Below are 288,358 nucleotides of genomic sequence, written 5' to 3'. Positions count from 1 at the left end.
ATTTGGCATGTTAAAAAAAATAGTTTACTGAAAGTGAGCTAATGACTAGGTTTTCTTTTCAGTGATTATAGTTCTATATTGACAAAATGAATCATTTTTATAATTTTGTACATTACTTAACTATGCAAAATGTTAGGTTATTTGAAGAAATATCAGAAATATATGCATGCACATATGTATATATGCACAAAAACATTAACTGAAGAATGGTCTAGCAAGTTATCATTTATGAATGTGAAGGAATAATATTGTGCCCTCAGAAATGATGAAAGGCAAGGCATAGTTTCAGAAAAACCTGGGAAGATTTCTCTGAACTGAGCAGAATGAAAATAAGAGAACAATTTGTTCAATAACAACATTGTAAAGATGAATAACTTTCAAAGGCATAAGAATTTTATTCAGTAACCAACCAAAATTCTTGGGGATTTGTAAAGGGCTGAAACTTTGAATAGGTGCACTTGAATCAGACAACCGAGCATTTAAGGCTAATTACTTATTCGACAATGACTATTAGCATATGTTTGGAATTGCTCTTCTCACAGTTAATGCTGGCTCAGTGTTTGGGGTAAAGGGAATTGTAGGTAAGGATTAAGGGGTGGGTGAGAGAGGCAAGAGAACTGCACTTGGCCACAGGATGAGGAGGAGAAAAGTGTGGAGATTCTGGACTCTAGAATCAAGGAGGAATCTTTGGCAAAACTCCTGGCAGTTTTGTCCATCTTCTTCACTTATCCCCCTAAAGACCAAGGACTTTTGCTTATCCTGACTCTGTCTGATCCTGAGGCCTCCAGGGAACTAGGAATTTACAGGGATTCATGATGATGTACACTATCTACCTAGATAAAGAGATGTTAGACTCAAGAAACAAAAAGAGTTGTACTTTTTTGGACATAAATAATATGGAAATATGTTTTACTTGACTATGCTTATTTGTTACAAAGGTTTTGTTTTTCTTTATTTGTTAGAGAGTAGGTAGAAAAAAATCAATGTTAATCAAAAATATTTAATTTAATTTTAATTTTTAAAAAAGCTATCATACTCACAAGTAAAAAATTCCATGTGTTTTAAGATTGTTGGCCAAGAAATAGTGTCTTCTGCTTGTTCTATAATGTGGAATTACCTTGCCATTAATGGTAGCTGTCCAGGAAAATGTCAGTTGCCCATGACGAGTAGGCAGAAAAGCTTTTTTTTCTCTAGAGGAAGTTGTGATAAGAGAATTTTTAGTTTAACTTTTTTGTCATCATTTACCTAAGATAAACAAGTCAAATAACTAGCTATAGCCTATATAATTAAGCCAAAATATCAAACTTTAGCTCAGGCTAAATTCCAGCTATAGCTGGAATTGGTTTGCAAATTCCAGCTGTAGTCCCATAGTGGTTGCTAACTAATATATTATTTTAACCTATTATATGTCTTCCTCTTCTGCTGTCTTTTGTTTGCTGTGTAAACTATTATCTTTCCCTCTTCCTTCTATAAGATTTCATTGTGTCCATCTTGTCTAGGTAACTAAAACCAATATAGGGTTGATAACATTTCTGCTCAGTACCCATCACTTTTTGGAAACCATGGGTCTAGGTTCTAAACATATGATAAATAGGTTTGTAGTTTTTTTTGTTTTTTTTTTTTCTCACATTGACAAATATGATTGCCAACAGTACCTATCAACAAGTCTTTGGACAATTTTTATACAAAGTTAGAGAACACTGGATTCATAGTAAAGAGGAGGGTGGGGTGAAGAGGGCTCATACCAGATGATGTAAATCCCTGAGAACTTGGGAAATGAAGTAAAAAGCAGAGAACAATATGGACAAATAACTGGGTCAAGTATATGGAAAGTTCTATGATTAGGATAGAGAGACTAGATATGGAACTCATACCACCTTCACCAAGAGTCAGAAACAAGTGAAAAATGACAAAGAAATAACAAATATGACAAATTCAGACAAATATGAGACATTTGTGTGAAGTGATACAAAACAAAGAAAGCAGAAACAAAAAGAACAATATATACAAATAATTATAGAAACACAAATGAAAAGACTAAAAAACAATGAGTAACTTTTATTGAACAAAATTGGTCCTGAAGAAACAATAAGGAGCATCTCTTTTTTTTTTTTTTTTCTTTTCTTTTTCCTAATAGAAGAATGTTGTGTGTATACTATGATGGACTATGCAATTTTTGTTGACCTTCTTTGCATACATTTTTTTTTTTTTTTTGTTACAGGGAAGCATTCAAGGGAGGTTGTTAGGGAAAATATCTGTTGTAAAAACAAAAGGTAATATTAAGACTTTTTAAGAAGGGAGAAGAATGAATTAGTTCTGCTTTCTTAAACTAATTCTTATTTACACCATTATTAGACTCCCCCCTTTATTTACTGAGGTGGGGACTATGGGTGTGAAACACTGCATATACTATCAGACTAGCAATAGAACTTGAGTTGCAAATATTTGAATTTGAGCTTACAATTATTTGTAAGGAAGGAGTTCAGTCTATAGGGCTTCAGTCTATAAACTTTTAAAGTACTAATGCACACAGATTGACTTGATCCCTTAACTATTTTAAACCTAAACTAAGAATGTTAGTTTAGGACTCCACCTTTCCTGTACCTTCAAATATGAACTCTAAAGCTTAATTATACTAGAATTGTGTGGTAGAAAGTGTGAAAGGAGAGACACCCAAGAAACATTAAATTATTTATTTCAGGGATCTCTCTCTCTCTCTCTCTCTCTCTCTCTCTCTCTCTCTCTCTCTCTCTCTGTCTCTGTCTCTCTCTTTCTGAAGCAGAGTGGTTAGTGACATGTTATAACCATGACATAGACATTAATCACAGATAACAGAGTTTTGCCATTTATTTACATGAAATAGCTCATTGGGCTCAAACAAATATGAGTAGGCAAAAGAGAGATATTGATTAAGCAACTTGCTTTTGGGGGGGAACAAGACTTGAAAGTCTCAGGATGAAGGAGTGGGGTTAGAGGGGCAGGACCCAGGGAGTTAGAGAAGGAATTAGGAAGGAGCTTGGTTGTCTAAAGATATGTTAATCAAGACAAGCTCAAATATTGAAGACTGAATGAATGGATCAACAATGGACTCTGGCTTCACATCATTCTATACAAACAGGACTGCCTAGGAGAACTGACTTGATTATATGATTGATAATAGGAACAGCATGGGATCCTTTTATTTGTTTGTTTCTTTTTGTTTTGTTTTTAGCAATTCATGAGCATAATCTGGTTTAGAATTCATAAGCTGATTTAAAGTTCCCATCATTGGGATTAAGTGACTTGTTCAGAAGTCACACAGATAATAAATATCTGACTAGATTTGTATCCTCCACAAAAACTATTATTTGCTCTACAATAACACCCAATGCTTTCCTGATTCTTTGCTTTTTCTCCTAGTTACCTACATCTGGAATTCTTTCTCCACCTCCTTTCTCCCATACTTGAACTAATGTCCAACCTTCAAAACCTAGTTCAAAGTCCCCGCTACCTCAAAATCTGTAATAGCCTGTCCCTATTCAGACTTCATATTAGAGCTTGTTTGTATCTCTTATGGATACATCTTGTACTATTTGTATTATAATTGTTTCAGTCCCTCTAATATAATATAAATTACAATTTTTTTTGTGGGAGTAAAGAAGTTGAAATTAAGGGAGTGTCTATCAGCTGGAGAATAGTTGAACAAATTATGATAGAAAAATTGAATAGTACTATAAGAAATGATAAATGGAATGGTTTTAGGAAAACCTGGGGAGACTTTTATGAATAGTTGCAGAGTGAAGCAAGTAGAATCAGGAGAAAAATTTACAAAATAACAATATTGTTTTGAAAGAATTAACAATGCTGACCAAAGCAACAACCAACCATGTTTACAGGGTCAGATTGTTGTGCCACAGTTTCCTTTTACTGTCTTGCCTCGTTTCCCTAAATTGTCCTGCCTCAGTTCCTTGAATTGTTCTGCCTCAATCCCCCTGATTGCAACCCCCCTTTCTTGTTCATTAGGGCTGAGATAATTAGGGCTGGAGAGATCTGACCACTCTGGCATTCCAAAAGCTAAAACTCCAGATGTCCTATCTCAGATATCTAATTGGTATCCTCTATCTCTAAATTCCAGACTTTCTGTCTGTAGTGACTACCCCCTTCACTCCCAGTTTATCAGAATTTATGGTCCTCACCCCCCTCTCTGTCAGAACTGAATTGATGGTTCATTTCTGGAAATTCCCGTGCTTACCAATGCTCAAACTCTACCCCTTGCCTTTGCCTCCCCTGATCTCTGGAGCGATCTATAAAAATCATTGGAATCTCAATTCGATGCTAGATTCTTTAAGACAAAAGTCCAATTCAGCCCTGGAGGCAGAATGGATTCTGCTCTGCCTCCAGCCTATCTCTCCCTCTCAGAAATCCAAATAAAATATTAAAACCTCTAGTCTCTATCTTGCCTTAGTTTCTCCAGCATTACATTTTGGAGGCTCTCCAGCCATGACATAAGGCAAGCATTATAAGATGATGATGCATATTAGAGAAGAAAAGGTGACTGAGAATGGCATTTAATGGACTCCAAAGAAATGGTCTGCTGGGAACAGAAAGATGCTTGTTATTGGCTTAAGTCCCAACTAAAATCCCATATTTTATAGGATGCCTTCCCTAATCCCTCTTAATTACAGTGCCTTTCCTCCATTTTCTCCTATTTATTCCATATATAGCTTACTTTACCTATATGTTTGCATAGTGTCTCTCTTATTAGATCTCCTTGGTGACAAGTTCTGTCATTTGCCTCTTTTTGTATCTCTAAAGCTTAGCACAGTGCTTGACATAAGAGGTACTTAATATGTTTTTTGATTGACTGATTGTTGGAGAATAATGAGGAAATAGAATTGGCTAAAGAGATGCTATATCATGTGGATCTTGAAAGTTGGGGGAAAGAGTTTGGTAGGAGAGCTCTTGAACAAAGGGACACAATCAGGCAATGTGAAGTGTGAACATCAGTGAGTTGGAAGCCAGAAGAACTTAAGGATCTGATCTTTTTTTTTTTTTTTTTTTTTTCCCTGAGGCTGGGGTTAAGTGACTTGCCCAGGGTCACACAGCTAGGAAGTGCCAAGTGTCTCAGATCAGATTTGAACTCAGATCCTCCTGAATTCAAGGTTGGTGCTTTATTAGGATCTGATCTTAACTCTGACACTCACTAGAACCCTAAACAAACCCTTGTTCTCTCTCAAACTCAGTTGTCTTATATATAAATGAATATATTAATATCTTCTCTTCTTACTTTAAAGAGTTGATATGAGGATTAAGTGAGATCATAAGAACATATATTTAAGGCTGAAAGGGATTTCCGAGATCATCTATTCTCCAAATTCCTTTTTATATCTAAAGAAACTAAGGCACAGAAAGAGTAAGGGACTTACTCAAGATCACACAGGTGAAACTAAGGAAGATCTAGAATTTGAAGCCAGGACATCTGACACCCAACACAGTATTTTATCCACTGTGCCACCTAACTTCCTGGTATTCCTCTGTACTATTCCTCATATACTATGTGAAAGTGTTTTGTAAAGGAGCTATGTAAATGTCAAATGGGATGATGATATAAATTATGTTTTAAGATCAATTTGCCAAGTCCTTTTTGTCTCTTTAGAACAGATTTAAACTTGTCCCTATTATTTTTCACTTTTAAAAACAGATATGCTTACCTTAACTGAGTGATATTGGTAAATGACTAATTCATTTGGTTGGAACAATCTCTACCTTTCCTTGTTCCACTGGCATCTTCTAACAGAGTGTGTCCTGTTCTTACTAAATTGGCTGACATGGTTACTGAGTGACTGTGCAGAGTCTCTCCTTTTTGATAGCAATGACAGTTGCATCTGGTATTAAGATAAGCTGGCTATGCCTTGTCATGGCTGTTTTGTATAACATTGTGATCATAAATATAATCTGTCAAAGATGAAGACTTTTTATACCAAAGCAAAAGAGCCAAGATCTAAAGCTGGAAGGAATTCTTCAGGTCATCTAATCTCCCTTCCTCCCCTCCCAGTTCTTAAACTGTGGCTCACAACTCCAAAAGGTCTTGTAACTGAATGTGGGAGTTGTGAAATTGTGACTTATTAATAGTAAATGTTTGATTTGTGTACCTATTTTAAAGACCTATATACACAAAATCATACAAAAATTTCTTGGTTAAAAAGGGGTCACAAGTGGAAAAAGTTTGAGAAACTAAATCTAGTCCAACTCTCCTCATTCTATTACTACTCCCCAGAGCTTATCATCTAATAAATCTATAATAATATCATCTAATCTGAGTGAAATGAGCAGGACCAGGAGATCGTTGTATACTTCAACAACAATACTATATGATGATCAATTCTGATGGACGTGGCCGTCTTCAACAATGAGATGAACCAAATCAGTTCCCATAGAGCAGTAATGAACTGAACCAGCTACACCCAGCAAAAGAACTCTGGGAGATGACTATGAACCACTACATAGAATTCCCAATCCCTCTATTTTTGTCCACCTCCACTTTTGATTTCCTTCACAGGCTAATTGTACACTATTTCAAAGTCCGATTATTTTTGTGCAGCAAAACAACTGCTTGGACATGTATACATATATTGTATTTAATTTATACTTTAACATATTTAACATGTATTAATCAATCTGCCATCTGGGGGGTGGGGGAAGAAGGGGAAAAATTAGAACAAAAGGTTTGGCAATTGTCAATATTGTAAAATTACCCATGCATATATCTGGTAAATAAAAACTATTTAAAAAAATTTTTTAATTAAATAATATCATCTAAAAAATTAGGGAGTTGGGTTAAGTGACTTCAACTCAATCAACTACCTGAAAAATGTGTGCTAATAATTATAAGGAATTTAATATAACCAGAGTCTCAGATCCTATTAGTATAACACTTTCTCCTCATTGGTGGAGATTGAGTACTCTGTGCTCCTACAAGGAGTGGAATGGCTGAAAGCTAAATTCTTTCCAAGAGTCTAATGAAAGATTGACATCAACTAATTTCTCTCTCAAAGCTAGAAACCAGAACACCTGAATCTTTCTTTTCTCTAGTTCTCACTAATCCCACTCTTGCAATTGTGGCACAATCTCCATCAATGAGAGGAAAGACCCATATCAATTTTTGAGAGTTTATATTATTATTTTATGTATTATTTATTAATTAATAATAAATATTATTTGTTAAGCATTTATTAAGCATCTTCTATATGCCAAACTTTTTACAAATATAATCTCTTCTGATTTTCTTAACAATCCTATAAGGTAGGTGATATTATCATCCCCATTTTACAGTTGAGGACACTGAGGCTGAGTTGGTTAAGTGACTTGCCTCTGTCACACAGCTAGTGATGTGGTTGATGCAGACACCATATAATAATGGTAGACAATGTAGGACTTCAATCATGTGAAGAATTCACAATGGCCATTCTTTTTGGCAAAAGTAGGTTTAGTTGGAAGAAGAGATTACAGACAAAATGAAGAGATAAATAGGAATGATAAATATGAAATAGGATTGGAAAGAACAAATTCCCTAGGGGAACTTTCCATTTATTAGGAGAAAAGAAATGCTCCATGAGATTAGGACATGCTTTTAACTGGCAGACTGAATTCTGAAAGGGAGTCAACACCCTAAAACAGTTAGTTGGCTAGAAGAAAAAGTAGGGTCAGGAGAGGAGATAGAAAAGGCATTGTGGGGTTAGGAGAGACACTACTGGATGAGGGATAAGGGAAAAGATACCATGAGATAGAGTGTTGTGATGGACTGATCCAAGGAGGTTCAACCCACATGGCATGAGCCATGGTAGATGTATAGGAAAAATTTAGCCTCATGGATTTGATATAACTTGGATTTCTAATTGAATTACCTCCACAAGAGGGTGAAACTATGGAACTAACTGATCTCTATCAGAGCCTTCTTCCTGTCTGCCCCACAGAACAATTTTATCAATGCTTCAGTTTCTCTCTGCCTACCACATCTATTATTCAGAAGCTGATTACTAGTGTTTCAGGCTGGATTTGAACTCATGTCTTAGCTACCTACCTACCTTCTAGTTTCTAGAGGAATTAGAGTTAGAAGGAATCTTAGAGTTGTAATAAAATAGTTGGATTTTACAGCTTCAGAAACTGAAGTCCATAGAGCTTAACTTGCCAGTAGTTAGGGTAAGAAAAGTTAAAGCCAGGATTTAAAAACTTTCCCTGTTCCTCCCAGTCTTCTGAATCCATATCCAGTGCTCTTTCTGCTACAAAGGTCATGTGGATAACTTAAGACAAATCCTGCCACCATCACTGGAAAACTCAGTAATAGTCTATATCCCATAGTCAAAGTCAAATCAAGCGTTTATTAAGTACCTGTTATGTGCTGGACACTGTGCTAAGCGCTTGGACTACAAAGAAAGGCAGAGACAGTCCTTGCCCTCAAGGAGCTCACAATTTAAGTGTATGTGTGTCTGTGTGTATGTTATGGTAGAGGGAGGACAAAAAGAGATTATGCCAACAATTATGTACAAAGAAGTTATTGACAGGAAATCTAAATCTTACCTTCCAAAATGAAGGGAAGGCACTAACATACAGCACTACCTATAAAGGACAGCACTTAGGTTCAGTATTAAACTTGTTAATAACAGAATTAAAGACCAATTTCTAAGTTTTCTAAAAGATATGGATTTGTAGGTACTATGTTCTGTTGAATAAATGATTAATTACTTGACATTGTGGTAGCAGTGTTGGAACATCACTGTCAGAATGGGCAAATAATAGGTTGGCTGACAGCGATCAAACTTGGAGGTTTATTCTTTGGGTTATAATTGCTTCAGGTGCTTCTTAAATTCTTCATTTCTGAAAAAAAAAATGAAGTATGAACCTATTACAGGCCTTTCCCTATCATCTCCCCACAGTTAGCCCTGCTGGAGAACTCTGTTAGCTAGTAACCTTTCTTCTTAAGAAAACAAAGAAAATGCCATCCACATCCAGAGAAAGAACTATGGAGACAGATTGAAGCATACAATTTGTAAGAAACAAAATATCTTACCAAGAACTCTACTGATTCGCTGATGAATATAGAAAAAGATTTATTTTACATTCTTGCAAGAATGGGTGCCTAGTTTAGTAGACATCTTTTTGAAACTGCAAAGGCAGAATTTTATTTCCTATCCCGAAGCACAAGTTTCTCCCCTGATTCCCTATTAATTGGATGTTACAAAAGTTATGGAATGTGAATGTCCACCTCTCATTACATAGTCAGTCCCTGCCCCCAAGGAGCTTACATTGTTTCATCCTTTTGGGGCAAGATAACCTGAAGAGGGGAAGAGGGCAAAATCCAGAGGGATCTTGTTCAAATATAAAACTTTCACCCCTGATTATTCTTTAATGTCTTTGTGGGTTTAAATTTTCTAATTTAAGTTTCATTTTTCCAATTTATTATATCCTATATCAGATTACTTCCTGTCTTGGGAAGGGAAATGATAAGGGAAGGAGGGAGAAAAAAAAATTGGAACTAAAAAAGTTTATAAAAATGAATGTGGGAAACTATCTTTACATGTAATTGGAAAAATAATAACTATTAAAATAAAATAAAATAAAATATGCTCCCAAAATGGGAAGAAAAAAAGAAAGAAAAGAAAGCATAGAAATACTCTTGCCACTCTGAGATCCAGTCCATGAGTTTCTTTTTCTTTTTCTTTTTCTTTTTAATTAGAGAGCGATGGGCTTAAATTCCAATAGTATAGTGCCATCTTTGAAGTCAAGGAAACCTAAGTTCAAATTCCATCTCTGACATTACCTTTGTTACCTCGGGAAAGCCATTTATTTCCTATTCCTAAGTCCCAGTTCTACCTTGACAAATAAAAAAATTGGAGACCAGATGGTTTCTGAGGTTATTTTCAGCTCCATATCTAATATACACCTTCTGATGCTGTGTATTAGCTGTTTGATAATGGGCTATGCCCTTCTTATTAAGTTTTTTCTTTTATTTTTTTCATATTTTAAAAATATTTGTTTTCTAATTTAATAAAATTTTTAAGCATTTCCATAACATCCAGTAAAAAAGTGATTGCGCATGAAACTACAAATCCACTACATACAACTTGCTATTCTTTTTCAAATACACAAAGTTATCAGATAAATTTTCTTTCCCCCCTTTTCTCATCTTTCCCTTGCTCCCCCATGGCTATCATTAGACACAAATAGGTATACATATGTATTTATAAAATTATTATATACTCTCATCTAGTGTTTAAGCCTAGATTTGAACACAGGTTTTCTAGACTACAGAGCCAGCACTTGTTCACTGGCTTTTTTTTCTCATTTTTGCCCTTTTTGATCTGATTTTTCATGTGCAGCTGTTCCTATGTGTATAACAGTGCATGCTTTGTTTTGTTTTGTTTTTTATAAGAGCCTCTTATTTTCAAAATATATGCAAAGATAGTTTTCAATATTTATCTTCCTCCCCACTCCCTCTCCTAGACAGCAACCAATACAATATATGTTAAACAAGTGCAATTCTTCTATTCATATTTCCACATTTATCATGCTGCACATGAAAAATCAGATAAAAAAGGGAAAAAATGAGGAAAAAAAGCAAGCAAACAACTAAAAAGATGAAAATACCATGTTGTGATCCACATTCAGTCCCACAAAATTCTCTTTCTGGATGCAGATGGCTCTCTCCATCACAAGTCTATTGAAAATGGTCTGAATCACCTCATTGTTGAAAAAAGATACATCCATTGGAGTTGATCCTCACATAATCTTATTGTTGCTATGTACAAGGTTCTTAGTTCTATTCACTTCACTTAGTATCAGTTCATGTAAGTCTCTCCATGCCTTTCTGAAATCATCCTGGTGATCATTTCTTATAGAATAATATTCCATATTCCATATAACTTATTCAGCCATTCCCCAACTGATGGGCATCCACTCAGTTTCCAGTTCCTTGCCACCACAAAAAGGGCTGCTGCAAATATTTTTGCACATGTAAGTCCCCTCCCCTTTTTTATAATCTCTTTGGGATACAGATCCAATAGAGACACTGGTAGATCAAAGGATGCACAGTTTGATAGCCCTTTGGGCATAGTTCCAAATTTAAGCCTTTTTCTTTATTTGTGAACAAAATAAGAGTTCATTTTTTCCTTATCTCACAAAATTAGAGTTCTAAATGAACAGGGAACTATTATTGTTGTTATTATTTCATTGAAATCCTAATCTGATATCTCATTATGAAATGGAAATGACCATGGATTCTTAATGGTTTTACCACTGCAGTTTGAGTTCTGTCTAGTTCTTGTTGTTCAGTTATTTTCAGTCATGTTTGACTTTCATGGCCCCATTTAGTTGTTGTTGTTGTTGGTTTTTTTTTTTTTTTTTTTCTGGCAAGAGATGCTGGAGTGGGTTGCTCTGATTTATTTGTAATTGTTTATTTTTGAAATATAAATATTTATAATTATAAATTTAACCCTGGAATTTAACCATAGTTTATCTCAAGCTGTTAGAGCTGATTGCTTGGGGAGACGACTTCTCATCACATTATTTCACTCTTCTCAGACCTATTCCTTGACTCTGCTGGATGTACTCTTCTGTTCTGGCTCCTTCAAAAATACATTTGCTGACCTTGCCAGGACAAAGGGTTTCTGTTCTTTTGAACCTTCAGCTTACTACTTTAGTGAATGTCAAACTTTTTGAACTCAAGATACCTTCCCGATTTTCTTGTTTTAAGGATCTTTCCTCCCCAAGAACTTTTGTTTATGTAGGTTATATCTGTGTGGGGTGGGTGCTAGACTCCCTTACCCAAATTACTCAATTACTCAGAGGCATCTTCAGATACAAACAGGAAGCATTTATTTGGTTCTTGCAAGGAGAGGTCCAAGCACACCAGATGAGCAGATAGATCCTTTCAGCTCCCTTCTCCCAGCATAGTGTCTGGCCTGGTGAGCTAGAAATGTTGAATTAGTTAAATAATAAAAGACTTGGGTTCATTAGATGGACTGAAAAGGAAGTAACCAATGCTTAGCAAGACTATCTACTTCCTGTGGGTCACAAAAACTTCCTGAAGCTTAGACCTAGGGTCTGACCTTTTCTATCCTACAGCCCTCTGAGAATAGGGAATTCCTGAAATTTAGGCATAGGATCTGACCTACTCCATCTCATAGACGTTTCAAGAACTCTTCACTTGGTCTCATTGATATCTAACAATATTTACAATATTATTAATTAAAAGGTCTTATAGTTATGAAAATAGTTTTCATCTTGTGAACCTCTTCAAAGAAACTGAGGATTTCCAGAAACACACTTTGAGAACGACAATACTAGGAGATATTGGGGTATTCAGGAAGACTAGCACCTCTGATGTAGGGGCTTGCTAAGCCATTTTTTAAAATTAATCTTATAATTATAATTTTTTTGACAGTACATATGCATGGGTAATTTTTTTTTTACAATATTATCCCTTGCACTCACTTCTGTTCCAAATTTTCTCCTCCTTCCCTTCACCCCCTCCCCTAGATGGCAGGCAGTCTCATACATGTTAAATATGTTATAGTATATCCTTGATTCAATATATGTGTGCTGAACCGAATTTCTTGTTGCATGGAAGAATTGCATTCAGAAGGTAAAAATAACCTGGGGAGAATAACAAAAATGCAAACAGTTTACACTCAATTCCCCGTGTTCCTTCTTTGGGTGTAGCTGTTTCTGTCCATCATTGATCAACTGGAACTGAATTAGATCTTCTCTATGTTGAAGATATCCACTTCAATCAGAATACATCCTCATACAGTATCATTGTTGAAGTGTATAATGATCTCCTGGTTTTGCTCATTTCACTCAGCATCAGTTCATGTAAGCCTCTCCAGGCCTCTCTGTATTCATCTTGCTGGTCATTTCTTACAGAGCAATAATATTCTATAACATTCATATACCATAATTTACCCAACCATTCTCCAATTGATGGGCATCCACTCATTTTCCAGTTTCTAGCCACTACAAAAAAGGGCTGCCACAAACATTTTAGCACATACAGGTCCCTTTCCCTTCTTTAGTATTTCCTTGGGATATAAGCCCAGAAATAGCACTGTTGGGTCAAAGGGTATGCACATTTTGATAACTTTTTGGGCATAATTCCAGATTGCTCTCCAGAATGGCCAGATTCTTTCACAACTCCACCAACAATGCATCAGTGTCCCAGTTTTCCCACAGCCCCTCCAACATTCATCATTACTTTTTCCTGTCATCTTAGCCAATCTGACAAGTGTGTAGTGGTATCTCAGAGTTGTCTTAATTTGCATTTCTCTGATCAATAGTAATTTGGAACACTCTTTCATATGAGGGAAATAATTTCAATTTCATCATCTGAAAATTGTCTGTTCATATTCTTTGACCATTATCAATTGGAGAATGACTTGATTTCTTATAAATTAGAGTCAGTTCTCTATATATTTTGGAAATGAGACCTTTATCAGAACCTTTAACTGTAAAAATATTTTCCCAGTTTGTTACTTCCCTTCTAATTCTTGTTTGCATTAGTTTTGTTTGTACAAAAGATTTTTAATTTGATGTAATCAAAATTTTCTATTTTGTGATCAGTAATGATCTCTAGCTCTCCTTGGGTCATAAATTCCTTCCTCCTCCACAGGTCTGAGAGGTAGACTATCCTCTGTTCCTCTAATTCATTTATGATCTCGTTCTTTATGCCTAAATCATAAACCCATTTTGATTTTATATTGGTGGTGTTAAATGTGGGTCCATGCCTAATTTCTACCATACTAATTTCCAATTTTCCCAGCAGTTTTTGTCAAATAATGAATTCTTATCCCAAAAGTTGGGATCTTTGGGTTTGTCAAACATTAGATTGCTATAGTTGTTCATTATTTTGTCCTGTGAACCTAACCTATTCCACTGATCAACTAGTCTATTTCTTAGCCAATACCAAATGGTTTTGGTGACTGCTGCTTTATAATATAGTTTTAGATCAGGTACAGCTAGGCCACATTCATTTGATTTTTTTTCCATTAATTCCTTTGAAATTCTTGATCTTTTGTTCTTCCATATGTATTTTGTTATTATTTTTTCTAGGTCATTAAAATAGTTTCTTGGGAGTCTGATTGGTATAGTACTAAATAAATAGATTAGTTTAGGGAGTATTGTCATCTTTATTATATTTGCTCGGCCTATCCAAGAGCACTTAATGTCTTTCCAATTATTTAAATCTGACTTTGTTTCTGTGGCAAGTGTTTTATAATTTTGCTCATATAATTCCTTACTTTCCTTTGGTAGATAAATTCCCAAATATTTTATACTATCGACAATTATTTTGAATGGAATTTCTCTTTGTATCTCTTGCTGTTGGATTTTGTTGGTGATGTATAAAAATGCTTAGGATTTATGTGGATTTATTTTGTATCCTGAAACTTTGCTAAAGTTGTGAATTATTTTTAATTTGCTGAGCCTTTTTTCAGGGTGCTCATTCACCTTTGCTATTCATCTGGTTCAACCAACTCTTGGAAATTCCTCAGGTGGTCTATTCTTTTCAGACCCCTGTATTTGTAGAGATACCAAAGCTTTAAGTTGCAGATAATTACCTTTTTTAAGGTACAAATCTCTTACAAATCTCTCTAGTATGGACAAATGAATTTGATTCTGGACAAAAGAAAACCTAAAGAATTCCAGTCTGTGCTTTCCATCCATTAGTCCACACTGCATACTTATTTACCACAAAGTCGAAGTATTTTGGTATTATATTTTGGTCAGGGAAAAATCTCAGTCTCTCATTCCTATATTTCTTTTTTGCTTGGTGGAATCAATACAAACTCTGGGAGAATCAGGACTATTTGATTTATTTCTATATTATTATAGACTAGAAATGAAAACATTGATCTAGTGGGAAGTGCTTCAGAAATGCCAATTGATTGATCTTACTTGCCTCATTTGTATATCCCATGCCATTTTAGCAGTTGCTTTATTTAAATATCAGAAGGGTTTCCCCCCAATCTTTGTTTTAAAAAACTATCCAATTCTCCTTAGTTTTATATTTATGTTATATCATTCAAACTCCCAGGACTTGTTTTTTTGTTTTTTTTTTTCCACCTCATTTTCTGTTAAATGCTGAATTAAAGTGTTAAATATAGGTTCAAATAATGAGATCAATTTAACTAGCTAGTTTTAGATTAACTGGGATTTAATTATCCAATTTGCTTTTTATCCTTGGTATCCATCAATCCAGTGTCTTCCATTTTGGCCATTTAACTGCCCCCTCCACTAGATAAGTAGATAGCCAGCAGGAAACAGAAGAAACTAAAGCCTATCACTTTTGCCAATTCTTAAGGGCTTTGAAGTGGGGAGATAATGATGAGAAAATTAAAACAATCACTTAAAATGAGATTTGAGAATTTTCTTATTCAAAGTAGGCTGATCACTGGACTCTTTTTTCCAGTCAATTTTCTACTTGCAATATTCTATGTTGGGACGAGGGGAAGAACAAGCATTTATTAAATGTCTATTAAGTGCTTGATACTAGTGAGTTCCTGGGTATCCAGGTAGTCCTTCTCAAAGAAAGTCTGAACATAGACAGGATTGTGGATACTCCTTGAGGCAAATAGGGAAGGGTACTGATGGGATCCTTTCAGCCTTAAGTGTTGTTGTTCAAGTGAACTTCTGATTACAGTGTAGAAACCCCACCTTTATTATATTCAGTTATGATGTGATGTAGCCAAGGTTATATTTCCCCTATAAAAAAAAATCTGCTCTTATTGTAGATACTTGCTTTCTCTGAATTTAGCCTGTCAGTCAATGGTATAATCCCACCTTTTAGCTTCTTCTCCTTTAATGGCGTCTTCCCCCTGATTATTGCTGGGGAATTTGTCTTCTCCCTTGTTAATTTCTAAAAACCCTTATGGATTTGAACTGTTCTTAGTGTAATAAAAATTTTGCCCCTGAGTTGGAGGTCTATCCCTAAAAATTCTTTCAGTACAGCTCATGATACTGGCCCATAATGCCTATATACTTTTGGTGTATCACTTAGTACTTCATCATTTAGTGGCAAATCCCATCATTCTGGTGGCTTGGCTGCACCTCAATATTTTGGTGATCCTCTACGGCGAATCTCAATAAGATCATACTAAGTTCTGAGGACACAAAAACTAGGGGAAAAAAAGAAAAGAAAAAATAAACAGTCTGCTTTTTTTTGAGAACAACAAATGAAAACAACACATTTCTCTCCTTTAAATGGAGAGGACAACCGTTGATTGCTTTCATCAAACATGCTTGAGAAGTAGGCAGATTTTGCTTAGCTTATTATTTTTGCCACAAAAATGGTTTCAGAAGTGGGAGAGCACAATAATTGGGAGATGATATTTAAAAACATTAATAAAAAGCAATAAAATAATTTTTTTAAATAAACCTAAATAAAATAGCAAGTAATGTAATTGAACTCCTAAAAGGAGTCCCCTAAGCACCTGCCTCAAGTTCTGAGATTAGGGTTTTAAAAAACTAGAAATAATCAAAAATGCCCATATTCCTTTGTGATTTTAGCCACTGAGGATATGTAAGTTGAATAGAATAAAATCCTTTTGTTTTACAGTCTTGTTTGTAGTAGAATTAAAAGAATTACACATCAGCACTAATTGAAGTTATCATTGTGACCTGAAACAGGCTTAAGATGTGGTGTAGTAAACAAGCATTGGATTTGGAGTCAGGAGAGTGGGGTCCCCTTCTCATCTGCTTTTTGCTCATGATGTGACTCTAGGCAAATTATTTCCTTTTATGGATATCAGGTTCTCCATCATTAAAATGAAGAGGTCATAATAGATAGAAGGTAAATAACTTCCATCGCTAATGAACTTAATATCTTCTAGCTTCTCTGGGCAGTTAGTCATCTATTTTCAGCAGCTTCTCAAATGAGAATATTTCTCCACCATTTAGGGACTCTTTCCTCAAAGGTTAAGTTCCTACTGGGGCCTTATTTTTAAAGGAGAAAAATCTAGGACTGGACCAACCTTTGTTTTCCTTTGGGTCTGCTTGTAAATTTCAGGATTTCCAAGCCTCCATTGGCACTTCTGTGGCTCCCTTTTGTATGCATTGAGGGGAGACTTTTCCTTTCTTTTTTTTTTTTTTTTGTGTGTGTGCTTAATCTTTTTTGGGGAAATATAAAAAAATTAGAACTTATATCATTTAGACAGCTAATAATTGTTCACATTTCATAGCATTCACGATTATTTCAATTCATTACTAATTGGTTTGAGTTTTTCCTTATTGGTTCCAATAAAATTCATCCACCTGAAAAATTCAGGTGGGTGGCCTGGGTGAGATGGAAACCTAAGCCTTTCTCAAAGATGCCTCACTCTGTGGAAGATGCAAGAATTCAGACTCTGTTGTGTGTTTGTATCCACAATTCTTAGGACTGTGCTTGACACTTAATATATGCTTAATAAATTCATGTAGTCTACTTGTCTGTGGTAGTTTTCAAAGGGTTCAGGCAAATGAAATAATAAAAAAATACATAAATAAAAAAATTATTAAACTCTTAATATGGTGGCAACCATTAAACAGGAAAATGGAGATAGTTCCCCATCTTAAATTATTCACATTTTAATACTTTAAGGATGTTTCAGTTAAAAGTCAAATGAAGGATGGAAAGGCCCTTTGAATCTTAAGATTCAGTGGCAAAAAAGATGGTTATGTATCTTCTCTAATTTAATTTCCACTGATAAAACCACATAATGCTTCTGAAGTTGAACCATTTGATAATGCCAAGATTTGGGGTAGCAAGAATTTTATTTTCTATGTTTTCAGTGGCTAATATGCCAGATGGCATTTTCATAATAGTTGTTTCCTTGGATTGTGGCTTTGGGATCTGAGTTCTAAGCCAAGAGTTACAATTAGCCAAGGGGTCCAAGAGATTCAGGTGAAGAGGAAGAATCTGTGACACTTGGCTTTATCTATCTATTCTTGTTTTTCCCTTTCTGCTATTTTGGGGAGCTGGTTTTACCAAATAGCAATGGAATTAAGTAAACTGGGAACCCCCAGACTAGTAAGAAATCTTTGTCTTCCCTAGTCACTAAGCAGAAACTTCCTCTCTGATCTACAGTAAACTCTGAAAACTGCTAGTCACTGCTTACCCTACTTCCTCTATATCAGAGTCTGCTCAGAAGGATAGTCATACTATCTTTATCTGGAAACAAAATATATTTTACATATACACGAAACAATAAACTCTATTTTAAAGGATCCGAAAATACCAAAGAAATAATATAGACTGATTTGCCAAATGGCTGGATTTGGGGGGCAGGGAACCTAGAGGAAGGGCAGGGAGGAAGAGAGGAAGTAAAGACCAGATAAACTTACCAGGGCCCAGTAGTATTGCAAGACAAGGATATGCTAACAATAAGTTATTTTCAAGCACATTCGTACTTAAAAAGCTGGTAAGTGTGCATTTTATATCCTTCTTCTATATAGCTAGAATAATACAATTTCCAGCAGCCCCTGCTGCTAATTTAGAGCTGAGCCTTCCCTTCCTTCATGAAATTTACAATCTAATAAGATACACACATAAATAAAGAAAATCTTAAGTGAAATTTTAAAGGAGCTTAAAACTGCACTGAGACTAAGGACATCTTTTATAAGGTTACTTATGTGCGTTGGAAGAGAACAAAACAAAATATTCTGTAAGCTCTGAAGATGGAGAGTCTTACAAGAGAGGGGAGCAATAGGAACTGGAGGCATTTGATTTAGACATTAAAGGAAAGTCAGGATTCCACAACCAAAGAGGGGTAACATTTCAGATACAAATAAACTACATGAGCAATAACAATAGTAGGCAATGTTTGTATAAAGTTTAAGATTCCAAAAGCATTTTACATACATTACCTTATTTGATCTTCATGACAATCTGTAAAGTAAGTAAATACTTTGAGTATTATTATTGCCACTATACAGATTAAGAAATTTAAACTGAAAGAGATTATGCGACTTGCTCAGGGTTAGATACAAAATTAAAAATCAATTTTAAAAATGCTCTAAATCATTATTGATTAGAGAAATGCAAATTAAAGCAACTTTAAGATGTCATCTCACACCAATCAGATTAGCTAAAACAATGGAAGAGGAAAATAACATGTTGGAGAAGATGTGGAAAAATTGGGACATTAATATACTGTTTATGGAATTGTGAACTGATTCTAAAATTGGGCCCAAGGAATTATAAAACTGCATATATACTCCTTGATCTAGCAATACTCCGTTAGGTCTGTATCACAAGGTGTTGGGGCTAGGGGAAGCAAAAAAAAAAAAACCTTTATGTTCTAAAATATTTGTAGCAGCTCTCTTTGTAGTAGCAAAGAATTAAAAATTGAGGGAATGCCTATCAATCGGGGAGTGGCTAAACAAGTTATATAATATGATTGTGACAGAATACTACTATACTAAGAGAAATGATGAACTGGTTGATTTTAGAAAAACATGCAAATAATGTAGGAAATAATGAAAAGTGAAGTGAGTCAAGAGTTTGAAGAGTAAATGTGCACAAATTATTCTGAGTAGTATAAATATTCAGATTATAAAGCATCTAAGATGGAAAATCTTATCCATCTCCGAAGAAAGAACTGATAAATAGAAGTACACATGGTATGGTTTTACATATATTTATAAATCTGAAATAAATGGCACAGGATTGGGAGGAAGGGAGAAAGACAATCTGGAACTTAAATATAATTAAAGAAAATAATGGGAAAAAATTTAAATAATAAATAGAATTCAAACCTCTCCTCAATACAAGTCTCTTGCACCTATATGTAACACAGTGCTTCTGCATGTTTTAACTATTGGATGAGGTCATAAACTACAAGTTTTGTGAAATAGTTGGGACATCAAGTTTGAGATTTAATTTCAAGTACTAATGAATTATATTGATTATGTTAAAAACTACTTGTATTCAACATATACCAAAGAACTAGAAACAAAGTAGATGCCCATCAGCTGAGGAATGTCTAGATAAATTGTGATAGATTTGATAAATTATTACCATGCAGGTCAGAGTTATATGAAGTAATATAAAAGAAAGTAAGCCAAATCAGAGGGATCAGTGAAAGACTATGCACTATGAGCATAACAATATTAATGGAAAGAACAAGAACATGATCAGCAAAACTCAATTCTGTAAAGTCATGATGACCAAGCTTGATTCCAAATAAGAGACATAAAAAGGCATCTCCTTCTTCTTAGCAAGGATAGGGCACTATGGGTGCAAAATACTGCATTGACAGTGGATCCCAAAAGTCTTAGTGAAGTTTTCTCCTCCACTTAGTGTTAAGTAATATAAAATATAGTTTTAAACATTTACTTTTATAAGATTTTGAATTACAATTTTTACCTTCCTTCCTCTCTCCAACTGCTTCTCCTTCCTCAAGATGGCAAATGATCTAACATAGATTATACATGTACAATCATTTAAAACATATTTTCAATTAATCATGTTGAGAAAGAAGAATTGGAACAAAAGGGAAAAAATCACAAGAAAGAAAAAAAAAAGTGAAAATAATATGTTTCTATTTGCTTTCAGACTCCATAGTTTTTTCTCTGGGTATGGATAACATTTTCCATAATGAGTCTTTTGGAATCATCTTGGATCATTGTATTACTGGGAAGAGCTAGATCTATCACAGTTGATCATCACACAATGTTGCTGTTACAGTGTACACAGTTCTAGTTCTGCTCATTTCATTCAGTATCTGTTCATGTAAGCCTTTCCAATTTTTTCTGAAATCTGACTACTCATCATTTTTTATTGCACAATAGTATTCCATTCATTACATTTATGTATCACAACTTATTCCCCCATTCACCAATTCATGGGCATGCCTTCAAACGCCAATTCTTTGCTACCACAAAAAAAGCATCTGTAAATATTTTTGTGCATATGAATCTAAAAAATAATTGGGATAAATAACAACTATAGCAAAGTTGCCGGATATAAAATAAATCATCAACATTTCTGTGTATTACCAACAAAGCCCAACTACAAGAGATAAAAAGAGAAATTCCATTTAAAATAACTTCAGACAATATAAAATACTCAGGAGTTCACTTGCCAAAGCAAACTCAGGAATTATTAATTAATAAAACACAATTACAAAACATTATTCACACAAATAAAGTCAGATCTCATTGGAAAACTATCATGGCTCATGGGTAGAATGAGCTAATATAATAAAAATGACAATTCTGGGGCAGCTAGATGGTGCAGTGTATAGAGCACCAGTCCTGAATTCAGGAGGACCTGAGTTCAAGTCTGGTCTCAGACACTTAACACTTCCTAGCTTCCTGGACAAGTCACTTAACCCCAGCCTCAGAAAAAAGAAAAAGAAAAAGAAAAAAAGAAAAATGACAATTCTACCTAAATTAATTTACTTATTTAGTGCCAAACCAATCAAACTGACTAAATTATTTTATAGACTTAGTGAAGTTTTAAATAGTTTTCCTAGCTTAAATTGTCAACTTTTTCTTTATGTTGGTTATTTTATTTTATTTTTTTATTATAGCTTTTTATTGACAGAACATATGCCTGGGTAATTTTTTTTACAACATTATCCCTTGTACTCACTTCTGTTGCAACTTTTCCCTTTCCTCCTTCTACCCCCTCCCCTAGATGGCAAGCAGTCTTATACATGTGAATTATGTTATTGTATATCCTAGATACAATATATGTGTGCAGAATCAAACAGTTCTCTTGTTGAACAGGGAGAATTGGATTTAGAAGGTAAAAATAATCTAGGAAGAAAAACAAAAGTGCAGACAGTTTACACTCATTTCCCAGTGTTCCTTTTCTGGGTGTGGCTGATTCTGTCTATCATTGACCAATTGGAACTGAATTAGATCTTCTCTTTGTCAAAAAAACTACTTCCACCAGAATACATCCTCATACAGTATAGGTGTTAAAATGTATAATGATCTCCTGGTTCTGCTCATTTCATTCAGCATCAGTTCATGTAAGTCTCTCCAAGCCTCTCTGTCATTTCTTACAGAACAATAATATTCCATAACATTCATATACCACATTTTACCCAATCATTCTCCAATTGATGGGCATCCATTCATTTTCCAGTTTCTAGCCACTACAAAAAGGGCTGCCACAAACATTTTGGCACATACAGGTCCCTTTCCCTTCTTTAGTATTTCTTTGGGATATAAGCCCAGTAGTAGCTCTGCTGGATCAAAGGGTATGTACAGTTTGATAATTTTTTGGGCGTAATTCCAGATTGCTCTCCAGAATGGTTGGATTCGTTCACAACCCCACCAGCAATGTATCAATGTTCCAGTTTTCCTGCATCTCCTCCATTTGTTAGTTAGTTTTACTGAACTATTCCCCCCCTCTTTTTTATTCTGTTATAAAGGGATTGCTCTGGAGAGAGGAAGGAGAATTAGCCTAGGGCATGACAGTACTGTAAACAACAAAAGATACTTGTAAAGGGCCACAGATAGTGGGGGAACTCTGGGTGAGGTATAAGATCCTTCAGCCCAGAGGGAACCTGCTAATAATATCTGGTTTGGCTTCCCATTTTCCCTTTGGTGTTCTTACCTCCTTTTGGTATTCTCACCTTTCCTGATGTGACCACCTGTGTTATACTTGAAACAAGGATACTTACCACAAAGTGTTAACTCAGTGGCATTAATGAGACAATGGTTATCTAGTTTACATATACTTAGTATTTAACATGGTGATGTAATAGTTCTCTAGTTCACACATATTCAGTATGCTGTAATGATGTAATTATAATAGGATATATAAGAACTGGGGACAGACAATCAGACTCGGGGGAGACTGTCAGATTTCCAGACTGCCAGAAGAGACTAGGTCAGACTATGTGTAAGAGACAATAAAGACTTTGGATTCTATTCTTGTCCATTTTTGTGGTATCTATCCTTCTGAGACCAAGGCCCTTTGGAGGACCTACAGAAAGCTAGCCAGGACATTACAGGTGTCATTAAATTAAAAAAAAAAACCCTTATGATTAGATGAATCCTATCTCATCTTTATTAAGGGCTAAAAGGAGTACCTAAATGTTCAGATGAGCCAGATATAAGCCTTGGCACACAACTATCAAGTATTAGTTCAAAAGCACCTACCTTCAAGATGCATCCAGTCATCCTGATGTATATCTGACCATTGAACTTAGGTGGCTCTGGAGGAGACAAAGAGACAGCCCTCTCTCACTTCAATCCAACTCACTTGCAAGTCATGTTATCCTCCTTGATGTCATGGTCCTCTTCAAGAACAAAAGATAAACAATTGGATTTTAGAGTCAGACAGATCTAGATTCAAATCTCTTCGTATATACTTGTTAATTATGAGACACTGAGACACTCTCTTCCTTTTTCTTTCCCTCCCTTGCTCTCCTTCCTCTCTGCTTCTCCCCCCCTCCCCCCCTCCCTCTTTCTCCCTCTTAGAATCTCCTTATCTATAAAATGAGGAAATTATACTAGATGGACTCAAAGAGTCCTTCTGATTCTAAATATACAATCCTCTATACCTCCAGCCTCATCAGGGAGTAACAATAATTTTAAGGTTCACTACACTGATAAATGGGGTGATCCAATTTTTTTTTTCCATAGCAAATCACAATTATGGTTTAATAAGAGATTTGGATTTCTAAGTTCTTTGTTCCTTTTCTTGAACAAAGATATCTTTAAATAGCTAAGCTAAAAAATCAATTATCTGCCCCTTCATCTTCTTTTCAGATACCTTCCTTAGAATTATATCATTAATATGTTCAAATTTAGATTATTATAGTCTTTCTTGATTATAAGATCTATTTTTCCAGGATGTGTAGTTTGGCAAAGTCAGGAAAATTTTTTCCTTTTAAAAAAATTAATAAAAGTTACAGTAAAATAGGTTCAGTGAGTTAAAACACATTATTCTTCTCCCTAACTGTGTATCCCTGTCACATTTTAAAATTTAATTTTATTTATATATTCAATTTCCCTTTAAAAAATAGTTAAATTCTTTAGCAAATCAGTTTTGTCTAGTAGAGATGATGCTCACATTCTCTTTAACTTTAAAAGAATTAAATATTTGTACAGATTTCATTTTTGAGAACCTGTCCCTTTGAATAAAGGATGACACTGTTTCCTGACAGTTGTCATAAAAATATGTTGTTTTTGAATCAAGTATTGTTGTTAGAAAGAAGTTATCTAACCAGTTTGGCCAGCAGTAGTTGCATAAACAAAGGCTTTGTTCCCTGTTCATGTTATTATTTAACAATAGCTATGACTGGACAGTTGTTCTTAAATTGAAAGTAGAAACTGCCTTAGCCTTTGGGCCCAGGAGTATATTTTCCCTTCCTGGCTTTGTCTCTGGGAGCCCTGATCCCCTATATCTCCTCATCTGAGCTCCTTCTAAGGACTGATTTGTGGATTTCTTTGAGGGGTAAAAGGTTGAAAATAGAAGCCGTGTCTTAAATATGTTAGAAAGAGACAGGGCAGATATTCTGTAGTCAAGACCTTTTTATACCAGGGTTTGAGTGAGTGAGACTGCAGAAGAGGGAAACATTGGAATTGGAGCAGGAACAAGGAGAGAGCAGCTTAAGGAAGAGAATAAAATTTTAATTTATGCTTATTTTTCTGAGGTGGTGAAATCTGTATCATGATCCATAACATCTCTTGCTTGCCAATCTTCTTTCTACTTCTCTCCCCTTCCCAGATCCCTGCCCATACCTCTGTTTCTCTCTTTCTGGCTCTTTCACTGTCTGTTTCTCTTGTCCCCTTCCCTTCTACCTCCCAATATTGACCATAAACTAAAGCTAAAAAATCAGTGTGTGGGAGAAAATGGAAAGGGGAAAAGGTGGAGAAGTCAGACACAGTTCAGAGAAATGTATATGGAGTAAAATGGAGATGGGACTAAATCTATGAATCAGTCAACAAGCATTTTTACTAAGTTCCCACTGTGGACATGTATGTGTATGTGTGAGGCAATATGAAAACAATTCTACAAAAAAAAAAAAAAAAAAAAAAAAGTTTTGACAGGATAAATTGGAAATTAGCAAGGCATTAGAATATAGAAAGAATCAGATAAGACTTCTTGTAGAAAGTGGGATTTTAGCTGAGACTTAATTAAAGATAAGAAAGTCAGGAATGGAGATGAGAAGAGGGCATTCCAGGCATAAAGGAACTGGGAAAGGCTTCCTGTAGGAAGCAACATTTAAGCTGAGCTATGGGAATAAAATAAAAATAACAATAGCTAACATGAATATAGTATCTGCTGTATAATAGGCTCTATAATTATTATCTTATTTAATCTTCACAATAACTTTTTAAAATAGGTATTATTATTATCCCCATTTTATAGTTGAGGAAACAGGTTAAGTGACCTGTCCAGGTCTGGTAGGATTCTATCCACTGCACCAGCATGTTGTCCCCTTAATAGCTTTGTGTATGTTATTGTTATTTGTCCTTCGTTCTGGAAGAGGATCATGACATTAAGGAAGTGATTCCATGACATGCAAATGAGAAAGGATTGTATATATAATCAGGGATTCTAAGAGTAGAGATGCCATTTTAGGAATGGAGGAAAGCCTGTGCAAACAGGGATCTCCAAGGCCTTAATCAATATAAAATTTTGGGTCCTTAGGAGCTTACTTATACTGTAAACAATATGATTACAAAAGCTACTTCCAGATTTTTTTTTAATAGAAACCTAAGCCTGCTTAGAAGCTCATACTTTCATGAGTTTCCATCTTTCTCCTCTAGTTCCAGTCTCTATCACAGGATAGTCACTAGAGCCAAAGAAACTCATCCCACTGATGAGAAGACTTTTGGCAGTGAACTTCTCAGAATTTAGTCTAAGTCCTTAGATATCAAGCTTGCCCATATTATAAGCCCTTCAAGCCTGGTACAATCTTTCAGAGCTTTTGCTCCTTAGGCATATCCTTTAAAGCAGGGGTTCTCAAACTATGGCCCACTGGATTATGGCAAATGGGCTGAGCGGCAGAGACAGAGTATGAGTTTTTGTTTTTACTATAGTCCAGTCCTCCAATAGTTTGAGAGACAGTGAACTGACTCCCTATTTAAAAAGTTTGAGGACCACTGCTTTAGAGCATGGGGTACCTCCATACTATACCATACCATACCAGTGAGGTATTGTACAATTTTAGCAAAGGAAAACAATGTGTTTTTTAAAATCTGCCATGTGGGGAATAACCTTTAAAGGAAGAATCTTACAATGTTATAATCTTATAATGTTTTTTCCCCTTAAACTTTTACCTTTCAAGCATTCTCTTTATTGACTGTGAATTGGACATAATGGATAAAGTATTGGGCTTATTAAGTATAACCCTGGAAAAGTTACTTAATCCTATTTGCCTCAAATTCCTCCTATGTAAAATGAACTGGAAAAGGAAATGGCAAATCATTCCAGTATCTTTGTCAAGAAAACCTTAAATTGGTCACCAAGAATTGGACAAGACCCAAAAATGACTAAATAGCAATATACATAATAGCTGTAAAACTGTGACACTTACCTCAAAGGGTGGCTGTGAGAGCATCTAGGCTAGTGTACATAGGTGTTTTGCAAACTTTTAAAGTGCAATATAAATATGAATTGTTGTTACTTTTCTTTTAAGCTGAATAATGAATTTGTGGCAGTAAGTGACCAATTCAAATTCACTAAGGTTGATGTTTAAATTTTATTTTATGTTTAAATTTATCCAAAGGAAGACTCTTCCTTTAACTATAGCAGCTGAAAAAATAACTGTTGCCAACATAAATGATACATCTTGCAATGTATATAAAAGCAAAATCACATTGATGCTTGTCTTATATAAATATGTACTCCAATGGACCAAATCCCACTAGAATTGATTTGATTTCTTGCCCTGTTATGTAATAACTATTATATATATATATATATATATATATATATATATATATATATATATATATATATATATATATATCTGTTAGTCATTTTTTGGTTTTGTCCAATTCTTTGTGACCAGTTAAAGATTTTCTTGGCAAAGATACTGGAATGTTTTGTCATTTCCATTTCCACTTCATTTTATAGATGAGGATGCTAAGACAAATAGGGCTAAGGGACTTCCCCATGATTACACCTATTAAGTCCAGTACTATTCATTATGTCCAATTCACTATCAACAAAGGGAACACTTAGAAATGTAAATTTAAGGGAAAAAACCCACCAACATAATATTCTTCCTTTAAAGGTTATTCCACACATGGCAGATTTTAAAAAACACATTGTTTCCCTTTGTTAAAATTGTACAACACCTCACTGTGGTATGGAGGTGCCCCATGCTCCAAAGGGTACGCCTAAGGAGCAAAAGCTCTGGCAGATTGTACCAGTCTTGAAGGACTTATACTATGGGCAAGCTTGACATCTACGACTTAGGCTGACTAAGTAAATTAGTATTGTAAAATATCACAACCCTGAGAATTAGAAAATCTGAGCTTTCGTTCTGCTCTGCCACTGACATATTATGTGACCTTGGACATGTTCATTTCTTTCTCTTGCTCTTATTCCTCTGTCTGTTGAAGGTGGATAATACTTTCCATTTATTTACTTCAGGAAAATAGTAAAGAATGACGAGCAAATATCATGAAAGCACTTTGAGGGGGAAAATGTTTTTCAACAGAGCTTTTTAAGTTACTATTGGCAGAAAACTTTAGTGACTATTTGGAAATGTGGTTCACTAACTAAGCTTCATAATCATTAACAAACTGTGTAGATAACATCCTACCAAATAATGCTTTCCAGATACCTTTTTAATTACACCCAGATTAGATTCACCTTTAAACTTTATTGTTTCAATGGAAGAGATGTGTAAATGTCAATTAAATAGAGAGGATTTATAAGATTCAGCTGCTCATCTAAGGATCTGGAATGAGATGTTTTGTAATCATCAACTCAGGATGGATTGGGATTCCAAGATCTGATTTTAATTGCAATGATCATGTGGGAGTAGAAGAGGTTAAAATTAGTAATGTGTTTAATTATGGTTTTTGAACAAAATTACTTTCTAAGTTCCCTTTGGGTATGAGCACAAGGAACCTGCAGGGATTGTTAATTCTTCATATAGTTTTACTGAAGCCAGAAAAAAAAGATAAGGGATTGTTATTTATCTTTATATTTCCAAGTTTTTTCTCAGATTATTTATATTTTAATACTTTGAAGAACCAGGATTTCCTTTAGTGTCTCTCTCCACCAATGCAGATGACAACCTGTTTTTCCCACTTTCTGAGACCAAAAATCAGCCTAGTAGAACAAAGAAGGTTGGGAGGAAGCGAGGTGGTTTGCTTTGAGGAGGGGAAGGCATGTAGATTGGGAGTGCTTATTAATAGTATCTTTACTTGGATATCATGACTACTATTTTAAGAAAATTCTTCTTCTTTTTTACTAATGATATGAAGCTTAAGTGATTTGTTAACAATGGTTGAAGAAAAAAAGATCAAAACTTTAGGTTGGTTTGGGCAAAATGAATCATGGAGATTATCTAACACCCATGGGTTAACAAGCTGAATCCTGGAAGGAAATTCTTTTTCTCCATTATAAAAGTTTTATAAATATATGGCTCAATTATTTTGCGTAAGCAGAATAAGTTTAAAAAAATTTTTTTTTCCAAGGGGCAGTCAGGTGTTGCAGCAGATAGAGCACCAGCCCTGAAGTCAGGAGGACCTGAGTTCAAATTTGACCTCAAACACTTACTTCTTAGCTGTGTGACCCTGAGCAAGTTACTTTAACCCCAATTGCCTCAGCAAAAAAGCAAAAAAAAAATTATTTTCACCTCTTTCAATCTGTGGGCTTAATTTTTTTTTAAATTAGCTACTGAGCTTCATTAACCATTAACTAAGCAGCTGGGAGGCACAGTGGATAGAGTACTAGGCTTGGAACCAGGAAGATTCATCTTTCTGAGATCAAATCGGACCTCAGATATTTCCTAGCTGTGTGATTCTGGGAAAGTTATTTAATCCTGTATGCCTCAATTTCCTTCTCTATAAAATCAGCTGGAAAAAGGAAAGGAAAACCACTCCAGTTTCTTTGACAAGAAAACCCTAAATGGAGTTATGCAGAGTCAGACATGATTGAAAAATGGATCAAAAAGAACAACCATTAACTGGATAAAATAACTGAGGGACAAAGAGATCTTAAAGAAGGGAAAGGGACCCACATTGCAAAAATGTTTGTGGCAGCCTTTTTCGTAGTGGCTAGAAACTGGAAATTGAAGGAATGCCCATCAATTGGAGAATGACTGAATAAATTGTGGTATATGAATGTTATGAAATATTATTGTTCTATAAGAAATGACCAGCAGGATGAATACAGAGAGGCTTGGAGAGACTTACATGAACTGATGCTCTAAATGAGCAGAACCAGGAGGTCATTATACACTTCAACAACAATACTATATGATGATACAATTCTGATGGACAAATGGCTAGCTTCAACAACGAGAGGATCCAAATAAGTTTCAATTGATCTGTAATGAACAGAACCAGCTATACCCAGAGAAAGAATACTGGGGAATGAGTATGGACCACAACATAACATTTCCACTCTTTCTGTTATTGTTTGCTTTCATTTTTGGTTTTTTCTTCTCAGGTTATTTTTATCTTCCTTCTAAATCCGATCTTTCTTGTGCAACAAAGTAATTGCATAAATATGTATACATATATTTATTTAACATATACTTTAACATATTTAACATTTATGGGACTACCTGCTATCTAGAGGAGGAGATGGAGGGAAGGAGGGGAAAAGTTGAAACAAAAGTTTTTGCAAGGGTCAATGTTGAAAAATTACCCATGCATATGTTTTGTATGTAAAAAGCTATAATAAAAAATAATAACTAGGAGACTACTAGAGAAGATGTCACTAATTCTCTTGGTTACCTTCTTCCTTAAAAATTAATGTTCTCCTGAAAAAGCTGAAAGATGGATGACCAATTTGATTAGAAATACCAGGCTTGATGCCAAGAGTGACTTCAAATTAGGTCATGTGGTTATGGGTAACAATGTAGTATCACCCTATCATCAAATGATTGATATGACTAAGAGCCTTTCTTTTCAAAGCCAGCTATTGACTAAAAATATTGAGAAAAAACTTCATTAGAATAGTAGGTCAGAGTCTCCTAAGTAGGCTACTCAAGACTCTGGTCTCTACTAAAATACTTTGGAAGGGGAACACATTGAAAAATTCCTGCTTAAACATATTATACAAAACATTTAGTTCTAGAGAGAACTTGAAATATTGTGAATTTGAATAAAATTGGCTGTTTTTCATTTTTTTTAAAGTGTCCTTGGGAAAAAATGTGAAGGAAGGTGGCCTAGTAGTGCTATATTTCACACTGTTATTACAAATCATTAAAACAATCTGGCAATATCTAAGAAATAGAATGATGGATTAATGGAATATTAAATGCACAATATGGCCATAGAAATTTAGTGTTTGATTAACCCAAATATCTAAGCTTTTGGGACAAGAACTCACAATTTGACAAAAGTTGATAAGAAAACTGGAGAGTATAAACTAACATCTCATACTATATTCAAAAATAAGGTAAAAATGAGAACATTATATATATATATATATATATATATATATATATATATTTTTTTTTTTTTTTTTTTCCAAGTTAATTGGGGTTGAGTCATTTTTCCAGAGTCACATAGTTAGTGTTAAATGTCTCAGGCCAGATTTGAATATAGGTCCTCCTAACTCTAGGTCTGGTTCTCTATCCAATGAGCTATCCAGCTGCCCCCATTATTTAAATATGAAGGGTGATTCATAAGCAAATTAGGAGAGCATGTCATATCTTACTTGACAGATTTATGGATAAAGGAAAAATTTATGACAAAACAAGAGATGGAGATAATTATGTAAATAAAACGAAAAATTTGATTGCATTAAATTAAAAGGGATTTGTACAAACAAACCCAATGCAGCCAAAATTAGGAGGCAAGCAGAAAACTCAGAAAAAAAGTTTTCACAGTAAATCTCTCTGATAAAGGTCTCATTTCTCAAATACATAGAGAACTGAGTCAAATTTATAAGAATCTGATTCAGTCCTTAATTAATAAGAGATCAAAAGATATGAGCTAAAGTTTTTAGAAGAAATAAAAGCTACCTATATTCAGAATGGAAAAAAAATGCTCTAAATCACTATTAATTAGAGAAATAACAAATTAAAACAAGTCTTAGGTACCACCTCATATGCATCAGACTGGTTAACTTCACAGAAAAGGAAATGACAAATATTGGAGAAGATGTGGAAAAATTGGGGCACAAATGCATTTTTAGTAGAGTTGTAAATTGATACAACCATTCTGACAAGCAATTTGGAACTATTGCCAAAGGTCTATAAAACTGTTTACCATTTGACCCAGTAAGAGTAATACTAGGTTTATATCCCAAAGAGATTTAAATTTTTTAAAAAAGTAAAAAAACCTATATGTATAAAAATATTTATATCAGTTCTTTCTGTGATAGCAAATTATTAGTTACTGAGCTCACGCTCATCAATTGTAGAATAGCTGAATAGGTTGTGGTATATAATTGTAATGGAATACTATTGTGCTATAAGAAGTGATAAGCAGTATGGTTTCAGAAAAACTTGGGTAGTCATATATGAACTCATGCAAAAGGAAGATAATAGAACCACAAAAACATTGTGCACAATAACAGCTGTATTTTGAGAAGTCAACTGTGAAAGACTTCTCTGCTCTGATTAAAATAATGATCTGAGATTAATTCCAAAGGATCCATAATGAAAAATGCCATTCATCTCCAGAGAAAAAATTTATGAGCTCTAAATACAGATTGAAGCTCGCTTTTAAAAAACTTTTAATTTTCCTTATTTTTTTGTCTATTTTCTTTTGCAACATAAACAATTTAGAAACATATTTTGCAAGACTGCATATGAATAATCTATATCAAATTAATTGCCTTATCAAGGGAGGAGGGGGAAGGAAGGAGGGGAGAGAATTTGGAACTCAGCATTTTTGAAAATGAATGTTAAAAATTTTAACATGTAATATGGAAAAATAAATATAAAAATTAAGAATTAATATTGAATCAAGAAAATAATATACATAATACAACCATATAAATGGAAAGAACAATACAATTTAAAAAAAAAATGAATGTTGTAAAATTGCAAAAAGCAAGTTTTGACTCCAAAGAAAAGATATGAGAACATACCTCCACTCCCTACTACTTAGTAGAAGTGAGGAAAGATTCATAGATATGGAGTCTTGTATGTATTATCTGACTTTTCTTTGAATTAGTCAGTTTTACTCTTTAATTTTTTTTCTTTAAAAAAAATTCCTTGTCTTAGGGATGACTTTCATGGAGGGAGATTGATATGTGGAGGAAATTTGGGCTTTTTAAAAATGAAAGATAGCAATAAAATTTATTTTAAAAAAAGAATTAATGTCTTTGATGGAGTGACATGTTGCCTTATCATAAGATCATATGATCATCTATCTAAAAGGGACTTCAAAGGTCATTTAGATCAGAACTGTCAAACACATAGCCAGCACTGGAAACAAATCAAAATGCAGCTAGATGGCATAGTGGATAGAGCACTGTCCCTGAAGTCAGGAGGATCTGAGTTCAAATTTGGCATCAGACACATATTTTTTAGTTGTATAACCCTAAACAAGTCACTTAACCCTAATTGCCTTATCACAATAAAATAAATAAAAAATTAATAAAACAGATATTATTACTTTATGGTTTTCTAAGTCAACTTGAAGCTCACAGGGATCCGTTTTTATTTATTTTGATTCTATTCATCTAGATCAATGCCTTCATTTTGCAGATCTCAGAAAGGTTATGTAATTGATTCAAGGTTTTATGGGTTTAGTCACTAACTCAGTTCCCATGACTCCATGTTGAGTACACTTCCTACTGCATTGCCACTTCCTTTCTCAAAGTGGTGAGAAGTAATATATTTCTTAATGTGCATATGCTATATATTTATCTTAGATACATTCAAGATTATAAAATCTCAGAAATCTATAGTAGACTTATCTGTTCATCTGTTTTGTCAAACAGACTCACACTCAAATCATCCCAGTGGGATGAGGACAGAAACAATTTCACTTTTGCTTTTGTATCTTCTAGTACCTAACACAGTGTCTGATACACTGATACACTGTTTCTGATACACAGTGTCTGATACATAGAAGACTTTCAACAACTCCCTTTTCATTCATTCATTCAGGATCCTTGATGAGGTAATAGGGAACCTCAAAATGATGAGGTAACTTGAACCAAATCATGAGGTAAATACCTAATAATGAGGTATACACCTCAATAGGATTAAGTGAGGTCTAGTGGCAGGATTCGGGATACAGGAAGTCACATGGAGCTCCCCTGCAACCCCCTTAGGATTCGGCACAAGGATACAAAGTTGTCAGTTCTAGTGACGGCGAGAGTCCCCTGTAAATGAATTTACAGACTGAAAACCTAGATGCGTAAAAAGATGTTTATTGCTAGTTGGAAGCAAGGTTAAGGTCTAGTTAGTAAAAGGCATTAGATAGAGGAAGATATACGCCGAAAGCGGCGGGGACAGAGAATCTCTGATGCAAGCATCTTAGCTGGCATCTTTCAAATCTCTGAACCCAAGATGATTCTAGCTTTGCTCCTTTTATCTGCTTGAAGAAGTAATGGGCAGAGCTCAGGTTAATTCCTTGAAGGCCAGATTTTTGGCGGGCTTTATCCAAGCCAGCTCAGATCTGGTGGGGGGGCTGGATACAGCCCAAACTGGCTTTGACCAGATCTTGTTTCAAAGGGGGCTGAAAACCCAAACTAATTGGGGGCTGGGTACAGCCCACCTGAATCAGATACAGATCTTTTCCCTTAGGAATATCTTGTCCCAAAGGTAGATCAGACAAGGAATCTTAAAGGGGCTACGCCTGAGACCAGATACCTAGCCATTATTCCAATCCCTCCAGAATAACTTTTTTTTCCTGTTTTATTTTTTAAATAATAGCTTTTTATTTTCAAAATATATGTAAATATAGTTTTCAACATTTACGCTTGCAAAACCTCTATTTCAAATTTTTCTTCTTCACTTCCCCTCATCCTCTCCAGCAAGTGGAGAGCAATGTAATCCAATATATGATAAACATGTATAATAGAATAACTATTGAGACAAGAATTTCTAGCATCTCATTTAAACAGAAGCAATAGAAAATTCAATTTGCATTGACCACTAATCATTAAGGCCACCTTTGCAATTAACAGATTAAGTGACAAGGTCCTCTTGAAAATGTAAATAAATGGTCTGATAAAGTAGCCACTGAATGGGGCAATGATCTATGGAACATAGAGGCAACTATCAAAACTTTTATTTCTGGAATTTTCCCCAAATAGGCCCAACTCTATCCACCCATTTGCTCATCCAGATTACATTTTTTTAGTTATGTAGAATGACTGATGGCAAAATATTTCCATAACTATTTTATAACATAATTTTATAATATCTACACACTCCTATTTTATGAATATATTGTAAGGAATAATTAGGTTAACAGAAGGAATAATCACTTAGATTGCACCTACTACACACTAGACACCATGTTAAGTATTTTATTGTTGTTATTCAATTGTTTTAGTAGTGTCTGGTAGTTTTAGTAGTGTTTAGTAGAAAACCCTAAATGGGTTTTCTTGGCAAAGATACTAGAGAGGTTTGCCATTTCCTTCTCTATCTGATTTTACAGATGAAAAAACTGAACCAAACAAGGTTAAGGACTTGCCCAGGATCACACAGCTAACAAGTATCTGAAGATAGATTTGAACTCAGGAAGATGAGACTTTCTTACTCCAGGCCCTAGGGTTCTCTCCACTAAGGCATCTAGCTGCCATTAAGCACTTTAACAAATATGATTTCATTTGATCCTCACAACAACCCTAGATTCTATTATTACCCCCATTTTAGAGTTGAGATAATTAGACCCCTTGCATACAATCATATGACTAGTAAGTATCTGAGGCTGAATTTGACTTTAAATCTTCCTGACTGACCCCAGACCCCACTACTCTATCTATCAATTAGCTAATTAATTGATGTATTTACCTTAAAAATCCTCAAAACACTGAGAGTTTTTCAGAGAAGAGGACCTATAATACATGAAAAAGAAAATGTTATCAAAGTGACCAATAACAAAAATTGAAACTGCTTCACTATCAGCTAATAGTAATTAGAAGCTCTCCTCTCCCTCCCACAAAATCAAAAGGATTGATTGATTTGTTAGTTAATGCCTCCTTCATCAAATGAATTTTTAAATTAAAAAGAGAGAGAGCTTCCAAAGAGGTAAAAAAATGAAAATTATCCTGAGGATAAAGTATAATTAAAGCACAACCCCATTCTCCCCCCCCCCCAAATTGATACCACTTTCTGGGGGTAGAATTCAATGAAGCAATATTCAGGATAGCTGTCAAGTTCTAAAATCACTCTGAGTGATAACTAAAAGTGTCATTTTTCAAACTGTTTTAGCATTTATAAGTGTCTATAAAAGTATCTATAAAATCTGGAGAATTAAGTTTTGTTAAGAATTACTGTGAGCAAAATAAAGGCCAGTTAATGTCCTTGAGATGTTTTGATTTTTCCCCAAGTCACAATGGGATAATGGTAATTGGTTCCCTATTTAACATTTTTAACAACCTACCTGAAGCTATTTTCTAGAATATAGCCTTTGAATTGTTAGAAGCAACCATGTTGGAGCACTCTGAGTTGCTCCAAAATATGGAATTGCTAATAAAAAGGGAAAAAGAACTCTTCTGTTTTTCTACCAAGTAATAATATAAACTCCTGTAAAGTCCTATGCTAATAAAAGAAAGACAACCAAATAGGAATACTTTTTTTTTCATAAACTAAAATGAAGGAATAGTAGGGTAAAAAGGCAGCCTAAAGAAAGCTTGGCAAAATAGTCAACTAAGCAAAATTATCCTATTTAAGGACATTTAAGGAGGATCCTAGAAAAAGAACTAAAAAAAGGAGAAAGATGGAAAAAATTTGCAAAATTTATTACAGGGAATTATTTTCTCCATCAAGGATAGAAAAACCACCATTGCTGGACCCTAATGTTGTAGTCTCTGAGTTACATACAGAGAAGTAGAAATGACATCAAGAAGAACAAAGGCAGAGAAAAACAGCTGAGTTAGATCAAGTATAAAGAGAGGAGATCCATGCTAAAGATAGTGCATTTCTGAAAGCTTTGAGAGACTGATTTATAAAGTATCTAAAGGAAGATGGGAGGGGGGGGGATTTAAATCTCATTGCTTCTCTGATCCCAAAAAAGAGAGCAAGAAAGAGCAATAGCTACCAATCTATAGTCCTACCTCCCAGATATGCCCATTTTTATGATGTTCATCTATAAAGAATTGAGGGCATCTTCAATGTAAGTATTATTAATAGAGAACAAGCAGATGCTCAAAAACAGTATTCAACAATGGTCCAAGTCTTTACTATTTCACAAATGACTGAAATTTGTAAAGAATATTATTCCATTTTGTTGGGGGGTTTTTGATTATGATAAAGCATTGGTAGAATAAACATCACCTTCTAAGTTCTTTTACAGTTGTTTCCCAACCATATATCAAATCAGTTAGTCAGTCAATAAGCATTTATTAAGCACCTATGATATGCCATTGGGAATACAAAGAAGGCAAAAGGCAGTCTCTGCCCTTAAGGAGTTCACTAATCTAATGAGGGAGACAACAACAAAAAAATATTACCAGAGTCTTGTCCTAAATAAATAAGAATAAGTATCCAAAGGTTATTGATTATAGTTTATTAAAGTTTCAGAAAAGCTAGAGATGAATGGAATGCTGTGCTACTCCAAATCCATATCAAATTGGGTGGTGTTTCAGTATTTAAAATGGCTTCCAATTTTACCTTTTCACATAAGAAAAAAAGGCCCATTTCTGCTGTGTGCTAGATACAGTTTCTTCTCTTTGGGAATACAGAGATAATGATTAGTGTGGAATAAAATGAGTGAATCCAGAATCTAGCTAAGAAGTATATTTCCCAATTTATTCAATGTTTAAATGTGGATTTCATCTGTGATGTCAAGTGCTGTAGGGCTATCTGGGTTCTGATGAATATACTTCTGTGAAATGATTTATTGGGAATCAGTTTTAAGAGTGAAAGTTTTTTAAAAAATTAACATTTACAGGATACTAGCCAATTGATGTACCTATGAATCTTCCCATAATGTTCTGACCCTTAAATTATCTGGCTAGTTCCAGTGGAATATTCTAGATTTGTTCTTAGAGTAAGTATCAAAACTTATGCAAATGCTTATGATTTTTTGCCTGGAGATTATATATGGATGCTAATTCAAATTCTTTAGAGTAAGGAAATAGAATCTCAGTACAAGAAAATCCTGACAAAGTGGGTAAGGGTGGATGAGAGTAGAGTGAGATTTTATTTATTAATATAACTATGGAAAACTATAATATGCATATATTTTCTCTAGCTAGCAATATTGATTTATTTTTCTTCCCCAATGGGAGGCATTTACGATTACAAAAATTTAAGAAGAAAATATATCCTTATGCATATAATAAAAAGGATCATAGAAAACACAAACCAGACACTATGATATGAATCACAGCACAGTACAGCAATAAAGTTAATGTGAGTCAACAGTACAATATTATAACCAAAAAAATCCTAATGTAATCTTGGGCTGTTTTAATACAATACATACACAAAGAAAACTATAGGCTAATTATACTTATGAATCTAAATGTAAATAAATAAAAATTTAGTACAGAAAATATAGCAATATGGGAAAGAATGAATTAACCACTATGACCAAATGGGATTCATCTGTCTAATTCAAGACTTATATGGACAAGGAAATGCACAAAGAAAATCCATCACTTTAACAGGTCAGATAGAAGGATAGATAAGTATAGACACATAAGGTAGAGAGATGATAGGTAGGGAGGTAGATAGATAGATAGATAGACAGACATGCCCATAATGCATATAATATTTATCCTTGCTCTAGGCAGTCTAGTTGTAGGATAAATTGATTCAATTACTCTCAAGAACAATCTGTCAATATATAATAAAAACTATAAAATTGTTTATGCCTTCTGCTCTAATAATTCCACTTTTTTGAAAAATAGCCCAAAGAAACCATCCCTGGCATCTTCCTATTTTAATCTTTGCTTCCTGACTTCTCTTTGTTATCTGAGACTGTCTTTTTGCCTTTCTTTGTATCCTTCGTGCTCATCATCGTGCCTGGCACATAGTAGGTAATTAATAAATATTGTTGCTTGACTAAAGCTGATCTAAAAATTGTGAGACACCCTATTCCTTCTTCCCTTGCTGTGTCCTAGTCACTACTGAAGCATAATGGGGCTACACAGGACTGAAAGCCATTTGTGTGTGTGTGTGTGTGTGTGTGTGTGTGTGTGTATGTATAAAATTTTTGCTTTGTTTTGTAGGCTTCCATCCTAAAGACTTCATCACCAAGTGTCCAAACTATGAATGATTAGCTTCTTCATATTTAATATTTAGCTAGGCTAGTTCTTAGAAAATGGTCTGATACCAGGTACTTTCTTGTTAGATAGGAACTGCTTAAAGGTAGACTCTGTTTGAATACCCCTTAAGGGTCCCAAGGTATTTGCTATGTCATTAAGATGAATCAGAGTTATCTTCAACATAAAGAAGACCCAACTCACTTCCAGTTGATCAATGATGGACAGAAACAACTACACCCAGAGAAGGAACACTGGGAAATGATGTAAATTGTTAGCACTACTGTCTATCTACCCAGGTTACTTACATCTTTGGAATCCAATACTTAATGTGCAACAAGAAAATTGGATTTACACACATACATTGTATCTAGTTTATACTGTAACATATGTAAAATGTATGGGGTTGCCTGTCATCTAGGGGAGGGAGTAGAGGGAGGGAGGGAAGGAGGGGAAAATTTGGAAAAATGAATACAAGGGATAATGGGATAAAAAAATTACTCATGCATATATACTGTCAAAAATTTATAATTATAAAATTAAAAAAAATAATAAAATTTAAAAAAATAAATGAATCAGAGTAGGACCTCCCGGACCTTTTTGCCGTGAAATTGCTTCACTTTCTTCCACATTCTTTTTTCCCCCCACAGAGGCAATTGGGATTAAGGGACTTGCAAGTTAGGAAGTGTTAAGTGTCAAATTTGAACTCAGGTCCTCCTGAGTTCAGGGCTGGTGCTCTATCTACTATACCAAGTAGTTGCCCCGAAACTGCTTCACTTTCTAAAAAAGTAGTTGAGAAGCAGCTCTATGGTGCAGTAGATAGAGCACTAGCCCCAAGTCAGGAGGACCTAAGTGTGTCTATTAGCTGTGTAACTTTGAGCAAGTCATTTAAAACCCTGATGACCTCAAAAAAAAAAAAAAAAAAAAAAAAGAAGTAATCAAGTAGATCCTACTCTATCTCTCTAATCAAATAATTAAATTATTTTGGTTGTGGACCTCAATTTATTTTCTATGATTTCTTGACTTATTAGTAGAAAATTTTAAAAAGTTTCCCAATGTTAATTGAGAATCAATTTTATATTTAAAGGGCAGAGAAGATTTGTGCTTTTCTTTAGCATCCAGGCATAAACAAGAAAAGCATAGTCAAGGTTGGATGAAACAGGAATTTCTTCAGCCTTTCAATAAATTCCTAAATCACAGAAAAACAAGGTTCTCTTGTTCTCTCTCATGGAGCAGATGACTCCTGGCTAATGGATCTATCTATTAAAAAAAAAAAAGATATTTCAGGGTCCTTTGTTTTAAATTCACTAATTTATATTTTATAATCAGCTTAGATCTCTCTTTTACCTCTTCACCTTCCCCTAAATGTTTCTCATCACAATATTCAGTGTCTTGCTAATTAGTAGTAATTTTCATCCTGAGGAATTTGCATATCCAGTGGTTGCATTGTCCTGTGGTAGGAGAAATAGAAAGTCATAACTGGGCTTGTTGTAGTATTCATTATTCTGTATATATCAAGTTGGAAAACCTCTCCTGGATTATATAGATGCTTCAGTCAGTCATATTCATAATAGCATGGTAAATTGCCAGGAAAAGTTAAACTTCTGGTAATAGGATTGGAATGTAATGTGCTAAGACAAAATCAAATGTGTGGCTGATTATGTGGAGAACAAAGAAGGTTAGAATTGACGGTAAGACAAATGTAAATGTAAAAAATTTTATTTTATTTTTTCATTGAGCCACCAATAAATTAAAGGATAAACTCTTGGATGATATTCACTTTGGAATGTCCAAGTCTATAGATAATCATATGAAAAATTATTGGCAAATTATGCAATGACAGGTATTCCTTTCATAATGCATTACTTATTTTTATAGTTAATTTGTCCTTTATGTATAATGAAGTTTTATTTTTATCTAAATCAAAAGTTTGTTGGATATAGTCTAAACTATTCCATTAAATAGTTTAAGAGCTCAATTACACAAAACCTTCAAAACTAACCACAAGACAAACTTGAAAAGACTTGTATAGATTGATGCAGGGTAAAGAGAGTAGAACTAGAACAATTTCTACTATAACATGAACATTGTAAATAAAAAATAAGTTTTGAAAAACTTTAAAATTTTATCTATGCAATCATATATAATCATGATTCAAGAGGACAGATAATGCTACTCCCTTCCTTTCCCATTTTATAGAGGTAAATGGGATAAATATGCAGAATGAAATGGACATGATAAGTATGGGAAATTGTTTTGTTTGACTTTTTTTAAAGACATTTTTCTTCTTTTTCTTTATTCAGGTTGGGGTGAAAGGAAGAAAAAAAGATAAATGCTTGATTATTGACTCAATTGAATCTTAAAACATTATTGAAGTAGTTTTGGAGACTTAATTGTTTAGGGTACTAAGGCTGCTGAGCTATCACTTCCTAGTTGCTTGAGTACAAAAAGGTTAAGAATCTCCAATCAGTCCCTTATGCTTGACCTGTGGACCCACCATGGGCAACTTAAAGGCAGAGTAGCTATATAAATTAAATTGATTCAGCACTTTTCCTGCTTAAACATAACAGGAAAATGTTATGGCTAAGAAAGGATCTTCTTGTCAGTAAGAAAAAAGTTATTAACTACGACTTCATTTGCTTCCAGTAAGAAAAAAAAATTAACTACGACTTTATTTGCTTCTTTTTTTTTAAACTCTATTCTTTTACTATTCTACTTGCCTTTGTTTTAGTTACCAAGTGCTTAAATTCTCATCATATGTGGGCTTCCCAAAAGCTACTTTAGATTCAAAGCATATGATGGGAAAGCATTGACTCAAAAAATTATAATTTGTGATCCTCCATCAATGTGTTTCTTTTATTATACCAACCAGATGATACAAGTTCAAATCAAGATATTTAAATAAATAGCATAACAAAATGGATGACAGAAAAGATTTCCCACCCTTAAACATACATACAGGGATATGTTTTCCCACTGAGTACTGCCCTACCACTAGGGGAGAAGCATAGAAGCATATATAGGGATCATACATGGTAGGAATTGTGGGTAGGAAACATACACAAAAAACTATCATAGAGGAGCACATGGAAAAGGAATAAAGATGATCAATGTGTATGATCCAAGCAATTCATGCTTCTGATATTGTAAATCTATTTCCTTTCCTTGGTGAAATGAACTCTTTGATGGGTAAATTTTTTTTTTTCCCTGTTTCTTTCTTTTTATCTGTTCAGGGATCCTGCCAGTTCTTTATAACCCAGGACTTATCTTTAAATCTTTATGGTTCAATCCCTGGACAACTAAATCTAGTTCTAACTATTTAAAAATCTACTTTTGAAATATTTTAATTCTGAGATGCCACACTGTAAAGAAATTCTTTTAACTCCTCAACACTCTCATGTTGCCTATTTTGACCTTAGAACTTTAAGAAAGAGCTAGTGACTTTTTTTCCTGAATGCCTAACAATAACAAAATTGCCACTCTAAGAGCTTAGTCAAATATAGCACTTTCTAGGTCTAGCATCTCCTTATTCTTTTATCTTCTAAACATTTTCCCCCTTAATTCTTTTCTCTTAAAGCAAGCTGTTGCCTCTTTAAAAGTTTTATGCTTTGCCTCCTCTAATCTTTTCTAATCCATTCAAAAACTTCTAACTATAACTTTGAAATGACTAAAATTAAGTGAACAGCAATTAAACTTAACATATATTTATAACATGCCCTACTATGTGCTGTATGTTGTGCTAGGTCCTTTGTTTAGATGAAATGCTGTCAGTACTATTATGGCGTGTACAGTCTATTAAAGAATACAAGAAATAAACTAGTAACTCTAATACAAATAACATAGTTTAATGCACAAACAAAATGCTAGATTAATTTTGAGGGAGAACAAAAGGTGATTATTGATTTGGGGGAAGGGAAGAACCAGCGAAAAAGGAAAGGTTTTGTGGAGGAAACAGTATTTGAGTTGGGTTTTATACTATGGGCTAGAATTCAAGAATAGTCATAAGAGGAAATTTCAGGCAACAGAGCATCTTCACTCAAGGCAGGAAAATGGGAAAATTTAGGATGTAGGAATTAGCAAATAGTCCAGGTTGGCTCAAGCATAAAGTCTACAAAGAGGAATTATTTCAGATAAACCTAGAAAAAGGTGAGGTAGTCTACTAATAAGTAGAGATTAGTAAATTTAAGCAGAGTTTTTAAAGGTTTATTAAGAAGGTAATGATACGATTAAATGTATTTCTAGGAAAGGTAAATCTGACAGTGTAAAGAACAGATTAGAAGAGGGAAGAGGAAGAGAATAGAGACAAGGAAGACTAGAAGATGCCAGGAGGTAATTGTGACAAGGAAGTGCTTATGAAAATCTGTACTATAGTTAACAGAAAAGAGGAGAGAGCTTCAAGTGTTTTTTGGTGTAAAATCAATAGGTCTTAGTAATTGATTACCTATAAGAGGTAAGAAAAAATGAAGAATTAAAGCTAATTGCAAGGTAATAAAGATGGGAAACTGGGTGAACCCACCTATAAAAACAGTGAAATCACAAGAAGAGTGAGTTTTGGGGAAAGTTAATGGAGTAATATAATGGGGGAGGAGGATGTTAGCTTTCTACTTTCATCAGTGACAGCCAGCCCTTTTCAGCCTTGCTCTCCAAAACATTTGTAAGACAAGCAGTGGCACTATGAAGTTTTAAGTATACTCAGGTCCTTTTTTTTTTTAAAGTTGTTTTGCTGTCAGAGGGACTCAGAATAGTCATTCACAGGAAATTTTTACCTAAAAAAAAACAGACTCAGTCCAGTTCAATATAGTTTTTATTTAAAGCCATGAAACATTTAGTCTGATGGCATGGCTTCTGATATTCCCAAAATTGTATAGAATGCTAGACCTGACTATGGAGAATTCCACACAAGCCTGGACTCAGTATACTGTTTGCTAGAAGTAAAATTAGCATTAAACAAAGTTTTCAATCTGCTTGGCATAAAAAGTATAGGTGATGAGAATGTAGAGCTTTTTTGTTTTTAAATTGTTATTTCTTCTCTTCTAGTGATGCAATAAACAGGAATTACAAAGATCCTGCATTTGTTGTAAGGGATTTAGAAAGTGGCAATAGGGTTGACATTTTAAAAACAACCAACAATCAAAATCTCACATGTTGAGGTACTCTTTTTTAAAATTTCAAAATTTTTTGTCATTCTTAAGTTAATAAATTCCAATAAACATAAAGATTTACATATATATTTCCACACAGAAAATAAAAATCTTATATGTCATAATCCTCCATTACAGAGATGGTTTCAAGAATAGATTATTTTCATCACATTAATTCCAAAGTTGTCATATTTGTTTGTTTCCCTCTGCATCACTTTCTGTACTTTCCTATACAACTCATATGTTTTCTCCTCTCCTTTGACACTGCCATCATCCTGCTGCAGGCCCTTGTTTACTTCATGGCTAGACTATTGCAATATCCTGCTGCTGGGTTTCTCACACAAGACAATCCATCTTCCAACTATATTATTTCAATGCTTTTTCCTCATTGATGGAATGTTCTCTCCACTTCTGCCCCCAAACCCCAATTCCATCTTCTGGCTTTCTTCAAGTTCTAGCTCAAAACTAACCTACCACAGGTAAATTTTAAATAATTAGTTAATTTTACTTAATATTTTATTTTTCCAATTATATCTAAAGATAGTTTTCAACATTCATTTTTTTAAAATCTATTTATTTTTATTATAGCTTTTTATATGCAAAACATATATGCATGGGTAATTTTTCAACATTGACCCTTGCAAAAACTTCTGTTTCAACTTTTCCCCTCCTTTCCTCCATTCCCTTCCCATGTAGTCCCATACATGTTAAATATTTTAAAGTATATTCAACATTCATTTTTGTAAAATTTTGAATTACAGTTTTTTCTCTCTCCCACTCTCTCTTACCCCCCCTCCCCAAGACATGATGCAATCTGATATAGGTTATCCATTTACAATCATTTTTAACATATATCCATATTAGCTACATTGAAAAAAAATCATAATAAAAGGGAAAAATCACAAGAAAGAAAAAAAGCAACACAAAAAGGTGAAAATAGGATGCTTTGATCCACAGTCTCCATAGTTCTTTCTTTGGATGTGGATAGCATTTCCTTTCTAATATCTTTTAACATTAGTGCTTTTTCCCTTGTTGATTACATCTAATTTAGCCTATATATGTCTTGTTTCTGGGGCACCTAGGTGACTCAGTGGATAGCCCACTGGTTTTAGAATCAGGAAGACTCATTTTCCTGAATTCACATCTGGTCTTTTATCTCAGTTTCCCCATCTGTAAAATGAACTGGAAAAGGAAATAGCCAACCACCCCACCATCTTTACCAAGAAAAACCCCAAATGAGGTCATGAAAAGTTGAACAAGCCTGAACAACAACTATATGCCTTGTTTGTACAAAGTTCTTTTCATTTTATCTCCCCCCATAGGAACTCTTTGGGAGGAGGGAGCTGAGTTTCCCCCCCCCCCCTTTCTTTGTATCGTTATCACTTAGCATAGTTTCTGGAACAGAGTAGATACTCAGTAATGTTCATTGACTGAAATTCTTTAACTGCTTTATAGATATATTTTTCTTTCTTTTTTGAATCACTATTACTAGACAGCCCTTCCTTTAAAGTATCTATAGTCAAAATTGTCATACTTTAGTTAGCAATTCTGAATCTTTCCAGTTCCAACCTACTTTTTGAGATCCAGTCTCATGATTCGAAAAGCCTGGCAGGCTCTCTGCTGTTCCAGCTGTCAGTGATTTAAAACTAACAAGCTCCAAGCTATGCAGTATGTGCTATCATGTTCTGCTACAAGAGAAATATTTCATCTTTAAAGTCCTCAGGGTTCAGCTGGAAGGCAGTCATAACTACCTGTAATACTAATATCAAATTATATCACTCAGTCCCTGTTGAGAAGAGAATTTGGGTTCTTATTAATGTCCTCTGAATCCTGTAGGGGAAAAATATTTTTAATGAGTAACACAATGATTATCCATATAGTAGATTTTCTATTGCATATTTTTCATTCTGACCCAGATTTTCTTGCATTTCTTCATACTACTCAGGTGTTCAGAAGGGAATACAAACTAATTTGAATATTGGCCTAAACAAAGCATAAATTATAAGGCAGGCTTCCAATTTAAAAATAATATAATGCATTCTAAAACCAAATGTAAATGACTTTCAGATTATACTCACTTTTAAAATTCTCCACATTGTTGTTCCTTGTTATCAATGAGGATAGACAAACGTTGACTATTCATTACTCTTTGTAGATATATTTTTTTAATTTTTTAAATTAATTTTATAATTATAACATTTTTTTGGACAGTACATATGCAAAGGTAATTTTTTACAACATTATCCCTTGTAGTCCCTTCTGTTCCGAATTTTCTCCCTCCTTCCCTCCACCCCCTCCCCTAGATGGCAGGCATTCCCATACATATTAAATATCTTATAGTATATCCTAGGTACAATATATATGTGCAGAACCGAATTTTGTTGTTGTTGTTGTTGCAAAGGAAGAATTGTATTCAGAAGGTAAAAATAATCTGGGAAGAAAAATGCTCACAGTTTACACTCATTTTCCTGTGTTCCTTTTCTGGGCGTAGCTGATTCTGTCCATCATTGATCAATTGGAATTGTATTAGCTCTTCTCTACGTTGAAGATATCCACTTCCATCAGAATACATCTTCATACAGTATCATTGTTGAACTGTATAATGATCTTCTAGTTCTGCTCCTTTCACTCAGCATCAGTTGATGTAAGTCTCTCCAAGACTCTCTGTATTCATCCTGTTGGTCATTTCTTACAGAACAATAATATTCCATAACATTCATATACCATAATTTACTCAACCATTCTCCAATTGATGGACATCCATTCATTTTCCAGTTTCTAGCCATTACAAAAAGGGCTGCCACAAACATTTTGGCACATACAGGTCCCTTTCCCTTCTTTAGTATTTCCTTGGGATATAAGCCTAATACTAGCACTGCTGGGTCAAAGGGGATGCACATTTTGATAACTTTTTGGGCATAATTCCAGATTGCTCTCCAGAATGGTTGGATTCTTTCACAACTCCACCAACAATGCATCAGTGTCCCAGTTTTCCCACAGCCCCTCCAACATTCATCATTATTTGTTCCTGTCATCTTAGCCAATCTGACAGGTGTGTAGTGGTATCTCAGAGTTGTCTTAATTTGCATTTCTCTGATTAATAGTAATTTGGAACACTCTTTCATAGGAGTGGAAATAGTTTCAACTTCATCATCTGAAAATTGTCTGTTCATATCCTTTGACCATTTATCAATTGGAGAATGGCTTGATTTCTTATAAATTAAAGTCAATTCTCTGTATATTTTGGAGATGAGGCTTTTATCAGAACCTTTAACTGTAAAAATGTTTTCCCAATTTGTTACTTCCCTTCTAATCTTGTTTGCATTAGTTTTGTTTGTGCAGAAACTTTTTAATCTGATGTAATCAAAATTTTCTATTTTGTGATCAATAATGATCTCTAGTTCTCCTTTGGACACAAATTCCTTCCTCTTCCACAAGTCTGAGAGGTAAACTATGCTATGTTCCTCTAATTTATTTGTGATCTTGTTCTTTATGCCTAAATCTTGGACCCATTTTGATCTTATCTTAGTATGTGGTGTTAAATGTGGGAACATGCCTAGTTTCTGCCATACTAATTTCCAGTTTTCCCAGCAGTTTTTGTCAAATAATGAATTCTTATCCCAAAAGTTGGGATCTTTGGGTTTGTCAAACCCTAGATTGCTATTTTTATTCACTGTCTTGCCCTGTGAACTTAATCTATGCCACTGATCAACTAGTCTATTTCTTAGCCAATACCAAATGGTATTAGTGACTGTTGCTTTATAATACAGTTCTAGATCAGGTACAGCTAGACCACCTTCATTTAATTTTTTTTTCTTTGCTTCCCTTGAAATTCTCGACCTTTTGTTGTTCCATATGAATTCTGTTGTTATTTTTTTCTAGGTCATTAAGATAGTTTCTTGGGAGTCTGATTGGTATAGCACTAAATAAATAGATTACTTTAGGGAGTATTGTCATCTTAATTATATTCGCTCAGCCTATCCAAGAGCACTCAATATCTTTCCAATTATTTAAATCTGACTTTATTTTTGTGGCAAGTGTTTTGTAATTTTGCTCATATAATTCCTGACTCTCCTTTGGTAGATATATTCCCAAATATTTTATACTATCGACCATTATTTTGAATGGAATTTCTCTTTGTATCTCTTGCTCTTGGATTGTGTTGGTAATGTATAAAAATGCTTAGGATTTATGTGGATTTATTTTGTATCCTGAAACTTTGCTTAAGTTCTGAATTATTTCTAATAGCTTTTTAGCAGAGTCTTTGGGGTTCTCTAAGTATACCATCATGTCATCTGCAAAGAGTAATAGTATGATTTCCTCATTTCCTATTCTAATTCCTTGAATCTCTTTCTCAGCTCTTATTGCCAAGGCTAGCATTTCTAGTACTATATTGAATAGTAATGGGGATAGAGGGCAACCTTGTTTCACTCCTGATTTTACAGGGAAAGGTGCCAGTTTATCGCCATTACATATGATGTTTACTGACGATTTTAAATATATGCTTGTTATTATTTTAAGGAATAGTCCATTTATTCCTATACTCTCAAGCGTTTTTAGTAGGAATGGATGTTGAATTTTATCAAATGCTTTTTCTGCATCTATTGAGATGATCATATGGTTTTTATTAATTTGATTATTAATATGGTCAATTATACTAATAGTTTTCCTAATATTAAACCAGCCCTGCATTCCTGGTATAAATCCTACTTGATCATAGCGTATTATCCTGGGGATGATTTTCTGAAGTCTTTTTGCTAATATTTTATCTAAGATTTTAGCATCATCTTTGTACATATTTTAAGTGATTATGAAAAGCTTTGAAACCGATATAAACCATGTGCCAGGCACTGTGCTAAACACTAGGGATATAAAAAGAGACAAAAGCTGGCTTTTAAGGATCTTACAATCATTCTTTAATTCATTACATTCTTTAATATGGGATTCATTACATTCTTTAAGAAAATGTATGGGGCAGCTAGTTGGTGCAGTGATTAGAGCACCAGCCCTGAATCAGGAGGACCTGAGTTCAAATTTGAACTGAGACACTTAACTCTTCCCAGCTGTGTGACCCTGGGCAAGTCACTTAGCCCCAGTTGCCTCAGGGGAAAAAAAGAAAATGTATGAAATGGAGATTCATAATTTCACACACAATTCTTTTTTTTTCCCATTTTTGTTACATGGAAAGTTTCTGTTTATTGCTGTTTATCAAGTGCAAAATAGAAAAATATAAAAGAGAGAGAGAAATGTGAAAGAGAGAAATGATTACTGGAGAGTTTATATCCTTTGGATTAGAATAATGGGGATACCCTTTTTTTTTAATGGGGTAATGTAATAAGGGAAATTTAGAGGGGAAAAAGCATTTATATAGCCCTTACTCTGTGCCAGCCATTATGCTAGGGAGTAAGTACTATTATTATCACCATTTTATAATTGAGGAAAATGAGGAAAACAGAGATTAAATGATTTTACTGGGCCATATATGAATTCAGGTCTTACCTCCAGACTCATCATTCTATCTACTTTCACTACAGCTATCTGTCTAGTAGCAAAGTGCCTAGCACATTGTGGTAGATTAATGAGTATTTGGTGATTGATTGATTGATTGATAGATTAACTAAAGCTAAATATTTATTGAGCTGAAATTCTAAATCTTTCATTTTACAGAAGAAGAAACTGGGCAACCTAGAAATGAAATGATTTATTTAAGCTCACTTTTGTGAAAGCTCTTTGTAAGTTATATGAATATATTTTTATTGTTTAAGGCTTGACTAAGAGTGTGCAAAATATATGTAATGCCAAATATTTGAGCATCAAAGAGGGTCAAGTCTATGAATGTTAAGTCCCTAAGTGCTATTTAGCCAATTGTCAGATACAATGTATGTAGCTCAAGGCCTTTTTCATTATCCCAGTTTGACCCTTATTAACTCAGTTCTTTTGCATGCTTGGGCTTCATTTCTGCACGACTGGATATTCTCTTGGAATGAGGCTTACTTTTTCATCCTCTTGCTGTAGGCAGTTTTAATATTGATAATTTAAAAGTGCTTTTAAAAGAAATCTTTGAAATATACTTAAACTTATAATTTTCCAAACAGGATCTCTGACACAGTTATTCATTTGTCTGAAATGGCCTCCTAATGATAGTTTACAGGGTTTTCCAAAAGTCTTAGTGTTGTTTTAAGTATTTAAGCTTTTAAATCATTTAAACACAGAACCAAAATTTTTGGGACACCCTTACATTGGAATTTTAGGCCAAGATACAAACTGAAGTGGAAAATTCAAGTCAGAAGGGTGGTTCATTGCTAGCATTTTCAGTGATTATGTCAAACTACTAAATATAAAAGGCATAATGAGGTAGCTGATGGCTTAGTGGATAGCATACCAAGACTGAAGTAAGAAAGATCTGAGTTCCAATCCAACCTCAGAGACTTCCTAGCTATGTGATCCATGGCAAGTTACTTAATCTCTGACAGACTGACAAAATGGGTTCATCGGATTCACTGGAGAAATAAATGTGAGGGCTCCTCATCCACCTTTGATGTTTACCTACCATCCCACTCTCATCTGTGGCTCCAAGAAGCTATAGCATGTGCAACAGCCTGACTCTAGTAAAACTGACAGCCCCCAAACCAGTTGATGAGTTAGTGGGGAGTCTGTTCCAGAGTGGAGATGTTATAGAATAGATTCTGAGATTCACTTACCTCAAGTATGTGAAGGCTTTTCTCCAGTAGAATACGTAGATGAGAACAATTTGTTCCAGTGGCCATGAAGGTAGCTGAAGCAAGTGCTGTGGAGCTCTTAAAAGCTTGGTCGGACATCAAAGAAGCTGCTGCTGCATCCCAGAGCATCTCAGGCATCTTGACTTTTGTCTTGCCATTGGATTTCAATGATTCTGGAAAAGAAAGTGAGGTTGATGACTTTATGCAACTGCCTCATTTCAATCCAATTCACACTGAAGTCAAGATCTCACTCCATCATGTCATTGGTTGTCCTCAGAAATGAAGGATAAATGATAACCATTGATTGTAAAAAAACAAACAAACAAACAAACAAACAAAAAAAAACAGTGACTGAACTAATCAGCTTTATCTTCACACTGACTCAAATTCTGGGGGATAGTGCCTTAAGAGCTTGTAGATTTTGGAGCTGCCTTGGACTCATAGTAGGGTTGGGAAGTCAGGGTGCTAAAAATTGCTGGTTAGGAAAAGGCACAAAACCTCATACCAAACCTGGAAACCAAAAAATGTCAACCTTATTGGCATTTTAACCAACACAGAAGAGCAAAACCAACTGAAAAAGATATTCAACATGGCTGAATAATTATATGTATATATAAAATATAAGAAAATTAATCATGAAAATGGTTTCTATGATACTCACATGAGGTCACTCAACACTTTTCCTATGCATACCTGTTGGTGTATGTTTCTGTGGAAAAGTGTATCCCAGGGTTACAATGTTCTATTGACATTTTTCTAATTATGCTATTTCTCTGCATGCTCTCATTTCTTCTGGATAATAAAAGTAAATATTGATAAGTGCTCGTGAACTATGATTTTCATTAAACACAGACCCCTGAGGGTATTTTGAACTTAGGATAGTTTTGGAGGATGGGACACATAAGATTGCACCAAAATACTCCTAGGTAGTAAGCAAAAGTTAAAAGAAAAATCAAGGGATTCTTTTTTTTTTTCTTTCTTTTTTTAAGGAAAATCTCAATTAATTTATTATGAAGCATTTCACTTGTGTTTTTAGTGTTTAAACCAGTGAAAAGTCTGTCTCAGTGTGGAGATATTACAGAACAGATTCTGAGTACCCAGGAGATGCTACCTATGGTTGTGACCCACTGTGGCCAGCATGCAGGACCCCGCACTCCAGACTTCATTAGGAGACCTCTTGGGAATAGATGGGACTGAGAATGGGGTTGGGAGGGAACACACAATTTACATAGAATTAAGCTGCTGGGTCAGATTAAAACACAGTATTCATAGTGGGGTGGTGTCAAGTTGGCAGCTGGAAAAAATCAAGGAATTCTTAAGTAAAAATAAGGTTAGCAAAGTGAAAAGGAACTTATCATTTTTTCCATTGCATCCCTAATATCTAGGCCATTTTAAGTACTTAATAAATACTTATTGGATTAGATTGAATTGCATTAAAGTTTTTAAAAACACCAGATACCATTCAATAAAATGAAACACATCAATGTAGCATATAAAAAACCAAATTATGCATCCAAAAAGCAACAGTGGTTTGAGTTTCTGCCGAAAGAACACAGCTGAAATGGCAAAAATTGTGAAGAACAATTTTGAGCTTTGTTTTATGTCATAATGGAGATAGTCAGTAGCTATAGTCTCTTCCCCACAGCTGCTAGAGCTGTTACCCCTAAAAAAATTAGTTTGTATTCATTTTGTATGTGCCCACATATGCACAGGGGGTCTCTCAGATGGAATGGGGTGTGTTATGATAGAAGCTGCTCCATTTTTATCTTTCTATCATAGCCCCTATCACAGGGTCTGATGCATAATGACCAATTAATAAATGCTTGTTCATTGATGGATCAATTGATTGGTGTAAGATCAATGTTTGATAGGGAATACAGGGTCATGAGCACCTTTAAAGTTGCCCTCAAAACTGATAGTTTCTCATCATTATCTCAGCCTGAAATCTAAAAATATTTCTATTGAATAAAATTCCTCCTATACTCCTAAGATAAAAATAAAAATAGACACATATTTAAACCAAACATAATTAATTCCTCCAAACCCACATAGCCAATATCCCAAAACTACCAGCAGGATCACCTTATAGAACCATAAATGAATTGACAGCTTCCCTATTACATTGTTCACTTTTCTCCCAGGCTTCAGAATAATGGAATAAACAGAAGTTGCAATGTATCTTAATGGTTTATCTTGAGTCTTAGTAACTTAGTTTCTGTAGAGTAATTTAAATTCTCACACACACACAAAAAAAAAAGTATTGCGAAATCCAGCATAAACTGGTGAGGGTAAGTGATCCCAGGATTTCCTGGTAAACATGAGAAATCCAATATGCAAAGATGAATAGCATCATTCTTTTGAATATACTTCATTATAAAAGCTAGCCGTGCTAATAGGAGGCATCTAAAAGTTCCCAAGACAGAATTAAAAAAGGTCAGAATGTTGGCTTGAGTTCTATTTCAATAAGTTTTTTTTTTTTTTTTTTTTTTTTTTTTTTTTTTTTGCTCCACAGCTTGCTTTCTTTCCCTTCTGACCTTATTTTAAAGCAAAACTAAAAACTGTTTTTTAGAAGCAGAGAAAAGTAGAAACATCATCCTGTCTGGAGTATAAATGTACCATGCAAGAACTTTTTATAGAGAAATGATCATTTTTTAAAAATAATCCAATCATTCTTTAAAGAACTATGCCAAATAAACATAACCCTGTTATTTAAAAGAATCTACTTTTTTTCCTTCTGCTAGAAAAAAAGCTCATTTCCCTACCTTGATTTTGGAGGTCACAAATGCTGTTCCAGAAGTTGTGCTAGAAGATATAATGTAAATCAGAGTGTAATTCCTAATATAGAAAATGTTCATCAGAAAACAAGGATTGCTATTTAAAGGGGGAAAGTTCATACCTTAGCAATTTTAAGGGCAGTTTTTAAAAACTTCAAAGTTTAAAAATATGTATTTTTGCTACGAATTGTGAAATTGAAATTTAGCTTCATATACCTAGGTCTAATAAACTTAAGAAAGTAATATTCCCAATAAGTCAGTTTTGAAAGATCATATATCATAAAGTTTTTTAGGTCTAAAAATGGTTGAATTTCTTGAAAAACATGAAAAATAACTCAGTGAGACAATATGATAAAGAAATCTGTCAGAAATGTAATTTTATGTACTTTGTTTACAATCTAAATAATACCATGAATTGTTTAAAAATCTTTTCTGCAGATTACCTTTTATTATAATCCTGTTTAGCATACTTATAGCATGTTGGGAAAATTTTTAATAACAGCATATACATTTTTTCACTTCATTTGTTGTGGAAAATAGTCTGGCAAAATAGAAAGCATTATAGAAATCATTTTAACTGAGGAAGAAATTCTCTGCACAGAACTCCCATTGATGTCAGTGGGAGTTTTGTGAATGGAACAAATGTTGAACTTGACCCTGAAATGCTGAAACTGCAATCCTTAGTGTTCTTGGCACGGCCTGACTTCCTCCTAAAAGGCCTTGTAGTTTATGCAGGGATTGCACAGCAGGTTAATAATCTAGTTTTTTGCTTCTATTGAAGCACGGTTAGGGAATATAATAGTAGTAGACTAGCATATTCATTTTAACACAAACTTTCAGACAAGACTGGAAGAAAGGGCATGAGATGAAATCTGCGATTGATGAAATAGTTATAATCTTTGGACCACTTTTCCTATTAGTTGATCAATTATATCCTACACAAATCAAGGTGTGATAAGAACAAGATTGTGGAGACCAGGCAGCAGCAGAACACTGAAACCCAGATCAGCAAAGCTTTATTATCTTTCATTAAGCATGTCAGAAAAAAAGGTTGACAAGATTTCTATATAACTGTTTCGACTGAAATGGAGTAACTATAAACAAGATTAATAGAAAAAGAAATTCTGCCAGGGCACACTGAATCATCCCTTGAAATAAATTTGCATTAGCTCTCTGTTGTGTAGCAATGTGGTAAGTTGTTTTGAGTACAGGCCTATGAAGGAAATAGTTATGGGTCCTGCAATTAGAACTCACAGCTGCTCATCAGAGGACCATGAAACACGTACCATAAAAGGATTCAAGATCACTCATAACCTCTTCACAGTTTATTTTTTGCCAGTCATATTCATACATAAGAATGGCAACACCATTAAGAAGACCATTTTCTAAGTTAAAGGAAGAGAAAGAAAAAAGATTCTATGTAAATGATAATTGTGCATGATGTATTTTATTTTCCCTCAGTTTTACTGAGTAAAAACTACACACTGAATGAATTGTGGTCTCTCTTGTAATTTGGCTATTCAGCGTTTAGTTTTGGTTGGATATGTATTTATTTTACAATAATTTTTGAAGAAGTGGTTGGATTTTTTTTTTAACCAAACTGAACACACATCATTTTTGAGATGGAGAGCAATTAACAGGCCCGGAGGGAGAGCATGTACTTGAAGGATGGTCTACATAATTATATTACAATCATCAGACTGTAGCACAAAGTTCACAAGTATCAACAAAAGCAGAAGTTTAGGGAGCAGCTGTGAAATGGAGGTTGTAGCAGCAGTCAGAAACAATGGAGATAGAGGAAGGGAGCTGAACTAAGTTAATGGGGATATTATTATAGAGGAACTACTATAAAGCTTTGACAAATATCAGCTCATCTCGCAAAACGCCTCCTACCTAAGAAAACATACATTCATGGTAAGCAATATGCTAATCATATCTTCTTCTAACTCAGCTGCATCATCACTACTAGGAGCCCTGACATTGACCTTGACCTTAGAGATATTGACTCTCACTCTAGAATACCTTTTTGAAACTTAAGGATATGGTTTAATGGAAAAACATTGGTGAAATAACTCTATCAACTCTGAGCCCTTAATCATACTTACCAAAGATTGAGCTAGAAGAGGCTTCAGTCATTTGGTGTAGTAGAAATAGTATTTGGTATGGAGTCAGAAGATCTGAGCTCAAATTCCAGCTCTGTGGATTAGGCAAAGAATTTAACTTTATCTGAACCACTTTCTCCATCTGTTTGGAGGGGATTGGAATAAAATATTTGTTTTGATTTCCATGCTTTCTCTTTAGAGTAAAATAATTCTTTCCCACTACACAGTGGGTATAGTTAATACTGGGTTATGCGTTCTTACTGTTCTTTAACAATTATTAAGAGCATACAGGAATCAGTGGATATAATTTAGGAATAAGGTTGATTTTGTCACAGCAAGCACTGAGTAATGGATTGAAGATGGAATATATAGTGAAGAAAATAATACTAACTGATAGGTGATAGAATTTACCACCTGAGCAATGGAGGAAGAGAATACTGTTGATTCACCAGTATCTGGGAAGCTTTATCAGAACACAGATTTTGGAATCTAACCCTTGACTTCTGATTCTTGAGAAACTCCTGAGAGAAAAGCAAAAGAGAAAAATGAGAGGAGAGGGAGTAAGGGATGGAGCAAGAGGCAGACACTGGAGAATCAGAGGTCCCTACCATTATAAAGGAGCTATCCCTTGAACAAATCCTTTGCTTCCCAATATCTGCACTTTCAGATATGACTAAAAGTGGTTATGCAGATGAGGCTGTTGTGGACCTGGTTGAGCTATAATTTCATCTGGTTCTTGGGTTTTATATCCCTTTTTACTATTATGAATATTGCCATCTTAACTAATTTAAAGAACGTTCCTGGATCTTGTTTGCTTCAAAAAGTATATGTATGTACTATATATGATTGTCTTTGATGTAATAAGTATATGGTGGGGAGGGGAAGTTAAATGAGATAAAATTATGCTTTTACCCTCCAGGTTAAGAGGAATTAGTCTTCCCATCTATGCAATTTAGGAAGTTGGCTTTTATACTGAATCCCCAAGATAACTGAATTCCTAGACTGCAAATATCTGTTGTGGTTTAGACATAATTCTGAATTTTATGTCCCATTTGAAGACAAAACCTTAGGGAGAATTAACCTTAAGGATTAAGAATAGAATGAGAAAACAACAGATACAGATCAGCACTGTTTAAGAGATAGCAGGACAGCCAGGAGAATATGATTTCATTGAAGGGGAAGGAAGACCACTGCCAAAGGCTACAATTAATCAGAGAGGATAAGGACAAAAAAAGTGACATTATCTTTGGTGATTAAGAGGTCTTTAGGAACCTTTTGATAAGGCAGTTTCAGAAAAGTTGTGTGGACAACAGCCATATCTGAAGTGGATGTAGGTAGAGTTAACACAGTGGTATTAGGTTATCAGTTAAGTGAAGGAAAAAGAGAGAGAGGGGTGGGGGAGAAAAAGAGAGACAGAGAGACAGAGAAGGAGAAAGGGAGAGAAGAAAGGGGTTGGGTTTTTTTCAGCATTGGGTATACCTAAACAGACTTGTGGGCAGATGTATAAGATGATAGAGAGGGAGAGATTGAAGATGCAAGAGTAAAGAGATGACTGCTGAAAAAAGTTGTCAAAGAAGAGATGAGTGGGAGATGGGATCACAGATGCAATTAGAAGTATTAAAGTTAACAAAGAGGAGAAATCTTCTTTTGAGATGTTTGAGAAGAAGATGGTGGGTGGCCCATTATTCTGTAAAGTGGAAGTATCAAATTCAAATAGAAATGGCAAAATCAAATCTGGAAGTTGCATGTTGACCACATACAATAGCATCTCTTTACTCTTCATTAATTGGTTCTAGAAGGCACTGAGTGGTGAAAAATGAGGAGTACCAGAATACATTTTTTTCATAGAGTACTTCTCCAATCTACAGCCTAACGATCTCTCCTCATCCAATTCTTCAAAAGGGTAAGTGGGGCTTCCAGCTGGGAAGAAGCTAGCCCAGTCTAGCCCAGCCCAGCAGGGCAGCTCCTTTGTTGACCCAACTCACTTTTCAAGAAGAATCCTGACTTTTATATTCTCCCCCCACCCCTACGTTCTTTAAGTTTGAAGACTGGGACCTGGATGTGGAGGCAGCAGCTATGATCCCTTGCTGTCTATGGCTCTGGCTGCTCCTGCTTCTGCTGCTTCTCCTCCTACTGAGCACACCCACCACTCTGTACCCCTTTCAGCACTACTTTTTTGGGAACTGGAATACTACATGTTGCAGCCCTGTCATCATTCAGGAACTGCCCTTAGACCTGTCTACTTATATACAGAAACTCAGCTGTTGCATGCCAAGTTACCACTGTCTTAATGTTATCCATATTCTATTATAATTTTATTTATTTTGTTAAATATTTCCTAATTACATTTTAATCTGATTCTGACTGCACTAGAAAGTGTCTATTCAAAGGCATATGTTTGATGCCTTTCCTATAATATTTCAAGGAATTGACAGGAAAAGTTGAGGAAATTCCATTGAAATGGCTTCAGTCTTTTCATCAAGTTATCTATTGGATCATTTGCTGGAATATGTATGCATGTATGTATGGGTTGGGGGCTTGAGCCTAGAGGAAGATTTGGGGAACATAATGTGAAAAAACAAGGTAGTCAGTCAATAAGGGATATATTCCTGAAATATTGGCTTCCTTTTGAACTCAATCTATTATTATATTTCTCCTATCAGAAATACTCCTTTTAAAAACATTGTTTCTTCTAAAGACATATTTAATGATATAGCTTAAGCTTTGACTTTTTCTTACAGTACTATAAGATGAATATGAAGAAATCAGAGAAACATCGACTTATATAAACTGATACAGAGTGAAGGAAGATGAATCAGAAAAACTATGTATAATTATCAGAACAATTAAATGAAGTGAATAGTAAAATGAAAACTGAATGCTATATAGTTATGACAATTATACCTTGCCTCAAGAAAGGAATTGAGAAAATGCACCTCCCATCTTTCATTACAGAATTAAAGGACCATGAATGTAGAACACAGTTGTACTGTAAGGCATGGTTGATGCATTGGTTAGTTTAGATTAACTACATTTTTCCTTATTTTGTTAAAAAGTATTTGTTTTTAAGACATATATTGGATAAAAGAGGGAGGAATGGATATACTTGGAAATGATGATGATGAAAAAAACAAAAGGCAGCAATAGAAAAGAGAAAAAAGTTGATTTATTTAATAACTCTAGATTGCTATTGGATGATACTTAATATTTTTGCGAGTTTATTAATAGTTTAGGCTTATATTTTCACAGGTACCATTATATAGTATTTCCATAAATTTGTTATATCTAACTCATTGGTATATTTTATATTTACAATTCCAACTTCTCACTTAAAAACTTTATTTTGTATGTCCAAAGAAGTTTGTAGAAATGGATCTATGTTGTTATTGACAGATATATTCTATTTGGGGTGTGACAGTCTTAATGATAGTACCTGAAGCAAAATGAATGACCTCAGATGCTATTAGGTATGTAGCTTCTGAGGAGTCAGAGACACAAAATATTTACAGATTGACTCCTTAGTGGTATTATGCTGTAGACACCTCAATTTCAAAAGAAATTGGTCAGCAGAGTCACAAGCACCTAAGAAACCTCTAAGAACATGTACAAAGGACACAATCTCATGGTTACTTTCCTTGAACCATAAAGACATAGTGATATAACATGCAAAGGAAAACTTCGAGTGACACCTGGCCCATCAGAGCCATTTTGCTCTACTGCAACAAAGGTCCTATCTGATTGCACTCAATTTCTCATTGTCCAAAAGAATAAGAGCTACTCTAAAAATGCCAGTAACCATTCCTTCCAACCTAATTGCTTAACTATGTTGCTAATTATAAACTCAGTCCAGGAGAATAGACAGGTGTACAAAGAATTTGATTACATAACAAAAGTCATAAAATTTATCATACCCCTTTAATCCTTTAATCCTTCTTTGGGAAATGCATGCTAAGGAAGTAATTAAACAGAAATAAAGAACTATCTGTACAAAGATGTTTATTTTTGGTAATTGTGAATGAAGGGAAATAAGCTAAATGTTCAACAGTTGAAGAATGGCTGAACAAACTATAGTATATCAGAATAGTAGAGTGTTATACTGTCATTACAAGTAAGGACTATAAAAATCTATAAAAACACACATTAAATAATGCAGATAAAAGGGAAAAAAAGCCCTAAACAGCTTCTTCCACTTCAAAGAAAGAGTATTAAAACAATATATGAATTGATTTAATTTTTTAAAATTATATTATTAAATACTCTTATAATATGAGCATATAATCATTGAGACTGGAAAAATGGTTTAGGTATTACCAATAATCTAATATTGCTATTGTATATTTAAATGTGTTCTACATTGTAAATAGTTTTGTTTATTTCTATAAAGTTGTTTATATAATAGATATTTTAAAATACATATTAACATAGTATACATTTTTAAAGAGAAATTTTTGAAAATTAATCTTCAGATTGATATAGATTGCCGGATAGGTACCAACAGTACTAAGGAAGAGTAATTGGAGTTTTTCCTTGAGCACAAATTTAGAAGGCAAGGGGTGCATTTGAGGTTTAGGACCATGAAGTTTAGGAAATTGATTCCTGTTGTATATTTATTGACTTAGAAAACTGCAAATCAGTATCATATATGTTGTTTTGTGTTTTTGTTTATTTAATTAAACATTTCCCTATTACATTTTAATCTGGTTGGAGCCACTTGGGAGTCTTGTTTGGTGCAATTGGTTTTGAGTTCCTCATATTCATTTTCTCTAAATGACAGATAATATTATATTACATGTAGCCATTTACACCTTGATTGGAACTCATTTTCTTTTCTTTTTTTTCTACTCACAAAAAGATGCTACTATAAATATTTTGGTATGTATAGAACATCTCCAGTCCAACACATTGAAATGAGTTAATAATACTTGTTGATTGGTTGATTTTCACCACACAAAACAATGGAATTTATTATGCAGATAGCAAAAACAATTAGTTAGGAAGCATCTACTCTGAGCAGTCTTGATCTCCCTCAATTACAAGATAGTAGATTCCTCAGGAGAAAAATTGAGCCAGGTTGTTAGGATATCAATTAATCTTGTGCCTTTTTAGACCTGCCTTATCCTCATCAGACATATACTTTATACTGTGCCCTGTTCAAGATTTGTTGTACTGCCTTGGGAAAATATTCGTGCTTCACTTTTTAAAAGTATAAATAAAATTATGAGTAAAAAAGACTTGGACTTGAGATACAAAACTCAGATTCAAAGCTGTCTTATTCTTCTTTGCTTTGGAAGACATCAAGGAATCTTTTTTCATAATCTGCAAAATTTGGAGAAAACAATTATTTACACAAATATTCCTTTACTACCTTGTTAATTACAATGCTTAAAAAACAAAACATCATGAATTTTTTTTTCCTGTCAAGATCCTATAAGTTCAGCTTTTTTTTGTTTGTTTGTTTGTTTGTATTTTTTTGTTTTGTTTTGTTTTGTTTTAAGCAACCTCTTTTAAATTTCTGCTAAGGATTTAAAAAAAAACATATTAATGTCTTTTGTTGTTACATTATTTTATAGACATATATACAATTTCCATCTATACAGTCCTCCCTTGTAATCAAGAAACACAGTTAAGCAAAAACAACCAAGACAACTTACATGCCATTTTGTACATAGAATCACCCAAAAGAAAGAAGTTTATTCCTAATCTCTCCAAACAAGATTGGTCACTACAGTTACATAAAATTCATTGTTTTGTTTTAGTTTTTTTTTTCATTTATATTATTGTAATTATTGTTAAAATTGTTTTCTTGGTTTAGCTTACCTTACTTTGTACCAATTCATACACATCTTCCAATATTTCTCAGAATTTCTCATATTCATTTTCTTTTACTGACAGATAACATTCCATTACTCTTAGCTATTTTCCCCTTGATTGGGTCTCATTTTCTTTTCTTTCTTTTTTTTTCCACTTACAAAAAAAATGCTATTATATATATATTTTGTTATGTATAAGGTCTTTTTATCCTTAAATGGAATGTATGTGCCAAATAGTAAGATCTCTTGACCAGTTTAGTGATTTTTTTTAAAAGCACAGTCAGTGGGGGAAGCTAGGTGGCATAATGGATAGAGCACCAGCCCTGAAGTCAGGAGGACCTGAATTCAAATGTGATCTCAGACACATAACACTTCCTAGCTGTGTGATCCTGGGCAAGTCACTTAATCCCAATTACCTGGGTGGGGGAGGGGGAAACACAGTATGATACAAAGTTCTAGTTAGGGTGACTTGTTTTCTCAAAGTTCCTCCAACATCAACTATTTTTATTTTTGCCATTTTAATCAATTTGATGGATGCATTTCAAATGCTTTGAGTTTAATTTACATTTTTCTTTCATTATTGGTTATTTAGAGTAATCATATTATTAATAGTTTGTGATTCTTCTTTTGAAAATTCTTCAAAATTTTTGACCATTATTTTATTGGAAGAATGGCTCTTAATCATCTTCATATGTTAATTCCCTATAATATCTTGTACATCAGAATTTAATCAGAGATATTTGATGTAAATAAGGAGATTTAGAAAAGAAAAACATATAAAATACTCTTTCACAAAAATGAATGTCCACTAGAAGATGCATTACAAAATGTTCTAAATATACTACCAACATATTTAGGAAAGAAAACAATATACCTATGAACCTATGGATAGGTAGACCATATCCATATAGAAATGCCATGGAATCAATCAATAAGCATTAATTAAATACCTACTATGCCAAGCAGGCACTGTACTTGGTGCTGGGAATACAAAGCTGGAAATGAAGAAATTCCTGCTCTCAAAAGGTCTACATACTATAAAAGAAATAATACATGAATATATATATATACAAACATACATATAATAAATGCAAATATTTAAATGCAAGATTTTTGATGAGGAAGAATGCTAACAGGTCAGGAATTAGAAGAGTATCATGCTTGATATGTGTTTTAAAGGGAGTGAAAGATTCTATGAATAGGACATAAAGAGGGGGTAAAAGACATGAAGTTAGCAGATGAGGTACCTTGTTTGAATAACAGAGAGAACAGTATTAATAATGCTGTTCTGTTTCTTTCCTAATCCACCCTTATGTGCTATATTTGAACTAGTGTCTTTCCTGATTTAGATGGAATGAAGTAAATTTTCTTAATACCTAACAGGTTTTCCAAGAAATTACTATTTCTGTATACTTGTCCTATTCTGTTTCCTGCCTTTACTAAGATAGTACTATATTTATCTTTGTTTCTTCTGATGGGAAAAGATTACTTTCCCCCAATTTAAAAATTGATTTCTTCTCATTATAATGAAATAATGATATGTACATAATACATATATAGTATATATGCATATGTGTGTACATAAACAATAACAGAAATCTTGAATAAAATCAGACAGCATCAATAATAAGACATTTACATTGTGCTTCCTATTTTTCTTAATTCTTTTACATCAAGTTTATTTTAGCTTCAATAGTATGAGTAGATAGCAGGATAGAACAATAAATAGAATTCCAGACCTGGAGTCAGAAATACTTTTTTTTTTTTTTTTTTAAGTTAAAGCTTTTTATTTACAAAACATATGCATGGACAATTTTTCAACATTGACCCTTGCAAAGCCTTCTGTTCAAATTATCCCCTCTTTCCCCCACCCCCTCCCCTAGATGGTAGGTAGTCCAATAATGTTAAATATGTTAAAATACATGTTAACTAGGATATACTGTAAGATATTTAATATGTATGGGAATGTCTGCCATCTAGGGGAGGGGGTGGAGGGAAGGAAGGGAAAAATTCGGAACAGAAGGGAGTAGAAGAGATAATGTTGTAAAAAAAAAAAAATTACCTATGCATATGTACTGTCAAAGAAAATGTTATAATTATAAAAATTAATTAAAAATACATGTTAAGTTCACCATATGTATACATATTAATACAATTATCTTGCTGCATAAGAAAAATCGGATCAAAAAGGAAAAAAACTGGGAAAGAAAACAAAATGCAATCAAAGAACAACAAAAGGAGTGAAAATGCTATGTTGTGATCCACACTCAGCTCCCACGATCCTCTCTTTGGGTGTAGATGGCTTTCTTCATCACTGAACAAGTGGAACTGGTTTGAATCATCTCATTGTTAAAGAGGGCCACATTCATCATAATTGATCATCGTATAGTCTCTTGTTGCTGTCTATAATGATCTCCTGAATTATAATGCTCTTTTCACTCAGCATCAGTTCATGTAAGTCTCTCCAGGTCTCTCTGAAATCATGCTGCTGGTCGCTTCTTACAGAACAATAATATTCCATTGCAGAGGGCCGGAACTCTGAAGAAGTATACTTGAAACAAAGTGTTAACTCAGTGGAATTAGTGAGATAATGGTTCTCTAGTTCACATATATACTTAGCACTTAGTATGATGATGCAATGGTTCTCTAAGTTCACACATAATTAGTATGCTGCAATGTAGTAATTACAATAAGGTATATAAGGGCTATAAGGGTTAAGAAGGACTGGAAATGAGACATTCCATCTTTGACTATCCTCCTGGTGGCTCTCCTACCTCCTGCACTCCTGCACTAAGATCAAGGCTGATCCCTAGGTCCTATAGAAAGCTAGCCCGAACATTACATTCCATATTAAGAAATTCTCATCTTAATGAGCTCAAATCTGGGTTCAGACACTTACTAGCTGTGTGACCTTGTTTACTTCAGTTTCCTCATCTATAAATGAGCCAGAGAAAGGAATGACAAACAGTTATAGTATGGAAAAAGATTATTTTAAGAAAATTTAAATTGTGAAGGAGGATTCTGGGAAAATAGAAGACTAGGTTGGTAAATTTCAAGCTCTCCTGATTTCCTGCACAAATAGAACAAATTTGTGCTTCGGGGTGAACACAGACTAGTGAAAAACCAAGAAGATGGGGCAGAATATAGGTCCTCTTGATACAACCTAACAAGATCTGAAGAAAGACCCCCATGGGATTAACCTGTCTGAAGTGCAAACACTTCTGGCACCATTCCCCCACCCCACAATTACAGGTGCTTACACTAACACCTCTTATTAAAAAAAAAAAAAACCAGAAAAGAAAGAATCTCACCATTGAAACATATTATAGGAATAAGGAAAACTGGGATTCATCTTCAGAGAAGGACACTTTAGTTTAAAAAAAAAAAAAAAAAGTTTTTATCTCAAAGACTAACGTGAAATGGCTCCTTGCCTAGAGAGAATATATATATAGAAGAACTCAAAAAAGAATTTAAAAATCACATGAGAAATATTGAGGAAAAACTTTTTAAAAATTAAAACCATTCCAGAAAAACAAGAATATTATGAAAAAAAAAAGTTAACCAATTAGAAAAAAAGGTGCAGAGTCTTAAAGATGAAAATAACTCTGAAAATTAGAATTGGGCAAGGGGAAGCCAATAAAGCTGTGAGAGACCAAGAAATAACAAAACAGATTATAAAGAATGAGAAAATAGAATGGAATGTGAAACATCTGATAAGAAAAACAACAGATCTGGAGAACAGATCAAGGAGAGAAAATATAAGAATAATTGAACTGCCAGAAAATTGTGACCAGAAAGAGAACTTTGACAGAATAATGCAGGAAATAATTCTAGAAAATTGTCCTGAGTGATGGAATAAAAGGGGAAAGTAGAAATTAAAAAAGCTGCCACAGTATCTCTGTTCCTACTCAGCCTATGCTGGGGTGGAGAGAGAGACTGAAGGGGGAGAATCTCCTTTCCTTGTTAGATTTTGGATTCTCCTTTCTCAATAAAAGTTTCAAATAACATAGAAATTAAAGAAGCAATTAAAGGAATAAAACTTCCAACTTATGACTGCTTTGATTACATTTGAGAGGATTCAAAAAGCTTTTCGTAATATCAAATGGGAGGAAAAATAGGAAGTTGAGTGATAGACAGTGATGGATACTGCAGCTTCTCCCCTTCTCTCAAATTACCCATCCACCTTTCTCAACCACATTCCCTACTGACATGGAGCAGAGGAAAAAAGTGTTGTAGACCAAGTTTATATATTTCAATGATCCCCCTAGATTCAAGTTAATCTCAGTGCCCTCTCAGTCCATCTGTACTTCCCCCTTTTTGGACACAGCTTTATACTGTCTTCTTTCATTCCTTTGGGCTCAGGTTGGACTCCTCACTTCTGCTCTCCTCTGCTTCTTCCCACCTCACCTTTGTATCCTGGCAAGAGATAAGAGGTGATGGTAAACATGGATTTATGTATTAATTTAGCTTTCTCATTTCCTAACCAATATAGATTTTCTGAGTACTGCTCTTTATTCCTTCTCAATTTGACCTCAGGATCATCAGAGTAGTATAGTCAGGTGGAGAATGAGGAGATATTTTGAGCTGAGCTTCCTTTTAGATAGAAGCTTTTGAGTTCATTGTCCCACTTTCCATCAGAAGAGCAGGAAATAGTGATGAAGTGGAATAGCAAGACTGGTGGGATTTTGCATAAGGAGATTTTCCCCATAATGAGTTTAATGGGACATGGTGGAGAAGTTAGAGAAGTGAACCAAGTAAGAAATGAAGAATAAAATATGAAACTCACATATGTTGAAGGGCAAGTGAGTGGCTATGGATTGCCTTATTAAATAGTTATAGAAAACATCAATTTATGAGGGGAAAAGAAAGGTTGGGGGGAACTGCTCATCAAAAACAAGAGATAATAAGGCTGTGAGGACTAACATCAGATGGTTTTGTTGATTTTTGGTGAAGAAAATACACTGATTTGTTGTAACAATAATTGAACTTCCATTGTATTGAAAATATCCATTAATGATACCTTTAATTTAATGATCAATTCAAGTTCTTCAAATTTCAATAGCTGTGGAACTATAATAGATGATTAATAAAGATTTTACATGTCCTTCAAGTCCATTTGTAAGCAATAAGACATGTCTTCTCAAAAATCCACTAAATGTAAACTTTCCCCTTCTTTATAATTCCCTGTTTACATTCAAGTTTGGACTGGTTAAAGATAAATTGGACCTTCTCCAGGACATTCCCTGAATATCTTCACCTTACAATCCATTTCCTCCAGAAAGTCTTTCTTAATCTGCCAAACTCACAACTTTCACTTAACTCTGCCTACATAACATATCTAGGTAGATATTGTTAAATGGGAAGGGATAGGAGGAGGCTGAAATGAAAAAAAAGAAGTTTATGTGATGAGCAAGTAAGGTACTTATAAAAATAACTTGTAAAGTTGGTAGATGTGGAGTTGCACTGAGTAGAGAAATTGTATGTTAGTGTCCAAAAGAAGATGATACTGTTCAGTAGAAGTCTGAAGAGCCACAAAGATCAGTATTAAAATCTTATTTGTTCATTTAGAATATCTGTGATCTGGAAAGAAGAATATACAAAATGATAAAAAAAATAACTAGTGGTTCATACTAGGGAGATGGTTGAGATAGATAAATTAATAAGTAAATAAAAATAATAAAACTATAGTTAGATTCATTATATATACTACTCAATGTGTATAAATTCAGTATCATATACTTTTAAAGCTCACTCTATAAATATTCTCTTGGTGGTATTATGTATAGTTGCTGCAAGTCAAGGACCTGTACAATGCTGGAATCAAAATGAAAAAGAATGCAAAAGTAATAGAATGACTCATGATGAACATTAAATAAGCTGTGACTTAATATCCATGATGACTACATAAAAGACATTATTGAGAATATGAATGACTAGAAGAAATATACTTGTCATGTAGTAAAAATGAGATTCAACATATGGATAGCATTAGTGTTACATTTATGTTCTTAAAATACTAAAAGAACAAGGGAAAGGTCATCACAACAGTGGGTAGATTCCTTATGAAAACATTTGATTAAGAATTGAAAAGTGATAGAAGGTGAAAGGAGTATTCACTCCACTGAGGGCACAAGAGTCATTGAAATATAGTAACACGATTCTTAACAATACAATCAACCAAGACAACTCTGAAGGACTTATGATGAAAAAAAAAGCTAGATTAAGAACTGATTGTGTCTGAGTACAGATTGAAGCACACTTTTTTTTTCAACTTTATTTTTCTTAAGTGATTTTTTGTTTATGTTTTTGCAGGGCAGGAGGTAGGTGTAGGGAGAGAGGTGGAGATCTATGTTTTATTTCAGAACATGACTTTTATGTAAATGTTTTGCATAACTTCGAGCACCTTCTCAATGGGGACAAGGAATGAGAAGGGAGAAAGAGAGAGAATCTGGAACTCAAAGTTTTAAAAACAAATGTAAAAAATGTTTTACATGTAACTAGTAAAATAAAGACATGTGTATGTGAATGTATATGTATATATATATCTATATAAACTTTTAAAAAAGAAATACAGAAACAGAAAAAAGAACTGTCAAATATCAAATTAGAAAATATTTTCAAAATATTTCTGTAAAATGTGTAATAATCATGTTTATTTTCATCTTTCAGAACTGATTAAAAACCTTTACTTCTTATAATAAAATTAAAAACCCTATATTTGACCAAGTGAAAAGAAATTCTCTTCCTTATGATTATTTCTTCTCCTTATTCCTTCCTTCTTCCAGTACTGTACAGTTTCAGATGTCAATAAGGTGTTCAAATTCATTGTATTTGAAGGCGTTAGATATCAATTGGGATTTTGAGGAAAAAAATTGTCACTATGTAGAATTTTTCATTATAATAGTTTTAAAAGCAGGATATAGTCTGTAATCATATTTGTTACTCCACAACATCTTTTGAAAATTTTATTTTAAGAGATAATTTATCCTTTCTTCAAGAAAGAGAAAAAAATCTTCCATTTCTAATGCAGGAGGAATTAATGAACACGCACTTAGTTCGTGCTGAGACTGAGGAGCCTACTTCTAGAAGAACACAATGACAGATAATAGAAAAGCTCTGTTCACTGATTTAAAGCATGACAAGATATTCCAGTTTAGTACATAAGTGGATTGGCTGTAGAATCTGGAACTTGGAGTGCATTCAAAGTCACTGACCAGATCAAGAGGGATAAACATGGAAAAATATAGTTTTCTTTTAAACTCATTGAAAAATTGAAAACTCTGTGTGTGTGTGTGTGTGTGTGTGTGTGTGTGTGTGTGTGTGTGTGTGTCTAACTGGATAGAGCTCTAGGCCTGAATTCAATCTTCTCTTAGATAGTCACTAGCTGGGTAACCTTAGGTATCATTTAACCTCTGCCTCATTTTCCTCATCTGTGAAAAAGTACTATATAAATGTTAGCTATTATTAGTATTATTATAATAATAAAAATACATCATAAGAATGCAAAAGGGCCTCTAGTTATAGAGGGAAGCATGATGGTAAAATTTATATTCAAAAGCCTCTGGGATGTAGAAGAAAGTGTAATGATGGAGAAGCTGAGTCAAGATGAGATTAGAGAGTTTTTAATATTTCATTTTAATTTCTGGGGGCAGATCATAATCCATTTTTCTCCCAGAGCTGAATTGGACTTTCATCTTAAAGAATTCAGCATAGAATGTGAGATTCCAATGATTTTTATAGGACTCTAGACAAAAGCAAGGGGTGGGGTCCAAATATTAGTGAGCAGAATTTTTAGGAAGGGACCATCAATCCAGTTCTGACAGATTAGGGGGTGAGGACCATAATTTCTTATACATTAGAAGTGAAGGGGGTACTCAAACTAAAGAGAGAAAGTCTGGAACAAGAGATATGCTTACATATTTCTAAGTAACTTATCTGCAATTTATGGCTCTATGGAATGCTAACAATCAGGGTTCCTGGCCCTAATTATCTCAGTCCTAATGGTTAGGAAGTGGGTTGCAACCAGGAGGATTGAGGCAGAACAATTCAAAGAATTGAGGCAGAACAATTCAGGGAAACCGAGGCAAAACAATAAAAGGAAACTGGCACAACAAAGGAATAAATCCAAAAAGTATAGCAATTATCTGAAAAAAATATAAGATAGTGAATAGGAAATTTTAAGGAAAATGTGAGAAAGATAAAATTCAAAATAAAATGAGACAGAAAAAGAATAGAGCAAAATAAACAACTCAACAAAAAAAAGTAATTATTCTTCAGAGAAACTAAGAAAGGCTATTTACTATGAGGTAATTTTTGCCCAATTATCTTTTACTTTAACGCCCAGTTTCTTTCCTTTTATTACATTTCTAAGTAATTTTGTCCATTTGTATATTATCTTTATACTAAATCTGCTGTTTTATCTCCTAACAATCCCACTTCAACCATGAACTATAACTGGCTTATTATCTTATAGAACCACACAGCCTCTAAAATCTTTGTCTTCCAAATTCTACTCTTTGATGTTAACCTATTATGTTCTCAAGTCTCCCTCTTCTTAACTCATATTAAACTTGTTCTTTTTTTTTCATCATATGCTTTGATTCCTTGAATTCTCCTATTTTCCAGGATATCTACTCTAGCTTCAACTGACAATAAATCCAGCTTTAACATTATGGCCTACCATTTTAATAATTTGCAAGTGAGCATTCTAGAATACCACAACTCCTGAAAGTCTACTAACATTTTTTTTTCCTGAGGCAATTGGGGTTAAGTGACTTGCCCAGGGTCATACAGCTAGGAAGTGTAAAGTGTCTGAAGTCAGATTTGAACTCAGGTCCTCCTGATCTCAGAGCTGGTGTTCTATCCACTGCACCACCTAGCTGCTCCAAGTCTACTAATTTTCAAATAAGTTTCAACTCTGGGTAATCCTTTGCTATCTCCCTTCTCTACCCTTGTTTCTGAGTTGCTTAGCAACACTAGACATAAAATTTATAATGAAGAATTTCACTGGAATATGGTGTAAGATTGTTATCTGTTGTTGTCTAGAAGCCAATCTACCTGTTTGAAGAGGCTTATATGAGACTAGTGTAGGATGAGTTCCTCCCCAGATTCAGTCACACATGACTATGGACCAAGTCACAAAGCTGTAATGATCTGAGTAGGTGAGTCACAAATTCTTGAAATAGTGAAACAACTTTAGCTAAGCTTTTCCCTTTGTCTATCAGTTTTTCTGTTCTACTCTTACTGACATTTTATCGTTTTTTCACAGTCACTGTTCCGAAATTTTTCCTGTCTTCAGACCACATCCTTATCCCTTATATTTTCAAGAATAAATTAGTTCCCTACTTCACAAAGAAATTTCAGGGTTTTCAACTAAAGCTCTCATTAACTCCCCTCCTCTGGTCCTCAGAATTTCTCAGTATTATCACCCATTCTTACCTTCTTTCCTCCTGTCTTGGAGAAAGTACTAACTCTTTCTTTTTCCATTCTTTGTTAATACTAAGTCTACAATCTACATTCTTGATCTCATTTCCTCTAACTTTATTTATCACCTTCAACCATCACTTCCCTTTTTTCATGTATCTTCAATTCCTTTCTCTCTTATTTCCTTCTTGCAAATATGCTCTTATCTCTTCAGTCCTACAAAAAGATTCTTTTTTACTTTGATCCTTCTACCACATATAGTTTCCAATCTCTTCTGTTCTCCATACTGTCACATTTCTTTAAAAAGTTATCTGTATAGTTGGAACTAGTCCCCAAAGTCATTGAACTATGTTTATTCACTGGTCCACTAGCAACTCTTTTTTGTAATGGGAGGAAAAAGAAAAATTAAAAGGATGCCCATTATGGTTATTGAACTATTTGGGGAAATGCTTGAATAAATTATGGACTATCAATATATTGTGCCCTAAGAAATGATCAAAGGGATGGATCAGAGAAATCTGGGAATTTTTGTATGGACTCATGCAAAATGAAGTGATCAGAATTAGAAGATGATTTCTATAATGGTAATAGGACTGTGAAGACAAACAACTTTTAAAGATCTAAGTATTCTGAGTAACACAATGAGTAATCAACCACATTTCCAGAGGACTATTGATAAAACTTGCTACCCACCTCTTGACAAAGAGAAAATGGACTCAATATGCAGAATGAGATAAATTTTTAGACATGAACAGTGTGGGAACTTATTTTGTACAAAATGTGCAATTATGCATATATCATATAGGTTTGGTTTGGTTTCTGTTTTTTCTTTTTCCAATAGTATGGGGTGAGTGGGAGAGAGATAAATGCCTATTTTTTTTTTCAAAACTGTCTGCCCCTGTTTCTTCTCTTCAACATCTACTAATCTCTAGCCCTTGCTTTCTGCTTTCTATCCAGACCAATTCATTGAAATTGATTTTCAAAGAATACCAATGAACCTTTAATGGACAGATCTCTTGTCTATTTCTTTTTCATCTTGATTTCTCTACAGTATTTGATAATGATTAGTGATCACGGGTGATCTCCTCATGGATGCACTTTCCTTAACTTTAAAGGGCTTTAGAACTCCCTTCCTTTCTCTATTTTGTCTTAAGGCTTTGTTTCAATTTTTTTTTTACCCTTAAAGGTTTTAGTTTATGGCCCTGTCACTTATTTCTTTTTATAGCTTCTCCCCTGGTGATCTTAATCTCTCCCACCTCCAATGTCACTTCTACTTAAGAATCAGAAAAAGAAATCAGGCAGTAATGTTAGGATATCGTCCACCCTAAAGGGTTAGTGAATCAACTCTTTGTCATCCTGACGTTAATAACTATGAGGTCTGCTGTCCCTCCTAAGCATATACTCACAACATGAAGGAAAACTACCCTATGACTTGCTAAATCTGATGACAACTTCTCACTTCTTATGATTTATGTGGCATAAGTGATACTGCTAGAAGAATTTAGGAAGCATTGCTAAGGCTTAGTAAGTCTTGGGCAAGAACTGTAGGCCTTAGGGGCACAGGTGCTGTTCTCATTCTGTTGCCAATTGAAGGCAAGAGCTTCAGAAGAGAAAGGCAGATTTGAGAAGTGATCATTGGGAAGATGGTGTCTGAGAATTGGATTTAGATTTTTAAACGATAGTTTAAACAAAAGCCTACTGGGATGGAGTGTATCTAAAAACAAGTGGTAAAATTACATTTGCATGGAATCTTGGAAACCTAATCAAAATGTATATTAATTGAAAAGAAAGATGGAGAGAAAACTATCTTTATAGATATGTTATGTAGATATAAGATACTTATATCTATAAAGCTCTATATGATAAAGGATAACTATAATTCAGGCGAGAAAGTAGCCACACAAACTTCCCAAATTACTAGGGCACCTAAGTGGCTCAGTGGGTAGAGTGCCACACCAGGAGTCAGGAAGACCTAAGTTCAAATCCAGTCTTAGATTCTTACTAGCTGTGTGACCCTGTACAAATCATTTAATTAACCTTGCTTGTCTCAGTTTCTTCATCTGAAAAGTGAGCTGAAGAAGAAATAATAAACCACTCCAGTGTCTTTGCCCCCCTCCAAAAAAAGGAGTCACAAAGAATAAGATATGCCTGAAAACTGACTAAACAACAGCAGAAACATAGAGAAAAGAATAGCTATAAAAGCACCCATAAATTCACAAGACATTAAATAAAAGAAGAATAAATAAGGCCCACAGCCTCAGAGTCTATGTCCAAAAAAAAAAAAAAAAAAAAAAAAGAATAGGCTAGAAGCAAGGTGGATCAGAGATCTTAATAAAAAGAAGCAAATTGGGCTTCATTAACATCACAGAAGTTTGGTGCATTGAAATGCAAAACATAATAAGACTCTAGAAGGATATACTTTATTCTAAAGAAACAGGTTAGGTAAAAAGTAAAAACAACAATGTATATTAAGAAAATACACATAGTTAAAGATATCCAGGAACCAGAATGAGAAACATGGAGAGCAAAACAGTTGGGTGCAGAAGAACGTGGGCAGAAGCAGAAGCAATATTGTTTATATACTACAGAATACCCATTCAGAAAAAGGAAATAGATGAGGTGTTTGTGAAATAGATCACAAGTCTGGCTTAGCATGGAAGCATGATGTTGTAGTGATGGCAGCATTTCAGTTTTCTAGACATAAGTTGGAGCTTTCTCAAGCAAAAACAGAGCAGCTAATAATTTCTTGTCTGCCTTAGTGATAACTTTATCCCTCAAAAGGTAGAAGTAATAAGAGAAACTGTCATTATAGATCTGATCCTTTTCATCACAGAGTTATGGGTTGTTGAAGCAGTCATGGGAACCTTGGCATTAAATGACCACCCCCTTTTAGAAATTGTGATAGTAGAAAGAAAAGTTAGATATAATCCTAGAGCATATTTCAAATGGTTTAAGAGATACCATGAATTAAAATTCTATGGGAGAAGTAAGTTCATGGGTTGGGAAACATTTAGAAATGAAAATTTGAAGACAAAGAGAAATGATTTTGATGAAGGGAAAAAGGGAATTTGCTAAAATACTGAAATGAATACAAGGGAATACATTATTATTATTGACAACAATAATAATCACTGACATTTATATAGCCTTAGTATATGCTTTAAAATCATTACCTTATTTGAGACCCATAACACCCCTGGGAGATAGGGTTATTGTTATCCCTATTTTACAGATGAGCAAATGGAAGCAAACAGAAGTTAAATGATTTTTTTTAGGATCACACAATTAGTAAGTGTCTGAAGCCAGAATTTAAACTCAGGTCTTCCTGACTCCAGTCCCAGTGCTCTGTCTACTTTGACACCTACCTGCTCCCAGATAACTTCAAAGAACTAAATTTAAAAAGGCATGTAAAGAAATACCACAGACATAGGAAATGATGGATAAATATAAATATGTGATGTAGTTCAGGATTTATAAATGAATGAGATGAGGCTGGCAAAAAATGTGAAGGATCGAGAGATCACTAAATTAGAAGGAAAAAAAAAAGGAGAATCAGAGAAAAAGTAGGATTGCTACTTAGAGTGAACATAATATTGGTAAGAGACAATGGAGCATTTTTCATTTTGGTTGTATTTTTTCTGCCAAGATGAATACATTTAAACAAATCTTTATTTATTTTCTTAAATATGTACCAATTACATGTAAAAAGATTTTAACAATTTTTTAAAAATTTGGGTTCAAAATTCTCTCTATCCTCTTCTCCCTCTCCTTGAGAAGACGAGCAATTTGATATCAGCCAGACATGTGAAGTAATATAAAACATTTTCATATTAGCCGTATTATAAAAGAAAACAGACAAAAACAAAATAAGAAAAATAAAATTTTAAAAAAGTATGCTTCAATCTGCATTCAGAATTCAACTGTTCTCTCTCTTTCATCAGGCAAGTCAAGTAATTTTTTTTTTTAATCTATATGGAACAAAAAAGTTTAATGGAAAGCTGAAATACAAAACAACTTGGCAGATAGAAAGCACCTAAGTGTTCTTAATGAACCCTAATCAATAAGCTCAAATGAACTTCATTCCCAGGAAGTTAAAGAACTCATTGGTGTGTTTGTTGGACCACAATCAGTGATATTAGAAAGATCCAGATGGTATGGGGATGGGGGAACAGGCAGGATAGAAGAATGACATTTATCCTTCTTTAAAAAAGAAAGAAAGAAGTCTGCAAACTATAAGCCAGTGAGTCTGATTTTGATGACTGACAAATTCTAGAGTGTACTTATATTGCATATTGGTTCTGGTGTTATTAGTCTAACCCCTACTTTGCTGGCAGATCAGGTTCCCAGAATGTGCCTATATTCTCTTTTAGGGTAACCTAACCTTGAGGCTTTTTAATACAATCACTCATGACCCTTTATCCAATATATTCCCCCTCTATATTTCACCAGTTAATATGTCCCTATTGCCAGCTTATTAAGACCAATTAGCTTTTACACAGGGATTATTTATTTGAAAGCTATAGCAAGAACTGAAGTACAGATACCTCCAAGATCAGTTACTCTCCTCTACTACTTTGGTCCCTGAGGAGAGTGAACGGAAGCATATAGTGGTGACTATCAATATTTTCCCCATCTAGTTCACTTCTGAATATAAGGCAGTTATTGGACTGATCATTCTTTGGTTTTCAGGGTGTCACATCTTATCTATTACAATTCAACAGCATGAAATTGATTAAAAAAAAAAAAAAGTCACTTCTCAAATCTGGTTCCTCACCATGCTTAAATGATGTAGTTGCCAGAAAAGTTCTATGGACTTTAATTGGTCAAAAGCACACAAGGTTGTAAAGTAGTCCATTTGGTTTTTAGCACTCATTGACTTATCGTCAAGAAGAAATAAACAGGGACTTCGGGCCAAGATGGCGGCGTGAAGGCAGACAGCTGCTTGAGCTCCCCGTTTTCTCTCAGAACTTACTTCATGACAAGCCTCAGACTTAATGCTTGACCCAGAAAGAAATCCACAAATAATCACCAAGAGAAGACATCCTTGAAAGTCGCCAGAAAAGGTCTGTGTTTGCTCGGGGGAGGGTCAATCAGACTGGGCGCAGACTGAGGGCAGGCAAGCTAGAGCGAGACAGGAAGCTCACACAACTCAGACCTGAGGGGGAGGGGTACGATCTCTGCCATTTCTGTGAAAAGGCTTTTACCCCAGTGTGGATACTCCATCTTGGCAGCAAGCTAGGATCAGTGGAGAGGGTGTAAACACCGGAGGTGAAGATTAAAACCCATGAAAGCCAGTATCTCTCAGAACTGGGCCACCCCCAACCCCCACCTGGACTGACTCACTGAGTTCTCAGAGCCTTAGAGTGCAAGACTCAGTACAGTCATCGCTGTTCTTTAGTGGCTCTCTGCTGCCCTACCTCCAGTCTGTAGAGGAAGCCCATTAATACCGTCCAGCCCCATCCCCCGCAAAACAGACCAATTGTTTCTCTTGTCAATTTGTTTTCTTTGATTCCTACTCTGACAAAATGAACAAAAAATTCAAAAGGTCTCTAACCATTGACAGCTTTTGTATGGAGAAAGAACAGACTTCAAACACTGAGGAGACTAAAAACAGACTGTCCCCAGAGGAATCCCCTAAGGGGGATATGAGCTGCTCCTCAATACAAAAGAATCTCATAGAGGAAATAAAAAAGGCTCTCACAAGAGAGCTGGAAGAGAAATGGGAAAAGGAAAGGGAAGCTTGGCAAGAGAGCCTGGAGAAGTCATCCCATGCATTTAAAGACAGAGTGGATAAAGAAATCAAATCATTGAGAAACAAGATTAGTGAGCTGGAAAAGTTAAACAACTCCAAGGAAAACAGGATTAGTGAGCTGGAAAAAGAAAACAGCTCTCTAAAAAATAAAATGGATAAAATGGAAAAAAAATTCCATAGAAGATAAAAACTCAATTGGACAATTACAAAGAGATATAAAAAAAGTGAGTGAAGAAAATACATCATTGAAAATTAGACTCAAACAAGTAGAAATGAATGAATCAAGGAGAAACCAAGACGTAGTCAAGCAAAACCAGAGAAATGAAACAATTGAAAAGAATGTCAAGTACCTTACTAGAAAGACAACAGACGTGGAAAACAGATTCAGGAGAGACAATTTGAGAATAATCGGACTCCCTGAAAAATGTGAGGAAAAAAAGAGCTTGGACACCATTTTCGAGGAAATTATCAAAGAGAAATGCCCAGACGTTCTGGAAACAGAGGGTAAAATAGACATTGAAAAAATTCATCGATCACCTACTGAAAAGGACCCTAAAATCAAAACGCCAAGAAATATAGTGGCCAAGTTCAAGAACCATCAGACAAAGGAAAAAATATTGGAAGCTGCTAGAAAAAAGCAATTCAGATATGGAGGATCCACAATAAGGATAACCCAGGATCTAGCAGCATCCACATTAAAAGAACGAAGGGCCTGGAACATGATATTCCGAAAGGCTAAGGAACTTGGTATGCAGCCAAGAATAACTTACCCAGCAAGAATGAGCATCGTTTTCCAGGGAAGAAGATGGACATTTAACGAAATAAATGAATTCCATTTATTTTTGATGAAAAAACCAGACCTACACAAAATGTTTGATTTTCAAATACAGAACTGAAGAGATTTCTAAAAAGGTAAAAAGAAATCTTGAGAACTATACTTCTGCCAAAAAAAAATATGTAAAGAACATATGTACAATCTGTCTTAGAAACTAGAGGTGGAAAGGAAATTATATCATAAAAAAGTATAAAGTGGTGGTACTACATCTCATGAAGAGGCAAAGGTAACCTATTATATCTGAGAAAAAGAAAGGAGGGAGATGAACATAGTGTGTATCAATAGACATATTCGATTTATGGTAAAACTTCTTCCACTTCATTGAAAAGTGAAAGGGAAGGAGTAAGCTAAGGGGAAGGGAATACAGAAATTTCAAGGAAAAGGGGTAAAATAAGGGGAGGAACTTTAAGGTGGGGGATACTAAAAAGGGAGGGCTGTGAAAAGCAAGTGGTGTTCACAAGTTTAATACTGGGTAGGGGGGTAAGAGGGAAGAAAGGGGAAAAGCATAAGCAGGGGTTAATAGGATGGCAAGCAATATAGAATTAGTCCTTCTAACCATAAATGTGAATGGGGCAAACTGCCTCATAAAGAGGAAGCAGTTAGCAGACTGGATTAAAAGACAGAATCCTACTATATGTTGCTTACAGGAAACACACCTGAAACAGGGTGATACATCCAAACTAAAAGTAAAAAGGTGGAGCAGAATCTATTGTGCTTCAGGCAAAACCAAAAAAGCAGGAGTAGCCATCCTCATCTCAGATCAAGCAAAAACAAAAATTGATCTAATTAAAAGAGATAAGGAAGGGCATTATATCCTGCTAAAGGGCAGCATCAATAATGAAGCAGTATCAATATTAAACATATATGCACCAAGTGGTGCAGCATCTAAATTCTTAAAAGAGAAATTAAGAGAGCTGCAAGAGGAAATAGATAGCAAAACTATAATAGTGGGAGATCTCAACCTTGCACTCTCAGAATTAGATAAATCAAACCACAAAATAAATAAGAAAGAAGTCAAAGAGGTAAATAGAATCCTAGAAAAGTTTGATATGATAGATCTTTGGCGAAAGCTAAATGGAGACAGAAAGGAGTATACTTTCTTCTCAGCAGTTCATGGAACCTATACAAAAATTGATCATGTACTAGGGCATAAAAACCTCAAAATCAAATGCAGTAAGGCAGAAATAGTAAATGCATCCTTTTCAGACCACAATGCAATCAAAATTACATTTAATAAAAAGCCAGGGGAAAATAGACCAAAAAATAATTGGAAACTAAATAATCTTATACTAAAGAATGATTGAGTAAAACAACAAATCATAGACATAATTAATAACTTCACCCAAGAAAATGACAATAATGAGACATCATACCAAAATGTGTGGGCTACAGCCAGAGCAGTAATAAGGGGAAGTTTTATATCTCTACAGGCCTACTTGCATAAAATAGAGAAAGAGAGGGCCAACAAATTGGGCTTACAACTAAAATTGCTAGAAAAGGAACAAATTAAAAACCCCCAGACAAACACAAAACTTGAAATTCAAAAAATAAAAGGTGAGATCAATAAAATTGAAAGTAAAAAAACTATTGAATTAATTAATAAAACTAAGAGTTGGTTCTATGAAAAAACCAACAAAATAGACAAACCCTTAGTAAACCTGATTAAAAAAAGGAAAGAAAAAAAGCAAATTGTTAGTCTTGAAAATGAAAAGGGTGAACTCACCACTAATGAAGAGGAAATTAGAACAATAGTTAGGAGCTACTTTGCTCAACTTTATGCAGATAGATTCCATAACTTAAATGAAATGGAAGAATACCTTCAAAAATATAGCTTGCCCAGATTAACAGAGGAAGAAGTAAGTAGTCTAAATAGTCCCATCTCAGAAAAAGAAATAGACCAAGCTATTAACCAACTTCCTAAGAAAAAGTCCCCAGGACCAGATGGATTTACATGTGAATTCTACCAAACATTTAAAGAACAACTAACTCCAATGCTATGTAAACTATTTGACAAAATAGGGATTGAAGGAGTCCTACCAAATTCCTTCTATGACACAGACATGGTACTGATACCTAAACCAGGTAGATTGAAAACTGAGAAAGAAAACTATAGACCAATTTCCTTAATGAATATTGATGCTAAAATCTTAAATAAGATATTAGCAAATAGACTTCAGAAAATCATCCCCAGGATAATACACTACGACCAAGTGAGATTTATACCAGGAATGCAGGGCTGGTTTAATATTAGGAAAACTATTAGTATAATTGACCATATTAATAATCAAATTAATAAAAACCATATGATCATCTCAATAGATGCAGAAAAAGCATTTGATAAAATTCAACATCCATTCCTACTAAAAACGCTTGAGAGTATAGGAATAAATGGACTATTCCTTAAAATAATAACAAGCATATATTTAAAATCGTCAGTAAACATCATATGTAAGGCCGATAAACTAGAACCTTTCCCTATAAGATCAGGAGTGAAACAAGGTTGCCCACTATCACCATTACTTTTCAATATAGTACTAGAAACTCTAGCCTCGGCAATAAGAGCCGAGAAAGAGATTCAAGGAATTAGAGTAGGAAATGAGGAAATCAAATTATCACTTTTTGCAGATGACATGATGGTATACTTAAGAGAACCCCAAAGACTCTGCTAAAAAGCTATTAGAAATAATTCAGAACTTAAGCAAAGTTTCAGGATACAAAATAAATCCACATAAATCCTCAGCATTTTTATACATTACCAACACAATCCAACAGCAAGAGATACAAAGAGAAATTCCATTCAAAATAATGGTCGATAGTATAAAATATTTGGGAATATATCTACCAAAGGAGAGTCAGGAATTATATGAGCAAAATTGCAAAACACTTGCCACAAAAATAAAGTCAGATTTAAATAATTGGAAAGACATTCAGTGCTCTTGGATAGGCCGAGCAAATATAATTAAGATGACAATGCTCCCTAAACTAATCTTTTTATTTAGTGCTATACCAATCAGACTTCCAAGAAACTATTTTAATAACCTAGAAAAAATAACAACAGAATTCATATGGAACAACAAAAGGTCGAGAATTTCAAGGGAAGTAATGAAAAAAAAGTTAAGTGAAGGTGGTCTAGCTGTACCTGATCTAGAAGTGTATTATAAAGCAACAGTCACCAAAACCATTTGGTATTGGCTAAGAAATAGACTAGTTGATCAGTGGCATAGGTTAGGTTCACAGGGCAAGACAGTGAATAAAAATAGTTTTGTGTTTGACAAACCCAAAGATCCCAACTTTTGGGATAAGAATTCATTATTTGACAAAAACTGCTGGGAAAACTGGAAATTAGTATGGCAGAAACTAGGCATGTTCCCACATTTAACACCACATACTAAGATAAGATCAAAATGGGTCCAAGATTTAGGCATAAAGAACAAGATCACAAATAAATTAGAGGAACATAGCATAGTTTACCTCTCAGACTTGTGGAAGAGGAAGGAATTTGTGTCCAAAGGAGAACTAGAGATCATTATTGATCACAAAATAGAAAATTTTGATTACATCAGATTAAAAAGTTTCTGCACAAACAAAACTAATGCAAACAAGATTAGAAGGGAAGTAACAAATTGGGAAAACATTTTTACAGTTAAAGGTTCTGATAAAAGCCTCATCTCCAAAATATACAGAGAATTGACTTTAATTTATAAGAAATCAAGCCATTCTCCAATTGATAAATGGTCAAAGGATATGAACAGACAATTTTCAGATGATGAAGTTGAAACTATTTCCACTCATATGAAAGAGTGTTCCAAATCACTATTGATCAGAGAAATGCAAATTAAGACAACTCTGAGCTATCATTCCACACCTGTCAGATTGGCTAAGATGACAGGAACAAATAACGATGAATGTTGGAGGGGCTGTGGGAAAACTGGGACACTGATGCATTGTTGGTGGAGTTGTGAAAGAATCCAACCATTCTGGAGAGCAATCTGGAATTATGCCCAAAAAGTTATCAAAATGTGCATACCCTTTGACCCAGCAGTGCTACTATTAGGCTTATATCCCAAGGAAATACTAAAGAAGGGAAAGGGACCTGTATGTGCCAAAATGTTTGTGGCAGCCCTTTTTGTAATGGCTAGAAACTGGAAAATGAATGGATGTCCATCAATTGGAGAATGTTTGGGTAAATTATGGTATATGAATGTTATGAAATATTATTGTTCTGTAAGAAATGACCAACAGGAGAAATACAGAGAGTTTTGGAGAGACTTACATCAACTGATGCTAAGTGAAATGAGCAGAACCAGAAGATCATTATACACTTCAACAATGATACTCTATGAGGATGTATTCTGATGGAAGTGGATATCTTCAACATAGAGAAGAGCTAATCCAATTCCAATTGATCAATGATGGACAGAATCAGCTACATCCAGAAAAGGAACACTGGGAAATGAGTGTAAACTGTTATTTTTACCTTCTGAATCCAATTCTTCCTGTGCAACAAGAAATTCGGTTCTACACACATATATTGTATCTAGAATATATTGTAATATATTTAACATGTATAAGACTGCCTGCCATCTGGGGGAGGGGGTTGGGGGAGGAAGGGAAAAAATCTGAACAGAAGCAAGTGCAAGGGATAATGTTGTAAAAAATTACCCATGCATATGTACTGTCAAAAAAAAAGTTATAATTATAAAATAAAATTAAATTAAATAAAAAAAAAAGAAATAAACATGACAGATTAAAAACAAAAACAAACATTTGCCTCATATAATCATAGTTACATAGAGATGGTAAGAGAGCGAGTCTGAGACCCTTCCCCCACCCCGAGATCTGCAGCAGTTCTTTGTTTTCATTTGACAGCTTTCAGGAGAGGAGAGATTCCTGTTTATGTCTTTTGTATGCATACGAGGTTCTGGCTCAGTAGCCAATTAAAAGGCTTTTTGTCTTTTGAATAGTAAGCACAAGAAACAATCAGGATACTTGTGCATCTTCTGAATTGGAGAAAGGGTCCCTCTCCAATATGTAGCAGGCTCACCAGTTAGAACACATTGTTCATACTCTCAGAACTGGCATTCACTGGCCAACGCCCCTGTATATACAATTAAAAGCAAGGAATATCTAAAAAAAAGAGTGTCAAACATAAAAGGTTAGTTGGGCTTCATCTGATAAAGACAATGTGTGTTCCATTTTTTCACAGGTTTACTAGATAGGCAAATTAGTCCATGGAATGATATAGTTTTCCTAGATTTTAGCAAAGCATTGGATAAAATCTTTCATGACACTCCTTTAGATAAGGTAGAAAGATGAGTAGTTAAATGGTATTGTTAGATTGTTTCAGAATGTTTAGACTGAAAATCAGCAATATTTTAAAGTCATCAACTGCTCAGTAACATGGAGAGGACTCTCGCTGAGTGATCTGAGATCTGTCCTTGGACTTGTGGTATTTAAATTTTTTAGTAGATTTGGATAAAGGAATTTAGAAGGGATAAGTAAAATCTTGGTTCACAGGTTCACTCTAGACAAGTGGGCTGAACCTACTAAGACAAGATATAGTAGGAATAAAACTAAAGGCAAGAGAGTTCAAAATATCAATTTCATAAATACTATATAAAGGAAATTTGTCCAGACAGCAGTTTTGTCTGGGAAAATAAAACAAAACTGGGAGATTTAGAAGACTTCAAGTTCAGTGTGAATTTAGCTGTATGATTTGAACTACAGAAGTTAAAAAAGGCTTAAGTAATTTTAGACAGAATTAAGAAAGGTCTAGTGGCCAATCTGAGGGGATATCATTTTTTCCTCCTTTATATTGGTTAATCTACATTTGTGGCAAAGTTTTCAGTTCTGTGTACTGTATTTTAGGAAGGATATTGGTAAGCTGGGGAGTTTCCAAAGAAAGAGCAACCAGTATGGTAAAAATTCCTTGTTAATATTGTTGGAAAGAACTGATGATATTTAGCTTTTAGAAGAGAAAATGGGACATGAAGGATGGAATAACAACTGTCAAATAAACATCTGAGGGTCTATCATGTGGAAGAATGATTCAATTCTTCCATTTGGCCATAGAGGGCAGAACTGGGAATGAGGGGTGGAGACTGCAAAGAGGTTGATTTTGACTCAAAAAATTGAAAAAAAAATTCTAATAATTAAAAATATTCAAAAGTGGAATGGACTACTCCAGGAATTATGCATTTTTCTTCACTGAAGATCTGCAAACAGTCCTCAGTTCAAGTGGATTCTAGTTCAGGTATTGATTAGACTAGTTCAGGGCTTCTTAAATCTTTTCTATTTGTGATTTCTTGTTGTATGGAATAGAGAGATAAGGTGAAGAACTTACAGGAATGTATGAATTCTTTTTCTGTATTTTATTTTCATTATTTCTGTGTTTCCCCTATGACCTGTATAATATGTGCAGGCCCATATTTACTTGAGCTTTAGCCAGCTATAAACATATTTACTTAACCTGAGCTAATGGCATTTATCAGTATTTGACATTTAATGATATTTAGTCTATTAAGTTAACCACTATCTGCTTGATTAAACCTGAAGGCCTGATTTTCTGTTTCCTAGAAATCAGGAGATTTTTGGGAAACAGAAACTTTACATTCCAATCTCTCTGAATAGCAACAACCAATTAGATGCCTCCCCCTCTCCTTCTCAATGCTCTCTTACTTATGATGTCATCTCTTGAATAAAATCTATGTATCTTTACTACTTCTTTAGCTCTCCTACCATGAGCTTTCTCTTTCTTGTGATGGTATGGCTCATTCTCTGGAGGTTTTTAATGAAGAACTTTTCTGCTTTCTACTGAATGATCTCTGAGTAGTCATTTTGGGTAAGAGTCTTTTACATCCCTCACATTGTTATTGAAGAAATGTTTACAACCAACCCCAGATATACAGAAATATAAAATAGGTATACATATCAAACATGTGCTAATAAATCATAAAGAAATTTGTGCTCATGTTGAGTGTTCACATTGAAGGCTGCAACATGCAATGCAACATAGGCAGGCACTGCCCAAAACACCTCAAATTCATTATGTATTTGTTTTTGAATTCCTTTTTGACCATTGCATATTCAGAAACTTTTTACTATTACTAAATTTTTGGGACCCCCACATTCAGTAAAGCCTGATCTGTAGTTTAAGAAGCTTTAAACTAGCTGCCCTTTCAATTCTGAGATTCAGTGACTCTCTCACTCTGAAATCTATACTCTCCTTTCTGACCTTTTCCCCAAGCTTCCCCAAGCTCTGGACTCACACATCTAAGTGCCAATAATACATTTCCATCTGAATCTCATACTAGCATTTCAAATTCAACTTGTCCCAAACATGTCTATCACCTTTTTTGCAGCCTAGTTTCTGGTCTACTTCTCTCACCGTTACCACCATTCATCCAATCTGCCATTTTTCAAAATATTGACACTTTCTTTCTCATTCTCCTTTTATAGTCAGTTACAAAGTCTGAATGATTCTGCTTTTACAATATCTCTTGCATCCACCATCTTTTCCCCATTTCCACTATCATCACCTTGATACAATTCTTCTTATCAACTGCATGGATTATTGCCAGTCTCTTAAAAGGCTTTTTAATTTCTCCTCTTCTCCACCTTCCCCAACCCATGTCTCATTTTGCTATAAGAGTAATGTTCCTAACGAATGGATATGGTTATGTCATTCCTTTTTCTTTTTGTTTTCTTTTTTACTAAGCTAAGCATATCTAGCACTTTCAACTGATCCTTATATGGCATGGACTCAAGGACTTTCTCCATTCTAATTGCTTTTTGGAGTATGATCCCCATCCAACTAGCCAATGACCTTGCTAAAATGTGGTACTATGAATTGAATACTGTTTCAGATGTTCAGAACAGAACACAATTTATGTTTGAGTTTGCATTCCACTAAAACTCCCAGATCTTTTTCAAACATTATTTTATTAGTGATTATGGTTCAATCATTATAATATATCTGTAGTACAATATCAATTTTTATAGTATTTGGCTTTCTAGTTAGGGGATTGAGTTTTAGTGCTTCTGATCATAATCTAAAAGTGAAATCCATTTTAATTTGAAGTTGTGGAGAAAGCCATTCAAAATAACCTAATATGAACATGTAAGGTTAGAATCTGATTTATTATTTTGCTGTTCCTAGGAGTTAGAAGCAAGCAGTTAGTCTCAGTAATTAATAACTAAGATAAATTAAATAGTTTTAATTCATTACATTTATAACTTGGCTATCAGGCTGTATAGTTCCCACTTGTTTTTTCCCCTTTTTATTGTAGTAAGTTTATTTTTAATAGTTTGCTTTATGAATCATGTCAGGAGAGAAAAATCAGAGCCAAAAGGAAGAGATGGGAGAGATTAAAAAAAATGAACATAGTATGTGTTGATTTATATTCAGTCTCCTTATTTCTTTTTCTGGATGCATGTGGCATTTCCTGTTCAAAGTCTATTAGGATTGTTTTGGATCACTGAACTACTAAGAAGAACCAAGTGTCTTTCATAGTTGATTATCACACATTTTTGCTGTTAGTGTGTACAATGTATTCCTGGTTCTGCTTGTTTCATTCAGCATCAGTTCATGCAAATCTTTCCAGCCCTGTCTACAATGAGCTTCTTCATCATTTTAAAATAAACAATAATATTCTATTACCTTCATGTACCACAACTTGTTCAGCCATTCTCCAATTGATGGGCATCCACTCCTTTTCCAATTCTTTGCTACCACAAAAAGAGCTACTACAAACATTTTTGAACATGGAGTCCTTTTCTCTCCTTTATGATTTCCTTGGGACACAGACCCAGTAATGGCACTGCTCGGTCAAAGGGTATGCACAGTTTTATAGCCCTTTAGTCATAGTTCCAGATTGCTTTCCATAATGGTTAGATCATTTTACATATATTTCCCATGTGATAGATGTTTACTTTCTTGAAAGTGTGCAGATACTAAATTTTAGTCAATATAAAGTTCTATCAAAATGATCATTTAATGTAGGATGAGATTAATAAGGCAATGTAACAACTGATCAATAGAAAGCTTTAAGTAAATGGATCTTATCTCTAATTTAAAACTCAGTCTAGTTTTGGAAATTATTCTTGGAATATAAAAAAAGAGCAAACCCTGCTCAAAATCACAAAGTAAGTGAAATGTGTTGTTATCCCTAAGCTTGGCAGATATTTAGTATCATATTCCTAGGGCTTGGAATCATCTCTGAAACTGTTTCTTCATTTGTTAATGGGAGTTAGGGGGAAAGGTACATATCTATAAAACTTGTCTTCAGGAAAGGATCTTACAAATTTATTCAAGTTAAAAAGTATAATCTGACTAATAAGAATATTAGAGTATTACCTCTCTAAGGGCTTTTTGCTTTTTTTATTTTTTTTTTTTATTTGTTGTTGTTACTCATTTCAATCCTACACTTCATGACCCAGCTGGGATTTTCTTGACAAAGATACTGGATTGGTTTACCATTTCCTTTTCCAGTTCATTTTGCAGAGGGAACTGAGGTAAAAAATGTCAAATAACTTGCCCAGGGTCACAAAGCTAATAAGTGTCTGAGGCTGGATTTTTAAAAGACAAAACCAAAATAAACAATGAAGTAAAATTTTAGCTATCATCTGGCACAAATTAAATAGGTGGGAGAAGTATTTGGGAAGGTCAGAGGATTTTTCTAGTCTCTGAAATTATATTATGCAGGTAAATGCTTGGTAAAATCCTAAATATTGTTCCATAAAGGAAGGGAGAAAGAGGGTTTTGATTCATGGACTTAAGTCAGATATATTCACTTATAGTGTGTGTGTGTGTGTGTGTGTGTGTGTGTGTGTGTGTGTGTGTGTGTGTATGTGTGCGTTTGTGAAAGAGAGAGAATGTGGGAGAGGAGAATGAAATGTTGGAAGGTCAGGGAAAGGAACAATAAGCAGACATAAAAGAAAACTTAAAATATATACCAAGTAATTTCAAGGTAGAGGATTTTAGCAAAGAGTATGAGAAGGGGAACACGCTAGAATTGACTTCATATGGGAGGTAGCATTTGAGGCGAGTCTTGAAAGAACCTGAGAATATTGAGTTGTAGGTAAAGGAAGAATGCTTTATAGATATAAAGGACATTTCCACTGTTTTCTAGAAGTTGTGAATTTATGTAAGTCTTCATCTCCCTCAGGAGAACAGTCAGATGTTGCTCCAATACCAGTATCTCTGGGATCTGTTCTTTTGTGGAGTTGCCTGTCCTCAGTCACTAATGACATAGAGTTGACTCAGAGCCTCATGGGGCCCTGACATTTCTGAGTATTGAAATAATTTGAAGCAGAAACCCTCAAAGTCAAATGTCTAGATCTCTAGACATTTAAAAGACATCTAAACTTTTTTCCTTTAAAAATTTAATTTTTTAGTTAACAAAAATCTTCCTTATCTCCCTGACTCTATCCCATTGAAAAAGAAAATAAAACTCCTATGAAAAACAATCCATCAGCCTTGTCTCCAAAATATGTTTTAGTCTACATCCTGAGTCCATTGTACATCCATTCTTAAGAACATCTCTTGTTCATGTGGAATGAGAATTGGGATACTCAATGAAATGTACTTCCCTGTAGGAGGGAGAGAATGTGGGAGAGGAGAATGAGATGTTAGAAGGTCAGGGAAGGGAACAATAAGCAGACATAAAAGAAAACTTAAACTATATACCAAGTAATTTCAAGGTAGAGGTCTCTAGCAAAGGGAATGAGAAGGGGAAAAGGATAGAATTGACTTCATATGGGAGGTAGCATTTGAGGTGAGTCTTGAAAGAAGCTGAGAATACTGAGTAGTAAATTAGTTCTTCAGTCTCAGGTTAAGGCACTAGATTTCTTTTTTAAGGACCATGCCTTAAACCCAAATCATTCCTGACTTTCTTAAACTAGCCAGTAAAAGGTCCTACTTGTTCTTTGTTTTGGCCCTGTTTGCCTCAGTGAATGTAAATAGAAATTGTTTTGTCCAAAACCCCAAAAAGGTTTTCCCCTCTCTGACTGATTCCTAATGTGTTTTTATTGATATATTCTATGTATTTTTTAAAAAAAGGCCATTCTTTGTCTCATTTATTCTTACTTAGCCTTAAACATTGAATGAGCAGTTGTCTCAGTCAAACTAAGACTTGGTCAAAACCTTAGCTTCAAAAGGTCAAGGTCTCCCACTGCATCCAGGGCCATTTTCAATTATCCTGATGTGTATTTTGTCACTGGACCCAGATGGCTCTGGAGGAGAAAATGAAGCTAGCAACCCTCCTTTACTCAAATCCAATTCATTTGTGTGTCATGGCATCACCTTCCTGATATCACAGTATAGGAGAACAAAGAATAAATAACAAAATCAAGGTGTTGCACTCCACATTGTGGTAAAGGACAGTAAAGTCAGAATACTTAGTTTTTAAGTTCCAGCTTTGTCACTTATGGGCTATGGGCTTGTGACTTCTTGTTTCAATGGATTGCAACCACAGGGCCATCATCTATCCTATAGGTGAAGACACAGGAATTCTGGAATAAGGGATGTTCCTAAAGGTAGTCCTACTGGTTGTTGGATGAATGAAACTCTTAAATCTAATTAAGTACCTAAATTAGGCTGATCTCCTTTGGAAAGTTTAGATCCTTAGAAATGTAGATGGTGTAGAGTTGGATTCTACATAGTAATTGCAATATTAAAAGGATGATCAACTTGTGAAAGACTTGGCTTATTCTGCTCAAAATAATCGTCAAAGACAATTCCAAAGGACCCATGATGAAAAGTGCTATTTACTTCCAGGAAGAGAATTGATGAACTTTGGATGCAGATTGAAGCATAATTCATTTTTCCATCTTTATTTTTATTTTTTTTCCTATTTTCTTTTGCAACATATTTAATATGGGAATATTTGTGATAGCCTCATATGGATAATCAAAATGAAATTAGTTATCTTTTCAAGGAGGGAGAGAACTTGGAACTCAAAATTTAAAAAAAGGATTTAAGTTTTTTTTAAACATGTAATTGGAAGATACATGATGAAATCAATAAAATGAGATACAAGTTCTAGTTCCTGCTGTGCCATATATAACAGCTTTTAAAAATGCTTTTCTTTAAAATTCTATAAAGTAAATAGTACAAATGTTACTATCTCCATTTTATAGAAGCAGATGCTGAAATCTGTTGTCTTGCTTATGGTAACACCATAGTAAAAGCCAGAGAAACAATTGGAACCTGGATCTCTGACATGCAAGGATGTTTCCCATGTGATCCTAAACAGGTTACTTGGGGGGAGGGGAGAAAGGAGAAGGTTGTATTTGTAATCAGGGGACTAGAGATTTTTCTGGATCCATACATTATGTAAATTTGGGCAAATCTCAGGACTTCAGTTTTCCCCAACTGTGATAAAGAGGAAATTGGATAAATTGACAGCTAAGATGTCATCTAGTTGTAATATTTAGTTGTAACCTTTAAAAAAACCTACCCTTCTCAAAGAACAGAGATTTAGTGAATTTGTCAGTAAGCCCCTCTAAAATCAGCCCTAGACCAGGGAAGTAATCTATTAATTCTGGTAGTGTGCCAGAAATCATAATCAATTCTATGTTGAACACATAGAGGACAAATTGATTTGAAGGCATTTTCAATGGTAAACATTGTTTGGTAAATAATCTTTTGGGGGATAATTTATATATATATATATATACATACACATATATATGTATGTACATATATATTTCTGGATAAAAGCTTAAAAGCATCTATTTGGTAATATAGTATATAGGATTTTTTATTCAGACTACTAAATATTCCCTGTCATATGCAGGATTTGGTTAGACAAGTGACTTCAGTGACCCAGAAATGAGTTACCAGCATAGAAATGATCAGTTTCGTTGAAGGCTAGAGATAAAATGTGCACCATATCTCCTTTTTCTGTTCCTCTTTAGTAGTGAAACAAGATCTTCTTTTAGTCTGTTAACATATCAAAAGCAAGAGCCAAACAATGCAAAAAGCTATCGATTCCAGTGTTATGGTAGGGGTTTTTTCTTTTTCCCCCCAGATATAATGAAACTGAATATTTTAGTAGTTCTCTTAATAATAAATGCAGATGCTTTATGCAACTGAATGGTTATGGCTAGACATAATCCAGCAGCTGCAAACCAAAAGAAAGCTGTTTGCGGTGCGTCAAATCCTCCTCCTACTGAGGGCACTATATAATAACAAAAGTAATTTTTGGAGATGCCTTTCCCCATCCCAGCTTAAGTTTTGTCTGATAGTCGATCGGAATCAGAGGCCCGGAAACTACTCAATTCAACTGTTCTGGAGGCAGACAAGCAGCGAAGCGGGCCCAGCGCGGGAAGGGAACCAGAGCTGCTGATGTTTCCGTGCAACCCGAGTGTGATTCATAGCAGTCGAGAGTGCTTTAGTTGAAAGGGATACCTGACGGCTCGAAATCCCGGCTGCAAAGAAGCCTCCCCTGTCCACTCACACCTTCCAGATGCCATCCCCACCATTCGGGGCTGGAGACCTGGCGGGGCCAGGTGAGCTAGACCCAGATCGCAGTGGGAGAGACAGACCTGAGAAAAACACAAACCCCTGGCTCGCCTCCCGGAGGAAAGTCAAGCGCCCCCGGCCCTTTTGCTACTTCGGCCTTCCGAGGCAAGTTGCAGCTGGGGCCTAGAAGCGCCCGCAGAAGAAAACTAGGTTTATGTTAAAAAAAAAAAAAAAAAAAAAAAAAAAAAAGTGATCCTTGAACTGCTCCCCGGGAGGCCGCTTGGGGGCCCTGGATGGGGAAGGAGGCCCCGACGCGCTCCGCAACTCTTCCACAGAACATTTCTCCCTCGAACCTGCCGCCGAGGCCCTTCCCCCATCCGGCACTTGGTTCCTCCTCCCTCCCCAGATCCTTTCATTCCTTTCCCTCCCCAGAGGCCGAGGCGAGCCATTGGACCGTCTCACCGCCCCCGCGAGCTGACTGGCTCACGCCGGCCTCCAGCCACCCCACCGAGGCTGGCAGTTGGGGTGAGAGCCGGCTGGAGGCCGCTTCCAGCCGCGGCCCCGCCCCCTCCCCCGCCCCCTCCTTCGCTCGAGCCGGGGGTGCGCAGTGTCTTCCCCTCAGGTCTGGGCGGGGGGCGCTGTTGCCGCCTGGTCCCCGCCAGCCTCTGCCTGAGAGAGCCGAGCTCGCCTCCTGCCTGAGCCTCAGCCCCGTCCCTCCCTCCTCCTCCGCCTCCTTCCCCTCCCCTTCTGTCGGTGTCTAGTGAATGTGGCGCGGCTGGCCGCTGCAGCCCGGGCCCAGGCTTTAACCTCGGCGTCGCTTCCCTTGTCTCTCCCCTCTCTTCCCTCCCTCTCACTCCGCCCGCGGTTGCGGAGCCTCTGCCGCCACCACAGAGGAACAGGGTTGTGGGAGTGGGGCAAGGGCGGGAAACCGTGAGCCCTAGGCGAGGGCTGCGGGGTGGGGAGAAGGAGGACGGGACGGAGACCCCGGCCGGGCGGACTGACGGCCGGGAGCGGGGGCCGGCCCGCGTGCCTGTCCCCTCTTCCTTTCTCCCGGGACTCAAGACCCCGGTGGCGGCGGCGGCAGTGCGGGCGAAGGGCGCGGCAGGCGCGATCGAAACAATAACCCCGGCGGCGGCGGCTGCAGGAGTTGGCCTAGCAAGGGCCGCAGCAGCAGCAGCTGCAGCAGCAGCGAGAGAAAGGGGCGCGGTGCAGCCTCGCTCGCCGGACCCGGGAGGGGCTCGGAGTGGGGCGAGTCGTCGCCTCCCGCTCTCCCGGTCGCCCAGCGAGCGCACTTGGCAGCGTTGGAGGATTGAATTTGGCTGGTCCATCTGTGGAGCCGCAGCTCGGACGATCCTCGGCAGCGACGGCGGCTAGAGAGACAGATACCGCTCCCCCTCCGCCTGTCTGCCCGCCTCCTGCTCCCCGACTTAAGTCGAGCTGGTTTTCCGGGTTCCCCTGCGTGGACTTGGATTCTGCTTCTTTGCCCGGGCAGGAAGTGAGTTTCATGCAGTAATTCCGGGCGGTGTCACGAGAGAAAACTTTTTTTTTTTTTCCGCCTTCCCCTTTTCCTCGGGGGATCCTGGTTGGAGAGGCTGGGAAACTCGTGTCAAAACTTGAGACCAGGAAACCGGCCTGCAACACCCTTCTTCTCCCCCCCCCCCCAAAAGCCGAAACCAGCCTCCTCTTCCTCTTTCGAGAGGCCGCATCGCATCTCCATTCACATCCGCCCTCCCCGAGAGAAAAGACCCCGCGAAAGCCGGAGGGGGAGCAGCGTCTTGGAGAGAAAGGGTCCCCCCATCATGCTCCCTCGGGGAGCCTGAAGTAGAAGCAGAAAACTCCGAAGAGGTAATTCGGGGGCGAGTGTGGGAAGGGGAGGAGGAAGAGGAGGATTTTTCTTTTCTTCTCCCTTTGGAAGCCCAACTCTCCTGGATCTATAAAATATCGGGGCTGCCTCTTGTCCACCTTTTAGTCTCGCATTATTAGAGGAGAGGTTGGGGAATCCCGGGAAGGGGGAACGCAAAGTTTTGTTGTTGGTTTTTTTTTTAAGCTTTTGAAGACATAGGGTTCCTTTGTTCTGCCCAAGGTCCCGAAGTGGGTAACTTGGCTGCTTCTAATGCATTCTCCGAAGATTTTTCATTTAAGTGGATTGAATCTAGCAACTTTGGATTTGCCAATTAGGAAGATGTCGCTCCTCTGTGGTTTGCCGGAGAGATTGTCTGCCACGTTTGTTTACACTGTTAACTATTGGAGGGCGTTTAAGTGAAGTTCTCGGAGAGGTTAGGGCTCCTGACATTCTCCGAGCGCGCGGCTGCTGGCTTTTTAACTCAATGACGACGACAACTAACACTGCTCCGTGTTTGTTTTTGGGAGAGGGATGTGGTTTAAAAGTATTTTAATAAAATTTGGCGCGTATGTTCCTGTCTGAAAGTGAGAGCATGTATTTTGGCCCTTTAAAAAATGATAAAAACTTAGTTCACGAGTTTTTTTTTTTAAAGCAATTACTGAAACTATATTTTTCCTATTAGAACCTAATCTAGAAAGAAATGGAAACAGGGATTTAATTCCTTGTTCTTTCGAATAAAGAGGGCGATGTAAGTTTTGAAAAACACCTGCCACTAGGTTGATAAGCCTTTGATGCTATTTATCTGCATGACAGCTACAGCACACATTTGCACACAACTTTTCTGGTGTTTATGCTTGACATTTTGAGGATTGTACCATTTTTGGCATAAATATTTTATATGTAGTAGACATAACTTCTATTCAGTAAGAGTTGTTACCTAATTTAATTTGGAGAATGGGCTAAAAAAGGATGGCAAAAATTGTTGTAGACTGATTTATAGAGGCACAGAATCTGATTTGGAAGAGATGTTGGAGGTCTCTTAATTCAGTCTATGTGTTCAAAACAATTAGTCAACTTCAGATTCTATCAGTTTACTCTTGGGTTGCAGCAGATCCGAATTTATTACTGTGAAAGAATAGTTATAGAAGCTAAACTTTTGTCAGTAGTATTTAGGGGACTAAGGAGCATAAAGTTTGAATACAAAAACTATTTTGTAGGGAATTTCCCTTAAAATATCAGTTATTTACTAAATCTCAAATAATTGGTGGCATTTGAGAAAAATATGATCGCTTTCTTAGGGGAAGAAAAAAAAGTGTAAAATATCTCGGTCAAATGCTTTTATATGTAAATAAATGCAAAAAGACAAATGTTAAACTTTTACTACTACATTTTAAATTGGCCTTTATCAGTCTTTTCTCTCCAAATAGTTATTTTCTTGATAGTTAGATTGGCAAGTAAGTACTAATTCACACTGACTTGCTCAAGGAATATAAAATGCACAGCTAATCTTTATGATTTTTGAATCTTAATAGCTAGCTGAAGAGGTTATTCCTGGACATCTGAAAAAGCTGAACAAAATAAATGACATTGAACTTGAGATTCCTTATATGGCACATCCTTGGCACAAAAACAGCAAAACCTAAATAGAGCTGCAGTCCTCTTACAAAGAAAGAATACTTTCCAAAGTTTTATTTTTCTGTCCTAGTGAGTTACAAAAGAAAATCATTTTATCAAGCTATAAGTCTGTGAACCAGCTTTTTTTTTTAATCTCCTCTGAGGGAGTCACAAGTAAAAAGGTATGGTTTTGAGTTAAGAACTTTTTAAACCGAATGTTATTTGAATAAATGTTCCTTACCTTCTTCCATCTTCCCACCATCTTTAGTTTCTTTTTCTGTTAGAAAACTTTCTGTAGCATTGCAGAACCTCTTTTAATCTGCAGTTTATAATCTGTAGAATTTCCTAGGCCACTAAGTAATATGCTCAAAATTATTTAGCCGGGTGGGTGTTCAAGACTTGGCTTGAACTTAATCTTGAGACCACCTTTCCAACCATGTTGCCTATTTTCTCCCCCTCCCCCCTTTAAAAATAAAAGTATAATTCACTCACTAACTATGGATCTCTCCATTAAGTTTGTTGGAGACTAGCTTAATAGAATTTATGAGACTATTTTCTTCTTCTAACAGCCTAAAATAGAGATTAGACACAATCCCAATTTACTTTTTACTTCCTTAGGCTTGTTTCCTCACTTGTAAAATGAGGGGACTAGACCAGGAGACTTCTAAGTTCCATTCCTTCTTTACTTAAATTCTAGCATTTTATGATTTGTATTTTTTTGTTTGAGCATATTTATGAAAGTTGCGTTTCTTCTATGTAATGTTTTCAGTTGTCTGCAGTGGCTCAAATGTTTTAAAATAGTCTCAAAGCTTAGTGCGCATGTATATAAATACTCAGAACTCTTGTAGTATTTGATCAGTGACAGGAATCCCCAAAAATTTTGTGTAAGGTACACAAAATACAGTGATTTTTATTTGGTTTGTTGAAAATATAAAATTTAAATGTTGATTTACTTCGATTTGCTAGATATATGATTTGTGTGTTAATAAAGAACAGTTTGCAGTTTTAGATGATGTCATCCTAACATTTGAGTTTATGAAAATGCTTATGCCAAAGTGTAGAAGCCAAATTCTGATTTTGTGGTGTTAGTTGTCTTGGGTTTAGTAACAAAGGTGAAAGCAGCACAGTGTGGAGGAAAAAGTGCTGTATTTTGGAAGAGGGGGGCTTGTGCAGCTTCTATCACTGTTGGCAAATTTTCCAAATTCTTCCTTTAAAATGAAGGAGGTTGGACTAGAAGACCATCTTAATGTCCTTTCCAGCTATGAATCAATGATCTTAATTATGTCATGTAACTTCTTTTGATAGGTTTGAACTATGTATATTTCTCCCATGCAAGAATGAAAAAGTTTAAACAAAAATTAACCCAATTTGTCTTTGAAGCTTAAATGATTTTCTTAATGAAGTTCAATCCAGTTCTGCCTTGCGTTTTGTGCTATATCATTTCTATTCCTTGCATTTAATTTAATTCTTTTTTGCCACTTTTTTGATCCTAGAACATTCCTATTCACATAAACCCCCTAGAATGCTTACTCCCTCAGATACATTTTTAATTTTCTTAACACATTTGGTAGCTTTTGCTACTTTCAACTGTGGCATGTGACTTCGTAACCTGGAGCATAATTTAATTATTTAATTCTCATAATATACTAGGTGCCATAAAGAAAGTCTAATTGATAATGCATTCTGCTTTTTATAAAGGATTTTTATAAGTACAAATTCCAAGCTCATTCCAACAGATTTTTGTTTCTCTTCTTAGACATTTCCTCTTTCAAGACTTCTGCTATATATTTATCTTCTATTCCTTTCTAGTTACAGTCATAAGTATCATTTATCTGGTCTATTTTCCTTCTGTCACTCAGATTGATATTTGACTTTTTTTCCCTTTCTGCAACCTAAGAAGTGTCAATTTTTCATTCTCTACCTAATTCCTCACCTTCTTGACTGTCTTCTTTGACAGTCTTTTTCCATTTCCCTTTTTCTATTCAGTGTTCTGAATGTCATGGAGCTTGCTTTCTCTGTGGACTATCATTTTTCTTCACTTGAACTGCTACCTATCCATCTCTTCTTCACCATTCCACATCTCTTGGTGTGTTCACCAAAATTCTTCCAGGAAGGTTTCACTTTTTAAACCAATCTGATTTTGTATCTTCTCTTCATTTAAATACTTGGGTTTACTCTCATTTTGACATGTATTTTCCTATCTAGATTGTAAACTTATGGAAGTCAGGAATAGTGTGATATCAGTTCATCTTATATTTTGATCTTTTTCCTCTGGCCTTTTTAAAACCTGTTATTGCTTCCATGATAACATTTTTTGTGTCTATATGAATCATTATTATTCTTACCTTAAGAGTTTTAACTACTAGAATGACCTTGGGCAAAGTACTTAACTTTACTGGGCTCCATTTTCCTTCCCTGTAAAATGAAAAATTTCTAGATTAGGGGTTTTTCAAACTTTTTTTGTGTATCCTGTACCTTTTTGGCAGTCTGAAGTCTATAGACCCTTTCTCAGAAGAGCCTACCGTAACAAACACAGGATTATAAAAGAAACCAATTATGTTGGAATACATATTAAAAAAAACAAACAAATTCAATTACCTCAGGCTAAGTACCCCTCACTTAGAAGATCTCACAAAGGGATCTGGCACATAACGGAAGATAAAGATCACTTTATGTCTTGGTAATCTAAAGTAGGTGTTACAAACAAATTGGATCTGTGATTGAGATTTGAATTACCCAGGAGACAGTGAGATGTATTTTATTAAAAAACCCAAGAAGCCTAAATTGTAGACACATGGTTATGTTAAGGTAAAGCAAAACTCATAATTTATAAAAGAATTTTTAAGACAGTCTATTTAATTTGATTTTACAAAGAACTCTAATAAGCCAGTTTTTCTGGTTTCCTAAATTGTATCAGATTAGAAGTGGCAAATTAAAAGAGAAATTGAGGTTTTGGGGAGAAGCAAGCATAGACTTTAGCAAGAAATGACAAGAGATAATAGGAGAAGAGAGAAAACTTACAAAAAAGCAAACAAAGCATTGCTTATTAGGGCCACTTAGTAGGAAGAGTCCCTGGGATTATCATTTCATTACAACTCAGTATAATAGTAAATTTTATAATAGCCTATAGTCCATTAAGAAAAAAATTAAATTATATTCATTGTACTTTCTTCAAAATTTTTTTTTAATAATAGCTTTTTCCTTTTTAAAAAAATAATAACTTTTAATTTTCAAAATTCATGGAAAGATAGTTTTCAATATTTACCCTTGAAAAACCTGATGCTCCAAAATTTTCTCCCTTCTCCCCTCCCCTCCCCTAGACAGCAAGTAAATAATCCAATATTGGTTATATTCTTATAAAATATATTTCTACATTTATCATGCTGCTCAAGAAAAATCAGATCAAAAAGGGGGAAAAAAAGAGAAAAAATAAACAATAAAAAAGGTGAAAATATATGTTCTTCACATTCAGTCCCCATAGACCTCTTTCTGGATCATTGAACTTTCTTTAAGAAGGCATGGGGAGAAAACAGGGACACTGATACATTGTTGGTGGAATTGTGAATACATCCAGCCATTCTGGAGGGCAATTTGGAACTATGCTCAAAAAGTTATCAAACTGTGTGTACCCTTTGACCCAGCAGTGTTACTACTGGCCTTATATCCCAAAGAGATCTTAAAGAAGGGAAAGGGACCTGTATGTGCAAGAATGTTTGTGGCAGCCCTCTTTGTAGTGGCCAGAAACTGGAAACTACATGGATGCCCATCAATTGGAGAATGGCTGAATAAATTGTGGTATATGAATATTATGGAATATTATTATTCTGTAAGAAATGACCAACAAGATGATTTCAAAAAGGCCTGGAGAGACTTACATGAATTGATGCTGAGTGAAATGAGTAGGACCAGGAGATTGTTGTATATTTCATCAACAATACTGTGGGATGATCAATTCTGATGGATGTGGCTATTTTCAACAATGAGATGAACCAGCTACACCCAGCGAAAGAACTCTGGGAGATGACTATGAACCACTGCATGGAATTCCCAATCCCTCTAATTTTGTCTGCCTGCATTTTGGATTTCCTTCACAGGCTAATGGTACACTATTTCAAAGTCCAATTCTTTTTGTACAGCAAAACAACTGTTTGGACATGTATACATGTATATATTGTATTTAATTTATACTTTAACATATTGAACATGTATTGGTCAACCTGCCATCTTGGGGGGGAGAAGGAGGGGAAAAATTAGAAGAAAAGGTTTGACAATTGTCAGTGTTGTAAAATTACCCATGCATATATATGGTAAATAAAAACTATTTAAAAAAAGAAGAAGAAGGCATGGGGATACATGATACATTTGGTTAAAATTTTAAAAAGTTATATCTTAAAAATATATCTTAAAGACAACTAAGCTGAAAGATTTGCTTGGAATTGTGAAATATCTCATCTTCAACAGTGCTATAATATACAACTGGGAGTCTTGAAACCTTGAATTTTGCTATAGGCCATCCACAAATTAACTGTGTGACCTTATATAAGTTAGTTTTTTGGAACCTCAGTTTTCTCATTTTAAAGAATTGGACTAGATGATATCAGATTCTTTTTAACTTGATGTATATTAAGTCATAATGAAATAGACATGTATTTTCAAAGTATGTAGGAAAATCCTCCCACTTCTCTTGGCTTTTATGGGCTTATATATATTGGAAAACATAGTCTAATTTTATGTGAATGAAAATGTCTTTGATAGTTAGCTATGTTCTTCTTCTGTTGAGAACAAGTTTAAAGGGAAAGATTTTCTAGACTGAGATGTTTGATTTCTGTCTGTTACTGAAAAACTCTTCTGCAGATTCATGGGAATTCATATTAGAATGAAGATCAGTCTAAGAAGCCTCCAAAGACAGCTCCATGTGAACTTGGCCTAGTCTCAGCCTCCAACATCTTGGAAACAGATTTTCCTTTTTGGTCCTTCCCTATGGCTTCTGAGTCATTCAAGGAGACACTTTAGATACACCCACTTGCTAGGGAGTCTCTGAGAATATTCATAATCGGTTCATATTTGCAGAAGGTTCTGTGAGGTAGCATAGTTGGAAGTGGTTCCTTTGGAGGCCCTTAATTTTTTTAAATTAAATTTTCTTCTTAGATTCATATTCTCTCTTTCCCACATTTTTTTCTCTCCACACCCTCCTCCTTGATAAGATAAGAAAAACAAAACCACCTTTAGAAATGTATATAGTCATACAAAACAAATTCTCACATTAGTTATGTCTTTTAAAAAATCAATCCTATCAACTGTTACAAGGTGGGTAACATTTCATTTCATGAATCCTATGGAATTGTGGTTTGTTACTGTATTGATCAGCAGACTTCAGTCTTTCATAGTTGTTCTGCTCATTTCACTTGGCAGCAGTTCATAGAAATCTCAGGTTTCTCTGAAACTGTCACCTTTCTTATAGCACAGTAGTATTTCATTATATTCATATGCCACAATTTTTTTTAGCCATTTCTCAATTGATGGACACCCCATCGGTTTCCAGTTCTTTGAGATTACAAAAAAGAGTTAATTTAAATACTTGTGTGTGTGTGTGTGTGTGTGTGTGTGTGTGTGTGTGTGTGTGTGTGTGTGTATGATTTTTTCCTCATTTTTTTACCTCTTAGTAATATAGATCTAACAGTGTTATTTCTGAGCCATAAAGTTTGTATAGTTTTGTAACTTTTGGGGCATAGTTGTTTTTCTTTTTTTTTTTTTAAATTCAGTTTTGTATTCGGGTCTCTCCTCCCTTTTCCCAAAGTAATAAAACCAAAATCTATAAGGAGCATGTCTTATCAAAGAAATTCCTGCATTGGCCATGTCCAAAACAAAACAAAATCCCAAAGTAATAACCTCAATCTGAGTCTGCTTTTTTATTTGTAGGTGACTAGCAGAATTATGCTGTGGTTGGTCATTATGTTGATTATTTCAACACATTTTTGAGTCTCCAAGCTTTTCAAAGATTTACAATGTTATTTATAAATTTCTTTTGTTCTTCTTACTTTACTTTGTATCGGTTCATAAAGATTTCTTTGACTCTATCCCATTGATTATTTCTTTTCTTTTCTTTTTTAATAGCTTTTTATTTACAAGTTATATGCATAGGTAATTTTACAGCATTGACAATTGCCAAACCTTTTGTTCCAATTTTTCCCCTCCTCCCACCCCTCCCCCAGATGGCAGGTTGACCAATACAATACATGTTAAATATGTTAAAGTATATATTAAATACAATATATGTATACATGTCCAAACAGTTATTTTGGTGTACAAAAAGAATCGTACTTTGAAATAGTGTACAATTAGCCTGTGAAGAAAATCAAAAATGCAAGTGGGCAAAGATAAGAGGGATTGGGAATTCTATGTAGTGATTCATAGTTATCTCTCAGAGTTCTTTCCCTGGCTGTAGCTGGTTCAATTAATTATTGCTCTATTGGAGCTGATTTGGTTCATCTCATTGTTGAAGAGGGCCACGTCCATTAGAATTGATATTCATATAGTATTGTTGTTGAAGTATACAATTTCCTGGTCCTGCTCATTTCACTCAGCATCAGTTCATGAAAGTCTCTCCAGTCCTTTTTGAAATCATCCTGTTGGTCATTTCTTACAGAACAATAATATTCCATAATATTCATATACCACAATTTATTCAGCCATTTTCCAATTGATGGGCATCTACTCTGTTTCCAGTTTCTGGCCACTACAAAGAGGGCTGCCACAAACATTCTTGTACATACAGGTCCCTTTCCCTTCTTTAAAATCTCTTTGGGATATAAGCCCAATAGTAACACTGCTGGGTCAAAGGATATGCACAGTCCATTGATTATTTCTTAACAGTACAATGGTATTCCATTTCATTCTTAGGCCTTAATTTGTTCAAGTTGTTCCTCAATGGACAGCTCCTCCTTTAGTTTCCAGTTATTTGCCCATAAAAGAACTACTATAAATTAGTTTTGTACATATGAGCCATTTTCTTCTTTCTTTGTTTTCTTTGGGGTATAGACCTAGTGTGTAACATCATTGGATCAAAGGCTATGGATAGTTTAATAGTGTTTTGGGCATAGTTCCAAATTGCTTTTCAGAATGGCTGGACCAGTTCACAGCTCCATCAACAATTCATTACATGAACTGTTTTCCCCCAGTTCTTGTAGTATTTGTCATTCTCCCCTCGCCCCCCCCTTTTTTAAAAAATCAATTGAGCCAAACTTGTAGGCATGAAGTGGGAATTTAGTTGTTTTAATTTGCTTTTCTTATTACTGATTTGGAATATTTTTTGTATGATTGGTAATTCATTTGAAAAATTATCTATTCATATCCCTTGATCTTTTGTTGTTGTTTATCCTTCATTTTAAGAGGACCAATGACATAACAGGGTGAAGTCTTGACTGTAGCATGGATTTAAATGAGGCAGAATTGCACAAAATTGTCAGCTTCACTTTCTTTTCCAGTCTAGTAGCAAGACGGAAGTCAAGATAATTGGTGATGGCTTAGGATGAAGTAGATGACTTTGTCAGCTTTGATGACTGACCAAACTCTTAAGTGTTCAACAGAGCCTATTTCAGATGCCTTCATGGTCATTAGAACAAATTGTTCTCATTCATCCATTCAGGGACAAGTCTTCAAATGCTTCTCCTCCCCACCCCTTTTTACTCTTAAACTGGCTTAATCTTTCTGCCAAGATGGTTTTAGTGGGGTAATAGTTGCTGTCCATGTCACAGCTTCTTGGAGCCACAGATGAGAATTGAGTGCCAGGTGGATAGCAAAGATGATTGAGCAATTCTGAAAAGGCTCAGCAAATCCTCATACCAGAGGTGCTAGTCCTCCCTGAAAACCCCATACACCCCATTTGAAATATGAGATACAAAGTTGAAAAATAGTTGCTAGCCCCTAGGATTTTAAAAGGCAGCAGAGGAGATACTACAAGCATGATATTGTTAGTGAACTTAATTCAAAATTGAGAAGGAAAAATAATCTATTCTATATCTGGATACCAAGATCAGCTGAATGCCTAAGACATAATACTTAATGATTTTCTGCAGAGCAAATAAATCAGACTAAGATGGTGGAAGAAATGTTTGGCCAATAAGATAGCATCTATACTCATTAAATGTAATTAGTTCTTCTGTTGTGATCCCTAGTTCAGGGATACCACCAGGTTACCTTCATATTTTTTAACCAGAATGTTAACTTAACAACTTTTCCTCCCCTCCCTCTCTCCGGTTTAAGCCTTTATGTGAGCACTGAAATAAAAATCAGGTTGTTCTTGTTATCTGATATCTCCTTTTCCTTCTCGTCCTCCTTCTTCTTTTACTATTAGTATTACTACTACTATCTTCTTTCTTTACTTTTTCTCCTTTTCCTATTTATCCCTCCCCTACTCTTTTCTTTTTCTCCTTCTCTTTCTCCTCCTCTTATCTTTTTAACCTTTTAAATTTGTGGAAATATTTCTGGTTGTCTCATGGAGTTAATAGTTTTTCTTTTGTCTATTCTGTTTTTCAATGCGTTTGTTGCTTGAGCAAAATTTTATATCTTTTGTACTAACTTAATTCCCATTCCAATTCTTCCATGATTCTCATTTTTTCCCTCAGGTACTCTCATTTCAGTTTTGTTTTTGTTTGTTTGTTTTCCTAACATACTTCCTAACCTTAGATTTGGTCTTTATACTTCTAGAAGGAAGGTCCTGTTACTTCTTGAGTAATTGAGTATTGTATTATTCTAGTATTTCACTGACAGGTTGTGTACCTGATTTGTTCCACTGATCTGTTTATTAACTGATCTATTAACTAGCATCAAAGTGTTGATGATTATTGCTTTATATTTTATAGATTGTAATCTAGTACTTCTTCTAGGCTTCTTTCCCTAAGATTTTTTCATTATTTTCCTTTAGATTGTTGATGTTTTGTGCTTCCAGATTAATTTTGTTACCTTTTATAGCTTTTTAAAGTAATATTTTGGTAATTTGATATGATACCAAATAAATTAATTTGTATCATTATTTTTATCTGTTACTATTGGTTTTGTTGATAATATACAGAAATGCTGTTGATTTATGTAGTTTACATCTTGCAATTTTGCTGAAGTTTTTGTTTCAATTAATTTTTGACTTGGCTCTCTATACTAGCCTCTTCATTTTTCTAGATGAAGAAATAGCAGAGTTTGTATATTATCCAAAGGTCCCACAGGAAGTGGTAGTAACAAGTATCATTTGTGGGCTTTGATCACAGATCCTCTTGACTCCAGAACTTTTTATACTGTACCACACTGTGAATGAGAGGGAAGGGACCAAGTTACTCCATGGTTTTGAACCATGTGTGAAGTTATATAGGAATTATAAAGGAAGAATGTGTTGAGAGATAAAATATAAATTCTGTTTGGGACATATTGAGTTTCAGGTCCTAGTGAAACATTCCTGTTTGAAAATTCTTGATTTGTAGTTCTGAACTGTGAGAGGGTCAGAGAGATGGAAATCTTGGAAGTCATGTTATTACCTTCTTAAATAATTGCTCCAAAGGAAAGAGAAAGGCACCAGAGATCCAAGGAAATAAAAATAGTGCATATGTCCAGTGTTATAGAGGTACTTTTTTTCTTTTCTTTCTTTCTTTTTTTTTTTTTTTAATTATAGTTTTTATTTACCAGATATATGCATGGGTAATTTTACAGCACTGATAATGGCCAATTAACAATTAAATTAATTGTTAAAGTATAACTTAAGTACAATATATGTATACTTGTCCAGACAGTTATTTTGCTATAGAAAAAGAATAGGGTTTTGAGAGAGTGTACAACTATTAGCCTGTGAAGGAAATAAAAAATTCAGGTGGATAAAAATAGAAGGATTGGGAATTCTATGTAGTGATTCATAGTTATCTTCCAGAGTTCTTTCGCTGGGTGTAGCTGGTTCAGTTCATTACTGCTCTATTGGAACTGATCTGGTTCATCTCATTGTTGAAGATGGCCGCGTCCATCAGAATTGATCTTCATAGAGTATTGTTGTTGAAGTATACAACGATCTCCTGGTCCTACTCATTTCACTCAGCATCAGTTCATGTAAGTCTCTCCAGGCCTTTCTGAAATTATCCTGTTGGTCATTTCTTACAGAACAATAATATTCTATAATATTCATATACCACAATTTATTCAGCCATTTTCCAATTTATAGGCATCCACATGATTTCCAGTTTCTGGCCACTACGAAGAGGGCTTCCACAAACATTCTTGCACATACAGGTCCCTTTCCCTTCTTTAAGATCTCTTTGGGATATAAGCCCAGTAGGCACCTCTTTTCTTAATGTTACCTTTGCAGAATTGATGAAGTTGAGTAGATCAAAGTGTGGTAGGTTCAGATTTCATGTGTCATATTCTGTCGCAGACAGGGATCAGTGGAATTGGACTTGTTTACTAATAGCCTCCTCTGGAAATATATTTGGATTTACTCTTGTTTTTGAATTGCAAACATTGCAGGATGATTAAGTCTTATTCACAGTTTACTTTAAATTCAATTATTGTTAGATAATTAGATAATCTTAACACCTAAGGGAAAAGAAGGATGAAAAATCTAATATTTATCACAGAGAAATAGATATTTAGGAGATTTTGTAATCATTTTTCTATTTTATAACCACCTAGTTGAGTGGAAGAGGAATGAGTTGGCTTGTGTGGTTCCACATGACAGAACTAGTGCCAGTTAGGTATAAGTTAAGAGGAAACAGATTTCATGCCAATGCAAGGGAGAAATTAATTTAAAAAATTCAAGTAGAAGGATAACATTGCAAGAGGAGCCTCTCTCTTTAGATGAGAGATTTTACTCCAGACATGCCCAAGCTTAATTAATGTTCATCAGTAGTTTCTTAGAGCCTTAGGATAAAATACAAACTTTTTATAACTTGCTGTTTTAAAATCCTATCACAATCTAGTTTGTATCACTTTCTACACTATTTTACTTTACTGCCCTTTATGAAGTCTTGTTTCTCACTGTTTCCCTGAACTTTATATTCTCTCTCCTACTCCTTTGTAAGTCATTCACCAGATCTGGAATGTACTTTTCATTTCTTCCTCTTACAGTCCTTATCCCCATTTAGGCTTCAATATAGATGTCATCTTCCAACATCTTTACCTTCCACCTGCACAGATGGAGTGATAAGTTGTGTCTATATATCTTTACATATGTATATATATATATATATATATATGTATATATATATATATATATATAGTAGGTACATAATGAGACTTTGTTGACTTGAATTTCAGGATTTGTTGTCTTCTAGATTAGGATAGCTTAGAAACCATGATTAGCAATAAATGGTAGCAATAGATGGTATTTTCGAAAAAGAGGAGATAATAACAGATGTGCAGAACAGATCAAGAAGAGAAAATAAGAATTGGATTCCCTAAAAGCTATGACAAAAAAAAGAACCTTGGCACAATAATACAAGAAATAACTAAAGAAAATGAATATGGCAATATGTTTAGAAGAATTGTATTTTATCCTATTTTCTATTGCTTGCTCTCTTGGGGGGAGGTGGAGAAGAGGAGGAAAGGAGAAAAACACAAAGTTTTGCAAAAGTGAATGTTGAAAACTATCTTTTCATATATTTGGAAAAACAAAATATTATTAAAGTATTTTTGAAGAAAATTGTCCTGAAGTGATAGAACAAGATGGAAAAGTGATCCATCCATCCTTATCTTTCCAGCAAGGAAAATATATAGAAATATCTTTACTGAATTTTGAAACCCCCAGATGAAAAAGAAAATTATATAAGCAACCCAAAAACCCCCAATACAATTCAAGTATGCTGGAGCTACAATAGGAATTGCATAAGATTTTTCTCTACTACAATAAAAGATCACATATCAACAATTGAAAGAACTATAGTTGTAGCTGAAAATATATCCACCAAAATTAAGTATAATATTGAATGAAAGGACATTCGGTGAGCTGTCAGCTTTTCAGAATTTTGTCTCAGACCTTAACTGAGTAGAAAATTTAACATATAAAAACCAATATCAAAGGCTCAATAAGGACTATTTTATACATGTAAATATAAAGCATATGTCTTAAGATTGTCATTAGTAATTGGATGGTCCAAAAGAAAGATTAAAAAGCTCAGAATACTGAGTATGATGTGATTCTAAACAGCTAAAATAGCAAAAGAATTAAAAAAGGTAAAATGGTAATTATACTTTACAGATGAAGTTCAATAACAAGAACCAAGAGAGGAATTTAGATTGGGAAGGAAGGCTGGAAGTTCTGAAAAGTAGATCACTTTGGAAATGAGTTAAAGAGGGAATAATACATAATATACACCAAGAAGGGTATAGGACTCTCCAAAATCTATTAAGAAATAATGAGGGGGGCAGCTAGGTGGTGCAGTGAATAGAACCGCAGCCCTGAAGTCTGGAGGACCTGAGTTCAAATGTGTCTCAAGACACTTAACACTTACTGTGTCCCTGGGCAAGTCACTTAACCCCAATTGCCTCAGCAAAAAGGGGAAAAAAAAGAATGGGGAAAGGAATAGGTTAAGGTGGGGTATAAGTGGGGTAAGGTGTGTAGATTAATTGGAAAGTGATAGGGAAGGGAAGAAAAAAAGGGAGGGTATCCATGGAGGAGAGGAGGACTGTTGCATCAGGGAGTAAGTAATAGCTAGACAAATTAAAGAGTAAAAATAAAGTAGAAGAGTTAGCAGGGATAGGAAATAAGAGATAAACACAAACACATCAATGATCAGGAGTAGATTAGGAAAAAAATCATTGATCTCAGACAAAATTTAAAAAGATTCACTGAAAAGAGAAAATGACATTATATGTCATTAATATTGTTTTAGATGTAAAAGAGAGAAAGACAGAGAGAGAGAGAGAGAGAGAGAGAGAGAGAGAGAGAGAGAGAGAGAGAGAGAGAGTGTGTGTGTGTGTGTGTGTGTGTGTGAGAGAGAGAGAGAGAGTCAAAGAGTCCTGATTGAATGTTAAGTAGTGATCATTTCTGTTTTGGGCCAGAAATTCTTCTTTCGGGTTTATTTATTTAGATTTTTTTTTGGTGGGGGGGACTAGGTGAAAGAGGACATTCTTGACCTCCATTGCTACCTAGTTTTAATCAACTTAGCCTTAGTCAAATTTAGTTTCAAAAGACCAGGATCTCCCATTGCATCCAAGGTCATCTTTACTCATCACGATTTGTATCTGGCCACTGGATTCAAATAGCTCTGGAGGGGAAAGTGAGGCAGGTGACCTTGCACAGATCTCCCTCAATTAAAGCCAATTCACTTTCATATCATGGCATCACCTCCCTCATGTCATGGTCCTTTTCCATAATGAAAGACAAATAACAACATATACATATATCCATGCTTAACTGCAATTTGTTTGGAGAGGTGGGGGGAGAAAAAGGATGGTGGGGGGGGGGGGAAGAATAAAGTAAAAAAAGTGAAGCCGAGAACAAAAGAACCTACAAGGAAGTAAAGAAAACATGGAGAGTTATGAACACAGTGTTTCTTCTTATATATGCTTTCTTGAAATGGAAATTTACTATCTATTTTGAATCCTTGATATTCTGCTGGGCACATAACAATTTTTCCGTCTTTTATAATTTTTTTATTTTGCATTTAAGTTTTAAATAAATACATTAAAAAGAAAGAAAATAAAATAATAGATAGCTCATTTCTGGGACCTGAAGAGAGAAAGAAAGGGGCAACTGAGAAATAATTTTTGGGGTTGAGAGATCATGGGGTTTTAGTTCTTATTCCTGATTCAGAGCCTTTTGGTCCATTTTCCCCCTTTTTTTTTTCAGTTGAAGCTTCTGCTGCACATTATGGGATTCGCCACCAATGACTTGGTTCTTGTAACATCTTGCTCTAGTTGCTCAGAAGGGAAGAAGTAGTTCTTTAAGTGCATAATTATATGCATTTCACTTGATTGGGTGCTGGAGGTACCAAGAAAAAACATCCACTCTCAAGGATTTACATTGTACTGGATATACAAGTTTCACTGTTCCTTAGATTAGGTGAGCAAGACTTGTACCTTAGAAAGATTATTTTTGTATTTCTGTAAGATTTTTTATTTTAGATTGGTGTAAGAACATTATCACTATGTTTGATTTTTGGAAAAACATTCCCTCTTTGAGTTTCAAATAACTCTGGAATAAAATTATATTTATATTGGGGATTACTAGTAGTGAATTTTGTTGCTCTCTAATTGTCATGTCAACTTCAGATCCCTGGAGGGCAAAGATCATGATTTCTATTTTGTGATCCTCATGTCACTCCAGTATAATATTGGGTGTATAGTACTTAATGAACGTTTAATTAATGTTTAATTGTTCTGTAGACTTAACTCACATTCCAAATCAAAATAACTGTTAGACTACCTTTTTCTAGATAGCCTATACCTTCTCTCTTACTCTCTCTCACTCACTCACACATACACACACACACACACACACACACACACACACACACAGAGTTTTCAATAATACAGCAAAACTTATAGAAACTTTCTTCAGTTGCTCTGACTCAGCTAATTGCTACCTCAGAATTAAAGACAAATTGAAGAGTTCTCAATATGTAGTATAAAGAAGGTTATATCTACTCTGCTTCATATATGGTGATATCTCAGTACTCGTTAATTAGTTCCAGAAGATTTGATGAATGACAAAAATGATGAGTGCCTAATGAATTTTTCCCATAAGAAGCACATCTCCCTTCAACATAGAGAAGAGCTAATCCAAATCCAATTGATCAATGATGGACAGAATCAGCTATACCCAGAGAAGAAACACTGGGAAATGAGTGTAAACTGTTAGCATTTTTTGTTTTTCTCCCCAGGTTATTTTTACCTTCCGAATCCAATTCTTCCTTTGCAACAACAACAACAACAAAATTCGGTTCTGCATATATATATTGTACCTAGGATGTACTATAACATATTTAATATGTATGGGAATGCCTGCCATCTAGGGGAGGGGGTGGAAGGAAGGAGAGGAAAAATTCAGAACCGAAGGGAATACAAAGGATAATGTTGTAAAAAATTACCTATGCATATGTACTGTCAATAAAAATTATAATTATAAAATTAATTTTAAAAATTAAAAAAAAAAAAAGTACATCTCCAATCAAGAGTCTACCTTTCCCTCCCTTCCTAGTTTCCAAAAGGGGCAAATGGGATTTCCACTCGGGAAGAAACAAAAAGAAACAAGCTACCCCAGCCAAATAGGGCTCCTCTCTTCTTGTTACAACTCACTTTAGAAGAAGAATCCTGACCTTTATACTATACTACTTCCTTCCCCCTAACCTTGTCCAAGTTTCCTGGGATGGGGAGAGGGCTTGTTAAGAAAGAAGCCTCCAATTCTTTCACAAAAAGTGCTGCTATAAAGTGCTGAACTTTATACTTATCAGTGCCCATTTTGGGTATACACCCAATATTGAGCCCTTTGTTAAAAGGTATGGACATATTAGTCATTGTATTTGCATAATTCCAAAATAATTATTTAACTCTAGCTTAAAAGTAAAGAAGTATAAATTACATTCTTTCATTCTAAATTTATTTGAAATAGACTTTTCTTCTGCTTTTTTTAAGTTGTTTTGGGGAAGAGACACTGTTTTTATATTTCGGGGCAACTAGTGGCACAGTGGATAGAGCAGCAGCCCTGAAGTCAGAAGGATCTGAGTACAAATTTGGCCCTAGATACTTAATACTTCCTGAATTGTGTGACCCTAAGTCACTTAACCGCACTTGTCTCAGCTTACCTAGCACAATACTTTGCCCTTAGATGCTCAGTAAATGCCTTTGAGATGAATCAATGTTGTTGCACTTGTATTTCTTAATCGTGTTTACTCTTGGGCAAAAACAGAAATCTGAAAGCTCTGCCCTCCTCCCTAATTATTTTTAAATTATAGTTTGCATATATAGGAAAATTGGACAGCTTTTATAAATTTTCTCAGAATGTGATTTGTGAAATTGGTAGTTGGCCAAAGATAGAAGTGTTAAAATGGAACCTGAAACAGGTTCAGCATTAAATTCAACATATACATTCAACTAAATGTGGAATTACTGGAATCAGAAGAAACACTGGCAATATATAGACTCATCAGTACTCATAATTCCTAATGGAAGTTTGAATACAGGAACAAAGAAGCGCAGTTGAAAGAAATAATTATATAAAAAAGGGAAAGTGTTTAGGGACTTTACTTCTCTCAAGTCCTTGAAGTGTTAGAATTGTTCAACTTTATTGCTTTTTGCCTGGTTCTAAATTTGCCTTTGTTTTCTTTTTTCTTTTTTTTTAAGCTGGTAGATTTGAATATTTACTTCAAAATTAAATAAGTAAAATGAATAAATAAAATAAAAGTGCAGTATCACCTTTTTTTAAAAATGTAGGCTTTTAAAACTTTTTTGAATGTTTATTTTTTAATTTCAATAAATGGTATTTTATTTTTCCAATTACATGTGAAGATCGTTTTCAACATTCATTTTTCTTAGATTTTAAGTTTCAATTTTTTTCTTCTTCCCTTTCTTACCTCCCCCTTCCTCAAAACAGCAAACAGTCTGATATAAGTTAACATGCACACTCATTTTAAATATCTCCATGTTATGTTGTGAAAAAAATCAGAACAAAAGGGAAAAATCAGGAAAAAGAAAAAAGCAAACCAAGAAAAGATGACAATAGTATATACTTTGATCCACATTTATTCTCCATAGTTCTTTCTTTGGATGTGAATGGCATTTTCTATCTCATCTGTTGGAATCATTTTGTCTTACAACACAGCTGAGAAGAGCTAAATCTATCATAGTAAATCATCACATAATCTTGCTGTTATTTTGTACAATATTCTCCTGATAGTGCTCACTTCACTCAGCATTAGTTCATGTAAGTCTTTCCAGGCTTTTCTGAAATTAGCCTGTTCATTTATCATTTCTTATAGAACAATAATTTTCCATTAAATTCATATGCCATAAGTTATTTAGCCATTGTCAATTAATAGCTATGCCCTCAATTTCCAATTCCTTGTCACCACAAAAAGAGGTGCTACAAATATTTTTGCGCATGATGGATCTTTTCCCTGTTTTATGATCTCTTTGAAATCTAGACCCAATAATGATACTTGCTGAATCAAAGGGTGTGCAGTTTTATAGGCCTTTGACCATAGTTCCAAATTACTCTTCAGATTAGTTGAATCAGTTCACAACTGCATCAACAATGTATTAATGTCTCAATTTTTCCACATGCCCTCCAACATTTGTCATTTTCTTTTTCTGGTGTATTAGGCAATCTAATAGGTATGAGGTAGTACTTCAAAATTGTTTTAATTTGCATTTCTCCAAACAATAGTGACTTAAGGGTATTTTTGTATGATTACAAATAGCTTTGATTACTTTCTCTGAAAATTTGAACTTTTTTCCCAAAATGCAATATAAACATACTTTGCTTCCTATTCACTTATAGTTCTAGTTTGCTAATCCATCTTCAGTGCCTCTCCCAAAATGTATGTGTCAGTGGACCAACATTAATTTTTTTTTTGCTCAAGTGAACATTATAAACTGAACAATAAGTATGTTGCATTGATTTGGTATTAGTAATCAGGAAATGCACAGTAAACAAGGTTTTTACTTCTTTACATCAGATAATTTTTTCAAGTCATCAATTATTTATTAAGTGTCCTGTGAAAGGCCTTGTGCATACAGATAGAAAAATAATTTCTTGCCCTCAAGTCTATTACTTGGAGAGGATATACACAGAAGGCAGTTTTAGGGGAGAGAACACTAATGATTGGCAGATGCCAGAAATTTTCAGATGAGCCTTGAAGGAAATGAGGGATTTTTTTTTTTCTTTGATATATTCCCCCCCCCCCCAATTATATGTTAAAACAATTTCTTAGCATTTTTTATTTCTCCTTTCCCTCTTCCGTCCCTGAGATTTGTAAGCAACTAGATACATGTTATACATGTGTATATTGTAAAATATTATGTAAAATACTGTATTAGTCATTTTGCACAAGAAGAATGAAAGAAAACAATAAAAGAGAAAAATTGCATGCTTCTGTCTGTATTCAAACTATCAGTTCTTTCTCTGGAAACAGATAATATGGGAAACTAGATATTCTAAGAGAAGAATTTACTCTTAAATAGTATATTTGGTATGTTAGATAGCTTGGGTGAAGGCACTAAGGCCACAGAGAGAATATTGATAGATTTGAAGACCTCAAAGGGCATTTAATCCAGTCTCCTCCTTTTACAGATGAAAAAAGAAGCCTAGAAATGATTAAATAACTTGTCCTTTTCTTCTTATTTCCACAGATTGGGGATAGGAGTGGGTAGTAAGTGGTACAGAAAGAAAGGTTTTGGGAACCCAAATTCTTTTCACTCTATATTCAACATACTTTCAATTTTATTCTATCAGAAACAGCTAGTAGACTTATTTTGGCTAGAATTCAGAGTATACAAAAAGGATGTATCTTATGTAATAATTAACTTCCTAGTCATAGGAAAGATACAAAGTATCTGTTCTCAATCTCTTCTAAATTTTTGATGTGATAATTTATTATATTCAAGTTCTATATTTGTTTTGAGCTTACTTGTGACACAATATAAAAAGTTGACTTAAACCAATTTCTACCTGCTTTCCAAATTTTTTCATCTTTTTCTTAAGTAGTTTGTATTTTCCAGTTTATCAAATACTGGGTTATCCAAATTAATTGTTTCAGATTTTTACCTATAGTAAATATAATTTCCTTTGATAGTGTTTCATTACTGATTTACTTTAATCACTGCCAAGTAGATTTGATTATTGCTTTGTAATGAAAAGTTTAGAAGTGCCATGTGGCCTTTTCTGTTTTTTGAAGTAGATTTTTTAAAAAGTTGTCTACTTTAAAAAATTATTTTACTTGAGATATAGACATTTTGCTCCTTCAAATTTTTTATTTTTATTTTGTGAGCTCTGTAAAGTATACTCATGGATAGTTTGGCACCAAATCTGAATACTGTATTAATAAATTAAAAAAAATTCTTCAGTTAAATAATTTTTTAAAAGCAATTTATAATTTGTAGAAGTTTTGAATATTCTTTTGTAGATTGGCTCTCTGTTATGTATGCCTGTTGTAATTATTTTTTTGTAGAACTTCACTTCTATTATAATTTATATATAATTTTTGTTCCCTCTTTGCTGTTATTTGTTCTTAAAGCTGTCATATTTTTAGAATTATACCAGGTAATAGTGGGGAGAAGAGTCATTCTTATATTCTTACCTGTTTTTATGTGGAGAGCATATTTCCCTATTGTAGATAATTATTTAACTTTTGGTTTTAAGATCTTTTTATATTAAAAATGACCTTTCTATAACTCTGCTTTTTAAGCTTTTTTTAAAAAGCATTTTGGTTGTGCATTGTCGGCACAGGCTTTTTCTGCATTTGTTCATATAATCATGTGCTTTTATGGGTTTTTTTTTTTTTAAAGATAAGGTCATTTTTATTAAATTCAAAAAGAGGATAAAAGAAATCAAAAGTTTAAGGCACTTACCTTAATATGTAGGTCTTGTTTTTGAATTGCTCAAGTTATATAGCAGCAAGATTCTTCTCAATTAATATCAATCATGCTTTGCAAGTTCTGTTAAGAATTGATTCCCCTCCCCCCAAAAAAACTTCAATTTCAGCATCCAGTGCTTATATTTGAGGGTTTTATGCTGGTGGTATTAGAAAATGCATTTTGGCAACATTCAGATTGCTTGCAATATACTTTTAGATTTTCTCTTGGAATAGATTTTCGGTAATCATCCTTAATTGGTCAACCCAGTTCTAACTTTCAGAGAAGTTCTAGTCCAGACTGTATAACTCAATATAAGATGGTCACAAAAAAGATAGTTGTATATACTATCAAATAATAGTACTATGTACTACTATGACTTACTGATATTTTGGTTTTTGTAGTTTGGGAGCAGCCCTAATTTCTTCATAATCTACCTTCATTTCCTCATTCAAGAAGTTGATCACCTCTCTTTTATCTGAATTCTGATTTTCAGAATATTCTTTTTTAAAATATTCAACTGAGCTAAAAAAAAAACAACAAAACTACAAAAATGACCTTTTAGATTATCAGTACAAAATTAAACAACATTTTGTTAAAAGAAAATACCTCCAAACCTTTATCTTTTTTTGAATTTACATTTGGTTATTTCATTTTTATTGTACTCACACTGATAAGATATATCATTGCCACCTCCCTGATTTATCCATTCATTCATTCATTTATTTATTTACTGGCTAGGTGAAAGAGGCCATTCTTTGCCTCAATTAATCACTGAATGGGTGTGGTCTCAGTTAAACTGAGTCCTGTTAAAAACTAAGGTCTTTCTTTTTTAATTAAAGCTTTTTATTTTTCAAAACATATACTTAGATAATTCTGCAACATTAACCCTTGTAAAACCTTGTGTTCCAATTACCCCCCACTTTACCCACACCCTCCCCTAGATGGCAAGTAAAAAGACCAAGATCTCTCTAACTATAGCCATCTACAGGCTTCCTGATCTATATCTGGCCACTGGACCCAGATGGCTCTGGAGGAGAAAGTGAGATAGGTGACCTTGCACAACTCTCCCTCACTTAAATCCAATTCACTTGCAAGTCATGGCATCACAACAATTGCCCTTGCTTTGACTTATATTTAATTCTTGTATTTTTGATGTTATAGCCTTTTGTTTCTTCTCAGCCAAATTTTCTCCCAAATTTATTTTGTCTTTTAGCTTCTGCTTCTTTAGAGGAATGGAATGTCTATTATATATTTCAAGATTTATGTTTTGCTGGGGTTTTTTCCCCCTAATTTGTTTGTTGGAGATAGATTTCTGACCTAATTTGATTTCTGATATTTTCTTCCTACAGTTGTATTTCTCTTTTGAGCCATGATGGAATTTACTATTTATTTAGTGATCTTTAAGCTATTCACAGAATTCTTTTCTTGATTGAAGATTTTTGGCTCATTTTCCTTCATTTGTAAATATTTGTAGTGTTCTGGTTCCCTTTTGAGTTATCCATCCTTTTGTTATCTTAGGCTAGTTTTCTTGGCCTTTTGATTTTTCCTTTTCTCTTACATATCTAATTATAGATATTTTCTGTCTGCTTTCTTAAGCCCCTTGTCTTCAGGGTACCTAGAACTTTATTGGAGTGTAGGGTACTTTTGCAAAAATACTGTCCTTTCAGTCCCTTTTCCTTTTAGAAGGCAGAAGTTTTATTTTTTTTTCTTCTCTCTAGTTTGTAGTTATCCACTAAGCTACACCACATCTTCAGCTCTGTCATCTCCCTGTTTTTCCTTCTTATGGATGGGCAGAATGAGTATCTATCTGTACAGGGGTTCCAGGCTGAGTCAGAGACCAGCTCTCTTATCCATTATATCCTGTTGCCTCTCTGAGGTAAAATAGTGTTCCTTAAAACATTAACAAATAGAATAAATTCTCAATATAGTTAACATATATTTTTTGTTAACAAGTTTTAGAAGTGTTTTTTTTTGTTTTTTTTTTTGGTAATTTTAGTTTCCTATTGTTTTTAATCTAGTAAATTAGCAAGTTGAGTAAGAAGTTGCCCTTTAAAAAAACAATTTTTCTTTCAGTAATAAAAAAACAACATTCTTTTTCTTATTGGAAATACATATTTTACACTTCTTTAGAATGGATGTCTTTTAGTTAGCCAGACCACATCCTGTAGTACCTTTTCATACTTTTCCTAAATTTGAGAAAGAACAAAGTGAAGTCTAGAAGGGTTTTCCCCCCTCTGACTCAAATTAATATTTATAAAATGTGTTTTATTATTATTTTAGAGGCAGCATAAATCTAAATTGTGTAAATGAAAAATATTTGCTACCTCCTTTATCTTATTTAACATTTTATTTTTCCCCAATTCTAATAATTTTAACATTCTTTGTTTTCTTCAAATTGAGTTCCAAATTCTCCCTTTGTTCCCTCAATTTGATATAGGTTCTACATGTATAGTCATGCAAAAACACATTTCTATGTAAGTCATTTTGTGAAAGACAAAACAAACATAAAAACCCCAAGAAAAATAAAGAAAATGTATTTTTATTTTGCATTCAGACTCTTACCAGTTCTTTTTCTGAAGATGGACTCATCATAAATCCTAAGAATTGCTTTTTATCATTATATTGCTATAATTTTCTACTTTCTTAAGGGTCCTCTGAAAATAAGTTCTCCAACAATTAAAAAACAAACAAACACAACAACTCTCAAAAATCACTGTGGTAAGAGACAAGATATCTGTAAAGGAGAATAAAACTAGCATATTTGAAAGTAACTTCTGAATAAAGAAATCTTTTAGCTGAATGGCTCCTTTATGATATACATGATATATCATATTATTTTGCTAATCAGGGGAATCCACTGATTATGACTTTACCTATTGTCTGTAATGCCTTAGCCTGTTCCTTCAGGGACTAAGTCATTTCTTACCCATGGTAGAGCCAACCATTGAATAGAATTGGGAGGAATGTTATGCTCTCATTCTCTTCTCTTTCCAATAGAATTTATTCCACTTAGCTCAAAATTTTATGTTTTCAGAGAATACTTCTCTTAAAATTATATGGTTATAGATCCTGCAAGATTGTTAAGGGAAGGGGTGAGTAATAATCTCATAGAACTAGTTAACCAGCTTTGGACAAACACTTTGAAGCGTTTATTTTAAAATATACTTAATATGAAATATTTTAAACAAGGAGATTATATTGGAAGTGAAATAATTTCTGGTAATATTCCAAAATTCTAATTGAATCATTTGATAGATAAAAACACGACATTTTAATTTTAACATGAAATTACATAATTAAATATAATCTTAGTCAGCATAAAAATCTCATAATCTTAAATGAAGATGCTTATTCAAGTTGCTCTCTCAGATAGTATTCTTCAAAACTTTTTGGCTTCCTTAAGTTTAATAATCAAGAAAGTATATCTGAAATACAAAGTAAAGTTAATACCACAGACTAGTGTTTCAGAGGGCATTGCTTTTTTTGTGATCATTTAATATGTCTACCGAATTTATAGTATTATGCTCAATGGCAGAAAGCCAAATGTGTGGTGTGTCAAATATTCATTGACTTGTTCCATGTTTGAGGTCAGTTCAGCCTCAGCTTTGTATCCTGGGTTTGACAATTGAGAAGGAAAGACTGCTTACTTTGGCCACAACTTTTCCCTAGGATCTGGAGAGAAGGATTAGATTTGGATAAGTGACTGCTAGGTATTGCCTATGACAATGCTAATATTATTATCTTGATATTTATGTCTGGCTGTCTTAGATAGTTTTCTCTTCTGTCTTGCATCATCATTTGGTAACTTTGAAGTTATGAGAAAATTACCTTAACTTGTATATGGGGCCTAGCCTAGTACACCATATATATCTTTATCTTTTAGCCAGCATACACCTCCTTCCCTTCCTTTCTCCCCCTTCCCATCCTCCTCTCCCTTTCCCCCCAATATTTCCACTGTGAAAATTCCTAATCTTTTCCCAGTCACCACTGGGTATGCTTATAGGCAACAGTTGTGCAGGTGTCATTGGGAAAATCCTCCACTGTCTTTGAAATAACCTACCAATAATCCCTTAGAGATCACCTTATGAATGCAGCAAATTACCTTAGAAACCAGGTTCTGGGTTTGGCTCAGTAACTGCTAAGATCCCTATTCCTTCTTTTTCATTTTAGGTGGGACAGAATTCCTCAAGATGAACTGGAGTTGTTGAGCTTGTAGTATACATGGAAGATCTTATTGCATTTCTTTCCCTTCAAATCTACCCTGTTTTTGTTTAGAGAATTACTTGGTCAGACTTGGAGATGATCTTTGACTTCTGTCTTCCTTACCTATGTATCCAACTAATTTCTAAATCTTGTTTCCTCATCCACATCTTTTGCCTTCTCTCTACTTATACAGTCAACACCTAAAAATAGCTTCCAAAGTTATTTTCCTAAAGCATACATTTAATCGTTACCCCTCCACTTAGGAAACTTCAGTGTCTTCATCTATATAGAGATACTGTTGTGCTGATCATTTTTGAGAAGCCACACACCAAAGCCAGACTGATGGGATAAAACAGGTTCAGGGTAACCGCAAATGGAGAAGTTTGGAATGTTATGGATAAGTTCCCTTACCTTGATAGTATACTTTCCAGGACTATCCACACTGATAATGAGATTGATACATTGCCAGAGTTAGTTCAGTGTTTGGGAAGCTCCAAATGAAAGTGTGGGAGATAAGAGGTATTACACTACCAAATTGAAGATGACCATTACAGAACCATTATGGGGATCTCATTGTTGTATGCCTATAAAACCTGGACAGTCTACTAAGGCTAGGCCAAGAAACTGAATCACTTCCATTTGAATTGTCTTAGGAAGATTCTTAATATCACCTGGCAGGATAAGATGCCAGATACTGAGATCCTTTCTTAAGCTAAATTGCCAACTCCATTGGGCTGTCCACATTGTTTGAATGCCATATGTATGCTTTCCAGAAAGACTATTTTATGGAAAATTCACATAAGGCAAGCATCCACATGGGGGTCAGAAAAAGTTATACAAGGACATTCTTTTTTTTTTTTTTTAATTTTTATTTTATTTTATAATTATAACATTTTTTGACAGTACATATGCATGGGTAATTTTTTACAACATTATCCCTTGCACTTACTTCTATTCAGATTTTTTCCCTTCCTCCCCCAACGCCCTCCCCCAGATGGCAAGCAGTCTTATATATGTTAAGTATATTACAGTATATTCTAGATACAATATATGTGTGTAGAACCGAATTTTTTGTTGCACAGGAAGAATTGGATTCAGAAGGTAAAAATAACAGTTTACACTCATTTCCCAATGTTCCTTTTCTGGATGTAGCTGGTTCTGTCCATCATTAATCAATTGGAATTGGATTAGCTCTTCTCTATGTTGAAGAAATCCACTTCCATCAGCATACATCCTCGTACAGTATCATTGTTGAAGTGTATAATGATCTTCTGGTTCTGCTCGTTTCACTCAGCATCAGTTGATGTAAGTCTCTCCAAGCCTCTCTGTATTTCTCCTGTTGGTCATTTCTTATAGAACAATAATATTCCATAACATTCATATACCATAGTTTACCTAACCATTCTCCAATTGATGGACATCCATTCATCTTCCAGCTTCTAGCCACTATGAAAAGGGCTGCCACAAACATTTTGGCACATACAGGTCCTTTTCCCTTCTCTAGTAGTTCCTTGGGGTATAAGCCCAGTAGTAGTATGGCTGGGTCAAAGGGTATGCACATTTTGATAACTTTTTGGGCATAATTCCAGATTGCTCTCCAGAATGGTTGGATTCTTTCACAATTCCACCAACAATGCATCAGTGTCCCAGTTTTCCCACAGCCCCTCCAATATTCATCGTTATTTGTTCCTGTCATCTTAGCCAATCTGACAGGTGTGTAATGATACCTCAGAGTTGTCTTAATTTGCATTTCTCTGATCAATAGTGATTTGGAACACTCTTTCATATGAGTGGAAATAGTTTTAATTTCATCATCTGAAAATTGTCTGTTCATATCCTTTGACCATTTATCAATTGGAGAATGGCTTGATTTCTTATAAATTAAAGTCAATTCTCTGTATATTTTGGAGATGAGGCCTTTATCAGAACCTTTCACTGTAAAAATGTTTTCCCAATTTGTTACTTCCCTTCTAATCTTGTTTTCATTAGTTTTGTTTGTGCAGAAACTTTTTAATTTGGTGTAATCAAAATGTTCTATTTTGTGATCAATAATGATCTCTAGTTCTCCCTTGGACACAAACTCCTTCCTCCTCCACAAGTCTGAGAGGTAAACCATCCCATGTTCCTCCAATTTATTTATGATTTCGTTCTTTATGCCTAAATCTTGGACCCATTTTGATCTAATCTTAGTATGTGGTGTTAAATGTGGGTCCATGCCTAGTTTCTGCCATACTAATTTCCAGTTTTCCCAGCAGTTTTTGTCAAATAATGAATTCTTATCCCAAAATTTGGGATCTTTGGGTTTGTCAAAGATTAGATTGCTATTTTTATTCACTATCTTGCCCTGTGAACCTAACCTATGCCACTGATCAACTAGTCTATTTCTTAGCCAATACCAAATGGTTTTGGTGACTGTTGCTTTATAATATAGCTTTAAATCAGGTACACTTAGACCACCTTCCTCTGACTTTTTTTTCATTAGTTCCCTTGCAATTCTCGACCTTTTATTCTTCCATATGAATTTTGTTGTTATTTTTTCTAGGTCATTAAAATAGTTTCTTGGGAGTCTGATTGGTATAGCACTAAATAAATAGATTAGTTTGGGGAGTATTGTCATTTTTATTATATTCGCTCGGCCTATCCAAGAACACTGAATGTCTTTCCAATTATTTAAATCTGACTTTATTTTTGTGGCAAGTGTTTTGTAATTTTGCTCATATAATTCCTGACTCTCCTTTGGTAGATATATTCCCAAATATTTTATACTATCGATCCTTATTTTGAATGGAATTTCTCTTTGTATCTCTTGCTGTTGGATTGTGTTGGTAATGTATAAAAATGCTGAGGATTTATGTGGATTTATTTTGTATCCTGCAACTTTGCTAAAATTCTGAATTATTTCTAATAGCTTTTTAGCAGAGGCTTTGGGGTTCTCTAAGTATACCATCATGTCATCTGGGAAAAGTGATAATTTGATTTCTTCATTTCCTACTCTAATTCCTTGAATCTCTTTCTTGGCTCTTATTGCCGAGGCTAGAGTTTCTAGTACTATATTGAATAATAATGGTGATAGTGGGCAACTATACAAGGACATTCTTAAGGTCTTAGTATTATACAGCATGGGAGACATTGGCACAAGACTACCCTATGATGGCATGCCCTCAACAGAGGAGGTGCTGTGTTCAATGAACAAAGCATAATTTAATTAGCTCAGAAGAAATGTGAGATGTGCAAAAGTAAAGACAATCCACCCCAAATGTTCATAGGGACTATTTGTGCCCTACCTGTGGCAGAGCATTCCAAGATTGTATTGGTCTTTTTAGTTTGATGTAATCAAAATCTTCTATTTTGTGATCAATAATGATCTCTAGTTCTCCTCTGGTCATAAATTCCTTCCTCCTCCACAAGTCTGAGAGGTAGATTATCCTCTGTTCCTCTAATCTATTTATTATCTCCCTCTTTATGCCTAAATCATGGACCCATTTTGATCTTATCTTGGTATATGGTGTTAAGTGTGGATCCATATCTAATTTCTGCCATACTAATTTCCAGTTTTCCCAACAGTTTTTTCCGAATAATGAATTTTTATCCCTAATGTTGGAATCTTTGGGTTTGTCAAAGATTAGATTGCTATAGATGTACCCTTTTTTGTCCTTTGTATCTAATCTGTTCCACTGATCTACCGGTCTATTTCTTAGCCAATACCAAATGGTTTTGGTGACTGCTGCTATATAATATAGCTTTAGATCAGGTACACTTAGACCACCTTCCTCTGAGTTTTTTTTCATTAGTTCCCTTGCAATTCTTGACCTTTTATTCTTCCATATGAATTTTGTTGTTATTTTTTCTAGGTCATTAAAATAGTTTCTTGGGAGTCTGATTGGTATAGCACTAAATAAATAGATTAATTTGGGGAGTATTGTCATCTTTATTATATTCGCTCGGCCTATCCAAGAGCACTGAATGTCTTTCCAATTATTTAAATCTGATTTTATTTTTGTGGCAAGTGTTTTGTAATTTTTCTCATATAATTCCTGACTTTTCTTTGGTAGATGGATTCCCAAATATTTTATACTATCAACATTTGTTTGGAATGGAATTTCTCTTTGTATCTCTTGCTGTTGCATTTTGTTAGTGATATATAAAAATGCCGAGGATTTATGTGGATTTATTTTGTATCCTGCCACTTTGCTGAAATTTTGAATTATTTCTAGTAGCTTTTTAGCAGAGTCTTTGGGGTTCTCTAAGTATACCATCATGTCATCTGCAAAAAGTGATAGTTTAATTTCCTCATTTCCTACTCTAATTCCTTGAATCTCTTTCTCGGCTCTTATTGCCGAGGCTAGCGTTTCTAGTACTATATTGAATAGTAATGGTGATAGTGGGCAACTATACAAGGACATTCTTAAGGTCTTAGTATTATACAGCATGGGAGACATTGGCACAAGACTACCCTATGATGGCATGCCCTCAACAGAGGAGGTGCTGTGTTCAATGAACAAAGCATAATTTAATTAGCTCAGAAGAAATGTGAGATGTGCAAAAGTAAAGACAATCCACCCCAAATGTTCATAGGGACTATTTGTGCCCTACCTGTGGCAGAGCATTCCAAGATTGTATTGGTCTGATCAGCCACAGTTGGACACATTGTAACTTGACTCTAACATAATGATGTCATTTTGATCCTTTTTAAGAGTGAAGGATACCAACTATTAGCTTCTTAGGTCACTAATAAACTATTTATTTACTCTCTTATCAGCCTAAACAAGTCTGTAAGACTATCAATTGCAGATAATTTGTTTTATTTTGTTTTTCTTTTTGAACTAATGAACATGTCAGTTTATTGGCAGGATGCCATTGTACAACCAATCAGGACCATTGCTCCCACAGCTAGGCACTGGACTATGAATTGGGTTAGGGGGAGGAGAGAGAGAAGAAAGCAATTAACAGGATATAAACAGGAATAAATGATTAAGTAATCTGATTTCTAATTGGAGAAAAGATTAGAAACTTTCCAGGTTAGGATGGGGAGAGAGAACAGGTGTAATTCCCTGAAAACAGAAAAAGATGTGTCCCATTCCCCTTTATTACCCATTCAGCCAGAGGAATATATGTAAATTGCTGAAGCATTTTGGCAGAGGATGTTTTCATGTTCCCCAAACCCCAAACCCAAGCTTCATGATACCATATAGTCAATTCAACTCTATACTCTCATTTACTTTTGAAATCTGTGAGCTAATTCCTTCCTAAATCTCAGTCCTAAATTATTCTCACCATTTGCCACTTCTGCTCTTGTGCTTCTGAATGGAATTGAAGGTGGAACCAAGCTCTTTAGGTACTCTATAAATTGATGTTATTCAACTTCTATTGGGTTCTCATTGCCTGAAGGCAAGTCCTTTTATTCCTCCTTTATTCTTTATACACTCTCCATAGAAGTTTTTCCAAACCTTTTTTTCCCTCTCTATCTGAGCTTCCCACACCTTTCTTCCCACTGTCCCTCCTTGCTTTTTTGGGGACCTTTTACTTTACTGAGAAAATTGAGACCATTTGAAATGAACTTTTCTCTTCCTTTTATGTCAACCTTCCCATGAAATTATTCTTCCTTTCCTTTCTTCACTCTCTTCACTCTTTTTCTTTCTTTCATGTTTGACAATAGCTTGGCTTTTTTTTTTTTCCCCCAAGACCAAACCCTCTGTCTGTGGTCCTTCTATGTTCTCCAATATATTGAAATTCCAGGAAGTCATTCTTCTCTCACATTTTCAATCTCTTAATTTCCTAATCCTTTCAAACCTCCCTAAGCCTTTTCTTTTAAAAAATAACCAAAAAAGAAAAAGAAAAAAACGAAAGAAAGAAAAAAAGCCCAAACTCCTTAACTATATTTTTTACTCCCTCAATCTCTCATATCTATTAAAAATAGTATGTCATTCAAAGGTCTCATTTCCAAAATATATAGAGAACTGACCATAATTTATAAGAAACCGAACCATTCTCCAATTGATAAATGGTCAAAGGATATGAACAGACAATTCTCAGAGGAAGAAATTGAAACTATATCCACTCACATGAAAGAGTGTTCCAAATCACTACTGATCAGAGAAATGCAAATTAAGACCACTCTGAGATACCACTACACACCTGTCATATTGGCTAAGATGACAGGAACAAATAATGACAAATGTTGGAGGGGATGTGGGGAAATTGGGACACTAATACATTGCTGGTGGAGTTGCGAAAGAATCCAGCCATTCTGGAGAGCAATCTGGAATTATGCCCAAAAAGTTATCAAACTGTGCATACCCTTTGACCCAGCAGCGCTACTACTGGGATTATATCCCAAAGAAATACTAAAGAGCGGAAAGAGACATATATGTGCCAAAATGTTTGTGGCAGCTCTTTTTGTTGTAGCTAGAAACTGGAAGATGAATGGATGTCCATCAGTTGGAGAATGGTTGGGTAAATTGTGGTATATGAAGGTTATGGAATATTATTGCTCGGTAAGAAATGACCAGCAGGAGGAATATAGAGAGGCCTGGAGAGACTTAAATCAACTGATGCTGAGTGAAATGAGCAGAACCAGAAGATCACTGTACACTTCAACAATACTGTATGAGGATGTATTCTGATGGAAGTGGAAATCTTCAACATAAAGAAGATCCAACTCACTTCCAGTTGATCAATGATGGACAGGGGTAGCTGCACCCAGAGAAGAAACACTGGGAGGGGAATGAAAATTGTTAGCACTAATATCTGTCTGCCCAGGTTGCATGTACCTTCGGATTCTAATGTTTATTGTGCAACAAGAAAATGATATTTGCACACATGTATTGTACCTAGACTATATTGTAACACATGTAAAATGTATGGTATTGCCTGTCGTCGGGGGGAGGGAATAGAGGGAGGGGGGGTAATTTGGAAAAATGAATACAAGGGATAATATTATAAAATATATATATATATATATATAATAAAAAAAAAAGAAAAGAAAAAAAAATAGTATGTCATTTCATTTTGTTTTTAATATCTACTCTTGTGAAACTACATTTCACTTGCTTTTAAATTACATAATTTTTAAAATGTCACATTACTCGATTTAAGGAATGTCACAAAACTGTCCCTCTCACCTTAAGAGTTTCCCCATCCTCTCTGCCAATAAGAAACCAGTGGTGTTCCTCAATCCCTGTGATTTTTGCTGTTTTTCATTCCCTCAAAACTGTATATTAACTATGGAGAAACCAATCAGGGAAACCAACTTGACTACTTTGGACCTGACTTTTTTTCTGCAATTGATTGGTTTTTTGCAACTTGGTTTCTTTATTCTGCTGTAGCATTCAGGCTATCTGGAAAAGCTACCTGCAAACCTCTGCTTCTTCTCTTTGCTCCTTACTTCCAACTGTACTTAGTCTTTATCCATGTCATATACTCTTTAACTTTGGGTATTGTATGTAAAGGTTCTGTCCTAAGCCCCTTACTCTTAATCGATATCTTAGGAACATCTCAACTTGACATATCTAAAATAGAACTCAGTATTCTTTACCTTAAATCTATCCCATTCTAAAAATATGGGGAGAGAGAGAATAAAAACTAATAACTAGAGGGATCAGGAAAGGCTTCTGGGAAAGCCACAATATAGCCACAATGAAGCTGATCTTTAAAGGAAGTTATGGATAATAAACAGAGGCTAGGAGGGAAGTGCACTCTAGGTCCTAGAGACAAATTTTTGCAAGTAGAGACAAAATACTTAACTTGAGAGCCCAAAAGAATAACTTGTTGTCATTTGACATATCTAGTTTTTATAGTTAGAGCATGTTTCTTCTTTCATTATTTGAAAAGATTTAAAAATTCTAAGATATGCTAAAACAAAACAAAAAAAAGACAGAAAAAATCACAAAGTATGGAATATAGAAAAAAATAAGCTTCACTGAGTTTGAGGTATTCTTAAAAAAAAAAAAAAACTTTTTTTGGTAGGATTGTTGCATTATGTGAACTGGACTTCTAGCTATTGTCTGAACACATTTGATACTCCCTTGCTTTTTAACTTACTTGCTTTTATTTTCATTAAATTAACTTTCACTTCCTTCCCTTGAAATCCTTCTTTTAGACAAAACTTCCTTGAAACTTTTTCAGATTTTCTGCCAAATGAAAGTGATGTTTCCTCAAATTTTTTAAAGATAATTTTCTTTTTTAGGGAGCACTCCTTTGACCCTATAACATTCTATTTTGTATCATAGTTGTTGTGTCTGATTCTTCCTATTACATTGTAACTTTTTTGGAAGGAAGTTAAGGACTGTTTGCTTTTTAATCTTTGTGTATCTAGTTGTTTCAAAGATTGAAATAACTAGAAGATACAGAAGAGGCAATCCTCCAAAAAAGTTACAATTTGAGTTTTTTCATTGTCCTGACCATAGTACATATGTAATAAATAAATTTTTAAGTAAATGGGTTATTTGTTTATTTTTGTTTAATCAGGAATTGAATAAAATAAAGTGTCATTAAAAGTTCTTTATAAGCTGTGCTCTGTGGTCCCTGTCCCCATTTCAGTTTTCTTTCACTTTATTCCTTCTCATTCTCTCTGTGATCTAGTGATGATCTCCTCCAATTTGTTGTTCTCCTTGCCTGGAACAGTCTCCTTCCTCTTCTATACTTCTTGATTTTCTAGTCTTCCTTCAAGACTTACTTGCTATCAGAAGCCTTTTCTATCCCTCCTTAATCTTGGTTCCTTAGTTCCTTTCTATCTCCCCCATTAAAATTTGAGCTTCTAAAGAGTAAGGATTTTTGGGGGAGTGGATATATTCCCAGCACTTAGCCCCATGCCTGGCATCTATATTTAATAAATGCTTATGAATAGACCCACTTCATGTCTGAATTTTAATTGACTGGCATTGTGTCAGGTTAAACTTTTTGAAACAAGGCAATAAGATTAGGATTAATAGATATGATTTCCTAAGAATATAATCTAATTATTAATTTTTCTGCTAATAATACCACTTCATGTTTCTGTATTTCCTTAATTTTTGTTTCAGTATTTTCATGCACCTTATTTTATCCTTAGGATAATTCTCTGAGCCATTTATTAGGTAGAAAAGGTAGATGTTTTACAGTATGGTTTTATAGATCAGTATCAGAGACTTTGAGTTGTTCATAATCACATGGTAAATCAGTTAAAAGAATAATTAGGATGTAAAATTTAGGTCTCCTGATCCCTTAGACTTCTCATTCAACCATTTAAATGTCCTTGTTTTTCACATATACAGTATGCTAAACTCTAGCCAGTTTAGGGGTAGGCTTTATCATCATACAAAGGAATTTTAAATTCTTAGCTTGATTTCCACTTGGAAATTTTTAACTTTTTTTTTTTTTTTTTTAAAGATTCTTCAGTGACTATAAGCATAATTTCATATACATATATACTTAATTGGCCTTTGTCCAGGATGAGAAGGGTTATTTTGATATACTGTACTTCCTGCCCAGAGGTTGATGACTCATTTCCACTTTAGGAAGTCATTCTTTGTTTGTATTATGCTTCAAGTCTAATAAGTAGAAAGGTCTGTTTTACATGAAACTAACTTATGGATTCTGTATAAGAAGCCAGTTGAGGAAAGACTTTAGATAACCTCTTCCAGGGACTAACTGTAAGTATTAGTTGTTTCCTGGGAGGGCAGTCTTAGATTAGTTATGATGAAAATAAATATCATAAATCATGGCTATAGCTTCCTTTACATTTTTTTTATTATGCTGGACAAAGAAAATGTTAAGAATTGCAAATTAAGAACTTGTGATTAGCAAAATAGTTTATCATCTTTCTATATTGAATAAACTGCATTAGAAATTAGCATGAGAGTTTTATTGATAATATAATATTTTGTATATAAGAGTCTGAGGAGAAAGTAATAGAACTTGTGACAGATTTAGGCAAATTTTAATTGAAAAATCATTTTCTTGGTGTGAATTTGTTGGTAACCCACCAAATCATTTTTTTACTAGTTTTAAGAAGAGTTAAGTTTGAATGGTGAACTATATATCTACTAAACCCTAAATTGAAATTTAGTATTGCCTTTGAATATATGAAAATATTGTGAGAATGGATCTATAGATTTCATTGGTATCTATTATACAAAAAACAGTTAAGATCTTTCTCTCTTTAGTGGAATAGTTAACTTTTTTAATTTTAATTTTTTCTGGTTATACATGTACATTTATTTTTTTTTAAATAAAATTTTTTTTTCTTAAGTATGTTGAAAGAAAAATCAGGAAAACGGGAAAAAACATGATAGAATAGAAAGGGGGGGGGAAAGTAAAATTTGATTTACATCCAATCTCCATATTTCTCTAAATTCAGATGGCTTTTTCCACCCAAAGTTTATTGGGATTTACATGAATCACTGAACTGCTGAGAAAAATCAAGTCTTTCATATTAAATCAATATACAATCTTGCTTGTTACTGTGTACAATATATTCTTGGTTCTGCTTGTTTTGCTCTGCATTCATTTGTGTAAATCTTTCGAGACCTTTTACAATCAGCTGGTTCATCATTTTTTATAGAACAGTAATATTCCATTATTTTCTTATACCATTATTTATTTAGCTATTTCCCAACTGATGGGCACCTACTCATGTTCCAATTCTTTGCTACCACAAAAAGAGCTGCTGCAAACATTTTTTCCAACTTGTGGGTCTTTTTCCCTTCTTTATGATTTCCTTGGGATACATACCCAGAAATAACACTGCTAAATCTAAGCATATGCACAGTTTGATAGCCTTTTGGGCATTGTTCCTAATTGTTCTCCAAAATGGCTAAACTAATTACATTAGTATCCCAGTTTCCCCATATCCCCTCCAGCATTTATCATTATTTTTTCCTATCATAGCCAATCTAAGAGGTGTGAGATGGTAACTCAAGAATCGTTCTAGGGGCAGCTAGATGGCACAGTGGATAGAACACCAGCTCTGAAGTCAGGGGGCCTAAGTTCAAAACTGGTCTCAGACACTGCCTAGTTGTGTGACCTTGGGCAAGTCGCTTAACTCCAATTGCCTCAGCAAAAAAAAAAAAAAAAAAGAAAAGAAAAAAGAAAAGAAAAAGAAAAAAATTGGTTTTGATTTGTATTTCTCTAATATTGATTTGGAGCATTTTTTCATATGACCCTAGAAGATTTGTTCATGCAAAACCTTTTAAGTTTAGTGTAATTGAAGTTGTCTGTTTTGCATTTCATAATGTTTTCTTGTTCTTTGGACATAAATTGCCCCCTCTCCAAAGATCTGATAAGTAAATTATCCCTTGCTCTCCTAATTTGCTTATGATATGTATCAAATCTATTCCAATGACTCACCAGTATAGTTCTTAGCCAGTACCATATTTTTTTTTTTTTTAATTTTAGGCTGGGGTTAAGTGACTTGCTCAGGGTCACACAGCTAGGAAGTGTTAAGTGTCTGAAATCAGATTTGAACTCCAGTCCTCCTGAATTCAAGGCTGGTGCTCTATCCACTGCGCCACCTAGCTGCCCCCACTGCGCCACCTAGCTGCCCCAGTACCATATGTTTTTGATGGCTGCTTTATAATAGAGTTTTATATTTGATACTGCCAGGCCACTGAACTCTGTATTTTTTTTTCCTCAATAATTCCCTTGATATTATAGACTTTTTATTCTTCCAGATGAATTTTATTGTTATTTTTTTCCTAGCTTTATAAAATAATGTTTTGGCAGTTTGATTGGCATGGTGCTGAACAATCTAAATTGATAGAATTGTCATTTTTAATTATATTAGTTTGGCTTACCCCATGAGCAATTGATATTTTTCCAGTTGTTTAGATCTGACTTTATTTGTATGAAATGTTTTGTAATTGTGTTCAAATAGTTGTTGGGTTTGTCTTGGCAGGTGGATATCCAAATATTTTATTTTGCCTGTAGTTATTTTACATAGAATTTCTCTTATTTCTTGCTGCTGTATTTTGTTACTAATATATGGAAATGCTGATGATTTGTGTGGATTTACTTTATAGCTTGTAACTTTGCTAAGCTGTTAATTGTTTTAGGTAGGTTTTTGCATAATTCTGTAGGACTCTCTCAAGTATACCATCATAAATTCCTTTAAATGGGCATTCTCATCTTATGCCTGATCTTGGAATTCCTGTAGTTTTTCCTCATTACAAATAATTCTTGCTGATGGTTTTTGATAGATGCTGATTACCATTTAATGAAAATTCCTTTTATTCTTATGCTTTCTAATGTTATTATGGGAATGGGTACTGTATTTTGCCAAAAACCTTTTCTGTATCTGTTGAGATTATTATATAATTTTTGTTTTGTTATTGATAAGGTCAATTGTGCCAATAATCTTCTTGATATTGAACTAGCCTTGCATTGAGATATAAATCTCCTTAGTTCATAGTACTTTATCTTGCTGATAAATTATTATAATCTCTTTCTTGATATTTAAAATTTTTGCATTAATATTCATTAGGGAGATTGGTTTGTAATTTTCTTTCTCTGTTTTGCCTCTCCCTGGCTTAGGTTATAAGTACCATATTTGTTTTGTAGAAGGAATATGGCAGAATGCCTTTACCCATTTTTCCAAATAGTTTACATAGTATTGGAATTAATTGTTCTTTAAATGTTCAGTAGAATTCATTTGTAAATCCATTTGACCCTGAAGATTTTTTTCTTTAGAAGTTCATTGATGGCTCTTTCAATTCCTTTTTTCTAACTAGGACTATTTATGTAATTTATTTCCTCTTCTGTTAATCTGGCAATTTATATTTTTATAAATATTCATTCATTTCAATTAGGTTGTCAGATTTATTGGCATATCGTTGGGTAAAATAGCTCTTAATTACAGCTTTAATTTCTTTTTCATTGGTATTAAGTTCTTCTTTCTCATTTTTGAGTCTGGTAATTCATTTTTCTTTTCTTTTTCTAATCAAATTAACTAAAGGTTTATCTATTTTGATTTTGTTTTCATAAAACCAACTTTTAGTTTTATTAATTAGTGCAATAGTTTTCTTAGTTTCAGTTTTATTCTCTTTGGACTTTCAGAATTTCTAATTTAGTATTTAATTGGGAGTTTTAAATTTGTTTCTTTTCTAACTTTTTTAGTTGCATGCTCAATTATTGATCTTTCTCTATTTTGTTATGTAATTATTTAGAGAAACAAAATTTCCCTTAAGGATTGCTTTGGCTGTGTCCCATAGGTTTTGGTGTGTTGTCTCATTATTGTCATTCTCTTGAATGAAAATATTGATTTTATGATTTCTTGTTTGGCTCACTCATTCTTTAGAATTAGATTATTTAATTTCCAATTTTTTTTTAGTCTTGTCTTTCTCAGTCTATCTCATCCTTTATTGAATGTAATTTTCATTGCATTGTGTTCTGAAAAGGAAGAATTTATTTCTGCCTTTCTGCATTTAATTGTGAGGTTTTATGCCCTAATACATGGTCAGTTTTTGTGTAAGTGCTATATACTCCTGAGAAAAAGATATATTCCTTTCAATTCAGTTTTCTCCAGAGGTCTATCATATCTAAGTTTTCTAAGATTCTATTAACCTCTTTAATTTTTTCTTGTTTATTTTGTGGTTAATTTTATCCAATTGGAATAGTTAACTTGTCTTCATGTCCATACTTTTTCCTGCAGTTCTTTTTCTATCCCTTACCCCATCCATTTATGTTTTATATTGTGCTGTATTAGAATAAATGAAACAAAAGCTAAATATGTTTCTCTTTAAATATATATATGTATATAATCATAATGGTTTAGTGCTTTAGTAAGTATTAAAAATGTTTTGAGAAATCTGAAAACTGAAAGGTGAAATAGGAGAGGGATTGAAAGCTTAGGCCTTGGTTTTTGCTTGGTATTATAAAATTCACTAAATCTATATTAGGATCTTGGTATATGAATATGAGAAAATTAGTGTGAAATTAGTAGTTATTTACATATTATGTCCATATGGTCATTGAATTTTGGCATATAAATATTACACACACACACACACACACATATATATATATATATATATACATATAATATGCCACATCTATCTGCCTATCTATCTATCTATCTATCTATCTATCTATCTATCTATCTATAATGAGCTAAAAGGAATATCAGATGTTGTCCCTGTATTTCCTCATCTAAGCTATACCTTGGAATGATGTAATATCTAAATTCCCTTCTATGGACATTATACCTTCTACAGTCTCAGCCTGTGAAGCAGGGATAAGGAATTTGAAGTAGGAGAAGGATTCAGGTAGGAGAAAGAAAAAAAAAATATATATATATATATATATATATATATTCTGCAAATTACAGATGTGTTGTTAGTAAAAATTTGCCAAGATTGGAATACACGTAAAGTAACTCTAGGGTTCAGAGAACTTAGCTAACTTGTAAAAGATGACATCACTAATAGCAAAGCCAGGGCCAGATTTCTGAAGCCTCATATTGATTCTAGTGCTTTGAAAGCATGGACACTTGAATTTATCTTTTATCACTTATGTAGCTCTTAAGCTAGGTTAACTTTAGAATCCCATATCATTTTATCATTCCTTTTTCAGTGATGGGGGGCTGCTAATATGGTTATATAATCAGAAACATTTATACTCATTTTTAAAAATTGTTTGTTTGTTTGTTTGTTTTTTAAATACAGGGACCAGGAACAACTATCAGTGGATAGTTATATGACATTTTCAATATTATGGTGAATCAAAGATCTAAGATCCCAAATTGAATCCTTGATTGTGAGCAAGAGGAGGTGGAGTAATCGGGTAAGACTTACTCATATAGTCAATTGAAATTGGAATTTAATCTTATGGTTGATGCAATAAATGATTTATATAATTCTGCTTTCTTTATAAAAAATTGAAATAGAAGATAACTTTTCCTCAACTGACTTCAACAGGCAGACTTTTTGAAGGGATAATTTGATAACCTAGTGGAAAGTATTGGTTGAAAGAATTCTTTATTCTCTATTCTTATCATCCTGTGCTCCAGATTAGTTAAGGAGTGATCTGGTTCAGGGTATTCTGCCTACTGTACTGTAAGGTTTTAATTTATTTTAACCTGTTCAGGATAAATACAAACAATTCATTAACCTTGAGACTTAAGGTACAAAATTATGTATAAATGGAATCAAGGGCTCCAAAATAAGGTTGATTTGTAATTCGAACTGTGAACCTGGAATTTTTCAGGAATTTAGATTACTTCTGGCACAGTGTTTATATCATTAATATACATTAATGCAACATTGCTACACACATTCAATTTTTTGTAGTCACACCAGAATGGGACTAGATGTAGATAAAATGTCATAGGGACAGGAAGGTATAATAATAATAGTAGTCTAGAAACATATGCCAGATGATCAGAAAGGAGGAGGCTGATAAACTGGATTGAGGGCAGGGTAGTAGTGCATCACAGAAACAAAATGGAAGATAGAGTGGTCAGAAGTAATAAGAAAACTAAGGCAAGGGTATTAGACAAAAAGGGTCAAATCTAATCTTGCCTCTGTATCATAAGTGGAGAAGCAGGATGAACTTTTCATAGGATGATCAACTTTAGCGGTGAAATAGAATATAAAACATTTACACCTAACTAGGTTGTGTACTAAGTAAGCATGCATGGTAACTCTTTCTAGGAAAAGAATTCTAATGACTTTTATGCCACTACACTAAAAGCTCTCTCATCATTAAGGAGAATAGAGACATAAGTGGAAGAAAAAGCTTCTCAGTGTGTCATTCCTCTTTCTTCTTTTACTAGGTAGTTGTTGTCATCTAGAACAGGGAAAATTCTAGAGAGTAGAGAGTCTAACTTCATTAATGTCATAGCATTTCCCATCTGTGATAAGTTTTGCCTCTTCATTGAATGATAAAGAAACATTTAAAACTGGGACTTAAGCTTCACAAAAGTAGAAATGGTAGATTATCCTACTATGCTTTCTTTCAAGGAAAGAACTGGAAGCAATGAATTATCTTTCTGTTCCTATTGCAAGTTCTCTGCTCAAACCTTGGAGCTGCTTATTCGAAGAATTTTAAGAGGAATTTCAGAGCAGCTTTTTACTCTGCTCATTTTTTATCCTATTCTCAAGGTATACATTTTACATAGGCAGAATAGATTAAATGATGGGACTTATATGAAAGCAATTTCAGGCAAAAAAAAAAAATCTCTAAAATTTCATCAAATATAGATTTATTTAGATTAATCAATATACCATGTGAAAGACCCAGATGTGATCCATATGAGTCACATGTTAGTTTAAATTAAGTCTTCTCTGATTCTTCTCAACAACTAGCTGACTTACATGCAGGAGATCCGAATTGTTTTATTTTTATAACCTTGAGAGAGGAAGAAAATAAAGTAATTTTGATGATTGACACTGAAGTACTGGTAAAAGCAATTTTGGATGACTAGAGGGAAAGCAGCTGTACTGTGAAGAACTCGAGACATTATTCTGTTCAGCATATAACTTCTTACCTTGGTTCAGGAGCTTTTGTGTATTTCTTGTAAGTCAGTAATGGATTCTCATCTTTTTTAACCTGGGGATTGCTCGTCTAGACGAATGAAACCACTTGACCAGAGTTGGGAGATACAAGCTAGTAAAATTAGCTAAATTTTTGTAAGTAGATATCATTTGTATAATTATTATCTGGGAAGGAAAAAATGTACATTTGATTTGTTCTAGGAGTAAAATAAAGTATTTGCATCAGTTCAGATGATTTTTAAATTTAAAAATATAAATTAAAATAAGCATTTTCATATACAGTTAAGAAGAAAGAGGATAGTCCTTGAAACTGTGATTCTCTATAATTGGCTATTTTTAAAAGTAATTCATAACATGTCAGCATATTACTTTCAAACTTTGCTCTTTGTGATTCCTTCTTTTTTTTTTTCTTTTCATAAGATGTTATCATATTTATTTCCCAGTATTCCCAAGTAATACTTCCTTAAGTCTTATTTGTGGGACTATTCTTCTTACTACATAAAACATTTCATCTCTCTTCCTGGCTGGAATGCATTTGCTTATCTTTCTTTAAGACTCAGCTAGAGTGCCACCTCCTAGAAAAGCTTTTCTTGACCCCCCTCAATTATATGTCCTCTCTTCGCACAGCTATTTTATCTTATATTGGATAGATTTCTTGTTTGCTTATCTGCGTCCGTATTATATGTTCTTTGCTTCATGAAGATAGGACATTTTATTTGTGATTCCTTCTAAGCTTATCTCCAGTTTATCATATAAATATATGTCTTGTTTATATGTAGTTATTTGTGTTTTACCTTCTTCATGGATTGTGAGCTCCTAAAGAACTCACTTTTTTTTTTAAGATTATCTCCAGTTTATCATATATATGTCTTGTTTATATGTAGTTATTTGTGTTTTACCTCCTTCATGGATTGTGAACTCCTAAAGAACTCACTTTTTTTTTTTAAAGATTATCTCCAGTTTATCATATATATATATATATACATATAGATAGATAGATAGATAGATAGATAGATAGATAGATATGTCTTGTTTATATGTAGTTATTTGTGTTTTATCTCCTTCATGGATTGTGAGCTCCTGAAGAACTCACTTTTTTTTTTAAAAGATTATCTCCAGTTTATCATATATATATGTCTTGTTAATATGTAGTTATTTGTGTTTTATCTCCTTCATTGATTGTGAGCTCCTAAAGAACTCACTTTTTTTTTTAAAATAAAGCCTGTCTTTTATCCTTGTATTTTAGCATAGTGCCTAGCACATAGTAAGCATTTTAACAATAAATGCTTGTTGACTAAGTGATTCTGGAATTTCATTTGGTCATTGAAATGATCACAGTTATTAAGTTATTTTTCTTTTACCTGCCTTCCACACTGACCTTGTTTTATGACCCAAGACAAGCCAGTTGGCCATCCTGAGCCTCAGTTCCTTCATTTATGAAATGAGGATAACAACTGTGTGCTACTTAAATTACATGATTATTAGAAAGAAAGCACTTTGAAAATCATAATATTTACAAAGTTTTTGTATTGTAGAGCTGCTACTATTTCTAAAAATGTTAAGACAAAGTAAACATTTTGTGATGGTAAAAATAATTTTCAATATTATTTAATAAGTGAATAAGTTAATAAACTTAATAAATCTTAGAATAGTATATAAATGTGGTTACTAAATACTTTGGAAAAAAAAACTTAAACTCTGAGATATTTTACTACTGAAGCATAAGATACATGTAGATTGCCTATTTTTCCTTCAGTGGATGATTGACAGCTAAAAAAAAGTTGTGGACATTTCAATATTTTAGCAATATTCCCTTGGATGTGCAGTTTGTAATCCATCTAAACTTTCTTATCTTGCATAATTCTTGTTCTTGCTCTTGTTCTCCTACAAATTAGGATATCTCATGTTATTCACCCATCAAGCTTGGAAATCTTTCCCTAGGAGAAGTGGTGAGATCATTAAATCAGAAAATATTATGTTTCAGGTTTTTTTTCCCCCCTTACAATTAAGATACAATCTCAGTGATAGCAAAACCTTGGGTTTTTAGAAGTAGCTAAAAGGTATTTGGATGCAAATTTGTTGAATGAGGTGAATAATAAAGATAGATAACATTTTGGGGAGAAAACTGACATAAAGATAGTTTTAGCAGAGCAAGATCCTATTGAAGTCTGAAAGTTCGGCCGAATAATTTGATTAGGAGTTTGAAGTAATTTCTTGAAAACCTAGATTGTAAAACATTATTATTAATTTAAAGAAGGTCCTCAGTCCATTTGAAGGGATTATCAGGTGGTGACCATTGGAGAAATGCTGAGGCATGTTATTTCTAATGTTGATTGAAAGAAACAGCCCTGTTCCTGGATAAGAAGCAAGCTGACCTAACTCTTAAGTGAGTTCAAAATAGGAATAAACCTTTTCCTCTCTGTTTTTTAATTCCAAATTTTGTTCTTCATTATGCTATCTCTTTCATTTCTTTGTCCCCTTAGTTCTTTCCCTTACTTAGTTGAACTCTGTCTTTCCCATTATTGGCCCTTTGGTTAGCCAGTTCAACTCTACACTGTCATCTACCCTAGAGTCCCTCGCCAGACCTTTATTATATCAATTAATTTCTTTGCCAGACCTTAGCTTTAAATCACTTCCATTATCTACTGCTTTTGCTATGTAAAGGTGGAGAAAATCATAAAATCATTCTGCTTGGGTTCACTTCATATTTACATTGCACTTACTGAGTCCTTAACTGAATCAAAATAAGTTTTATTTTTTTATTATACTTCCCTGATCATCCCACTCACCACAGCTGCCTTTCCAAATCTTTTTATGCCTCCTCAAACCTGTGGCTCCTATTTTTCCCACCTCTTAGCTGAGAAGTCTACTTCATACTTTACTTGGGAGGAAACTGACTGTCATTTGCTGAAAACTCTCATTTTTCCACTCATATTTGTCAGATGATGACTTCTGTCATTATCTTCTTCTTGAATCACACTAAAAGGTAGCTTTTTTACTGATGATAAATTATAATTTTGTGACCCCCTCGTTCAGTTATAAGATTTCATATAGGGCTGTAAACCACAATTTAAGAAGCTGAGATTAACCCGAATGAATATTGCCATAGATTAGGAGTGGGGAACTTTTTTTTTCTGCCAAGGGCTTTTTGGATATTTATAACATAATTTAGATTAGATAAAATCAAGATATAGAACTTAAACAGTGGGAAGTTGTTGTACCTATCTTTCAACCCATCATCACCTTCAGTTGCCTTAGCAAATGATTTCATGAGCCTGTGACCCAGGCTGGACATTCCCCACTCCTGCCATAGATAATCTATCCAACACTTCTTGTTGCTATGATGCTGAGGCTATAGATGTTAGTGAGAAATAAAGAGCCATGCCGTATTCTTGTAAGGAAGGAGTCCAAAAGGAGTAACTGGTAAATTCTGCTGTGCCCTCTTCCTCTGATGGTTTAGGCTGTGTTATTTCAGTTCCTCCCTAGTCATTTCTATCTAGATTTTAAACGTCTTTGCCTTCCCTTCTCTTGTTCTCACTGGAGCTGCATCAGCATAAGCTCCCTCCTGTCCATCCAAGATTTTCTCTCCTCTCTTATTAGAAGAATGAAAGATCAAAACAGTGAAAGGCAGTGATAGCTACTTAGTGCCAGTGGGCTTGGGGTTCAAGTAGCCAGGTGTATAAATATCCTAGATCTACAAATCTGATTCTAAGAAAATACTTCTCTTCCCTCCTTTAGGCCCCTCCCCAATTAAAAAACAAGACACCAAAACAAAATTTCATTAGACTATCTGTTTTCAGGATCTACCTGGGTATGTTGTTACCTACTCTTGTTGTACTTTCGTACCTACTCAAAATAGTCACTCTTGGAACCTAGAACCTTACCTTCAAGGAGCATGTCCCTTTGAAAAACACATTGACAAAGTTGATGGGTAAGATAAGTCTGATTTTTTTCTTACATATTTTTCAGTTAATTATGACAGCCCATAAAACCAAATATCAAAATAAATGGAATTTATATATTTGAATTGGTGAGCAAACAAAGATCTTTTCTATTAATAGTTATTTCAGATTTTAAAATAATATATTTAAGAGAATTATGATTAAATATTTACATTTTAAGTGTTAATCTAATAATCCTGTCATAATATATGTGGTAATATATCAGTGAAAATATGTAGTTTATAAATAATTATACTTATAAAGCAGCTAGGTGTTGTAGTAGATAGACATGAGATCTGGAATTATGAAAATCTGAGTACAAATCTGATCTAAGAGAGTTATGAGTTGTGTAATTTTGAACAAGTCTTCTAACTGACCTATTTCAGTTTTATCTGAGAAATGAGGTTGATACTATGTTATTTCTTAGCATTGTTGTGAGGTTACATTGTGTGTGTGTGAGACAAAAAGGGGTTGTAAGCACTTTGACAACCTTTACTCCACCATATAAATTCCATCATTAAGTGTCTTCTGTATGCCTTGCATTGTGCTAATAAGCTTATAGATGGGGAAGTTAGGGGGAAAAAGACTGTTTTAGCTCTTATGGAGCTTGCAATCAAAAGGAAGGAGACAATAAGCAAAAAGGAATTAAAAAGGTAGAATAGTTTGTAGAGTTTCTAGAGGAGAGGGAGATGGAGAGAGTTGCATGATCTGAGGTCTTTTCCAGTCATGAACAAAATTCCATTATTTAGTTAAACATTATCTTACATGATTATGTAAGTCTTTTACTTTTAGGTTCAGCTCAGATGCTATCTCCTAAGCATTATCTCATCCCTCAACATGAGTGTCCTCTCCCCCCTCAGATTATCTTGTTTGTTGTGTGTAGGACACTGGACTCAAGGTCAGGAAAAATTGTCTCAAACACTTTTTATTTGTGGCAAGTCAGTTTAATTTGTAAATTCCTTCATCTGTAAAATGGGTATGATAATAGTACACAGCCTCATGTTTTGAGAATTGTTTAAAATAATATATATAAAGTATCTTGCAAGCATGTAAAAGCATTTGTAAATGCCATCGTTATTGCAATTTCTTATCTTTGTCAAATTTATTCAGATAGAAACAATTCATTTTTATTTTATATTTAGTGTTCACTGAACTTTTTCATTGGTGAATAAAATAACTAATTTTTGTAGTTGAATAAAAGTATTAGGATATAAACTTATTAATCTCTGTAGTCTCACTGAACTCTTCCCTTAGCACTACTCTAGAAACTAGCTTCTTAAACTGTGATTCGTGACCTCTTCTGGAGTCTCATAGTTGAATGTAGGGTTGTGAAATTATGCTTTATTATCAGTATAAATGTTTGATTTGTATATACCTATATATCTCAGGTGTGGAAAAAGTTTTAAGAAGCTCTGCATCTAGTCATAGACAGAATAATAAGCATCATATACGTGTGGGACAGGTGCTAGATTACCCAGATGCAACTTCACATATAGAGGAAGCATTTTTATTCTGTCCTTGTGAGGAGAGGCCCAAGTACACCTGAGCAGACATAAAGCCTCTCTGCTTCCTTCTTCCAGCATTGTGCCTAGTCTAGTAAGGTGGAAATAGTGAATCTGATTAAATAGCAAAAGACTTAAATCTTTTCATTGGATAGACTAAAAAGGAAGTAACCATTATTGACCAATGGGCAGCAATGTTGTCTGCTTCCTGTGGGTTTACATCACTTCCTGAAGCTTAGACCTATATATAGTGTGACCTTTCCAGTCCTATGCATCTCTGGGAATAGAGATCATGTGACTTCCTGCAACTTGGGCCTATGGGGCCTGACCTTCCATCTCATAGACTTTTTGAGAAAACTTTACCTGGTCCCACTCAATATATTTCATCTTTTCATTCCATGATGCTGTTTCTTCTGCATTTCATGTGGTTTTATGGGAAATTGTTAATAATGATTGGGTTGCTATTAGGATAATTTTTAGCGATATTAATGCTTATTTTGCAGTTGTTTAAAATTGCATTGATGCTAAATTGCTTCTGCCTATTCAGTTTTGGTTTTAGTATGCCATTGAATCTTTTAATGAATTTAAGACTACTCTTTCATACTATGTTATGCTTCATCTGTTTTGACTAGAGGAGACCAAGGCACTTGTAGACATTTTCTTTATTGACTAGTTCAATTTTTTCTTTATGTAGTTTCCAGATTTTTCAATTACTGAATCTAAATGATATTTTGATATTATTGAAGAAAGATTCCATGAGATAAAGAACCTATTTAGTATGTTTGTGGAGCTATTTAGCTTGATGTTATTATCCATGTATACGTTGAGTGATTAATAAAATGTTTTTGTTTGCCTTCTTTAATTTGGAAGTCAATTCTTAGTTCTGTGTAGAAGAGATAATAATGGATTTAAGGCAAAAGAGAACTATAATGGACTTGCATGGTATTCCTGAAAAATACCAGTATTATTTGAATTATTAATTACATTATGTTTTGAGACGTTTAAAATCGAGAAAAGTTTTTCATGCAGACATCAAACTTAATGTTCTCACTAAACTTAATTTGCAGTACTTAAATAAGCTATGAGATGGAATTGAGTCAGAAGTTGATTAGCTTGTTCATTAATTACTGGGTAGGTGATAAGTTGCCTTTGATATACTTTAGATTTAGGGGATACACCCTTTTTGCCCTTAATCCAACAGAGTGTTTTTCTTTTAAGCATTTATATATATTTAGTTTTACAAGCTGTGCATGTTTTGTATAAAATACATAAGCACAAAATTGACCTATCTTTGATGGGTTGCTAGTATTATAGATATGTGGTATTTTCTCTTACCTCAGCTTTTGATTTTTGCTTTCAATTTCTGATTAAGGATAGCTAAGATGTCTGGTACATTTAGTTTCCAGATCTGTTTGGATGCTTTTTGGGGGACAGAATCACATTTACGTTAGTATGACTGCATATGCCTATCAAATATTGATGTAATTTTTCAGTTCCTTTTGGTAGATTTTTGAAGTTCCTTTTGCCCTGGTGGTATTTAGTGCCTGTGTTTTTGCCCTACTTTTCTTGCAGTGCACCAGGTGATTCATAGGATGTTGTGTTCAGGTTCTAAAATGCTTTTGTGCTCCAGTCAATACTGTGAAAGAATCCTTTTTTTTTTTTTTTTTTTTTTGTTGTTGTTGTTGTTGTTTTAGGCAATTGGGGTTAAATGACTTGCACAGGGTCAAACAGCTAGGAAGTGTTAAGTGTCTGAGGCCAAATTTGAACTCAGGTCCTCCTGACTTCAGGGCTAGTGCTCTATCCACTGCGCCACCTGTTCTTTGTTTATTGGACTTTAATTCATTCATGCCACCAAAGTTAAAATGTTCTTTTTTGAATTGCCATTAAGATTTGCCCATTTCCTTTTCAAAATCATTTGGGACATCATCTTCATTATGTTATTAATAGGTATAATTTTTAAAGTTTTCATTAAGTGAAGATTTTCAGTGATTTCAGGGTCTTCAGCTTTTTTGCCTTCTTAAGGTTTTAGCAGCTTTTCAACTTCTTTTCTGATATAGGAATACTTTTTAAACAAAATTATAGCTTTTTATTTATTAGATATATGCATGGGTAATTTTACAGCATTGGCAATTGCCAAACCTTTTGTTCCAATTTTTCCCCTTCTTCCCTCCACCCCTTCCCCCTGATGGCAGGTTGACCAATACATGTTAAATATGTTAAAGTATAAATTAAATATAATATATGTATACATATCCAAACAGTTATTTTGCTGTACAAAAAGAGTTGGATTTTGAAATAGTGTACAATTAGCCTGTGAAGGAAATAAAAAATGCAGGCGGACAAAAATAGAGGGTTTGGGAATTCTATGTAGTGGTTCATAGTCATCTCCCAGCGTTCTTTTGCTGGGTGTAGCTGGTTCAGTTCATTATTGCTCTATTGGAACTGATTTGGTTCATCTCATTGTTGAAGATGGCCACTTTTAAAAAAATGATTGCCTTGCAATCATCAGTAATACATTTTGTGACTTAAACCTTAGCGTATATATCATGGATCTAAAGGAAAAATAAACAACTTGAAGCCTTTTCCTATATATAATTAGTTCTGTTTTCAGTTTTGTCATAGTAGTGACACATAATGAAAGAATTCATGTCTTCAGTCCATTTGTATTTTGCTTGTTTTAGTCATCAGAACCATTTGCGCTCTGTAGCATTTTCTAGTAGATGGAGTTACTTCTGTTTTGATATATAGAGTATGTTTGTCTTCTTGTGATACCATAACATAAAGTGCCATTCTTACTTTGAGGTTAAGTTGACCATTAGAACAATTTCTAATACATATATTCTTTAAATTCCTACTGTCTTATTATTTTGTTTTTGTTAATAAAAATTTATAAGAACAATGTCATCCTACTGGAAGGATGTTAACCGAGTCAATGGTATTATCCAAGCTCAACTGTCTTCTGATTCTTATCTATCACAGTATAGTGGGCTCAAGGTGTACAAAGTCCTTTTTGTATATCACTGGCAGCATTTATTTGGCTATTGTTGTCTTTCATTTACCCACACATAGTTGGGCTTTGAAGGATTATTAAGAGTTTGGTAAATATCCTTTTTGAGTGGGTAGGGAACCTACTAGGTTCTCTGTGTTCAGGTCTCATTTCTGACACTCTTGCTGAACAACCTTATAGAAGTTACTTTTAACCTCTCAGTGTAACTCAGAAGGTGCTGACCTATATTTGTAGGGATTTTCTTTACTAACAAAACCACAAGTGTTTAGTCTATATATCTGTCATTAGTGTTTATGTTACATATCTTCATAGTTGAAAGTAAAGTCTGAAAATAGAGATTGGTATTTTTTAGTTTTGTCTATATATTTCCAGCACCTAGTTTTATACATGATTATACATTTTTTAATTGATGTTTGTTGAATAGAATTAAGTACTATTTGTATTTCCTTCTATTTTGTTTATTCACTAAAGATATTTTACTTCTTGTGGGCAATAATAACATTCTTATTTTTAAAAAATCTTATATTTTCTCAATTACATATAAAAACATTTTTAGCATTTGGTTTTTAAATTTTGTTTCAAATTTTATTTCTTATTTCCTCCCTGAAATGGCTAGCAATTTGATATAAGTTGTACATGTAAACATAGACCATCCCACCTTTCCTCCCCTCAAAAAAAAAAAAAAAGCAAACCAAAAACAAACCTCCATCAGTAATTTATTTCTCAAGGGGGGAAAGGAGGGACAACATTTTTCATCATGAATTCTTTGGAACTATTTTGGATTTTTCTATTACTAAGAATAGTTAAAATCATTCACAATTGATCACTATTCAGTATTGCTGTTAATTGTTATACAGTAGTCTCCTGGTTTTGCTCATTTCACTTTGCATCAGTTTGTGTGAGTCCAGGTTTTTCTGAAATCATCCTGGTTGCATAGTAGTATTTCATCCCTTCTACCACTACTTGTTCACCCATTCCCAATTGATGGGCATTTCCTTAGTTTTCAATTCTTTGCTAAGAATGCTGCAAAAACTTTTGTATATATAGGTCTTTTACTCTTTAAAACAAAATCTTTTTGGGATACAAACCTAGTTGTGATGTTGCTAGATTAAAAGATGTGTGCACTTTTTATAGTCCTTACTTTCCAGAATGGTTAGATCAGTTTATAACTCCACTAACAGTGTATTAGTGTCCCAGTTTTCCCACTTAGCTTCCAATAGTTATCATTTTAATTTTCTGTCATATTTCCAATCATTTAGATGATACCTCATAATCATTCTCAATTGCATTTTTCCAGTCAGTAATGATTTAGAGGATTCAAATGATTACAGATAGCTTTGATTTCTTCATCTAAAAACTGCCCATTCCTATCTTTTGACCATTTATCAATTGGGAAATGATTTGTATTCTTATAACTTTTGGCTTTTCTTTTACCTATTTGAGAAACAAGACCTCATCAGAGATACTTAGTATAAAAAATTTTCTTCCAGCTTCCAATCTTAGTTTCACTGATTTTGTTTGTGCAACATCTTTTTAGTTTAATATGATCAATTAAATATTTTGCATCTTGCAGTGTTCTCTCTTTTGTTTATTCATAAATTCTTCCTTAAAATGACTAAAATTCTTAAGAAGGTAAAAACTACATACATTTTGCTGAATTAGCTAACAAGTTTTACACAGTCATGCTAAATGTCTTAGCATACATTTTTCATTTTGTTGCTTCCTTTCCATCTATGTCATGTTAATCTTGTAGATACTGATTCATATGTATATTATCTCCTCCATTAGAGTGTCCTTGTATTGTTCACCCATTGTTCACCATTATTCACCATTGGAAGATAGTCCTTGAGAACCGAGACTTTTAAGTACTTTTTTCTTTATATCCCCCATCATTTAGTTTAGTGCTTGGCATGTTACATACTTAATAAAGTGTGATTGGTTACTTGTGTCTTAACATTTGATGAATATGATCTGAAATGCTCTTTTGAAAGTAATTACCACTTACTTGAAAATGAAACAGTGCTATAATAATAACAGTAAATTACTAAATTTTACATGTTTTAACTTTAAATTTCTGGGTTTTTTGTTTTGGTAATTTAAAAAATTGTCTTAAGTTTTGAAGTTTTAAAAAATATTTATTTTTAAAGCACTTTAACCAACATACAATAATGAAAACAGGATTCAAGGTCCATCTTGCTTATTAGAGCTTATTATTGCCATAAAGATCTATCTATGTTTAAACTAGATTTTTGATTCTCAGAATGTAGTCTAGGTACCTTTGGAGCTTCTAAAAATTCTTCCAGGGAGTCTACAACATCAAAACTTCACAATAATACTAATAAATATAACTTGTAAAACAAAAGCTCTTTTATGGGGGCAAAGGGGAAAATATTTAAGAGCATAAATGGCTCTTGACATCAAAAAGTTTAGGAACTACTGGACAATATTAATTTTGCCTGGAGAAGTAAGTTAAAGGAAATCTCTTTGCCCAGAGGCAGGTGATTAGTTTTGTGGATAAAGCAATAGACTTAAGTTCAAATGCAGGCTCAGACTATTTCTGGTTATCCAACTTTAATCAGGTCACTTTGACTTCTGTTTGTCTTAGTTTCCTCTACTGTTAAATGATGATTCTAGTAACACCTACCTCCTAGAGTTGTTTGTAAGGATTATATGAGATAGTATTTATAAAGTGATTATAATAATACTTTGCATATAGATGTTAACAAATCCTTAGTCTCTAAAAATGGTGAATGATTTAATCTATTTGCTATCCATTTTGATAATCTGTTATCTGTTTGTTAATACTGTTTGTTTCTTTGAAAGTTTTCCATTGGACTGTGAGCTCTCTGAAAATATTTGAAAGTATCCTAAAGGTTTAACATAGTGCTTGATATACAGTAGGTATTTAATGCATGTTTCTTGGATTGGTGATTCACTTTAAAGTATTTCCTTAATTTCATGAATAGATTTGTAGATTCACTAATATTGCCAACTTCTTGTTTTGGTTGTCTCTGTATCACACCTCCTATTGCTGCTTTTTTTTTTTTTTTTTAATGAGTCTTTTATTCTTTGATTTTGTTTCCCCAAAATTATAGAAAGTTTAGCATTGTTCTACTAATAGTCTGCTCTTTGAATATTGAAAGTCTCTTCCTGTCCAGGTTTAACAGTCTGGGAAAGCATAGTGGTATGCATTCTCTCCCTTTTAGTTTATAGAAGTTGGCCTCAGTTACAATGTTAGCAGAATTTTGATAGTTTATTTCTTGGACAATTTAATATCTTTCGTTTAACTTAACTTATATTTTGATACAGATTGTTTGTTTGACTCAGTATCTATTGAATCATTAACTCATGAAATGAGAAAGACTTCAAAGAATTTACTTTGTAAAAATTCAAGGTCATAGGATTTATTTATATAGGCCAGTAATTATTTTCATACACTTTTAAAAATGGAACTTTCTATTTTGATTGAATATTATTATTCCATTCTAGATTTGCTGAAATTTCCACGGTAAAAAGCTACTGTTTTACTCATTGAGTTGTTTATGGGTCATATTACTAAGAATTTTGGAACAGAGCCAAGCATTGATGCTTGTAAATTGGCTGTAGTAATGAGATTAAGCAATAGCATTATTCTCAAGCAAAAGAGATAATTCCACATAGAAGATCATATAGGATAATTCCACAGTAGCAGATGGTACATGTTTGTGTGTAACACAGTGGTATGAAAAGTATTTTCTGTTAATGTAAAAGTAAAAAAATAAGACCTGAGTATATTAGGTAGTTTTTACCCCAAAGACCAGATGATTATCCACTCAGATTATTTTAAAAGTTACTTCATAGATAATTACTAGTATTGATAATTATCTTAGTATTCTAGAATATTGGTACTCTATAAAGACTTTTTAGGGATCATCATTTTAAAATTATTTTAAATTTAATATCAATAGTTAAATATTGTAACTATTCAGAATAACAATTCAGAATCATTTTCATTGTATAATTTGGCTTTTTTCAGCCACTCTTTTTGTTTCCATTATAATTTTCCTCTCCATTCATTTTTATTATTTTCCTCTTATGTGGTTACAGTTAGTGTGTATTCTTAATTCTACTTTTTTCATTTTGTATTATTTTATAATGTTCTCTCCAGACTTTTTAATCCTGATATTTGTCTTAATTGCATTATAATATTTGATTATGTTAATGGAAAAATCATCAGTTATTTTGCTGGTGTTAAGCATTTAGGTTATTTCCACTCTTTTGTAATTACAAACAATGTTGCTGTAGAAACCTTTTAACATTTTTTTTTTTTTTTGATAATTCAGGTTCTTTCCTAGCACTGAAACTTCTAATAAGTTAAAAGACATGATTATTTTTAAAACGTTTACTCCATAATGCCAAATTACAATACTCCCCTATAAAGGGTTGAAACTCTTAAAAGGTGTGCTTGAATCAGACAACCAAGCACTTAAGGCTAATTACCTATTGGACAATAATTCTATTAGCATATGTTTGGAAAAATGGCCCTTCTTACTATTCCATGCTGGCTCCTATCTTTTGGTGAGGGTAGAGTGAGACAAGCCAGACTCACTTTACCTCAGGACCAGGAGAAGGGAGGTTGGTGGAGAGCTTGTGGCAGTTTTGTCCATCTCCTTCACTTCTCCCCCTAAAGACCAAGGACTTTGCTTATCCTGACTCTGGCTTATCCTGAGATCTTCAGGGAGCTAGCCTAGAATTTATACTCCCTCAAATTCTTTTGGCTTATAATTCTCTTATCTTAAAATGTATAAGGATCTGTCTATAACTTTATGGTCATTAAAATTCATGCTTTATGATGATGATGATGATGATGATGATGATGATGAAGAATTATGGGGCAGAATGTGTTGCCTCATAGTTATTTTAAATTGTATCTAATTATTGCTTTTAGTGAGTATTATTTGTTTATTCATTTGAGAACTGTCTTCAAATTTTTAAAAATTGGATTAATAATTCATTTTATAAAAGTGAAAAATTATTTATATTTTATGTCAAGCTTTATAATCATTTTTTGTAAATATTTTTCTTTTGAAAAATATTTTATTGATACATTTTTTATTTTTGCATCAAAATCACTGATATTAGGTTGCCAGAGTCCAGTCAACCCCTGTCCACTCTCCACCTATGCTTCCTGAAAACAGAAAACAGGGGGAAAATTTTATATAAACTTTATGACAAAGCATCTGAGTCTAATAGCTCATATGACAGTTGTCTCCCACAATATTACTCTTTCTATCTACCATGAGACAAGACATACATTTCATTTTCTGTTCTTTGGAACTAAGATTGTTCATGGAAATTAATTTGAGTTCAATTGCCTCTTATTTTTTTAATAGGACAATAATATTCTGTTTATAAACTAGAGATTAGGTATTTCTAATCATCAAGTACCTATTTTTTCAATGTTTTGTTTCTACAAATAATATTACTTCAAATATTTTTTGTTGTACAGGATTTTTTCTGCCAGTTATAACTCCTAGGGTATCCAATAGTGGGATTTTGGGGACAACGTTTATCAACTTTCCTTGAATAATTACCAAGTTTTTTTTTTTCCCCAGAAAGTTGAAAATCACAGTTTTATCAATAGTGCCTAAGTATGACTATTTTCCTGTAGTTTCTCTAACATTGTCTTGTTTCTGCTTTTTGTCATCTTTTTCAGATCTTTCTCTTTTAATTTGTATACGTTTTTATATAAGCTAGCACATCAATATTGTTCTAACCTAATTTTGTATTTTAAATATTCAGGTAAATATTTAATTTTTAAATTTCTTATATAAATCTGCTGTTGAGCTAACATCCTTCCTTACCCTCACCCACTTCCACCCCTCCCCATCCATTTTTGGATTTGGGAAATTTTAAATTAAGAGGTTCAGGTAAAGAGGGAGTCTAATTCATACTCTGAAGGAGAATTAGTGAATAGTCACCAAGATGGGAAAAAGAATTCCAGATTCAGACACTAGTTACCTAGCTGAAACATAAGAATGTATCAAATGTCTGGAAAAGTAGTTGAAAACCAGATTTTGGAAGTCTTTGAATGAGAGTTCAAGGAGTTTATATTTTACCATAGATAAAATAGAGAGTCACCAAAGTTTTTTGAATTACAAAATTCATATGGTTATTTTTTAGGAAAATTATTTTGGCAGCTTGGTAAAGAGAAGGAAGATACTAGAAAGAGAAATACCAAATAGGAATACAGGGGTACTCAATTAGGAGTAAAGGGATACTGGTGAAATGTTTTGAAATAAATATCAAGAGATTTTGTGTAGATAGAATTGACAAGATTGGCAACTTTTTGTGTAATTTGGTGAGTGAAGGAGAAGAATCTAGTTTGAGTAAAAGATTCTGAAGATTTGACCAAAACATCATGGTGCTATAAATAGAAAATCAGAAACTAAGACATGAATGGGGAGGGGAGGAAGATGATGAGTTCTGTTTCTCAAAGGTATCTATTTTAAGATGCTGATGAGAGCTCAGTTGGAGATGTCCAACAGGTATGTAGTAATGCAGTACTAGTATTGATGCATATAGATTTGGAAGTTATCTTCACAGAGATACTTTTTGAACTAATAGTAATGGATGACATTTTTAAGATAGAGAAAAAAAGAACTCGACACAAAACTTTTGAGACATATCTTTTCAGACCATTGTATATAGTCTTAACCTCTCCTGCTTTTCAATCTTATATTTCCAATTATTTGTTGGACATCTTGAACTGTAATACCTAGTGGACATATTGCACTCAATATGTCCAAAATAGAACTCATTATCTTTCCTTCAAACTCTCCCCTCTTCCAAACTTCACTATTATGGAGAGGATACCAGCATTCTCTCAGTCATCTAGGCTTGTAACCTTTATGTCATCTTGACTTCTCTTAATTTCGCTTCTGAGAACCCCTTATTCCTCCCTCATCTGTCCTACCCCGATCCAATTGATTTCCAAGGCTTCTGGATTCTTCTTCCTTTGCAATATCACTTATAAACCTTTCTTGCTTTTGACACTTCCAGGATTCTGGGTTAAGCTCCCCATCACCTCATGCCTGAGCTATTAAGTAAGTAGCTTTTTGGTGAATTGACATGTCTTGGGTCTTTTCACTCCAGTCTTCCGCTACCTGCGTGAGCTTCCTAAAATACAAGTCTGACCATATCTCCTTCCCTTCTAATGGCCCTTCTGCAGTCCACTGATAGTGATCTCGGTTTCCCTCAAAGCAAACATTCCATTATATTTTCCTCACTGGTTGTCCTTCATGCTTCAAACACTCTCTTATCTATAAATAAGAGCTGTACATGATACAACACAGTGTCTTCTTACATGGTTACTTAATAAATGTTAACATTTTCTCTGATTCTAACACTAATTTTGTCACCCACCCATATTGCTTAATTCCAATTGAATCAATTTCTTTTTCTTAAAATAGCTATTCTTCCACTCTTAATCTTTTCTTCCTGGCTAATTCAGAAATTAAGGGGAATGTTTAAAGGGACTAGATCCTAGAGAAGATAGGAGAATGTGGAATCAAAGAGAGTATTGACCTTGGAAAAGAGAAGGGCCATTTCTTGTATAAAGAGCAAAGCAATGGAAGAGAAAATCAAACAACAGAACAGTTTGAGGTATCAAGTAGGGGGGGAGAAACTAATTTTGAGTGAGTTTTTGAAGGCAGAAATAATATTTTTCTACTTTGATGAAGTTCTAAGTTCTACTCTCTCAACTCTTGAGATGTCGTTTCCTGTACTGTGTGCTCCTGATCCTCTGTATTTAAAACTGTCTACATATTGTGCTTCATCATTTCCTAAGACACATTTCTACTTCATTAAATTTCCTTTGTTCTTTTCAGTCAATAAGCATGTATTAGATACCAGGTATTTTGTTAGGCACAGGAGGATACAAGAACAAAAATATCTGCACTGAACATAAAGGAATTTAAACAAAAGATATTTTTGTGGAAGAGGGAACTTGGTGACTGGGAAAAAGCTTCATGTAGATAGCAGTGCCTGAACTGACTTTTGAACTATATTAGGCATGTGAAGAGGCAGAATGGAGGAGAGAGGTAAAGCATTACATTTTGAGGAATAAATAAGACAATTGCATTGAATGGCATGGAAATAGGAAGTGGAGGGTACTGTGTGAAGAACAGCAGGAAGACCATTATAATATAGTTGTGTCTGAAGGGATGGGATGGAGGAGAGAAAGGAAGTGTAAAGTCACAACAACCCTGGAAAATAGGGTTATTTTATTATATATAATAGTGTATATTAATAATTATTTTAATTATCAAATTAATTAAAATAATAATATATGTTATGTAAATTATGTAGATAATAATTATATATATATAATAGTTATTATTATTTCCATTTTATAGATGGGGAAATTGATCCAGATAGCTGTTAAGTGATTTGCCCAGAGTCACAAAACTGGTATCATAAACAGAATTTGCATTTAGGTCTTCCTGATACTTCTAATAGAGCCACGGAGCTGCCTATCTACCAGAGACTGAATGACTATGGCTATGTTGATAGAAATAATATAAGAATAAATTGCTAAATATTTTTTGATGAGCCACTTTTATCTTTTGGTTATGAAGCTTATGCAAATGCTATTCAGGGAAAAAGATTTTGATACTTTGTTTTATTTTAAATAAAAACAGATGAAACAAAAATAAGAAGTTAAGTAGTTGCTTTTACTTCTTTCCTAATCTGTTTTAAAACAATGCTTTAATAGTTTGATTATCTAGAAGATGAGTGACCAAGAAGCAATTGTGATATAGTGAAATAACATCTTTTCTATTTAATGTTCAAATTAGTATTTTGACTTGTGTCATAGACAATGTTGCAACAATTTAAAGTAAAATATTTTGCAACTAGTCTTTTTTTTTTTTTTTCCCCCCTGAGGCTGGGGTTAAGTGATTTGCCCAGGGTCACACAGCTAGGAAGTATTAAGTGTCTGATACCATATTTGAATTCGGGTCTTCATGAATTCAAGGCTGGTGCTCTATCCACTGCTCCACCTAGCTGCCCCAACTAGTCTTAAGATTATTTTAAAAAATACTCAGGTTTCCAAAATAATTTGCTGGGGAAATATTGTTATAGAGGAATCTTTATTAATACTTCTGGCATAATAGATTTTGACATGAGAAAGGATCATAGAGATAATTGACAAACCTATTAACAAATATAAAATATCAATGTAGGTCACTGTACTAGGTTACTTAGTACAGTCTTTTATTTATAGCTGAAAGGACTGTGGCTTGAGAGGTTAAATTATTTGCCTAAGGTCATAAAAAGTGGTAAGTAGCAGCAATAGTATTCAAACTTCTATCCACTATCATGTGGCATCTGTAGAAACCAACTTCCCATTTTAGGAAACAAAATAATTTAATTAATACTGGATTTCTCTGGAAATTAAGCAAAATGAACATTAATAGAAGCACTTAAAAATGAAGAGAGTTTACTGCTACTTGGCTGTCTTTTCCTCCTTTCTCTTGCTTCATAATAAAATTTTTCATTATTTACATCTTAACCCTTTCTGAAAACTGGAAATAAAATGACCTATTGTTTTTAGGTACACAGACCCACCTGGTGGTCAGAGTAATGAACTGATACAGTCAGTTTGTCATCAGCTATAGCTTAATGCTGCTCAAGTCAATCTCTCTCTCTCTCTCTCTCTCTCTCTCTCTCTCTCTCTCTCTCTATCTCTCTCTCTCTCTCTCTCTTTTTTTTTTTTTTTTTTAGCTCTGTATAGGTATCCTTTCTTTCACTCTCAGCTCTTTCTTCCTTGGTTAATTCAGAAAAATCTATATGCCTATCATAACTTCCCCTTAGTATTTGTGAACCAGTCATAACTAATAAGAATCATAGCCCACATTAATCTGTCATCATGAGGTGCTTTTCATATTCTTATTTATCCTCCTCTCATTTAATCCTTACAAGTTTAGAAAATTTTTATCTCATAGAAAAGTTAACAAATTTGCCCACAAGTCACAGTAGTATATGGTAACAGCAGTAAAGTCAGGATTCAAACCTAAGGCTTTTTGATTTATAATTTATGCCATAATATTGCTCACCTGATCAGGAGGAAAAGGAAGATCATAAGTATTAAACTACAATTAGCCATTATAAAACAAACAAAACAAAAACCTAGCCATAAAGTTGAATGGGGAATCTTTATTTTAGTAGTCATTGTCCCTGTTTTAACTATTATGTCATACTCAATTCTGTATTTTATTCACAAGTTGTTTTATTAATCATATTTTTTATTTTTTAGATAGTGCCAGATATTTTAATAAATACTACTTTATAGTGTTTGCATTCTGTAATTCTGTGCCCTATACATTAGTACTTTTAAAAATTATTTATTGCTCTGTGTGTGTGTGTGTGAGAGAGAGAGAGAGAGAATAGTACTTCTTCAGTATTTTTAATCTTTTGGTAATGGGTCTCCTTATTTAGATTGAATGTTTAGGGACGGGGCAGCCAGGTAGTGCAATGTATAGAGCACCAGCCCTGAATTCAGGAAGACTGGAGTTCAAATCTGGTCTCAGACACTTAACACTTCCTAGCTGTGTGACCCTGGGCAAGTCACTTAACCCCAGCTTCAGAAAAAAAAAAAAAAAAAAAAAAAAAAAAGAATGTTTAGGGACTTTTTACAGCCTAATCTAACCATCTTCATTGACCTGCTTGGTTTCCAACTTGGACTGGTGCATCCTTCCTTATGCAGACTAGTGTTTTCTGCTCCTAAGGAACTAACAATATTGGTGGTGGATTTAGTGGGGGGTGCCTCCAGTTGTTTCAGGCTACCAGACTTATCCTTTCTGTTATCAGGAGTTAATGAAATGGCTGGCTCTTTTTGTATACTTTAAGTTTAAACTGGACAGTACATTAATATTTAATATGCTAACAGAATTAATTTTCTTTAACACTCCTCACCCCATAAACTCTTTCCTATCTCAAAACTTCCCTGATTCTTTGGAGGATAAGTATCACCATCCTTCTGGATACCAAAATGTTCATTGCCTTTCACTCCCCTTCAATCTACATCACCAGTAAATCACCAAACCTTGGTAACATTACCTAAACAACATGTCTCACATCTGTCTTACTGATCACTAGTTTAGAGTCTTGTCATTTCTCATCTAAATTATTGCATAGCCACCTAATTAAGCTCCTTTCCCCACATTTCTCATTTGTTCTGCTGCCTGGGGATACTCCTAAAACTTAGGTTTGATCATGTAGACTTTTCTACTCATTAAATTACATTGGTTTCTTACTACCTTTTTTGTTTTCATTTTTGAATTCATCACCTCTATGTAAGGAGGTGAATTAACATAGATTATCTATTCTCCAGAATCATGATTGGTGATTACATTGCTGAAAACTTTTAAGTCTATCCAAAGTTTCCATTAATTCATATAACATAATCTATTCAGCCATTAATTGCCACTCCCTTATTTTCCAATCTTTGTCAATACAAAAATAACTACTAATAATATTTTTTGTATATATGGGTCCTTTGATGGGCTCTTTGTTCTTTTTTGAAATATAATAATAACACTTCATTAGAGAGGTATGCACTGTTTAAAGACTTTCTGAGCCTAAATTTCAAAATGCTTTTCAGAATGACAAACCATTTTCACAGTTTAACCAATGTGCATTAGTGTGCCTATTTACCATGGTCCTTTCAAAATTTTTCATTTTCTTTTCTTGTCATCTTTGCCAATTTAATGATTCAAGTTAACAAGTACTTAAGTGCTGGGGAAAAAAAAAAAAAAGCAAAAAGCAAAAAACCCCTTGCACTCAAGGAGCTCACAGTCTAAGAGGGGCAGATATCATGTAAACAACTCTTCATAAAACAAATTATGTATAGGATAAATTAAAGATTATCTGGAGGGAAGGAACTAATAACATTAGGTGGGCCTAAGAAAGCATTCTTGCAGGGGGTTGGATTTTAAATAGGTGTTAAAGGAAACAAGGGAAGCCAAAAGTTAGAAATGGTAAGGGGGAACATTTTGAATATGGGGGACAGACAATGAAAATATTTGGAGTCTGAAAATATATCTTATGTGAACAGTAAGGAAGCCAATTTCACTGAAACCCAAAGGACATAGAGTAGTAAGGTGTAGGAAAAGTAGGAAGTAGATTATAAGGAACTTTAAAAGTCAAATATAGATTTCACATTTGATCACGGATATAATAGGAATCTACCAGATTTATTGAAGAGGAATATGATATGAATAGACTTGTATTTTAGGAAGATCACTTTCTTAGCTTAGAGAAGGATGGAATGGAGTTGGGAAAGACTTAGAGTGGTGGCAGTAATGGAGTAGATGGAACAGCATGAAAGAGATGTTTCAAAGTAGAATCAACAAACTTGACAACCAGTTGGATATGGGGAATGAAAGAAAGTGAGGCAGAGATAATCCTAGGTTGTAAGCTTTGATGAGAATCATGGTATCCTCAGGCAAAATAGGGAAGGTAGGAAAATGGTTTTGGGGAAAGCATAATGAATTCAGTTTTGTACATTTTGAGGTTAAAATATCTAAGGGACCTGGTTTCCATTTTGGTTTTGATATGAGATAATGGAAGTCAAGAGCTATAAAATCTGAGAATTATCTGCTTAGAAATGATAATTAAATCTATGAGAGCTGATAAGATCACCAAATGAAAGAGGATAGGAGAGATAAGAACTCCAGACGGAGCCTTAACAAACCAGCAAAAGAGACTGAGAAAAAAGAATAGAGACATATTGGAAGTAAATCAGGAAACATTATTGTCACAAAAACTTAAAAGATGAAAGAGAAGAAGGTAACTGATGGTATCAAAGGCAGAAGAGATGTCAAGAAGGAATAAGGTGAAGTGGGATCTCAGGAATTTTAATTTGTATTTCTGTTAGTAATTTTTATAAATTGATTGTTTGATTTCTTACTTTAACAATTGCCTATTCACAACCTTTGACCATTTATCTATTAAGGAATGGTTGTCATCCTTTTTTTGTGAGGCCTTTATCAGACCAACTTCCTACAGAGTTCTAAGTTAAACATTCTTCTTCTAATTGACTGTTTGCAAGGAACTTTTTAAATTATGTTTTCACTTTTTTCAGTTAATTCCCTCTATTCTTTGTTAGATCATGTTTATCTATGGTTGTAAAGGGGTTATCTTTCTTTCCTCCTAATATTTTTATGGTATAACTTCTTATATCCAGATTATGTAACCATTTGAAGCTTATATATCATGTAAATAGTAGCCTAATTCCTACTTTCTACATTTCCCATTAATTTTTGTAGAATAGTGAGTTCTTGTTCTAGTAGCTGGGGCCTTTTGAATGTATTGAGCAAAATGCTACTTTGTTTCTTTGTTTTTGTTTGTTGTTTACCTAATATGTTCCACTGATGATTTTTTTAGTTTTTAACTGATAATCAGTTTTGATGATTACTGTTTCAGATTTTACACTTAAATCTAAAGTTATTTTTCTTTCCTCTTTACAGAATGTTGGCTTTTAGAGCTCAGGGAAGTAACATCAGGGAGATAACAATAATCCAGTGGTAAGTAACTTGAATTTCATTTGAAACATCAATAACAAATTGTAATGAATATAAATTTAAAAGAATATTTTATATTTCACAGATGAATGGATTCATAATAATTAGAAAACAATCTTCATGTACCTGTTAATACTCAAACTTTAATAACTAAGTTCTTCTCATGAAGCTCAGTGCCTTAAGAATTTTTACCACTTATCTCACAATGTTGTTTCTGTATAACATTTTCCCATAAAGATTCCAAAGTTAAAGAAATACTGAATACTTTTTTTACTTGAGTAAATATACAGTAGAAAGAAGACTTTATCATAGAAGTTAATTTTAGAAAATATGGATTATTTTTTAGAATAACAAATTATCCATTCCATAAATATTTCATCAAGAAAAATCAAAATTACATAATGTTCAGTTTTAAGAGTAAGCAAATAAGCCCTTTTAAGTACAATTAATGGAAACCTTTTAAAATCCATAAATCTAGCTTATTTCTTTCCTTGCTTCCCCTCCCCTTAGAATTCCTGAATTGTCAGTATTTTAGCATCCTAATTCGAAGAATTTGAGTAGGGTGTAAAAAGAGTAGGTCAGTGCCAAAATGAAGCTATAGATTTTGAAAAGCTCTGTACCCACTCATAGTGAAAATGACTTGAAAGATTATAGAATGTTAGATAATCTCCAAAGTCTAATTTAATTTTAATTCAACCTCTTAATTTTACAGATGATATAAATATTTACCCATCTTCAAACAACTATATAGTGGCAGAGCTGGCTATAGTGCCCACCCTAACCATGTAATTTTTCATGACTGCATGCTGCAGTTTATAAATCAATAAGTAGTTTTTATGTGTTTGTATATATATTCCTTTATGATGTATTATTTTAGCTCTTCTATTTGCTAACTTTATGTGATTTTCATAAAGTCCCTATTTGATCCTTTTTTGTATGTCAATTATAAAAATGAGGATAATAATAATGTTTTCAGATTTTATGAACTTGTATTCTTTTTTTTTTAAATTTTTTTTATTATATATATATATTTTTATAATATTATCCCTTGTATTCATTTTTCCAAATTACCCCCTCTCCCTTTATTCCCTCCCCCCGATGACAGGCAATCCCATACATTTTACATGTGTTACAATATAGTCTAGGTACAATACATGTGTGTGAATATCATTTTCTTGTTGCACAATAAACATTAGAATCCGAAGGTACATACAACCTGGGCAGACAGATATTAGTGCTAACAATTTACATTCACTTCCCAGTGTTTCTTCTCTGGGTGTAGCTACCTCTGTCCATCATTGATCAACTGGAAGTGAGTTGGATCTTCTTTATGTTGAAGATTTCCACTTCCATCAGAATACATCCTCATACAGTATTGTTGTTGAAGTGTACAGTGATCTTCTGGTTCTGCTCATTTCACTCAGCATCAGTTGATTTAAGTCTCTCCAGGCCTCTCTGTATTCCTCCTGCTGGTCATTTCTTACAGAGCAATAATATTCCATAACCTTCATATACCACAATTTACCCAACCATTCTCCAACCGATGGACATCCATTCATCTTCCAGTTTCTAGCTACAACAAAAAGAGCTGCCACAAACATTTTGGCACATATATGTCTCTTTCCGCTCTTTAGTATTTCTTTGGGATATAATCCCAGTAGTAGCGCTGCTGGGTCAAAGGGTATGCACAGTTTGATAACTTTTTGGGCATAATTCCAGATTGCTCTCCAGAATGGCTGGATTCTTTTGCAACTCCACCAGCAATGTATTAGTGTCCCAATTTCCCCACATCCCCTCCAACATTTATCATTATTTGTTCCTGTCATCTTAGCCAATCTGACAGGTGTGTAGTGGTATCTCAGAGTGGTCTTAATTTGCATTTCTCTGATCAGTAGTGATTTGGAACACTCTTTCATGTGAGTGGATATCGTTTCAATTTCTTCCTCTGAGAATTGTCTGTTCATATCTTTTGACCATTTATCAATTGGAGAATGGTTCGGTTTCTTATAAATTAGGGTCAGTTCTCTATATATTTTGGAAATGAGACCTTTGTCAGAACCTTTGTTTTTAAAAATATTTTCCCAATTTGTTACTTCCCTTCTAATCTTGTTTGCATTAGTATTATTTGTACAGAAACTTTTTAGTTTGATGTAATCAAAATCTTCTATTTTGTGATCAATAATGATCTCTATGAACTTGTATTCTTACAAGAATGTAAGTTACTTAAAAAATAGTAGGGGCAGCTAGGTGGCGCAGTGGATAGAGCATCAGCCCTGAATTCAGGAAGACCAGAGTTCAAATGTGGTCTCAGACACAACACTTCCTAGCTGTGTGACCCTGGACAAGTCACTTAACCCCAGCCTCAGAAAAAGAAAAAAAAATTGTAGACAATGTGCTATGGTTTAAGTGAACATTAAAGGATGAAGTGGTTCTCAATGGTAGCTAATATATCACTTGAGAACTGCTGTTCTTTTGAAACATACATATGAAATGAGTTGCAAGCTGGTTGCTCAAAACTTTTGTTTGACAAACAGAAATGCAACATAAGTTAGGATTAAGACAGTAAACTTCTTACAAGTGCATCTTCAAGTAAAATTGTATAACTGAATATATTGTTGTGATATTTGCTTAATAAACAAGAATGAGAAATGAGGTACTTCTGTATAATGAAAAAAGGATAGATTACCACATCTCATCTTCTTTAGCCATATACACACAAATATTCCAATATTAAAGAAAACATATAACATTGTATTTAACTTAGCTGATAAAACCGCTATGGTTAGAGCAAGATGGATTTTTTGTTTCTGGTTTTTAAGGAAATTCAATTTGAAAGCTCAGTGTTGCTCTGCTCAGCTCTCTGCTGCCACCAGCAGGGGGAAGTAAAAAACCAGATTTTCTTTAAAGAAATCTATCTTTACATCCTTTCCCCCTTCTCTGTTCTGGTCACATACCTCTCTTCTGTTTAGGTACATAATGATTATTTATTAAATTATGAAAGCATCTTAGAGAACAAACAATACGCTGATCTATAAATATACTAGTTCTACAAATATACAACGAGGCTGTTGTTGGGACCAAAATGAATGAGATATAGAATATGAAGGTGCTTTGAAAACTATGCAATGCTGAATTTTAGTAACAGCTGATTTTATATAAGGTTTTAAACTTTTCTAAACACTGTATGTATGTATGCATATATATATATATATATATATATATATATATATACATATATATATATATTCTTTTATTTGATCTTTGAAGCAGACTAACCATAAAAATATTATAGGTATTATTTTACTGCCTGATGGCATGTCGTCAGGCCTGGAATCAGGAAGACTTGAGTTGGAATTTGACCTCAACAACTTACTAGTTGTGTGATCCTAGTTAAGCCACTTAATCCTGGGTGTCTCTGTTTCCTCATCTGTAAAGTGATCTAGAGAAGGAAATGGCAAAATCACTGTGTCTTCACCAAGAAAACCTAAATGATGTTACAAAGATTCTAATATGACTGAACAACAGCAAAAATTTTACAGATGAGAGAACTTTTAAGTGACTTGCCTACTTCTGGCAGCTAGATTAGGATTTCAATCCAGTCCTTATTGATCTAAAATCTTTATAAAAGTAAGATATAATATTAGTTTTTGGATATGGAAAGTGACTTTTCCCCTTGCCTTTATAATATCTATTCATGCAAATTAAAAAAAAAATTATTTTTACTAAAGTTTTAACCTGATCTGTTTAAATATATTGTTGATGCCAAAAATGGAAAATGAATTTTAAAAAACAACATTGACAAACATTTTTATTATTTTCTAAGAAAGTTGAGTTGCTATAAATCAGTATGTACAGTAGGGAAATCAAAAGCTAACAGAGATCAGATGGGGAGAAGATTTGGACTTATCTATGTGTGAAAAGAGGGATATATGTTGAAGATGACATAATTTGAGATACATAGAAAGTCAAATTTTAAGGTACATAGGGGAGAGGAAAGTACTAGGAATCTGTGAGAAATTACTCATTTTACTCTGATTTTAAAAATTAGTAAGTACTTAAATTCCTGCTTTCCTATTTTAAGTTCTTTAAGATAATCTGAATGCATCTTTTTTTATATAGCTTTTTATTTACAAGATATATGCATAGATAATTTTCAATATTGACCTTTGCAAAACCTTCTGTTCCACCTTTTCCCCTCCTTCCCTCCACCCCCTCCCCTAGATGGCAGGTAGTCCAATATACATTAAATATGTTAAAATATATGTTAAACACAATATATGTATACAATGTTTATACAGTTATCTTGCTGCACAAGAAAGATAGGATCTAGAAAGAAGATAAAAAAACCTGAGAAGGAAAACAAAAATGCAAGCAAACAATAACAAAAAGAGTGGAAATGCTCTGTTGTGGTCCACACTTATTTCCCATAGTTCTCTTTCTGGGTATAGCTGATTCTCTTCATTACTGAACAATTGGAACTGGTTTGGATCATCTCATTATTGAAGAGAACCACATCCATCATAATTGATCATCATACAGGGTTGTTGTTGAAGTATATGATGATCTCCTGGTTCTGCTCATTTCACTTGCCTTTAGTAATCTGAATATATCTTGAGAATGTTTTTGTTAAAGATTCAAGAAAACTGTCAGCTTTTCACTGGTGATATTCCATAGAAAACTATTTTGTTTTAATCATATGGAATAATTGTGCTTTTTGATTAATGATTATAAGGAATAATTTATTTAGTTGAGGGGGATGTACCATCTTAGATGTTTCTGTAATCTTGAACTGTAGTTCTGTAGTATTGGCTTCTTACATGTTCATCTGGATGTCATGTAGGAACCTTAAATTTAACACGTTTAACATAGAACTGTCATTAATCTCCAAACCTTATTTTTCTTCAGGACTTTGCTATTTCTGTTGAAGCTTGCAAACTTGGAATCAACTTTGAGTCTATCTTTTTTGCCCTCAGGATTTAATCACTTGCTTCCATTTCTATACTTCTCACATCCATCCTTTCTTTCTATTCATACAGCCACTACTCTAGTATAGGATCTTATTATCTCTTTTTCTGAATTATTGTAATAACCTCCTAATAGCCTCCATTTGGTCATTACTTTTTCTTTTTTTTAAGTAACTTTTATTTTAGTTTTTGGTAGAAGCATTAATTTTCTCTTTCACTTTTTTCATTAAAAGTAACAAAACATTGCCTAGTCTTACCAAGTATACTCTCACATTGATTGTATTTTTAAAAAAAGAATGTTATTTTGTACTGTCTATTTATTCATATAAATTTGTAAAGGTTATTTTTATTATTTCTGATGATTTCTGATTTTTATTTTCAGTGTCTTGTTATAGAAATTTTCCATATACTGGTGCAAAATTGGCAAGTCATATATAACTTGTAGCTTTAGTGAGTTATTTCTAAGACATTGAGTAGTTATGACTCACTAGGCCTATGATCATATAATTAGCATGTACCAGAAATAGGATTTTGAACCCAGGTCTTCCAATTTCTAAGGCAGTCTCACTCTTTCTACAATGCCTCTCGTTCATATAAAATGCAATTTTATAATAAATTTCAATTATACCTAGAATAGACACAATTAAAATACCATTCAAGTCACCATGATAATCAGCTATTTTAAAGATATGAGTGTTTCAAAATTTATCCCTTTTTAAAAAATATATATTTATTTATTAACAGAACATTTTAAAGTATTGATTGCTCTAAAAATGGGTTAGACTGGGAAAACAAAAGTTCTGATAAAGGCCTCATTTCCAAAATATATAGAGAATTGACTCTAATTTATAAGAAATCAAACCAATCTCCAAATAATAAATGGTCAAAGGATATGAACAGACAATTCTCAGATGAAGAAATTGAAACTATTTCTAATCATATGAAAATATGCTCCAAGTCATTATTAATCAGAGAAATGCAAATTAAGACAACTCTGAGATATCATTATACACCTGTCAGATTGGCTATAATGACAGGGAAAGATAATGCCGAATGTTGGAGGGGATGTGGGAAAACTGGGACATGATACATTGTTGGTGGAATTGTGAATACATCCAGCCATTCTGGAGAGCAATTTGGAACTATGCTCAAAAAGTTATCAAACTATGCATACCCTTTGACTCAGCAGTGTTACTACTGGGCTTATATCCCAAAGAGATCTTAAAGAAGGGAAAAGGATCTGTATGTGCAAGAATGTTTGTGGCAGCCCTCTTTGTAGTGGCCAGAAACTGGAAACTACGTGGATGCCCATCAATTAGAGAATGGCTGAATAAATTGTGGTATATGAATATTATGGAATATTATTGTTCTGTAAGAAATGACCAATAGGATGATTTCAGAAAGGCCTGGAGAGACTTACATGAACTGAGTGAAATGAGTAGGACCAGGAGATCGTTGTATACTTCAACAACAATACTGTATGAAGATCAATTCTGATGGATGTGGCCATTTTCAGCAATGAGATGAACCAAATCAGTTCCAATAGAGCAGTAATGAACTGAACCAGCTACACCCAGCAAAAGAACTCTGGGAGATGACTATGAACCACTACATATAATTCCCAATCCCTCTAATTTTGTCCACCTGCATTTTGGATTTCCTTCACAGGCTAATTGTACACTATTTCAAAGTCCATTTCTTTTTGTACAGCAAAACAACTGTTTGGACATGTATACATATATTGTATTTAATTTATACTTTAACATATTGAACATGTATTAGTCAATCTGCCATCTAGGTGGGGGGAGAAGGAGGGGAAAAATTAGAACAAGAGGTTTGGCAATTGTCAATGTTGTAAAATTACCCATGCATATATCTGATAAATAAAAACTATTAATAAAAATATAATAATAAAAAGTGGGTTAAAGCTTGAATTTTATATAAAATTCACTAGATAAGAATTTGATCAGGAGTCATTTGCATTCCATTTTATTGGGTTTTGGTGTAATAATTTATTGGTAATTGTTTACTTTTTAATTCTAAGCAAGAATTTGTTTTTCAGTTTACCTCATTCCAAAGACTTCTTTTCAGGAATGCAGTTATTTTCCCCACTGACATATATTGTAACTTTTCCATGTCTTTCTTGAGTTGCTGTAGCTTAAATCTACAAATATTAAAGCAGTCCACAAGTTGATTTCATGAGGTCTCTGTATATATAAAATATTACTTAAAGACATTTAGATAACTATATTGATATAACTAGTTCCTTTGTAAATTTGTAATTTGTAAGTATTTTTCTTATTTAAAATCATTCTCCAGAGAGATCTATAGACGTCACCATACTGATAAAAGGATCCAAAAAAAAGAACCTTGCCTGGAAACAGTGCTTCTTCACTTTCACCCTAATGAGGCACTAATTTGTAGAAGATATTTTCAGTCTCATTTTAAAATTTACTTTTGTGTTGAATTTTACAGTGCCTGAAAATGACTACAAAGCGAAGTTTGTTTGTGCGGTTGGTGCCATGTCGTTGTCTTCGAGGAGAAGAAGAACCAATCACCACTCTTGATTACTCTCATTGCAGTTTGGAACAAGTGCCCAAGGAAATTTTCACTTTTGAAAAAACCTTGGAAGAACTCTATTTAGATGCTAATCAGATTGAAGAACTTCCTAAGGTATGTTTTTATTTTATTTTCTGATTCAACTTTGGTTACTTTATGCCTTTTTGAGAATAGCAATACAATAATGTCCATAATGCTATAATTACCATTTGGATTTAGAGTTTACTATATATTTTTTTAATATATCTTTAAAGTATACTAGAAGACTTTAGAAAAACTATTTTTTGTTATTGCTGTTTTTTTTTTTTTTGAAGAATTTACTTTACAAATTACTTTACAAATGACCTGGAAATCTGCAGTTTAGCACCATTCTTACTCCTTGTGGTCATTATGGAAATGTATTATTTCTTGATGCAGTTGAATTGTTAGAATGTTGGACATCATTTAATTTTAAATTGATAGGATGCTACTGTTAAACTTTTTTACTGCAAAATTGATCTTATGTTTTCTTAAATTTTGGTTCTTTTCTTCATTTCACCTTATTCTTTCATTGCTAAATCTGTCTTTTTCTTATTCAGTCCTTTTGAATTTCTTTAGACAGTGTTGATTAACCCACACTCCTTTCTTTCTGCTTCCACTCTAACTTCTGTGAAAATACTCTCTCTTGATTTTTCATCCTGCCTTCCTGATCACTCAATCTCTTGAGCTTCTGTAATCATAATCCATTTTCTGTCCCACTTGGATGGTCCACATAATTACTGTTCTGAACCCTCTATTTTTTTCTCTCTACATTCCTCTTTTGATGATCTTATTATTCCTCTTATTATTATTCCTCTGCTCATGACTTAAAAGTTCAGTTCTCATCAATCTCCTTAAATCCAAGTACAATATTGCCAAGTGGCTGCTAAACCCCTTCATCTGGATACCAGAAAGTCCAAAATTGTCTAAAATAATACATCCTAAAACCTGTTACTCCTTCAAACTTATTTCTGTTATAGGGACCTCTTCTTTCTGTTGACCTTTGATTGTGACTTCATTGTATTCTTTGACTCTTTTCTTTCTAAATTTATACATTTTATTATTTGTGAAGTCTTGTCAATTTTATAACCATATCTTTTTTCTATTAAGTCCATTTCTCCTGTTTAGACTCCTCTCACCTCTGGCCTTTACAATGACCATAACCTGATTGTCTTCTCTGCTTCCAATCTGTCTTTTCTGATTCATCTTCCACACAGTTGTCAAAATAATTTTTTCAGGGCTCAGGTTTTATTGTCATATTTTCTTGTAGCTTCTAGGATAAAATAGAAAATTCTCCTCTTAGCATTTAGAATTCTTTATGTCCAACCTATATTTGCATACCTCTTTCATATTATTACTTTCCTTGACAATGTACGTATTCTAGCCATATTGAAACTTGCTGTTCCCAAACTTAGCATTCCAATTTTGTATTGCAGATGAGTTCAAATAAAAAGCATCATCCCATCCAGAGATGGCTTTCACAAACTTTATTGCCACTGATACAGGAAAGCGAGAAAAGCTGCTATCGTGGATGGTTTCTGTGTGGTATCTATGCACACAGTTGGCAGTACATTGAGGCACAGAGACAGGAAATCCATATTCTAGCTGAAGTCACAAAGATCTTGAGGGCTTCATCTTATATATCATTTTAGACAAAGGGCCAATGGGATAGTACTGGGAGAGTGTCCTGTTATTTATAGGGCAATAAGATGGAAATATCTTCTAATTACTTCTTAAGAAGGAGGTGAAAATATATAGCAACAAAAAGAAAAAAGGTAAGTTCCAAAGAGTACTTAAATGAGAATTAGGGATATACTAGTCACAATTTTCATCACATGATAATCTTCTACTTACTTCTCTTTGCATATATATTGCATGTTATATAGACATATATCATGAGGTGCATCCCAATTTTGTTTATTAAAATCCTTTGTTTCCTTCAGGGTTTTTGTTTTTTCTCTTACTGCCTAAACCTACCCTTACCCCTTACTTCTCTTTCATTTTCCTTGGATTTATTTGTCTGTTTTATCTAATTTGCTCCTGAATAGAATGTAAATGTTAAAGATAGGTGGAGAATAGAAGAAGATAAAGTAACTGGAAATATAGTTCTTTTTCTCAAATCTCTTTTCTAATTGTTGTGATATGTAGACTATCTCAGGGATACTGTGGGTTTGGTTCCAGACCACTGCAATAAAACAAATATTATGCACTAAATGAGTTCAATGAATTTTTTGATTATCCACTACATATAAAGGTTATATTTATACTGTATTGAAGCCTATTGAGTATACAATATAATATTATGTCTAAAAATATTTTTCATGTATGTCTTAATTAAAAACACTTTATTTTTTAAAAAATGCTAACCATTATCTGAGCCTTCAGCAAATTTTAACGTTTTTGCTGGGAGAGTTTTGTCTTGATATTGATCACTATTGATCACTTCTGACTGATCAGGATGGTGACCACTGAAAGTGGGGTGGGTTTTTTAGTTTTTTAAAATAAAATTGCAGTTAATTTTGAGGTTTTTTTTTTCATTTGAATATTTATGGGCCTTTGTAGTATAATAAGTTACCCTGATTTTAATATTATTTGTCTCGGGGTATATGGAAACTAGCAAGCAGGAAGAGACACAGAATAGATGGTCAGTGGCCAGTCAGAATACATATAACCTTTATTGATTAAATTTATTACCATATATGGTATGATTTGTGGTATCTCAAAACAATACACTATTAACATCAAAAATAACAGATATTACCAAAATGTAAAAGAAATACCGTGTGAGCATGCGATATTGGAAAAATGGCATCAATACACTTGCTTGATGTAGGATTTCCAGAAATCTTCAATTTCTTTTAAAAAAATATCTGTGGAATGCAATAGGTCACAGTGCAATTAAATGAAATATACCTGTACTAAATGACTTCAATGTGTGTTGTTATACAGGAACCAAAATAGATAAATGTTATTCAATTGCAGTAATTGAAATGTAAACCAAAGGGAGGGAATTGATAGTCTTTCCTGTATCTTCATTGGATCACAATTTGAATGGAAATTTGGAAAACTGAGTTCTAATTCTTGTGACATCTTTCATTACTTTGTCTCAACTCACTCTATCATGTCATTTCTGGTTCTCATTATGTCTTAAAAAAAGCTGTAATAAGCTGTTAACTGTTTTCATGATTCCAGGATTTTTCCTATCTATCCTTCACAAATCTGCTAAGGTAACATTTACATAATGCCTATTATGTGACAGGCACAAAGTTTAAAAAAGGGCCACATTTTATAAATATTATCTCATCCTCAACAAAAACCCTAGGATTTAGGTACAAATTTTATCTCCATTTTATAGAAGAAACTGTGGCAAATCGAATTTGAATGACTTGTCCAGGGTCATACAGCTAGAAAGTATCTGAGACCATAATTAAACTAAGGTCTAAATGATTCCAGATATGGCACTGTTGTGCCATATCAACTCCATTGAGGTTGTAGTTCTGATCATGTTGCTCTCCTTCTCCAAAAAATTACATAGCTTTCTGCTTTCAATAAAATTCAATCACAGAGCCAAAGACTTAAATTAGGGTGGGACATAACAGCCATCTTCCCACATGATCATAAGTCTAGGATTTTAAGGGACCTTAGAAGTGATCAGATTTGACATGCTCATTTTATAGATTAAGAAAATGAGGCCTAGGAGATTAAGTGCCTTGTACCAGATCATACAGTCCATAAGAAATAGGATTTGAACTCTCTTTCCATTATTTTTTCCAGTGTACAACATTGTATGTACTTTCTTTCCTAACATTTAATGCAAACAGATTTGCTTTCTTTCTTTTTTTTTTTTTTGTATTAGCTTACCTAACCTTATTTCATATTTCTCCCCTTAGTCACCCTATATTCTACTTATACAAGATTACTAGCTGTTCCCCAAATTTGACATATATTATAGGGGAGAATTACAAATTAATTTGTTTCACAAACTTTATTTGGAAAAGAAAGACTTGAAGTTTAATACACAAAACCCCTCACCAACCTTATTATAATTGTATTATTTTATTCCAATACATGCCCATTTTTCTTATGAAAAATAGAATTATTCCTGATTTTTCACCTTAGTATAGGGAAAGGAAATTAGGAAACCTGTAACTAATAGGAAGAGTATAAAGCAGGGATCAGCCAACTACTTCAGAAAGTTGACCTAGTGCCTGCTTTTGTTCAGTCTGCAAACTAAATACTTTTTGTGCATTTTTAAAATGAAATTTCATTGTATTTAAAAATCTGAAAACCACTCAGCTTGTGAGTCATATATAAAAAGACAAGTTGACGCTGGGCACAGGTTGCTAATTCTTGATAGAGAATTAGAATGAAATTAATTTTAAAAAACCTATATTTATCAACTATGCTGTGCCAAGAACTACTCTTAAGTGTTGGGCATACAAATATAAAATTGAAATAGTCAAAGCTCTCAGGGAACTCTCCTTCTGATTGGAGCAAACAACATTTAAAAAGAAAATTAACATTTATATTCAGTTCATTATAGATGGAAAACTCAGGAAGGTAGAGGAAGTATTAGGGCATATGGTAGACTATAGGATCTTGGGAGTAAGTAATGTGACCCTACCAAGAACATACTAGGTCCAAGGGTGAGGAACTCTGGATTCTCTCTGGTAGGGATCATAGGACTAGCATCCTACTGGAAGCAGGCTCCCTCCCCTGCTGGGAATTTGGCCTTTGGGAGGTGGAAAGGCGATGATGGCTCCCTTTTGTGGCAGTAATGCTGCTCTCTTTTTATGCCACCCATTGATTTGGGAAGACAAAGTCCTTGGCCTCCTTCTAATGTTGGTGAGTGGTTCCAAATCAGCATAGAAAAAAACTATGTGATAAGATTTCCTTAAAGTTTTTGATAAGCTGACTAGAGATGGCATTCCATAAACTCACATGTTATAGGGATTAGGGGTTTTTGCCTATTTAGGAAGTTGAAAGCGATATAAAAACCAGGCCATGACATTTGTTTGATCCAGGGTTCTTTCAGCCTTTTTTCCCCATTGAAGTTCTTTTATCACCTTTTGACCAGATAGTGTAGAAAAGTCTTATAGCTTTCTGTTTGACCCCTTTCCAATCACTCTTCCATAAGCATTCTTTAATTCTCTCTCTCTCTCTCTCTCTCTCTCTCTCTCTCTCTCTCTCTCTCTCTCTCTCTCTCTCTCTCCTCATTCTTTCTCCTCTTTCTCAAAATTGTTAATATTCATTATATGAGAGGATAGAAGCAGTTGTTTTTTTTAAATTGTATATATGTATTTTTAAAATTCTGGAAGAAAAGATATTTTCTTTCCTTTTTTTCATCAGCAACTTTTTAACTGTCAGTCTCTACACAAACTGAGTTTGCCAGACAATGATTTAACAACATTGCCATCATCCATTGCAAATCTCATAAATCTCAGGGAACTAGATGTCAGCAAAAATGGTAAGTTATTTAATTTTTTAATAGTCAAATATATTAAGAAGCTCCTGAAGGGCTATAAGCCAGACAATATGCAATTTTTAAAGTTTTGCTTTTTTACTTAATATTATTGGTTAAAATACTTTGTAAACAAAACGAAGCTTACAATAGCTTTGATATTTAACATATCAGCATATTGATCTTGTGTTTGCTAAGTAAAGTATGTTATTATGTAAGTATGCTACATTTGTTATTCATATATAATATATTAGACCTTATATATTTAATATGCTTATATATTTATCAATAAAAGTATATTACATTTTGTGGTATTTATTTTACTACTTTATTATTTATTAGGTTTTGTTAATTAGGTATATTATATTTAACATTGTAAGTATATTATTATTATATAAGTATTTTATTCTAAGTATAAACATTTTAAAAGCATGTCATCAATTTTTGCTTTAATATGCATTTCATCCTCCAAAAGTAAAAGAACCAACAAGGACAATTTCTGATCTTCATCTGATTCTTGGGAAGTCAGAAAGAGCTGATTTCAAATCCTTTCTCAGACACAACAACATAACATCCCCCCTCCCAATGGAATGAATATAAATTCCTTGAGGGCAAGTTTTTTTTAAATTTATTTATATTTTAACCATTAAAAAAAAAATTAGTTCCAAAGTATATCCCTTCCTCCAGGCCATCCCTCATCCTTTAAGAAGGCAAGTGATATGGTACTCATTCTACATGGGAACTCATGCAAAACATTTCCATATTTCCATGTTGCCAGCAGTATATTTCCCTCCCCTCACCCCCCCATCAAGAAAAATAAAGTAAAAAAATTTTCAATCTCCATCAGTTCATCAGTTCTCTCTCTGGATTGTTAGCATATTTCATTATGATTCCTTTGGAATTGTCTTGAATCTTTGTATTTATAAAATACAGTTGGTCATCATTACAGTATTTATTGTTACCATGTACAATATGGTTGTACTGGTTGTAATAACTTTGTTTTCCAGTAGTTGATATAGTTCTTGAATTGGAAAAATGTTTCACCCTTTTGTTGACTATACCACTCCAGAGTGTGATTTGAGGCATTGAAGTTTGTATGGGAATGTTGGAAGAGCCTCTGTATATAAAGAGCTTCCTCTAACTCCTTCAGTTTGGCTCCATCCTCTATCAAGTGTTTTTTCCATTAGGGCATAATGTTTGTATACAAAGGATTGATAGATATGATCCTGAGTTTTCTCTCATCTCCTTTACAGTCTTGTGGTATTAAGCTTAAAAGAACATTGTGTAGTTCCTAGCTGTTTCTACCTACTTGGAGTAATACGAGAGCTACATGTTAACTTCTTTTTACTTCTACCTAGCTTCTCCTTTGCCTTTATTTTTTTATCTGAGTTGTATGACGATTGAAGGAAACCAGAGTAATCATAGCAGTAATATCAGGACCTTCAGCTGAAGGTGCAATGCTTGGCCAAATTTTGAGTAAACTATTCTTATGTTCCTTTAACTATGAATGGATGTTGAACCTGTAGCACTTGCCCAATTTCTCTTTACTGGTAGAAACAGAATATATGAATTGAAATTTTTAAAGTTAATTTATATCTCTATGGAGAAATGAATATCATGCCAAAATTAGTAAATTTGCAGATCTTATTAGATTTAGATTTCCTTTCTGTCAAATATGCCATTATATACCGATAGATCAGATAGCAGACTACACATTCTATTTCCTTCTATCTCTAATTTACTACAGTTCTGTTACTAATTATCATTGTGAGCTAGGATAATTCACTTAAACTCTCAGGATCATGGTTATTTTCTCTTATGTAAAATTTATTTTAGAGAAGAGAAGATAGTTCCTGGTTTTTAATTCTGTTATTCTGTTTTCCTTCTAAATCACACTTCACAGAAATTTAGTTCCTGTATTGAGCACCTAGCATGTTTCCTTGTGTATGGTAAATGTTTAATAAATGTTAGTTGAACCACTTATTAATTCCAGCAGTTTCTATCTAGATTCACATTAACCAAAGATGGTCTCCAGAAACATTTTGTACTTATGATTCATTTTTATACAATGTAAATTTATCACCATTAAGTGGAGAATATAAACTGACTTTACAAGTTGATTAGGGGACCTTCATAAAACATTGTTGTTCCAGGAAAGAAAAGAACTTTATAAGTAGAACATCTGTTATAAGGTTCAAGAGTAAAGCTTTTCTCTACAGTCTTTCTTATTACATGATTAACTTCTCTACCTACTTTATTTTTTAAAATATTTTCTTACTTTTCTCCAATTATATATTAAAACTATTTTTAACCTTTAGTTTTGAGTTCCAAATTGTATTTTTTTTCTCTCTCCCCCCTCTCTGAGATGGTAAACAATCTATTATAAGTTATACATATTTAATCATGGAAGACATTTCTATATTAGCCATTTCCTATATGGAGACTCAAAGTAAAAAAGAGTAAATAGCATGTTCCAATCTGTATTCAGATAGTTCTTTCTATGGAGACAAATAGAATGTTTCATCATTGGTCCTTTGGGATCGTCTTGGATAATTGTATTACTGAGAATAGCTAAGTCATTCACAATTCTTCATCATACAATATTGTTGTAACTGGGTAAAATGTTCTCAGGTGCACATAATGAATATGAATATGTCAATACTTAATCACAGAACTTCCTCACTGTGAAGCTGAGTGTTTACTATATTATGTTGCTTCTTGCCAATTGGGGAGGATCAGTTATATTATTTTGTTAGCATGGCTGGCACTGGACTGCATGTTTTTTTCATCCAGGTGCAGTAGACCTTTTCTGCTGGTTTTCTAAGTTGTCTTTGGCTGGAAAATTATTTCACCCTGTGTTTTTGTTGTTTCTGCCACTTCAAAAATCATAGACCAACTTCTCATACCCTATACCAAAATAAGTTGAAATGGATATATGATTTAGGCCTAATGGGTGAGACTATTAGCAAATTAGAAGAGCAAGGGATAGTTTACCTGTCAGATTTTTGGAGAAGGGAGGAATTTATAACCAAACAAAAAATAGAAAACATCAAATGCAAAATGGATAATTTTGATTTCATTAAATTAAAAAGGTTTTGTACAAACAAAATACAGCCAAAATTAGAAGGTAAGCAGAAAGTTGGGAAACAATTAAAACAACTCTGAGGTGTACAACCTCATACTTATCAAAGTGGAAAAGAACTAGATAAATGTTGGAAGGGATGTGGGAAAATTGTGACACTAATGCATTGCTGGTGGCATTCCATTCCATTTTGGAGTGCAATTTGGAACTATGCCTAAAGAGCTATAAAACTGCATACCCTTGATCCAGTGGAGCCACTACTGGTTCTTTATCACAAAGAGATATTAAAAAAAGGTGAAAGGACTAACATATGCTAAAATGTTTGTAGCAGTTCTTTTTGTGGTGGCAAGGAATTAGAAATTGAGGAGATGCCTATCAGTTGGGGAATGGCTGAATTAAGTTATAGTATATTAATATAATGGAATATTACTGTCCATAAGAAATGATGATCAAGCTGGTTTCAGAAAAGCCTAGAAAGACTTACATGAACTGATACTGAGTAAAGTGATTAGAACCAAGAGAACATTGTATATAGTAAAAGCAAGATTTGTGATGATCAGCTATGATAGACTTCGCCCTCCTCAGCAATACCATAATTTAAGACATTTCGAATAGACTTGGATTGCCATCTGCAACCAGAGAGAGAACTATGGAAACTGAGTGGATCAAAGCATACTATTTTCACCTTTTTGAGGAGTGAGTGGAGATTTGCTTTTTCTTTTTCGTGGTTTTTTTTTGTTGTTGTTGTTTTCTTTTGTTCTGATTTTTCTTTCACAGCATGACTTAATATGGAAATATATTTTAAACAATTGTGCATGTATAAACTGTGTCAGATTGTTTGCTATCTTGAGGAAAGGGGAGTGAAAAAAAGGAGGGAGGGAAGAAAAAGGAAGGAAAAAATTTGGAACTCAAATCTTGTTGAAGATTATTTTTACATGTAATTGGAAAAATTTTCATACTTTTAAGTGGGGAAAAGAGGGGAAAGATCAATGCAAATTTCACCACCACCACCACTAAAACATATTGTACAACAAAATAATAGTAATCCATATTTTGGCCATTCTGAAAATGTATATGTAATTCTGAATTATAAGTCCATTACTCCTTCTCAGAGGATTGGGGCAGAGGGATGATGAAGTATTTCATCATCCTGTTTTATCATAATTTCTTTGGAATAATGGTCAGTCTTCTTAAGTTCTTCTTAGTTGTTTTTTCTTGACAGAATTGTCAATACTGCATAAAATATTTCAATTTTATTCATTTTACTTTTCATTAATTCATATAAGTCTTCCAGCTTTCTTTGAAACTTTCTTTTCATCATTTCTTACAATGAAACAAGGATGCATTACCTTCACAGATCATAATATTTTTGTTCCTGAGTTGATGACTACCCTTTAATTTCCAGTTTCTTTGCTACTACAAAAAGAATGGTTACAAATGTTTTTGTATCTATGTATCCTTTTATTCTTTGATCTCTTTGAGGATATAAGGCTAATATCACTGTTTAGTATGTACACTTTAATTACTTGTTTACTATAGTACTACATTACTTTTTAACAAGTTGGACTAGTTCACAGATCCTCTTGCAATGCAATCTCTTTCTGAGACTCCTCCAGAACTTGTCATTTTCTTTTGTCATCTTTGCCAATTTGATAAGTGAGGTAGGACCTCAAGAGTTATTTTAATTTTCATTTATTTAATTAGTAGCTATTTAGCTCATTTATTTTTCTCTTTTCTTTTTTTCCCTTTCCTTTCCTTACCTTTCCTTTTCTTTTCTTTTTTTGCTAGGAAATGTTAATGTCTGAGGCCAGATTTGAAGTCGGGTCCCCCTGGGTTCAGGGCTGGTGCTCTATCCACTGGAGAGCTCCTATTTAGCTTATTTCTGTGGTTATTGATTATTTGAATTTCCTACATTGAGAACTATTTGTTCATATTCTATACTCATTTGTCTCTTGGGAAATGACAACTTTTCTTACAAATTTTCTTTAAAACAAATGCATATATGATTTGTTATCTCTAAAGTCAGTAAATAATATAGTCAACTATCTCATTTAAGGTTGTGAACTTTTCAGGTTGAAAGGGACCTTAGAAAATATAGTCAGCCTCTCATTTTAGTGACAAATTCTAATACTCTTTTATAGACTAACAGGCCTAATTTTTTTTTTTTTTCTGAAATAATTGGGATTAAGTGACTTGCCCAGGGTCACACAGCTAGGAGTGTTAAGTGTCTGAGGCCTGATTTGAACTCAGGTCCTCCTGACTTCAGGACTGATGCTCTATTCATTGCACCACCTTGCTGTCCCAGATAGGCCTAATTTTGAGTTTTTGCTGTGATATTTGACTGTTTAGATCAGGGGTTCTCAAACGGCCAGATGTAGCCCTCTGAGGACGTTTATGTGGCCCGCCGGGTTATGGCAAATGAGCTGAGGGGCTGAGACAGAGTGTGAGGTTTTGTTTTTACTATAATCCGGCCCTTCAACAGTCTGAGGGACAGTGAACTGGCCCCTTATTTAAAAGGTTTGAGGACTACTGGTTTAGATTAAAGTAAATAGTAATTTAACTTCCTTCCTATTTCTTTAAATTATAACAATCTTGTTAGCCTGAGATCCTAAGAATAGAGATTCTAAGATCCTAAGAATAAGAGTAATGATATAGAAAAAACATATCATCCAAACACTTCTTCATGAATAAACCATCCTTTCTTGTATAGTTTTGTTTTCTTCTAGTTCATGGAGAAAAAGATTTCCTGTCTATTCTAGATAACTTGCACTTGGGCATATGTCTTTGGCCCTCTTTTAACATGCATACATACATACATGTGCATATGTGTGTATGCATGTATATGTATATGTGCATGTGTGTGTGTATTCTAAATATGAACTAAAAAAAAGTTCACATTTATTGCAGGATGCAAAAATAGGGTTCCATATGAAAGTGTATCTCAATATTACATACTACTTGCTTTCATTTTTTTTTTAACAGTTTTTATTTACCAGATATTTGCATAGGTAATTTTACAACATTGACAATTGCCAAACCATTTGTTCCAATTTTTCCCCTCCTTCCTTCCTCCTCCCCCCCATGGCAGGTTGGCCAATATATGTTAAGTATGTTAGAGTATAAATTAAATACAATATAGGTATACATGACCAAACAGACTACTTGCTTTAAAAAAATATATTATTATTATTATTATGGCAAAGCAGTTGGGGTTAAGTGACTTGCCCAGGGTAACACAGGTAGTAAACATTATGTGTCTGAGACTAAACTTGAACTCAGGTCATCCTGACTCCAGGACTGGTGCTTTCTCTCCACTTTGCCATCTAGCTATCCTTACTTGCTTTTGGTAAAAAGTTTATGATAATTCCACATATTACTTTTAAATTTGCCTAGTATTTGTGCCTCCTTCTCAACTTCCTTCTCTGTGTTTTAAAGTCTCTATGTTTTTATTACTTTTTCTATTTCCCTTTTCTCCTTCATCTTCCATCCTCAGTTAAAAGTAAAGAAAGTAAATATTTATAATAAACGAGCAGAGTGAAACAAAATCAATCTACATAGTGGTGATACCTATAAATATGTTTATTATATAATTTGTAAAATTATATTTTTTATTCCTATGAATGTATGTCTTTTTTTTTCTTTGTAATTGGATTATGTTCTTTCCAGCAGGAAGTGGATAACATGCTTTTCTAGAGACATTTTTAATGACCTCTTTATATCTCAAATCCACTCTTCCACTCAAATGATCTTCCACACATAGTTGCTAAAATAATTTTTAATGCTGGACTTCCCAGGCTACCCGTCTTTTCTAACTCCAAGTATTACCTATTGCTTTAAAGATCAAATATATGATTTGGCTTTTAAAGCCTTTTACAACCTGGCCCTAATATATATGTCTTTTCAGCTTTCCTACACTTGGTAGTCAAGTCAGACTTGTCTTTGTGCTATTATTTCTCAGATAATACCCTATGATAATATATCCTATCTCCCATCATTGGGCCTTTGTTTAGTAGCTTTTGTCTTTGACAGCAATGCTAGAAATTATTATATTACCAGACAATTAAATGAAATAATAGATATAAATAAAGCACAGTCTAAACCTTCAAATGCCATATGCATATTAGCTATGATGTTGATAAGGACATAACTTTTTAAAATGTCCCTAATAGGGTTCTTTTTGTAAGTGTTGATCCTGTGATTTCATTGGTATATTTAAAGCATATCTATAGTTCCTCTGGTCCTGTAAACAAATGGTGTTGAATGGAAACAGACCATACATTACATATTTTTGTCCATTTGTTAAACATTTAAAAATTGTATTTTAGTCTGGTTCTAATTCACTCAAGAATTTTTATAAGTGCTATGAGTTTGCCATGTCTAACCTAGACTACTGGGAAGTTAGGTGACTTGCCCAGGATCACAATCAGTATGTGTCAGCAAAGAGACTTGATCTTTCACTTGATTCCTAATCCTGAGACCAGTTTTCTATTCCCTAGTTTTTACTCACTGAATTGCATTTTGTTTTGCATTATTTAATATTGTTTTCCCTCTGATTTCCTTGTATTGTTTACGCCTGTTGGTTTCGTTGCATTGTTTTACCAAAATTCAATTAACTCATCCTTTTTGGGGGGGCATTAAGTTGCTTACTTTAAAATAAAATTACACGTAATGTTGGAAATATTAATGAAAATATTTGTACAAATAGGCTTTATTAATTTTTTTGGATAACACTAGTTTGATAACACTTTCACAGTATATTCCTAGCAAAGGAATTATTTGGGCAAGGGGTATGATTATCCATGTAAACTTAGGTTTTTTTGTTTGTTTGTTTGTTTGTTTTTTTGGGTTCATTTTCTAGGAATTCAGGAGTTTCCAGAAAATATAAAGAACTGTAAAGTTCTGACAATTGTTGAGGCCAGCGTAAATCCCATTTCAAAGTAAGTTTTCTTTTTTTTTTTTAATGTATTTATTTTTTCTTTTTAATATAAAAAGTTAAATTTCATGCATAACAAATTTTAAAAAACAAATGTTATAACTTGATTTGCTGATGAAATTTGCTTTATTTTAAAATGTTACCAATTCATTACTTCTTTAAATCTCACCTCCCAATTTTTGTTACAAATTAACCTCAAAATGCTGAACTTCAAAACATCTCCTATTCTTTGCCTATCTATAAGAATCTGACAAAATTGTAAGAATAAGAAACATCACTACAGTTATTCTTAACATTTTTATAATGCTTTACACAGAAGGCAGAGATATGACTGATTTTCATTTGAAGCCTCGAAAGGGTTGAAACACAAGGTTTTTAAATGGACTGAAGCCACTCTGGCATCTGTTTTGTTTTGTTTTTTCATTTTTCATTTTTCTTGTATTCTCCTGCTATTGTTACTGTGGTCTGTGGTGGGTATAAGTAGTTGGTAGCATATTATTAGTTATGACTAATGTATAAGCGGTGGCATAAAAAAAGTATGACAAGAAAAGATAAATAGGAGAGTCAAGTTGCAAAAACAAGTGAAAACTTTGAGTTTAGAGATGATCTTCCTAAAGAAAGACTATAGTCAAAAATTCCACAGTAATAGAAAGCTCATGCATTGTAATCTTCATCAACATCAAAAGTTACAAATTTCTGTGGATTCATTGAGCACAAAGTTTTGGTACTTCAAGGACTTCAAAGGTCAGCCACTGTGACCTTTAACTGATTTTGTGTAACATGAAAGCAAAAGGGACAGTCAGTTGGATTTGTATTATCAAATAAGTCTTCTTTAAAATATACTTTTATAGCATCTCTCAGAATAGTCATTCAGTCCTTGGTTGAAGATGTCCTTCCATGGTAGGAAAACTTTCCTAATTAAATTGGTTAAGTAACCAATTAACAAAGCCAAAAGTTAGTCCTGCATCTTTTACCCATTGCTCCTAGTTATGGGGTTAAGCAGAATTGATTAATTTCTTTTTTACATAGTAACTTTTCAATGTATTTAAAGTTAACTCTCAAGTCCTAAGTATCGGTCCACCCATCTCCTAGATATATACTATAGTCAATCTATTAGTACCCCCTTTGATACAAGTGTTTCATTATGTCCAAAACTGAATTCATTTTATTATCCCTTAAATTTCCCCATCCTCTTAACTTTACAATTTCCATTGGTGGGTCCTCTGTCTATTTCTGTCACCCATTGGGCATAAACATTCTAATGTGACTAATCACACCATCCTGTTCATGCTTCACCTTTGCTACTGAGAAGGTATCTGTCAAACATTTTCATACTCTCAACATTCCTGACCCTACATTTTAGTCAAGCTTGTCTTCCTCTGTTCTGTTGATGCCTTTGCTCATATTCTTGCCCTTTCTGGAAAGAACAATTTTCTATTACTGCCTTTTGAGATATTTTCCTTCCTTTAAGGTTCAATTTAGGTATCATTTTTCTCTGTGAAGCCATTCAGAGATATTTCCAACTTAAAAAAAGAAAAAAAAATGCAAGCAAACAACAAAAAGTGAAAATGCTATATTGTGATCCACACTTAATTCCCATAGTTCTCTCTCTCTGGGTGTAGATGGCTCTCTTCATCTAATATCTTTTACTTTTAACAACAGTTTTTGAGTACTACTTTGCACAGATAAAATTATTTAGTACTTGAATGTGGATCATAGCATAACATTCTCACTCTTTTTAATGTTGTTCGCTTGCATTTTGTTTTCTTACTTTCTTTCCTTTTTGATCTGATTTTTCTTGTGCAACAAGAGAATTGCATAAACATGTTTACACATGTTGAATTTAACATATTTTAACATGTATAACACATCGGATTGCTTGCCGTTTAGGGGAGGAAATGGGGGTAAGGAGGGGAAAATCTGAAACACAAGGCTATGCAAGGGTCAATGTTGAAAAATTATCTGTGTATATATTTTGAAAATAAAAAACTTTTAAAAATTTATTTAATACTCAGTTTATCAGAATTCATCTGCAGAAATTTTAACAGATTATTTTTTTTAACTATTTAGCTATTATTTGATTATTACTTTGTCTTTGTAAACTTGTAGACTTCAAGCATTAGAATTTTTATTTGTTGGTTTAGACTTCATTGGTGTAGGGGAACTACTGAAAAAGAAACTTCCATCTGCCATTGTACTTTACTTATTTTGATTGTGACCTCTGTCTTAAGAGTGTTGCCTTGGAGCATTGTTGCCCAATGTTACAACTTGCTTATGTTAGAGGCATATGCTTTTCTATTTATATTCCCAGTGCTTAGCAGAGCTAAGTATTTAATAATTGCATTTTCTTCATTTCTGACTTATACCTCTGTACCATTTTACCTCTCTGGTTTTTAGATAGCACCAGCAATAATTATTGACAAATTGTGCTCCTAAATCCAATTAAATTAATTAAATAGTTATATTTTTTGACTAGTACCAATCAATTTTACTTTAAAATTAGTTGATAAACCTGTTTCCTATCTATTTAGATTTTTAAAATTATTGGGTTATTTGCTGATAAAATTGTTTCTTTAATTTGAGTTTGTTTTTTCCTTAGTGATCTTTCTTTGTACTTGGATCACATTATATGTCTTAAAAAGTGACACTATTTTGGAGAAGGAATTAAGGTTGATCCAAACATATGGTAGCATCAATGTGAAGAATTCTGAGTAAACTTCCTCTATTCATATACCTGGCTAATTTGTGTATACCCATCCTGCCTTTTTCAGTTGATTTCTTAACTGGATTCTCCCCATTTATTCCCACTTTCACCATCTATTAATTCTTTTCCAACTGCCTTAAAATATTCCCAAGTTTTATCCTTGAGCCTTATCATCTCCCTAAGCTACTATTTGTATATGTGTGTACTTTTCTCCCCTTTATTTTCTAAACTCTTCAAAATTCTCTGTACTTATTGCCTCTACTTACTCTTATCCAGCTCTGACCCATTACCCAATTGAATTTGTTTTCTCCAAGGTTATCATTTTGGTTACCAAATATAATTGTCTTTTCTCAATTCTTATTCTCCTTGGCTATATTTTGCCCCATTTGACATTGTTGATTACCTTATTTTCTTAGATATTCTCTCTTCTGGATTTTCATGACACTAATTTTTCCTGGTTTTCTTCCTTCCCATATAACTAATTAGTGTTCTTTGCTGGCTTATCATTCATATCATGATCTATAACTATGGATGTTACCTTCTTCTGTCCCTGTACACACACTCTTGGTGAGTTTATCATCTTTTATGGTATAATTATTATTCAGAAAACTCAAAACTGAACTAAAAGATCTGTATATCCAAGCTTTATCTCTCCTCTGATACCTACCTAATGGCTATTTCAGAGTGTGTGTCTCAGAGACATTCTAAGGTCAACATGTCCAAAACAAAAACCCTTTCCTCTGAAATGTAGCTCTCTTTCAAAGTTTCCTTTTTCTGTTGAGGGTACTACCATCCTTCTACTCTAGTTTTTCATTGTTAGAAGGAGTTACCTGAATTAATGAAATATGTCATTGATCCTTGAAGAAGTAAAAAGTGTAGATTTGCCTTAAATTTGTCCTGAATAGCTACAGATAGTTACTTGGTATAATTTTTAGTATTATAAAGGCCTATAAGAAAATTTGAACTTTGTTATAAACATGGTTTAAAAGTATGTGTTATATTATTAAATTATAACAAAAAGGAATCTTCAATTGAAGAACTATAGATATAAGAATTAAAGAGATGCATACCAGTATCATGGATCCTTCAGATTTTTTTTTTGATGACTTTAATACCAAAAAATCACATTAAAATTGTGCACCTGAATTAAATTGAAAATATTCTTTTTTAATGCAGACTTCCTGATGGATTTTCTCAACTGTTAAATCTAACTCAGCTGTATCTGAATGATGCATTCCTTGAGTTCTTGCCAGCCAATTTTGGCAGGTAAGTTGTATTTTTATATATATATGTATATACACACACATATATTTTTAAGCACATGCAATAACACAAGTACCTTTGTTAGTTCTCGTAATTATCTTTTCTAAGTTTTTAGTTTATTAAAATTAATGTCATTTTTCCTTTTTTTATTGTTTTTTCCTTTTAGCTTGTTTCTACTGTTATTCTTTTGTCCATTTTCCTAAGTAAATTGTAATAGGGAAAAAAAACTCCAGCAGAATGGTGATGTGTATTGCTATGCCATATGTTCTGAATAGTTTTATTGTAAGATTTTTAGGGTTTGAAAGGGACTTCACAAATTACGAGTTCCAAGTACATCATACAGTTGGACTATACAGACTGACCAACTGAGGCCCATAGAATGGAAATGACTTATCTAAATAGACAAAGCTTTTAGGTGGGCAGCAGGACCTGTATTTGATGAAGTCTCTTACTCCATTTTCAGCGTTCTTTCTGCTGTGTCATCTTGTTTTTCTGATTGAGGTAATATTCAGAATTTAAAAAAAAAAAAACACGGTAAATTTCACTTCATGTCTACTCAAAAAAATTATTTTATTTTATTTTTTTGCTGAGGCAATTAGGGTTAAGTGACTTGCCTAGGGTTACATAGCTAGGAAATGTTAAGTGTCTGAGGCCAGATTTGAACTCAGGTCTCCTGACTTCAGAGCTGGTGCTCTATCCACTGTGCCACCTAGCTGCCCCTTATTTTATTTTTTGCATACTGTTTTTCACCTCCCTAACAGTCATCGTATCACAGTTATTGCTGATAATCCTCATTGGTACCACAGTTATTGCTGATAATCCTCATTGGTGACTTATTCATTATAGTCATTACAATTTCTTTCCTTTTCTAAAAATCCCTTTTTTTTTTTCTTTCTGTTTTTTTTTTTGTTTGTTTGTTTTTGTTTTGTTTTGTTTTTAGTGAGGCAATTTTTTTGTGACTTATAGATAAGACTACAGAAATCTTAAGTATCCAAGGCCCAATTTGAACTCAAGTCTCCTGACTGCAGGGCTGGTACCCTATTCACTGTGCCTTCTAGCTGCCTCTGCAGTCATTACAATTTATCATTTATTCTCATTTTAGCCTCTCATACTTATTTTTCAGTAAGGGAAATTGAGGCCAAAGGAAGCAGTAAGGTATATTTATTGAATCAGAAATCAAGTTGGCACTAGAAACCAGGAGTCTTCACTAAGACATGTTTCTTAAGTGACAAGAAACATGAATGTCTTTCTTTTTACTCAGTGACCTTTTTCTAAGCAAAATGAAACTACCAGAACATTTAACAATCAAGAAATGGGAAAAAAAAAAGAGAAAGAACTTTGTAATAGAATGTGAAATAAAAATTTTTCATTGTGGGAAAATGTTTTATTCCTTCTTAATATAGATGTTTGAGTGTTCCTTCAATTCCCTATTCAAAAACTTTCAATGTTTCCATATTGTTTTTAGATAAAAATGCAAATGCTTGAGCATTTAAGGGATGAAAACATCTTACCAAATCCAACTCTGGATTTCTTGCACAGCTTTCTCCTTCAGTACTATTCATATGATCCTAAATGGATCTGGACAGAAATTAAATCTTGTTCATTGACTACAAATTTATGATATCTAATCATAATTGGGCACTCACTGGAGCTAGGCATTCGTTCAGTTTCACCTTAATTGAATTACTATTCCACTTTCCACAAGGAATGTATCAAATTTCTGTTTCCAAGGTTTCAACATCACCACTCTTTTTAGTATCTTTGCCGCAGACTTTGCCTCATACAAAATTAGAGGCTATTTGCTAAGAGCTTCCTCTTCTATTCTTATTATCTTATATTACTTATACATCTTTCCCACTATCTCCCATTTCTCTGTGTTCTCAGGCCATTCTCCTTATAGAGATCCACTCCTCTACATGCACTATTGATTCAAATCTGTTCTTTATTTTTCCACTTAGTGTCCCACTTTATTCTCTACATTTTCTCTTCAGTCTTTCCCCAATTCTGGCATGTTCCCAGATATCTGCAGACATTTCTATATATATACTATTTTTAAGAAATTCTTTTTTAAAAATACTATTCCTCTTTGCCTAAAGTCCTTGAGAAAGATGGTTCCCTGTATCTCTAGCTTCTCTTACTCTTTAAACACTCTGTAATTAGGTATCTGCCCTCATTTTTCAACTGAAATTATTGTCTCCAAATTTAGTAATCAACTTCAAATCTCATGGTTTTTCCTCAGTTCTTATCCTTCTTGACTCTGGTCAGCATTTGCCACTGATGATGATTTGCTTATCCAGTATACTCTCTCTTCTTCTTCTTTTTTTTTTTATTAAAACTTTCCATTTTCAAAACATATACATAAGTAATTTTCAACATTCACTCTTGCAAAACCCTGTATTCCAAATTTTTTCCCTTCCTTCCCCCCCCCATCACCTCACATAGATGGCAAGTAATCCAGTATATGTCAAATATGTGCAATTCTTCTATACACACTTAGACAATTATCATGCTGCACAAGAATAATCAAACCACTACACACCTGTCAGATTGGCTAAGATGACAGGAACAAGTAATGATGAATGTTGGAGGGGATGTGGGAAAACTGGGACACTGATACATTGTTGGTGGAGTTGTGAAAGAATCAACCATTCTGGAGAGCAATCTGGAATTATGCCCAAAAAGTTATCAAACTGTGCATGCCCTTTGATCTAGCAGTGCTACTACTGGGCTTATATCCCAAGGAAATACTAAAGAAGGGAAAGGGACCTGTATGTGCCAAAATGTTTGTGGCAGCCCTTTTTGTAGTGGCTAGAAACTGGAAAATGAATGGATGTCCATCAATTGGAGAATGGTTGGGTAAATTATGGTATATGAATGTTATGGAATATTATTGTTCTGTAAGAAATGACCAGCAGGATGAATACAGAGAGACTTGGAGAGACTTACATCCACTGATGCTGAGTGAAATGAGAACTAGATCTCTACCTCTCAGATCTGTGGAGGAGGAAGGAATTTATGACTAGGGGAGAACTAGAGATCATTATTGATCACAAAATAGAAGATTTTGATTACATCAAACTAAAAAGTTTCTGTACAAACAATACTAATGTAAACAAGATTAGAAGGGAAGTAACAAATTGGGAAAATATTTTTAAAGTTAAAGGTTCTGACAAAGGTCTCATTTCCAAAATATATAGAGAACTGACCCTAATTTATAAGAAATCAAACTATTCTCCAATTGATAAATGGTCAAAGGATATGAACAGACAGTTCTCAGATGATGAAATTGAAACTATATCCACTCATATGAAAGAGTGTTCCAAATCACTACTGATCAGAGAAATGCAAATTAAGACAACTCTGAGATACCACTACACACCTGTCAGATTGGCTAAGATGACAGGAACAAATAATGATGAATGTTGGAGGGGATGTGGGAAAACTGGGACACTAATACATTGTTGGTGGAGTTGTGAAAGAATCCAGCCATTCTGAAGAGCAATTTGGAACTATGCCCAAAAAGTTATCAAACTGTGCATACCCTTTGACCCAGCATTGCTGCTATTGGGCTTATATCCCAAAGAAATACTGAGGAGGGGAAAGGGACCTGTGTGTGCCAAAATGTTTGTGGCAGCTCTTTTTGTAGTAACTAGAAACTGGAAGATGAATGGATGTCCATCAATTGGAGAATGGTTGGGTAAATTATGGTATATGAAGGTTGCTCTGTAAGAAATGACCAGCAGGAGGAATACAGAGAGGCTTGGAGAGACTTGCATCAACTGATGCTGAGTGAAATGAATAGAACCAGAAGATCTCTGTACACTTCAATGTTGTATGAAGATGTATTCTGATAGAAGTGGAAATCTTCAACATAAAGAAGATCCAACTCACTTCCAGTTGATCAATGATGGACAGAAATAACTACACCCAGAGAAGGAACACTGGGAAGTGAATGTAAATTGTTAGCGCTAACTGTCTATCTACCCAGGTTACTTATACCTTCGGAATCTAATACTTAATGTGCAACAAGAAAATGGTATTTACACACATATATTGTATCTAGGTTATATTGTAACACATGTAAAATGTATGGGATTGCCTGTCATTGGGGGGAGGGAGTGGAGGGAGGGAGGGGATAATTTGGAAAAATGAATACAAGGGATAATATTATTTTAAAAATTACTCATGCATATATACTGTGGAAAAAAAAATTCTAAATAAAAAAAAAACTAGGAGATCATTATACACTTCAACAACAATACTGTATGAGGATGTATTCTGATGGAAGTGGATATCTTCAACATATAGAAGATCTAATCCAGTTCCAATTGATTAATGATGGATAGAATCAGCTACACCCAGAGAAGGAACACTGGGAAATGAGTGTAAACTGTTAGCATTTTTTTTTGTTTTTCTCCCCAGGTTATTTTTACCTTCTGAATCCAAGTCTTCCTTTGCAACAACAACAACAACAACAACAACAAAATTCGGTTCTGCACATATATATTGTATCTAGGATATACTATAAACATATTTAATATGTATGGGAATGCCTGTTATCTAAGGTAGGGGGTGGGGGGAAGGAGGGGAAAACTCAGAACAGAAGGAAGTACAAGGGATAATGTTGTAAAAAATTACCTATGCATATGTACTGTCAAAAAATGTTATAATTATAAAATTAATTAAAAAAAAAACAACAAGAAAAATCAAATCAAAAAGGAAAAAAAATGAGAAAACAAAATGCAAACAACAACAAAAAAAGTTAAAACACTATGCTGTCATTCACATTTGGTCCCCAAAGTCCTCTCTCTGGGTGCATATGACTCTCTTCATCACAAGACCGTTGGAAGTGACCTGAATCACCTCATTGTTGAAAAGAGCCATGTCCTTTAGAATTGACTATTGTATAATTATGCTGTTGCTGTGTACAATGTTAGCCTAGTTCTACTCACTTCACCTAGCATCAGTTCATGTAAGTCCTTCTAGGTCTCTCTGAAATTATTTTGTTGATCGTTTCTTAAAGAACAATTATATTCTGTAACATTCACATACATCACTTATTTAGCCATTCTCTAACTGATAGGCATCCAGGTAGTTTCCAGTTTCTACCACTACAAAGGGCTGCCACAAACATTTTTGCAAATGTGGGTCCCTTTCCCTCCTTTAAGATCTCTTTGGGATATAGGCCCAATAGAGAAGCTGCTGGGTCAAAGGGTATACACAACTTGATAGCCCTTTGGGCATAGTTCCAAATTGCTCTCCAGAATGGTTCCCAATTCCACCAACAATGTATCAGTGTCCCAGTTTTCCCACATCCCCTTCAACTTTCATCATTACCTTTCCTGTCATCTTAGCCAATCTGAGGAGGTGTATAATGAATGGTATCTTCAGAGCTATCTTTATTTGCATTTTTCTGATCAATAATGATTTATAGCATTATAAATGGTTTTAATTTAATTTCTTCATCTCAAAACTGTCTGTTATACTCTCTCTTATTAAGGTTCTTGTGATCTATTCTTCCAAATACTCTTTCTTAGTATCCTCTCTTGGGTCTTCATGTCACTTCCACTAGCTTTAAATATATGCCATTCAAGCCTCTGTGTTGTACCTCTTCTTTTTTTTTGTATAGTAGCTCCTGTGGATTTAGTTATCATCTCTCTCTCTCTCTCTCTCTCTCTCTCTCTCGCTCTCGCTCTCGCTCTCGCTCTCGTTCTCGCTCTCTTTCTGAAGTAATTGGGGTAAGTGACTTGCCCAGGGTCATATAGCTAGGAAGTTAGGAAGTGTTACATGTCTGAGACCAGACAGACATTTGAACTCAGGTCTTCTTCACTTCAGGGCTGGCACTTTATCCACTGTACCATCTAGCTGCCCCAGTTATCTCTTTACAGATATTTCCTAGATCTGTATTCAGCTTAATAATATTCTCCTTAGTGCTATCCTGCAGTAATACCTTGTTTTTGTTTTTGTTTGTTTGTTTTTTGAATAGTAATTTATTTTTCCAAATGGATATAAAGATACTTTTCATTATTCATTTCTATAAAACCTTCTGTTCCATACTTTTTCTCCTTCCTTTTTCTTGCCTTCTCCCTCATAAAGATAAGAAGCAGTCTAATATAGATTAAATATGTGCAATCCCTTTAAATATATTTCCATATTTGTCATATTGTGCAAGAAAAATCAGATCAAAAGGGGAAAAAAACATGAGGAAAAAAATAAACAAAGAAACACAAAAAGGTGAAAATACTATGCTTTGAGCCACATTCAATCTCCTTAGTTCTTTATCTGAATGTAGATTGCATCTTGCATCCTAAGTTTTTGGAATTATCTTGGATCTTTGCATTGCTGAGAAGAGCCAAATTTATCAGTTAATCATCACATAATCATGTTACTGTTGTATAGTGTTCTCCTGGTTCTGCTTTCTTCACTCAGCATGAGTTCATGAAAATCTTTCCAAGCTTCTCTGAAATCATTATTTCTTACAGAACAATAATATTCCATTTTAGTCATATACCATAATTTATTTAGCTATTTTCCAATTGATGGGCAATTTTCCAATTCCTTTCCATTACAATAAGGTGGGACAAACATTTTTACATATGTTGATCCTTTCCCTTTTTTTATAATCTCTTTGGGATACAAATCCACATGAAATCACTGGTTCAAAGTGTATACACAGTTTGATAGCCCTTTGGGCATAGTTTCATATTGTTTTCCAGAATAGTTGGATCAGTTCATAACTCCACCAGTTTTTCTACATCCCCTTCAACATTGGATCATTATCTTTTCCTATCATCTTAGCCAATCTGAGAGGTGTATAGAGGCTCAAACAATGGAGTGAAGGAAACATAAAAAGTCAAATGTGAAGGAACAATGAAAAAAAGAGGCTCTCAAAAAAATAACCACTTCTGTATTGCCTTGAAAGTATTCTCAATTATATTAAGTATGTTTTTGCTCTGCAAGCTTTTAAGGATTAAAAGTTTCTATTATTTTTTATACTCTGTCAGTGTATTATACATGTATCTGTCTTTGTAGTTACACATAAAAAAACTTTTTATTTAAAAAGTATGTGGCACAAGTTAATCACAATAATAAATACTTTATATGTTTATATTATAGCACAACCATAATCTAATCACTTTTGCCATTGTTTTATAAAAAGGAACAAGTATTTGTTTTTAATTTTTCTCCTTTTCTCAAATTTGACAGGTTAACAAAACTTCAGATTTTGGAACTTAGAGAAAACCAGTTAAAAATGTTGCCAAAGTAAGTAAAGATATTCCATTAATTTTATGTGATTTCTCTCCCCCCTCCTTTTTTAAAATCATCTTCTTTTTTTTTTAATTATAATTTTTTTTTCATTCCCACCTTCTCCCCCCTATTACTGTGTGGGAAAAACAAAATAAAATATACCCTTGTAACAAACATTGTCTAGCAAAACAATACTTATTGCCCAGGTGCCAAAACATGTCACATTCTGAATATTGGGCTTCATCTTTGATTCTTTAGGATCATAATCTTTTCATTGGTCAGAATTCCTGAATCTTTCAGGATTTTTTTTAATATTATAATTTTTCCCTACTTCTACTTTAAAATAGAACTCCCATCAGTTTATACAAATCTTTACAGGTATCTCTGAAAAGGCTTCTCTGTTTTTTCTAGCACATTAGTATTCTATCACATTCTTAAAGTTTGTACTATTATTCCCCTTGGTTTCCACTTATTTGCTATTAAAGAGCAGCTATTAACATGACTTTTATATAAGATATTGTAGAATTTTTTTTCTTTCATCTTTGATAGGCTTAGTTGTTGTTTATCTGGGTCAAAGAGTATGCATATATTAGTAATTTTAGGAGCATAGTTTCATATTGCTTATCAGAATGGCTGGACCAATTCACATCTCTACTAGACATGCTTTCTCATTCCTATTTCCCCTCAGCCTTTCCCAACAGTTTTAATTTTTCATTTTTTGTCAACTTCATAAGTGTAGGTAGTATTCCAGAGTTGTTTGATATATTTCTTTAATTGTGATTTAGAATATTTTTCCAAATGAGTATAGATAGCTTTGATAGTGTATTTTTTTTAAGAATTTCATATTCTTTATTCATTTAGCAATTGGCAAGTGTTTTTTTTTTTTATTTTCAAAAATTTGAATCAATTCCTTATATCTTTGTTTTGTGGTGTTTTTTGAGGGAAGGCAGTTATGGTTAAGTGACTCACACAGCTAAGGTCACATTAACTAGTAAGTATTAAGTGTTGTGGTCAAATTTGAACTCGGTTCCTTTTGACTCTACTATGCTACCCCCAGTTCCTTATATTTTTGAAATGAGACATTTTTCAAAGAAATTTGCTACAAAAGGTTTTTTCCCCTTTTTACCTGCTCTCTTAATTATATCAGATCTGTTTATGTAAAAACTTTTAAAATGAATTAATTTTATATTTTGTTATATATTATTTGGTTGGTCATGAACTTTTTTCCTAACCATGCCCCAAAAGGTAAGTTTATGCCTGTTCCTTTAATTTTTTTATATGGTGACCTCATATCCTTGTATGTGATGTGAGGTATTATGTAAATCTAATTTCTTTCCAGATGTGTCCTGATTTTTTTTAGTAGTTTTTGCCAAATACTATATTTGTATACCAGTAGCTGTGGTCTTTAAGTTTTTCAAACACTATTTTATTAGGTTTATTTGTTTTTGCAGTTGTATGCTTAATGTTTTAGATTGTTTGACCTCTCCTTATTTTAACTGGTACCAGATCGTTTTGCTTCTTGATGTTTGTAGTATATTTGCCATCTGATTCTGTTAGATATCCTTACTTCCCACTTCTCTCCCTCTTCACCTACCTGTTATTTCCCATAAGAATCTTGTTGTTTTCCTCTAGATGGATGAATTTTTGTGTTATTGTTTTTTATTTCTATAAAGTAATCCTTTGCTAATTTAACACTTAATATGTGATTTTCTTTAAAAGTTTAAATGTTTGAAGTTATATTTGATCAAGATTATGCCTTTTTATCCAAGTAGAAATATAAATTATATAAGGAAGCAAAATATGTATTTCAAAAAATATTAATGTTTTTATGTTCACTAATGGCATTATATAATTTAAACATTTATGTTTCAGTATGAATAGTAAATATTATATTATGTATGTAATATTGTTTGTAGTTCAGCTACCAGAAACCTGATCCATTCATCAAAGATGTGAACCAGGAAGGAAGCAAAAAAGATGTCCAAACAGTTTAGGGTCACAAATTCGCTGCCTTGGATCTTATATACCTTTTTGTTACCAATTTTAGAAGTCACTGTTTTATATATATAATTTAAAAAAGAATTTAACTATCTGATTTCTAAGCCTATAGTAGATGGGAAGCAAAAAGTGAAAAGGGAGGAATGGAATTGCTGTACAGGTGTAAATGAATCATAGAATTAGAGAATACACCAAAAGTTGTATAATCTAACCCTTAACCAAAGAATCACTTGGGGAGTGGTAGGGAGATACTCAGTACAATTATATTGATCATCATATATCTGCTTAGAAACTTTTGCTGGAATCCTAAGTGTCAGGGAACTAATATTCCCTGTCTCCTCCCAAGTTCCACTTCTCTCCTCCAAAATTGTCTATTACTTAAATGCTATGGATGTGTATATATGATATATGCATATATTATCTCCCACATTGAAATGGAAGCTTCCTGGAAGTTGGGGTTATTTCATCCTTTATATTCTTATTCCCATATCTTTGCATATAATTTCTGTGTCTTGAACTTCAGTTGTTTTGCCTTAAACTCTTTGAAAGAAACCCTGCTTCCACTATAACTCTTCCCCTTATTCTCTAGTCTTTCACCCTTTCCTAATTGTTTCTTCTTTTCCTTAGCTTTGCAGTTTTGCTTTCTAGTTCCTTTTTCTTTTTTGATTTCATGTAGTTCTTTAATTTTTCCTCTTTTTCCCCTTAAATAATTAGTCATATAATATATCTTTATTCCTTTCCTCCCCTTCAGCTTTATTTGTTACTTTTTAAATTTTAATTTTCTGCTTCTTTTTTCAAAAAAACAAAAACCAAAAAACAAACCTTTCTTTCCCTAATTCTTTTCATTGTACCTCTTTGGTTTGTATTCTAAACTTTTATTTTTTGATTCATGACATTTACACTTATTTAGTCCTTCAGTATCTTCATCTAATTAAAACTAATTAAAATGCCCATTTTGAGGTCTTTCTTAACAGTTTCTGTGTTTGTACCTTGTTGATCTTGTCTCTAGGCCTCTTTTTCAGAAATGCCAATCCTTCCAGGTGATAAAATGGTTATTTTCTCATGAGAGGAATTTACTATGTCCTTTGACTGTACAGTTCATTATTTGTTCTCTCCATGGCCATTTTCCCCCATTGGCCATGTAGTCTTCTCTCTGTACCTGTGTCCTCCCACTCTTATAGATATAATTTTGCATGTGCTTGTGGGCACACATACATCACATAATCCTGATGCTTCCTTTCCTAAGGTAGGATGAGAGAGCTCTTTAAACTCCAAATCCCTGTAGATAAAAGCTGTTGTAAAAGTTTTGATTTCACTTTCTAGAATATCTCCCATAGGAACATTTGTCAGTTGTATTCCTCAATATCTCATTACATCTTCCCTTTTTTATCCCTTTCTTTGCCCTGTTTACCTTTTATTGTAGTCTCTCTTTATGAGACTATATACATATATATATATATATATATATATATAAATTAAAGAATTTATATATATATATATATAAATTCTTTAATTTATTAACACCAAAAATTAATTGATTTCATTTGTAGGCAGTGTGCTGTGAGGTTTACCTATGTTTCAGACCTGTTTCTCAATTCAAGTAGCTTCTTCACTGTCTTTGATTTGTTTTTGATTTGTATTTGATTGCTTTAACCCTTGTCTCCTAATATTAAAAGACAGAAATCTCTCAGAGATTCCCTGTTATTATTATCTTTACTTGCTATTTTTGTTTATTCTTGTATTTGTTTTCTCATGTGTTTAAGAAGGAAATAATTTTTTCAGTCTGATTTTCTTTCTTTCTTTTTTTTCCCCAATTAAAAGCTTTTATTTACAAAACATACGCATGAGTAATTTTTCCAACATTGACTCTTGCAAAACCTTTTGTTCAAAATTTTCCCCTCCTTACCCCCATTCCCTCTCCTAGCTGGCAGGTAGTCCAATACATGTTAAATATATGTTAAATCCAATATATGTATACATATTTATACAGTTATCTTGCTGCACAAGAAAAATCCAATTAAGAAGGAAGAAAAAGAAAAACTGAGTAAGATAACAAAATGCAATCAAAGAACAACAAAAGGAGTGAGAATGCTAGGTTGCCTTCTACACTTAGTTCCCATGGTTCTCTCTCTGGGTGTAGGTGGCTCTCTTCATCACTGAACAAGTGGAACTGGTTTGAATCATCTCATTGTTGAAGATAGCCACATCCATCAGAATTGATTGTCATATATATATAGTCTTATTATTGCCATGTATAGTGATCTTCTGGTTTTGCTCATTTCACTTAAAATCAGTTCATATAGGTCTCTCTAAGGCTCCCTGAAATCATCTTCCTGGTTGTTTCTTACAGAACAATAATATTCCATAGCATTCATATACCATAATTTATTCAGTCATTCTCCAATTGATGACCATTGATTCATTTTCTAGTTTCTTGCTACAACCAAAAAGGCTGCCACAAATATTTGCACATGTGGGTCCCTTTCCCCTCCTTTAAGATTTCTTTGGATATGCTGATTTTCCTTCCATAAATGTTTTAAATACTTCTCTTTTCATTAGTAGTTATGCAGCATAGGTCACCTTGGATTATATTTTGAGTTCCTTTCCTACTCAAAACACATTATTTCACTTCCTCATATAGTTTCTGGTGGGGACAGAATAGTGTGTTATTCTAATTTTCTTTCCTTTATATTTAAATGTCTTTTTCCTGGTTGCTAGCACATTTTATTTTATTTTTATTTTTGCACTCCTCACTGTAATTATTAAATTTAACTATTAAATAGATAGTTTGGAATTTGTAGCATAGGAATTTTTTTTTCTGGAGGTAACCTGTATATTTTGGGGTTTGGCACTTTGTTTACTGTGTTTAGTTTTCTTGTATTATAGTGTTTTTGATTTATTATGTTCTTCTTGGAGTTTTATAATCCTTAAGTTGTCTCTGTATCCTGTTTTCTGGGTCAATATGTTTAGCTTATGGAGATCATATTATCTTTTAACATTATTAGTTTTTATTTTTCTAATTCCATATTTTCTTTTACTTCAGTGTATTTGCATCCTCAATTGTCTGCAATTGTTTCTATTCTCATTACCTACTTTTTTTTTTTTAAACCCAGATAGCCATTAATTTTCATCCATTCTTCAGATATTTTTAGTGCTTATTTTGCATGGATTTAAAGACATAAAGCTCTTACTTTAAAGGAGTTTACTTTGTAGTCCAGAGGTAACGTCCACTGTAGTATAATTATATTACAGAGCAGTAAATTGTAAGTTTCATATAAGAACTTTTTATTGTTCTGATTATTGCAATTATCTGTTCTCTCATCTTAGATTTTTATCAGACTTGCTGTTTTTTCATCTTTTGCCTAGATGGACAATAAGTATTTTATTGATTTATTTATATCAAGATTGATTTGATAATAAATTAAGAGGCTACCATTTGTCAGATGTTGTGATCAACTTTTACCAATATTATTGATTCTCACAACAACCCAATAAGGATAGGGGCTGTTATTATTACCATTTATAGTTGAGGAAACTGAGGAAGATAAGGGTTCATTGACTTTACCATGTTAGAACTAGTTAAGAATCTGAGATCAGATTTTCCTCCAGGTCTAGCACTCTTATATGCTGCATTACCCTAGTTGTCACTAGAGTAGTAGAGTCACTAGAGTCAGCAGATAGGCTTCATAACTGTGCCATTGGAAAGTCATTTTGGTAACTGAGTGGAGGATAGGCTAGACTGGATAGAGAAAAGGTGAGTAGAATTATTGGAAGATTATTGCAATAATCTAAGTTATTTGTAAAAGTAGGTGAAAAGTAATGCATGAGAGATATTGTGAAGACAAAATTTGACAGCTGATTGGATGTGTGGAGTGAGTGTGGATGAGGAGTTCAGAATGAAACTAACATTACAAACTTCAGTGATTGAACGTAAGCTAGTGCCTGCAAAAAAAAAAAAAAAATAGAGGAAATTGGGTGAGTTTGAGGGAAGTTAAGTTATGTATTTGACATGTTGATTTTACTTATGAGACATAGTTTCAGATGAATTTTGAATTCCTAGAATTCAAAAGAAAGATAAGAGTTTGCTGTATAGTTCTGAGAACTGCTTCCAGATAATTGAACCCTGGAGAGTGTAAAATGCAGGAAGACCAGAAAGAATGAAAATTAAGAAAAAGCCTTTATATTTGGTAGTTCAGGGGTAACTGATAACTTTGAAGAAAGGAAATGTTTAGTTGGAAGCCATATCACTACATTTTACAAGATAATTTAACAAGGGCTTACAAAAAAAATCATAAGTTCTGACCATAATATCCTTTAAGATTAAGATAATAAATTATCTTCCCAATGTCTTTTGCTAATGGCTTTCTTTTCTACCTTTTATCTCCTTTATTATGTCTTGTATATCCACATATGTATATATTGTCTTTCCCATGAGAATGTAAGTTCCAGGAGAACACAAAAATTTTTTCATGTCATTATATCCTCAATACTTAGCTAAGCCACATCATAGATGTCTTTAAATGTTTGTTTACAAATTTTCCTCAATCAAGTTGGTATTTCTGACTTTTTCATTTCAGTTTCTAATATCAACATAGTTTTAGTCATCTTGTCAACTCCTATAGAAAGAAAACTGAAAAAAGAAATCAGTAGAAGAATGATGAGAAAATATAAGTTGGAAAACAAAGATAAAGTAAAATGATGTGAATAAAAGTAAAAGCTTAGGAAAAAAGAAGGTTCATTTATAGCTACAGGATTATAGTATACTTCGTTAGAATATATTTTCTTATACTTTCCCCCTCAAAAATGCTAAAATAATTTTTGGTTAGTCTTTTAGTTATTGCAGTATATAAATTTTGTCTACATGGCAACTTATCAATGAGACTTAACTCACTGATATTTTTATGTTATTAGTGTTAGTGTGATATTACTGCCAAGTATTAACATTTTCTGTAAGGTTATCAGTTGTATATATCTTAGAAAGTAGAGGGGGAAAAAACCTTTTTAAATAGTCCTTTCCATTGGCAGGTGGTTTTTAGTTAGTATGTTACATAGCAAAGTTCTCACATAAAATAATATTTCATTATCATTAATAGGCAACATATTTCAGCAAGTTTAGATGAAATAGATGCCTTCAGAATAAGGCGAGGTTAAAGTTCAGCTTTTGCATTACTTTATGGCATAAAACCTTTTAAGTATTTTTTTGTTGGTCAAGAAAGGTGTGCTTATTGTAGTTTTAAATTAGTTAGACCTTATTGTCAGCTAAACATGATTCTTGAAAGTTTTCTTTTGAATGATATAAAACATTATTAGATATTGCTTTAGAATTTCAGAGAATTGTGAATTTAGAGCGTTGAGGGAACCTAGTTTCTCATTTTTTTGCATATGAAGTAACTAAAACTAGGGAGATGAAATATTTTACTTAGGCTTATAAAAATTCAATAAGTGAAAGAACAGAATTCAGTTTTAAATCCTTTGTCAACACATTCTATGCATTGTACCATACTGCCTCTAATATTTAGGGAGGCAATCACTTCTTTTTCTTGACATTTTGGATTATCAGAGGAATGTATATATGTAAAAATTAATAATTTATTAACAACTTTTAAAAGAGCTTATATTTACCTCAAACTTCCAAACATATAATAATGGGACTGTGGAATTAAAATATCTGCTCTCTGAAAATTTCATTTTAGTTTTTTTTAAGTATAAGGACCCTGGCTAGTTTTTCATTGCTACTTGATTTCATTTGAGAGAAAATTAAGATTAAAATCAGAGATAATAGTACCAGGTGAATTTTAACTTAATTTTTGAAAGACTTTGAACCAATTTATCTTCATATAAAGAAAATATTAAGGTCCCCATTTCTTTTATCTTGGTGATCTGCCTGTGGATTGACAAGTAAAGTGATTTTCCCATTAAACGTTAGAAGTAAGTTTTAAATGCAGGTTCTCTAGCTCTGAAATGATCTATATTCATTGCAGAATACTGCTGACTAATAATCCAATAGAATGTTGAACATTTGAATATGATCATTTTTATAATAATTCATTTTTAATCTCTTCACACAGAACCATGAATAGACTAACTCAGCTGGAGAGATTGGATTTGGGAAGTAATGAATTCACAGAAGTGGTAAGTTAAGTTAAATAGTGTCAAAAATATACTTATAACAAATAAGGTATTAAAATTATCCTATAAACATCTGCTTGGCTATATGAATTGTAAAGTTTTCAAGATGTCCTTAAAATATTTACATTGGTTTTTGTGGTTGTTGTTGTTCCTCCTTAATAGGACTTACAAATTTGGATAAATTATTCATGGGCTTATCAAAGGACCAAAGAAAAAATTAACTTGTAAGGGGAATGAACTATGAACTAGGATCTAGGACTAGAAATGAAAATTTAAAAGGAAGTTCCATTTAAAGGATGACTAGGAACTGAACTTTTTCATTTAGAAATTAAAAGAAGGAAGAAGATTTGGGAAAAGATTGTGAAAGTTAAAACATTTGAATTTATGTCTAATTCAGCATATTTGGGAAAGCATAAGCTAAAACTATTCCTGCTTCATCTTCTTTCTCTTTTCTCCCTCTCACCCTCCCACTGAATTGGGGTCGAGTGACTTGTCCAGAATCACACAGCTAGTAAGTGTTAAAGTGTCTGAAGCTGGTGTTTTATCCACTGCGCCAATTAGCTGCCCCTTCTTTCTCCTTTTAATTTTATTCAGTAATAAAAATGTATGTATTCTTTGGAAATTTGAGAACATAGATAAGGAATGGATTAATAAGGAAAACAGTTCTTCTGTTTGAGTTACTCATGAGAGCAGTTTCACTATTTGGACAGAGAATGGTAGAGAAAATTGGACACCAGGAACTATGAAAATCAGCTTAATGTTATTTAGAAAAAGAAATCTTCAAGAATAAGTAGCCATATTTTTTTGTTTTTCTTCCCAGATTATTTTTACCTTCTGAATACAATTCTTCCTTTGCAGCAGCAACAACAACAAAATGTGGTTCTGCACATATATATTGTACCTAGGATATACTATAAGATATTTAATATGTATGGGAATGCCTGCCATCTAGGGGAGGAGAAAAATTCGGAACAGAAGGGAGTACAAGGGATAATGTTGTAAAAAAAAAAAATACCTAAGCATATGTACTGTCAAAAAAAAAAAGTTATAATTATAAAATTAATTTTAAAAAAAAGTAGCCATAATTAAAAGAAGAAAATGCTTAAAGATGGTACACCAGTCTGATTTTAGGCATTTTACATTTTTTGTTGAAAAAAATAAGCTTGAATAACTAATGGTATAGACACTATACCATTAGTCCTTAGTTTAGTCATCAGCATGGTCTGCAATCTGATCCCAAATTACTATTCTAGTCTTATCAACCACTTCCCCTTGTGAGCCAAACAGGTCTACTTAATATTACTTAAATAAGATATATGCTTGCACCCTGTACCTGTTGATGTATATTGTTCCCTCTAAGAATGTCCTACCATCTATTTCTATCAATAAAAGGCCAGTATTACTGACTTCAGTGTTTATTCTCTATTCACTATGCCACATTGCTCCTGAAATGTTCTAAACAAAGTTTTCCAAATATTTCTCATATTTATTTATTCATATTGTTATTTATCTTTTATTTCCAAACAGCCTGAAGTACTTGAACAACTTAATGGATTAAAAGAATTTTGGATGGATGGTAATAGACTGACTTTTATTCCAGGGGTATGTATCTGAAGTTATAAATGTCCTTTTTATACTAATTATTTTTACCAGGTATATGGGCTATGTGTCAAAAGAAAAATATACCCATATTAGGACATATACTTCCATTTATGGAACCTAGCACAGTGATTTTCCTATTGTAGCTCACTTCATTGTTAAATGTTGATCACTTCACCCCCTTTTTGTCATTGGACATTAGCATACTTTTCCAGGTACATTACCCTGTATTTGTCTTTAATAAATTATTTGAAACTAAAACTTGTTCAAATAGAGAGTGCCTATCAGTTGGAGTTATCATATATGAGTATGATAAAATACTTTAAGAAATGATGGTCAGGATGATTTCAGATAAACCTGAAAAGACTTATATGAACTGATGCAAAGTGAAGTGAACAGAGCCAGAAAAACATTGTACATAATAGCAACAATATTGTAATGATAATCACTGCGAAGACTTTGATGAAGACAAAGATCCAAGACAATTCTAGATGACCCATCATGAAAAATCTGCCCATCCAGAGAGAAAACTGATGAACTTTGAGTGAAGATTAAAACAAAAATATTAAAACTTTTATTCATTTATTACTTTTTAGCTTGGGGAGGGAGGTAGGAAAGATTAGAGGTTCTTTTGGTTTTGGAAATAAGTCTTCTGTGTTAACATGTAATTGTATATTGCTTGTCTTCTCAATGGATGGGGGGTTGAGTAGCAGGGAGAGAGACAATTTGTACCTCAAAATTTTAAAAAAATGAATGAAAAAATTTTAAAGACATAAAATGACAAGTTATAAAATAAAATTAAAGTTAACTCTTTTATACTTGTCCTAAACTGTTCAGCTAGATTTTTATTTTATTTTATCTTTCTCATTTTATAACTATTATCCCTTTACTCGTATGTGGTTATTTTCATTATATTTTAAGTGATTCATGATTTCCCTGATGTGTACACATCACAGTTCTTTCAGACTTTCTTAACTATGTGGTTCTTTTCCATACATTACTATACATTCTTTTTAGAAAATAGTTCTAGTATTCTGGGAATTTTTCCTTCACATAATTGGCAATCATTAGTTAACTGTCAGTTACTTTATTTATAGTGTCCTGCTTTCTATTGCCCCCAAGTTGGAGGTGACAAAACATACTGTGCTTTCTAGAGCCCCCACGCTAGGGTAATTAAAATATACCATGTTAATGAGAAGTGATTAGGTGAGACTCCTGAGTATGGTGGAAATATTCCAAGGTCTTTCCCCCTAATATACCCTCATCTTTATATAATCAAAATACTGCTCATGCGCTAAGTATATACTGCACATTTGGGACCACATGAACAACTTGCTATTATATGTAGTTTGCCACCTGGTATCACTCTGCTTCAATCACAACACAGGTTGTCACCGCCCCCTGATTTCTCAGGAAGGCCGAGAGCCCATAGGGGAGATAGGGAGTCAAACCAGACATTGTTAGCAGGTTCCCTCTGGGCTGAAGGGTCTTATATCTCACCCAGAGTTCTCCCACTATCTGTGACCTCTACAAATGTTAATAATTATAGTATCTTAATGCTGAAAGAAATCTCTGGCAACATCTTGTACAATTTTTTGTTTTACAAGTGAGTTAATTGAAACTAAAAAAATTTAAATGACCATGATTATGCCAAATCAGAACTAGAATTCAGATTTCTATACTCCCATTCCCTTCTTTCCACATAAACCATACTGTTTTGTTGTGTTATTAATAACATGCTTAATTTTTCTTAGGTTGTGATTAATGGTAGCTTTCAAATAGTATTTCTGGTTTCCAAATATTTAAGCTAATCTAGACACAGAATACAGTGGCCATGCCATATGCCCTTTCACCATATCCATTTTCCAGGGAATAAGATGGGTACTATCAGTATTGGTAGCCTCTAAGTCTCACTGTTCTCCTGAATGCTAAAAGGATGCACTTAAGATGACTGACTCAAACCTAGGCCTAAGGACCTTTGCCTTGAACTGGTTCCTCATTGGGCTGTGTCTCATTCACAAGAGCCAAAAAAAGCCACATATACACACATCTACACACACACATATACATACATACATACATACGTAAAATATTTATTTATGCAACTCCCAAGTATGAAAAGTATCTGGGGAGAGCCCAAGCCTAATATTTGCAGAAGGTTAAAAAGTGTACATTCTTTACCCACAAATGGATTGACAGTACATATGTCCTTATTCTAATTTCTGGACAAACATTTGCCAGTATTATGTTTTGATTGAAAATTCTGAGTCTTCCTTACTGTTATTTGGAATATTAATAATAGTACTTTTTTTTTTTTTTTTTTTTTTTTTTTTGCAAGGAAGGAGTAGCAGGAAGGAAGGGGGAAAATTGTGGGAGAAGATTGTGGGATAGTGATGCAGGGGGGAAAAAATGCCATTAATGAAACATTAAGAAATACACAAGAGAAAGGAAAATGAAAAGGAGACAAATAAGAGGATATGTATGTTTATATTTAAATACAAGCTGAATATAATATATTCACAATTTGATGTAGAGTTTTCTTTTTGTCATTTGTATATTATTTTAGCTATTTAAAAATGTTAATAGTCCTTTGATGGCTGTGTGTTTTAAAATTATTTAAAATTCTCTTTTGAACTTAGTTTTAGTTTTAAGTTAAAGTTTTAAATTTTTTCATCTTTTTGTGTTTGTTGTAGCTATATGTGTGTGTGTGTGTGTGTTTGTGTATCAAGTTATTTCAAGTCAATTAATTCTTTTTCACTCATAGTTGATTGGTAGTTTGAAGCAGTTAACTTACCTGGATGTTTCAAAAAACAACATTGAAATGGTTGAAGAAGGAATTTCAGGATGTGAAAGCCTTGAAGACTTGCTACTGTCTAGCAATTCACTTCAACAACTTCCAGAGTCTATTGGTTTGTATTGCCTACTAATTAATACATTCATCTTTTACTAAAATAAAAGCACACATTTAATTTCACAGCAGGAAAATTTTACTGTAATTTTTGTGTGAGACATTTTTACTTTACATTCATCATTTAACTCCTTTGTTGACACTGCCATCACTGGTTTTCTTTACTTTCCATGGTAGTTTTACTTTCTGTGATAGTATCATTCTTTCAGGAATTGGGTGGGAAAGTCATTTAGGCCATGTTTCCTCACCATCTTTGTGTAGTTACCATGAAAATGACTGAAAAACAGCATAGTGACCCAAACAAATCCCATTCCCACGATAGTTTACAAGGCAAGGCAAGGGGAAAAAAATCATAATCTAAGAAAAAGGTGTGGTATTAATATTAATTAGTTACAGTATTCATATAGCACTTTAAATTTTGCAAAGCATTTTACACGCATTATTTCTGTTGAGCTTTTTAATACTTAATGCTTTGCATCTTTCTTTAGAGACCTGTTTCTTCCTCCCCAGAATAGAAATGGACAATAGTAAACTCTGGTGATGAAATTTGGCACATTATTATTTCTTCAAAATGATCTTAAAAGAGTACCGTTTAATTATTTAAAAGTCTTGTTGATTCTTAGAGTATAAAGTATATCTATATCCATATAAAAATCTAAATACAAAAGGTAATCTGATTTTATTCTCTTTAATCTTTTTTGTTATCTCATTTTGAATTATACAAATACAAATTTCAATTTGTGCTAACATTATATATATTCCCAAAAGTTAAAAACATAGTATACCAAATTATATTGTGCTCCTTGATTCTAATACCTCTTTCAGTGCTGGCAATTGTCTCCATTTTTGAAATAAAATGTTTTACTCTAATCAAAGCAAAACATCTAATATAAGTAAATTTTCCTTTGCCTGAATTCTATAAAATACAGTTTATCCCTCTAAATAGTATTTCTGAGGGCTTTGGTGTAAAGTCTTCCCTTTTACTCATATCTCATTTAGAAAAGCTTAATTTATCAAAGGATTTGGTAAGAGAACATAACCCAATCTAGCAACTTGTACAAATCCAACAGTAGAAAATTTATCTTGTTCTTATAGTATATTTGAATTAATTTTAATCTTGGACAACATTGTGCCAGTGAACTGGTCAAAATCTAAAGCATTATCAGTTTCTTTTTCTTTCTTTTTTTTTTTTTTTTTTTTTTTTTTTTTTTTTACAAAAGCAAAAAGAATTTAGGAATTTCTCATTTCAGTTACATAATTTGAATTGTTTCCTCTTTCCTATAAGCCTAAAATATAATTGTATTGAGAATTTTCTTCTAATCCAATCTAATGAACTTTTATATTCTCACTGAAAATCCATTAAAATTTTTTTTATTCTTGATATACATGGAGTTCAGAGTGAGCGTTTGAGAGCATCAGTTTTAACTTTCTTTAGAGAGATCATTATTTACTTTTTACAACATTTGACCTTTTCCATTCTCTCCATGAATTGCAATTCATTCATTCACAGATAGAAAACTTTATTTCCAGTTTACTGCCTAATTTTTATCACTTATTGGCAAGCAAAATGTTAATAACTTCTTTCACACATGTTGTCTCTGAATTGCCCTTTTTATAAAGATGTACCATGGATATTTTTTTTTTTATTTTAGTGTTGAATGTTAGACCTTACTTACTGCTTAAGTAGATTTACCTACTGCTAGTAGAAAAATATTTTTAATTCTTGCTGCCTGTTTTGACCAAGTTAGAGAATTCCAATATAATTTTTAGAAGGTGCTTTTTATGCAAAGAAAGCACATTTAACTTTATTTTATAGTATTCTCTGTCTTTTTTCAACAGGATCATTAAAGAAATTAACAACACTTAAAATAGATGAAAACCAGTTAATGTATTTACCAGACTCAATAGGAGGGTAAGTTTTTCATGAAATACCAAGGTTAGAAAGAATTTTTCATTCAATCCAGCAGGCCCTAAGTATTTAAAAATCAGCATTTATTTGTTTTTATCAAAGATCATGAAAGGAGATTTTATATATTTTTTAAATGATTGATTAACTGATAGTTATGCTTCATCTTCTTGAATGCCATAAACATTTCTTCATATATAGTACATAAACATATTGATTTTAATTCTCACATGAAAATAGAATGGTATAAAACAGCTATTGGGTCTTTTCCATTTCATGTCTATTTATTTTTCTTATGTTTTCATTTACAAATGAACTCAGGATGAGATGGTTTAGCTGTTTTCTAGCAGTTTTTAGGCTTATTTTATTTCTAATTACTTTTCAGCATTTCATGAGAAGTTTTCATGTTTGTATTCTTAACACTTTCATCTCACCTACATTTTGCATTGCCTTTGTTTGCCATGCTCTTACATTTAGAAAATAGCTGACATTTTTTTGTTTGTTTGTTTTAGTTTTTAACACTTTTAAACTTTCTTTCCAATATTCTTAACTATTGGATTAAGTTTTTCAAAAGATGTGATCAAGAATAGTAACTGTCCATGTTGAATGAGACACAAATTTAAAGGCTATTAGAGATTGGTTTTAAAGGCATTTTAAAATAGAGGATTTCAAAAGAATGGAAAATTGACAGATTGTGCTGACACTTGGAGGAAAAACTTGACATCAGCAATTGCCAATCCATATTCTTGTTTTTCTCATCTCATGTATTTGAGAATTGTATAGACCTATATTATGAATATTTGAAGGGAACAGGCAGGATTTGGTAGATGATTTTCTACAGCAAACCATGTCATTCTGGACATCGTAAACTCATTAGAAGAATATGTGATCTTACTGTGTCTATTAATTGTTGCCCTGGTCTATGCACAGTCGATGTATTGCTGAGAGTATCCCATGAGTCCTTCAAGAGAGTTCAAGTTATAAAACCAAACTTTATAGTATTTCTCAGTATTGGTCAATAACATTCACTTCTTTTCCAATTCTGTATCTGGATCAGGCCACCTTTTCAACCAAAACAACAGCACATTATTATTACAACAGATCAAATGCAGAGGTTTGCATGAATATGTAAAGCAATGCCAATCTTCTCATTATTTTTTAAAATGTCTATAATAATGTGTTTTGAAAATATATTCTTAAAATGTTATTTATATTTGCTAGTAATGGATTTTCTTATTTTAAAATCTAAAGAATTTCTGAGATTAAAAATAAGAAAATTTTTTGGTTAATTTTTGAGACAGTTTAGTGTAATGAATAGAGCATTTGACTTTGAAATCAGAAAGAACTGTCTGAATCTTGTCTCAGACACTTAACTACAAGTGTGAGTGGGCAGTCACTTCTTTAAATCTCAGTTTCCTCATCTGTAAAACAGGGATAATAATACCAATATGAAGTGGTATAATCTATATAAAGCGCTTTGCAAAATTTGAAATGCTATATAAATCCTAACTTTTTAAAAAGGCATTTAATTCACTACAGCAAAAGGCAACATTTGAAGGCTTTCCTCAAGAAACAAGACTGTACACATGTAAAAAAAAATTACATGAGATTCTAATAAATTTGATACTGAAAATCTCTTTATTTAGGTATAAAAATGCAAAAGTGAAATATAAATTCTACAAAGATAAAGAGGGTTTCATTTTTGTATTCCTCAGTTGAAGTGGTCATCATACTTACCAACTTTGCTGATTTTTCCCATTAACTTATTTAAAATTGTAACATTAGCGAATTTCACAGCTGTGGATCATGACCAAACAAATAACAGAAGGGATCACATAAAATAAAATGGAAACTTTGTTTTTCCACAAAACAATTTAATGTAGTTAAAATTAGAGGGAAAAGAGGTAATTGAGGGGGAAAAATTCACAGCTATTTTTCATATCCTTAGGTCAACTATTCAAGATGTATGAGGAACTGATTCAGATTCATAAATCTAATAGCCATTCCTCAATAGGTAAAATAATAAAAGGTTATGATAGGCAGTTTTCAAAGGAAGAAATCCAAGCTATCAACATCCATATGCAAAAATTCTCCAACTAGTAATTGGAAAAATACAAGTTTAGGAATTTTGATATTCTGCCTCAAACCCATCAGTCTAGCAAAGAAAACAAAAGACAAAAATGATGAAGCATTGAAGGGGAACAAGTCTGGTCTAGCAATTTTGAAAGCCATTTGAAATATACAGATTTTATCATTACTTAATCTAAACTATAAAGAAATCAAAGAAAGAGAAAAAGAGCTTACATGTATAAAACTATCCATAGCAACTATTTTCATTGTAGCCAAAACTTGAAGACTAAGATGGTGCCCCTCTATTGGGAATGGACAAAATAAGTTTCATATCAAATAAAATATTTTTGTATCATAAGAAATGATAACATGAAGTTTAAAAAGAAACTGATGATCCTTAATTGATCAGAGCTAAGTGAACAGAAGTAGATCACTTTATACAATGAGAACAGCATTACAAAGAAAAGGAAATTAGACTTGAGAACACTGATCGGTGTTAATAAATCATGAATTCAACAGGAGAAAGATGACATCACCTCTGTCAAAGAGGTGACAAATCTAAAATGCAGAAAGTGACATTTTTTTGCATAAGGGCCACTGTGGGAATTTTATTTTGTAGTAATATGTTATCTATGTATTAAGTACTTTATTTCTGGTATTGTTTTTCATTTTATTCATTGGGGAAAATTTTTTGAAAAAAATTTGTTTTCTACAAAATTACATACCGCACAAACATAATTAGTCACAAAATAAATAACACAACTTTTTGTGTATGTGTGTGCATAAATACTCTAAAGAGTGAGGAGAGTGTTAAAAGAGAAAGATGTTACACTGACACTGAACCTTATTCTCCTAGCCATTTTCCTCCAAAGCAGTTCCTTTCCATGGGTTTCTCCATAAGCATTCCTTTTCTGTTCTTTTGGACACAACTCTTGGACAAGTTTCTGAAGAATCTTATATGGGGTTGCTAATTAACAGATACACTGGGTGTGAATTTGTATACTCTAAGCCAGGGGTTCTCAAACTCCGGCCCGCCGGGTTATGGCAAATAGGCTGAGAGGCAGAGACAGAGTGTGAGTTTTTGTATTTACTATTATCCGGCCCTCCAATAGTCTGAGAGACAGTGAACTGGCCCCCTATTTAAAAAGTTTGAGGACCACTGCTCTAAGCCATGCTATCACTGTTGTGTGTGTGTGTGTGTGTGTGTGTGTGTGTGTGTGTGTGTGTGTGTGTGTGTGTGATTTGAGAATAGAATAATTGGTGGAATATGATCCCATCCTAAAGTTACTAATGGACAACCAGGTATTGTAGTCATGTTAAAAACCGAACGAGGAAGACACAGGAGGAAAAAAGTACATTTTGGTTAGAAGTAGAATAGAATAGGAGCAAAATAATGATTTCTTCTTATCTCTTACCTTGTGAGACTACCTTCTTTGGGGAAAACTGGAACAGCTTTGATTTGATTCTTAGCCCTAGACTAACCAAAGATGAGCCAGAGCAGTCATTTGGCCCTTTTTTCCAACACAAAAACCTCTATGGTCTAAAGCAGTAGTTTCAAATTCAGAGTGTGGCCACATGGTGATTCAGAAAAGCAGAAATTAGTATTATTTGTGTATTGTATTTTTACATATTTTGTGAACATTTCCTAATTACATTTTAATCTGATTCAGGCTACATGTGAATTAGATTCATAGTAGATTAGATTCATTAGTAGATTTAGAGCTACTAAATTCCCTTTATCTTTTGACTTCACAATCCTACTGCCACAAGTAAGTCAAATATGGAAAAGGAGTGTTTAGATTGTGTGTGTGTGTGTGTGTGTGTGTGTGTGTGTGTGTATTATATACATATAAAATTCATTGCAGCATTCTGATAGCAAAGAATTACAAATAAAGTGAGTGCCCTTCATTGTGGGAATAGCAAGGAAGAAAAACCGGTAAATGAATAACAGAATATTGTACTTAAAAGAAATGACATTCAGAATTATACAGAACAAAATGCACAGAAGAAAAAAGAAAATATATACAATAAACAATGTAACTATAACATTATTTAAAAGAAGTTGAACTCTGAGTAATTAAAAAAACCAACAAAGTCCTGGAGAAGAATTAATATAATATTCATTCTCAGCACAAAGGTAGACTACTAGAAGACAATATTGTATATATTGTATCTGTCTTTTGATTTATTGTTTTTCTTTGTCTCAAAGAGATTTCACATTGTTATTTATGTTTTGAAATGATTGTGATATGAAAGCACCAGGAGCATGTATTTAAATAAAACAGATTTGCTTGAAAAGCATTGAAGAAACTAGACCACAAAAGTAATACATGCTATGGAGACAAGAAGTCTCCAATGAATGAGGTAAAATCTGGAAAAGAAATTGTACACGACATCGAATGGAGGGGCTGAATTTGTAATGGACCAATGAAATTGCAGAGTCATTGAAGTATCAAGATAAGTGGACACATGTAGTAAAGTCGATGAGGCTTTGTTATAATTTGTCAATATTGGATGGCCTACACTTTGAAAATACAAGATTGTCACATGTTTAGTTAAGAATAAAATTTAAAATTAGCCATATGCTTAAACATAGAAGATTTTGGATTATGCATGCTTGAAAAATTTAAACTTTAAATTTTTTTTATTGTAGACTCGTGTCAATAGAAGAATTGGATTGTAGTTTCAATGAAATAGAAGCTTTGCCCTCATCTATTGGGCAACTTTCTAATATAAGAACTTTTGCTGCAGATCACAATTATTTACAGCAGCTACCACAAGAGGTACTATAATATTTCATAAATTAGATTTGAGTATTTTAGAGCTTATTTGACTTTTCCTAATATCTTGTATTTAACATTTAACCACAAAAACACTATTTTGGTTAGCTTTTAATTTTTATTTCACTACTTGTATAGAGAAATTACTTCTTTTGCTGTTTGTTCCAAAATACTGGAATGTGAATGATTTATATATATATATATATATATATATATATATATATATATATATATATTAATAACCTTTACTAGGTTATCTCCTAAACTAATTAGACCTTGAGTTTTTTAGTAGAAAGATAAAAATGTTTTTCTTCATAAATGAAATGAAAATTAAAAAGGAAAATTTAATGAAAATATGTAGTTCTCTTTAAAAATCTTTAGATTTTCATTAGTTAAAATATTATTGAATATAAAATATAAATCTTTTCAAATGTTCTACATTTTTTATCATTAGAGCACTCATTGTTTTGCTATTTCAGATTGGCAGCTGGAAGCATGTTACTGTGCTTTTTCTCCATTCTAATAAACTTGAGACTCTTCCAGAAGAAATGGGTGATATGCAAAAATTAAAAGTCATCAATTTGAGTGACAATAGGTTTGTAATTCTGTATGCTTTATGGTATAGAAATATGAATATGAATAGAAATAAATATTAATTTTTAAAAAATTTTAACCTTAGTTAGAATGAAATGAAATTTAATTCTGCCTGAATAGTATTTTTATTTTGCTTGATAAGATTTGATTTTCATATAAAAGAACTATCCTGTTTTATCTGATAATGATTATTTACCATATTACAAGCAGTTTTACTTGCCACTCTTTTTCTGAAAGATATTGTGGAAATTTTATTGTCCATATAGTTGCTTTTGTGACATGTTGTGGCAGAACATTGCACATTGTTGTTCTGCCATTACACAGTATTGCTTTGAAAGCAAGATACTTCTGACCATGGATGAGATTTGGCATTTCTTATGTGCAAAATAGCAGTATAGAAATAACTAATTATCAGATGGAATGATAGGCAATCTCTATCTCATATTCCTAATAATTATTATATTTTCTTTCTACCCAGCTTCATCTAGATTTCCTATGTAAGAAGTAGAACTTTGAATTAATCTCACTTACACTAGATAAGAATATTTTAAGGAACGTTTAAGTGTTGACATATTAGGATGTTAGGATATTTTATTGAACCTTTCTATTTTACTCTGGTTCAGTTTCAGTTTTTATATACTGAAAGTACAGTGTAGTTGTGTGTTAGAATACTGAAGAACATTCCCACATTTGTGATCAGTTTCTTCTTTTGCTTCTTTGAAAGGATGAAGAATTTGCCCTTTAGTTTTACAAAGCTACAGCAGCTGACTGCTATGTGGCTCTCAGATAACCAGGTAGGAAAACTGAAGTTTTGCTACTTCACTGGTATGTTATTATCCTAATTATTTTGTAAAGAAGGTATTTTAAGAGTAGTTCTGCCTTAGAGTAAATTAAAGGGGTTCATGCTTTTGTGAAAGGCTCATCATACGAAACTAACCTAAGTAATTTCTTTAAGTTATCTGACATATAAATTGTGAGAGAATTATTAGACTTAGTGTAGGCCTTTACTGTGCTTATCATTATAATCTCTCTACTCCTCAAGAAATTGAGAATATATGGTTTAAATTATTTTGCCATTGGGTAGGTACAGAACTTTTAAGAAAATTTTTCTTCCTGTCTACAAGAAAATTATGGTGAGGATTTTCTTTTAGTCTGAGCATATATTGTTGAACAGTCTGACTTCTTATAATGGGGGTCAGGGAGAACACAGAGGAATAAGCATTAAATGTCTCCTGTGTGCAAGGTATTCTACTAAATGATTTACAAATAGTATCTCAAGTCACCATGCAAATATGTAATATCATATAGCAACTTGGCATCTTTTTTGAACTATCTATAATAGACTAATATTAAGAAAACCATTTTGGCCCTATGATTCTGTGGTAATTGATATCCACATTGATATAAACATGAGGCTATTACCCTAAAATGATTTTTTTTTTCTCTTTAGAACATTATTGTAGGCTACACTCAGATTTAATATAAGTCATATTGCAGGAGGGAAGTGCAGGCCAATATCATATCATTCACTTTACTACATTTGAATAATGTAGTATTATTTTTACTTTTTTCATTTTTTAAACTTTTCATATATAACTTGTATATTAAGCAGGCAAAGTCTTTCTCATGTTGGCAGATTTAGGGCCATCATATCTTGAGATTTAGAGCAAGAAGAGAAACCTTACATATCATCCAGAACAAGATCCTCATTTTGCAGATAAGGATCAAAATGGTGAAACTGACCTATCAAGATCATAGAAATAATAAGTGGCAGAGATCTTCATACTGAGAAACATATTAATAATCTTTAGAATCAATGTTATTTTTGAGACAAAAATGAAGAATCTTGGGATCCAGTATACTATTATGGTAGCCAATTTTGCCATGAGAATTCAGTTTCACTTTTCTTTAGCTAAAATTACATATGCTATTCTAACTAGATTTTAATTTGTATAATTAAATTTTTTCTTACTATTCATTTCTTTAGAATGTTACTTGACTTTTATAGTTCCCTTTATCTTAATAAGATGATTCATTTCAATTACCTAAATTAATGACAAGAGTAACATTTATATTCTTAGGGTGGATTACAAGAATTAATTTTTTCATGTAATTCTTATAAGTCCTACTTTTATTCTGAGTTTACTTGTAACATGGGAGATACAAAAAAGCTAAAATACATGAAGAATATTTCTGTCATAAATGTTGATGCATTTCTTTAATTTTACTAACATTAATTTGATATTGTATAATTTCTAGAATATAAACTTTCCCAATCATAAAATTGGAAACTACATATCTTGTAATTATTATTCATGCTTATTGTTTAGTTATTTTCAGTTTTATCCTACTTTTTGTGACACCCCCCCCCCATTTGGAGTTTTCTTGGCAAAGATATTGGAGTGGTTTGCCATTTCCTTTCCACCGCATTTTAGTTATGGAAATCGAGGCAAACAGGGTTAAATGACTTTCCCAGAGCCATATGATTGCTAAGTGGATTTACACTCACAAAGATGAGTCTTCCTGATACTCTTATCAATTGTGCTATCTAGCTGTCTCCATTATTCGTGTTTTACATCTATAATTTCTAAATTAATAATTCTAAATTGTAAATGTGTATTACAAATATCCTGTTAGAAAGTTTTGCTCAGATTCCTTAATAAGATAATGTGCTTTAAAAAAAAAATTTATAGCTGTGTATAAATTAAATTACTAGTATAATTTGTTATAGATATGCCCCACAGCTCTTGAAGGCCAGAGTGGAAGCATAAGATAACCAGCCTAACAGTGAATTTGATGTTCATCACCCAAACTAGCTATTTGAAATGCTTATCTGAAAAAGGTTAGCCACTCAGTGAACCAAAGTAGCTCAGTTATCCATGTACTATGACATATTTAAGATGGCAGTAGAAGGTGGACCTATAAAATCATAGGTCCTATAGTCCATATTTCATGCATATTCTGTAGCATTTTGTAACTTGTTTTAATTCATTCAATTTTGAAAATCTTTTTGAAATAATTTACCTACAGTTGAAACTTTAGGATAAGAAGAAATACGTATTTTTATTAATAGTATAAAAGAATATATTGGAAGACTCAATATCACATAATAAATAGTGCATTCATACTCATGAAAAGTTCAGTTACTCTGTGTTCTCCACACTCAATATGCTTGAATATGTATACTTTGAAAAATATTGAAAATATTCTCTGCATAGTTATCATTTTTAAAATGTTATTTTATTGTGACATCCATGTAATTATCTATTAAAGACTCTTTGAATTAAACTCAGAGAAAATAATGAAACATTTTCTTATATGTTGTTGCTCATTTGTTATCTTAGCTATTGCCCTTTCCTTAATTTTAAGAAAATTGGAGTTTTTTTTTTTAACTTTTCTGTCTTATTTTCTTCACCTTGAAGAATAGTCGTAGTCACAATTCTTAAGGCTTGGTTGAGCCATTGAAGAAGAAAAGCAAAAATATTGTTAATACTGATGTGCCTTTTTAGGAGTAGCTAGGAGTGTCAAAGTAAGAATTGAGAGAGGAGGAAAATGTTGATTATATTCCTACTAGCTATCAACTGAGGGGTCTCTACACAATGAAACATTCAGGACTACTTCACATGTAAAAGCTAGCTTTTGTTTCTTCTCTTTCTTGCCATTTTATTAGCAAAACCTTTGCTTTAGAATGAATATTTGCTAACGTGCCATTGTTGTCATATCTCAATATAAACACATTATACATTTTAAGAAAATAGCATCATTTTATTTTTCTAGTTTTTTAAAGAAAATTAAAATGTGTTCTTTTTGATAACTTTCTAAGTTAGGAGAGAGTTAATGATAAATATGTTTACTTTTGACCTGAAGTAAGTCTTATTTCTTTGAGGACCCTAGTTTTATTATGAGTAGATCAAAGTTAGTGGCCATGGATACCAGATACTACTAATATATAGATTTAATATTTAAATTGGGGTAGCTTAAGTGACTTAAGATGTAGGTTTGGTATTTAGATAAATCTTGAATAGAGATAGATATTTTGACATGTCTAGGAGGAAGAAATCATGAAGTGTGTTAAATGCTAGTGGGAGAATGTTGAAGCATAAAGAGCACTGGATCTGAAGAGATCTTTGTAAATTAAAGAAATTGTTACCCTGGGGAGATTATTAAACTTCTCTAAACCTTCCTCTCCTCATCTGCCAAATGGGGATAATAATATATTACTTCACAGGATTTTTATATGAAAAACCTTTTGTAAATCTTAATAATTTTTATAACTTTTAAAACATTTTTATTGTAAAATTTTTAAAAATCTTAAAAAATCATTTATATATTTTTAAATTTTTACAAATATGAACTTCTGTTAACTACTGGAAAAAAAATACCTCCTTTTGAATTTGGTCATTAGTTGTCATTGAGGATCCCTATGAAGTCATTTCAATAGAATGGTGGTAGAAGAATTACAAGGTATTGAGGAGAGTGGATAGATGTAAAAAAGTTAAGACCCAGTGCCAAAAATATGTTCTAGTATTTTGGAAAGGGAAGAGAAAGGAAGATACTAGATGGATGAGTTAGAGGAATCAATGGAAATTTTATTTTTAAGAATTAGGCAGACCTGGACATTTTTGTAGAGGGGTGTATGTATGTGTATGTGTACGCTCTTAAGGTAAAATTGAAAATAAAGAAGACATTGCTGAAGCAATATTAAGAGTGTAGGTTAGAGAGATTTGTCTGATCAGTTAGTAGGAGAAGCTCTTCCTCTGAAACACTAGAGGAAGAGAGAAAAATTCTAAAGATTGGGGGAGAGAGGAGACTTAAAAGGGTTTCCTTCAAATTTCTTAAGAAATTTGTCAATGTATACATATATTGTATTTAATCCATACTTTAACATATTTAACATGTATTAGTCAACCTGCCATCTGGGGAAGGGGTGAGGGGAAGGAGGGGAAAAGTTGAAACAAAAGGTTTTGCAATTGTCAATGCTGGAAAATTAGCTATGCATAAAAATTTTTGTAAAAATTAATTTAATTAATTAATTTAAAAAAAAAAGAAATTTCTTATCAAGTAAGGGTTTTTCACTGATGGGATGGAGGGGAAGGATAGGTTCAAGCTTAAGAAAGGTGGGATTTAAGAAATCATGGGATTTTATGAATAAAGGCATTTTGTTAAGCCATATTGAGATGAAGAACAGCTTAATGTTATCTAATAATGTTCAGTACCTCTAAAGAAGAAGTAAAGAATCCCATATTGGGAATTACCCAGGGATGTACATTTTAATCACTTACTGGGAATTTTCAAGTTTCAAATTTCAGGGTGATTTCCAGTAAAATGTCTATATGGTAGCCAAGGATTTGGGAAGAAAAATCAGGGTAATGAGGAAGGGGAATGAAGAAGGACAGTGATTTTTGACATCCTGGTGAGGAGAAAAAGATGTTTTGGTGTTGATAAGGAATTGAGTGAGGCAAAAATTAAAGATTGAGTTTGGGGTATAGAATATCCTGGAGATGATGTGATTCTTGTGTGAACTGGTGATTTCACTTCTCACTTATCCTCATATAAGCTAAATAGCTTATGGGATTCATATTAAAGGAACTTAAAGTTCCTGAATATCTTCACTTTTGAGCGTCATGTCCTCATCTATAAAGTAATGTGCCATCTTTTTCATGGGTTTGTTTTGTATACAGTATATCCAAAAGTGCTTAGAATCATAAAGCTACTATTGTTTATTTGTTTGTTTAACTATTAGATGCGCCCTATTAGACTATATAGTTTATCAGGGTAGGAATCATGTTTTTATCTAAACTTTATTTCTTCCTCAAGGTTTCATAATAATGCTATGTGCTTAATATTTGCTAAATGAATATCAGTTATAAATGTATTTCATTGAAGATGATATATTAGCTCACCTTTTCAGAAGACTAATCTAGATTTATCAAACAGATATTGTTTTTAAAAAATTACAAAAAAAAAAGTAGCATGTGTGGGCACTTTGGGAGAAATGAAGAATAGCCTAGTAACTTGGAAAAATCCAAGTAGAAATAATATTGAAAAATAAATATTTAATCAACTATTTTCTTTTTCTAGTCCAAACCCCTAATACCTCTTCAAAAAGAAACTGATCCAGAAACACAGAAAATGGTGCTTACAAACTACATGTTCCCTCAGCAGCCAAGGACTGAGGATGGTAGGAGTTTTGGTTTTTTTTTTGTTTTTTTTTGTTTTTTTCTGTTTTGTTTTTAACATGCTTGACCATTTAAAAGCAAGCTTCTAAAATAAGGATTTTTGTCAGTTTAATACCTAAGATTTTTTAGAGGGAATTTGGAGAGTTCTTCAGAAATGCCTGTCTAAATAATATGAAAGTGACAATAGTTCATTAACAAGTTATTGATAACTTAATCTTTTTTCCCTATTGCATGCAAATAGACAATTTCAAGAAATGGAAAACAAAATCCATTAAAGGTCCCCTATTGTATATAAGTACTCATTTTAGTAGAGTAAATAAAGGGCTTTCCAGTAGTGTATACAGACCATAGTTTTTGTCATCTATCAACATTATAGCCACACTATAGTTTCAAGTTTATGTACAAAGGAACTAGAGAAAATCAAATAAAGTTATTTTTCAATCCTTGTGGATATAAAAGTCTTGTTGGTGCAATTGCAATAAATTCTCTTTCTTCTTTGTCATTTAAAGACCTTCATATCTTGGCTCCTTCCTTCCTTTGCTAGGTTCTTATAATTGCTCCCTGCTCTAAGATCTTCCTATACTGGCCTCCTTGCTGTTCCTTGTACACAGCAATCCATGTTTTATTTCCATGCATTTCCCTATGCTTAAAATGCTTTTCCCCTCATCAAAACTCATAGAATTACCAGAAATATTCAAGGCTTTTCCACATTTTGCAGGTTCCCTGTCCAACTTTTAGGTCCTTTTTTTCTAAAGTTACCTTCCATTGATTCTTTACAAATTTTCTATATCCATATTTATTTACTTGTTTGTCTTTCTTACTAAAAGTCAATAATTGCTAGATAGATAAAGCTTGCCTTGAAACCTGGAAGACCTATGTTAAGCATTTGCCTTTGGCATATATTGACTGCATCTCCCTGGCAAGTCACTTAATCTATCATGCTCTAGGTCAAAGATGTCAAACATATGTGGTGTCCACTATATTTCTTAGTAATGCACCCCACACAAATTAAAATGTAATCGGAAAATGTTTACTAAAATAAATAAAAACAACATAGATAATGATTTACTAAGTCTGTCCCCCAGAGATCCTTTCATATAGTGGCCTCTGTTTCTGTTTGAGTTGGACTCCCTCACCTTTTCTCTAGAGGCAGAGACATCGCAGATCTTCATCAATAGAAGGTGTTTCTTTATCTGGGAGTTCTCTGTGCCAATGAAACCATGTGTCTGGCATCTCTACCCTAATAGAATGTGAGGTTCTTGAGAACAGTGGTTGTCTCTGGCTTTCTTTGGATCCCCCAGCAATTAGCACAATACCCGGTTCCTGCTTGATTAACTGACTGAAAAAGCATCTTGTAGTTTAATGCTTACTCTGGTCATTACTCTGGTCAACCTTGACATGAAGATCCCCATTTGTCTATGTTGTACATTTTATATTTAGTCAGCTCTTATTTTTAGGAAGTTTACTTTATTTGAAATTCCCTTCTAGTTAACTTATCCCCTTTGATCTTAGTTTTCCCTCTATTACTATAAATCCAATTCTTCTATATTAAGTATTATGACTCTCCAAATACCTTAAAAAACAGTCACATCCCTTTCACCTTCTTTTGGATTCTGATTCATCCAATTTATTCTGCACCTTTCCCAGAGTTATGTAATTACAAAGCTTTACAAGCATGCCATATCTATGTCATCCAAATCACAAATGAAAATAATGACCAGAACTGATTAAAATGTAATACTTCATATTGATCTTTTTTCAGTCTGGTCATTGCATAATGAATACCAAATACATCTGACTTTCTTTTTGTCCCATCATAACTCTCTATCTTATATGCCAAGATTTTGTGAGAATCCTTCTTAAAATTTAGTTATATTAAAATTAATATTGTTATGCAGTCATATAGTAGCAGCAATAATATTAAGTACTATTTCATTTAAAAGATTTTTAAATATGTATTTTAAAATTGCAAATTTGACAGTCAACAAACACAAATATTTGCATATATAAAGAAAAAAATTTTACATATCATGCTGTGAGTCCTGTTCAGCTTTTTTTCCTACAACTTTTTTTGCTTACAAGTATATGAAGCTAGTTGAAGTCACAGAATCTTAACCCCTGGAAATGCCTTCAGAATCCACCAATATAACTTGTACATGCACACACAAAATATTCCTTCTGTAAAATAAACCAGAAGCTCATGTTTTAGACAGCGAATGTTTAAATTCCTGGCACATATATTATATTCTCTGGGTGAAGTGTTAAAAGTTGTAAAGAAGGAAATGATTCTGCTTAAAGCTGTTGAGCTTTTCTTTTTGAGTTAACCATATTTCCCAGAAACACTGAAACTAAAGCATACTGTAGGCTTTCAATGTGTCATGGATGAAGCTCCCCCTAAGCTGACATTTGTTATTGGATCCCAAGCTGAACTTCCACCCCAAACAAGTCTGTGTCAGACTGGGATAGTGCAGATAAGCAGATCTTCCTATTTTCATAATCTAGTAGTTCCCAAGGGGAAAAAAAAAATAAGGTTTTGCCATTGCCTTGCTCCTCCAGGTGGGGAGTGGTCTTTTCTTTCTTCTCACCTTTGCTGCACCCCTCCTATGTTACCTTCATGGTAACCCTTTCTCCCTTTGTCCTGCTATTATAAAAATGTAAACTTCAGTAAAGATTGGGAATCCTTTGGGTTCCACATGCATGCTCATTTCTCTTGTAATTTTGAAACCTGTTTCACAGAAGTCTCATGACGTTGTTATTACTTGTTGAAAGTTCCCACTTGTTCACTTTCAATGAAAGGAAATCTACTACTACCTTCCAAAGTAGTCTGCCAAGCTTAATTTTTTTTTATTGGGGGGGGAAGGGGGCTATTTTTCTTTATTCTTAATTCTGCCCTTTAAAGTCAGACACACTATACATATTTAATCCCTCTACCATTTGACAGCCCTTCAGGTAATTGACAGCTGCCATCATGCTAGAGTGGGTAGTATAGTGGAGGGAAAAAATTTCACTGATTTGTAAGATAGAAGACCTGGATTCAAGCCCAAAATAGGCTGTTTCATCTTAGGCAAAGCACTTAATCAATAAATAGTCTCAGGTTCTTTATCTGTAAAATGACTTATCAACCTAATTATTTTGGTGATCAAAACACAATAAATGGGAAACACTTTACAAATCATGAAGATGTATCAATCCTGATATTATTAACATGTGAGCTAAATGTTGGCCCTTTATTTCTTGTTAAATTCTAATTCAATAAATATATTCTTTTCAACTCTTAGAAAATCCCTTTAATCCTGGACATGATTCCCGTGTATCTTAGAAATAGTTGAACTTTTAAAAAATAACAGTTTTTAGAATGATATATTACATTACGACATAAGAAATTGATACTTGATTACTCTCTATATAAACTTATCAATAAGGTACATGACACAATTCTTTAAAGGCATTTCCACTGCAAAGTGAACATGAGAAAAAACAAAAACAAAAACATCATATTCACTGCCTGAAAAGAAAAAAAGCAACCTTAAGCAGAATAACTAAAACCAACCTTTCTCTCCACTAGTTCTATAGCTTTTTCAATACTTTGTCAGAAAACCGCTCTTGATATGGATTTGGAAATAAGAAGGGAATGAAAGATGAATATGTCTAAAATATACAAAGCCAATTTATTATCTGGTGATTTGGATTCTTTATCCTATTGACATAGATTGGGTTTGACTACATTTAACATTAAAGGAATTAAAATTTTTATATTAACTTCTTTCAGGTATAGTAATTAATTTTATCTGTATGAATAATTTTTTTTTATATTTGAAAGACTGACTAGGACCAAATTTTACTATGCCTTTTGTACTCTCAGGACATGAACTACAAACAGTGATGTGAATTAATCCTTAGGAATGCCTCTTCCCTTTTTTTCATTAACAGATGTTTAGCATATCTTTTTGCCAAGAAAATCCCATTATTTCATTCTCTGTTCCCTTGATGTTATGTAAAATGGCAAAATCTCTACATATTTGCATTTTTTGTTGATTTTTATTTTTTAACTTTACCTTTTTAATGCATACTTTAGCTGCTATGTGAAATGTAGAATTACTTTGACTGTGAGTCTGCTGATAGATAATATATCTATTCATAAATTCAGAGAAATGTGTCACCAGGTCGGTTTCAGACTGATGAATTCTTAGGACACAGACAATTTAAAAGACAGTCTAATAAGTTGTAAATGAAAAGTGGTTTACATTAATTAAAACTTTTTTGTATATATGATTTTAAGATGTATTTAGACACAACATAATCTGTTTATATTTATTTATTATGTTCTTTAACAAAAGTGCTAGACAACATGACTTTTGAGTGGCATCGATTTTAAAATGGGAAGGCACTGTGCTGGGCATCCAATCCTCATGATGCAATTGAGAAAAGAGATTTGCTTTTAAGATCACAAAGTAATAGGTGGCAAAATCAGGAATTCATTCCAGGTCATCTGAATCTTAAGCACTGCCCTCTTTCATCTGCATCTCAGGGCTCCCAAGTCTAAATCTATGATCTTTTGATTTCTGAGTTTCTAGTTCCAAAACCTATGATCCTATAGCTTCTTATCTTCATAGAACTTTTCTATATATTATATCATTCATATGCTGTATAATGAGTAAGAAATTGCTTACTATAATCATAGTAAATAACAATTACTGTTTTTTTCTTTTCTTTTTAGTTATGTTCATATCAGATAATGAAAGTTTTAATCCTTCTTTGTGGGAGGAACAAAGGAAGCAGAGAGCTCAAGTGGCATTTGAATGTGATGAAGACAAAGATGAAAGGGAGGCACCTCCCAGGGTAAGTGTTTTCTCTTCTCTTTCTCCAAATGTGAATTTAATCAGTAAGTATTTATTCAATACTTTCAGCAAATATTATACAGTTCAATCTCAGTACTTGGAAAAATTAGTGTCCTGAGTAGAAAAAGAGAATCCCTCAAGGAACTTCTAATCTTGTTGGAAAGATAAGCTGTTCCACAACTGAAGTGAACAAAAAGCAATACAAAATGGTAGGTAAATTAAGTGCCAAATAGGGTAGCATAGACATGTTAAAAGAAGAGAGAAGTTACTATGAGGTAAGGTGGGTATTTTCTCCCTGAATTCTTTTTTGTTATACTCTTCTGTCTTAGTGATATTTTATGTATATTACCAAAAACAAATGTTGATATGCTTAAATATCTAAGCAGCAAATCTCAATTTTTTGCCTGTCATGAACTAACCCAGATTCCAATCAATGATAATAAAATATAAGCCAGAAAATGTACACTGGCATAAAGAATATATGCATATTAATCTTTGAACTATGAAGTTATCTGTACATAACTTAGAATCAAATATAATGACTCATTTCCCTCCAAAAACAAAGTAATAATTAAAATGTCTTTTTGAAATGATTTGATATTTTGAGATGATTAATTTTTGATTACTGTCTAATTCATCTTTAATATTTTGAAGCATAATCTTTGTAAGCAACAAAAAATAATTTCTTTTTATCATAGAAAAACGGTTTTTATTCTAAATGCTTTTCATTTTTATTTCCTTATACATATAGGAGGGAAATCTGAAGAGATATCCAACACCATATCCAGATGAACTTAAAAATATGGTCAAAACAGTTCAAACAATTGTCCATAGATTAAAAGAAGAAGAAATGACTGAGGGCTCTGGAAAAGATTCACAGCCACATGATGATCAACAAAGTGCCATAAGAGATATTGGTGTCAAGGTTAGAAAAATAAGTCACCTTAGAATTATGAAAGAGAAACAAAAACCTGTCTGATGTTTTTTAATGACACTTGGTATAATTATCTTTCATATCAAACTAAATTTTACCTCCATATTTCAGGGTTCCCAGTCTTTACTTCTGCAACTGCTCATCTGAGACAAGGGCATGGGCAGAGAAGGAGAATGTGGTTGGGATTGAGATGGGACTTGTAAAGAGGACTGTTATATCAACAACCTGCAGAAATACAGTATCTTAGGAATTAATAACTTCTGAAAAGAAATAAGACAAAAGTTTTCACAATTGGTATGCCTGTGTAAAGTAAATCACTCTGATAATGGGATGTCATTAAAATTGTCTTAAGTAATAGTGAGTGTTAGGGTAAAAAGTAGGGAAGATGGATAGTAATAAACTCTTGATCCATTGATTACCAATGCCTACTGTAGTTGCTTTTTTGTAATATTAGTATCATTTACTTGTCCTGAAGTACCTACCTCAAGCATATATAGTCTAGGTGGGCTTTTGTGTCAGATTTCAACTTGATTTGCTAATGTTTTAATGATGTCATCCTTAATTAAAGAACTCCTTGGTGTAGTGTAGGTAGATATTTCTTATAAGACCTGTGGGAAACCAGCTTTCTTTATAGCTCTGATTCTTTCTTGATATTGTTATATTTATTTAAACTAGTATTTAAATCTTCCATTTATTCATCCATATATGTACCTTTTCCCATCCTCTTGGATATACACCATTCTCACTAGGTGCTATTTAACTATTTGTTTAACTATTTCAGTTTAATTGTATTGTTTTGAGCAACTTAAAAGTAAAATCACTACACTTAAAAACTGAATATGTATTTTCATGTTTATAGGAAATTAGTTGTAGAATTTCACTTCATGATAGTTGCTACCTCATTTTAAGCAAATTCTGGTAGCTGTTTCTTAATTAAAATTAAAGAATAATTCTTCATTCTATAGAAGTCATTATTGGTTTCCTTTTAAAACTGTAAATTAATTTAATATATTTAAATTAGATTTTAAAGTATGCTTATCTTTTTAGGAACATGGAGTATATACATTTTTATGAAAAGCTAGTTATTATGTATGGGATTGCCTGTCCCAATCTAGGGGAGGGGATAGAGAGAGGGAGGAGAAAATTCGGAAAAGAAGTGAGTACAAGGGATAATATTGTAAAAAAAATTACCCATGCATATGTACTGTCAAAAAAATTATAATTATAAAATTAATTAAAAAAAAAAATTTAAGCTAGATATTTAGCCCTAATCCTTATTTATTTATTTTTAATACATATTGCTTTATTAATCATATTGGGAGAGAAAAGTCAGAACAATAGGGAAAAATCATGGGAGAGGGAAAAAAAAAACAGAAAAAAAAAAGAATTGAACATAGTATGTGTTGATGTACATTCAATCTCTATAGTTCTTTTTCTGGATGCAGATGGCCTTTTTTTTAATCTAAAGTTTATTAGGATTGTCTTGGAAGCCCTAATTCTTACTAATAATTCTTTCTACCTCACAAATTAATGGCAGTCTGATGTAGCAGAGAGTCAGAAAGACCTGAGTTCAGTTCTGGTCTTACATATAGACTAGTTGTGGTACCAAAAGCCAGACACATAATTTTTCTCAGTTCTACAATTCTACACATTTAGGACCCCTTGATTATATAATGATTAATTGATCCCTTATTAGCTTTGCCCATGAGGATTATACAACCTAAATAATTTATCTAGAAGGTATATACAGTATAGAAAGAAAAGAGTTGTTTGATTTCAGGATAACCTAAAAGACCAAGAGATAATGCCACAGCTGCTTTTACATCCTGGAGGAAAGCAGAGGCTACTAAAGATCATGCGTGACAAGCAACTTAGGACCACTAGTTTTTCAGTTTTCATATGATACATTTTTGCTCATATAAGGATCAAGAAATCCATTTTAATATTGATGAAGCCTCCCTCCCAGAATGACATAGCAAGTTAATAAAGTCTTAATTGAATTATGAACCAAAATAGTTTTGTATTTTTGTTTTCTTTTATTAGACATCAGAAACTACTACTCCAATAAAAAGCAAAGCAGAAGATAGAGAAAAGTATATAATGGGAAACTGTGTACAAAAGGTCAATGAGCTTTCTGAAGGTGAAAACAATCCTGGAAGTCCACAAATGATCCCCCAAAATAAAACTTCTGAAAACACAAAGAAAATTATAAACCAAGAGGACTTGCTTGAGGTATGACAATGTTGACTTTTCTATAATTTATGAAGGGAGTCCCTTTAATGGCATATTGAATTTGTTGCCTTTAAGCACAGAAATATTGATAATATAGAACCAACAACATGAGAGTTAACATTACTACTAACATCATCATCTTGCCTGAAAATTAGTTGTTTTCAACTCGAATTTTATACTTGTACTTGAAGGTAAACAAGATAAGCAATCTGATGGAAATTTAATAGTCCAACTTTCTAAAATTCCTGACAACCAGTATGGGTTTTATTTTATATATTTCATTGGAAAGCAAGGAAAAAGTAATATCACTATGATGGAACATATTTCTCAATTAAGTGCCCTTCCTTGCAATCACCAAACTAAGAAGTTCATTTTTCTTTAATATTTGCCCAGTTTATTTAAAAGGGGGTTTTTCTTGAAGGGCTAGCATAAGCAATTATGTTTTTTTTTCAAAAGTTTTGTGTCTTTGAGTATATTTTTGTTTACAATAATGCTGTGAATTTATAAGTGTACTTTTGTTCCTATAAACCTAATTGTTTCAGAGTGCTATCAGAAACTTTTTCATTTATCTTCATAATATCTGTGAGAAGAGGGAAGATGGAAGGAGAATATCAAGGAAACATTCAGTTTCACTCTAGAAAATCTTCCCACAGATGCTGCCTGACTTCTCTGTAATTTTCAGTCTTTATGAGGCTCACTCAAGTAGTCTGTATCTAAAACTAGAAATGAACCCAGGCCTTTCTGATTCTCTGCTGTGCCTGGCTACCACTAATTTTGTGAGATAGGAAGTGATATTTATAGAATTTTGTCTATATAGTTGATTAGATCTCATCCCTTCAAATTTAAATATATAATACACTGATAGCATAACTTCATTTAAATACATGGCAGTTTTATCCCCTAATTATTACAAATGAGCTCTGTAGGATCATTCTCTCTTTTTTTTAAATTAATTTTATAATTATAACATTTTTGACAGTACATATGCATGGGTAATTTTTTACAACATTATCCCTTGTACTCCCTTCTGTTCCGAATTTTCCCCTCCTTCCCTCCACCCCCTCCCCTAGATGGCAGGCATTCCCATATATATTAAATATGTTATAGTATATCCTAGGTACAATACATATATGTGCAGAACTGAATTTTGTTGTTGTTGTTGCAAAGGAAGAATTGGATTCAGAAGGTAAAAATAACCTGGGGAGAAAAACCAAAAAAAGTGCTAACAGTTTACACTCATTTCCCAGTGTTCCTTCTCTGGGTATAGATGATTCTGTCCATCATTGATCAATTGGAATTGGATTAGCTCTTCTCTATGTTGAAGATATCCACTTCTATCAGAATACATCCTCATAAAGTATCATTGTTGAAGTGCATAATGATCCCCTAGTTCTGCTTGTTTCACTCAGCATCAGTTGATATAAGTCTCTCCAAGCCTCTCTGTATTCCTCCTGTTGGTCATTTCTTACAGAACAATAATATTCACATACCATAATTTACCCAACCATTCTCCAATTGATGGGCATCCATTCATTTTCCAGTTTCTAGCCTCTACAAAAAGGGCTGCCACAAACATTTTGGCACATACAGGTCCCTTTCCCCTCCTCAGTATTTCTTTGGGATATAAGCCCAGTGGTAGCACTGTTGGATCAAAGGTATGCACAATTTGATAACTTTTTGAGCATAATTCCAGATTGCTCTCCAGAATGCTTGGATTCTTTCACAACTCCACCAACAATGCATCAGTGTCCCAGTTTTCCCACAGCCCCTCCAACATTCATCATTATTTGTTCCTGTCATCTTAGCCAATCTGACAGGTGTGTAGTGGTATCTCAGAGTTGTCTTAATTTGCATTTCTCTGATTAATAGTGATTTGGAACACTCTTTCATATGAGTGGAAATAGTTTTAACTTCATCATCTGAAAATTGTCTGTTCATATCCTTTGACCATTTATCAATTGGAGAATGGCTTGATTTCTTATAAATTAGAGTCAATTCTCTGTATATTTTGGAGATGAAGCCTTTATCAGAACCTTTAACTATAAAAATGTTTTCCCAATTTGTTACTTCCCTTCTAATCTTGTTTGCATTAGTTTTGTTTGTCCGAAAGCTTCTTAATTTGATGTAATCAAAATTTTCTATTTTGTGATCAATAATGATCTCTAGTTCTCCTTTGGTCACAAATTCCTTTCTCCTCCACAAGTCTGAGAGGTAAACTATCCTATGTCCTCTTAATTTATTTATTATCTTGTTCTTTATACCCATTTTGATGTTATCTTAGTATGTGGTGTTAAGTGTGGGTCCATGCCTAGTTTCTGTCATACTAATTTCCAGTTTTTGTGGGATCATTCTCAGTGACCACTTCTGTACTTTTGAGTATCTTAATAAAACATATGATAAATGGAGCTTTATTACTTTATGGAGGACAGAATGGATTTATAGTCTTGCTTGATCTTTAGGGCTTCAGATCTAGAGTTATCTTAAGGATAGGGGAGAATATTATCTTAGAATTATCATAGGGATAGGATGAAGGTTTTTGTTCTCTGACTTGTGCTAGGATACTAGACCCTCCCTATCTTCAAGGGAGTTTCCTCTTTATATTCTATTGTTCCCTCAAGCTAAAGCTAAGTATCTGTCACTTTAATGGTGCAAAGAACAGACAAGAAGAGATGGTTTGAACTACATTGTGCCCACAGAAGAAATACTGATTAATGTCTCCATTTGCAAGACTGGTCTTTGGGTATTAATAGTTTCCCATGGTATGTGTGTTAAGGAATGCTAGAAGTTTTTCATGCTCCCTTACTCCTCCAAAATGTTTTTAAAGTAAAAATCCAGGGGCAACTAGGTGGCGCAGTGGATAGAGCACCATCCTTGAAGTCAAGAGTACCTAAGTTCAAATCTGCCCTTAGACACTTAACACTTCCTCGATGTGTGACCCTGAGCAAGTTACTTAGCCCCAATTGGCTTAGCAAAATAAAATTAAATTAAATTAAAATCCACCATTAGAAATTCTGTCTTTATATTTAGGCTTTGCTTACAGTCAGTAAACATTTATTAAGCACCTACTATATGCCAGAGACTGTACTAAGCATTGGAAGTAAAGATATGAAAACAAAGTCCCTGTTCTCAAAGATCTTTCAGTCTAATAGTGAAGACAATAGAAAAAAAGAGAGCTGAAAAATGACATTCTGGAAATTCCGAATCCTATATAAAAGAAGACGTTGGAAGGTTTTTTCAGCTATTCAGTTAGAAAAGAAAGACAATTGTGGGTACAGAGTAAAAAAAACTGAAACAATCTTCATGATGGTGAGATTTTGGGGTAATAAACTGTGAGGGAAGCTTGATAATTGGAGAACCAAGTAAAAGCAACTTTGTCTTGGAAATATATTAACATTTTAAACTTTTGTTATTAATATCACAGAAGGAATTTGCTTATTATGTTGCTTTCTAGCACAACAGCTAAATAATGAAAGGGAAAGGGCACAAGCAAGAGATTTGATGAAGGCATGAAGGAAAAGATTCAGAGTATGATGCATTAACCACACATCATAGCAGATGTTTTGCACAAAAGACTCTTTTGCTCTGGTTGTGGGAGGTTGCGGGGAATAGTGAAAGGACATGCTTAACCTTGCCCAACATCTTATAGGAGAAAAAAAGTCACTAGAGTTTTTTTTTTTAAATGAATGATTAAATTAGTTGATTTCTTATATCAATCAGTGAATATTTTTAAGGTGCCTACTGGACACAAAATGTGCTAGACTTTGGGGAATTTAAAGCCACTTAAATGTTAAGGGACATGACATATGAGGGGAAAAGAGAGAGAACACACTTAATATAATCTTTGGAGGAAAGTCGCTCCGAGCTGGGGGGACTAACAAGACCCCTTGTAGAAAGACTCAGAGTTGTCCATAAACAGGCTGCTATCCCTGCCTTCACCCAGGACCCATATTCTAATTGTACAGTACTAGATGAAGGTTTCCACTTCGCTAAAAAAGGAAATGTAAATTTTGGGTCTGATAGAAAAACAACCTGCTGACATTATGGTGAGTCCCACTCTTTCTTGAGGCATCTAGGAGACAGCAAACTCTAGAGGCAAGAATAGCATCAGAGTTGGAAGATGTGGGTTTAATCCTGGTTTTTCTATGTACCACTTTGGGCTAAGCAAATCACTTAATCCCCCTGTGCATTAGGTAGAAGAAAAAGATTACTTATTTTATTATTGGTTTTAGTGATAAGTATCTAGAACATATCAAGTATTGAATTGGCCAGAAGTTTATTAGGGCCAAATATGAGAAGTTGGAGCACTTCTGGATAAAGTTAAAAATTACAATTTATTCATAGATTTCATAATGCTATATAGATATTTTAGTACTAATAGTAAATAATTGAATAGAACAAACTAGATTATCTGGGGAGGTACCTGAAAAGTTGTGCCTAGATTAGAAATATCTCATTGCCTGGAGAGACTTACATGAACTGATGATGCTGAGTGAAATGAGCAGGACCAAGAGATCATTATATACTTCAACAACAATACTATATGATGATCAATTCTGATGGATATGGCCATTTTCAACAGTGAGATGAACCAAATAAGTTCCAATAGAGCAGTAATGAACTGAACCAGATACACTCAGCAAAAGAACTCTAGGAGATGACTATGAACCACTACATAGAATTCCCAATCTCTCTATTTTTGTCCGTCTGCATCTTTTATTTCCTTCACAAGGTAATTGTACATTATTTCAAAGTCTGATTCTTTTTGTACAGCAAGATAACTGTTTGGACATGTATACATATATTGTATTGTATTGAATTTATACTTTAATATATTTAACATATATTGGTCAATCTGCCATCTAGGTGAGGGGGTGGGGGGAAAGAGGGGGGGAAATTGGAACAAAAGGTTTGGCAATTGTCAATGCTGCAAAATTACCCATGCATATATCTGATAAATAAAAACTATAATTTAAATAAATAAATAAATAAATAAAAGTTAATTCAGATACTAAAAAAAAAAAAAAAGAAATATCTCATTGACATATTCCCCTAGGCAAGGGTTCATTTGGGCTAATAATGCGCCTTTAAAATATATCAATTATAGATCCCGTAATGTGAACAACTTTAATCAACTAATTAGAGTCCATGACATATAGCTTTGATTATACATACAAAAGTAAGGAAACAAGCAATGTGGAGTTAATATTTTTTTTCCCACTATGAAGAAAGGCAATTCTATAGGGGGTACCTTCAGGCAGCATAAATAACCAAACAAAGTATATTAAACAAGGTAGGGAGGGAAGAGTTGAAAAAATAGTTAAACGTCAAATAAGGAAGGAAAAGGAAGACATCCAAGACTGATTTCACTGGCCTTCTAATTTGGCTTAGGACCTATCATCACCAGCTACTTGGTATGCTAATGAGAAATAGCCAGTGTGCCTTTTGCCATATGTATTAAAGGTTACTGAAGCTTATACTTGTATCATTCATTGTATATCCTAGTAATCCCAAGTCGTGACATATGCGTTCTTCCTCTCTTTTTTTGTAGTTCTTTTACCTTAAAAATCATACAGGGGCAGCTAGGTGGCACAGTAAATAGAGCACCAGCCCTGAAGTCTGGAAGATCTGAATTCAAATCTGGTCTCAAACATGTAACAATTCCTAGCTGTGTGACCCTGGGCAAGTTATTTAACCCCAAATGCCTCAGGGGAAAAACGGCAACAACAACAAAATCATATATTTAATTTGAAAATTCTTATGAAACTCAAGTAGAAATTTAAATATTTTTTTTCTTTTTAAGCAGGAGTCTGAAGAACTTTCTTCTGATGAAGAGATGAAAATGGCAGAGATGCGGCCACCGTTAATTGAAACTTCCATTAATCAGCCAAAAGTGGTGGCACTTAGCAATAACAAAAAAGGTTAGATGTCAAAATAAAATACAAAAAAATACAGATTTTATTAGTATAATGCAATTTAAAAACTTGATTTAGTTGGGATTTTTAAATTTCATAACTTGTTTGTCAAAAAGTTTTGATTCCTTGCCTTCCTCATTAAAACAAAATTCATCTCCAAGAAATGTATTAATTTATTTAAGTTTTTCTTAACTTCCTGCCCTTTCTCATAAAATGATATCTAGTAATTGTTTGTATCACTTTTACAAGTTGATATTGTAACTACTATGAGTATCTCATACATTCAGAAGATATCTGAAAGATCAAAGTTTAGTCAATGTTAGAAATTTCACAAATAATGTTTTATTATATAATACTTAGTTGGCAGTAGCATACAGGGAGTTTTACTGACTTGAACTAAGCTCACTAGCTAGAAAAGTATACTGTATAGACCTAGAAAGTATCCTATTTTACTAGGATAATAACTAGGAGTAAGTCTTCCTGACTTAAATTTCTAATTATATTAACAGAAAACTTCAGTTATTGAGAATCCTTACTTGCTAGACATTTCTCATTAAGCTTTTGGTTTTTCTTCCTAGGTAGTTGAGGGTTTACCCTCTTAAATACCAAGGCTTTTATTTTAACAAGTTTATATGAAAACTTTTATAAAAGATATTTATACTCAAGTCCCCAGCATCTTAAAAATCCTTATAATTTAACACTTATTGGATTAATTATTTTGAATATTTGTTGAGCTTTTTAATACAGCTATACTATCTTGGTTTCAGTTCTGCTCTTCATATTGACCCCACTTAGATGATCCATTGTCATATTTGTCAGAATTGTTGTATGTTGCCTATTATTATTATCTTTACTACTTCTGCAACTTTACTACTTCTATTATTATCTATTATTATCTTTATTATCTTTACTACTATTTACTACTTTTACTACTTTACTACTATTATTATCTATTATTTATCTTTATTATCTTTACTACTTCTGCAACATCCCTTGTCTGTGGTCCTTTTTCTCTACTTATACCTGCCTTGATGAAAATTAATAAGCAGATAAAAGGGGAAGTGGAATAATTCAATGTCTTAAGAATATATACTCCAATGAAGAAGTACATGATTCAGAGAGGGGCAATATGGCTAAGATTATTAGAGGGACAAACAGAAGGAATACTATAACTACAGACTACTTTGTAAGAAGGATTATGATTATACACTTATAGAAGCTTGATATTATTTGATTATAGACCTGAACTATCTAAATATGTTTTGGTTTCTTACCCCCTCATCACTATCTCTGTTTGCTAAAAGAAGTGCTGATAGTTTTGCCTTGATTCAGTTCTAATTTTTAAAATGTTTTGTTGATTTATTTTTGTCCAGTAATTTTCCATTCCTAACCAGTAAACTAGACTGAATTGTCTCTTGTAACAAAGAAAATCAATTAGGGAAAAACTTTCAGAATAAAAACAATATAATTGCTTTACCCTTCTGCAGACTTTTTAGAAGTCAAGATGGATATCACAAAGTTTATACTTTTATGATTTACTCTTTAATGAGCACTCCACAGCATTCTCCTATTTATATACAGTTCTCTCAACCTTGGTGTTTTATTTCCCAGAACATAAATGTCTTTTTTTAAAAAAATAAAATAAAAACCAGACCAATTAAAGATGTCCTGGTGTAGAAATTACCAGTACAATGCATATTGTCCTGGCTCTGCAACTTTTATTCATGAAGAGTTGTCTGGGGCAATTACAGGTTAAGTGATCTGCCCAGATCCCAGTCAGTGTGACCAGGTCACTTTCAGATCAGAAACACTAAAACAGCAAGGGGTAGTAGGATTGCTAAAGTTACTGTAACAGCAGTAAGAAGTTGAAGCTGGTAGTCCCACAAGAAGACAGAAAATCTAAAAGGGAAACATATACTCCAAAAGCACTAACAAGCTCATTCAAGTCAACTAGTAATTATTAAGCATTTACTGTTTTATCAAGCACTGTGCTAAGCAATGTGGGTAAAAAAAAAAAAAAATACAGGGTTGGGGTAGGTGAGGACATGGAGAGGGAGTACCAGGAAAGGTCTTCTTGCTATCTCTTGAGGGAGGCCACAAAAAATAGACAAAGTTGAAGAAAGTATGTGGGGGGGGGGGGGAGAGCAGAAAGAGATATGTATATGTGAGATAGAGAGAGATCATGCACTATCAAGCTGGCTGTCAGCTGTGTCAGAGCTTGGGAAGACTGGAAAGATAAGAAAGGGCCAATGTAAGTTGTGAAAGGCCTTAGAAGTTAGATCCTAGCCATAAGAGGGAACCAGTTAAGTCTAGTGAGTAAGTATGATTGGTGTGAGATGACTTAGTCAGATAGATCTACTCTCCAGGAAAATTAGTAGGGGCAGTCGAAGTAAAGCAATGGGAAAAGTATTCCAGGTGGGAGAAGATGCAGGCCTGCCCCTTGATAGCAGCTATGATTATTGTTGTTGCTTATCCCGTGTTGTCAAAGAAGACCGTGACATCAGGGAGGGGCTGCCATGATGTACAAGTGAACTGGATTTAAGGAAGGGAGGGCAGTGCCAGGCTACCTGCCTCATTTTCCCTTGCAGAGCCCTCTGGGTCCAGTGGCCAAAGGAGAACTGGAGATGGTCCTGGATGCAATAGGAGACCTTGATATTTTTAATCTAAGATCTTTAATAGGTCTCAGTTTTTTCTTCATGAATAAGAATTTTATAAATATATATATATATATTTTTTTTTTGTAAAATACACTGTCTAAAATCATATGATAGTATATCGGACTGATCTGATAAAATTTTCTTCCAGATGATAAGGATACTGATTCTTTATCAGATGAAGCTACTACACACAACAGCAACCAAAATAACAGCAATTGCTCTTCTCCGTCTCGAATGTCAGATTCAGTTTCTCTTAATACTGATAGTAGCCAGGACATTTCATTGTGCTCTCCATTGAAAGAAACGCATATTGCTGTTATTTCCAAAATAAGGTCTGTGAATTTCTTTATAAGAATAAAATGGCTTATATTTGTACCATAGTGTCCTTTAGATGTTTTAAGATAGTAAATAAAGTCCCATTATTGCTAAGTGCTCTAAAGTTGTTTAATTACTTGTCTGATTTCTTTATTTTATCACTAACTGTACATTTTAGTTTTTAGTCTTCTTAGTACCTTTTACATGACTAAAGACTAAAATAAAATAGATTTTTGATGATGACACATTGCTTTTGAAGCTAGGTACATATAGTCAAAATGGAAAAGACATTATAATATATATAATAGTTAGCTAGTACATCTGTCTGTTGTGCTAACCAGTTTGAAAAATTCCTACCAAAATATATGCATTTTTGATTTTCAAATTTAAAAGAATTTATAGAAAAGAGAAGTATTATGGATTATTAAATCAAATTTCACATCATGATTGGCCATTATTACTTGTTGAGCTTTATAATCAATATATTAGGGGGAAAAGTTGTTAGTCAAACTTCTCCTTAAGTGATTTCTTTATGTTGGTGTTTTGTGATTTTAAAATAACAAATTAAAGCCTAGAGGTAATTGGATAATTTTGACCTGGTAAACAATACATAATGATAATAATTTGAAGGCCATATTAATTAATGTGCCAGTTACACTCTTGTAGCAAGGGGGAAATGGCTATTTGAAGTCTGTTAACTATTGAACTAAAAGTTCACATTGAGTTAATATTACACAGTACTTTACTACTAAATCATTTTAATTTTTTCAGGTATTTTGAAGCAAAAGTTTTTAATTCTTTGATTTGAATAGTTCTAAAAGAGATATAAGCTTTTACCTTAAACTCGTTTAGATTTAGGGCAATAGTCTTAACCTTTTGTGTCTTAGAAGTCTGGTTTTTCTCAGAATAATTTTTTTAAATTTTTGGTTAATTTAATGATAAAGTGCAGTGTGATAGGCCTGGTTTTAAACCATTCTCTTCTTTTAAAAGAGTTGTGTAAATACATATCTCATAGGCTCATCTCTCTTAGAAGAGTTATGTAGACATGTTTGCATATACATTAACACTGGTGTGTTATATATGTTTTATATATATATACATATGTATATATATATATATATATTTAATTTTTTTTGCAAAATTCCAAAGATGTTTTAGAGAAAAAAATTATTAAAGTTACAATATTTTCCCATCCATAGGGACAGAGCCCCTCCAAACCATCTACAGCCCTTTTTTACTGTGGGGCTTCAAATTAAAAATCTTATTGGGGGAAGCATATCTGTCTGTATTTCACATATTAACTCTTATATCCTGCACTATTATTTAAGCAGAGAGGAAAATTGTTCATTTCATTCAGCAACAGTGTGACATGCAAAGGTTTATACTTATGATAAAATCATGTCACTTATAATGAAGTAAAAGCTAAATAAGAGAACTTACTGCTACATTTCTGTGGTGCTTAGAAATAAAGAATGGCTTACTGGTAAAGAATTCTTGTTTTATCCTATACTGTCTAAGGGAAAGATAAGCTTTAAGAAGAAATGTTTTGGAGATCACTAATTTGAATGTCCATGTTAAGACTGTAGAGGTATTATTTTTTTGATTATGTAAGCATATATTATAATTTTGGGACATTTATGGACAGTTGAGTCCTGTATAATAATAACAAATTAAAACATTTATGTTCCCTTTTATTCTCTATTATAGGTCTTTAGAAAATTATTTAGGCTGTTAGTTGCTAATTTCATCATTTGCATAATTAGAAATTATTTGTCATGAATAATCCACCAATTTTCCATGAATTTTTTTCTCCTTAATATTTTAATAGTATCAGATGATAGTCTAACTTCATGGAGGTATTTACCCCTTTTCTGCCTAAACTATCTCATTTTATAGTATTTCATGACTTTAGCTCATTCACTATTGTAGTTTAAAAAAAAAAGAGGAAATCAAGTCCTTTTTATTTTTACTTTACACAGATTTGTGTGTCAGAAAGCTTGAAAATATTAGCAAAAAGCAGATTTTAGCAGTATCAGTAGATTTTCTCCATATTGTTTTGGTAATTAATTAAATATTGTAGATAGGATATGATTATTTTAAATCTTATTAATATAGCCCTCAGATTTATACTATTGCTTTAATCTGACGATAATTTTGATTTTCAAAAAATAAAGACAAATGATTAATTAGATCTTTGCCATCATTTATAAAAGCTGTGTTTTGTCATTTCAAAGAATTGTTCTTTGTTTTAGGCAAGAAGATGAAAATTTTAATAACCTTTTGCAAAATGGTAGTGATTTAAGCAACTCAACAGAAGAAAAATGCAAAGTTAATGAGAAAAAAATCTTCAATTTGACTGAATATGATTTGAACGTTGAAGAAAGATTGGCTCTATTAGAAAAAGATATTGATCTAAAAACCACTACTGAAGAATCTCAAAAATTAGACCAAATCAACAGAAATCTTAATAAACTCACAATTAATAATACATTTCAATCAGAGACAGTGGAGAGATCAAAGATAATACAAGAACTAGGATCAGAAAAAAGTCTTTTAATTAATAATACTATAGAGGAAACTGAGCACTTGGAAAATGGAAATAAGTATCCAAATTTAGATTCCATAAATAAGGTTAATGGACATTCTGTAGCGCTTGCAAAGTCTCCTCAGAGGACTGAACAATTAAAGGAGCCTGACCTTGATTCTGAGCCTTGTGTGAATATATGTATTTCCAAAAGTACTGAAGATTTATCTCCCCAAAGAAGTGGACCAGTAGGACCTGTTATAAAATCTCATAGTATAACAAATATGGAGGCTGGAGGATTGAAAATATATGAAATTTTGAATGACAATGGTCCACAACAGCCAAGCTCTGCAGTAAAAACAATATCATCTGGCATTGATGGAAAAAACATAGTCCGGAGTAAATCTGCTACACTGCTCTATGATCAGCCTTTGCAAGTGTTTCCTGGTTCCTCCTCATCTTCTGACTTAATATCATGTACAAAAGCCATATACAAGTTTGATTCAAATCACAACCCAGAAGATGTTAATATAGGAAGAAGTTCTGGAACATCTGGTACACAGTTTGTACCTCAAATGTATGGTCCCCCACAATATAATATCCAGTATAGTAACAGTGCTGCAGTTAAGGATACTTTATGGCCCTCTAAGCAAAATGCCCAAGGTGATCAAGGCAGTTTACCTCCTCCACGTCTTCTCAGATCAGAAAGTACAGAAAACCCTAATTATGTTAAACATTCTGCAAATATGAATTTCTCTAACCATAACAATGTTCGAGCTAATGCTTACAACTTGCATCAAAGGATGGGATCAGCAAGGCACATGGAGATGTGGGCAGTCCAACCAAATGACAGACTTGTTCCTGGAACAGGCCGAAATACGCTTCAGAGGCAGAGTAGCATTTCCTCTACAGCCTCTGTAAATCTTGGTGACTCAGGTCCTACCAGGAGACCCCAGATTTCTGAGGGAGATTATTTAACTTATCGAGAATTGCATTCGGTGGGAAGAGCTCCATTGATGATGTCAGGATCACAGCGACCCCTTTCTGCAAGAGCCTATAGCATCGATGGTCCAAATGTACCTCGACCTCAGAGTGCTCGACCTTCTGTTAATGAAATACCAGAAAGAACTATGTCAATTAGTGATTTTAATTATTCACGGACTAGTCCTTCAAAAAGACCAAATCCAAGAGTCAGTTCTGAGCATTCTTTGTTAGAACCTCCAGGAAAAAGTAAAGTCCCCCATGACTGGAGAGAACAAGTACTACGACACATTGAAGCTAAAAAACTAGAAAAGGTAAACTTGATTGCGCTTTTTTTTTCTCCTCATTAGAATGATTTTGTACTGGGTGTACATATGTATATGTATATGTATTAAGAGAAAGTAAAACATAATAGTTAAAATGAATTGAAATACTATATTGGGGATTCCTTTTGTGTGTGTTGACCCCAGAGGTTACTTCCAACTTTCAAATCAGAGTGGGATTGTAACTCTGATTTACTTGACCACTAAAGCACATTCAGGTGGGTTATATCTATTATGGTAGCTCCAGAACAAGTTTTCCTTCCTAGTCCTTTTCATTCCTCATATTTCTTAACACATGCTATTGGGTCAGGGAATTGTGAATTTTCTGTTTTGCATTAACAAATTATCTTCTGTTTTGCATCAAAAATGAATATAAAGGGGAATTGATCTCATTATAAAATCATGTAAGATTTTACTGCTTAACGTCACAAATACCAATTAACAAAAAAATTAATATAAATGCAAATTTTGTTTTCATATTGCTTCATGTTATACAAACTAACCCTCTTACTGATTCTTCAGTGGTTTTGTGACTATTAAAATCCTAGCTTATTTTATTTCATCTAACTTTATGGCCAGTGAGATAGTTGTAGACACTATAGCTATGAATTTGTGAGTTCAGTCTATAAAAGATATTTTACTTCCTAAAAAATAACCCTAGAAGTACAATTCTATTATACTGCCATCAAGTGGAGGGAATGACTCAATTACAAAATCCAAAATGTAGGATGTACATTTAATTGATTCAAATACTTACTGACTTAAAACTGTTTTCTATAGATAACCCTTCAAAAATAAAAATAAAACTATGAAAGCAGTTGAATGTTTTAGTAACTTTAACCAATGAAGCTTAAAATGACATGCCATAATGTAACTGAATATATTTCTCATTAATCCTTAGTTTTTTCTTTACTGTAAGCCTTATTTTAGGGAAAAAAAATTACAGCAAGAAAGTCTAAGCTTTGGAGTTAGCTCATTTTCAAAGCATCTTTGATCTCTGAATGTGAGTCAGTTTCTTTCTCTTTGCCACAAGTAGTTAATACACATTTTGAAGGTTATTTGATTTAGGCATTTATGTCCTTAAATCTTTTCAGCCCCCATAGAAACCTTGCTTTTTTTTCCATACTCTGAACTATGGATTTTCTAACAATAAAGTATTAAAACCTTTTTGCTGTACCTTTCCTCATAGCTATATTATTACCATTTTGATAAAAAAAAATTAAACTTTACCTTCATTCTTTCCATCTTTGACTAGAGTACTTCAATAATTGTGAATTTCATCCAGACAAAGATCTCTTTAAGTGATAGAGTTAAGATTGAAGTAATAAGAGAAGAGATCTCAATTACATGAGATTACAGGTGCTACATGAGATAAGGAATCTATGAGATGAAGCAATAAGGGTCACTAGTATTGGATTCAATAAATTTATATTCAACCTAGTCAGCTTATTATCTGACATCCTTCAGCACAACCCAGGTACGTAGGAGTACAACTTCGAGAGCATTATGTAGGGTTGACCATTAGCAGATTAGAAATAATAGAAAGGGGGCAGTTAGGTGGTGCAGTGGATAGAGCACCAGCCCTGAATTCAGGAGGACCCGAGTTCAAATCTGGTCTCAGACACTTAACACTTCCTAGCTGTGTGACCCTGGGCAAGTCACTTAACCCCAGCCTCGAAAAGAAAAGAAAAGGAAATAATAGAAAGCCCAGGTAAAATAGAAGTATTGATAAACATTTAATGAGGAAGCAGAAGGCATTGTGAAAGTAGCTCATCACTAAGTCAAAACAGTGTATGGCAGTTGGGAAGTGAAAATTTCGTGGCAATGATCCTTTCTCTTTTCCGAGGAGAGAGCACAGCCTGTTCTTCACATATCATCTGCCATATTTATTGCCTTCATTTCAACCTTTATTACTAAGTTATAAAAACTTAATTATTCAAAGCCTTAATAAAGGATTATGCCTGTTCTCTTAGATTAATAATGTAATCTTATACATTACTTATACATGAATAACTTATACTGATTATATAGTTTTAAAAAGCAAAGGAAGGAACCAAGCATAGTGAGGACATCAAGAAAAAAGAAATGACTTTGGGGGAATAGGGAAGGTTTCGTGAAGGAGATGGCAACCTAGCTAGGCCTTTCTAAATAGGAATTTCAAGAGGAAAGATGAGCAAAGAATGAGCAGTGGCTTGACCATAGGCATGGGGTAAGAGGCAAGATGAGATCAAGGGCATAGCAAGCAGTCAAATTTGGCTGGAACATAGCATGTGGGAAGATGTGATCAACTAGGAAAGAGTTTGGAGCCAAAGTTTTTGAGAGGTATAGAAAATGAGTTGCCCTTGTCAAATGAAAAATTTGTAATTGATTTGTATTGAAAGTTTTTGAGGAGAAAAGGTATTTATGGTGTGTGCATTGTGAATAAAAGTATTGGGAGGGAGCATTGTTGTTAAAGTCTTGAAGGAAATAAGGATTTAAAAAGGCAAAAGTGAGAAGGGAAACAATTTCAGCAGCAAAGAGATGGGGGGAATAGAGAATTTTGTGAGACTGGAAGGATAGAATCACATTACTAAGTAATTTAAATGCCAGATAGTCAAGTTTATATTTGAAGAATTGTTTGACATAATTTGACCTTTGTTTTAGGAAAGTCAGCTGTGTGGAGTATGGATTAGAATTGGGAGAGGCTTGAGGAAAAGAGATAAAAATTGAAATGTCCAGATAAGATGTGATTAGAATTGTCCTTTGGAGGTTGAGTGTAGAAACTTGGGGAGAAGAAAGACTGAATATGCATACTGTAGGCTACAAGAGAGATAGTTTATCTTCCTACTGCCTTCCCAGCTTGTTCAGGCAGTGTGTGAATTTCTAGAGGATTCTTAGCCTCAGCAATCAGTATTAATATGTGTAAAAACTCCATTTTTTCCTCATGATTGCTAAAAAGTAAGGGATCAGTGGAAAATTCAATATACTGTAGGAGGTTTGGAGGAGGGTCTCCTGGGAGGAGATTTTTTTTTTTTAAGGTGTGGAGTGTTTTGTTTTTGTTTTGTTTTGTTTTTTCAAGAAAATTGGAATTAAGTGATTTGTCAGGGTCATGAATCTAGCAAAGTGCCAAGTGTCTGAGGTTAGATTTGAGGCCAGCTGCCTCAATTCAATATACTGTGATCTGGCTCTTTGCTTTAGAAAGACTATCCAAGTACTAAAATCAACACTTTTAGTCTTTTTTTATTTTTGTTTTTGTTTTTGTTTTTGTTTGAGGGGATTTAATTATAACTTGTGAAGAGAGGACCCTATTGCATCACACACACTTATTATATAGCTTTATCTCCTACAATACACTGCATTATATATTATTATATACTCTGAAAGGCTTTAAAATTTAAAACTTCTCTAGAATAGTGAAAATGGCGATCTATACCTATTTATATAGATAGTGTATACATACACTGTCTGAAATATTTGATCATGAGTGTGTATGTGGTATATGGGTGTGTGGGTGTAGGTGTAGGTGTGTGTTCCTGTATTGAGCTTATCAATTATAAAAAGCTCAGCATTTTAAACCAAAGTTAAAAGGGTTGTAAAAGTATGCAGATTTTGGTAAAATGGGTATCAAAATTTTTGCTTTTTAAGTATTTGCTTTTTTTTTTTTTTATACTAATTCTTTTGCTTATAGACAGTTACATTTTTAAAGGATAACAATAATCTTGAGTGATACAACTTTCCCCAAAGTAAAAGTTCATAGACTAAATAACATCTATCTAGACAATCCTGTAGTATAATCCTATTAAAGTAACAGAGAACAAAATAGAGCTAGTCATTTTGTATGATGATATTTTTGATGATAATTTACCTATTTTTCCCTAAAATCTAAAAGAAGTGTCAAGATTAATTTTTTCTCATACTTGAATTTGATATCAAAATAATCTAGACATTGCATAACCCAATTAAATTAAGAGATGTTTCTGCATATTAACTTTGTATGTTCTTGAAATGATATTTGTATATATTAAATATGCCATAAATTTGTCAGTCCCCTCTTTGGTAATCAAGCCCAGTCTTGAGAGCGTTTTGACCACCAGTGATTCTTTTCACTTCTAGACAAATCTATATGAAAGGCCAGTTAAATAAGAAATTCTATAAAATTGTGATTGTGGAATGGATTACTCTATCCCCATAAGCCCATTCTGTTAACATCAGCTCTATCTCTTCACTATTCTTGTCCCTTTTGAGAAAAAATAACCCTCAGTAATAATGTGTTAATATATGCAAAATGAATCTTTATCATTATGGTCTTTTATGTAGAAAATTTATTTAGAAGAAAAAATATTTCTACACATCAGGTTTCTATTTCTTTTGGCCTTGATTGACAAACTATACAAAATTTAATTTTACTCATCATATAGCAATATGTTTCTCCAACTTGTTTCTACCTCAGGATATTTCTCTTGGGTAGAGACTTTTTTTTTTTTAAATTAGTTGAAAGGAGCAGCTAGATGATGCAGTAGATAGAATACCTGCCCCTGAAGTCAGGAGGACCAAAGTTCCAATCCAGTCTCAGACACTTAACATTTATTAGCTGTGTGACCCTGGGCATGTTACTTAATTCCAATTGTTTTGAGAGTTCCCTCCCCCCCAAAGAAAATTAACTGAAATAAGTAAGGCTAAGGTAATTTTCCAAAAATATATTATATGCCCTAGGATAGGAAGTGTATATTTAAATGTTTTTAGTTATAAATATGGCTGAATGAATGTTTAGATGTGGCTTCAGTTTCTGCTTCCTAACTCTCCACATAAGATATGTTAGAAATAAATTATAATTATTAAATAAATAAGCACCATTCATGTGATTCCCTTAATGTTCAAATATGTAAATGATTTTGTTTACATTTAACTTATGTGTACTTTGTATGTCTTGATTTATAATAGGCATCAAAGTTTTATGCCATAATGGCATTGGCAATTGATTTGTTTGCATGGATTTACTTCTGCATGACATTGAGTATATTTGTGTATAAGTCTATGTATATAACATGTCCTGTGGTTTTTGCATGCAGCACTAATCTCTGTTAAATCTGTCCCCTCTTTATTCAGAGCATGCTGTCTAGGTCCTTTAATTCCAATTTTGCTGCAGTAAGCAGCTTTCACTATGGCAGCTCTAGGGATCTGCACAGCAGCCAAGGTAGTCTTGCCTTGAGTGTTGCAGACGGAAGAGGTTCTGGTGGGCACATTTTTCGTGTGAGTACCTATAGTAGATCAGTCCTTTCGGTACATAAAAGAAAAAGAAGTTTAAATGTTCTGTTCATCACTAATAAAGTGGCTTCTTTTACTTAAGAATCCTGATGTCTTACTAATTATGCTGCTGCTAAACACTGAACATTCAAACTTTAATTAAATTCCTTAGCTTTCAAATTTGGTTTATAAGTATTATGATCAACTATCAGTTATCCACACTGGCACATGAAAAGAGGGGGAAAAAACATTTAATTCTTTTAACTTGGAAATTGGGGTGGGGAGAATTTGTCTTCTAATTTTTAAATTTGTTTTTATTCCCTATGTACTTTCCAGGAATATACCTAACAGTGAAGAGAGGTAGAGGTCACAGATAATCTAAGAAAAGCATAATGAGTCACATTTAGATAATTAAGAACTTATTAATTAAATAAAACTTAGAAGCCAGGGTTTTTGAGAATTGATAGATGAATGTTTAAAATTCCTAGCAGTTTCTGGATATTATTTAATGAAACTAGATAATATAAATCTTACATACTATGAAAAAAATCATAGTCCTTGGTGCCTATCCTCATTGTCTCTAACTCATAATTCTTGGCTGTCCTGAGTTGGACAGAGACACATAAACTGAGATCTATTTTAATTTTCTCTTTTTGTCAACTTTCAAACAACTAGCATAACAAGAATTTGAGATCTGCAAACAAAAGTTTTTGTAAGAACTTCTCTCATGTCTACTACAATCTTTTCTTAATCTTTCCTTTATCCCTCTTTTAAGGGATTGACCCCTCAGCCTCTGTGCTTGGATGGTTCCAGCATTTCCTTTCTGACTTTTCTCTTCCTAATGGATTTTTGTCTCCACCTTTTATAGTAGTAACTCTTGCTTCCTGGATTCATTCTATCTTGGATAGAACTCACTGTTTCTTAATTGCTTTAACCACAAATGTTTGCCAGTGGCAAACATGGGAGAAAATGAAAATCCTAAAACAGAGTTTCCTAAACCTCTGCCACCACAGGCTAAGAGTCTTGAAAGAACATCAGAATCTACTCACTTACCTGAAAACCACATATATATATATATATTAAATAGTTAATGTATCTTCAGAATTATCTAGGACAGAATTCTTTAAAAATTCTATTATTACCCAGATTTTATTGTTATTGTTGTGTTATATAGAAATTATTAAATGCTAGACTATTGTGGAAAACACTCTGTCCTCCCTAAAAAAAGAGTTTATAAGATTACTCTCTTTAATAGGATATAAATTATTCAAATTTTTCAATTAGTCATTCACCAAATCATTCAAACCAAAAAGAATATTATGAAGAAATGTTTTATATATATATATATATATATACCTGTTTACTGTACAGGTATTCTTTGTTAGAATAAATCTTGACATGTAATTTTGGAAGTATAGTGATAACTTTATCAGTGTAGAAGTATTAATTAGTCACCCACCCTTTCCTAAATTTTGCTTCAGAATCATCTTATTGCTTTAACATTTTTGAGGCACATTTGTTTTAATTTTTAATTTTTTTTATTTTTCCCCCTCCCTCATTTCAAGCATCCCCAGACATGCGATAGTCCTGGAGATCCATGCCAAGATGATGTATTCCTTTCAGGCCAGCAGAACTACTCATCTGCTACACATAGTCACAAAGATCTTCCTCCAGACAGCTTGAAGAAAGTAGGTGTTCAGGAAATAAAAGAGATAAGTTTATACTTTTTAGGTTATAAACCATAAAAATAATGTAGAATTTGACATTGAAATTATTTGAGGCTTTCTAAATAGTGGACATATCTTCCATAATTGAAAAGTTAAAGTACGGTTTTGATTTTACGACAGTGCTACTTCTCAGTGTCTTCAAAGATTTTATACAGTAAGATAATATGTTAGAAATAAATGCCTTTGGAGCTGGATAATGTTGTCTTTGGAGCTTGTGTCTTGATGAAATCCTTTTCATATTTAAGTAGCTAAATCCCCTAGAATATTGTAATTAGATAAGTGTTCCTGTAGCTGCTTGATGTAGTGAAGACTGATAAGATTTAATCTAAGGAAGTGGGTTTGAATCTTAGCTCTCTATCCTTGATTTATATTTATATTGCCTTGGAAGCATTTTATTTCTCTGGGAAGCTTCATCCTATCTATGTAATGAGGAAGCTGGACCAGATGAATCTCTGATCCTGTAAAACTAGATTTAAGATACTTCAGTATTATTAAGTTACCTTAATTTATAGACTTTGTAATTATCAGGAGTAAATTTGTGTTTGTAGTATCTAGACTGATTTGGATATGTTTTAGTGGTATAAATAGTAATATTTCTAGGGTAAATCTTGCTTGGATTTATTACCTTATACAATATTGTCTAATTATTATTAATAATCATAATATAACAATAATTTCTGATATATTTTATATGAAACCAGTAGTATTCATTTTGAGAATAGTTTCAAAACCAAATCAGGATAGATATCAAGTGTATTTTTCTGCTTTTTTCCTCTAATATTCATGATTATGATTGAATTCTGTCATCCATCTTCTTTCATATCTTTGATTTTTTCATTTAAAATTTTATTTAGTTATTTTCTTTTTGGTTACATTTTGATTTTTTGAGTTGTCTTCCTCCTTCCCTTGAAGAAATATGGATGGATATATATAAGAACTCACACAACAGATATCTCCATATATCAGTTCTTTTCTCTGGAGATGGGATAACATTTTCCTGCAGAAGTCCTTCATAGTTGACATGAATACTCAGAATAGCTTAGTCATCCACAGATACTCTTCAAACAATATTGCCTATATATAACATTCTTTTTGGATCTATTTGCTTCACTTTACATTACTTCATGTAAATCTTAACATTTCTTTCTAAAACAAATCTGCATGTCATTTCTTACAGTGTAGTATTATTCCTTCACAATTGTATATTGTAGCTTATTCAGCCATTTCCCAACTGATGACCATCCCCTCAATTTCCAATTCTTTGTCATTACAAAGGGAGAGTTAAACATTTTTAGAACATATAGAAACATATAGAACATTTAGAGCACATAGAAAATATTTCATTTCCCCCTGATCACCCCAGGAAACAAAAATAGGCCTAAATATGGAATTGCAGGGTCAAAGGGTACTCACAGTTTAGAGACCTTTGGGCATAGTTTGTTCTCCATAAATTGGACCAGTTCACAACTGTAGCAACAATGAATCAGTGTCTTAAATTTTCCCACACTGTTCCTACATATGTCATTTTTCTTTTCTGTCATATTAGCCCATCTGATAGATGTGAGGTGATATCTCAGACTTGTTTTAATTTGCATTCTCTAATCAATTAGAATGTGGAACATTTTTTTATTATGGCTGTATATAGCTTTTATTTCTTCTTCCACAAACTGTTCATATTCTTGGACCATTTATCAATTTGGAGAATTACTTATATCCTTAGAAATTTGACTCTGTTCTCTGTATGTTTGAGATTGGGCTTTCATCCAAAAACCTGACTGTTTTAAAACTTTTTTTTTTTTCAATTTTCTGCATTCTTTTAATCTTTCGTACACTGATTTTATTTTTATAAAATGGGTTTCATGTTAATGTAATTAAAATTATCCTTTTTGTATCCCACAATGCTTCCTATCTCTTGTTTATTCAAAAATTCTTCTTATCCATAAATCTGATTGGTTATATGTTTCATGGTCCTCTAATTTATTTATGCTACTTCCCTTTAGATCATGTATCTATTTTGACCTAATCTTGATGAACGGTATTTTGTAAATGGTATTTCTAATTTTTGCTTGACTGCTTTCTGGTTGGTTTTCTCAGCAGCTTTTACCAAATAGTGAGGTCTTATCCCAAAAGCTTAGACATTAACATTTACCAAGAACAAGGTTACATTTATTTACTACTATTTATGTATACTTACTCTAGTCCATTCTTCTGTTTCTTAGTGCCAGATAGTTTAATATATCCCCAATACTTCTCTTTGTCTCAATTTCTTCATCTGATTCTCATATGATATTAAAGAATGTCACTATATTGATCTTCCACTACATGCTTTCCACTTTTCCAATTTCTTTCTTCAAATGTGGTCCACAAAACTGAAAATAATAGGACACTTATTAAATATTACTTCTCTCAGTCTAGAAGCTATGTCTCTCTAAATGCATACAGCCTAAATTCTTATTTCATACTAAAATAAAATTTATATTAAACTTACAAATCTTTATTATATATTATAATTATAAGTTATATTATAATTATATATATATATATATATATTAAACTTATAGTCCACTTAAACCTCCAGATCTTGTCAAGTCAAATTACATTCTGACCACATCTTCATGTCTTATATGTTTTTGAACGCAACTTTAAACCTTATCTATATAATAAAATAAATACAAATAAAAGTTTTATTATTAGGTTCTGCCCAACCTATCAAACTCTTTGTCTCCTGACTGTTTCATGTATTATATCTTCTCCTAGCTTTGTCTGTAATCTGCAAATTTGATAAATATATCAAGTTAGAACAGCAAAGAACCAACACAGTTCTCTGGAGCTTTCCACCAGAGACATGCTCAGGGTGATATTGAGCCATCAATTAATACTCTTCATTTGAAGCCATTCAAACATTTTCATAAATGTACTATCATCTACTATATATAGTTCTATCATAACCACACGAATGGCAGGAGAAACTTTTATCAGATGCTTTGCTAATATAATGGAAGTCCTGGCCATTGAGGATCTAGGCCTCAAAATAATTGCAATATCCTCTGCATGTTCCCAATCCACATGGAGGTTTCGTGAGCCTGCTTCTGAAAATTTCCCCCTCCTTGATCCAAAATAAGTGCAGGTATTCTATTTCCTCATTTTGCTGAATGATTATTGGGGGACGGGGAAGGTGGATGAACCTGTTGAACCAGAACTGAAAGTACATATTGCAAAGAGATAAAAATCTCTTTTCCAGAAGTAGGAGACAGGAAAGTAGGTATGATCCTCTACCTGCCTAATCTTCCCACTTACCTACTATGTGCCAAGGATTATGTGCTACCTTTCACTTTTCTGTCTCTGCTTTGTTTGATTTTTTTCCCCCCTGATCTTAGATAAATGAAAATCAGAGAAAGAAGATAGCTGTAATGGCTTTTCCAGCCTTTCAAAGTTCATGACGTAACTTGGTCTGGACAGTCTCCTATATAAATTAACCTAAGATCAGGGGAAAAAAAGAAAGAAATAGCTGAGACAGAAAACACAGGTACCATGCATTCAGGGTCCATGGCTATTGGGTGGGTAGATCAGGCAGCAAGCAACAGTGCTTAAGGGAATAATCAACTTGGAGAGGCAGGACTCTTTATCTCTTTTAAAAAAAAAAATTTTTTTTTTTTTTGTCATCAACTTCACAGAAATTTAGTGAAGATCATATACATACATATATATGTGAAAAATAGTCATGTATCTAGTATTTACAGGAAAAATCTTGGCTAGAAACTAATTGTCATCTACTGAAAATTTGTAAAATAATAAGATAAAAATACAAATAAATTATATTAAATCTATAATAGGTATTTCAGAGCTAGCCAGTAAGGTGTTGAGTCATGGACCTAAGAAAATTCCCCTATATCCACAGTTGAGAATAAGAGATAAGAAAAGGGTATTATTCTTTCTATGGCCTTTTAACAAAAATACCAATTTTTCTTTCATACCCCAAAACCATATTGCTTAAGTATAGTACAATAAATGTAGCTGAATAGAAAAAATACCTTTTGGAAAGGGCTTCCTTTATTATATTAGTTGACAGCTAGCCTTTTATAGTATCTGAACCTCCATAGACCTCTTTAGATGACAAGGAAATTAACTTTTAAGGAGCATTCTGCTCTGAGATTTCCATGATAAATTTTGTCTATCTCTACAAACTTAAGGGGAAGGGACTGATTATATTATATTATCTTCACTTTTTATACTGGCTTTGTTTTCATATGGAAGAGGGATTGCTGTCATAATAAGAAAACCTTAAATCTCTTTAGAATAGCAAGCTATTTTGTTTCTTTTTATATAGAAAAGGCTAGTTATGTTTAACAAAGACAATATGAGTGATGTTTTTTCAAACTTTTGAATTTCTCCAATTAGTCTATATAAATTATTAATGTCATTTCTTATAAAGGCAGTTTTTTTAAGAAAGATAGTGATGGGGAAACAAGTGTTTTGAAAATGTCACTTAATTGAATGGGAAAATATAATTAAGGCAAATCTGCTTTTATAAAATTAATCATAGTAGGAAGCTAATAGAAGTTACATACATAGGGAGAAATTTTGCCTTTTTGCAATCAACAATCACTCAAGTTTTTATTGAGTGTTTTAAGCTAAGAGGTTGATATTTTTATTTTAAGATACTAGGAAAAACAATTTAGTTTTCTTTTCTTAATAATTTAATGTTCAAAATTATACTAAAAGTGTTACTAAATGATATCTTGTGTTTGTAGAATGCTAAAGACAAATATTATTCTAAGAAAAAATTCCAAAGAATGCATTAAAACATTATTATTGGTCATTTGAAGACACTTCCATGTTTTCCTTAGATGCCTTTGAGTAATGGACAGATGTGCCAGCCTCCCAGGCCTCAGGCAAATTATAGTCAAGTCCATCACCCCCCTCCTCAGGCATCTGTGGCAAGGCATCCCTCTAGAGAACAACTAATTGATTACTTGATGCTGAAAGTGGCCCACCAGCCTCCATATATACAGTCCCAATGTTCTCCTAGACAAATCCATGAACTGGCAAAGCAAGAGGTAAGAACAATTAAAAATTTTTTTCTAGTTTTAGAATGAGCCTTTAATGTATTTCATATAGGAATGATAAACATTGATAATTTTTTAATGTTATTGCAAATAAATCCTTATAGGATTCTCATTAGCATATTTACTGTAATTTTGTCTGGATGCTAAGATGGTTTCACATGTTAAATTTGTTTTAAGTCCATAACCTCCTCAGTAAAATAAGTTTTCCCTTGTTTTCCCTTTATTACTCAGGGAATTTAGAATCTTAGACTACTGTGTCTTAGAAGGCAGGTGTTTTCCAAGTTCTGTCCTGCTTATAGCAGTGGTTTGACCTGCTAAACATGAACTAAACAATAGAATATTGAGCATTATAGGCTATTTTAAAAATTTTATATTAGAGGTCAGTTTCTTAGATTTTAGAATTTCATTATGTTTGCCATATCATCCCTGAGAATGAAATTTAGAAAAATGTTCTCAGTCATTCTGTTATAGCCTGAAGTGACAGTTAGCTATCAGTATCACTGGAAATTCAGGAAAAGAAAAAAATGCTATTGACTTTTTGGTTGATTATTCAGCAACAAAGTTCAACTCATCATCTTATTATCACAGCTAGTTTATGGAGATAATTATCAGCTTATTAAAACACCCAGCGAAAACATACATTCACATCCAAAAAATGAACTCTACTTTTCAAAAACCACCTGGGATCTTTATGTAGATATTTCACAAAACAATAAATAACGTATGACACATTAGTTTCATAATAAATAAAGAATGGCCATGTGCATGTATACTTCCATCTTCTAAATCTGATACCCTGAATGCTTATTTAAGTCTATTGCTTTCAATCTAAGTTCTTTAATTATAAAAAATATAATAGGGCTACTATCAATTGATAGCATATTTTTATGAACTCTAAGCAGCATACAAAAATTAGAAACCATGCTTTATAATCCCAGCAATGCTATTAACTCACTAACAGCATATTATTTAATTTTTAGTTGTATTTTCAATGACCTAATTAATTAATATTAATTATTAATTTAATTAATTAATTAATTAATTTAAATAATTAATTAATTAGTGACCTAAAGAATTTTCAGATACTGCCATTTTTAGACAGGTTTTAAATTTGGAATTTAGAGAAATTAAGGGTATGTCAAATGGTAAGTATTAAGTTTGCTGTGAGTCTCTGAAACAAAATAATAATTTGTTTTATTTTCATAAACTCAGATTCGAGTAAGAATTGAAAAGGATCCTGAGCTTGGATTTAGCATATCAGGAGGTGTTGGGGGAAGAGGAAATCCTTTCAAACCTGATGATGATGTAAGTTTTGTATGTATTTGTTTTCAAAATATCCTGTGAATTTTCATTAGCTACATACATGTTTCTCTCCCTCTTTTTTTTTTTAATGATTTGATTATCTCTAAAAATTTGTAACAACTTTATGAGTTAAGTTAAACAAGCATAGCATTATACAATGAATTGAGTTGTGAATTTTGAGTCAGAAAAACTATGATCATATCCTGGTTCTTTTAATTACTATGTATGTGACCTTAGGAGAGTCAGTTAACATCTTTAGTCTTCATTTTCTCATTTTTAAAATAAGGAAATTATATGCTTAGATGACCACTTCTAGATTAGTTGTTTCTTCTGTTTACAAAACATATGACTGTTTTACAGGTAAGGAAACTGGAATTCAGGTTAAGAAATTTGTTTACAAGGACTCATAAAGTAAATAATTTTAATTCAGGTTTTATATTATTAAATCTAATGAACTTTTCACTACACTAGGATGTCTCTAAGGTATGAACTAACAGGGAAGAGGTTACCTTTTAGATTCCATCAGTATTACCCATGGTTTTATTTAGGTATTTGTTTTCATAGCAAATATTTATTTTGTAAAGAACATTTTAAATTAACACCAATATAATAATAATAATAATAACTTATTATTAATGTGGATATTTTGGTGGGAAGTTAATTTTAAGGGAATGAGAGTTTTAAAATATTGAATATTTAAATTTTAAAAAATATTTCTAAATATTTGCCCAAATTTACATATATCAGATATTGAATTATAACAATTTGTTTTGATACCATTGCTTAGAAGAGTTGTTTATTAGAATCATAAAATCTTAGAGTAAAAGGTCTATGAATTGGAAAGCATTAGGGACCTTCAAGGGTAAATAATCTATAACCTCTCTTTCTGGATGAAGAAACTGAAATCTTTTTTTTTTTTTTTTTTTTTAATTTTTAATTTAATAGTTTTTATTTACCAGATATATGCATGGGTAATTTTACAACATTGACAATTGCCAAACCTTTTGTTCTATTTTTTCTCCTCCTTCCCCCCACCCCACAATGGCAGGTTGACCAATACATGTTAAATATGTTAAAGTATAAATTAAATACAATATATGTATACATGTCCAAACAGTTGAAGAAACTGAAATCTTAAAGAAAGTGATTTTCTTAAGCAGTTTTTGAATGCTTGTTATATGCAAAGGATTGTGTTATTTAGACTGTGGAAGAGATGAAGAAAGCCAAAAAGCTTAAGCTAGAGTAGAAGAGATATGTGTGAAATAACTACAGTGATAAACAGATTATAATAAGCATAATAAGGGGCATGACTCAAGCTCATAGAAAAAAAGAGAGACTTAACCTGAAAATGAAACTATGCCTTAAAAAAATAGAGGGAATTTTGATAGGTAGATCAATCTAGGTCCATATATATCTTTTTATTTTTTAACTGTAAAAATACACACATTTTCCAAATATAAAGCATGTTTGAAAAATGATGAGTTGAAAATGGGAATATTAGTATAAGAGTAGTGGAAGATTAGACTAGAAAAGGAGATTTGTACCAAATAATAGAAGTCCTTGAATAATATGCTTAGCAGTTTGAATTTTTCAGTCTGCAGGCAATGGAAAAGACATTGAAGATTTTTAGGACTAAAGAGTAACACTAAAGCTTAATGCTTTTTTACAATATGATTCAGTCAGACAGATAGTTAAGGGAGACACTAAAGGAATTAGGAAGCTGTTGCATTAGGTAAGTCCTAAGCATCTGGATTAGAGCAATGGGAATAGAAAAGAATAGATATAAAAAATTTGTAGGACAGAACTGGCAGGATATGGTGACTAGATTTAGGGAGGGAGGTAATTAAAGAAGAAGAAATAGTGACTGGATTCTGAGATTTTGAACCTTGATAATTGAGTGTACAATAATAAAATCCATATGAAATTATAGGAAATGCAAGCAGTAAAAAGGTTTGGGGAAAAAGGATAAGAAGTTTAGTATTAGACTTGTTCACATCCTGATGCTGGCATGCTATCTAGGAAAGATATTAGCTCAAGTCTAGAACTTGAGATGATGATAGGGCTAATAATGAATGTAACACATTGTGAATTGTTTGGATACTTGAAATCAGTGGGAAGAAAAAAAAAAGGACAGAAAAAAAGGCAATGAAGTAGACTGGAAATGTAATCATTAGGAGAGTCAGAATAATTCATAGAATCCTAAAAATTTTGAGCGGGAGAAGACCTAAGAAATTATCTCATCCATCATCCTGTCTCAAATCATTAATTACCTGCAGAATCAAGAATAAGACTTAGAGGTGCAAAAAATGATAGTCGTTCCAGAGGTTTCTGAGTACTCCTGAAAGATGAGAAATAAAGGCCAATTCAAACTAGCTATGCTGGAAAAAAAAATCCAAATTCAGCATGTCCCAAACTGATGTAATTGTCCTGCCCACACACCCCATACTCACCTCTCCCTCAGCCTCCTCATTTCTCTCAAAAGCCCAACCATTGCATCAATCTCCCAGGTTCCTAACCTTGAAATTGTCCTTGGTACCCCTTCCTCACCCCACGTATCTAGTCATCGTGTCCCTCCACTACATCTCTCTGCCATCTGATCTGTTCTCTCCACCTTAGTTCAGTCCTTATCTCCTTTTTTTTAAGCCTCAAACCATGAGGTTTGATAAGAGTCCCTATAGGCAAACACATATTAACATCATTTTTATTTATTTTGATAACTTTTTCAATTACATTTTCATCTGATCTGCCCTGGAACAAGTGGACTTTGCATTTTGACACTTCCACTGTCAAAGCAATTTTCCTTAAGCAGATATCTGACTATTTCTTTATCCCACTCTTTCACTTCCAGTGGCTTCCTGTGGCCTCTTATTTCAAATATAACCTCATCTTTATTGTTTTCAAATCTGGCCCCAACCCAAATCCATCCCTATTGCACATTATTCCTGCATTCTGGAGTTTAGCCCCATTGGCTTTTTCTTAGTATTTCACTACAACTCTCCTCTCACTTTCCTGCCCTTTGACTTGCTGTTCCCTCTGTCTGTGCAGGTTCTCTCTCTCCTCATTATCTCCATGTTCTTCAGTCTGTACCTCCACCCAAAGCTTTCCTGATTCTTTGATTGCTAGTGCTTTATTTCCCAGAGTACTTCTCTTATTCTCTACATTTTATATTTTTCTACATTCTCTTGTCTTTTCTGAGAGCATGTAATTAGCTCCTTGCAGAAGGAAATGATTTCATTCTTTGTATCCCTAGTACCTTCCTGAAGTAGGCACTCAATAAATACTTAAGAGTTGATTGAATAAAGACTACTCATTAGAAGTTTGTCAATAAAACCTGGGGTAGTAACTCAAGGGGCTGTAGAATAGAAGAATAGTGATTTTAAATGGAACAAATTGGAACATGAATAGGCACAAACAGAATTGTCTTGAGGAAAAAGAGGGATACACTTTGAAAAGGAAGTAAGTAAAATCTTTTATCAAGGACTTAAGCTGATTTTTATCAACTCAGAATTTATGTCAGTAGGCTTGATCTTCTCTGTTAAAGTAGGAGTTGAAAGATATCTATTGATAGGAAAACACATTAAAGAGAACTGAGAAAAGTTGCTATCTCTAACATAATAAGTTCATTTGAATTCAATCAAAGAATTTCTGAATTACCCTTAGTCTCTTTACAAACTTCCCTTGTAATTTCTACCTTTTAGGGGCAGCTGGGTGGCGCAGTGGATAGGGCACCAGCCTTGAATTCAGGAAGACCGGAGTTCGAATCTGGTCTCAGACACTTAACACTTCCTAGCTGTGTGACCCTGGGCAAGTCACTTAACCCCAGCCTTAAAGGAAAAAAAAAATTTCTACCTTTTGGTCTTAGTTCTGCCTTCTGGAAAAGACAAAATTCTGTTACCTCTCATTTGTAACCTTGCCTCAAAAATGGTGAATTAGTACCCAAAGACCTGGGTTCTGCTGATAATTAGGGGCACGGCTTTGGCAAGTCACGTCTACATTGAGAAGATAAAGAAGTTCAGCCTTTCAGAGGTCCCCTTGCTTCTGAGGCTTGTCAGATCTGGGATTGGTAGGCAGCTGCTGAGATATTCTCCAATGCTTTTCTAGACCCAGAAACTCAGTTTCAGTTCTACAAGTATTTAAAGAGCAGCTATGAATATGAGATTCCTTGTGAGAAACCCCAGCATATAAGGTATATCCTCTGTTCTGAAGAGACATCTATTCTAGTTTTTCTTTTTTTTCATCTATAGTGATTTAATTAATGTAGGGAATTCCTAGTGGGAAAAGTCCTTCCATTTATACAGAATTTCCTAGAACATAAAGGTTAAGTGACTTGGTGTATGGCAACACTTAGGCCTAGTGTGTGCCACAGTCAGATCTTACACTCAGTTCCTGCCACTTCGGGCCAGCCTCTGTTCACTCTTGCCATTCTGTCACCATGTTTAGCAGTTACTATAGTGATGGGGGGGGGGGCTTACTTAGGCCTTTTCAGGGCTGCTCATCCACCTTTGGTGTCTGTCTTTCTTCCAACTCTCATCTGTGACTATAAAAGGACATGGTGGCAGGTAGGTGCATCTGCTTCATCTCAGGTCATCACCAGTCATCTTCAGGAAGAGAGTGTTAGGTTGATGACTACACAATTTCATGTCATTGAAATCCAATTAACACGAGTCCAGACATCACCCTATGATATCATTGGACCTCTCTAAAAAAGGATGAAGGAGAACTATAATAAGAGATCTGATGTTAAAATGGAAATTGAAAAGTTAACTCAAGAAAAAGAAAAAGCTATTCCTTACTTTGTTATTTGTTATTTATGTTTTTAGTTAAATGTGGTTTTTTCCTTTCTTTTTTTTTTTTCTTGGTTAAAGGGCATATTTGTTACCAGGGTACAGCCTGAAGGACCAGCATCAAAACTATTGCAACCTGGGGATAAAATTATTCAGGTGATTATAATACATCTTTTTATAATTTTTTCATGTTTTTGTCCTAAAATTCTTAATGAGTTGCATAGTGTGTATCAGCCTAAAAATAGCCATTCAATATAATTAGTAAGAAAAATCAGTCAAGAAGTATTTCCTATATTTATTAACATTTTAGCTGATTTTGATATTTTGAAATTTGAAATTCTTTGGCTTACTTTGGAAAATATAACTAGTTGTATGACAAACAGATGCTTGAAATTTTTTCTTGGGATTTTGCTAAAAGGCTAAAGACTGTTTAAAGGAAATGATGATTTGAGTTCACTTGGGGCTGGGCTAAGTCCATTGCTAAAGTCCATAGTGTCTGATCAGAGCTGAGCAGAGTTATTAAAAAAAAAAAAAGACTCAAATATCTTGGAAAATCTACCATCCCTTTCTAGCTGTGATTAAGCATAGACATCTTCTTCTGGATGGTTGGAAACAGAAATAAGGCTCACAAGTAGACAGGAGTAGCATGAGTTCTTTTAAATCCATTGTTTTTTCTAAAGTATTCAAGATAATATTTAAGATAAGTAAATTTACAAAGCCAAAAAGGAGGAAAAAAAAAAAGCCTAGGAAATTCTTCTGTTGTTCCCATGTATCCTTGGGCACCAGAGGGGAAGCTGAAGTTTGTTCCCTTTTGCCAAGACACTTTGTACAGTTTTGCCAACTAGTAATAGTAGGGGAAGAAATGGTAAACATAAACACAGAGAGAAAAATTATACCATCTGGATCACCTCCTTTTGCTTCCTGCTCTGGAAAAAACAAGCACACAACTTCTTATATTTCCTTCCCTGTCCCACCATTCTAAGGATATTCTAAGTCATAATCTTCTAATTGAAACATGGACAGAAAACTATACATCTTTATTGAAAAAATAACTGGGAATATTATGGTGAATCCTGTTAATAGATAATTCCTTAGAAAATCAATGTTGTGTAAAAGTGACTGAGTAGTTAGTTTCTAGTTTGTCATTCATTATTTTTCCTCTTGTGATAAACTATCTAGAAGTATTTATTGACAAGAGAAGCCATCTAGCAGTTATTTATTGGCAGGAGAATACATGCAAATAATTTACTGTGGCAGTATTTTTTTTTTAATTTTCTTTCTCATTTTAGGCTAATGGGTACAGTTTTATCAATATTGATCATGGACAAGCAGTATCTTTGCTAAAAACTTTCCAGAACACAGTTGAACTCATCATTGTACGAGAGGTTTCTTCATAAACTCTATGGACTTAAAGGAAATGTCAGCAAGATTCATTGCAAGACATCTGTATGGGGAACAGAATAGACTATTTTTATATATGAAAAGGACTTGAAAGAGTATGTGAAAAATTTGTACATTAATGAAATTCTGATTTTGTGGTTAGAGGGCAAGAACCACTGTATGGAACATACAGGAAACTATTTGGAAAATCATCTGGTGAATAAATCTCATTAGATTTTAAAAACATAACAATCAAGATTACAAGAACAAACCTGTGTTCTTGTATAGATTGTAGATTTATTTTTTGATAACTCATACACATTACTAAATTTTGTGCAAGGCTGTTAGGAAGCTTTGGACTGATGGCAGGGCTATTTGTCCTGTAGCTGTTTATGCCTTTATTTTTATTCACCTCACCTGGTATTAATATTTTCTGCTGAAACCACTTATGTAAATGTGGGTAAGAGATTTGAAATGTTGGTTTTTGCTACGTGCACATTGTATAGATGAATGGTAGATGAAGGTGGTGCTGGTTGGGTTCATTTCCAAAGCTAGATAAAAGTTATTTCCTATCAGAGTCTGGAAGCAAAGAGAATTTTTAAAAATGCTTGTCTACCAAAAGAATAATGCAATAAAACATGTAATTTTTTTTTTTAATAAAAAGACTGTAATTACATTTTATGAGCTCTACAGGATCTGTTCTTGCCATAGCCATTGACTATTCATCTGCTATTGGTGATCTAAGTTTTATTTTTTTTAGTCCCATAAAATTTTTTGCCCCTTATTGTCTATATCCCTATACATTCTTCTTTGCCACAAAAATTCCCTGATTTTGTGCAAATGGTGGTACTTTTTAATCTGATCTATAATCAGTACTCCATTTTTAAGCTTATTTATAGAGGTTTGGTTTTTTGTTTTGTTTTTGTTTTTAAATGAAACTGAATTGGCCAGTTTTTAAGACATGTTACCTGTAACTCTCATGGAATGCATGATGCAGGAAGGGTTAGGAAAGCCATCTTGATTTTGTTTGGCCTTGCATTGCCTTGTTAAATTAAAAAGAAATAATACGCATGGAGCTAGGTAACCAAAGCAAGTTTGTGAAACAATGGCACAGTGATGGAGAATTGCTGTGGAAAATTATTTAGCAAAGGGATGGGTCCTTTAGACCTACTTGTTTGTAATCTTCAATTAAGGGCTGTTCCTACAGGTAACATTAAATGTGAACTAGACACTTCAGAGTCATTAAAGGGTTTCTAACTATATTAATGTGATTTACCACCGGCTGCCTTTGTTCCTTATTACTGTATAAAATATTTGATGGTATGTTTATTAATTTTGTTCACCAGAACTATTTTATTTTATCATTTCTCCTTTGTAATTTAATAGAGATTGAATAATGTGCAGTGGTAAGAATTAATGCATGGTTATTTGGACCAGGGAAAAGTGCCATAGAAGACCAATAACTGTTTTTAATCAAGGCTAATCATTAGCCTTTCGTGAGAGCAATATTCAATTATTGCAATTCATTTTTAATTAAGAAATGTAAGTTGATGATTTTAAACTGATACATGTTGAAGAACAATATCAACCCAAATGTAATGAAGATTTTTTATATAGGGCTAGTCAAAAAAAACCCAACCTACTTTGTTTTTTTTAGAAAAGTGAGTTGGAAAGTAATGATCCTTCTTTACTAGACTAAATAAAATAAATAGGCAGTAATTTTTAAATACATGAACTCAAATATTATTGCACTTCTTTCAAGTTGTTATGGCTTATTGTACTGTATAGTTTTAAAAATTTTAATTGAAACCCTTTAACAACTCTTTGTATATTTTAACTCATTTTAGTTGATTTTCAGTAATATTTACATAGAAATTGATTTTTTGGAAATATTAGAAGAAATGTGCTGTATTTTGATAAAATTCATTTATTGTATGTGTGTTGTAATCTAAAGAAAAGAATGACAAACATAACTTCTGTATCAAAAGCCTCAGTGTTCCTTTTATTCTCAGATATCTTTTATTTTGGCATTTGCAATATCTTCACATTTCATTGCTTAAATCACATTCTGCCTTTCAAAAGGAAATACACAGAATATGGATTTGTTTTGTTTTGTTTTGTTTTCTGTATCTGCTAATTTAATTTGATCATCTACACAGCTATAATCTCAGAGAGCAAAAGTTCAGAAAAACTGATTCTTTGCTGAGCTGGTCTTAGTTTAATTTTCCACATGCCATATAACTGATTTAAAAACCATAAGTACAACAAGTTATATATTATTCTATATTAAATTAATGGTTTCTAAACCTTTTATTTCAATTTAATCAGTCATTCATAGAATATCCCAGTTTTTGTTATAGGAATGTGGAATGAGATGAAAAACTGCACAGATTCCATATTATTTATTGCTCCACCCCAAACACATTCCCAAAATATTCACAGTCTTATTAACATCAAATGTAATTTTGCTTAGCAAGTAAAGATTTTTATATAATTGTGTTGTGATGATTATTTCCACTTGGAAAGAGAGAAACCTATAGGTATAAGTAGTCTAAGAAAGTTGTAAAGTCATTAGTTTAAAATCCAGTCCTTGTGGGTTTCATCATCTCTAAATATTTAATTTCATTTGAATGAATATATGATAGAAAATCTTAAACCAGAACTAATATTTTTCAGTAATAATGGTTCATGCTTCTTATCTGGGATTTTTTAAACTAAAAAATGAAACAAGTAATTTTATTCAATATAAATTTGCTTACACAAACACAAGATACCTTCATATTTTATGACAGCTCATTAAAGAATTGGTTTGAATAATGTGGAGAATTTTTGAAATTTCCCTTGTATTTATTTTGTAAATATTTTTCAGACCTTTTTGGACTGGAGTTTTGAAAAGTGTGAGTGGGGATGTGAATGAGTATGAGTGGGCATGTGTGTGTGGGTGTATATAAAAATATATATGTTATATATACTTGAAAGCATCTTCTAAACACAATCATAGCAATAAGTAATACAGAATTGAGCCTTTAATATTAATTTGCTGTAATTTTTTTCCCAAATTTTTCCATGTCAGCAACTATGTAATGTTTTTATCAATCAGCATTTATTCAGCATTCCAAATTTTTGTATATAATTAGATTGTTTCTAAGATAAACCTGAAGAATAGATAATAAACTAATGGTCTTTAAAGTTGTGTGGTTTATTTTTAAAATTTTAAATATTCTTGTGATTAGAGATCCTAATACTGAGCCAACTGAATCAACTTAGTGGAATTCTTAAGAAAGAAAGGAAATATGGAACTTTTTTTCTCTCTTATATTCATAGCCCTTAATTTCAAAATATGTCTTCTTTGTGGCAAAGAAAAAGGCAACTGACCTTAAGTTACAAATTGGTGTATTGGGTTCTTTCCCTCCCCACCCCCCGAAAGTTAAATTTAGGAAATAAATTCCTTGTTTATGTGTTGCTGGCATTTAAATACTCAATTCTTTCCCTATGTATCTTCAATTAAATCTATCAAATTGTAAGGGGAAAAAAGAATGAAGGAAGATTTATAACAGTACTTTCTAGATCCACTAAGACACCAAAAAGTACAAATTATCAAGATGGAAGGAAATACCCATAAAAATGAGGAAATTGCAAGGTATAGAGGATGTAAAAACAAGAAAATAGAAGACAGGAGTTCAACATTATGATATTATGTTCAACATTAGATATAGGTATTGAGCTTTTGTCCTGTCCACATAGTAGTAGAATTTCTTGGCAAAATGAATCAATAATACCATATACAGCCTAAGAGAAAGAAAGGAAGCAGCAATTGGGGTTAAGTGACTTGCCCAGGGTCACACAGCCAGGAAGTGTTAAGTGTCTGAGACCACATTTGAACTTGGGTTCTTCTGACTTCAGGGCTGGTGCTCTATCCACTGTGCCACCTAGCTGCCCCTCTTTACTGAATTTTTGACCTATCATTTCTGGGATGTGTAACTGGAACAAAATATTTGAAAGTGTCCATGAAATGTATTATATCTTGTGATCATAAAAATGCAGTATCAGAATGTATATATATAAATTTTTCCATGTGAAAGTATTTTATTAAAGCAGCATAACCAAAAGCATAACATTACTTTGTGAGTTAACAAAAGAGCCTTTATATAGGTAGCAGATTCCATTAGTAGTCCGCAGATTGGCCCTCAATCTTGATTCTGAAGACGTGAACATGGATAAGGGAAGATCAAACATCATGGAAATCCTTAAGCATATAAAAGGGTCAAAGATCATTTAAAAGTAGGTAACGTGATCCACCACTACATAAGAAATAACATCCTCTAGAGAAATCTAGAGGTTTATTTCAATAAGGTTTTGTTTCTGCATCATATGAAGGTACTAAGGTCTTCTACATAAAAAAACTTTAATGTTTTAAAGAGGTGATTGGATGGATGGATGGATGGATGGATGGAAGGAAGAATGGAAGTAAATGCTTTTTTGTGCCAAGTGCTGGGCATATAAATAGAAAAACAAGATAATTCCTGCTCTCGTGGAACACTAATAATAGTGGCAAACAGGTTTCGGCTCCAAGTCAGATTGAAAAGCTCTTGGTTCTTAGAATTTAGCAATGCCAGTTCCCGGCTTGAGTGCCAGCTCCACAAAGATAGCTGCCTTTCACAATGGTCAAAGCTGGTGGTCTGGAGGGGAATCTGAAGGAAGGTGATTGATTGATGTTCAAGGTGGTTTTAGTGGCACTGAAAGATTTAATCACTCAAGTCCAGTGTTTCCAAATTTGAATTGCCAAGTTTCTTGTGGGCATTGACCATGTCTTTTAGTCAGTGGGTGTTGAGTGATTTGTCATTTTTCAAGAATATGCAAAAAGTAAAGAATGGTGGGTAGAGAACTCAACAGGCAGGCTGGGCTTCAAGTTCTGCTTCTGAGATGATTGACTAATTTGTTTGTAGCAAAAATGACAGGATAGAATCTGGACCATAAAAGAAAGACTTCATAAATGCTCTTATGAAACTTGATGCAATAGAACCAACAATTCTAGCTTAGAAAGAAATGAATTTGAAATTATTTCCCTTTTAATCATAATTATAGCTAAAGCTCATTTAGAATAGATCATCCTGCACTGTCTTTTACTTTCACTTTGAATCTCTCCTTTCTTCCCCTCACACCTCCTTACCATATGATTTGGTATGTAATTATATGCTTGTATTCTCAAAGGCTATTCTGAGTCCAAGCTCAGGTAGGCTCATCCAATTGGAAAGTATGGATCGGGTGACAGATGGTAAGTCTGTCATCTAAGGATCAGCCTAAGGTCATACAAGGAAATTAACTGCCATGATTTTTTTTTTTTTTTTTAACCACAGAAAGTCATGGAATTGTTTACTAAAGTGTAGAAAGGTTTCAATCCAGATTGACGGGGGAGAGTCTACACCAATCAAATAAATCATGGGCCTTTTGAAGTGCTGAAGATAAATTGTTTACTATTTCATGTGTGTTAGTCTTTGACACTGGATGTAGGTTCTGAGAAACTTTGGGTGGGGTTTCTCATGGTGACTAGCACAGTGCTAGGGACATAGTAGGCACTGAATAGTTACTGACTGAATGCTTCTCGGTATGGAAAAGAGCTATTCCCACAGTTTTCTTTTCAGCCACAGACAAACCTGAAGATCACAATCATCATCATTATATCATCTCTATGTTATGTATGTTCTATGATTAAAAACATTAATAGTACAGAAAACAGCAACTTCTCACATCAGCAAAGATTTTGGATAAAAATACTTTCAACATTAGATAGTGATATCAGAAAACTGCCTGAAGAGATGCTTGGTGACATGGCTGCCATGGCTTGTTACATCATTTTTTAATATGGTTAAGATATCTTCAGACTAATGACTAATGACTAAATGACATTTCCTTTAACTGAATGAAATATTATCAGCACCATATGTCATGGCATTAGCCCAACCCGTGCTGCCAGCCGTCAGACTTCCCACTCATTTGCCAAAAATCCCATCTGTCCTCTGAGATTCTGCACAATTCCACTATATGGCATAATCTTTTTTTTTTTTAATAACAAAAGTAAACATCTTTACTTTGGGTTCCCCACTTTGAGACCTTAAAATAAACTAGGTTTTGTTGGCAACACTTGTTATTTCTATCATACTTGCATGTATACAATTAAGAGGAATATAAAACCATACCCCAAAAATATGTGCATAGGGTAAAATAATCAGTCATTAAGCTGGGATCAAAGCTTGGTCAAATCTGTCAGCGCTTTTTCTCTATTAGCATAATTGTCAAGAGCCCAGGGTCACTTATGTGTAATATAGTGAGTCATTAATTTGCAAGACTAAATACAACACACATTCATTGAGATTTAATAATAGGTAAGACAAATACTCCACTTTAGCCAGCAACAAAACAGGCCAATGAATTTCTCTGTTCCTGAAAACCTCCAGAAAGGGGTTTATAGAACAGTGAGTTAGTGCATAATTATTTTATTATTTATTATATTAAATGTTATATTATTTATAATATCATAATATGTTATCTCTATTAGTGGCATAATTGATGTAAAAATTTGTGTTAAATTCTTTTTTAAAAGACTACATTAAGAGATGAATAGAATAGAGATGAAATATAATATTTAGTCCAAAATTAATCAGCAAACAGACTCTATTCCTGTTTGTAAATCAAGCAAGATGACACAGCAAAAAGACCACTTAACTTGGATTTTGGGATATTTGAATTTATTTTCTAATCCCACCACTTAATTAATTGAATGTCTGAAAGTCACCTATCTTCTCTGGACCTTAGTTTCTTCATCTGTAAAATGGGGGATATAAATATGCCTAAGAAATGATAAAAGAAATTTAGGGAGAAGAAAATGAAGTTTTCTTCATTTCACTTGCTTCATTCATGAAGCAAAAAGACAATATATGCAATGAGTGCAACAATATAAAGAAAAGCGGCATTGAAGAGCAGCTAAACTCATTCTTGTTCCTGAAGAACCGAGGAAGAAACATACATCCTTCCTCTCTGTAGATAGAGCTTTCATTTACTGTGCAATAATAACTTGCTGATCTACAGAATCACTAGAGGAATTTTGATGCTAAAAAAGTGGGGTTTTGTTTAAGGGGAAAAGCTATGATTGGTATTCTCTGAAGCTATCAATTATTTTTGAGACTATAAAGATATGGTTTGCTGGGGGAGGGAGGGATAACCTATTCCTTTCCTATATTTTCAAAAAAGACTTGGCATAAGTAGAGCTAATTATCCTAAAGATTTTACAAAGCAAAAAAAGGTTTTTAATAAAGTAAACATTATAGGTATAGTTATTGATCTCTCAAATGCCTTCCCCCCTCCCCCGACAGTCCATTTACTACATATTTACTACATGCAAACATAATGCTGAACTCTCAGGATACAAATAAAGACAAATTTTATAGGAAACAGAGTCAAATTTGTAATATGAGTCATTTCCCTATTGATAATTTTCAAAAGAAAAAAATTAGCTATCAATAGTAAGTGCTATAAATCACTATTGATAAGAGAATGCAAATTGTAACAAGTATCTCACATCTATCAGGCTGGCTATGACTAATATTGGAGGGGTGCGAAAAAATTTAAGACCAGTCTTATGCATTGTTGGTGGAGTTATAAAGTAATCCAACCATTTTAGAGAACAATTTGGAATTTGTCTCTAAAGGTCTATAAAAATGCATACTTTTTGATCCAGCAATAAATATCACTGCTAGATCTGTTAGATCTGTATCCCAAAGAGAGAGATTTTTTTTTCAATGGGGAAATGTTCTATGTGCACACAAAAAATATTTATAGTGTTTTTTGTTTTGTTTTGTTTTGTTTTTTTTATGGTGGCAAGGAATTGGACATTGAAGAGATGGCCATCAATTGAGGAATGGCTGAACAAGTATGTTTGTGATGGAATACTATTGTGCTATAAGATATGATGAGCTAGATGGTTTCAGAAAAATGTGGAAAGATTTACATGATCTGATGAAAAGTGAAATTTTGGCTTTGCCCAAATTTTATTGGATATTTACAATTACTCATATTTATCACTCTTTGTTGATTTCAAGCTCTCTTGGCAATTTTGCTTTATTATGTAAGTGTGGTTCGCATGTCTAAATCCTACATAGTATAAATGTTGCAAAGCCAGGACAGGAGGAAGCCTTATCTCCTTTTCTGCTCACAGTCTTCTAACAAATGTCCTAATAAATTTCTTTCTAAAAACTATTTCAGATTTTGGTGTTTGCTCTTATGAATAATACTTCGTATCCTTAGTGCCTAGCACAGAGTGTAGAATATGGCAGATAGTTAATAAATGCTTATTAACTGATTGATTGGTGCCAATATTGGTCCATTTTGAATAAAGGATATATCCTTGCCTTCCTCAATGATTCATGAAACCATGCCTGACCTAATTCTTACATAACAAAGATTATGAAACTATAAATTCAAAACAATAACTGAACTATCCAAAAAGAAAAAATTAAATTATGTTTACTATAGAGGCATATTATTCCTAATGTCATTGATTTGATGCAAATATTGATTCATCATGTACAAAGCACTACGGAAGATAAAACATGGTCTTTTCTAGACTGAAATTCTTAGTGGAGAAGAAGAGGTGGGTAGGGTTTGGCAGGGAAGGGTAATGAAACAAAGCAAATAAACATTTATCTAACACCTATATGTGCCAGGCACTCTGCTAAGTACTTTTAAGAAAGACAAATAAAAATAAATATTATCTCATTTGATCCTCACCAGAATCCTGGTTATTATCTCCTTTTGCAGTTGAGGAAACGGAATATGGGTGACTTGCCCAGAGTTACACAGTTAGAATACTGGACCTAGAGTTGAAATTTGTCTTCACATACATATTACCTATGTGACCTAGGGCAAATGACTCAAACTCTCTGTCTCACTTTCCTCATCTACTTACTCACTTTTTAAACTTTAAAATGCTATCTATTATTACTACCTATGCAAAGTAAAAAGCTTTCACAAGATGATGGTGTTTGAATTAGTTTCATACAGAGTGTTATAGAGCAGTCAGAAATACATGAACAATATTATAAATGGCACATGACCTTCTGGGCAGCCAAAATGTGAACTATATAAAAATTTGAAATAGGAGAGAGAAGAGATAAAATTAGACCATATCAGACCAGAGACATTTTTTTCTCTTCACCTTGTAGGAAAGAATGGAAGTTCCTCTTGAGACTATCACAAGAATCATTTTCTGATTCAATAGATACCACCAATTAGAGGGTAGAGGGACTTATTTTGTATACCTAAATGGAAAAAGTCATCTGAAGTGGCATTCTAACCAGATATTGTGAAAAGTTATTAAAGGATGTGGCTATGAACCATCAACTTTATTCCTCCAAAATAACGTTGGCTTAAGCACATAGTATATAGGATATGTGGAGTATCTGAATTCCGTTTAAGAAGGCAAGGTGAAGTTTTCTATCAAGAGTAATGAAGGTAATGCTACTTGCATATGCTGCCCTGCTCAATTTCAACTCCACAGAACATGATTTCTACCCCCCCCCCCAGCAGTCCCTTACAAATGTCTACTGTACCACTGAAAACTAAGAGAAACATTGACTATTCTCATGTAGGGGTGAAGTGGTACTGGGATTATTCCAAAAATTTTGACCTTGCTCTCTTTATCTGCCTCTATGAATGAAATAAGATAGGTGTTACTCCAGTGCATAGGCAAATTCATGAAAAATTTCTACCTTTGGAAAAATATGGCTTGCCCCCCAGTAAAATGAATTAATAATTCTCATTCTAGAGTTCTTGGCCTCCATCCAAATAATCACTCTGGGCAAATCTACAATCTCAAATCTTTTTCTTTCTTATCTTAGGTATTCCTTTGTAGTCCTCCTCCATTTTGATTAAGCAAAGACATACATAAGTTTTATAACATAATAACCATTTTTATCATGATGCCAACTTAAGAGAAAAATTAAAAGGAAAAGAGATGGGCTTCAATAAATCAGAATCTGGGGACAAGTAAGTAGAGCAATGGATAGGCACTTCATTTAATCAGGAAGACCTAAGTTCATATACATTCCTATATACATACAACAAGATTATCTCCAGTTTTTGCTGTTCAGTTATGTCTGACTCCTCATGTTCCCATGGACCAGCCATGGGGCTTTCTTGGCAAAGATACTAGAGGGCTTTACCATTTCCTTCTCCAGTGTTTCCCCATTTTGTAATTGAGAAACTGGGATTCAGTGACATGTCCAAGATCACACAATTAGGAAGCATCTGAGGCCATATTTATTTTTTGTTTTATTTTTTATTAAAGTTTTTTAATTTTCAAAACATACACATGGATCATTCTTCAACATTAGCTTTTGCAAAACCTTGTATTCCAATTTTCCACCTCTTTACCCCATGCCTTTCCCTAGATGGAAACTAGTCCAATATTTTAAAAAAAATTTTTTCTAAAGCTTTTTATTTTTAAAACATATGCATGGATAATTTGACAACACTGACCCTTGTATAGCCTTGTGTTTCAGATTTTCTCCTCCTTTCCCCCATCCCTTCCCCTAGATGGCAAGCAATTCAATATATGTTAAATATGTTAAAATATGTGTTAAAGGGGGCAGCTAGGTGGCGCAGTGGATAGAGCACCAGCCTTGAATTCAGGAGGACGGGAGTTCAAATCTGGTCTCAGACACTTAACACTGCCTAGCTGTGTGACCCTGGGCAAGTCACTTAACCCCAGCCTCAAAAAAAAAAAAAAAAATGTGTTAAATCCAACATGCATAAGCATATTATTACAATTCTCTTGCTGCACAAGAGAAATCAGATTTTTTAAAAAGGAAATAAACGAGTAAGAAAACAAAATGCAAGTAAACAACAATAAAAAGAGTGAGAATACTATGTTGTGATCCACATTCAGATGCTACAGTCCTTTCTCTGGGTGTAGATGGCTCTCTTTGTCACAAGGAACTGGCCATCAATCATCTCATTGTTGGAAAAAGTCATGTCTATCAGAATTGATCATTGTATAATTCCAATATATGTTAAATATGATAGAAATATATGTTAAATCCAATATGTGTATATATATATTTATACAATTATTGTGCTGCACAAGAAAAATCAAATCAAAACTAAAAAAAAAAAAATAAAAGAAAAGCAAAATGAAATACAAGGAAACAACAGAGAGTCAAGATGCTATGTTGTGATCCACACTCAGTCCCCATAGTCCTCTTTCTGGGTGTATATGGCTTTCTTCATCACTAAAATATATTATCTATAAATGAACTGGCTTTTCTCAGCAATATAGTGACTCAAGACAATCCCAAAGGATACATGATGAAAAAATGGCTCCAGATCATATCTGAATATAGACTAAATCACACCATTTTTCACTTTTTCTTTCTTTCTTTGAATTTTCTTCTATAAAATGATAATATGGAATAGAGCCAAGGTGGTAAAGAGTAGACAGGTCTTTGTCTGAGCTCTTCCTGAGTTCCCTCAGAATCAATACCAGATCAAGCCTCAAATATTTGGAATGTAACAAATTTCCAGCAGAATATATTTTGGAATAACTTCAGAAAAGGTGTGTCTCAATTGGGCAAGGAGAGGTAGCCCAACAAAGGTGTAGTGCAGGTATACCCAGGGCAGAGAAGCTTCCACATGCTGGAGAAATCTCCTGGGAAGCTTTTAGTAGATTTGGCTACTCTGTCCTAGTTCAGAAGTCTGAGGATCAGCAAATGAGCTGTGAAACTTCCAACATAACTACAGAAAGCAAATAGTGAGCCCCTGAGTCCCAGCATAACAAGTGGGACTTGGCCATACTCACCCAGCATGGAAAGGAAGCTGGCAGCACTGGCCCAGAGCATTATGAAGCTGCTGTCGCCTGTAGAGGAAGCATGGGACAATCTTCCCTTTGCCCTAAGAGCAGACCTCAACCTTTAAAAATGAACAAACAAACAAACAAAAAAAAAGGCAAAAAGAACTTTGACCATAGATAGCTATTATGGACAGAGAGAAGAAAGACCTCACACCCTAAGGACACTAAAGGCAAAACATCTCCAAATGAAGAATTGAAAGGTGATATGAGTTCCTTTCCAATTCAAAAAGCTCTCTAGGAAGAATTCAAAAAGGATCTTAAAAGAGAGAAAAAAAGTGGGGAAAGAAAATGGGAGCTTTGGAAAAGAAAATAGAAATTGTCTGAAAAAATCACTCCTTAAAAAATAGATTTGGCAAAATGAGAAAAGGAAATAATACATTAAAAATAGATTTGGCAAAATGGAAAAAAGAAAACAACTCCTTGAAAAACAAAATTGGTGAAATGGAAAAAGAGAATAACTCCCTTAAAAAAAAAAAAAAAAAAGTTGATAAAGTGGGGGGGGGGGAATCCACTGAATAAAACAACCCATTTAAAAGGTAAAAAAGATAACTAAAAAAAAAATTCACTAAAAATTAGAATTGAACAAATGAAAGTGAATGACTCAATTAGACATCAAGAATCAGTTAAACACCCCTCCCCCCCAAAAAAAAGAAAAGAAAAAAATAGAAGAAAATGTGAAACATCTCATTGGGAAAACAACTGATCTGAACTGAACTGAGAATAGATTCAAGAGAGACAATGTAAGGATTTACTAGACTACCTGGAAACCTAAAAAAAAAAAAAAAAAAAAAAAAAAAAAAAAAAAAGAGCCTACACAACATCTTTCAAGAAATAATCGATGAAAAGTGCCATGATGTCCTAGAACCAGAGGGTAAAATAGTCCTTGAAAGAATCCACTGATCATCTCCTGAAAGAAACCCTAAAATGAAAACTCCAAGGAATATTATAGCTAAATTCCAAAATTATCAGATGAAGGAGGAAATGCTGCAAATAGCCAGAAAGAAATAATTCAAATATCGAGGAGCCACAATCAGAATTGCCCAGAACATGGCAGTTTCCACTTAAAAGGACTGAAGGGCCTGGAATATGATATTTTGGAGGGAAAAGGAGCTTGGATTGCAGCTAAGAATTAACTATCCAGCAAAATAAAGCATTATCTTTCAGGGAAAAAAGATGAACATTAAATGAAATAGGGAATTTTCATTTATTTTTGATGAAAAAACCAGAGCTGGACATTAAATTTGATCTTCAAATACAGGACTTCAGAGAAGAATAAAAAAGTAAAAAGGAAAGGAAAAAACCTGTTTTTTAAAAGCTAAAAAATGTTTACACCCCTATATGAGAAAATGATATGTTTAACACTAAATCTATGTTAGGGATATACTTAGAAGGTATGGGTAAAATTAGACTTTATTGTGATGATATAAAAAAAAAACCTAGGGGTGGAAAAGGGATTGTACTGGAAGAAGAGGAAAGGTAAGGTAAAATGGAATAAATTACATCACATAAAGAGGTAAAAAAAAGACCTATTACAATAGAGGGAAAGAAGGGAGAGGAATGAACAGTGTGTGAATTTTAATCTCATCAGACTTGGTTCAAAAAGAGACTATCAGACATATTTAGGTTGGTAGAGAAACTTTTCTCACCCTATAAAGAAGTACAAGAGGAAAGGGGAGAGGAAAGGGAGAGTCTAATAGGGAGAACAGAGGTAGATGGAGAAAGGGATAAGAAAGGAGAAGGAGCTGTTAAAGGGGAAGGCAGATTGAGAGAGGTGGTGATCAGAAGTAAAACACTGAATAGGAGGGAAAGTGGGGAAAATAAGATGGCAGGAAATACAGTTAGTCATTTTAATTGTGAATGGGATGAATTCTCCCATAAAATGGAATCAGATAGCAGACTGGATTAAAAGCCAGAATCCTACAATAATATATTTACAAGAAACACATTTAAAGCAGAGTGATATATACAGAGTAAAGGTAAAAACCAAGAGCAGAATCTATTATGCTTCAGCAGAAAAAGAAAAAAAAAAAAAAAGCAGGGGTAGCTGTAGAGGGTCAGGAGGTAATGTTCCTATAACTTGCTCACCAACATTTCTCTTATTAATAGCAGAGACATGCTTGGTAATACTATAAATTGGAATTCTAGTGACAGAAACAAAATGTAAACACTACTCAACATAGTAAAGCCAAACCTTTGAACTTAGGACAGGAAAGAATGTCCACAAGGAGATTAAAGGTATTTGGGAGAAAGAAACCTGAGACAATGTTATAATAAACTTTGATGTGCATCTCAACTATTTACATCTCTGTCTAAGTAACCAAGATCCGGGGCTAAAAGGATTTAATCATTTACACCATAGTAGATTTTGTTGAGCTACAGGAATTTTAAAAGAGTGTACTTGTATCAAACCTATTAGCATTTAAGATGTGTATGTGTATATGTTTATATATATATGTTTATATATATATATACACACACACACACACACACACACACACAGATACATATATATTCGTGCTCTTGATTAATAAAACTTGAAAAGTTCTAATTGAATTCTTTTGCTTGGCCTCCTGATCATCACACCCTTCATCTCATTACAGGAGCTGGACCCAACAGGTAGTGATCCTGATCTCAGATCAAACAAATGTAAAAAGAGAGCTAATTAAAAGAGATAAGGAAGGAAACTACATTTTGCTAAAGGGTATCATAGATAATAAAGTAATATCAATACTAAACATATATGCACCAAGTGGTATAGCATCCAAATTTGTAGAGGAGAAATTAAAAGAGCCACAAGAAAAAAATAGCAAAACTATACTAGTTGAGGATCTCAACCTTGTTCTATTAGACTAGATAAATCAAACCACAAAATAAGTAAGAAAGAAGATAAATCGAATTTTAGAAAAGTTAAGTATGATAGACCTTTGGAGAAAATTTAAGGGGCACAGAAATATATTTTTTTCCCCCCAGTGGAACCTATACAAAAATTGACCATAGAGTATAAACCCCTCAAAATCAAATGTAGAAAGGAAGAAATAGTAAATGCATTTTTGTTCCAATTGTAGAACAATAAAAATTACATGTAATAAGGAGGCAGGGAAAAATAGACCAAAAATCAATTGGAAACTAAATAATCCAATCCTAAAGAATGAGTGGGTGAAACAACAAATTATAGACACAATCGATAATTTAATCCAAGAGAATGACAATAATGAGACAATATACCAAAATTTATGGGATGCAGTCAAACAAGTTCTCGGGAGAAATTTTATATCTCTAGATGCTCACTTGCATAAAATAAAGAGAAGATCAATGAAAAGGGTGAACTTTCCACCAATGAAAAGGAAATTAGTTCATTAGGAGCTATTTTGCCCAACTATATGTCAATAAATCTGACAATCTAAGTGAAATGAATGAATACTTACAAAAATATAGATTATCCAAATTATCAGAGAAGGAAATAAATTACTTAAATAGTCCCATTTTATTTTATTTTATTTATTTAGAATTTTTCCCCCACAGTATATATGCATGAGTAATTTTTTTTATAATATTATCCCTTGTATTCATTTTTCCAAATTATCCCCCCCTCTCCCTTCACTCCCTCCCCCCGATGACAGGCAATCCCATACATTTTATATGTGTTACAATATAACCTAGATACAATATATGTGAGTAAATACCATTTTCTTGTTGCACATTAATTATTAGCTTCCGAAGGTATAAGTAACCTGGGTACATAGACAGTAGTGCTAACAATTTACATTCACTTCCCAGTGTTCCTTCTCTGGGTGTAGTTATTTCTGTCCATCATTGATCAACTGGAAGTGAGTTGGATCTTCTTTATGTTGAAGATATCCACTTCCATCACAATACCTCTTCATACAGCATTGAAGTGTACAGAGATCTTCTGGTTCTATTCATTTCACTCAGCATCAGTTGATGTAAGTCTCTCCAAGCCTCTCTGTATTCCTCCTGCTGGTCATTTCTTACAGAGCAATAATATTCCATAACCTTCATATACCATAATTTACCCAACCATTCTCCAATTGATGGACAGCCATTCAACTTCCAGTTTCTAGCTACAACAAAAAGAGCTGCCACAAACATTTTGGCACATACAGGTCCCTTTCCGCTCTTTAGTATTTCTTTGGGATATAATCCCAATAACAGCAATGCTGGGTCAAAGGGTATGCACAGTTTGATAACTTTTGGGGCATAGTTCCAAATTGTTCTCCAGAATGGCTGGATTCTTTCACAACTCCACCAACAATGTATCAGTGTCCCAGTTTTCCCACATCCCCTCCAACATTCATCATTATTTGTTCCTATCATCTTAGCCAATCTGACAGGTATGTAGTGGTATCTCAAAGTTGTCTTAATTTGCATTTCTCTGATCAGTAGTGATTTGGAACACTCATATGAGTGGATAGTTTCAATTTCATTATCTGAGAATTGTCTGTTCATATCCTTTGACCATTTATCAATTGGAGAATGGTTTGATTTCTTATAAATTAGGGTCAGTTCTCTATATATTTTGGAAATGAGACCTTTGTCAGAACCTTTAACTTTAAAAATATTTTCCTAATTTGTTACTTCCCTTCTAATCTTGTTTGCATTAGTATTATTTGTACAGAAATTTTTTAGTTTGATGTAATCAAAATCTTCTATTTTGTGATCAATAATGATCTCTAGTTCTCCTCTGGTCATAAATTCCTCCCTCCTCCACAGGTCTGAGAGATAGACTTAAATAGTCCCATTTTAGAAAAAGAAATTGAACAAGCTATTAATCAACTCCCTAAGAAAAAATCTCCAGGGCCAGATGGATTTACAAGTGAATTCTGCCAAACATTTAAAGAACAATTAATTCCTATACTATACAAACTATTTGGGAAAAAAGGGAAAAAAGAAGTCCTACCAAAATCTTTTTATGAGACAGATATGGTGCTGATACCTAAATCAAGTAGGGTCAAAACAGAGAAAGAAAATTATAAACAGATTTCCCTAATGAATATTGATGCAAAAATCTTAAATAACATATTAGCAAAGAGATTACAGTAAGTTATCACCAGGATAATACATTATGATCAAGTACGATTTATACCAGGAATGCAGAGTTAGTTCAATATTAGGAAAACTATTAGTATAATTGATCATATCAACAACCAAACTAACAGAAAACATGATTATCTCAATAGATGCAGAAAAAGCATTTGAAAAAAAATCCAGCACCCATTCCCATTAAAAGCATAGGAAAAAATGGAGTTTTTCTTAAAATGACCAGTAGTATCTATTAAAAACCATTAGCAAGCATCATATGTAATAGGGATAAACTAGAATCATTCCCAATAAGTTCAGGGGTGAAACAAGATTGCCCACTATCACCATTACTGTTTAATATTGTATTATAAGTGTTAGCTCTAGCAATAAGAGAAGAAAAAGAAATTAAAAGAATTAGAGTAGGTAATGAGAAAACAAAATTATCACTCTTTGCAGATGTATACTTTAAGAGAATCCTAGAGAATCAACTAAAAAACTACTAGAAGTAATTTGCTAGAAACAATTTAGCAAAGTTGCAGGATACAAAATAAATCCACATAAATCATCAGCCATTTCTTTGTGTGTAAAGGACAGGATACTTAAGTATCAGTATGATTGATTTAAACAAGGTGTTAACTAAGTAGAATTTATAAGACAATGGTTATCTAGTTTAGCATGGTGATGAATAGTTCTCTAGTTCAGTATGACTGAATTAATCTTACAACAAATAATGGTTCCTTAGTGATATAATGATTGACATACTCAGTATGATGAATGGATTTAATTGTAATAGAGTATTTAAGAGGACAGAATCAGACATAGAGAGGGCTTGGGGACAGACTCCAGAGGACTGGAGGCTGGAGCTCAAGGTCTCGAAGCCAAGGAGAGACATTTGTTCCATTTCACACCATCATGGTGGCTCTCCTCCTTTGCTTCTCCACTGAAACCAAGACGCTGGAGGACTGGAACAGACTTGAGGAAGATAGAGGACTGGAAGCTGGAGCACAAGCTCCAGGACTCAGGGGGACTTGAAGACAGAGACCATCATGGTAGTCCTCCTGCCTCCCTCACAGAAAGCAAGACACATTCTGGAGCACCTCCAAAATGGTAGCCTGGGCCCCAGGCAAGGAGACAACACTGTGGAGGAGACAATAAAGATTTTTTGGACTTTATCTTTGGCTATTCTCATGGTGATTACTCAGATGAAACAAAGGCTAGTCCAGAGACCTCCAGAAAACTAACCAGAAGATTACATTTATGTTACCAACAAAGCCCAGCAGCAAGAGATAGAAAGAAAAATTCCAATAAAAATAACTGTAAATAATATAAAATATTTGGGAGTCTACCTAACAAGACAAAGTCAGAAACGATATGAACACAATAATACTTTTCACACAAATAATGTCAGATCTAAACAATTGGAAGAATATCAAGTGCTCATGGGTAGACTGAGCTAATATAATAAAAATGACAATTCTAGCTAAATTGATCTATTTATTCAGTGCCATACAAATCAAACTTCCAAGAAATTACTTTACAAGAGTAGGAAAAATTAACAAAATTCACCTGGAAGAACAAAAGATAAAGAATTTCAAGGGAATTAATGAAAAAAATGCAAAGGAAGGTGGCCTAGCTATACCAGACATAAAACTATACTATAAAGCAGCAGCCATCAAAACCATTTGGTACTATCTAAAAAATAGAGTTCTCCATCAGTGGAATAGGTTTACAAGACTCAATAGTCAATAGTCAATAGTGTTTGATTAACCCAAATTCCCTAGTTTTTAGTATTAGAACTCACTATTTGACTATTTGAAGTAGTCATTGACCCACATGTAACACCCTTTACCAAAAAAAAAAGGTCGAAATGGATTCTGATTTAAACAAAAAGAGTGATACTATATGCAAATTAGAAGAACAAAAGATAGTCTACCTCTCAGACCTATAGAGAAGGAAGGAATTTGTGTCCAAGGAAGAACTAGAGTACATTATGAAATGCAAAATGGATAATTTTAATTATATTAAGTTAAAAAGTTTTTATACAAATAAAACCAATACAGACAAGGAAAGCAAAAAAAAAAAAAAAAAAAAAAAAAAAAAAAAGGGAAAACTTTTACATCAGAGGGTTCTGATAAAAGCCTCATTTCTAAAACATAGGGAATTGATTCAAACTTATAAGGATATAAGCCATTCTCCAATTGATAAATGGTCAATGGATATGAACATACAATTTTCAGATGAAGAAACTGGAACCATTTCTAGTTATATGAAAAGGTGCTCTAAATCACTGTTGATTAGAGAAATACAAATTAGGACAGCTCTGAGGTACAATCACACATCTGTCAATTGGCTGAGATAACAAGAAAAGATCATAAATGTTGGAGGGGGATATGGGAAAATTGGGACACTAATACATTGTTGGTGGAGTTGCGAACTGGAAGATCAATATGGAACTATGCCCAAAATGCTATCAAAATGTGCATTCCCTTTGATCCAGCAGTATTACTACTGGGCCTGTATCCCAAATCATAAAAAAAGGGGAAAGGACAAATATGTTCAGAAATGTTTGTAGCAGCACTTTTTGTAATGGCAAGGAATTGTAAATTGAGTGGATGCCCATCAGTTGGGGAATAGCTGAATAAGTTATGGTATATTAATGTTAAGAAATATTATTGTTCTACAAGAAATGATCAGCAGAATGATTTCAGAAAGGACTGGAAAGACTTATATGAACTGATGCTAAGGGAAGTGAGTAGAACTAAGAGAATATTATAGAAAGCACAAGAAGATTTTACAATGATCAATTTTGATGGACGTGGCTCTTTTCAACAATGAGGTGGATCAGGCCAATGGGTGATCTTGTGATGAAGAGAGCAATCTGCAACCAGAGAGGGGACTGTGAGGACTAAGTGTGGATCACAACATAGTATTTTTACCTTTTTTAAAAATTATTATTGATTACTTGAAATTTGTTTTCTTTCTCTTTTTTTTTTTTTGCTTTTTGATATGATTTTTTATGTGTGCAACAGAATAACTGTGGAAATAAATATAGAAGAATTGCATATGTTTAACATATTGAATTATTTGCCAGCTAGGGGAGAGGGTGGGGGGAAGAGAAGGAAAAATTGAAACACAAGGTTTTGCAAAGGTGAATGCTGAAAATTATCTATGCATTTGTTTTGAAAATAAACAACTTTAATTTAAAAAAATAATTAGCACTATACCTGGCACATAGTGCTATATAAATATTAGTCATCATTATTATTATTAAATTCTCAGAAAAAGAGAAACCATTTTTCTGAAGTCATTTTTTAAACTTCTTTCTTTCTTTCCGTGTGTGTGTGTGTGTGTGTGTGTGTGTGTGTGTGTGTGTGTGTGTGTGTGGCAATTGGGGTTAAATGACTTGCTAAGGGTCAGACAGCAAGGAAATGTACTTCAGGATCAGTGCTCTATCCACTGCACCATCTAGTTAACCCTAAACATTTCTTTTTAACATTTCCTTTCTTTTTAACTTTTGGTTTTCAAATTCTGCTCCCTCATTCACTAAGAAAGCAAACAAGATGATATCAATTAAGTATACATACGAAATCATGCAAAACATATTTTCACATTAGTCGTATCACAAAAAAAGTAAAGAAATAGAGGGAGACAGAAACAGAGAGACAGAGACAGAGAGAGATAGACATACACACACAGAGAGACAAAGAGAGGGATAGGAGAAAGAGAGACAGAAAGAGAAAAAAGACACCGAGAGAGACAGAGATAGAGACAGAAGATTATACTTCAAGTTGTACTCAGACCTCATCAGTTCTCCCTGGAGGTGAAGAGCATTTTTTCATCAAGAATACTTTGGAATTGTCTTAAATCATTGTATTGATCATATTAACCAAATTTTTCTTTTTTTCTCCTTTTTCTTTTTTATTAAAGCTTTTTATTTACGAAACATATGCATCACACATCTGTCAATTGGCTGAGACAACAAGAAAAGATGATAAATGTTGGAGGGGGATATGGGAAAATTGGGACACTAATACATTGTTGGTGGAGTTGCGAACTGGAAGATCAATATGGAACTATGCCCAAAATGACCTTTGCAAAATCATATGTTCCAAATTTCCCCTGTTTTCCTCCTACCCTTTCCAATAGATGGCAGGTGATCCAATACATATAACCAAAAATTTCCCAGTTGATCCTCATTACAATGTTGCTATTATTGTGCATACCGATCTCCTGGGTCTACTAATTTCATTTAGCATCTGTTCATGTTTTTGTTTGTTTATTTGTTTTCTATAACTACTCTCACTTTTTTGTGATATGAGTTATAGCACTGTTGTGAGATGGAAGCCACCTGCAGGTGGCTGCTAGAGACCTACAGAATGGATCTCTTCATGTGAGAGGATGATAATGATACAAGGAGACTGAGAGGCAGTTGCATTCTCTGACCTCTCTCCTCTTCCCTCTGCCTCCAATTTATTTCATTCCCAATCCACAAGGAACATCTGCATAAGTAAAGGCTGCTTTGCAACTCCTTCAAGTGTTATGATTCACAGCTGTGGAGGCTCTCAGAGAATTGACCTGCCTCTTCACCCAGGCATGATCCTTAACATAGCACAATAGTACTTCATCACATATGCATGCCACAAGTTGTTCCATCATTCCCCAATTGAGGTGCATCTCCACAACCTCCAATTAATTTTTTTATTAAAACTTTTTATTTTCAAAAATATGCATGGATAATTTTTCTTTCTTTTTTTGTGCCTATTCATTTTATTTTTAATTTTTTTTATTCATTTTTCCAAATTATCCCCTCCCTCCCTCCACTCCCTCTCCCCGATAACAGGTAATCCCATACATTTTACATGTGTTACAATATAACCTAGATACAATATATGTGTGTAAATACCATTTTCTTGTTGCACATTAATTATTAGCTTCCGAAGGTATAAGTAACCTGGGTACATAGACAGTAGTGCTAACAATTTACATTCACTTCCCAGTGTTCCTTCTCTGGGTATAGTTATTTCTGTCCATCATTGATCAACTGGAAGTGAGTTGGATCTTCTTTATGTTGAAGATATCCACTTCCATCAGAATACCTCTTCATACAGCATTGAAGTGTACAGAGATCTTCTGGTTCTATTCATTTCACTCAGCAACAGTTGATTTAAGTCTCTCCAAGCCTCTCTATATTCCTCCTGCTGGTCATTTCTTACAGAGCAATAATATTCCATAACCTTCATATACCACAATTTATCCAACCATTCTCCAATTGATGGACATCCATTCAACTTCCAGTTTCTAGCTACAACAAAAAGAGCTGCCACAAACATTTTGGCACATACAGGTCCCTTTCCGCTCTTTAGTATTTCTTTGGGATATAATCCCAATAACAGCAATGCTGGGTCAAAGGGTATGCACAGTTTGACAACATTTTGGGCATAGTTCCAAATTGCTCTCCAGAATGGCTGGATTCTTTCACAACTCCACCAACAATGTATCAGTGTCCCAGTTTTCCCACATCCCCTCCAACAATCATCATTATTTGTTTCTGTCATCTTAGCCAATCTGACAGGTGTGTAGTGGTATCTCAGAGTTGTCTTAATTTGCATTTCTCTGATCAGTAGTGATTTGGAACACTCTTTCATATGAGTGGAAATAGTTTCAATTTCATCATCTGAGAATTGTCTGTTCATATCCCTTGACCATTTATCAATTGGAGAATGGTTTGGTTTCCTATAAATCAGGGTCAGTTCTCTATATATTTTGGAAATGAGACCTTTGTCAGAACCTTTCCTTTTAAAAATATTTTCCCAATTTGTTACTTCCCTTCTAATCTTGTTTGCATTAGTATTGTTTGTACAGAAACTTTTTAGTTTAATGTAATCAAAATCTTCTATTTTGTGATCAATAATGATCTCTAGTTATCCTCTGGTCATAAATTCCTTCCTCCTCCACAGGTCTGAGAGGTAGACTATTCTCTGTTCCTCTAATCTATTTATGATCTCATTCTTTATGCCTAAATCATGGACCCATTTTGATCTTATCTTGGTATATGGTGTTAAGTGTGGGTCCATATCTAATTTCTGCCATATTAATTTCCAGTTTTCCCAACAGTTTCTTCCAAATAATGAATTTTTGTCCCTAATGTTGGTATCTTTGGGTTTGTCAAAGATTAGATTGCTATAGATGTACCCTTTTTCATCCTTTGTATCTAATCTGTTCCACTGATCGACCGGTCTATTTCTTAGCCAATACCAAATGGTTTTGGTGACTGCTGCTATATAATATAGCTTTAGATCAGGTACACTTAGACCACCTTCCTCTGACTTTTTTTTCATTAGTTCCCTTGCAATTCTCGACCTTTTATTCTTCCATATGAATTTTGTTGTTATTTTTTCTAGGTCATTAAAATAGTTTCTTGGGAGTCTGATTGGTATAGCACTAAATAAATAGATTAGTTTGGGGAGTATTGTCATCTTTATTATATTCGCTCGGCCTATCCAAGAGCACTGAATGTCTTTCCAATTATTTAAATCTGACTTTATTTTTGTGGCAAGTGTTTTGTAATTTTTCTCATATAATTCCTGACTATTCTTTGGTAGATGGATTCCCAAATACTTTATACTCTCAACATTTGTTTGGAATGGAATTTCTCTTTGTATCTCTTGCTGTTGCATTTTGTTGGTGATATATAAGAATGCTGAGGATTTATGTGGATTTATTTTGTATCCTGCCACTTTGCTAAAATTCTGAATTATTTCTAATAGCTTTTTAGCAGAGTCTTTGGGGTTCTCTAAATATACCATCATGTCATCTGCAAAGAGTGATAGTTTGATTTCCTCATTTCCTACTCTAATTCCTTGAATCTCTTTCTCGGCTCTTATTGCCGAGGCTAGAGTTTCTAGTACTATATTGAATAGTAATGGTGATAGTGGGCAACCTTGTTTCACTTCTGATCTTACTGGGAAAGGTTGCAGTTTATTTCTATTGCATATTATGCTTACTGAAGGTCTTAAATATATGCTCCTGATTATTCTAAGGAATAGTCCATTTATTCCTATACTCTCAAGAGTTTTTAGTAGGAATGGATGTTGGATTTTGTCAAATGCTTTTTCTGCATCTATTGAGATGATCATATGGTTTTTATTAATTTGATTATTAATATGGTCAATTATACTAATAGTTTTCTAATATTAAACCAGCCCTGCATTCCTGGTATGAATCCTACTTGATCATAGTGTATTATCCTGGGGATGATTTTCTGAAGTCTTTTTGCTAATATCTTATTTAAGATTTTAGCATCAATATTCATTAAGGAAATTGGTCTATAATTTTCTTTCTCAGTTTTCGATCGACCTGGTTTAGGTATCAGTACCATGTCTGTGTCATAAAAGGAGTTTGGTAGGACTCCTTCATTCCCTATTTTTTCAAATAGTTTATATAGCATTGGGGCTAATTGTTCTTTAAATGTTTGGTAGAATTCACGTGTAAATCCATCTGGTCCAGGGAATTTTTTCCTGGTAAGTTGATTAATAGCTTGTTCTATTTCTTTTTCTGAAATGGGACTATTTAAGCAATTTATTTCCTCCTCTATTAATCTAGGAAGCCTATATTTTTGGAGGAAGTCATCCATTTCACTTAAGTTATCAAATTTATTGGCATAAAGTTGGGCAAAGTAACTCCTTATTATTTCTCTAATTTCCTTTTCATTTGTAAGACTAACAATTTGATTTTCCTCTTTCTTTTTTCTGATCAGATTTACCAAAGGTTTATCTATTTTATTGGCTTTTTCATAAAACCAACTCTTGGTTTTATTTATTAATTCAATTTTTTGTATTTTTGTATTTCAAGTTTAATTTTTGGTTGGGGGTTTTTAATTTGGTCTTTTTCTAGCCTTTTAAGTTGCAAGCCCAATTCGTTGATCTTCTCTTTCTCTGTTTTCTTCAAATAAGCCTCTAAAGATATAAAATTTCCCCTTATTACTTCTTTAGCTGCATCCCACAGATTTTGGTATGATGTCTCATCATTGTCATTATCTTGGGTGAAATTATTAATTGTTTCTATAATTTGCTCTTTCACCCAGTCATTCTTTAAGATGAGATTATTCAGTTTCCAATTACTTTTTGGTCTATTTACCCCTAACTTTTTACTGAATGTAGCTTTTATTGCATTGTGATCTGAGAAGAAGGCATTTATTATTTCTGCCTTCCTACATTTAATTTTGAGATCTTTATGTCCTAATATATGGTCAATTTTTGTATAGGATCCATGAACTGCTGAGAAGAAAGTATATTCCTTTCTATTGCCATTCAGTTTTCTCCAAAGGTCTATCATACCTAGTTTTTCTAATGTTCTATTTACTTTTTTAATTTCTTTCTTGTTTGTTTTGTGGTTTGATTTGTCTAAATCTGAGAGTGCAAGGTTGAGATCTCCTACTATTATAGTTTTACTGTCTATTTCTTCTTGCAACTCTCTTAACTTTTCCTTTAGAAAGTTAGATGCTATACCACTTGGTGCATATAAGTTTAGTATCTATATGGCTTTACTATTTATGCTACCTTTCAGCAGGATATAGTTTCCTTCCTTATCTCTTTTAACGAGATCAACTTCTGCTTTTGCTTGATCTGAGATAAGGATAGCTACCCCTGCTTTTTTGGCTTTACCTGAAGCATAATAGATTCTGCTCCAACCTTTTACCTTTACTCTATATGTATCTCCCTGCTTTAAGTGTGTTTCCTGTAAACAACATATTGTAGGGTTCTGATTTTTGATCCAGTCTGCTATCCATCTCCGTTTGATGGGAGCGTTCATCCCATTCACATTTACAGTTAAAATTATTAATTCTGTATTTCCTGCCATCATATTATCCCCAGATTATGCTTTTTCCCTTGATCCCCCTGAACCCCTTCCCCAATATTTAATTTATAGACCCCCCTTGTGACGCACAGCCCTCCCCTTTTTTTTTAGTATCCCTCCCCCCTTCCTCCAAGTCCCTTCCCTTATTCTCCTTTTCCTTTTCCCTTTTCCTCTCCCCCCTTTTAATGAGGTGAGAGAGAATTCTCTGAAAAACAAATATGACAATTATTTACTCTTTGAGCCTCTTCTGATGAGAGTAAGATTTACACAATGATTCTCCCCCTCTCTAAATTCCCTCAGATATGGTGTATTTTCTATGCCTCTTCCTGGGATGTAGTTTCCCTCTTTTTATCACACCCTCCCCTTTTTCTGATACTACCCCCTTCCCTTTACTACACCCCCTCCTTTTTTTTCTTTTATATCAGTAAAATCAAATTATCCATGCGTACTTTCTATATACCCACAACAGAGTTACCGTTCTCAAGGGTTCTGTGTACCTTTTTCTGTTTCTCTTCAGTCTTGTGGATGTAGATCAAATTTTTTGTTTAAGTCTGGTTTTTTTCTTAGAAACATATGGAATTCCTCTATTTCATTGAATGACCATCTTCTTCCATGGAAAAAGATGCTAAACTTAGCTGGGTAGTTTATTCTTGGATGCAATCCTTGATCTTTTGCCTTTTGGAATATCAGGTTCCAGGCCCTTCTATCTTTTAATGTGGAGGCAGCCAGATCTTGTGTGACCCTTATTGTGGCACCTTGGTATTAAATTTTTTTTTTCTAGCTGCTTGCAGGATTTTCTCCTTTGTGTGGTAATTCTGCAGCTTAGCCACAATATTCCGTGGTGTTCTTTTTTTAGCGTCTATTTCAGAAGGAGTTCGATGAATTCTTTCAACATCTACTTTCCCCTCTGTTTCTATTATCTCTGGACAGTTCTCTTTGATAATTTCCTGTAAAATAGAATCTAGACTCTTTTTTGGTCATAGTTTTCGGGAAGTCCAATGATCCGTAGATTATCTCTCCTAGATCTATTTTCCAGGTCTATAGATTTTCCCAGTAAGTATTTGACGTTGTTCTCCAACTTCTCATTTTTTTTTGTTTTGTTTGGCTGATTCTTGGGTTCTCTGTGAATCATTCATTTCTATTTGTTCTATCCTGACTTTTAAGGAGTTATTTTCTTCTTTCACAGTTTTTAGTTCTTTTTGTAAATGCCAAATTTTGTTTTTAAATGAATTATTTTGCTCTATTGAATTTTTTTCCATTTCCCTAATTTTTTTTTTGACAATTATTTTCTTTTTCCAATTCAGAAATCTTATTTTCTTGGGGCTTTTTTATCTTCTCCAATTCAGAAATCCTATTTTCCTGTGATTTTTTTACCTTTTCTAATTCACTAATTTTGTTTCCCTGCATCTCCTGTGAATTCTTTATTTTTTCCAACTCCAATTTCAGGACGTTGTTATTCTCTATCATAGCTTCCCTTTCCTTTCCCCATTTTTCTTCAAACTCTCTTAACTTTTTAATAGTCTCTTCATGGAGAGAGTTTATGTGATGGGGGGGCAGCAATCGTTCCCCTTTAGGTTGTTATCTGCTGACTCTCTGCTGTTAACTTCCTCGAGGTTGGATACCCGCTCTTTCTCTGTGTAGAAGGAATCTATGGTTTTTTTGGGCTTCTTGCTCATACTTAAAAAATCTTTTGGGGTCTGTCCCTGGGGTAGGAAATTATTTATTTATTTCTTTACCAGCTTCGTCCCAGACCGGATGGATGCAGCGGCCCCTGCGCCTGAGCTAAGAGAGAGCTCTGGGAGAGAGTTCCCCACCCCCTCCCTGGAAGTGCCTCAGAGGTGACCAGCACTGCTGTGCTCTGAGGGTGCTGTGTTTTAGCGGCTTCCCTGAGGTTGAGACTGAACAGTAAAGGCGACTCAAAGCCCGGCTTATGCATCCCGGTTGGGCGTGGATGTCTGCAGCAGGTGACGTGAAAAGCCCCTGTGCTCAAACTGGGAAGTGTCTGCCAGAAACCGCAGTCCCTAGTTCAAAGTTCCGCTTCTCTGGGACTTCCGGGGCTGAGTTCCACAGCCTCCAGCTGAGCCAGGCACTATGAGTTACCACCCCGCCCACTCTTCAATCTCTTAACTACCCCCAGGTGAAAGCCTGGGTTGCCTATGTCGGCCACACCCCCGGTGCCGAGATCTGCTGAGTCACCCCTGGGATCCGGGAAGAACTAATCTAGTTTTAAATTTTAGAGTGGCTTATATTTCTCCTCTGATCTGCTGCTTCATAAGCAGAGAAGAGCTAACAGCCTGTGCCAGATTCCTCCATGTCAGTGGATTCTCTGATCCCAGAGCCCTCCCCAGCGCGACCAGCGCAGTGCGCCACTACCCCACCGTCTGTGCTGGCCTCTCTTCTTCTTCCCCTGGGAGTTGACCTTTCCTGCTGAAACTCCAGATTCTCTTCAGCTGGTAAGTCATGCTTCCAGTCCTTGTGGATTCTATCAGTCCAACGCTATTTCTGAGGCTGATTAAATCTAGTTCGTTGTGAGGGAAGAAAGGAGCTTACACAGTCGCGTGTATCTTCGCCGCCATCTTGGCTCCGCCCCCCGCATGGATAATTTTTCAACATTGACCCTTACAAAACCTTGTGTTCTAAATTTTCCCCTCCTTCCTCCCATCCCCTCCTTTGGATGGCAAGTAATTAACCATATGTTAAACATGTTAAAATATATGTTAAATACTATATATATATTTACATATTTATAAATTATCTTGCTGCACAAGAAAAATCATATCAAATAGGAAAAAAATGAGAAAGAAAACAAAGTGCAAGCAAACAACAACAAAAAAGAGTGAAAATTTCATGTTGTGATCCACATTCAGTTCCTACAGTTCTCTCTCTATATGTAGGTGGCTCTCTTCATCACAAGATCATTGAAACTGGCCTCAATCATCTCATTGTTGGAAAGAGTTATGCCCTTGAGAATTGAACATCATATAATTTTCTTGTTGCTGTGTATAATGATCTCCTGGTTCTGCTCACTTCACTTAGCATCAGTTCATGTAAGTCTCTCCAGGCCTTTCTGAAATCATTCTGCTGGTCATTTCTTACAGAACAATACTATTCCATAACATTCATATACCATAATTTATTCAGCCATTCTCCAACTGATGGGCATCCACTCAGTTTCTTGTTTCTTGCCTCTACAAAAAGGGCTGCCACAACCATTTTTGCACATGTACTCCCATAATTTCTAGGTTAGAATTTTTAAATTTATTTGTCTACTGGGCTCCTTTTAGAGTCTAGTAAACTCTATATACCCTTTCTCAGAATAATGTTTTTCAATTCATAAAAATTTTAAATATAGAAGTATAAAGGAAGTCATTTAATACATTATAATGTAATTATAAATTTTTTTTGAAAAAACATCAAAAACTAAAGAGAATTTACTCCAGATTAAGAATTCCACAAATACATATTAAAATAAATTAAATGCAATGTTTTTAATCTGGCCTTTAAGGCTCTCCACAATCTTGCTGAAACGTATCCTTCCAGGGTTATAGTTATATCGTGTATTTTATTGTTGAGACCCTGGATATCTTAGAATCAGCCAGAGTCAGGATAAGCAAAAGTCTTTATTTTGGTCTTTTGGGGTTACTGTCAGGGGATTCAGATATAGGAATCTCTACACCTCCTTCCTCTATCTCCACCACCAAAGAATGATCCTCCTCCTCCTACTCCACTCACTGATCTCTTCTCCCTTCTCTAATCACATCCACAGTTTGAGCCAGCTTCTAGTTGAGTAAGGTCATCCTCCAAACATGTTAATAGAGAATTGTCCAGTTGGTAATTAGCCCTAAGTGCTAGGTTACCTTGCATCTAGGTTAAGTACATCTGCTCAGTTCTAGCCCTTTACATTTTATTATTTATATAATGCATATTATACTTATTACATATTACATATTACATATGTATTATATATAACATGTTTATATTATGCTAAATGTTAAAAGTGTTATTATTATTGTTTTAAAAATCTTTCTAGCTCTTTATTGATGATCCTATAAAACATTTCTCTGGGAAGCTTTTTTCTTTTTTTTCAATTTATTTATTAGTTTTTGCCATTTATTTTTTCTTTTCTTTTTTATTTCAATAGTATTTTATTTTTCTAAATACATGCAAAGATAGTTTTCAACATTCACCTTTGCAAAACCTTGTGTTCCAAATTGTTCTTGTCTCCTCCCTCCTCTTCCCTCCTCAAGACAGCAAGCAATCTGATATAGGTTAAACATGTGCAATTCTTCTGAACACATTTTCATATTTGTAATTGACATTTACTTTTAAAAGATTTTGATTTACATTTTTTCTCCCTCCTTTCCCATGCCCCTCCCTAAGATGGCAATCAATTTGATATGGGGTACATATGTACAGTCAAAAATAGATTAAAAAAAAACTTTTATCATTATGAAATAAAATTGTAGATACTGTTTCAAACTATTTTCAAAAACACAAATACAAACTTTTCTGTTTATATACTGTACACAAAACAAGGCAGTACACATTTTAAAATTTGTTTTTGGATATTAAAGTATGAAGGTTGTAAAGTTTCTCCAAAATTCCTAGTCATAAGGTACAAAGGTTTTGTTCCTTTTAGCATCAAGTAGCAAGTCCTTAGAATACTTCCTTGCCTATTGCCAATAGGAACATTTCAGAAGGTGTATAAAATACATATACTGGTAGGATAGATAATTCAGTAGAAGGAACTCCATGTACTTCTTGATACTCTTTAGTACTCAAAAAAATTTTTTTAAAGTGAATGCACATTACTTTGTCGAATATATGCTTGAACTAGATAGTATTTATATAAATATAATTTTTAAAATAATCCACAAGCTAACAAAAATAACACTTTTCAAAAAGAGCATCTTCAAAAATGAATAACAAAGGCTGGATCTGGAGCCAGAGGAGGATCAGCAGCTAGGAGGTACTACCGCTTTAAGTACACAAAAGAGCCAAGGTTACAAACAGGAAATATCCTCTGAGTCAGGGGGGTAGAATGTTTCCAGAGTTCTCTTCCACATTTGCAAAATTATACAACTTCAGTTCAGGCAATAATTAATCATTTCAGATCATTTCTACTTTGACATTTAAAGTCAGCTAGTGGATGACCAGTTTTATGAAATTTGGCTAGCATCTCCTACAAGGATTATCTTCTGCATCCATTTTTGTGATTTCAGCAATATATTTTCTACGTTCCCAACTGGGAAACATATTGATAAAGATCAGAAGTTCTAAAACAGAATGAAGAAGGTAGGATTTGGGTAATTTCTTGACATTTTTACCTTTGCAGTATTAATACACTGTCTCTGCGGCATACTTTTCTTCAATGGCCCATCAAATCCTGGAAAATCCTATTATTTTGTTCTCAACTAGCCACCAGACTTGCCAGAAATACATTTTATGGTGGTTGTCAATGAAGAAAAGTGCTGGTTATGAGGCACTGTATAAGTCTTTTTGTAAGAAGGGTACCGAATTTACCACAGAAAGATCTTGAGTTTACTTGAATTTAGTGGCTGAGAATCCTCCAGATGAACTACTGAGGATAAACAGGTGAGGTATGAAATTAAACTTTCTAGGATTTTATAGCATGTATTATAGGCTTTCAAATCTTACCTTCCTAATGCATGCTAGAATCCCAATGGTCTGACCCTTCATCAGACTAATGTTTTGTCATTTACTGCTACTACACAATCCCACTTCTAATGGACATTCTTTGATTTTATTTGCAGCAGTTCTCCCAACATCCTTTATGTAGGCATGCCCTTTGTACCCAGGCCAAAGGAATAGGAAGGCTTTATTGACACTGAGAATTATCATGGAAGACCTAGATCTTACGTTGCTATAATGATTGGTAACTTCGAGCAAATTTCCTTCAGTGGAAATTTCTTCTGAGACATGGTACAATCTCTAGTCACTTTGTGTAATTTCCTCTTCTTCTCACTACTCTGCATATACAACCACTCCTCCTTGAAAGTATTGAATGCATAAAGCATTTATGTAGCAATTTAATATTTGCAAAATGTTTTATAAATATTATCTTGTCCTTACAACATCTTAATATCATCTTCACTTTACAGATAAGAAAATTAATAAATAATTTGCCCAAGGTCGAATAGGTATTATCCAAGGTTGAGTTTGAACCCAAGGCTTCCTGATTTTACATTCAGTATTCTATGTTTCTATGCACTGTACCATTTTCCATTCTCTAACAGTATATTCCAGCCAAACTGGACTACTCACTGTTTTTCCAACTCAATATTTCATTTCCTTTTCCTGTATAGTAACACAAGACACTGCTCATCCCTGGAATATACTCCCTCCTAAACTTTGTTTCTTGTTCTCTTCCTGAGAATTGAGATACCTGTAAAGTGTTTAGCACAGTGACCAGCACATAGTAGATTAATGCTTGTTCCCTTCCTCCTTCCTTTGTCTTCATTTTCAACCCATGGGCTATGATGTCTTTCCTAATTCTTCCAATTATTGGTGCATTCTCTCTGATCATTGAGAAAAGAGCTTTCCTTGTATAATGTAGTTGATCCTTAATAAACATCTATTCAACTGAATGTCAAACAGACTTAAAAATAATTTACTTCTTTCTAGAATATAAAGGAAAAAGTTTAATTGAAACATTTTAATTCCTTTTCACTGAGGTTTAAGTTTTTCATTTTTTTCTTTTGAAAAACTTAAAATCTTCAGAGCAATGGTTGAAATTAATAGGAATGCCCTGGATTCAGGAGGATCCGAGTTCAAATCTGGTCTCAGACACTTAACACTTCCTAGCTATGTGACCCTGGGCAAGTCACTTAACCCTAGCCTCAGGGAAAAAAAAAAAAAAGAAATTAATAGGAATGCAAATTGTGGAGAAGACTGGGGTGGGAAACGACCCTGTTTAATACCAGTCTTCAAAAATTTAAGAACTATCATATGAAAGACATACTACATTTCTGAGCAACTCCAAAGGGCAGAACTAGGACCACTGGGTGGAAATTAAATAGAATTTAGGGAACCTTTGTTTAAAGAGTTTTTGGCACCTAGGTAATAAAGTTGATACATTTCTAGCCAAAGTCAGAAAGATATGAGTTCAAATCCAGCTTCAAATACTTATATGACTTTGGCAATTCATTTAATTTCTATCAATCTTGGTTTTCTCACCTGTAAAATGGAGATAATAGTAGGCTTAATGTTGAATGAGATAAGGTGAGATCTCTCAAGACAGTTGCGAAAATCGAGTAAGGCTTCATCTACTTCAGAGTTCTAGTAGGCCTGAAGGACTTTGAAGTTCAAGTAAAGGACATTGCCTTCCCCTCCTATGATATCTCCCTATTTCATCCAAATATGGGCAACTATGTACTTATTGGTCAAGTTCAATTTCATGGGTAGATCTCGCGTTTAGAATGTAAGACTCTCAGCCAATGAGGATGAGGGTCAGTGGTGGGAGGGGGCGTTTTGCGTTAGGGATTAAAGGTGCTGTCCTGCCCACAGGAGGCGCTTCCTCTCTTCGATAGTCTACTCGAAGAGTGGGACGCCCTTCTCGCGAGAATGTACAATAAACTTTGCTTTTCTCTAGAGCTCTCTCCAGCTTTTTTTTTATTAAATGGTGACCCTTCACCATTTCCGTACCACACAGTTTGGGGGCTCGTCCGGGATCCTTTACTCGGTGAGTAAGTGAACTCCTGGGTGCTAGTGGGATGGCGCCCTGCCTTGATTTA

General features: G+C 33.6%; 1 protein-coding gene across 11 annotated transcripts; it reads left to right on the top strand.

Annotated features, from left to right (window-relative positions):
* The first annotated feature begins 90,961 nt into the window (after positions 1 to 90,961).
* On the top strand, positions 90,962 to 257,995 carry ERBIN (erbb2 interacting protein). Of its 11 annotated transcripts, none has more exons than XM_074282380.1 (28): positions 90,962 to 92,375; positions 132,369 to 132,486; positions 156,160 to 156,216; positions 163,653 to 163,850; positions 169,104 to 169,221; positions 177,156 to 177,234; positions 181,111 to 181,200; positions 188,404 to 188,460; positions 196,512 to 196,575; positions 198,100 to 198,174; positions 200,936 to 201,080; positions 202,919 to 202,991; positions 207,709 to 207,838; positions 208,315 to 208,430; positions 209,154 to 209,223; positions 214,511 to 214,610; positions 219,326 to 219,447; positions 220,198 to 220,371; positions 222,424 to 222,612; positions 228,416 to 228,530; positions 231,330 to 231,513; positions 233,749 to 235,315; positions 240,410 to 240,553; positions 242,113 to 242,235; positions 247,122 to 247,331; positions 248,553 to 248,645; positions 253,508 to 253,582; positions 254,716 to 257,995. In XM_074282380.1, exons 4-28 carry the CDS (start codon positions 163,662 to 163,664, stop codon positions 254,821 to 254,823), a joined length of 4,410 nt encoding a protein of 1,469 aa, XP_074138481.1. In that variant the 5' UTR covers positions 90,962 to 92,375; positions 132,369 to 132,486; positions 156,160 to 156,216; positions 163,653 to 163,661; the 3' UTR covers positions 254,824 to 257,995. The 11 variants fall into 11 exon arrangements, with proteins under 11 accessions (XP_074138481.1, XP_074138480.1, XP_074138486.1 ...); XM_074282379.1 differs by having other exon boundaries at positions 228,413 to 228,530; XM_074282385.1 differs by lacking the exon at positions 222,424 to 222,612.
* The last annotated feature ends 30,363 nt before the right edge of the window (positions 257,996 to 288,358 follow it).

Source organism: Sminthopsis crassicaudata, chromosome 1, assembly GCF_048593235.1.
Source record: "Sminthopsis crassicaudata isolate SCR6 chromosome 1, ASM4859323v1, whole genome shotgun sequence".
NCBI lineage: Eukaryota > Metazoa > Chordata > Mammalia > Dasyuromorphia > Dasyuridae > Sminthopsis > Sminthopsis crassicaudata.
Note: the sequence above shows the minus strand (reverse complement) of the source record. Positions and strands in the feature narration are given on the sequence as shown.

Bases quoted from the DNA above. Each gene is read 5' to 3' on its own strand.
- ERBIN (XM_074282379.1), top strand. From the start codon at position 163,662: ATGACTACAAAGCGAAGTTTGTTTGTGCGGTTGGTGCCATGTCGTTGT. The intron at 207,839-208,314 runs GTACTATAATAT...TTGCTATTTCAG, and splicing joins TACAGCAGCTACCACAAGAG to ATTGGCAGCTGGAAGCATGT. The intron at 208,431-209,153 runs GTTTGTAATTCT...CTTCTTTGAAAG, and splicing joins ATCAATTTGAGTGACAATAG to GATGAAGAATTTGCCCTTTA.